General features: G+C 42.2%; 3 protein-coding genes across 9 annotated transcripts; 2 read left to right on the top strand and 1 right to left on the bottom strand.

Moving 5' to 3' along the window:
• The first annotated feature begins 11,770 nt into the window (after nt 1–11,770).
• Nucleotides 11,771–14,830, top strand: SRP14 (signal recognition particle 14). The gene is made up of 5 exons (XM_001503583.6): nt 11,771–11,894; nt 12,043–12,115; nt 12,602–12,714; nt 13,906–13,938; nt 14,445–14,830. Exons 1-5 carry the CDS (start codon nt 11,871–11,873, stop codon nt 14,532–14,534), a joined length of 333 nt encoding a protein of 110 aa, XP_001503633.1. The 5' UTR covers nt 11,771–11,870; the 3' UTR covers nt 14,535–14,830.
• A 416-nt stretch (nt 14,831–15,246) lies between these two features.
• EIF2AK4 (eukaryotic translation initiation factor 2 alpha kinase 4) lies at nt 15,247–112,028 on the bottom strand. 5 transcript variants are annotated; one of them, XM_023620170.2, is made up of 40 exons: nt 111,736–112,028; nt 98,212–98,408; nt 97,380–97,492; nt 93,539–93,641; nt 88,033–88,185; nt 85,900–85,980; nt 84,582–84,730; nt 77,262–77,377; nt 73,794–73,951; nt 72,316–72,851; nt 66,916–67,022; nt 66,163–66,320; nt 62,710–63,146; nt 62,088–62,157; nt 59,965–60,048; nt 58,071–58,193; nt 55,781–55,885; nt 54,009–54,063; nt 53,182–53,261; nt 50,378–50,479; nt 48,512–48,565; nt 46,012–46,248; nt 44,743–44,818; nt 43,925–44,046; nt 41,558–41,607; nt 40,440–40,608; nt 39,186–39,302; nt 37,592–37,657; nt 34,739–34,909; nt 34,216–34,350; nt 32,370–32,477; nt 31,615–31,743; nt 30,698–30,784; nt 23,528–23,640; nt 20,524–20,582; nt 19,486–19,583; nt 18,137–18,205; nt 17,570–17,614; nt 16,041–16,159; nt 15,247–15,490 (listed from the first exon to the last, which is right to left on the bottom strand). In XM_023620170.2, the coding sequence occupies exons 4-40, from the start codon at nt 93,560–93,562 to the stop codon at nt 15,433–15,435; spliced, it is 4,620 nt and encodes a 1,539-aa protein (XP_023475938.1). In that variant the 5' UTR covers nt 93,563–93,641; nt 97,380–97,492; nt 98,212–98,408; nt 111,736–112,028; the 3' UTR covers nt 15,247–15,432. The 5 variants fall into 5 exon arrangements, 3 of the variants coding, with proteins under 3 accessions (XP_023475938.1, XP_001501317.3, XP_014589230.2); XM_001501267.7 differs by lacking the exon at nt 98,212–98,408 and having other exon boundaries at nt 111,736–112,022; XR_011440279.1 differs by lacking the exons at nt 20,524–20,582; nt 98,212–98,408 and having other exon boundaries at nt 111,736–112,022.
• On the top strand, nt 111,140–219,930 carry GPR176 (G protein-coupled receptor 176). Of its 3 annotated transcripts, XM_070272173.1 has the most exons (4): nt 123,072–124,151; nt 189,701–189,804; nt 212,143–212,395; nt 217,069–219,930. In XM_070272173.1, exons 3-4 carry the CDS (start codon nt 212,151–212,153, stop codon nt 218,189–218,191), a joined length of 1,368 nt encoding a protein of 455 aa, XP_070128274.1. In that variant the 5' UTR covers nt 123,072–124,151; nt 189,701–189,804; nt 212,143–212,150; the 3' UTR covers nt 218,192–219,930. The 3 variants fall into 3 exon arrangements, with proteins under 3 accessions (XP_070128275.1, XP_001503643.2, XP_070128274.1); XM_070272174.1 differs by lacking the exons at nt 123,072–124,151; nt 189,701–189,804 and adding an exon at nt 111,140–111,500; XM_001503593.7 differs by lacking the exon at nt 189,701–189,804 and having other exon boundaries at nt 122,854–124,151.
• The last annotated feature ends 14,318 nt before the right edge of the window (nt 219,931–234,248 follow it).

Genomic DNA, 234,248 nt, shown 5'->3' on the forward strand with positions numbered 1-234,248 from the left:
TTGGTACTAGAGGTGCTGCCCAGAAGCCCTTCTTTGTATGCATCAACCTTCCCCTCCTGCCAGACAGCAGAGATTTCGAGGTGGTGCTTGGAATGGGCCCTGGGCAAGGGAGTTGCTCATTCAGAGCTCCTTGGCAAATGGAAGGAGAAGGCTGCATGGGGTGAGGAAGGCTGCTGGCCTGGCTGAACACTCCTTGGAGGTGAAGCCTCCACTGCAGGCCTCTCCACCTCTCTCCTCTGTTTCTGTGAGAGGCAGTGTCCTGGGATGGGCAGGGGTCGGGGCCTCTGGCTCTGCATCTCCCAGCCCCATTGGCCTTGATGATAAATAGAGAGTTTTAGCATCTTCTCTATTGTGAGTACCAGTGCTCACCCTGGCCAACAAACATACACCCTCTTGTGCACACACACACACACACACACACAGAGGCAGGAGTGTGCCAAGCTCACATCTGCATTGCTCTGTGCTGCAGTTGAGAAGCGCCACACATACATCAGCTTGGTCTGGCCTGGTCCTCCTCTCTCCCGTCACTTTTTGCCAACATTGGTCTTGGCAGTGTGCAGCCCTGTGGACTAAAGGCCAAAAGAGACCAGCGAGTTCCCCTCTCCCACACCCTCTCACCCTCCCTTCTGCTCCACACACTCCACCCCGTACTGAAGCTGCTCCAAGAGCCTAGGGTTGTGGCTCCTTTTTAAATGGCTCAGATGGAGTCTATTTCACCTAAGCCCCATGGGTCATCTGGGGAGGTTGGCATAGAGTTACCCTGCCTCTCCCCCACCCCACCGGGAGATGAGCAGGTAGCAGATGTGCAGGAGATAAACTGGGCTTTTCTCGGGGGCTGCTGGGGCCTGGGAGGTAAATGTGGAGGGTCCCAAAGTGAGCCAAGGCATTTAGGAACCCAAGGCCTCTGCCATATCACCGCCCGCAGGAAACTGGTCTGAGCAGCCAGGCCCAGATCTGGCTTCAGAAAAGCCTGGATCCTGTGATATTTGGACCTCCACCTTCTCTCCCTCTTCTGGTTCCCATCCCCTCTCAAAGTCTCTCCCAGCACTCCCTGGCTCCTAGAAAGGTGGAATCTTAGCCATTTCTTCCATGATGGGAATTTAAATAGTCATGTCAAGTTTTAGCCGTGACTGTGACATGAAAGGATTTGTCCCCAGTTGAAAGAATTTTAAGGAGCAGGGTACGTGGGGAAGAGCATTGGGAGAGCTGGGACCTTTCCTGTCTGGTGTTACCGCCCGTCACTCTCTGCTCTCGAGCATGTCCCTTCTCCCAGCTCACCCCAAATTAGGAATGAGGCGCTGTGACTAGGGAATGACCTCAAACTATCTTGAAGCATTCTAGTCTTCCCCAAGTGTTGAGGAATCTTCTATGAAACCAGATCTTCTTGAGGTATTCTTAGTCCAACAGATCCACATCTCCTTATGGGGATCTGGGGAAACAACTCCACCCCGTCTCAGGTCCTAAATTGAACCCAATTCCATTTCATCTAGACTTCAATCAGATTCTCATCCTAATGCCTCTCCCAGACACCCTCACCCCAGACAGAGGCTATGGCAACCCCAACGCTACCTCGGAGCACTGGAATCTCACATTGTCAAACTGGAAGGCCGCCCAGAGCTCATCAATTCCAACTCCCTTTGTTACAGGGGAGGAGAGTGAAGTCCAGCGAGGGACAGTAACTTGTCCAAGGTCACCCAGCTACTGAGTGGCAGAATTGAGATTAGAATGTGGGGCTTTGACTTCTGGTCCAGTGCTCTTTCAGCAAAGCCACACCACTTAGCATCTCACTCATTTCCAAGTTTGGGACCTGGAGTTTAGGTCCTAATTTTAGAGACATCACTGGAAGTCCCAGGGTGAGGTCTTTATGAAGAGTCAGTCCCCGTTCCCTCCACCCCTACAAGCCCTTGTTTTGTGTTTTATTGGCTTAGTAAACTGCAGCAGGCCTCCGGGTGGCAGGAGGCGGGTGAAAGGGGGCTGCTGAGCCATGTCGTGGCTCTGCTGGGCTCCCGGCCTGGGCTGATGGGGGCTGTCCAAACCGACCTGGGGAGCAGGTGTGAGCCCTCTGTCCCCAGAGCTTCTCGAAGAACAGTTTGTTCTGCAGGGGCTGCAGCCAGGGTGGAAGGAGAGTGACAGACACCAGCGTAGCCCTGGAGCCTGCTGCAGCTGCTTCCTGTTGTCAGAGGGCTCCTCAACGGAGGGGCTGAGCTCCCTGGCACCTCCACGCCCCTGCCCAGCTCTCCACGTGGTCACCTGCCTCAGTAGGTCAGCAACGTCTTCCAACAGAGGAAGACCACGTTCGAGGAGTGAGAGCTCAGAGGAAGGAAGTCTCTTGTGGCCAGGCACATTTCCAGCCTCATTACTGGGCAAACAGGGTCCTGAGCTTGTGTGTTCATTCCTGCCTCGTCTTCCCTTCCCTGTCTGGAAGTCCTTTCCCACCATCTCTGCAAAGCCAGTTCTCCCCATTCTCTGGGCCCCCTTGGCCTTGTCCACAGTGACTATCCTGGCCCCCACACTGGCCATACTGGACTGTCCAGCATGAGAATGTGGGCCCCAACCTCAGACTGCCTTGTTTTGTGGTTTGACATTTCACCTGGGTTTGTTTTGTCTCCTTTTGAAGGCTCACAGACAGGAGAATTTGGGTCCCTAACCACTGCCTCCTACTTCAAACAAGATCCTTTACAGAGCTGAGCTCAGAGCTGACCCGACCATGAGGGCACAACAAATCCTCGCTGCATGTCCCAATGTCTCTGTCTTGGTTCCTGCCTGAATTTCGGTCACCAGACCAGGGCACATTGGGAGGAGAAAGAGAAGGAGGACTTGAGCTTCCCCGCCCGGAATTTTCTGCCTGGTCGTCACGTTGCCTCATCACAGCTTCACTACAGGAAGCTGACCAAGGCCTTGCCCCTCTCCAAGCTTGCTTCCAGGTTCCCCTCTGAATCATAACGAGAGTGTTATGGGCTGGCCTGCATGGACCATCTCCTGCCCCACAAAGGGTTCCCCTGGTGTGAACGCTTGCAGGGGGATGGGAAAGAGAAAAGTGGTCGGCACCCCCAAGACTGCCCCCATGCTCAGCTCCAGGGCACTGCTCCTAGGACACTCCCAATGGGGGCTCCCCAGCCTCCATCTCCCTTCTTCACCCAAAATCTCAGGTAGGGCCTGGTTTATTCTCCCCGCGGGGCCTAAGAGGGGCTGGGGGAGGGGTGGAGTGAACAGTAACCCAGGACTCAGCCCCCTGCTCTTCCCCTCATTGTGAAATGGCCTGGGATGAGGGCCAAGCAGGAAGCCACTTCCTCCAGCCTCTAATCCCAGGCCTGGCGCCTGGGGTGTGAGGATGGGCCCCAGGCTCTTCTCTTCCCAAGGGCTGGCTGAGGCCAACACTGAGCTCACCTGCAAGGAGACAGCCTGGGCTGCCCTTGGCTAATCTTGAGAAGCCCGTGCCTTCCTTCTTGCCCTCTGTCCCAGACCTGTTGGACATTCAGAGGGGTGTAAAGAGCAGTGGAAAAGCATGAGCCGAGGCTCAGGGCTTCCAGTCAATGCTCTGTCATCACCAAGCTTTGTGACTCTGAGCAAGTCTTTTCCCTCTCCGGGCCTCACTCGGTTTTCTTACTTGTGAATAACTAGATGGTAAAGAGTTGGACTAGAAAGATCTCGGAGGCCTCAGGCTCCTTGATATTGTAACTCATTGAAGTCAGTGATTCATTGATGTTATTACCAGGACTTGGCTCTGATTTGACGGGGTCTGGTCATTGTGTCTGTCTAGGTTTCCCTCTATAAATCGGCATCCGTGGGTCTCTCAGAGCACTGGAATGGGCTTCCCTGGACAATCAAACACGAATGATGACAGAGGCCAAGAGATGAACAGCATCCATTACTTTGGGAGTTAGGACACCTGGGTAATTTGTGCAGAAACTCTGGCTCTATAATTTCCTGTCCTTGACTCCCAGGCAGGAAATTTAAAATTTGGGGACCTCTAATCATCATGAATAAAGGGGCTCCTCCTCCCACTTACTAAACACACGAAAGTAGGGGGAGGAAGAAGGCAGGAAGAGGACAGGACCCTGTCCTTGATGCCCCTCCAGCCCGGCTGGGACTGCTTGAATAAGAACTACGCCTGTCTTTCTGGGTCTCAGTTTCCCCTTGTACAATGGGGGGCGGGGAGGGGGGCGGTGGCCCTCCCCTTCGTGTGGTTTGGCCAGGAAGGAAATCATCTGTGAGAAGGGAGCTCACACAGGTTTCATGAATGCTGCCACGGATCCTGGTCACAGCTGACCTTCCAGGCTCAGGGGCCCAGGGCTGTCCACGAGGTGTAGTCTGTGGCGTACCGGAAATTCCTTTGTATCTCCCCAAAGTCCCAGCACCTGATATCCCACCATTAGAGCCTCTTCTTTGTTTAATATTGCCTAAGTGTCCTCCCAAAGTGGAGTGTGTGTGACATATGTAACCATTTGTCGTGAACATGTTCACATGATTTAGCTCCCAGGTGGGTGGCTTCTGAACAGCTAGCTGAGGTTAGTGAGAGACTGGGGTTTTGGTGTGGGTGGTGGGGAGGGTGTTTTGGAGGACAGAATATTTGTACCCAGGGCACTACTCGAGTAGAAGGGGAAAATAACAAGACCTGGCCTTCCTACGGTGCTTTCTCACTTGTGAAGTGTTTTTATAGACATTGTCCCATTTAACGCCTTCACAGCCCCGTGTGGAAGATATTCCCATTTTACACCTGAGGAAACAGGCTCTTCAAGACGAAAGAAGTGACTTTCCTTCAGAGACACAGCCAGAAAGTGCTGAAGTGGGCCCAGCATCTAAGGATTGAGGACCCAGGAGGCAGGATTTTGCCTGTGTGTGCTGTGGGGGGTGGGGTGGGATCTGGACAGGGGCTGGGGACGCAGATCCACAGGAAGAGGGAGGGAGGGAAGGATGGGGGTGGAGAGTGGAGTCCCAGGTTTTCTACTCTGCCCAAAGCTGGCCTCTTCCGCGACTTCCCTCCCTTCTCACTGTCCCCTACTCCTTCCCACCCCTTCCCACCGCCGCTCTGGACTTCCGAAAGCCCTGTCTCCAGCCTGGGCTGTGCTCATTTTCTTCTCCTGCACAGGGACAGCGTGACCTGGCGGTTGGCACTCAAATCAATGGACCGGGGTTCAAATCTGCACTCCACCTCTCACTGGTTGTGTGACGCCAGGCAGGTCCGTTCACCTCCTGGTGCCTCAGTGTCTCCAGCCAGAAAAAGGACGTGGATGTGGACGTAGTCACCTCACAGGACTATGATGAGGGTCAAAAGAGAGTATGTTCACAGCACCGAGAAGTGAGCCTGGCACTAAGCAAATTCTCAGTAAACATACGTGAGCAATTATCTGAGAAAAAAGTAGTCCCTCGTCTCACGCAGAGCTCGCTCTGCTTGCTGTGACCCCAGCCCCACAAGAGCGCCTGGCACGAGTGGGTGCTCGTTTAATCCTTGCTCGGTGATTGAATGAATGATAATATCCGTCACATAGGAACCTCTAGCCTCGGCGGAAGTGATTTTGAGAAATAATGACCACCGTTCCGGGTATTCTCATGGCCCGAGGTGATGGGGACAAGAATTGCTGGGAAGGCTGGGGCTGCCTGCGGCCGCGCTTGTCCGGCGAGGTCAGGGCGTCCCCTGGCGGCCCCAGGTGGGGGTGCAGGCAGGGCCCAGCGGGGCGCCCCCGCCCCTGAAGGGGCCGCCTGGAGGCAGGGCATGGTGGCACTGCCTACTTCCCCTATCTCGCCGAGAGCAGGAGGAAGGCCAGGGCTAACCACTGACACGTGTGGGCTCTGGAAAGTTCCCTAGGGCCCGCAGGAGGGGCTGGGGGAAGGAAGCAGTAGCTGGCATAATTTTGGAAGTGGAAGTGGCCTTAGCAATCTAGTCTAAGTCCTTAACATAATGGTGAAAAATTTTAAAAACACATCAGTTGGGTGCTTACTGTGATGGACTGCTTATGTGGATTATCTCATTGAAATCTGAAAACAACCCTTCGGAGTAGGTGCTACATGGAGGGAGGAATCTGCAGATAAGTCCCTTGCTTAAGGTCCCACACCAAACCCAGGGCCCCTGACTCCCAGTCCAGTGCTCTCACGCTGTCTATCCTGGACAGTAAATCCAGGACTTCGTCCTGGGGGCACAGGCAGGGGCTGAAGTCTGTGAAGGCCTGAGTCTCCCAGGAAGACACACAGTGAATGCTTGTTGATGGACTGACTGAAGGAAAGAATAAAGGAATTGGTAGCTCAGTGTGTGGGTGGATTCAGTCCAGGGAGAGTGTTGCCATGGCTACAGGGAGGGTTCTTTTCTCTCTCTCTCTCTCTCTCTCTCACTCTGGGCACCCAGACTTCTAGGACACCTTCATCTCCCTCTGGCCACCCTCTGGCCTTCTCTAGGATGCTGCCACCTCGCACAGTCTCAGGAGGTCTCCAGGCTTTAGGACCTCACTCCTGTCACCCTGAACCCAAACCCACCATTCCCTGCTGGGTTTCAGTGACACACCCCCCTCCTTCCTTCATCCTGAGCTGACCCTAAATTCAGCACCCTGGGGCTACAGTGGGCAGTTCAGAAACTGTGGTGCCCCTCAGCGTGAAATTGGAAACAGTACCCCTAGCACAGAGTCTGGCAAGGTGGGCACTAACCTAGCTTCTGCAGGACCAACCCACCTTGACAAACAGCAAGGGGGAACAGCCAACCCCAACCCACCTAGGTGACTGGGGTGTAATAACACAAACCTCAGCTCACTTACTCCTCCCCACGACACAGTGAGGTGGGCACGTGAATTAAATCCCCATTTTACCAATGAGGAAATTCAGGCACAAGAAAGATTTAAGTAAATTTGGAATAAGCCAAAAAGATTAGTGGATGTTTCCAAAGGAAAACCCTGCACTGTTTCGAGCACACCTTTGGTGCCATCTGATTACAGCCTTTCATCGCCTTTGAGCTAGTGTGCCATGTAGGTCATGATGATTCACGTCTATGGATATGCAGATCAATTCTGTTCGTTGGAGGGACAACGCTCCCCTCTTGCGGAAAATTCAATTTTCCTGCTATTTACAAATTCGTTTCAACATTCCTGTTCTATAAATGTGTCTGTTCTTTTGATTCTCCTTCGAATGGGTTGTAACATCTACCTGGGTCCCTAATTATAGTAAGGTCATTAGTCATGAGTTCACCTTTTTAAAAAAATATTATTTTTTAACAGGGGTCATGTAATTTGCCTCCAGGCGCTTAGATAAGGAGAGGCGGGGCTGGGATGTAAATCCAGGCAGCGGGAGGCCCCTCACTCTATGTTCCAGGCACTGCAAAGCTTAACTGCATTAAGTAACCGCCCCGTGAATTAATCAGCCCTGACCTAAATAAGACCCTGACCCTATTCAAACCCTCGCCCTGATTAAAACCTAGTAAATTACATTGTAGTCTGTCTGAAGAAGGGAGACGTGTGACCGCAGCAATGGGGAGAGAGGATCTTAGGTGGGACAAGCAGGACACTCCTCCAGCCATTAGGCCGCTGAGGAGCACGGGGTGTTTTTTTCTCCCAGGTCTTCTGGAAGCAGCTTTGCCCTTGGAGAGGCAGCTGGAGCTGGTCAAGCAGATGCTGGTGTTCTGTGCTGAGGGGCTCCGTGCTGCTCTTAGTGCTGCCTAGGCCTCTGCTGAAGGCCCCAAGATGTGGGAGGGGATGTCCAGCCGGTGTGACTCGGAGACGGTGACCCAGCATTATCCCTCACACATTCTGCTCCTAGGGCCACTAACCTAACTGCAAGGTAGGATTTTGGGTGCTTGATCACATTAATATTTAACCATGTCTTATTGCCCTAGACTCAATTTCATTGTTCACTGAGCTACCTTTATTCCTGACTGATCATAAACAATTCCACAATTCCATCGGGGAATTTATTTTCAGATATATATTTTTATAAATTGATTTGCTTCATAATTGCTTTTATACATTGTTGGGTTTTTTTTTTTTTTTTTTTTTTTGGTGAGGAAGATTGGCCCTGAGCTAACATCTATGCCAGTCTTCCTCGATTTTGTATGTAGGATGCCGCCACAGCATGGCTTGATGAGCGATGTGTAGGTCCACTCCTGGGATCCAAACCTACAAACCCTGGGCTGCTGAAGCAAAATGCCTGAACTTAACCACTACACCACCGGGCTGGCCCCTGTTTTTAATTTTTTTAATTTTAAAATTAAAAATTTAGCCACATTATTTTGTTTCATAGTACTTATTTTTATGACTCCTTTTATTTATGGCAAATTATACTGGTTTTCCATTTATGATAATGATATTAAGTAAACAAGTAGAAAATGAGTCAACTTACAGAAAAATATTAACTAATACTATGGGTGGTATTAGGATAATGTCAGAAATCAAGAGGGTGGTATCCAAATGATGGAAGGTGGCTGATCTATAAGTAAGAACACTGTTTACTGGGCATTCACTATGTGCCCGTCTCAGTGCTGTCCACTAGAATCTGTGATCACAGAAATGCTCTGTCTGTACTGTCCAAGCCACACGTGGCACTGAATCCTTGAAATGTGGCTAGTGAGACTAAAGAATTGAATTTTTTCTTTTCTTTAATTTTAATTAATTTAAATTTAAGTATCCATATTTACCATATTAGAACAAGTCTAGGGGTCTTAAATCTAGTATTTTATAAAATCTTTATAACATCTATGAAATAATATTATTGTCATTTTGCTGACGAAGAGATCTAGATCCTGAGAGATTGCTTAAGGTCGCATAATTAATAAGTAGCAGGGGTGGGATCTCAGCCCAGACCTGTTGGACTTTAGAATAGGTGCTCTTCCCACACTTCCTGCTTCCCACAGAAAAACAGAGCCCAAAGAACACTCTATCAGTAGTTGAATTGTACTGGGCCAAGTGTGATGCTAAAACTGGCAGACTTGGGTATTTCTGTTGTAGAGTGGTTTATTCTGTCATGGGAAGGCCTTGAGAGGTCACGCAGGGCAGCTGGCATGACTGTTGATTCGGAGTGGAAATGAGGTGTGACAGGGCCCAGGGGAAGCAGTGAGATGTGCCCACATTGAGGGCTCATCCTGATGAGGCCCCGATGAATCATGGCCTCCAGGCTCTGTGCTCTTCAAGGGCAGGGCCGTTTCCTTCACCGTGGTGCTGCCAGCACCACTGCCGTGGCTCTAAGGAATGTCCAGTGCATGACAGAAGCTCAGAGCTCAATGGTCATCATTCAGGCCAACCCTTAGATCTCATGGCACTGTAACTGGTTCCATTTAAATTCCTGACCACAAATATCAAGTGGGCCCTCATATTCCCTGGCACTCTGACAACACAGCTCAGATATGCATGCTCTAAGGAGTTCACACTTTCTTCCAAACGTCTAGCACTCTCTGCCCACTTCTCACCCTAGGCCAAAGACCTTGTGTAGCAGACCTACGCTGGCTTTTGGTTCTCCTCTTGTGTGGGTCTTGGTGAAAGGCAAGGAAAGTAAAAGAGCCGGAGGGTCACTCTCTCACCCACTCCCAGGACTTGGGCTCCAGCATATGATCTAGGGTTGGCCAATCTGGGGCTCCCAACCAGGACTCTGACTTCTGAGCACATGATACCAAGGCCCAGGGCTCTTTAGAGGCCATTCATAGTGTTGGTCATTGCAAAGCGGTCTTCTGCTGGCAGCCCAAGAGGAGAGGTTTTCACCAGACTGTTCCAGTCTGTGCTAATACCATGACATATGAAGATGACTCCCCAATTTTTATTTATAACTTTTACCTCTCTGCTGAGTTCCAAACTTGTATATTCAGCTGCTTACCTGATAGTTCCACTTGCTCATGTAACAGGCATCTCAGATGTTACATGATCAAAACAAAACTTTTCATCTTCTTACGAAACGTTTTACTTCCCAAGTCTTTCCTGTCTTAGTAAACGGCACCACCACCCACCCAGCTGCTCAAATCAAAAACCTATGAGTCATCCCCGATTCTTCTTTTCCTCTTAATGTTCACATCCAATTGAGCATGAGTCCTGTTAACTCTACCTTCAACAAAAATTACCTTAATCTGATAGCAAACGTGCTAGCACCTGGACTCTTGCATTAACCTCTGTGGTACCCCCAAAGATATCTGTGTCTCAATACCTGGAACCTGTGAATATGTTACCGTACATGTTTAAAGGACTTTGCAGATGTGATTAAATTAAGGGTCTTGAGATGGGGAGATTATCCAGGATTACCCAGGAAGGTCCACTGTAACCACAAGGTCCTCATAGGAGGGAGGCGGGAGGATCAGAGTCAGTCGGAGGAGATGTGACAACGGAAGCAAGAGATTGTAATCATGCAAGGAAGGGGCCATGAGTCAAGGAATGCAGGTGGCTTCTAGGAGGACAAGGAAACAGATTTCCCCCCTGAAGCTTCCAGATGGAATGTAGCCATACAGACACATTGATTTTAGACTTCTGACCTCCAGATGTGTAAAAGAATAAACTCATGTTGTTTTAAGCCACAAAGTTTGTGGTGATTTGTTACAGCAGCAATAGGAAGCTAATACAATCCTCTAATTGGTCTCCCCATTTCCTGGCTTGCCTCTCTGCAGTGCATTCTCCACATCACAGACAGGGAAATCTTTTAAAAATGTAAATGAGATTGTCACCATTTTGTTTAAAATTTCCTTAACAGGAAGCTTCTCTTTGTATCTGGAACAAAATCCAAACTTACCACGGCCTTAGGCCCTATATGAGCTGGTCACTGGCTACCTCTCCATGCTCTCCATGCTCCTTCACTCCCCCTTCCACACACCCTCTCCACTCCCATCCCCAACACCCAGCTTTGTGGACACAGGACAACTTGTTTCCCTTTTGGGGCCTTTGTTCTAGCCATTCCCCGCGTTTGAAACTCTGTCCCCAGATCTTTGAATGGCTGTTCTCTTTAGCTTTCAGCTCCAAGTCTTCCTCAGAGAGATTTTCCCAGCTCCAACCCAGAGTAGTCCCCTTGTCGCTCTCATTTGCATCACCCTGCTTAGTTGTCTTCACAGCACTCACCATTATCTGAAGCTGTACTTCTTGTTTATTTCCTCCCTACTCCTTTAGCCCAAGTTCCAGAAAACCAGGAACTTAGCTCGTCTTGTATCCTGCTGCATCCCCAGCCCCTGCAACAGTGCCTGGCACAGGCGAACAGGCTCTCAGTAAAAAGCCTTTGCATGATTGAATGTCTGACTTTACAGATGACCTAGAGTTCAAGTTGGCTACTGGCATGGCAGGGCCTCAAACGCAGGTCTCCCCACTGAATCCAGAGGTGAAACTAAGACAGGGCTCCAGTCCCTCTTGCTGGAGGTTCTTTAGGGTCACCCAGGCTGGTCGGAGAAGAAGGAGAGTTCAGAGGGCTGCCATGGGAATGTATAATAATGATCACAATGATAATGAAAAGAACAATAACAGCTAACGCTTATCGAGAACTTTCTATGTGCCAGGCACTGTTCTAGGTGTTTAACATAAATTCATTCACTCTTCGCAACCACACTTAAGTGGATACTGTTATTATCCTCACTTTAAGTTTGAGGAAACTCAGGCACTGTACTCTTCGGTAACGCCTAACATACGGAATATACACAACTATAGGTTTCTATCACATCTTTTTTTCCCGCTCTCTCCCTCCCTCACATTGATTGGGGTGAAAGGATTTCCAGTTGATGAAACCCACCCAGCCCACCGGCCCTCCCGGTCGTTCCTGCAGCTGGGCTGGAGGGGGCGTCCCAGAGCGCAGGCGCGGGGCAGGCGGGGAGGGGAGAGGGCAGAGACCGGGATTGGTGGTAGAGAGTTCTACTAGCGGAAGTCCCGCCCAGCGTGGGCGGAACTTCCGGCTCGAGCTTCTTGAGGCTGTGCTGACGGAGCGGAGCCGGGGGCGCTGGGATGGTGCTGCTGGAGAGCGAGCAGGTAGGGCGAGCGCCGGCCGGCCGAGGGACGGATGCGGTTTGGGGCTTAGCTCGGGGCCTCTGTCTCCTTGTGTGGGAGGGACTGGGACTTGACGCGGCGCGGCGGGGACTTGGGGCTGCCTAACGGGGCCGGGCTTGCTGTGTTCCAGTTCCTGACGGAGCTGACCAGGCTCTTCCAGAAGTGCCGGCTGTCGGGCAGCGTGTTCATCACCCTGAAGAAGTGTAAGCGGCTGTCGACGCGGCCAGGCTGGGCGACGCTGGAGGCCGAGCGGTGCCCTGGGAGGCACGGGCGGAGCCTGCCCCGCCTCCCGTACCTTCCTGCACCTTGTCCTGGGCACATTCGGGGCAGGGGGACCCGGAGAATATTGGGGATTGTGGCTGGTGCGGCCTCCAGCCCTTAGCCACCCGGGCCGGCTCCGCTTCCAGGGGCCCCAGCGTGTCAGGGCTGTTTTTTGTTAAGGATCCCAAACCCCGCCACCATTAGTCAGATTTCGTCTGCTCCGATATTCTAATGTTCCCGTCGTGGAAGCAGCACGTAGTTTCCCCAGGTTTGGCGCAGCCGTCGGCGATACCGATGAGGCGGTTCGCAGAGTAGAGCCGTGGGGGTGGCTTAGTGTCCTCTTCGGATCCCTTCCCCGCTTCCTGACTTTTCGTGTACCTGCCAACGACGTCTGTGCCTGTGTTCACCGGGATGTGTTTTTCCTGCAGATGACGGTCGAACTAAGCCCATTCCCAGGAAAGGTTCCGTGGAGGGCTTTGAGCCCTCAGACAACAAGTGTCTGTTGAGAGCTACTGATGGGAAGAAGAAGATCAGCACCGTGGTGAGTGGGATTCCTAACACTGCAGCTCTTAACTGAGGATGGGGCCTGTCTGAACCAGGGCTTTTGTTGATGTTTTACATAAAGGCTAGTAAGTGTTTAGCCCCCTCAGCTGCTTTGGGATCAGGGCCTTCTTCTATTACGTTTGAAGTAGAGAACCCAAGCAAAATGAAAATGAAGGCAGAAGTCAAACACACACTTGTTTGTTCTGCTGAAATTTTTGTGGAAATGAAATTTGCATATGGGCCCTTGTTCAGAGAAGCACTCGAAGGAGCAGCTGTCCTAAGTATTTGACTCCTTATGCCCTTACTGTGCTGGGCCTTCAGTGAACAGTTTCTTGGTACCAGATGATGCTTTTACTTGAAGCTGATTATTCCCTTATCTTTGTGTGGTTCACGTAGCCAACATGTAGCTGTACGTTAGGCTTGGTACTTCAGAGGGTATAAACATAGTCAAGAGCCCTAATGTTCCCTTTCAAGGTAGAGGTTGAATATGGCAAAGCAGGACACTCCCTGGGTTCCGAATGCATGTTTCTTTATTCTGCTGGGGCAGAACCAGCCTGTCCTCTGATCACATCAGTATAGGATATTCATGAGAATGTAGACCATAATTAGTCGGTAAGTCTCCCTTTACCAGTTATCTTGAGAGGACTTTACAGTAAAGCAAGCTTATGTGGTTTTTAAAAATAAAGTTGGGTATCATGAAATACAAGAGCCTAAGGAGTTTTCGGAGGTAGGATTTCTCTTGTTGCGGTAGCTTGCATTTTGCTTACATAGGCCCAAGTTATTGGAAGGAGGTTTAAAATAAGACGAGGAGGGAGGAGTTTAAATGTATCTTGCACAAAAGAATAGTACTGAGTCCTTTATGTCTCAGAACCCGGGGAGAACAAGTCAATGGCAAGTGTGTAAGAGATTTCAGCAGAGGTGGAAGCATAGCTGCTTTAGGAGCCCGCCTCCACTCCTTTCCTATCTTGGTGCAATTCTCACGTGGAAAAAAGTGCAGAGCTACTGTGCTTGTTCCTCAGGCCGAGGAAAGTGAAGCAGCAAAATAGTGTATTATGACCCTGGAAATGGGAAGAAGTATTTTAAACATTAGGATGTTGTCTTCATGAGGCTTTTGAGTTATCATCTGGGGTGAGCAGAGGATTCCTATATGGATAATACAGGTGACCTTTTGCTCCCCCTTCTTTTCCAGGTGAGCTCCAAAGAAGTGAATAAGTTTCAGATGGTGAGTTTCTGGTGTTCCCTGTGTCCCCTTTCTCAGGGCAAGAGTCAGCCTAATGTTGAACCCTGGGTTAATATTGATATTTAGGTTCACTGCTCTCCTCTGACGTTTTACCAATATTTTACAAGTAAAAGCTGCCAGGCTATGAATTTTTACTTTCAACACTGGTATTCTGTTCCTTTTTAGTTCTGTAGCTAGATTTTATATCTTAGGCTTCACATATGCTCTGCCTATCATAGAGGTGAACAAGAAGTTGCCTGCAGTTTTCCCTTTTTGCTTAAAAAAAAAAGTTAAAAATGTGCAACTCACTGTGGGTGAGTGTTGCAGAAGCTGCTATAACGTGAATTTTCCTCTTACACCATTTTCCTTAAGACACAAGTGTCCGTGGTGTTCTCTGCTTTCTCAGGTAGGCTTTCGGATTTGGCTATCCTAAATCCATGATGGAAATGGGGCAGCTGCTCCAGCAGTTTGCACCGCTTCCCACTAAGCCCGTGCTCTGTGTGTTTTAGGCTTATTCAAACCTCTTAAGAGCCAACATGGACGGGCTGAAGAAGAGGGACAAAAAGAGCAAGAGTAAGAAGAGCAAAGCAGCACAGTGACGGGCACCAGATCTCCTGCTTTCACCCACTGGCCACTGAATTGCTATTTTTCTTTTGCTTTTTTTACTTTTGGCCACAAAGCTAGGTTTCTGGTTCTCCTACCAATAACTGTTTTCATGTGAGATTAGGGTTATTTTGGATGGAAGAAGGGCTGCAGTGTTTACAGGGAGTTGTAAGAAGCCAGTTTATTTTAGATCTGGCTAATTGTGTTGCCTGGTTGTATGTTCCTGGTTTATAAAGTCAATGTGGCCACCTGTGTGAAGAGCAATGTTTCATTAAACCTGTATTTATCAGCACTGACCATCTCTCATTCATTCCTTTTCCCACCCCTTATTAATAGTCTCTGACAATAACTACTCATTCTCGAATGATGTGATTATGAATAGGCTTTAGCCATTATCTTCTAGGTTACTGGAATTGAAACCTGACATTTTTGTTAAAAGTTGTGTTATCTCATGGTATTCTTCCCAACTGGCAGTATAAATTTGTCATCATAGTTCCTTTAGCAAATTTGAGTTCTCATAACTAAATGAGAGTTACTTAACCATCTTAGGATAAGCATATTACAAAATCATCAAGAATAAAGATTCCAAATATTTCTTTATGCCCTTTAGTTTGGACATTTTCATGTGCTTAATTCGGGCTAAGGAAAAAATGTTCTAGCTCCACAAAACCTTTAGTGTAAATCTATTTGCAACCGAAAAGCAGCAGATATATGAAAACATTTATTATATTCAAAAAGATAAATTTATAATATATTACACATGAAAAACTTACAAAGCTCAACTTTGTAGGACAGCTTCTTAGATGTAAAGTCAATTTAAATTACAATGACTGTACAAAATTTTATAGTATAACCTCCTGTCTGTCTGAACAATGTAACGACTGTTCTTTAGGCTTAAAATAAGATTCTGTAGTAGTCATCTCTGTAGCTATAGAGGAATAGCACAGACACCCTGCAAAAGAATAGACAAGGTAAGATCATATAATGGTGAAGAACAGAGTTAGTTAATAAAAAACTATTTTTAGAACACTTAACTATAGGAGTTTTGTAAGATGGAAGGCTAGCTCTAAAAAAATGACGTAAGTTTTACAGAAGCTATGACTGGCAATGGTCTGCAGTATCAGGTCTCACACAAGGAGACCACTGTTTGCCTCACAGGCTGTGTTGTGGCCTTTTAAGCAGATCATAACATGAATGACTGGCATTCTGACATGAGGACATAAAGCAAAGTAGTCACAGCTGTTTTCTTTCATGTAAACACATTTCTAGGAGTTACCTGGGTGAATAAAATTATAAGGGGGACAGCTACTCCTGGGACTGCTGTGTCTTGTTACTGACAAGATCATGACTGTGGTTCACAGCCCTGAGCAAGATTTACTGGTTATCAGTTGCAGTTCTAACACAGCAGCTTATCAGCCATGAAATCTCAACAAGACAATAAAATGCATCACTTAAAAACCCCTCCTTGAGTTGAAACCTGTGCTGCCTAAGTGATAACTTACTTTTTTTCTACTTTGATGTTATAAATTTCATCACAGACTAACTTGAGGTATCTTTGCTTTGGCAGGCGTGACAGCAGCTGCTTCACAGTTGTGTTAAAAGCCTGTTCATCAGCATCCCACTAGGAAAAAATAGATAAGACTTAACAGCAGGTACTAGGGTTTATTAACTGGCTTTTTCTGGGTCACTAATGAAATGCCACTGCCATTCCCCTCTGTAAGTATGCTTAAGAGACCAGTTCTCGGGAGACAGTAGAAATGGTGGGAGACTGCTGGGGTTCTTCCTTTGAAGCATCGATTTTCTTTATCTCAAGACTACCTGAGAGCCTGATCAACGATGCTGCAGCCCCAGTGTGCCAATGTGACCTTAGACCTGGTATTTCTGCCTGCTGTTTGCTCTGTAGAACAGAGATACCACCTCTGATGTGCATCCATTTGAGTCGATCATAAAGCGGTAAATTGCCAGGATAGTGGTAAATACTTATTTATGAGACAACAACAGAAAATGTAGTATGAAATGTTAGTTCTGGGGCAAAGTTCATTTTTCATCTAATTTATTCTGTGACTAAACACTGGAGAGACAAAAAAGTATTCTTTGATGTGATGTTGCAAAAATCACCTGTATAATTCAAATTTTAAAAAGTTCTTATTAGGCTATTTGATAATAAGGGTATGTACCCATTAAAAAAGGCATGTAATGGGGCTGGCCCCGTGGCCGAGTGGTTAAGTTCGCGCGCTCTGCTGCAGGCGGCCCAGTGTTTCGTTGGTTCGAATCCTGGGTGCGGACATGGCACTGCTCGTCAGACCACGCTGAGGCAGCGTCCCACATGCCACAACTAGAAGAACCCACAACGAAGAATACACAACTATGTACCGGGGGTCTTTGGGGAGAAAAAGGAAAAAATAAAATCTTTAAAAAAAAAAAAAAAAAAAAGGCATGTAAAAGAGGACCTAAATTAATTTAATTTTTACAAAAAGATCTTCCATATAGTTCTGGTTCTACAGATGAGCTTCCCTAGTTGGAATGAAGGTTTGAGACAGCACAGTATAGTGGTTCAGAACACACATCCCACTATTCTGCCTAGGCTCAAATCCTGGCCCTGCTACTTACTAGTTGGGTGACCTTGAGTAAGATATTTAACTTCTGCTTCCGTTCTCTGTAAAGTGTAAAATGCTTCCATTTATCTCTAAAATGGGGATAATAATGGTACCTGCCTCTTAGGGTTATTATGATTAACCATACTTAGAACAAGACCCGCCAGAGCCTGACATGCAGTAAAAGCACTAGGTGTTTGTTAAATAAGATGATCTCTGAAATTTAAAAGAAAGTCACTAGAAAAGTATGACTCCCTCAAAATCTGATTTAGTAATATATACGTCACATAAAAGGAACAATGTTACTAACTTCCTGGAACTGCCAGAAAAATACCTAGTATTACTAAGAAAAGCCATTTTTAATTTTCTTTTGGCAAATTAAGAACAAAGCTTTGGGATTTCAAAGGCCACAGTGCAGAAGAGTTCATCTTGCTTACCTCTAATGATAAAAACTGTAAGATTGTTTCTTTGGGTAGATCCACCTGTCGATACACAAAGATGTATGTTATCTGTCTGGGAACCCTGGGCAGCACAGACTGACTGGTGACTGGTGTCATTGGATGGAGCAACGTGAACAGGGCTGGCAGGCTCTGGGACGCTGCTGTGCTATAGAGCAGACTTGGTGAACGTGCAGTGGTAAGATCTCAGCCCTGGCGAACCAATGCTCCGGTCCCCACACCTTATATCCCGAAAGTTTGACACTGTTACCTGCACTCAGGTAGGCTTAGTGAGGCAAAGGAGGCCTGGAACATTTAGAAAAATGATGATTTTCATTTTCACTGCCCCACCCCCATCCTTCAGAGGCAGAAAGTAGGAGAAACAAACAAAACCTTCAGTTTTCTCCCCAGTTCTTTACAGATGTATGTTACATGTGCTTCCCATCAGTGATAACAGGCCTGCATCCCAGTGCTGCCTCACTGAGCAAAAAAGCCCTGACTGCTGAGGAAACTACTTGGACAGTATGGACAGAAGCCCTCCTCACAATGTTGAAGAAAGTGACTTACGGCCAAAATTTCAATTTCACTGCTTTTCTGATGTAAGTTGGCAAGGGACGTCTGAAGCCGGGTTTGTACCTAGCAAGAAGAAAACATGTCTGAATTCAGAATCTGTCAAAGCAAGTCATCTTTCTTGCCATGTTATTTCCTGGAATAGGAATCACAGGTGACAAACCAAAGCCCAGATGGGATACCAAATACTCTCTAAGGACTTGCCCTTAATCCACCTCAGGAGGATAAGCGTCTAGCCTGTTATGATCTCAAGGGAAATGAGATTTTAAAGCCTATCTTGATCATTTTTTAATAATCCCCCTAGTTGCTTATTTCTTTATAATTTTGAAATGACACCTAATAAAAGCTCAGTGCAGAAAGAGTGCATGTGGAAGTAGGGAGATTTTAGTATTAAGCTAAATTTGGAAAAAGAGGAAGGTGACAGCAATGAGAACATGGAACTGAATTATGGTAGCTGAAGAAAACAGTAGAAAGATGTGAAAAATGAGTTGCCACTCAACATCCTGAGAAACAGCTAGAAGAGCTCACAGAAATGAGGTCCCTGATCTTTTGTATTTCAGTCTAATTACATTTCTAAATAATAACTGCTGTTGAAAACTCACCCTCTTCCCATGCGAGGCCAGTGTCCTGACCATGCTCATGAGCACTGTACGCTTCTCCTACTGTCCCTCCCATTTGGAATACCCTCATCTTTCCTCCTGGCCTATTTACATCCTTCAGGGATCACCTTTGCGCAGCCTTTCTGGATCGTCCACGCAAATGCTATCTCTGTCTCTCTCATGTGTCTGCAGCAAACTCCAACACTCACCTTCAATTCATTTACTTCAGCCTTTTTTTATTTTCTTCTACCGTTCCCCGACTATATAATGCATATGTTTCTAAGGTTATAAACTCTCTGAGGGTTGGGGCCACGTCCTATATCCTGTATCTTTTATATTTTACATGGCACTTAGCACAGAATCAGGCATATGGCAGATACCAAAGACATGTATGCAATGAGAAACCTGCCTCAAGTGTGTGCTAGGATCTCCTGCTGTGTTATTTAAAACAAGACCAACAACCCCCATCTGCCATTAGAGCCAGCTCGGAAAGTTTGTGTTTAGATCAGTGAGTCTGACGACAGCTGCTTCTAGGCACCAGCAGTACACAGCGACGCCTCTGGAGGACAGATGGGGCAGAATCCTGGCACCAGAGAGATGCTTTGTGCTGATGAGATTTTCAGAAGCCACCATGTTAGGGAAGGGGGAAGAAGAATATTTCCAGGAAACTCTATGGTTCTTATTTTCCCTTCCTGTTGGTTTCCTCCTTTGTAGTTCACCTTGGAAAGCCGAGGCAGCTCTGTGTACCTGGGTTTCATACCGCCTCCTAGTGCTGGCTGACAGCTTCTCTGGGGCTATCACACTCACAATGGGAACAACTGCTGCTCCGTGGATTTCAAACAAACCTGAAACAAAGAGAGTTTCAGAATTTATGGCCTGATTTGGTCCCACTTTCCATAACACACCACAGAGAAATGGCAGAGGGTTAGTAGAATCCAGTCTGGTGTGATCGAAGGGCTAGGTTATGTCTGGGCCTTGTTTTCTCTCTGCAGCCGCCGGCACTTGCCCAAGAAGAGCCTGAACCCCAAACACCCAGAACTTCTGAGCTTCTGTCAAGACCCCCAGCCTTCTCCCCTCAGGTGGGAGTGGGCGTGGGGCCAACAAAGGCATAGGGAGGTAACAGGAGTCACCAAAAACTCATGAGCCTAAGAAAATCAAACTTAATATCCCAAATGCTAATACTTCTTTAAATTCCTCAAAGTATTTGAAATCTAATGGTGGTGGCACAAAGTTAGTGTTAAGAGAAATGAACCAAAAAGACCCAATTCTGTTAAAAGCCCAATATGTCTTCTCGTGGATTTAACTGGGACACTTTTTTTTCAGTAAGGTTGACAGATGCGATGAAACTAAAGGCCTAACCGTCACCACTGTCCCCTCCTGGCTTTCATGAAAACAAAATGTACACAGTGTCTTTCTCCAAGGGATTTCAAAATACTTTTCTTTAAGCTTCTGCATGGGGGAAATTTCCAGGAAAATTATCTACATTTAATCTGTACAATACACTCAATTGAAGGAAGATTAAATCACTTGTAAAAATGAGACTGTAAGACAGAGATATACCAGAGTCAGATGGGTCACTCAACTCCCAGTTGTTTTATCATTTTCTAGGATGTGAGTGTCAAAGCACAGCAATAAATTCCATTTGGTACAATTTACTGTAAATGTTACTTTAAAAATATATTTCTGATGCAACAAGGAGTTAGCCACAGTCATAAGTGCTTAGAGCAAACACACCTAAGTAACACATGAGCATTATGATGTTCAACTGATAATTAGTAATTATACCTGAAGCATTAGAAAATGACCCCTTCAGATTTTGCACTGCAAGATTATCGGAAGCTTCTCTAAAAACAAGCAAACAAAAACAATTAGAAAACAGTCAAGAAGGCAAAAGCAACACAGATAACTTACAGTGAGCTACACTTACAGTAAGCTGTTTTTTCTATTAAATATGAAAATATTCAATAAATCGTGATTAGTGGAAGAAAAACAAAAACAAAAAATTTGCACTTAATTATGCTTTTGGTCAAGAGCAAGTAAAAATTTATAAAGGATGTTATTTTGAATTCACAAATGCCTAAAGACACATTCTGACTTCTTCAGCTGGGTCTGAAACCTGGCTCCACACAAGCAGCTCATTTCAGTGCCCTGTAATGGGCGTTCTTCCCACTCCCCTCACAATGCAAGGAAACATTAGCAATGGCGTGCCCTGCCTTCACGATGGCAGCAACTTGGCGAGCACCCACAGGAGAACATTTGGTAAATAAGGATATTCTTTCAAAAGCTGTGAATGGCTGTTCTTTCAAAGACTGTGAATTAATTTATAGGCTTTGAGAGACACAATAGCACTCTATCTTGGGAAAACAGGGAAATATTCACATGGAGGAAAGATTTTAAGTCTTTCCCTGCTAAAACTAAGTCCCATCTGGCCTTATAGTGAACTAATAATGTTCGCCTGTACTCACTATTAATTAGTTGACTATTTTTTGTCTTCTCTTCTGAACCTCTGTCTTTGATTTGGATCTGTCACTCTAACATTAATACCCGGTGACTTCAAGAACACTACAGTCACATGTCACTTAATGACAGGGATACATTCTGAGAAATGTCGTTAGGCAGTTTCATCTTATGCGAACATCATAGAGTGCACTTACACAAACCTAGACGGCATAGCCTACTACACACCTAGGCTGTATGGTACTAATCTTATGGGACCACTGTCACGTATGCAGTCCATCATTGACCAAAACATCGTTATGTGCCACATGACTGTACATTCCCTAAGAAAAAGCCTGACAGTGAATTTATTCAAGGTAGGTGCAGGGGCCGGCCCGGTGGCTCAGCAGGTAAGTGCACACGTTCCGCTTCGGGTGGCCCGGGGTTCGCCGGTTCGGATCTCGGGTGTGAACATGGCACCACTTGGCAAGCCATGCTGTGGTAGGCGTCCCATGTATAAAGTAGAGGAAGATGGGCACAGATGTTACCTCAGGGCCAGTCTTCCTCAGTAAAAAGAGGAGGATTGGGAGCAGATATTAGCTCAGGGCTGATCTTCCTCAAAAAAAAAAAAAAAAGTGCAGATGGGAAGGGGCTGGGCAAGGAGAAGGGAGCAAGAACATTTATTTTATGTAAGCCAGGATTCCTCAGTCTTGGCACTAATGATATTTCGGAGCAAATACTTCTTTAGTGGGGGTGGGTGTGGAGTCAGTCCTGTGCATTGTAGGATGTTTAGCAGCATTCCTGGTCCCTACTAGATACCAGAACACACTCTGAGTTGTGACAAGCAACAAGGTCTGAGCATTGCCAAATGTCCCCTGGAGAACAAAAGTGCTGCTGGTTGAGAATCACTGATGAAAGCCAAAAACAACAGAGTATTGTATTTTCTAATTATGAGCATATATACAAGAGTTGCAAATATATAGAAATGCTTAAAGAAAATCAAGATCCCTTATAATCCCACTAACCAGAAGTAACCACAACTTAAAATGTGGTACATCATTCCAGACGTTTTTCTATGCGTAGGCTGTGTATTTTGGTTGAAACAAATGGGATCATACCATACATCCTATTTGTTGACATCTTTCCATGTCAATAAACTCAGTTTTACTAGAATCATCATTTTTAAAGGCTGCCAGTAATTCACTATTTACCATAATTCAAACAATCTTCTACCAATGACTTGTGATATTATAAGGGAGAGATTCTCAAAATGTGGTTCACGGACCTCTGGAGGTCCCTGAGATCCTTTCACAGGGGGTCTGCAAGGTCAAAACTATTTTCATGATAATCCCAAGACGTTAATTATCCTCTTTTACTCTCCTCCGCTCAGAAATGTGCAATGGAATTTTCCAGAGACTACACGACGTCTGATATCACAAAGGAGTGTATGCAGAAGCAGATATGATGATCTAGTTTCTTCTATTAAAGGCATTAAAGAGATTACAAAACTATAAATGATATATTAATAATATCTGCAAAAATGTGAAACAATGCTGCTCTTACTAAATTTATTTTGCTTTGAAAAATAGGTATTTTTGAATAAAAAGATTTTATTTAGGTTAGTATGAAATGGGTTTATTATTGTTATTTTAAAATAGGTATTTTTAAAATGTTTGTTTTAATTTCTAACAAATTATTGATAGATATAACCCGTATAAACAAAGCTCTTTGGCTCTTTGGGGTCCTCAAATAGTTTTTAAGAGTGTAAAGGGATTCTGAGACCAAAAAGTTTGAGAACTGCTGTTATAAACAGTGCCTTGATAGACATCTTCGTACATATCCCCATGGAATAATTTTCCTATAAATTCCTGAAAGTGGAATTGCCTGGTCATTTTTCTTTTTTTTTAGTTTTAAGGCTTTTTAACTTACTTTGTTAAACTCCTACTGAGAGAGCTGAACCAATCTACATTCCCATCACGAGTATATGAGATCTTTTCCCAGAACACATTGTATCTTTCAAATACGTTGACAAAATATTACTGAAATTTGCTCATTAACAGACCAAGTAAGATAATGGCAGACACATTTTGGCTCCTGAGGCCTTTCAAAATGATAAAATAGTCTTTGACATGTTATGAAGAACAAACTTTGAAAGTGAGAGATGATTAGTCTTATATAGGAGGTCAGATAATTAAACTGCTGAGTTATTCAGAAGCAATAGAATGAATCATTAAAAGTTATCCTGCCCTATCTTTATTTCCCAAAAGGATCAAATTGACTTTTAAAATAACTGTACGTAACTTCTATAGAGATAGTCGAAGCTGGTTTTCTGGGCTATCGTTTACTAAGTTACCTGATGGTCTTTTCATCGCTGACTTTAGTTCTCAGTTTCTGCAGAACATGATCCACAAGATCAGACTCCAGCACGCGTTTCTCTGTTTGCCTTTCCTTCTCAAAAGACTTCACCTTAAAAAGAACAAAACAGATCTATCATTTGGAGGTTTCTGTCGGAGTACCACAGTAAGACTACTAAACCAACTATTTAGGTCAGCAATTCTCAACCGGGGCAATTTTGCTCCTCATGGGACGGTTGGCAATGCCTGGAGACATTTTTGATTGTGACAACTGTGGAGGGTGCTACTGGCATCCAGTGGGTAGAGGCCAGGGATGCTACTAAACATCCTATGATGCACAGGACAGCGCCTACAACAGAATTAACTGGCCCAAAATATCAAAGCGCTTCTGTTGAGAAATCCTGTTCTAGACTAGAATATGGATGATAGAATTAAAAAAAAAAGCCAAGATGAACCAGCTCCTATTCCATTTGATTCTTTCACATATTCTTCCCCTTGCACATCCTCTGGTCAGCTGCCAAGGTTTCTATACCTCTCCCCTCTCCTCTCCAAACCCAAGTCCTGTCACCCCACTTTCATGGTACCTTTTGTCTTCATTCCAATAACCAGCACCCAACCTGGGCTGGGGATAGCCGGATATTCTTCACACAGCTATCCCTGTCTTCAATTTCCCTTCACTCCATTCCATGCTACACTTCCCTGCAGATTCATTTTTCCTCAAATACAACTCTGATGATGTCCCCTTCTGTCCAAACAGACATGAGCTCCCCATTAGCTGCTAAATAAAGTCCAAATTGCTTGGCTGGGCATCTTGGCTCTGCGTGCTCTAGTGAGAACCATTCTCTCCTGCTGAGGTGCCCTTCTTTACAATCCTGCTTCACCCAAAATAGACTATTCAGGATAATACCTGGGTAGTTCTCTGCTGGCCTGCCTCTATCTTTCGGACAATTTACTGAAAAACCATCACCATTGCTATTCTTTCTGCTTAAAAGGCCCTTTCGGCATACACTCATATCCTGCCCACCCATGAGGGTCCAGCAGAAATCCCACCCCCACCTGAAGACTTCCTGCTCCTTCTGCAGTAATCTCCCAGGCCAAGGAACCCTCAGAGAACTGTCTCTGCAGGACTCTCATGCCATTTAGCATTTTCTAGCTCATAATCAGGTACAAATGTCTTATGTTCCTTACCAGATTACAGGATCTGTGGCAGCAGGGCCTGTGGCTTAAATGTGTCTCTATCCTTCATGGCCTTAAATTCAATCCCTCTCACACTGATTGCTTAAAAGGCACTTGCTGAATGGATGAACGAAGTAATGTCTCATCCTTCAAACATGAAGGTGATGCTATTGACCCACCATTAACAGAGGCAGAAGCAACATTCAAAAGAACTGGACAGGCAAGAATGATGTACTGAAATGAACAAGATCACATTTGCAGAGATAAATTTAAAGTCGTGTAATTAAAGTCCTCATTGTAGAAGGCCGGCCAGACAGGACGATAACTCTGAAAAGCCCAACGGGTTTTAGTTGATGGTAAATTCAGTATGAGCCAAGAGAACCACCTGATTGCTAAGAATTAGTTCATTTGCAGGCTGTATTAGGAGAATTGTGGGGTCTGGATGGAGGGAGCTCAGAGAACCTTCCCATTTAGTCAGAGCGTTCTGCAGAATTCTAGTATCACATTTAAAGACAGACACTGACAAAGTTAAGTGTCTAGAGGAGGTTAACTAGGAGGGTCAAGGATCTGGAAACCATGTGATGAGGAATAGCTTAAATAACTGGAATGTTTAGGCTAGAAAAGAGGACACGTGAAGTGGTATAGCAGCTGTCTCCTAAAATCTATTTGAAGGTAGTTGAGAGAAAGAGGAAGAATTAGACTTGTTATCTTGATTATGCCAGAGGGAAGAACTAGGAACAGTGAGTTAAGTTTTGGGAAGCAGATTCTGATTCAAGTTTTCAAAATTTGCTAATCATTCTAGCAGTGTGTTATGACACTGGAATTATCCAGCAGAGGTGAGATGGTCATTTCTTGGTAATATTTCAGGAGTAATCACTGCTCTGGAAGAGGCTTGATTAGTGGAACTCAGGGTCATTTACGTTTTTGTTTTTTGTTTTTTTTGGTGAGGAAGATTGTCCCTGAGCCAATCTCCCTCTATTTTGTATGTAGGATGCTGCCACAGCATAGCTTGACAAGCGGTGTTTAGGTCTGTGCCTGGCATCCGAACCTGTGAACCCTGGACTGCTGAAGCAGGATGCGTGAACTTAACCACTACACCATTGGGCCGGCCCCTCATTTATGCCTTTGTGACTAACAAGAAGACTAGTAGTGGTGACTTCCAAATCTGCCCATGAAGGATTAACTACTACAAGAATTGTCCTCCTGCCTTAAACAAACAGAAAACCAGACAGAACATACAAACGATGGTTTTCAGACATTGGACAACAACCAGTGGAGGACTATGATTCCTGAGAGAAGGGAAACAAAGTGAGTCTACAAGTGCCCCAGGACGCTGTGCTGAGGAAGTCTGCAGACTGCAGTGCAGGGCAGGGGAACCCAAACAGAGACCAGGAGTCTTGCTGAGCTGGGGAGACAGACTGGAGTTTAGGTAAGCCATGTTAGCTAGAAACTTTGGGGCAGAGGACTGAAGAGGAGAGCTATACACTCAGAGAAAGATAGATTTCTGAAGCTCTGCAGAGGAGTCCACTCACATCTTTGGCAGAGAACTGATCTGTGCGTGGGTGAGAGGAAACTATCCAAGGCTGGGGAAACAGCCACTAGAAATGAGCGGGCATAATAATTTCTGGAACTCACAGGGCTGGGAATAGTTCTTGTTCTTACCCAAGTAGAGAGACCTCATAATACACAAGGCAGAATCCTTCAAAGGAAACTGCCTTAGAAATGGGGCTAAATTAGGCCTAGACTAAAAGCTGCCCTGGACCTGCCCTAACAAAGCTTAAAACAAAGCCTGGAAACGATCAAACAGAATACAGTCATGCGCTGCATAATGATGTTTCGGTCAACAACAGACCGCATGTAAGACTTTGGTCCCATAAGATCAGTACCACATAGCCTAGGTGTGTAGTAGGCTATGCCATTTAGGTTTTTGTAAGTACACTCTGATGGTTGCACAACAACATAATCGCCTAATGATGCATTTCTCAGGATGTATCCCTGTCGTTAAGTGATGCACGACTGTACAAGGATCTTAACTGCATCCCAGAAAAAAGCCCAACAGTATTTATAGAAACATAAGAAAATCTAGCATCCAAAAATGTAAAATTCATAATGTCCAACAACCAATCAAACATTATTAGGCATGCCAAGTGGTAGGAAAATACGACTGATAACCAGGAAACATCAACAGATAAAAACAAACCCAGAATGATGGAATTAGTAGACAAGTACCTTAAAACAACTATTACAAATCTTATAAAGAATGTAAAAGAAACAAGAACCATGATGAGAAAAATGGAAGACTAACGTAACTTGTATAGATGAAAAAAATGTGATATCTGAAATAAGAAATGCAGTGAATGGGATTAAGAGCATATTAGATATTGCAGAAAAGATCAGTGACTGACCCAGAATAAAGCAGAGAGGGGGGGCCAGCCCCGTGGCACAATGGTTAAGTTCTCACGTTCTGCTTCTCGGCGGCCCGGGGTTCGCTGGTTCGGATCCCAAGTGCGGATATGGCACCACTTGGCAAAATGCCATGCTGTGGTAGGTATCCCATGTATAAAGTAGAGGAAGATGGGCATGGATGTTAGCTCAGGGCCAGTCTTCCTCAGAAAAAAAGAGGAGGATTGGCAGTAGTTAGCCCAGGGCTAATCTTCCTCAAAAACAAAAAAAAACAGAGAAAGGCGGAAGAAAACAGAACAAAACAAAAAGAGAGAGTCAATAAGCTGTGAGGCAATATCAAATGATTAACATACTATAATTAGGGTCCCAGAAGGAAAAGGCAGAGACAGAAAAATATTTGAAAAAATGTTGGAAAATTTTCCAAATTTGATGAGTATTATAAATTTACAAATCAAAGAAGCCCCATGAATCCCAAATATTAGAAACTAAAGAATACCTCACTAAAGCACATATTTGAATCGCAGAAAACCAGTGATGAAGGAAAATCTTAAATGCTGCCGGAAAATTAAAAAAGATACATTACATACAGAGGATCAAAGCAGACTTTTTAACAGAAACTATAGGTCAGAAGACAACGAAACACATCTTCAATGTGCAAAAAGAAGAAAAATGTAAATATTGACTTCTATACCTAGCAAAAATAACTTTCAAAAATGAAATGAAATGAAGACTTTTTCACACAAATAACAGCTGAGAGAATTCATCACCAGCAGACCTGCACTAACTTAGGCAGAAGGGAAATGAAATCAGAATGCTATCACAAAGAAATAAACAGTTCCAGAAATGGCAAATATATGGATAAAAATAAAAGACACTTCCCTCCTTATTTATAAACCTCTTTAAAAGATAACTGACTAATTAAAACCAAAATATTAACAATGTATTGTTTGGCAACAATAGTGCAAAGGATGAGAGAGGAGAAATGGAAGCATTCTTTGTTAAGGTTCTTACACTATATGTGAAGGCATACCATATTTTTTGAAGGGAGATTGTAGTAAGTTAAAGATGTATACTATAAACCCTAGAGAAGTCACTAAAAAAATCCCACCCAAAACACAGAATTATAGTCAGTAAACCAACAGTAGAGATAAAATGGAATAATAATAAAAAAATCTAAAAGAAGGTGTGAAAAGAGAAAAAATGGAAAAAAGAACAGATGGAACAAACAGAAAACAAACAGTAAAATGGTAGATTAAACTCAACCATTTCAATAATTGCATTACATATAAATGGTCTAACCACCACAATTAAAAGGCAGGCATTGTCAGAGTGAATAAAAAAGCAAAACTCAACTAGTGACTGTTTCTAAGGAACCCACTTCAAACATAAAGACAAAAATAGGATGGAAAAAGACGTCATGCAAACACTAACCAAAAGAGTTCAGAACAAGAAATGTCACCAGGGATAAAGATAATGATGATATTGCATAATGATTTCATAATGATAAAGAGGTCAATTCATCAAGAAGATATAAAATCCTAAATTCTGTGTATTCACAGAATAATAGAGGTTCAAAGTACATGAAGCAAAAACTGATAGAACTAAAAGGACAAATAGATAAATCTACAATTACAGCTGGAGATTTCAACACTCCTCTCTCAGTAACTGATGGAACAAATAGACAAAACAATTAGTAAAGATATAGATGACTTAGGGACACTATCAACTAAGGTGACCTAGTTGATATTTATCAAACATCTTCTGACAATGCAGGATACACATTCTTTTCAAGTGTACATGAAACATTCACAAGAAGAGACCATATATTGGACTTAAAAACATGTCTCAATAAAATTTAAAGGGTTGAAATCATACAGAGTATGTTCTCCGAGTGCAAAGGAATTAAACTAGAAATCATTAATGAAAGACATCTGGGAAATACCCAAATAATTGGAAATTAAACTGCACACTTCTAAACCTATGGATCAAAGAAGAAATCATCAAGGAAATTAGAAAATATTCTGAACTGAATGAAAATGAATGCACTGTACATAAAAATGTGTGGTATACAACTAAGGTAGTACTTAGAGTGAAATTTATAGGATTAAATGCTTATGCTTAGAAAACAAGAAAATCTAAAATCAATGATCTAAGCCAGGTACCAGCCAATTTTTTTCCTGTAAAGGGCCAGATAGTAAACATTTTAGGCTTTCCAGGTCACACACTGTATCTGTCACATTATTCTTTTTTTTTCTTTGTGAGCAAGACTGGCCCTGAGCTAACATCTGTGCCAATATCCCTCTTTTTGCTTGAGGAAGATTGTCACTGAACTAACATCTGTGCCAATATTCCTCCATTTTATGTGGGACACAGCTGAGCATAGCTTGATGAGCGATGCTAGGTCTGCGCCCCGGATCCGAACCTGTGAACCCTGGGCCGCCAAAGTGGAGTGTGTGAACTTAACCACTACCCCACCAGGTCAGCCCTTTCTTTTCTTTTCTTTTTTTTTTTTTTAACAAAGAATATAAAAACAATTTGTAGCTGACAGGCCATACAAAATAAACTGTGGGCCAGATATGGCCTGCAGATTGTAGTCTGTCAACTCCTGATCTAAAGTTCTATCTAAGAAACTAGAAAAAGAATAAACTAAATCCAAAGACAGCAGAATAAAGAAAATAACAAAGATGAGAATGGAAATCAATAAAATAGAAAACAAAGGAACACAAAATAGAGGAAAATCAATGACATCAAAAGGTGGTTCTCTGAAAAGACACATAAAATTGATAAACCTCTAGCCACACAGATCAGGAAAAAAAGAAGGAAGACATAAATGACCAATATCAGGAATGAAAGAGTGACATAACGAGAGATCCTACAGAGAGTGGAAGGATAACATGGGAATATTTGAAAACTTAGATGAAACAAGAAACATTCTGGGAAAGATAAAAATTACCGTTTAAAACTCACTCGAGAAGACAGAGGCAACCTGAATGAGCTCTATCTCTAGGCCCATGTGGCTTTACTGATGAATTCTACCAAATATTTGAGGAGGAAATAATACCAGTTCTAGACAGAATCTTCCAGAAAACTCCAACTCACTTTATGAAGCCAACATTATCCTGATATCAAAACCAACAAAGACATTATAAGAGAAAAACAAGGGGGAAAATGTTGATTTTGATTTTTTCCTTTAAAAACAGAAATAAAGGTTATGAGCGTTTTTAGTTAAACGCAACATAGTAAAACTAGTTAGTAAGCAGCCAGAGGATATGCCAGTCAGCAGGTATCAACTCTAGTTATTGTTCTTATTTTCTTAGATGGAAAAAGAGAACAGGGGGAGAAAAGTAGGAAAAAACTACAGCAAGTTTTTTATTTTTTTAAGCTCTAAGGAAAGTGTTCAGATTGAGATTCTCTCCTCCTTATTTTATAAACTCTCTCCAATAACATGCCCAGAATTTCAGAGGGAGAGCAAAGTAATGGATTTCCACCCACATCGAAGGCCAGAGCCTCAGTGGGGATTTGGGTGCTCCACAGTTAATACAGAGTTTTGCAAATCTGTTGAATTGTGAAAGATTTCCTCTGCTCTTTACCTTGACATGGCTTCCTTCTTTATCTGAGACCAGGGCCACATAGGTGATTTCATGATGTCTGCAGTACTCCTGTAATTCCTCTTGGGACTGAAACAAACACACACACACACACACACACACAGTGTATGAATAAACACAAAGCACCTGGAGTGGCTTCAAGTCATTAAGGAATGAAAACACTGTGCTCTCCTCTCAAAGTGAATTACTAAACACGCCAACTTTAGGGGTTATAACTATTAAGCAAGAAGAGTACAGAATTCAAAGGAGGAAGAAGACCTCTTGTGCTTTCCTTACTTCCACTCTTGTTCTAAGGGGCCACGGACAATCAGTGTGGTCAGGACACAGCAGGGGGGTTTCAGAAGCTTCGAGTCTTGATGGAGGGTGCCAAAAATTATCCAATACACACACACACAGACACACACACATACACACACAGAGTGAAAAGGCCTGTGAGGAAAGCAAAGGCAACAAAAGAAAGAGTGGAAGGTGAAAAGCAGAAAGCAAAGAAGCCAGAGCAGAGGAGCCTGTGGGATGCCACTGTGCTGGTCTGCAGCCAGCATGACTGGGCTTATGCTTCGCTGTAGGACAGAACACTTCCCTAACAATTCAGGAAACAAGTAGACAAATGGAAGACGATATTGGTCTGTCAAATGATTAAAAATTATTGCTCAGCATACTTCTGATATGAATTTTCATATAACACACACACAAATGGACAGCAGCTGCTTCAGAAACGTCTTGGCAGGAGATGTGAAAGGAGCAGGAGGCAGGGTTACTGCAGCAATCAGAAATGAACACAGGAAGCAACTCTAACCACAGAGATCAAGAGAGTCTGAGAGAAGTTCAAGCCACAGAGGGTGCTCTGCCATTGAAGCCATGACTGCGTGCACTCCACTCACAGGCACTCGTGTCATTACCTGTGACCAGTCGTACATGATTTCTGCAGTGATTCCTGCTGTCCAGAGTTTCTGGGTTAGGTTGATGGCCCTGGACATGGACATCTGGCCAATGCTTACGACCAGGAGGTCACAAGAGCTTACTGTAACCTGGATCAGAAACAGAGTGGTTATGTTTAGAGGAGCGAGACTGTGGGTGTGTAGGCAGGACCAGCACCAGGAGGGCCGTGGCACTCATGAGAAGACAGGGATCTTGAAATCTTGTACAGCAACACATGTGCAGACGTCGTTGCTCCAAAATGACATAGTAAAAAAAAAAATGACATAGTCAAAAAACCTTATGTTAGTCTTTAAGATAGGAATTATTTCAACTACCCTAAGCTCTCAGGAAGACATTCTTTTCCTCTAGAAAAACTAGTCTTGCCTGAAACACAAAGGAAAAAAGAACGTATTTCTAGCTTTGTAGATTACAGCAGGATATGTGAAGGAGGGGGCTTTGATAGGAGTCTGTTAACAACTATACCATCTCACATTTACATAGTGCGTTACAGACGAGGAGAACAAGGCCAGGAAAGGATGGAAGATTGTCTAAGGTCCCTCAGCTAGAGGTGAAGGACTGAAATGCAAGGACTGACATCAGGTCTTGGGCTTGTTTATCACAGCACAGGTAATATCCCAAACCTTCAGTCTGGAGCTGCCAGATCTAGGGCCCCAGGTAAATGACTACAAAATGAGAGAGAACTCAAAGCACGCTGAAAAGCACAGCCGGAACTTACAGGTTCTTCCATGTTGGAGACAGCAGCAGATATCTTGTCTATAGCTATGCTGACCCCAATGGCAGTGGGAACTGGCCCCAGAGCCTGTGGTCCTCTAAACTGGGGAATCTGTGGAGAGAAACACACAGCTCTGGTTATGAAACAGAGAAGAAACCATGATTATGGGGAAAGCAATGACTACAGGATACACACTCTGGCAGCAACTTACCAAAGGGTTCAACAAAAAGAAGTGTGTGTGCGCACGCATGCAGCAAGACAGAGAGAGGCAAGGAGGCATGTGATTTAGGAAAATGTTAACAGTGTTGGATCCAGATCTGCACCATTCAAAGTGGCAGCCACTGGCCACATGTGGCTTGAGGATTTGATATATGGCTGATCCGAATGGACATGTGCTGTATATGTAAAATACACACTGTTGTGAAGACTCAGAATGAAAACAAAAAGAATGTAAAATAGTTCATTAATAATTTTTAGATGTTTGACTACATGTTGAAAAAGTATTTTGGGTATATTGGGTTAAATAAATGCTGACTGCAAACAGAAAGGAAAAAAACAATGGAATATAGCTCCTTAATAACTTTTAAATTTTTGATTACATTGAAATAATCATTTTGGATTTATTGGGTTAAATAAAATATATTATTAAAATTAATTCCACTTGTTTCTTTTTACTTAGTTTATGTTACTAGACAATTTTAAATTACATACATAGGTTTTGGTTCCAGACAAAGATGGGTAGATACGCTTCTCCCTATTACTCTTGCTAATAAATACAGCGAAAAATCCTGGTCATTACATAGAAAACAAACCTAAGAAGACTCTGAAGCAGAGAGAAGGTGGCAGACTGGCTAGGAACCACAGGGCACACAGTGAGTTCCCTGGGTTTGGTCTTGGCCTCACCTATCCTGGATTGGGTGCTAGAGAAACCGGCAACCCAGAAATGCCAAGGAGAACCAACAAAAAGGGCCCAGGGAAACCTGCTCTCTCTGGCCAAAAGACCGAGAAAGGGGCACCTCGGCAGGACAGAAAGCTTTCAGACAAGCTGCGCCCTGCTCCAGCCAAACACCACAGAGAAAAGCACAGGCCCACTCCTGCCAGCAAAGGCTGAGTGGGGCCTACACATCCACCCCTACCCAGATGTAAGGAGGCCTCCCACCAAGCCCCGGCAGGGTGGCATCAGAGAAGATGACGTGGGGAGCCAGGACTGTCATATCTGCCCAGAGGTAATGCTCCCCCCACCCCCTTATTGGGTGAATACAATAGACTTTCTTCTCCTCTTGAGCTTCTCAGAGTTTGACAGTCGAAGCAAAAAGCAAGACACTGTCTGATGTGGATCTTAATGCATGCAGTGGTTGGGGTAAAGGGACTTCAAGGAAGACAAGGTTCTACCCTTCATTTGAACTGGTAAATGTTCAAAAACAGATCTTTGTGGTGACAGAACAGCTTTGTATCTTGATTATGGTGGTGGTTACGGGAATCTACGCATGTGATAAAATGGCCCAGAATTAGTCATGTACAGTGGACCCATTTCCTCGTTTTGGTATTTTATTATAGTTATGCCAGGCTTAACCATACAAGGGACCTGAGCGAAAGGCACACAAGACCACTCTGTACTATCTTTGCAACTTCCTGTAAACCTAGTTATTTTAAAATAAAAGTTGAAAACATTAGAAATGTGATTCACAATACACTTCTATTCCTAGATGAAAGATAGACAATTATTATAAACATTGCATTATACTATTGGCTCAACTTTTCTGTAAGTTTGAAAAATTTCAAAATAACAAGTTAAAGAAGAAAGGAAATTAAGCCAGAATAAATCAACAGATACAGGGCAAGCCCTTACCAGCAGGTCATATCTGCCGCCAGCTGCAAGGATTTCCGTGGTGGCCCTCTGCTTCCGTTTGATGAATGCCACAAACTGGAAGATGATTCCGTTGTGCTGCTGCACCTTGTAAACCAAGCCCAAATTGATCAAGACCTGTGAAGTGAAAGGCCACACAACCGTATCCAGGGCACTGTTTTCCATCAATAGCGTCAGAACAATCTACTTAGCTTAAACCAAATATTCAGTACGATTTGACACAAAGTCTGTTTAACTATAGCCTGCCAAGTAAGAAACTCTGCTCTCTTCCAGAATAACCACTTCTCTGAGGCTGACATTTGCTGCACAACAGGAATTGTGATGCTTGCAAAGAAATTCTGATTTAAGCCAAATTATTACTAGCTATCAAGTGTTCCAAAAGGTAGAAAGCAGAGTTCTGGAAAAATAAAACACTTACTAGCGTTAATGAAATAAAACCCGTTTCCCCGCGGTGCTGTTATTAATGCTACAAATCTATACTGCCAGAATCAGACAGGGGCCAAACCTGTAGCTTTATGCCAAGTTTCTTCAGCAGTCCAACAACCTCCTCTAGATCTTTTAAGCCATACTTCACCAATTGGGCAATGCCTGTTTTCTGTTTTATTAACGAATTTATTGTTGGTGTCAGATCTTGCAAATCTCCCTTCTGCTCAATAAATCTGTAGAGTCGACACAGCTGGAAAGCAAAGAGGCGCCGTTAGCTTCCAAGCCGCTGCAGGGGAGGCTCACGCTGCACTGTGTTTCATACACTCCAAGAGGGCGGACTTTGTGGTCAAAGGTAATTTTAGTCTTTACTGCAACCCCAACTAAGGATTACCCTTTCCAATAACTCTAAAGCACCTCACAGAAGCTCTCTAGGCACCTACTCAGTTATTTAGTCACACACTTACATTTCATGCCGACCCCAGCAGAGCCGACCTTGGCACTAGCAGAGCCTCCTTTATACATTTTCAAGCCAGCATTGTTCCTCTTTACCTTCCTGACTCTCATGAATTCCCATTAGTGCAGGCACATAAATGAGGGACAGGAAGGCAAAGTCTGACGCATTCTAATACCATACTGAATCAGCCAGAAATTCCCTCTCCTTTCTTTACTTGAATAGTTCCTACTTGTAGCCTTGAGATGCAGCTTGGATGTCATCTCCTACAGGCAGCCTCCTGATCCTTCCCTCCCTCTGGCTTGGACCTTGATCCCAAAGCCCAGCTCTCAGCAGCTGTATGCACTGTCTTTCCCAGGAGAGTGCAGTGGCTAGCGATTATCCATCTGTGGGCCAGGCAGAGCCCCAGGCACACAGCAGGTGAAGGAGGAAATAACTATGATCATAAAACCAGAAAGAAAACTTCTGGAAGCTAAAGTGGAAATTATTAAGAAATGAAATTATAGCTATTTAAGACTGCAGGCAAGCAGAACCTGGTTCAACTACCAAATGGTGCATGGAAACTAAGAGCTGAATGAAGACTCAGCTTACTATAGTTTAATATAATAATCATATATCACTTGTACTTTTAAAAAGTCCAAAAAGTATTAAAATCTCTCATAATCTCTTTACTAAAGATAAACATTTTAAAATTTAAAATTATATCTGATTTAAAATTATTTTTTTCTTCTTAATAAAATAAAACACTATTTCTTCTCAAACATTTTAACATTAAATTACCCCATTATAAATTACCAGAGCACTAGAGTCAACATCCCCAGGGTTGGGTCCTCACCCTACCATCAACTTTAGACAAGCCACACTATCTCTTTGGGCCTCAGGTGCCCCGTCTGTAAAATAAGAAGACTGGGGCAGATATCTGAAGCTCTTTTACAATATTTCTACTGCCTTTTCTGATATCCTCAGAATTCCCTTTTTAAGTAATGAGAGTACCAAATGCTTTTATTAGATACTAATTTTCTCCATTTAAACTAATCAAACACACAACTCTGAATTAATGCTAATCAGCATCAAATGACCAAAGAAAAGAAGGTGGCATTTTAGCACCCAACACATGTATCATGTACAAGTGTGAAATCATTTTGAAATGTGCCATTAGTTCAAAAAACCTTTTTGGCTTGAAACTTCAGGTAAGAAATTACCAGGTGGGGCAGTTCCTCAAGCAGATTCTTTGTGCTATTTATTCATGGACCTCTCTCTGCACATAGGTATGTGCTGTGTATCCGTCTAGGGTATCATGTAAATGCTGTCCTTCACAGAAAATTATGCCACTGGGTCACTTTGTGTATCATTAATATCTCCTCCAATATTTAACATTTAAAATGGAAGCTGGCTTAGTTTCTGGAACTCCTAGTGCTATGTATCCACTTTACTTTCCCTCCCTGAAAACTGGATGAGTGATTTCTTTAGACTGTGGTCATCGCGTGCCTCGTGAAAGCTGTGTTTTAAAGAGCTGAGGGCAGATGTACGCTGCACGACCACCTCATGGCTTTTGCAGGGCTGGCATGAATTAAGGAGTTGAACGCAGACCATGGACTCTCCCACTTCCCCCTCGATACCCCCAGCACTGTGCCTGCCACGCTGTAGGTGTCCCAAAGATCAAGTGACTCTGCCCGGCCTGTGCACAGTCATATGTTAATCCACCCAATATGTGAATTCTGCTGATCACCACAGCATCATGTAATTGAGGGTCAGACCAAGGGCTAGAAGGGTGCTGGGAAAGTTAAAAAAAAAACAAAACCCACTCTTCTTATATAAATATTTAGGAAAAGGTAAGAAATCGCTGCTGTCATCTGCTTTTCAGAGCGACTCTGTTAAGTGTGGGTTACTATGCCAAAGATCTGGGACAAATATGACACCTGTAGAGAGAACACAACAAGCCTGTTTACCCTGGGAGACTTCCCGCTTTGCCAACGGGATCAAATGCAAGATTGCAGGAGTAGGAAATATACCAGAAAAGCAAAAGCTCTAATTCAACTCTGAGGGGTTAGAAGCCCAGGGTTGGGTGGGGTCGGGGGTGGGCAGATACCCAAATGAAGCTGCAGAGCTCCGTGCCTCACTCTGGTCCCCCAGGATCTACTTGAGAAGAGGACAACCAGTACTAGATCTGCTCAGCAGGAGGCGCTCCCAAGCGCGGCCTCTACAAGGGGTGCGAAAGCGAAGTATCTGGTGATGGAGAAAGAACAGGATGATTCCAGCACAGTACGCAGCAGCCTGGAGAGGCACTCTCTGATCACAGCTCTGGTTTCTCTCTTCCCCTAATCTCAGAGGTTGCCATGGTGCCTATTAATGCTCAAGGGAAAAACTGTCTGTGAGGCGGCAGGAAGTACTGCTCCCTTACCGCAGCAAGAATTTGGTGACATTTTCTGGTATCACAGAATTACAGAGAAAGCAGTAATGGCACTGTTAGAAGGTACTTACACTAGTAGAAGACAAAGACAGATTACAGAATTTAGCTTCCACTTCTCTCCTTGTCAGCTTTTCTGTCTAATGTAGGAGAAAAAAGTAACAATGAGAGTGACCAAATTTGGCCCTGAACAAGATACAATTTCCAGGCTAAACCTGACAAACGTAGCCTTCACTGTGGACAAAATTGCTCCTGATCATGAAGGATGGGTTAATTCTGTGATTAAAAAACATTTTTTTTCCCCAATTCACATAAAACTATAACTAACATTGTTTTAAAATTTGAAAAACCCTGACATAACAGAATTAAAAAGGGGAAAGCTGCACTTGATGAGTGGAGAGGCGTCCAGAGTCGGACAGGCTTCACCAGGGTGTGTGTCTGGGTGGGGAGGGAGTCAAGTGACCCGTGTTTCCCTGATCAAAACCACGGACCGACAGGCTCTGAGCACTGCATCCCATGCTGGCAGCCAGGCTGCGGGATACGAACAAGAATGGCCTGAAGTCCCTCTGCACAGCCCCTGAGGTTTGTCTAGTGTGTGACTGACATTCTACTGTATCTGTCACTGCCAAACAACAGCAGCACTTCGGGAGGAGGAGAGAACCACAAAGAAACAAACAGTAAACTTAGGGCCCTTGACGTGTACCCGCCAGATGAAAGAAAAGCTAGTTAAGCCTGCCGGTGTATAAAAACAATGAGCCATATGGACTTCCACTATTCATTCTGTCTTCATCATAGGCTGTCTGGCACTGCCAGTTATTGAATCTTCTGGATGCCTCTTATTTATTATAAAAACACTTAACATGAAAATAAATTAGAACAGGTAAGCATTTACATCCATCCCAACGCCATAATATAACACTCTTTAAAAATTTCAGTGTTCCCCCTCCAGGCTCTGCATGCACCATAGAATAATAAATACTACGATGTGGTTAAATTAGGAAGAGTAACTGGAGGTGCCGCTGCCCAGTCCCACAGGAAGGAGGTGGTAAATGAGGCTTCAGCAATGGTCTGAACCACTCTCCCCCAATTCACCAATCCATAGCTATAAATGACTCTATGATAAGCACAGGCAGGTTGGGAGATTTAAGGGCAGGGCATAATAAGTCTTTTATTGTCAATACTAACACTCCCTTCTCTTGGCCTTTGTGAAACTAGGAAAATAACAGCACTTGTGGTGAGGAGGGAGTGAGTTAACCCATGCGAAGAGCTTGGAACGATGCCTGGCTCATGGGTAGGCGCTCAATGAAGGTTATTCCTGGCAAGTAACAGGACCAATTACTTAGTGATTTTTTGCCTCAAGAATGTTAGTGAAGAACTTCATTATCTTACAAATTAAATAAGATAATTTGATCTTTTAAAATCAGAAGTTACTCTTAAAAAAAAAACACCCTGGGGGTCACTAGTGGTATAAGGCTTAGTGTGGAATAAAAGCTCACCAAGATCAGTGTTAACTCTTGACACAGTCAAAGCCATCGGTTCTCTTACCTGAGAGCAATGAGGGACGGAGAGAAAACTCGCAGCTCAGTTTTATGGTTACCTCAGTAAGAAAAGGTTTATGCACTGTTACTATTATCCTTCAGTACTAAGTCAAAGTAATTAAATGCTCACCACGGCATCATACAGAATAACGTAGACTTGACTGAGTTTATCTTCTGGGATCCCACAGTATAAGAGTACTGCTTTCAATAACATGGTATGGTTCAAGTAAATGCTGTAATTTCTTTTCTAGAGTACAGAAAAAAATGATTTTCATTATAAAAGCAACATAAGTACATGACCAAACCTAGAATCTTACCACTAATTTACCATCCTAACAAATGGAAGGATTAAATATAAAAGATTGAATTTTAGCATATTGCCTTCCAGTTTATGTTTTCATACACATTCTTTTTACTTTGTTGTAGTCGAAGAGTGTAACATAATTTAACCCTTTATTATATGCATCAAAAATACTCTGCCCTTCAGCTGTGTTAAAAAGCCTGAGTGAATTCACACAGATTTCAAAGAGGGAGAGGATGTGCTTCGGGAGTAACACTGACTTCCAAGCAGGGCTGAGGAAGACTTACTGTTACCTTGTCCACACAGCCGATTAACGAGCATTCAGAGTGGCGAGCTGTGTGCTGAGCTGGGCACAGCAGGGTGTACAGAAAAGTGGACACACAGGCCCTGCCCTGAAGGGGCACACTCTGCTTGGACAACTCACAACTAACACAACTCAAAGAAGCAGGTGATGTCTCCTCTCAAGTGTTGCGAGAGCTGAGAAGAAAAGGCCTGGCCCGAAGATGGGGGAGCAGTCAGGCTTCCTGGGGAGAAAGGACCCAAACCATGGCTGGGTGGAGAAGTCTTTTTAGACAAGGGAACACCGTGACTGATGGCACAACGGTGGGAGTGGACAGGGCATGTGTGTGGGATGGGGAGGGAAGGCCTGGGGAGAGCAAACCGTTGTGCCAGAGGCAGCCTCCCCTGGCCAGGTAGTATGCAAACCTGATGAAAAGTGAAGTTAGGGAGCTGAAAGGTTGTGTGTAGGAGGGAGCCACCAAGGGTTCTGAACGGAGTATGAACAAGCTAATAGCATCCTAGGAATCTTAGCTTAATTTCTTGCGTTTTGGAAGAATGGGCAGAGAAACAACACCCTTCCCTGAAAACAAAACAGACAAAACCAAAATCTGTTCCTGGCAAGGCAGAGACAAGAGCTTGAGCTGAACCTCAGAAGTAACATCAAAGTCTTTTCAGTCACTTTAGTAAAAACGTGGTTCCCTGCCAGCACACTCTGAGGGGCACTTCTGTACCAGTTCTGTCATCCCTCATCTGGGGAAGGACGCCAGCGGGAGAATCTCACAAGGTTAGGACATGGAAAGGCACCTGAAGTGCTGGAAACTCTTGGATGATCTCGTAGATAGTGTAGATGATCTCAGCAGTCGGCAGGGAGCTGTTGGTGGTAGAGGTGACAATATCAAATGCACATTCCAGAAGTTCTTTGGGATGAAATCGGTCTAACTTGCGAGGTCTGAACACACGTTCTATGCAGTATCTGGAGAGAGAAACCCGGATTTCTAGGTCACTGTTTACTGGAATCAAATATGAGTAAGAGATTGTTGAACGAGATAAAAGAAACAAATACAAAAAAATAAATCAGTGGTGTGACCAAGAATGCTTAAAGACAGATTTGCCCAGAACAGTCTTGCCTTGTGATATAGGTTCCAATTCCTAGGTTTCCCACTATTAAACCATGGGGGTTAATTTTTTTTTTAATGTCTGAAATAGAGATGAAATTATGCAAAAAAGTAATTTCACCTTAAGTGCTTATTTCTACACAGTGACGCCCACATTTTAGGACTACGACTACCAACTGTTCACTTGCAGCTGAAAATACCAGCACGTACAGAGCTTTTGCTTCAGTTGAGGAAAAGGAGCTTGCAGTGGGGTGCCTTGTGGACAACGATACTGCTCCAGCTGACGAAGCTCGCAGTGTCAGACCCCGGGGGTATCTGCACGCACAGAAAACCTTTCCCCACGCTGAGGGCCTGGAGGTTCTCAGTGTTCAGCACTCGCGCTGGGTTTACGCCACTTCTCTACAGGCAGCCTTTGTTCAGTTACCTGCGTAGGCAGTTTTCACACAGAGATCACTGGCCATTTGTCCCTTCAGTTAAATTTTAAAAGGGGCCATCTGTGATCAAGAACAGCCAGATGCCAGATGTTTTCTTCAAGCGACTATTTGTGAAAATAATTAGTTATGTTGCCTGCGGACATGTAGAAGGCACAGAATAGACGGCAGGAGCTTCAGGGTGCCTGTTCACCGGCTCCATTCCTTCTCATGAGGAGGCCGTCAGTGCCCGTCACCTTGGAGAAAGGGGTACCGTGGCTGGGCTTTTTGACCATATTCCATGCTCAATACTTTAAACCCAAAATTGTTCACTGTGTAAGAATCTTCCTTAGTTTCTTTCCCACATCCACCACATGAAACCCCCGTTGTCTCTTACCGTTTTAAATTCAGTATATTATTTCTTGCCACATATCTTGCAAAAGGAACCTGAAAAATAAAGTTTCAAAGGTCAATGTCAAGATGTGCCAACTACCACACTCCTTTTGGTTTTTCAGGAACAGCTTCATTGGGAAATAACTCACATACCTTAAGGTTCACCCTTTTAAAGTGTACATCAGGGGTTTTAGAATGTTCACGAAGTCGTGCACTGCTTGTCATTCACACTCCTTGACATGTTCCTGGGGGCCTCCGTCAGCAGCAGACCCCAATGCTGGACAGACCACCAACCCTATTCATTGTGGCATTTCTTAGGTTTTTAAGTTTGAGAAAAACTCACTTTTAATTAAATATACTCTGCCAAATTTTATCACACAAATTAAAATCAGTGCAAGTTACTTGGTTACCTGTGAATTTTTTGTGTGTGTCATTTACAATAACACAATCAAATGAGTATTATCTCTTATAGTGAGTTTCCTGATTTTCCTACCTATCTTTTTAGGAGAAATTCTTAATAACCACCCACTAATAACCACTACCACTTATAAAACCATTGTCAGATTGTCCCAAGAGATCTGATATAGTATCATTAACTAATGAGTCAAATTCTCAAGGGTAATTACCTTTATTTTTTGGAATTGAGTATCAGCTCACAGGAAGAGAGCTGATGTTTAAAACTCTACGCTTTAGTCTCCTAACGTCTAGAGAACAAGAAGCCACTTTTAAGTCTAGCTATGTAAACGTTTGTACTTCTACCCTTTCTTCAACAGAGCCTAAAAGTCTGATATGCTATTTATTTGCTTCCCCCTCAAAACAACCCCAAATCACTTTATTTACTGTAAAAGAAAAACAGAAGCCAAGAATATGGAAGGAATTTCCTCTTAAACCATAAAAGCAACATGTGTTCTTACAACAAGCTGCATAATATAGATATGAAAAATAAAATGCCTGGATTCCATACCCTCCTCCAAAAAAACAGAGTCAAAGGTTCAAGAGTATTCTTTGACACCTCATTCCATGGTGACACAAACAAGCTGGTATACGTGGTCATTTACATGCACGTGAGAGTATGTTTACACCTCATACATTCTGGGTGCGTGCAAAGACACAGCACACCTGATGCACACACTCGGTTGTTTTTTAAACTTTTCTCTCTTTCTCTGTATTAAAAATGGGATCATATTAGAGTCCCTTTGAAACACACTTTTTTCCCAGCTAGCAATTTACCATAGACATCTCTACAGATCAAATATAGACACAGATGTATCTAAATATATATGTATTTTGATCTCCTACCTTGTTAACATTCTATAATAAATTATTAAACCATTTTCCTACTGAATACCATGCAGTTTTCAGTTTCTGACCACCACAATAATATGGCAGAGAATATCCTTTTAATATTCATATATTGGTGTAGGCTTATTTTTTTAAATAAATTCCTCAAGGTGGAATTGCTGGTTCAAAGGGTATAGTGTATGCATCAAAATTTTTTTAAATTTTATTAAATACTTTCAGATTACTTTTCTAAAGGTTTAACAATTTACCTTCCCATCAGCAGTATACGAAAGTACCTATTTTCCTACACCCCTGTCATCTCCGGACATTAATTTAACTATTTTTGCCCATCTGATGGGTGAGGCCGTGATACCTTTGATTTGCATTTCCTTATTACTTGTGAGGCTGAACATCTTTCCAGAAGTTTCTGAGCCCTGTGCATTTCCCTTTTTGAGAACTGCCTGTTATATCCTTTGCTCCTCTCTCTACTTGTAAGAGCTCTCTGTACCTCAGAGGATTAAACGCCTGTCTGTCTTACGCACGTACATGCTACAGATGGCTTGTCAGCACCAACACTGGGACTGAACGACTGGTGAGAGTGTCGCTGTCAAAGGGGAGCCCGGCGATCAGAAGGGGGCAAGCGTGAGCAAACTCGGCACACCCGAGAGCAGAGACACTCGCTGTTACAGAATTTAATTGTTCTAGACATTAACATGTTAGGAAGTTACCGAAGATCTAGCCAGGAAGTAAAGAAAAAACTCCATTTCTTTGTCTGAGTTGGCCAGGTTAGCTTGCTATGGTCACTCCGCAGAGCTCGGCACCGAGGAGCAGATGTGGCATCTGCAACACAGGGTTCCAGTTGCAAGGCCAAAAGCACCTGCGCCATTAGTAAGGTGGATGTACACGGGGTCAACGTTTACTAAATCCCAGTAAGGCCCTCACCTTGATGACTCCCTTAAGAATATGTTTCCTAAAGGTGACATTTAGAAAATAAGCCTAGCCAAAAACATGACTGGTGGAGGTAATCCTTTAACATTGATGTCACCCCCGTGACCAGACATGGCACTGTCACCAGTGTCGCCAGCCTCACCCGCAGGTCGAAAGGAAGCATCACCAGCATCCCGCTGTGGTCCATGAACAAGGCGGCTTCGTTGTGCTCGTATATTTGCCTGTTGCGGGGCAGCAGCAGTGGAGTGCACAGCTGGACAGCTCCTATGCCAAATTAGAAAAAGCAACCAGTCATCGGGTCCTCATTCTTCCTAGGAGGCCACTTAAAACGAACACAAACCCAACAGTTACGCGATCTGCGACTGGGACTGCTGAAATCACTATCAGTCTATCTTCAAGTCTCTAAATTTACTAACGCAGAGCTCATCTAAGGTTAGGTTTGTTAACGTAGTCATATTTCTGACTCCACAAACCAACTGTACTTTAGCCAATAGCAAGGTTCTAATATTCAAGTCTGATTCTCCTCAATAAGCCACATTGTCAAAATTAGCTTAAATTTCACATGTCAATTGCTTGTAATTGAATTTAATAGTAAAATATGGTTGCAGCCAAATCCATTAACAGTACTTTTTAATAATGAAAAAAACATCATTAAGAAGGCATTTGAGGGGCCGGCCTGGTGGTATACTGGTTAAGCTGATGTGCTCCGCTTCCAAGGCCTGGGGTTTGTGGGTTCGGATCCTGGGTGCAGACCTACACACCGCTAATGAAGCCATGCTGTGGCAGTGTCCCACATATAAAGCAGAGGAAGACTGGCGCAGATATTAGCTCAGTGGTAGTCTTCCTCAAGCCAAAGGAGGAAGATTGGCAACAGATGTTAGTTCAGGGCCAATCTTCCTCACCAAAAAAAAACAACAACAACAAAAAAAGGAGGCATATGATTTTTAAAACAGGACATACCATGTCTTTTAAATATGCGGATGATGGTTTCACACACTTGTTGCTGTATCTTGGCTGTGCGGATTGAGAAGCTGCCCTAAAATATGACCAATTAAAATGTCATCAAAGCCTAATCAAAGGAATCTCCTAAAATATTCATTTGTGGCTTGCAGTAGACATTACACTGCTTATTCCCAGGATCACAAATGAGATTTCAGAAAGTCAGTCCCTTTTTGAACATATTCAGGGAGGAAGAAACCACCTATCTGAGGAAGGCCGCCTAGGTTCAGAGTTCAAGCTCTTAACCACGCTGATGTGTGCCTTTCAGAGAGACAATCAAATACACGCGTCCCCCCAGGACTCTCAGGGATACTGTGCAGCAATCAAACCCCTAAGGGCATCAGGCCCCTCCCACGTACTAAGGTGATTTGCAGAGGGCCCCTGGAAAGCTACAGGGCATTTACATATTCTGTAAAGAGCTTCCCTTTTTCATTTTTTATAATAAACCCACCATTTCACTAGGAAAATTTAGAAACAACAGATAAACAAAAAGACAAAAATTAAAAAGTCACACATAAGCTGTAAGTACCTTTCTAATATTGCCAGCCAGCAGGAGCCATTGGCCCCTGAACCTATACTGACCTTCCAGAAATCTTAGCACCACTTCCTCTACTCCTCTTCGAAAAGTATATCATATTTGAAACACGCAGAAACATATAGAGAATAACAAATATCTGTTATTCATTCACCCAACTTTATCGAATTTTACATTTTACTATATTGCTTCAGACTGTTTTTGATTTTTTTTAAAGAAAATGCTCAAGGCTCCCCAACCTGGCTATGCTTCAGAAACTCCCTGGGAGCTCTTAAACAGATTCCTGAAGCACCTCACTGGAGATTCCAAGCCCCCAGATGAGTTGTGGGGCCTGGGCATCTGCATTGTCAGAGGGCCCCCCAGGTGCCTTTGCTGTGTGGCCGGCATCGGGAGTTGTGAACTGCTTGATGGGGATCTGAGCTGGCTGCATGTTCTGGGCTCTGGACAGCAGGGCTGGGCTCAGGTTCTAAGAGTACTGCTTCTTAATCTCTTGGGTGGGTGGTTTAGGAACTCCCTTTAAGTAAGTGATTAAAAGTGTAGCTCTTCCCAGAATAATGCATATGCACACATTTTCCACACACAGACCTCAGATTAAGAATTTAGGAGGCATTAAAGGAATCCATGGGAATAACGAGCTGACTTGATCCTTTTGTGAACCAGCTTAAGCTCTCTTTTGAAGTCTGGCTTAAACCCACCTTCAGTATGTCACTGTCGTAGGTATAATCGATGGCAGGGGAGATACGCTGGGAGAAGATCTGGGCCATCATGGTGCGATAGGCCTTCCCGTCCACGTTGGCCAGGGTGTGGTGCAGCACCTCGTGCAGCTCCGACTCCTCCATCTGGGGCGGGGGCAGCAGCTCGCTCTTGAGCAGTTCTGTGGCGGTGGGCCGCTTTGCCGGGTCGTGGTTCAACAGCCAGGAGATGACGGATTTCTGTAGCAAAACCCAGGCCCACCAGGGATGAGGTGCAATGCATGATGCTCAGGAACTCTCCCGACAAGCCAGTGGTTGGTTCAGGTCAGAGAAAAGACACCACACTGCTTGGGCTTAGTTGGTGCATTTTAATTGGTATTTCTGAAATCTCTGGATTTGTCATTTTTCCCCTGCACTTCATCATGGCCACAGAGTTGTACGACAATTAATGAGTATTTCTTAAAAGAAGGAGGCTCTTTTTATAGTTTATGTCAGAAACGACCAAAAACATCCCCAATTCAACAACTACACAGAGGCAGAACTTAGGCCTCATAAACAGACAAAATACTGTATCAAAAACAGTGTGAGAACATAAAACAAGTATCTTTAGTTGTCTAATTTTAGTAGAAATGATAATGTGTCATCTGGAATCCTTAAAGCAGCGTAAACACCTTGCTATTGCTCCTCTCCGTTTGTTGTCTGTATTGACAGCGCTCCCCTGGATTCTCTTGATTTACGTTACTCACTACACCTCCACGGCTCCCGCTTCAGTAAGCAGGGCGCCATCTGAAGGCAATCGAAACCTCTGAAAGCTTCCTTAACGATTCTTTAACTCTCTTGTTTATAAGGAGTTAGAGGAATATTTGAGATCTGAAAAAAATCTCAGTTTTTAGATGAACCTTATTAAGCATTTTCTAATTATGCATCTTTAATATACTTTCCTTCCACCCCCCAACTCCTACCTTTGCCTTTGGCTGAAATAAAAATAAAGGTAATGACTCTTCACATAAAGAAAGGAACTGATGTGATGCAACTTTTATGAAAAGTTATGTTAAATTAAACTGGTAAAAACAATATTCTATTCAGCAAAACAGACCGTGTTATACTGCCTAATTTCTGTGTGTGGCTAAAACTGTGTTATACTCAGTCTATAAGCATTTTCTATGCTGCCTCCTCTCAGATAAAAAGCAAGGACTGTCACGCGGGAGGTGGTTGTCATCGTGGTTTGGGTGCCAATTTCATACAATCCAAACGCCAACGCTCAAAGGTACCTAGTAAGTACCTGTGATAGGAGAACAATCGTCATTTGCAGAAATGGTCTGTATAGTTGGTCTCGTGTTTGTAGTTTAATAAAATTCCTCTGCCATCACAGCTGCCAACATGTGGAAATACTGGGTAAGACTGACCTTGTTATAGGGAAAGGCTACGAAACGAACATTTACTTACAACATCTAGAAACACAGGAAATGACTTAGTTCAAATAAATAATAATAGCTAACAAAAGAAGTAGAGACACAGATCAATGTATTTTCTAATGATTCTTCACTAATTAAATACATGAAGCAGAACAGGTCCCTCCAGCCATAAATAAACCATCGTGTTAAACACTACTGAATTACAAGATGTCAGTGCTAATGGAAAGAGTACATAATCCCTGTATTTCACAGGTGAGGAAAATTAAAGTCTAGAAAAGTGAATTGTCCATCCAGATACATAACCAATAAGCAAAAAATGGCAAATTAATGCCATTTCCAGATAGGTTTCTGTTCTCAACACTAATAATTTAAATAAGGGATTTTGCCTTGATTACAATTGTTAAGAAAAGCCAATTATAAGGAATAAACTTCCATATGACAAGAATATTAACCACAGAAAGCTTCACCAAGACAAACAACCAGCACTGAGAAGAAATGCACACCAGAAGCACAACACACAAATTCCCTAATAATTATTTTTTCATGTTAGCTGGATGCCAATATTAATCTACGACATGAGTTACATACACACACACTCAGGTATTTACAGCATAGAGGAGAAATTATTTTGCTTCAAAATACTGTAACATCAGACTGTCCAGTCTTCCCCTTTAGAATTTGAGCTACATTAACCACAAAACAGAAAATTATAGTTTTAAATTAGATTTTTCTTTTCTTAAAGTTCCAAGCTTTATCTAAAACAATGAACTGTAAAAGCACTCTCTCCTTTTCAAGAGAAAAAGAAACCTTGGCTTCTCTAAGCCAAGGTTCCAAATAGCACTTCAAAAGCACAATGAACCACACAAAAGAACCCTGTGGTTTGTTAATTTTCTATGCCAGCCCTTGGCATTTTTATAGTGTATTTCAAGTCTAATAACATTGTAAGTGCTTCATCTTTTGATATTTTTTCCCACGTTGCTCCCAGGACACAAGAGAAAGAGTGGCAGAAGATTACTAATTAAAAGAGAAAAAATATAGTAATTAAAATGAAGAGTGAAGACACAGTAATTAAAGCATCAGAAAATTACCTGCTTTGTATGCTCTCCATCATCGAAGTCTTCTGGAAACTTAGGTGAAGAGGGCTAAAAGAATATTACATTCAATTCAGACAGAGCTCGGCAAACAGCCACAGAGAAAGCATTTATTCACCGGAGGTAAGAAAATCAAATACAGAACGAAAATTGGCTAACAAGGAACACGGAGGGGATGCCTGCTTCACACCAGTGCCCACTCTCCAAGTACATACACGTTATTCTAATACAAACGTTACCCAAACGACACTCTAGGTGTCAGAAAGTACCTCATCTCAGGACAAAGTATTTTAAAATCTAATGGTTTCAGAAAAGACAAAGTAGCTTTATTAAAGACACAGATGAAAAAAGGCAAAAACACCAAACCACCAGGACCAGCCTGGTGGTGTAGTGGTTAAGTTCGTGTGCTCCACTTCAGCAGCCCAAGGTTCGTAGGTTCGGATCCCTGGCGCAGACCTACACACTGCTCATCAAGCCATGCTGTGGCAGGTGTCCCACATACAAAATAGAGGAAAATGATCTCGGATGTTAGCTCAGGGCCAATCTTCCTCAGCAAAAAGAGGATTGATGGTAGATGTTTGCTCAGGGCTAATCTTCCTCTCCAAAAGAAAAGGAAACCCCACCAAACCACCAACATAGAGTAAGAGAAAAACATTAACACTGAAACCTCTACCTTCTGAAAAGTTCCCACCTTTCTGGTAAATAAGACCTCAATCATAACAGTACCTTGACAGATTTGATATTCTTGAAATGACAGAACAAATATGAATTTTAGACTAAAGAAAGTCACTTCATAGAGGACATAATCCTCTAACAGCATTCCAGGCCAAGGTGAGGACACAGAAATCACTTTATTCATCCCGTGCTTTATGAACCCAGCAGTCCATGCTGTACTGGCAGTAAAATAATTCAACTGTTTTCTGAAATATCTAGAGGAGTACTCTTAGTTATGATTTAACCTAACAGACACGCCTGCTTCGCTCTGCTGGGAAGAAGAAGGCTCTCCCTATTTCCTCCTCATGAATATGTAAATCCAAATCACCCCCACGCAAACTTTACTCTCTACTTTCATCTTAACTGCTGTTTCTGCCTGGCATTATTTTTTTTTTCCTGAAGAAGATTCACCCTGAGCTAACATCTGTGCCAGTCTTCCTCTGTTTTATATGTGGGTCGCCGCCACAGCATGGCTGACAAATGGTGTAGGTCCATGCCCAGAACTGAACCAAGGCTGCCAAAGCTGAGCACGCTGAACTTAACCACTAGGCCACGGGCCAGCCCCTGCCCGGCGTTCTTGACCTCACACACTGTTAACATTAGTCCCTTTTGGCTTGGGCAATAACAGAGGTAAGAATTAATTGCAAGAACACAAATGGAAATTTCACTGGGGAAAAAATTCAAGTGGCTGGTATTTTTCCCAGACCCGTTTCAAATTCTAGTCATGGTGGTATTCTTTAGGCATGACTGTAACAGGTCTGTTCAGCTGGAACCTTTAATTTCTAGAACTAAATATCCATTATCTTTATAATGCATTCCCAATGCTGTAACTGTATTGATAATCATGCAAAATGTTTGGATTCCTCCTTGTTTTAAAATCAAGACTAAATCTCTCAATAATTTTTTAAAAGTAACTATAACCTAGCGATTTCTCCAAGTATGATTCCAAAAATAAAACTAGAGACAGTTTCTCATCATTGGAGGTGTGTACACAGAGGTGGATTTCCATTCACTAGAAATATAGAAAACTACAGGAGGACCACCTCTTCTATCTTACAAATACCAGAAAAATACCCTGCACTGAATTCTGACATCCATGCCAAGATTCAGGTTACTGGAAACGGACGCACTGTAACTTCTGATACATACGTCTCTGAGCTGGTTGAGAACAAAGATCCTTTCTGAGGCTGTGACCATGGGGTGATAGGACATCTCAAAGAAGATAATTCCCAGGCTGAAGAGATCTACTTTCTGAGGAGGAAAAAGAATGGCATTTAGAGAACCTTGATATGAAAGAATAATTTACCAGGGAATTATAGGATGAGCACTCTTAGTTGGAATAAAGTTTCCATAAGTGAAAAACAAGCCACACTAGAAAAAAATCTCATTTCTTCTAAAAAATTATAGGTCTAAAGTATAAACGAGACAAAACATTTGGATCACTTCTCGACATGTTCCTTGAAATTAACTGTAACTGGATTAGCGATATATACAGACCCAGATAACCAGTGGCCAACACTGAGAATAACTTAAAGAGCAAGGACAATCAAGATTCGTCCTAAGAATTTGCTTTGATTTGCATCTTTACTAATCATCTGAAAAGTGAAACACGGACTCCAATCTGTAGCTGACAGCAAAGGTCAGCTATTGAGTGCAAAGCCATACCAATGAGGACGGACAACTGGCACAACAGAAGGATCACGGGACCGATCCTAACACAACATGGAAGTGCAAGTGAAGAAGGAAGAGGGCAAGTTGGTGCAGACACAGCCTCAGGCAGCGAGCTGCTGGGGGAAGATGATGTTCAGAAGGCAGAGGCCTGAGGCAGCTGGAGCACAGTCCGGCTCAGGGGAGGATGCTCATGGTAAACCGCACACAGGCACAGAAGCCACTTTCAAGAACAACTCTTGAATGAACGTGGACTCAAGGATTAATAGGAGAACCCCTCTAATTATCACCAGTGACCTCTGAAGTCTCAAAAACAAACATGCATTGTGGCATTTCCTACATCTGTTGGTTGCAGAAAATATGGAATGTACAGAAAAGCACCAAGAATAAAATAGCAATCACCCATAATCCCACTGCTGAAGGATATTTATTATTGATGGATAAGATAGGCCAGTTTGTGTTTTTTACATATACACTGATGCACACTCTATAAAACTAGAACCATCCTATGATTTATAACTTTTATTCCCCTAACATAGAATATTTATCAATATTCTGTTTTTCTAAAACAGGCTTCTAATGACTTTAATGACATATAGTATTTGATTACATGGAAGTCCCATAATTTATTTAGCCAGTTCCCTATTTTTAAACAGTTATTTTTCACTGTTATAAATAATGATGTGACAAACCCCTTTTACACCAATCTTTTTGGATGTCCCTGGTGTTTCCTTTGGATACATTTCAAAAGGTGGAACTGCTGGGTCAAAAGACAGAGCTGTTGTAAGGATTTCATCACACTCTTGCAAAACGAACTCAGAAAGACCACACTAAAGGTGCTCTCCCACACCCACGGCGTGTGCAGTCCCCTCCCCGCACCCTCGCCGGGTACTTAGAGGTCTGCCTCAACTTGATGTCACTGCCCAGTGCTCCCTCTCAGAACCAAAACCCAGGCCTGAGTTTCTACCACAAACCTGAGAATATGCTTTGATGCGAACTCCCTGCTAATATATTTTTAAGATCTAGCTCTACACTCCTGCCCTAAGTGATCTCCTCTAGTCTCACGGCTTTAAATCCCATCTGTGTGCTGGCAACACAAAGGTATGCCTCTGACTCTGACCTTTCTTCTGAACTCAAGTCCTGAGTCTCTAACAACCTACTGGACATCTCTAATTGGATTTCTCATCATCAAGCATTTCAAATTTAACAGGCCCCAAATGGAATTTTCCTGCCATCTCCTCCTCCTTCTCCTGTGTCTTTCCTCATCTCCATCTGCTACCCTTCCCCCGCTGCTCCAGGCAGAAACCTGAACACCATCCTGTTTCCTTCCTTTTCCTCACATCCAACATCCAGTCCATCAGGAAAAGCTGCCAACTCCCCTCCAAAATGCAGCCTATATCAGCACACTTCTCCCCATCTCTACCGCTGCCATTCAGGTTCCAGCTCTCGGCTGCTCCACCTGGACTTCTGCAAAGCCTCCAGCAGCAGCCAGAGTGAACTCTCTCACTCGAGAGCCTTCAGTGGCTCCCTCTGCACACTCCTCATCCTGGCTAAGCCGGCCGTGCACCATCTGACCCCCACCTCCCTTCCAGCTTCACTTCACGCCTCTCTCCTGCACTGCTCACCATGCTGTAGCAACACCTGACCTTGTTTTTGACCGTCTTAAATGTGCCAAGCTAGCCCTCAGTCTTCTCTTCATGCATGCTGTTTCTTCTGCTCACTTCCTCTTTCCCAGGCATGCTCCAGCCTTGTCCCTTCTCTTTTATCCTAAAACCGATCCTCTTGGGAGGCCTTCTGTGATCTGTCTATCTAAAGATAACGTTCCCTATTATTCTCTTGTCACTGCACTCCATTTCTTTTCTTCTTAGCTCTTATCACAATTTGTGATTTTTTAAAAAAAATTTTTCACTTGTTTATTGTCTGTTTCATCCACCAATGGATAAGCTCCCTGAGCGCTAGAATAAGACATTTGTCTTATTACTCAACTGCCTTGTTCCCTGTATTCCTGGGGCCTGGCCCAGGACCGGGTTAGTTCAAATCTTCACTGGATGGATGGAGGGACTGTAAGTTCCGTGGCAGCAACAGTGCCAGCTTCAGTCACTGTCCTTGGGTACCATATGTCCTATTTGGAGTAGACACTCAATACACATGTGGATACAAACAAGTGAATGAATGTTCCTGACTATTTCAGCTGGTAACTAAACCCCAAATGTTGTGCTCTTGATGTTGTTACTATTATCTCACTCTTGAGATCTTTCCTTCTCCCCAAAAAGCTTCCCCTTTACCTGGTTGTATGCAGATTTGGTGCTTCCCTGGACCTCTGGGCTTACATATAAAGCAGTGCCAACCATCCCAGTCAAATGACCTGTACAGAAGAAGGCAGCTCTAACAATAGGGCTTAGAGACAGGCAAATTTTTATCAAAAAGAAAAAAAGTTTCTTAAGAGTGAGGCATGATCTGTTAATTGTTCACACTATTCACTGGAAGAAGCAGCATGCACTTCACCAAGAGATTAACTCTAAGTCATGTATGGCCACACTCTGTTCCACAGAGGACGTCTTTGCTGTCGCAGAGGGGCAGTGCCAGATGGGAAGACCCCAGAAGGCCAGGTCATGAGATAACCTCACATCAGCGTGTGGGGTCAGACAAAGTATAACTGTCTTTGCACAGGAGCCAATTATTCTATCTGAGGCTCGAAATTCTTCAAGTTTGAAGAACAATTAACATAGTGAAAAGGGAAAAAAATTAAAGCATTTTCATAATTTTGTTAATTTAGAATCAAATCTTTACAAATGAAAGACAGGTTTCAGATTAAGAAACTTTATATTGTATTACATAATTAAAATTTTCCTAAAAGGGGAGATCTTAAATGTTATCACAAAATTAATAATAATAATAATAAATAAGAGGGCAGGAAGGAACTTTTGGAGGTGATGGATGTGTATATGGCATAGATCGGTGATGGTTTCACAGGTGTATATGTAACTAAACTCAGGTTGTATACATCACATATATATAGTTTTCTGTGTATGTAAAAAACGTAAGGGAAAAAAAGAAATTTTGTGATCTGCTTTTTAATACACCAATTAAATATACAGTCTTCTGGATTTACCTGAAGGATCTGATTTAATCAAGTGATCTGACGTCTCATCTGGTTTGCCATCAGCCTAAAATACAAGTAAGCCAAATAATCACGTTACATGTTCTATTATTCCATAGGAATGGTTTATCCATTTCTAAATGAAGACTCACTGAAAAATATCACACGGACACCAGAATAACCATAATAATGCTTTTTCTGAGCTTTAAATATTTTACATTTCATTAGCCCACTAATGCAGGGCTCCCTGGAAACCCAAAGAAATCAAGGAGAAGGGCAATTCACCATGGAACTCTTTCCTCACAGCAGAAACCCCCTAAAGCTTATAGAAACCAGTTTATTTTCACACTGCAAATGCCAACACGGAATCTATTTAGGGTGAGGGTGTTTTAACAAACTCACTTTCTAACTTTGTATCTGGGTCAATTTTTACTCTTCCTTCCCAGAAGCAGGTCACCAAAGCTGTTCCCCCGCCACTGCTCACACCTCTGGGGCAGCCTCACGTCCTCCACTCCACCTGTGGCAGCGCTGTCTCTCGCATTACCCTAAGTCACGGTTTTCCTGACCTCACTCCGAAGATTCCCATGACCTCGCCGCCATCAGTAACAGCAGCTCTAACCTTCTTAGGCCGGGCGCTGCTCCAGGGCCTTTGCCCCTCATCCACCTCACTATACTACAGCCTCCAGACACCAAGTTAAAGTCTTTAGCTGAGGATCAAGATCCCCATCCTCTGCCCCTTCCTTGGTCTTAGAACTTTTCAGATTCCCTGCTGTTCTGGTCAGGACCACGCCTTTACTGTCCCCTTCCATTTCCTCCCTCTCTGCTCCTTCTAACCTCACCTTCTAATTTAGCCCCTACAGTTGTCACCATTAATCCAAATCTTATTTTCTTTCTCGGACTGCCCTTAGAATTAACTGCATTTACAACAGATTTTGGTACCTAATAACTCTGGCTTATAAGGAGGATATTAAGTAAAACTTCCTCTGGCACTCAAGGCCTGCCCCCTGCAAGAATCCCCAAGCTTCTAGTATCTTCTCTCACTGCTGCCCTAGACCTCACAGTTTCAACTAACCAGACAACATGCTGACCTTCAAACAATCATGTCTGCTCATCCCAGGGCCTTTGCTCATGCTGTTTATTCTCTGGCATCTCCTACCCTCGTATCACCATGCCCTGTCCTCAATATCAGCCTGCTGGACTTCCATCCATTCTTTAAGGCCCATTTGAAATGCTGTTTTCTTTATTTAGCCTTTCGTGATCCTCACAACTATATGTAGATTTTCTCCTGTCTTTTGCTCTTATGTCACTATTTCCCTCGTGTCACATTATTTCAGCTTTGTATGTTGAACAACTATTCTACAATGTTGTGAAGAACACTCTCTGAATTACATGCTGTCTAGCACTGGTTCTCCTAGAGTTTTATGTTCTTTGATCTTTATTTCCTTACTAACTAGAAGCCCCTCAAGTGTAAAGCATCTAGCCCAGTACTTGGCATGGAAGACCAAAATACCAAATTATTTCATAAAGTATCATATGCCTTTGACGTAAATATCATCTACAAACCAATAATTTAATGTCTTTCAAGTGGAATGCACTCGCTCAAACATATTCACAATTTCACAGCTTGAAAGATCATTTTCAGCTCATCCCTTCAGACCGGCATAATTTCCTGGAGATGACACAGCAGAGTTCAGTGAACTCATTATCCCGCATTCTAACACTTTCAGAGCTATCAAGGCATACGAGTCCATTTCCAGACACAGATTGATTTTAAAAATACTCACAGCAAATGCTAGATGGTCTGTCGCCAAGCCAAAATCACCTATTTTTACATGGTCATCGGAATCCAAAAAAATGTTGACAGGCTTCAAATCCCGGTGAATCATTCCCTGACGGAAGAGAGCAGAGAAACCAACAATTGTTCCCTAAGCACAGTTTATAGTTATGCCTGTTTCCTAATTTGAAAGGCCAACCTAGTGATGAAAGTCTGATGAGGTCTTCTCCCACAGACCATGCTGATCCACGCTGTCTGGCCTCTGCCATGTCCCTCGACTGTCCTGTCAGTGACCTTGCCACCACCTCCCTGTCTACCTGCTGTGGTCCTGATCACGGCAAATCCCAGTGGATCGCTGTGGCATCCAAGGTCCCCTCCTGGGCTCACAATTACCTTTCTCTCTGCTGCATCACAAAGTCTCTGCTCTGGTCTGGGAGACGCACAACATTTTCATTCCTTCTTCTATTCCTTTCTTCACGCTATTTCCCCTGCTTAAGAAATTCTTGCTTTTCTCCATTCATTTCAATTGTACAAGCTTTACAAGTGCCAGGTCTTTCAGGAAGGCTTCTTAAAGCAAGTCCAAAAATTTGCTTTGCATCCCCAGCACACATGGTAGGTGCTCAATGATTATTTATTACATGAACAAATAAATAAGATAATAGTAATTATCTTTGGCCCTTTCCTAACGTCATCCTCATAATGCTTATTGTTGCAGGCAATATAAGTATTATAGGAGTAATTAAACGTAATAAAAACACATTATCGTGTGATCTCTTTCACCTTTACATGAAGGTGAACTTTGGCTCCCTCAAAAAACAAGAAGTCCCTCTCAAGTATGGGGTGTGTCATACACCCGTGCCTCTCTGTATTTCTTGGTGTGGCACAGTGTTAGATACCCAGCAAATGATCAGCAGATGCTGAGCAAATTAGATCAAGAGGAACAGAACCCACGGGGCACGGTTCTAGGACCCCAGGATGATATCAATTTTATTCCAACCTGGCAAATTCTGATTCTACCAAATCATTTATAAACTAGACGTGTAAATTATAGTCCTGGCTTTTTTAGTGTAAATATGGTGCAGTATAAACACTTGAAGGTTAAAGAAAATTGAAGCAAAGGAAAAAACGTATTTATCCTGGCTAATGCATTAGACAATCCCATTTTTAAAATGTAAGCAGTGTTTCGCCCTGAAACTGGCCCATTAGCATTTATAGTGCAATACCAATTTTGAGATTTAAAATGACATTTTATACATGTAGCAAGCTATGTTGCTCAGTCTCATCCCTGTCCTTGCTAGGTGACTTTCTGGTTTCTCCATGTTCCTAGGAAGGGGAGCACTACGTCAGTTAGAATCAAATAACCTGGCATATATGAATCATACTCTCCCTTTATTCCAAACTACTCAAGGAACCATCCTCACATTCCATGCACGTGTAAATACTTCCTATTGGTCCAGAGGCTGGTAAACTTTTTCTGTCAAGGGCCAGAGAGTAAATATTTTAAGCTTTACAGGCCACACAGTGTCTGTCACAACCACTCACCTCTACAGCTGTAGCACAGAAACAGCCATCGGCAATACGTAAACAAGCAAGCATGGCCCTGTTCTAATAAAACTTTATGGACACGGAAATTTGAATTCCATAGAATTTTCATGTGCCATGAAATACCATTTTTCTTTTGATTTTTTACCACCACTTAAAAATGTCAAAACCATTCTTAGTTTACAGGCCATACAAATGCAGCTAGGGGGTTTGGACATGACCTAGGGGCCAAAGTTTGCAGACCCCTGTCCTAACCTTCAATTGTTCTTTGAACTTTGATAATTCATACTATTAGAATATTCCTGGGGCTGGCCCTGTGGCCGAGTGGTTAAGTTCGTATGCTCCGCTTCAGCAGCCCAGGGTTTCGCTGGTTCGAATCCTGGGGAGTGACATGGTGCCGCTCATCAAGCCGTGCTGAGGCAGGGGTCCCACACGCCACAACTAGAAGGACCCACAATTAGAATACACAACTATGTACTGGGGGGCTTCCGGGAGGAGAAGAGAAGGAAAAAAAAAAAAGAAGATTGGCAACAGATGTTAGCTCAGGTGCCAATCTTAAAAAAAAAAAAGAATATTTGTACTATTTTGTTATGTTTTGATACACTGTTCTATTTTCCTATAAAAATAGATTATTTCAATATACCCATAATTTTCCCTTTATTTCAGTTTTTCTCCAATCTTACAATATTTGATTTTTTATTCAGTCATAAATTTTACGGAAATGTAAGTTTTCACATATGAAATGCTGTAAAATTTACTTTCTCATGGATATAAGCTAATCCATCCAGAATCTCTCGAAAAAGCCTCCAGAGTCTGACGGTGTCTTGATACAGCCCCTGGTCAATGGTGTCACGTAAAGTGCTCTTTTCACAGTACTCCATCTACGGACAAGAACAAACCAGGCGGGACTCAATTACACAGAGTTTCAATTACAGAAGACAACTGCAATAAATGTAATCGTCCATTTTAAAACATGTATTATGAATTTCAAATAGTTACAGGAAAGGCTTGATTTTTTAAAATCGAAGAAATAAACCAATAGTATTAAATTTTGGAGAAATATGCATAACCCAACATAACTATTTTTATTTTTCATGTTATTTTTCATTAAAAAAAATAAGACACCGGTTTAAAATCCTGTCACAAATAATATGAAAAAACTGAGAATTAAGTAAAATTTTACTGCTTTACAAGATGATTTCCAAACCTAAATTTCCAAGAAGGGCTAATTAATCTACTGATGTCATTAGCCTTTCTCCTTTAGACATTAAATTAATGACAATGACCTTTAAGTCTATAGCAAAGCATTATAAATATCAAAACATTCAAGCAGGCTCTCTCTCACCCCTTCTTAAGCGTATTAATGTCTCAGAAAACAAAGTGGTATCATTTAAATCTTAAACCAACAAGCAGCATTTGATGTATGGAAATAGCCTATATGTTTCAAACCAGTGCCACAGTTGGGATTTCTCATGAAGAAGGATTTTTTTTTGTTTTTAAAGAGAAGAACATCTCATTTTAAACAAGAAGAATATCCTCTCATGCTCAGAATAACCATCTATAAATTCTGACTCATCCTCCAGGCCTCACGAGGCCTCTGACTCCCACACATGATCCTCCTGCACCTCGGACGCACCTCCTCTGCGTACTTCTGTCTCATTATAATCATTAAGAAAGTAACGGCACGTATGTGAGACTCGATAATTAGGCATTTGGGAGACAAATGCTTTATCGTGTATGAGTGGTACCTCAAGGATGTGTATGTTAGGGAATACCTAAAACCAGCTCCAACCCCAGGAAGACAACCATCTAATCAGTCTTCTGAAGGACACTTGCCTGGGGGTTCCTTCTTCCGCACAGTATTATATCTCACATTTAAAGACCGGCCTCCTTGCAGATATGACTGAAAATACTAATAATGACCCATGGTCCTGTTCACTTGGGGCAGAGCCAAGTTCTCCTCTTTGCTCTGCGGCTGTCCCTCTGCTGGCAGGGCTCACCACTGTCCAGGATGCTGCCCCTGCAGCCAAAGCCTATAGGCTTCCCTTTAGTTATGCCTCATTGGGACCGGTCTGCCTGTGGCTCCTGTCCCCCAGAGATTCCAGGACAAGCCACTCTGCCTAAAGGCATGTTGGTGTGTCTTCTGCACACACAAGGAGGTGTGTGTATCATACCTTACTTGTCCAGATTTAACTTCGACAAAATGGAGTTTCTGCACACGCACAATCTAGCATTTATGGAACTCAGATATGGTTCTCATTATCTCATATGTGTTATTCCATTTATTCTTCACAAGTCACTGAGATAGCCACTATTATTTAATTTATGGGTGGGGACCTGAGGCACAGAATGCTGAAGAGCCTTGCCTGAGCTCACAGAGCTGTGACAGCGGGATCCAGGATGTGAACTTATACAGCCTGAGTCTAGAGCCCCTAACACCCACGGCCCTCTGCCATTTCTGGCTACGGTACAGGAAAGCACAGGTTCCAGGCTGGGGGAAGGGCCTCTGTGCTGCAATCCTCTCTGGCCGATTCATCTCTGGCGGGGCCAGTGAGCCTTCTTCTGCCCAGTGTCTTTCTCTAGAGTCCTGAAACATACCCACAGCAACTACTGGGAGTTGCTGTGTCACCGAGCTGCCTGCCAGGGCCTCACCTGGATATACAGGTAGTGCACAGCCTCAGTGGTCGCTGATGGCTCACTTTCATGGCAACTGTTCTTTCCATTGCAGTCTTCATCCTAACCCAAGAGGAACATGTGAGAACTCAAAAATGGGGGCTGAAATGAAACAAGATCGTCACTATCATCAAGTCATTTGTGCCCGCCCCCACCATATTCATGGCCATCCTGTTGCCTTAGAGGGGAAGTCAGTGAGCAGAACACATCCACGGTCCTTTAGATACTTATGGCATTTCAAAGCCGATTTCCTTATTACTAGAATCTACTGTAGAGTTTACAGGTCCGTCACTGTGCAGAACAACAATGGGAAAAACAGGAAACAGGACGGAATTAAAGTTGTGCAATCTACTAAAAGACTCCAAATCAAGTCAACTTTTTCCCACCACTGATATATTTCTATGGATAAGAGGGGCGGAATGAATACAGGCTAGTATTTTAAGGCTTCAGTTTTACTGGAATGCCTTCCTTTGACAGTAAGCTTACTTTGGAAACAGAAGATGAGAAATCCATCTTTAACAAAAACAATTTAACTGTGATCATATTACCAAAGGGCACACTGCCCTCTGGGCCATGTCACTGAAGAACAACCAAGCTGCCATTTACAGCCAGCGATCCTCTACATTACTTTTCCACTCGGCTAGTCTGTTTGTCCCCCACAGCTATTTTCTTTCTGGCTCATGTCCCTTTTTAAAAAAAATTTTTTTTCTTCTAAAAGATGTATTTAAATACCGCCCCCCGGCAAGTATGGAAAAAGCAGGAGGTAGCATTTCATGGTTTTTTGTAGAAGCTTTTTTAACATTTTTCCTTTATCAGAGGAAAAAACCTCTGTTCCGGAAACAATCAGGTTCCACTCTTGAATCATTTACCTACTCTGGGGGATTATCTGTAGAAGATTGTTAATTTCTTGGAGGCTTCTACTCATCAATTAGAATGCCCATGGGATGCTGCCCTTAACTGAGCAAAACCAGGATTATCAATTTGGTGCCTCCATAATAATTAAATGCATGACTAATGCTAAAAAAAAAAAAGCAGTAGTTTAGATTACTTACACTATTATTCCTGGTTAAATTTATAATTTATAATTTTAAACTGAAAGGAGTTTAAGGTGATTTTAATAGAAAAGGGAAGTACTTATAAAAAAAGGCTGGCTAATTCATTCAAACCTCCTTTAAATCAATTTAACTGCTTATCTAACATAGAGTCTACATGTAGACTTTTCTTTATCTATTTGAATGCACCCTTATAACTACTTGTAATTATATTTTTATTCCTGGTAAAAAAAAAAGTCATTGCATTCAGCCCCTGGTGCAGAATATTTCTCTGCAGCAACAATTGACAGCCCTGGTAGTTAAAAAGCTTCACCCTGACCTCCATACACCAGCATTGAAGGGCTCTGCTGGCCTAGGTGGAGGAAGACGCAGAAGTGAGTGGGGTCCAAGGCCTGGAGCAGCGTTTTCCCAACTTTTCCAACCATGATCCACACAAAGAAATGTATTCTATATCACACCCAGTACACACACTCATGAGAAACAAGGTCCAGAGTTTACCTTTACTAGTGTGATGCATTTTGGTATTCTCTACTCCTCTCTACAGCATTAAAAACAAAATAAAGCTGGTTGTGACCCCCGAAACTGATTTCATAATCCATTACAGGATCATGACTCACAGTGTTAAGACACTGTTCTAGAGGACAGCGTATGAGAATAAGTAATCAAGATTAATTGAGAGAGACCTACAAAACTCTACAATTAGGCTGTATAGTTACTCAATTAATTTGCATTCAATCTTCATCCCCAACCCCACAGTTTCCCAAAATCCTCTAGGAAATGGTTTTAATTAACAACAACAACAACAAAACCCCCAGTGTGTCAATTTACTCCTCTCTTCTAAAAGCAGGCATGTTTTATTATGTGGATAAATTCAGGCCTATAAGTAAAGATATGAGTAGCATATATTTTAAATAATCATGTTTTAAAATCGACGGTTTCTATATTTACCTATCAGATTAAGGCTTTACTATTTTACCTGAGGTTTATAACATCAAACATTAGTTTTCTTACATACCCACCCCATGGTGTAGTTTCTACTTATATATTTACCTGATTCTGACTTTTACTGTTCTCATCTTCATTGTCAAAGATGATATCACTGTCAGAATCTGAAGCAGGTCTTAAAAAGAGAAACAGAGAAATACTAAAGAAACCAAATTCCCTGTTATAATTCAATAGCTAAGAGGTACGATAAACCATATCCAACTGGATACAATGAATCCAAATTATGAAAGTAAATGACATGGGTGGATTCTAAGATGCAAAAACTTTAGTTTGGGATCCTAACCATTGGTCTGGTAACCCTTTTTACAACTGCAGTTGGCCCTATATCCAGACTCCAATTAGTTCTTAAATGTTCACAGAGTTAGAAGCCCTCTTCTAAAAGAATGCTCTTTAAAACACTCTATTTAATGTATTAAGATGAGGTATTAGAAGAAATTTCTATCTTTCCTTTTTCCAGAGCTTGGATTCTGGAAATCTTTGGAACATAGTGGGCAAAAACGTTTTGATTGAATTTGGCTATTCTCTAAAATGGGTTTCATATATATATACATATATTCTTTAACGCGATGAACAGGACTGGATCTCTAAAGGAACGCTCTTTGCCCCGGCGTGGCTCGGTGGGGGTAAGGTTGGGCAGCCCGGCGCGGCCGCACGCGTGTGCTCTTACAGGAAGGACTGCGAGAAGACGCCGTCGTGCTCGTCCTCGTCGTCGTCCTCGTCGCTGCTGGAGCCCTGGCCGGCGGCGGGGAAGCGGGCGCTGGCCGAGCGCTCGCCCGACGTGCTCCACTCCACCGAGCTGCTGAGGATGGGCGGCGGCGCGGCGGCCTCCACGCTGCCGGGGCCGTTTGTGTCGTTGTCGCCCGCGGGTGGCTGCGGCAAGGCTCGCCCGTCCCGGGCCTGGGGCCCCGCGTCCGGGGGCGGCGTCCCCGGGCCCGCCGGCCGCTCGTGCCTCTCGATCCAGGCGTTGTAGTAGCGCACGATATTCTCATGGTGCAGGCGCGACAGCAGCGTCACCTCGCCCTTGATCCTGCGGAAGTGCTTGCTGGCGGGGTTGATGGGGATGCGCTTCACGGCGTAGCAGCAGCCGTCCAGCTTGTTCTGCACCTGCCGCGTGGGAAGGGGAAGGGACCGACGGTCAGCCACTCAGAAGCTCGCACACACCGGCCTCTGAGCGCCTCACCCCGTCCCTTCCCAAGGAGAGGCGGGAGTTCTGAGTGAGAACCACCAGCTACAGCCGAGAACCACACCTCTGAAACTCTTAAGCTGAAGAAAGTCTTGACGGCCAAAAACTTGGAAAACCTCTCACCCCGAACTGGATGTATTTAGCTTGATAAGCGGCCCTGGAGAAAACAATCTCCATTTTAATCACTAATTTTATTGACAATTACATCCCTGCTTATCCAATATCACATCTATCTAAATTTTTAAATAATCTTGTTTTTTTTAACCTTGTTTTAAAAACAATTATTTTCTCGAGTCAGTGTAAGGTTTCAGAAGACTCTAGTTTCTCTCTGATTTTTTTTTTTACCCCTCAAGTCACTAAACACAAACTAAACAGCAAAAATTTTAACAGAGCTGAGTGCAAATTCTAATTCTTACAAAGACAAAGCTGTGTGTGAACTTGGGCAAGTGACTTCATTTCCTTGAAACTCAATTTTCTTATCTATAAAGTGGCGTTTATACCACTTCCTTTATCTCAAAGGTGACTGTAAGGACTACAGGAACTTAGGTGAGTGAAACACCTGTATCGAGGCCCCACAGAGAAAGGCGCTCAGCAAACAGAGCAGCTGGTATTTAACACAATTGCCACCCATTGATTTTGTTGCTAAGACTGAAGATATGCCAAAACTAGAACAACACAGCTAAGAATGCAATAAAATAAAAACACACATAAAGAGTTTCAAAGGCAAGTCTCCATATCCCACATCCTGGCAGTTTCACTATGCAACTGGGTTGACTGAAGTAACTTTTATAACATTTCGTTCACTGGAACATTCCAGTCCCAACTGTGCAGGTGAACTGAGGTGATGAAAAGCAAGAACTTGGCCACAGGCAGAGGAAGAAACAAGTTGATTACAAAAGGCAAAATAGAGCATCATTCTCTTGTTTGGCTCACAGGTTTCAATTAGTGTACTAAAAAATTACTTCTAGAATGAGAATGGAGTACTGTAAAATTAAGTTTCAGATTTCCTTTTGTGGGTGTGTGGAAACAGTGGCAAGAAACATGCTTTCAAGTAAAACATGTGTGGGTCTAAATGCAGGTTTCATCTCTTGGTGGATGTATGTAACCTCAGGAAAATTCTCTGAGCCTCAGTTCCATTATGTGGAAAACAGAGGTAATACCTATCTCATAAGAATATCATCAGATTGAAAGACAAAGTTTGTGAGCCACCTGGCACACAACCTGAAATATGGAATGTGCTCCAAAAAAAACGACAGCCCTGTGTTCTTTTACTGCTACCTTACTAGAGCGGAGGACCGTGGGAAGTCCTGGCATTGTCTCTCAGCCTCCTGTCTCAGGTCACAGCGTGTACGCTATGAGTCACTGACTGGGATGTGGAGCTGGCTACACTGGAAACGCCTAGGAATTCACTTATTAAAATGGAGACATTCATTAACAGTAATGGGTCCAACGGCTAACAAAATGCCAGACAGTGAGCAGAATGCCCTACCCTAGTCCAGAAATAGAGATGGGGCATGAGGGCTGTGTGGTTCTCACAGGGAGAAACTGGAGGAAAAGCCTGGAGACTTAAATTAATATAAATGTTTTTGTTATATGAGCTTACTGATCATTTTTAAGTACTTATAAGGAAATGAAGTTCGATAATGTTTTGCATCAAGAATTTAAAATATAAAGAGTTTAGGGGCTGGCCCCGTGGCCGAGTGGTTAAGTTCGCGCGCTCCGCTGCAGGGGGCCCAGTGTTTCGTCAGTTCGAATCCTGGGCGCGGACATGGCACTGCTCATCAAACCACGCTGGGGCGGCGTCCCACGTGCCACAACTAGAGGGACCCACAATTAAGAATATGCAACTATGTACCTGGGGGCTTTGGGGAGAAAAAGGAAAAAAAAATAAAATCTTAAAAAAAAAAAATATAAAGAGTTTAAAGGACTTGATTAAAATTACAATGTGAATAAAAGGGATAATATAGACTTCAATCATCCACTCCTCTTGAAGATAACTATGATTACCTGACCAAGATATCTGTCTGCCCACAGATCTAATTAATCACCTAAATGTAATGTCTATACTCTCAAGGAGAAAGGTGAAAATTTCCCATGATACTATAATTTCCTTTTGGAAAACTTGCTTAAGATTGTCTTTCTGTCCCCGATTACTGAAGAAAAACAAATTCAATTCTTCTTTTGATGTAAAAGGCCTTCCACAGTAATACTAGTAATGCTTCCTGAAGATATTCTCAGAATCCTAAACAGATGTATGCCCTATTAATGGTGGGCCACTTTCCCATGTGTACGACAACATATATGTTATATGGGTTTAATAATATAATATTAATCTAGGTCTCCTAAAGTCAAACAAAGGACTTAAAGTATATAAAAACAGTTAAAATCTCTCAAGGGGCAGATAATAATAAAAGTCACCCAAATAGACTGGAATGAAGAAAGGAAGACCTAACAGCACACCTGAATAACGCATCACTAATTTTCCACCCCAGTAAGAGCTGGAAAATCAAAGCCATCAAGACCATCTGGGGCCATTTCTCAGCGTGAATTCCATCTCAGTTCTAACCTTGCAGCCCTCTTATCTACAGCAACTCAGAAAGCAAATGGGAGAAAAAGAACAATTTTCTTTCTCAATCAAAGTACGCAAAAATGTTCTTCATGTAGAGGTCTTGACGCCACTTGAAGTGCTGTTACAATCCTGTGGTTTTCACGTTAATGCGCGGCATCAAGCAAGGGGACAGGAATGATGCATTCTTAATGTGTCCAGTGTCACTCTAAAGAAAGCCTCTAACTCTACAAAGGTGAAGGTGATCATAGTTTTAAATGGTCGCATTCACTTCCCTCCCCGCTCTCAGAATAGAGGTCAGGTCCATAATTCTGCAGAAATGGAACAGAGAAGGAGCTCTCAAAGGGACTGGGGACAACTCTGTACCACACCTTGATGACAGCTCCAAAAGCTCCTTTGCCAAGAAGCTTTAATTCTTCAAACTCAATGAAATAGCGGGAAAACTGTCTCTGTGTCTCACTGAAGAATGCAGCACTGGGTGGCTGGTTGCTAGGAATTACAGTCTCAACATAGTCTTGTCCTCCAGAATCTGTGATAAAGCAAAAGGCAAGAGGCAAATGCGGCATTAGAAATACACAAAGGGCTGCAATAGCAAACAACGACGCGGGCGCTGGAGGAAGGGGCCCCAACCCGTAGTTTGAAAGAGGACCTCTTACTGTTAACACTCTTCCTCACCTTGTCCTTCTTAAAGTAGGCAGACATACACAATTATCCCAAGTTTATAGGTGGAAGTAACAAGAGTAAGGAAGTGACTGTAGGACAGAGCAAGAACCCAAACCCAGGCTCCTGATTCATCCCAGTCTCGACTGAAGTTCTTTAATCTGAGACCTGAGGAGCAGCAGGGAAGCCCAGTGACGTGGCAGTAAGGGTGACATGGCAAGGAGCGTTACTAAACACTAGAAGAGGTGACACCAACGGACACCATCAGTGGAGACGGGAAAAACTAGGGTGGCAAAACAGTTCCATGCACACAGTACACATTAAATGAATGGGTTTACGTATAGCTTGGCATAAAATAGATAAAATAAATGACCCATGCAGTCCCTTCCAGTTTTAGGTTTATGTATGCTTTGAAAATAATTTATGTCAAATAGACTATCAAAAGAGAGTGGTAACAGACTCACCTTCAGGACTTTGTTCCAGTAAAGGCATTTTTGGCTGAGGATTTATAAAGCTGTGTTTCAACAACTGCTGAGGACTCCATCTTTCCTTGTCATCCAAGCAAACACACCTCAGTGAGGGGGAAGAAAGAATCTCAGCAGCACACAAAATAAACGCTAAACCAGGCAATCCAAGGCTTTTAACTATGGGTTTACTTTTAAAAGATACACCTTAGAGAATTCCTGTTACTTCTGGACCAAAATACAATCATAAGTGAATTTAAATTAATAAACATTTCTGCAGGGTTTACATGCTGAGCACCAGGCTGGGCATAAGTGGGGAATGGAAAAAAGGTCCAGTCACTAGAGGCAGGAAGACTTACCCTCACAGAACAATTTTTTAAAAGCCTAAGATAGCACAGGTAGGTTATGAATTTTCACTCCCACTAATAGTTTAATGACTTGCCATTAAACTTAGTTTAGACTAAGCCTTTCTGGGACCAGTCATAAATAAAGGTTTCCAAAGGAAAGGCAAATCAGACAGCTGATGCGTGGCTGGGCCCCAATACGATAAATTTTAGATGAAGCCTGTTCATGATAGTATGACACAAGTTGGCAACAATTAAGAATGACTTTTAAAAAGTCCCACTTTTTTATCACATACCTTTTTTTTTCTTATGGTAAGAAAGATATGCCCTGAGCTAAAATCCATTGCCAATCTTCCTCTTTCTTTGCTTGAGGAGGATCAGCCCTAAGCTAACATCTGTGCCGGTCTTCCTCTATTTTGGATGTGGGACGCCTCCACAGCATGGCTGATGAGCGGAGTAGGTCCACACTTGGGATCTAAACCCGCAAATCCGGGCTGCTGAAGCAGAGCACACAGAACTTTAACCACTCGGCCACAGGGCTGGCCCCTCACATACTTTCTTTCAATTCTCATTCCTTGAGCCTATTAACTTCCTGTTTACATTCTAATAAACCATTTTTAGAATGAAAACAAGCCATCCCTTTAACCTAGTGGTTCTCAATGTGGGGTCCCCAACCAGCAGCATCAGTGTCACCTGGGATTTGTTAGAACTATAAATTCTACTCCACCCCAGTCCTAGTACATCAGCACCTCTGGAGGTTGGGCAGTACTCTGACCGTTAACAATCTCTCCAGGTGGTTTCACCACGATAAAGTGTGAGAATCACTGTTCTAATTTAAGCTGTTTGGCTTTCATAACCATGACCCAAGCAGCACCGCTGGGTAGCACATGACCCTGACTATAAACAATTTATACCTATAAAATGGTGAGAGCAACTGTCATAAAGGGTAACATTCTACTTTTTTATGTCACAACACTAAAAAAGTAAAGCAGTCCTCATTTCATACCTGAAAGGGCTAGAAAAGATCACAATAAAAGCATTTGGATAAGATACTGTATTTCTCCTGAATTTAAAATTAATTCTTAATTACATCAGTAAAACATGAATACCTTTCTCTTTGCAAATATTAAAACATTATTGATACTGTCTTTGATAACTATTTAAACAAAAGAGAGAGTTTTGTTCTATGGATATATTTTTTTTAAATGACATCAACTGCAGATAGTCTTCTTCAACCTGCTCTTTTCATCTGACCATGTCAAAGGTTCTGCACCCAGTTCCACCATGGGGAGGGGACGTTTCTCCACACCAACAAGCAATTCTCTGACTCCTGCTGGGTGTCCTCCCATTCAACTCAACCCTGACACTATCTACCTGGAGAGGGCATCAGTTCTCACAGGTTAAGAGTTTAGTCTTACATGACTACCTCCTCCACTTCAGATGCCAAGTGCAAGCCCACCTGTGCTTCTGACTGACTGGCTACAGATCAGAGGTTCCAACGACCTCCTCCACAGGTTCGATTAATTTGTTAAAGCAGCTCACAACTCAGAGAAACATTTTACTCACTAGATTGACAGTTTATTATAAAAGGATATAACTCAGGAACAGCCAGATGGGGATGCACAGGGCAAGGTATGTGGGAAGGGGTGTGCAGCTTCCACCCCTCTCCAAGTGTGCCGCTCTCCCAGCACCTCCACGTGTTCACCAAGGCAAGAGGCAACCCAGAAGCTCTCTGAACCCCATCCTTTTGGGTTTTTATGGAGGCTTCAGTACATAAGCATGGCTGATTACATCATTAGCCACTGGCGACTGGTCCAACCTCCAGCCCCTCCCCCCACCCCAGAGGTCAGGGGGTGGGACTGAAAGTTCCTAACCTCTAATCACATGGCTGGTCCTCCTGGCAAACAGCCCCCATCCTTAGGTGAGATCCAAAAGTCACCTCATTAACATACAAGAGAGATCTTTGCCACTCTCATCACTTAGGAAATTAAGGGTTTTAGGAGCTCTGTGCCAGAAATGGGGATGACGACCAAAGAAATATTTCTTATTATAAATCACAGTATCACACCATGTGTCTGAGAGATCTTTCTAAGCCAGTACTTAAAGATCTTTTCGAATTTACCAGAATTTACTTACACATTCTCCTACTTTGGACATTTAGATTATTTCCAATTTTTCACTGGTACAAAAACTGTTGCAAAGAACATGCCTATACATGCCTCGTTGGGTTTCTGAAGTACATTATCAACTCTAACTCAACCATGACAGTAATATGCTTGACTCGCAATAAATCTGGATGAAGAAAATTGTAAAGCCTACCTAGAATGAAATCTTAAAGAAAATTTATAGCCACCAAGATCTCAGTTAAAAAGATGAAATTCTCTGAGCCAATAATTTTGGCATCATAATAGCCATAAGTAGCAGGCAAATGTTAGGTCCAGTTTTGAACCAAAAGGGATGAAATGCCTAGAAAGTTACACATCAGGTCCACAGTCCCCACCACTGAGGACTGTGATGACAATGAACAGAGACTCAGCATGGCAGGAAGCACTCCACAGGGCTGAGCTCAGGGAACCCTCAGAGCCACCTCATGAGGTCGGCAGTGCTGTGACCATTTTTCAGAGGAGGAAACCCAGGGTGGGGAGTTGGACTCACTCAGCCAGTAAGGGGGAAAGGGGGGATCTGAACCCAGCAGTCTGGCTCCAGAGCCTGGCTCCTTCCCACCACAGAGAATGATTCGCAACAAAACCTTTCTCCAAAGGATGTTCACCAATAAGTAAAAATATAACTACAAATGAAATGATGCTATGCTTTTGTTGTCAGTGAATGATTTTTTCTCTTTCGTCAACTGGGGCTGGACAGCAAAGGTAGGAAACAATACTGTGCAGCTCCTTTTGAACCAACACAGTCCATCAAACCACTCTAGGAAGAGAGAGGAATACACAAACAATGTAAAGGACAACCAGGTAAATAGAGTAAGAAATAACGCTGATCTCAAGTTCAAAATCGACAGGGCCTAGAGCTGTTCTCTAAGGAGAGAGCTGGGAAAGTTTTAGCTACTGAGTCCATTGATTTGCTATTAAATGTGAAAGACATATTCTACTTAAACTTCCCAGTGTTGTCTTTAAAAATACATAATGCTATTGCTAACCTTTACTAAATTATTCTTGACCACTGAGGAGGGGCAGAAAGCTACAGGTGACATTTTGAAGAATGAAATAAGCCTTTCCATCAGTGGTTCTCTCCCCATATTTCCTCTGAAGTCATTTTAGCCAACCTCATCGTAAGGGTGCATTTAAATAAATATTTTTAAAGTTCTACTGCATTTAAGAGAAATCATAAAAGATTTCTTTAGAAATCTTAAGATGTTCATACACTTTAAGGAGAGAACACAGCATAAAGAACCACAGTTGGCCCCATTCTGCAACTATATGATAAACAGATGGCAAGCAATAGGATATATTGGAATACATGAGGAAGTCATTTGATGTAAAACTAATTTGGCCTGACCTTGTTTTCCAAAAGGGCCTGACGTGGCTATTGAGCATACATTGTATACTGATTTAAGCATTTGCTATGTCCCAAAGACAAGAACAAATGCCCTTAAGATAAAGGTGCAACTTCCCCCACATTGGCATTTCCTTAAGGATAAGCACCTCTCCCCAGGCTAGGAACTGATTGCTCTGCCCACCCAGTGACCACTCCCCTCGAGACAGCAGACCCGCTACCTGCTGTATGAACAGCTGTGCTGTGCTGGCAATCTCGTGACTGTTGTAAAAGGGCCATTCCTATCGTACGTGAGGTATGCTCTTTGTTCCCAGGTGGTATATAACCACTCTGTACGCCCCACTTCTTTGGTGCCCTTCCTTCCTTGGGGAAGGCAGGCCCTGGGCTAGTCCTCAGATCTAGCTCATGATAAACTCAGCCCAATTTTGATGTAAAGATTGGCTATGGATTATTTTCATCAACGTGTATGTCCCGTCTACTTCTATTTTACGGTACATAGAAACTATCTTATTTAAATATAAGTGCAGCTACTTTCACTTTTATAATGGGTAAGACAACAAGTGACAGGAAATAACAGTATGGATCAAGTCAAGTGGCAGCTGAGATAGTTGAGAATAGGAGAAGAAATCTAAGGGATAAAAGAAACGTAGGGAATGAATGAAGAGAATAAAAGCAAATCATTGGGAAAAAGACAGAAGGTGAGAAACAGGACAGAGTATTGGAAAGGGAAGAAACCAGTCCAGGTCAACTTCTGCAGGAAGGCTGGACCAGGTGAGTATCGAGACAAACTCAGACTGAAGGTATCTTATTTCCAATTTAACAGAGAAACTGAGAGAACCCAGGTTTAGCCTGGACTGAGAACAGAGGCAAGGCTCAACTAGAAAACACTGAATTGAAGGACCTGGACAAACATTTTAAGGCCCGAGGAAAACCTCTTAGTGAGGATTCTTTCAAAGTGGACATAAGCTGGCTCTGTAATTAGATATGCACCGGTAATTTAAAAGTATAGGTAATTTAAAAGTATCGGTAATTTAAAGGTATCAAAAATCCTCCAGCTAGAGCAAGGAAGTCATTTGCATTCTATGAGTTGGCTGAGTGAGATGTTGCTAACGAAGAAGGACGGTTAAGAAGAACCAGGGGCAGAATCACCCTCCTAAGGCTGTTTTCTAAATAGGAGGCTGTCTTTGACCCTTTAAGAACCAGCAGCAAAGGTGGAGGGAGAGGCATTCCGTTTGGAATACCTGGAGCACTTCTCCCCGTAGCATCCCTATTGACTTCCTAGAGTACACCAGGCAGTCCCCAAAACGTAGTCTGAAGATCTATCACTCAGCCCAAGTGAATTTAAGAGAATGTGGGAGTTAAGGGAATGATAAACACAAGCAAGAAAACAGAACATACGTGGCCGGGAAAGAACTGGGAGAACAAAAGATTAACTCTAATCCTGTTTTTCACTTTTCAGCTTATCCACATCACTTAGACGTTTAGCATTCAAGCACAATCAAAAGTACTGCAGGAAAGTGCAATTCAAGAGAATCTCAATGATACTTACTTCTTCAGAAAGTCTTGAAAGTCAGCTGGTAAGTCACTAGGGATGGTCACAGGGTACTCTCCGCATTCTTGTCCCTGGCTGAGGGAGAGCAGCAGAAGGCCAAGACGCCAAACATCCCCTTTTTTTCCCGTTTTGTAAGGTAGGGCACTGTCACTAAAACGAACCCGGGTTTGCTCGAACACATCCTCCTTGCAAATGTCTGCTAGGCGCTTAGAGATGCTGTAGTCCGTAATCTTGACAGTGCCCTCCGCGTCCACCAAGACATTCGATGCACTCAGAACCTTGTGCACCACGGAGTTGCTGTGCAAATAATCGAGGCCCGACAAGAGCTGAGCGGTGTACCTGCGAAGCTGATGCACGGGGATGGGGCCTGAGTGGCTCAGGTGTGCAGCGAGGGAGACCCCATTAATGTGCTCCACTAAAATGTCCACCACGATAGAGTCGTCTTGCTCTTTGAGATTCATTGCAAAGTAGCGCACTACATTTGGATGGCTCAGTTTCACCAGTGAGTTGAATTCTGTTTCGGCCCCTTGAATCTGATAAGGAAAAACACCAGTGAGATAATATTGGGTTGATCAGCATTAACTGGTATTTCACCTCAAAAGTGAAGTATTGAATACAAAATACACTTTCAAAGGAAAGAAGGAATATTCCCTGAAATGAAAATTCCCCTAAACCATCTCATGAATCTAGTCGTTCATAAAGATGGGAAAAATTTGTTTAATTCTCAACCTCTTTGATCTCACAATCTAGAGTACAAATACTATAAAATTAGTGAAAAGCTTTAAAGGCAGTTTCTTTTGCAGTATGGCCACCAGAAAAAGAAAGAAACATTAATTTTAAAATAACCTTTTCTGACTATAAAGATTCACTGTCAAAATTTTAATAAGTACTAATACAAAAGAAAAATCCCCCACAAATTATCCATATGGTCACCACCCAAAGACAACTGTTATGATTTCATGTATTTTCTTCCAGTTTTTCTATCATAGATTCACTCACACTTTAACATAATGCTTTACCTACTGTTTTGTAACTTCTTTATTACGGAACACTGTGATATGCAACATTAAATGTTCTCCTTAAACTCAGGATTATAAATTAACTTTAATGTTCCCCAGTCCCTAAAATTCAGTTAAGAAGCAATATTTCAAATGATTGCAAAAAAGCACAATTATGACGTCTTATTTATTCTCAGTTGCAGACATGGCTATTAATGCCATAATAAAGGCAGAGAAAGGTTAGGAAAGCAGAAAAGTTTTGACCACGTTGTGAAAGTTCTGAAAGAGGCGGCAAGGGGCTGAGAAAACTGGTGAAGAAGATGCTGGTCCCCCACCTGCCCCTCTGGTTACAGGGCTCTCACGCCCTCCCGGATCATCTTTGAGAGCCCATCAGACGCAGAGCTGTTTTGTTCTGTCATCTCCTAAAGCTTCATTGAGATCAGGCCTTTTGCTTAGTGAGCCATCTTGGATGCCTACCTGCTTTCTGCACTTATCAATCTTCTCTTTTTCTTGACTGGTAAGGAATGGACCCATTTTTTTCTGCCACTGAAGGACCCACTCATACAACAAGACAAAGCTGCCAGTGCTTGTTTCCAAAGCATTGTAAACTAATTTTCCAAGCTGCTCTTCACTGCCTGCACATTAAAAAGAAATACTATAATTAAATCTCATTGGTACCTTTTTCTGTGGGGGTAAAAAAAGAGGAGATATATATTTGTTTGTTCAACAGTGGGTACCATGTACCACCTACGAAAAATATGACTTCATGTAATACATGTTCTTTTGTGACCAATTTTTAACATTTAACAATATACTTTGAGCCCTAAAATATTACTTTCTATAAAGGGCCAAGAATCAACAATGAGATCTTATATCAGACCAATGTATTCTTCTACTAGCCACTATTCACAATGTTACTTTCATAACCAGTTCACCTCTCATGACTGTGCCTACTGGTGCAATAGTATACTCTCACAGAGCTAAACACCAATTAATGTGATAGACAGAATCTGGGAATAGGGACGCTCCATCAAGATTACTCCATCAAAGTAATTAGTGTGCACAGTAAAAACAGGTTTTAGTAATTTGGGAATTTGAATATATCAATGATTTTCTAAATACAAAATTTGAATATGCTCAGTAAGTACAAACTGGCCAATGGTTTCAGGGGAAGGAACCAGAAATGACGGTCTAAATTGGAAGTTAGAAAGGGAAACACACTTAATGACAGGCATATGGTTTCCACTTGTACCTGGGAGAGCTAAACTTCTGTAATACCAAAAATTTTCCTATAAAAAACTATATATTGATTAAAGATTATAATAGAAAATTACCAAAAAACTGGAAATGGAAAAAATATCACCCACAATATCACCATTTTGTTTTATTTCCCTTCTAGTTCCCCCTCCCTTTTATTTCTAATTTACCAAATCACAGCATATATCACAGGGTTTCTCACCCTTGACACTACCGGCATTTTGGACTGGATAATCCTTGTGGGGGCCGACTTGTGCACTGTAAGATATTTAGCAGCATCCCTAGCCTCTCCCCATTGGATGCCAGTAGCACCCCCTAGGCTTAACCATCAAAAATGGCTCCAGACATCATCAAATGTTCCCTAGGGGACAAAATTGCCCTCATTTCAGAACCACTGCTATACAGTATTCTTTTTCTCTGAGTATATAAGTAATAGTTTTCCATGATGTTACATTGTCTTCATAATGAAAAAACTTTTTTCAAGACACAATGATAATTACCTTTTCCATTTAAAAAAATGAAAAATTACCTATACAGATAAAACAAAGTGTTCTTAGCAAAAATACTTTGGAGAAATGTGGCTAAACTAGCTCACCTAGACTTTTTATCTGCGAAGCAGTTTTTACTTCATAGAAACGCTGACAATTTAAGAAATTTTAATTAAAGTGATCTGTTATAGTCATAATTCCTGACGTCCTTAGCCTAAGAGGAAAAAAACCCTGATGTCTGAAAATCTGTCTACCACAGAAAGCAGCCCATGGAATGTGGGATCCACACAGTACACAATGGAGACACAAGATATTAAATGTTTATGGGATGGAGTGTGCTGTTCTTTACATAAAGCCTAATTTAATTTGAGCTTTATACAGTGCAATGTCTTACAATATTTCTCTCTTCAGTTGGAACTAGGTGGGTTTAATTGCTGGTTGGTTTTTTTGTATCATAATTTTAGTATTGCCATCCTCTTCCTATCTCTTGTGAGTGATGGGGATAATAAAAGGGACAAAAGAGCAGACTGCAAATGAGGTTGTTACCAAAAGAACTCTGACTGATCCTCTATTATGTGCTGTCAATGATCATTTATACAGACAGTCCCTATAGTACTTTGTCCATATCCGTAAGGAGGTTCTCAATTCTCTCTAGTTTTAACAGCTTTAAACTGAAAAATAAATGCTAATTAGTTGGTTTTTCATAAAAGCATTTCATAGAAAATTAGGACATATTTTAAAAACTAGACCTGTTGTGAGAAAACAAAATAAATAATTTACTTAGTGGTTTTATGAAAAATTTTCAGATTGCAAACGTGTCTCCTAATGAGGGTAGTAAGGTGAATCTATCTAAGGAGCACCGAGGAGAACAGGAGGCCGACTTAAGGTAATAAGCAGCTGGATTAATTTGCCCTCCTGATTTCCCCAGATTATTGAAAATAGTGAGTTTTAGGCTGCAAATTCATGAGTCTAAAATGCCTCTGAGTCAAAGACAGTCTCAGGACCAAAGCCAATCGTCTCCACCAAGGTCACGACCCTGCCCGAATGGTTGCTTTGTCGAACAGGGCAGGCCCTGTGCACGTGGAGAATCCTGTACAGTCCAGGCAAGGCTAAGTGTCCAGTTCACAGACTAGCCAGAGGTTTGGTTTCTTCTCCTTCCACCTGCTGCCTGCTCCCTGGCAATTCCCCTGCTTACGTGTACCTCCTTAAAGAGGAAGAAAAAAAGGCACCGAAAGAAAGCAAACTTGCTTTAGATAATTTGGCCGCCTGTTAGCTCTGGTAAGAATATTCACGGGATTGAAAATTAATTATCGAATTTAGTATATGTAAGTGATCCCTACACCAGTTAGTGGCTATATCTTTATGGCTGATAGAAGATGAGGTACGTTTAAGGCAAAAGGGGTTAATATTGAAAACTTGATTTTAACATAAACAATTTGAATCCCGAATTGCTGAACCAGCTTCACTCCAAATAGCCATCAGTAGACAAAACTGTTAAATAAGACATATAGAAAATAAAGTGGTTTTCCCAGTCAGGCACAACATGCCAAGCAGGAAAATATTAAGCAGATGGATATCAACTTAAGAAAATGGGACTTGATCATTAAAGATCACAGGCGTTAGAACTCATTTTGTGACATATTTTACCAGTAGTAGATGCACACGATGCAAAATTCTACTGATTCATAATTTTTCAACCATTTTGGTTTCAATAAGTGTAACTAAGTATAATGATGAGAAACTTTAAATTATCTTTCTGCTAACAATATTTCCAAGAGCCTAGGTGTTTATTTCCATCTTACAGAAGGGAAAACCTAACTCACTTCTCGTTCTCATCACTAGGAATGGGAGCTAGAATGACTGACTATTGGCTTTCTACAGTCATGCTCCATACAATGACATTTCAGTCAATGATGGACCGCATGTACAACAGTGGTCTCATAAGATTAGTACTGTATAGCCTAGGTGTGTAGGAGGCTATACAATCTAGGTTTGTGTAAGCACACTCTATGAGGTCCACACAATGACAAATCACCTAACGATGCATTTCTCAGGATGTACGCCTGTCATTAAGTGAAACATGACTGCAGTCTTCTTTGGACTGCACTGGTCTAGATGACACAGCATCTATTCCACCGCATTCTTTCATGTTAACTTTTGTTATTAGAATAATTTAAATGAATTTAGCTAGTTTACTCACCAATACATTTCCCTTTGTGCACCATGAGCTGATCAGGACTACCCATAGAGAAATACAGGATTTCACAGGAGCCAGGAGAATCTTCACTACTACATACAGAATATTGACGTTCTCGCCTTAAAAATAAATTTGGACAGTAATTTTTTTAACTTAAGATTAACACAGGAAATTATTGCCCCTCCATTTTCTCCTGTTTACTAGTCCACTCACAGCGTAACAAGTCTATACTGGGAATTGCGTTGAAGGTGCTAATGGGAAAGTTGTTCAATTCCCACTGAGATCCTCTCCATATGAACTCTACCAACCCCTAACTCTAGATCTGTGCTGTCCAACATGGTAGCCACTACCCACACGTGGCTATCTAAAACCAAAGGTTCAGTTCTTCAACTGCCGTAGCCACATTTAAGTACTCAATAGCCACAGTGCCTAGCGGCTACTATATTGGACAGCACAGACAGAGAACATTTTCATCACCATGGAAGGTTCTACAGCAATGATTTTGATCAATCCCACATCTCTTCATTCCCATGTATATGCACATCTGGAGAAAGGGGCAACACATGGGGTTTTGAGCACTACAAATTCCTGCTCTGCAGTTGGGCCCCCAACCATTGAATGCTCATTCATTCTCTCACTTGTCTTCAGTAGATACTCTCTGCCATTGCCCTTCATGACTTTCCCAAACACTCGAAGCCGAATCCCTCCTCCTCTCCTCTTTCCCTACTTTTTTGCTGAATGAGGAACAATAGCTGGCAAGCTAGATTCTAACGCAAAAATAACGAATAAACTGGGGGAGGGGCTTGCAGGGAAGAGGCAAGGGAGAGAGCTCTTAATGGTCAGGATTGGCACTTGTAAGAAATGCTTTGATGCGGCACATGGACAGATCTCCAGAAAGCAGCCCTCTCACTCTAAGCATATCCTGACTTCTACTTTCACTGAGAACATGAGGCAACAAGAAGTGAAGCCCACACTTTCTATTGTTCTACCTATAAAGTTACTTGGTGCCTGTACCATACTTTCTTCTCCCCAGACTCTAAGGAAGGACAGCTACCCTGTCCTCGGTTCCATTCCCTCTAGTCTCCTCCGGGGTCTTGGTCCATCAGTTAGTCCCTCCCTCCCGCATGTTGAATCTGTCCCTCTATATTGGCTCCTCCCCCTCAGCCTATAAACCTCTGCTACTCCACACTCCCCTCCCTCAATCCTGCACCCCCACCTCCTCTTATTCTTTGTTTTCAAACTTTTACATTTGTTGTCTCCACTTCTGCACCTTCTATTTACTCCTCATGCCACTACACTGTCAATAAAACCACCACCTCCCTCCTACAAGCTCTCCATCTGAATTTTCCCCTTGGTTCTTTTATTGCGGGTGGTGCCCCAGTCATCCATTCTGTCTAATTGGTCAAAAACGTGTGAGTCTCCCTGGGCTCCTAGATCTCCTGCATCTAACCGATCCCCAAGTACCCTCCTCTCCTCTCCACGTCTCCTGCCCTATCGAGGTCATCACGAACCTCCTCCTAGACACATGCAATCCTCCATTATGAACTTGTTTCTCCATCTCCAACCCTTCACATCTTCCCCTTCCCTACAAACCCTACACAATGCTGATCAGACCTCTTATGATCTGAGCACCCACATATTCTAAACAGCAGGGAATGACTAATACATTGCAGTTCTGTTTATATTTCTTCCTCTAAAGTTATTTGTGCAACCAGGGGCACGCTGAAATTTAGGCAGAAAAGGACAAAAGCAAAGGTTTAAAATGATATGGTAGACTTATTTTACCTAGAAGCACCTCTCCATCAGCTCCGCCCCCTCCAAAAGATGGTGCTAATAGTCATTTCAGTCTAGGTCCTCTTTATGTTCTTTAGTTTACAGTGTATAAATGCCTGGTTTTAAAGTGTTTTCAAATATTAATCACCCCAACATGACTCTTAAGTACAAACACAATGAGAATGTTAAGGGCCGGCCTGGTGGCACAGCGGTTAAGATTGCGCGTTCCGCTTCTCGGCAGCCCAGGGTTGGCCAGTTCGGATCCTGAGTGCGGACATGGCACCGCTTGGCACACCATGCTGTGGTAGGCATCCCACATATAAAGTAGAGGAAGATGGGCACGGATGTTAGCTCAGGGCCAAGCTTCCTCAGCAAACAAGAGGAGGACTGGCAGTAGTTAGCTCAGGGCTAATCTTCCTCAAAAAAAAAAGGGAATGTTAAGAGTGCTAGTGAGAAGAATAAAAATAATTTTAGGGGCTGGCCCCGTGGCCGAGTGGTTAAGTGTGCATGCTCCGCTACAAAGGCCTAGGGTTTCGCTGGTTCGCATCCTGAGTGTGGACACGGCACCACTTGTCAGGCCCTGCTGAGACGGCGTCCCACATGCCACAGCTAGAAGGACCCACAACTAAAAAAAGTATATAAATATACAACTATGTACTGGGGAGATTTGGGGAGAAAAAGCAGAAAAAAAAAATAAAATCATTTTAGAAGTGAAGGCATCAAGAAAATGACAAATATGTTACATGCTACACAGGATAGATTGTCTGACAGCAGGAATGATTCTGAAGCATAAAAAGTAAATCACAGTGAGTTTGAAGGAAGGAATAAAGAGGCAAAATTCAATGTCATCAGTGTCTCCTGTTTTCACCGAAAGAGTATATATATTGGGTGCTCATACTGTCTACTTCAAACTCAACAAGAATTGGGTTTAGAACAACCTTTTGGAAGCTAATCCATTCATAAATAAAACAGCTTCTGAACTCCAGCAGAAATAGCCAGCCCAATGCAAACAAATGGTATTTAGAAGCAACAACACTGGGTGCATTGTCAGTGATCTGTTCTAGATTATAGAATGTTCATAGGGGCTTGCAATATTAGAAACATCACCCATGTTTTCAGTTTTCCCAAGTAGCTGTGGGAGTACACAAGGATAAAGAGTGTTTTAAACAAAACTGCCAAATAATATTAACTAGGTCTTACAAAGGACAGAGAATTACACAAAATTAAGCTTTAGAAGACTAAATTAGGCATCTAGGACCTTGACGCCTGAAAACAGAAGATGATTTTTTTTAAAAAGCCACATGGCAAGAAGACAGGTGGCAATATCTCAAGGGGGAACTTGAGAATTGGGCTCCCATCCAAACGACTGCTCCACCAAGATGGCCCATGATGCAGACGGCTGGGATCGGACGGAGGGAGGGGCGTCTCACCTGAGGCACAAGGGGGCTGGGACAGTCTCACCTTCCTGCCTAACTCACCAAGATGACACAGAAAAATCTGGCTCTTGATCCCTCAGTTTGAAACTCAGGGCAGCTTTGTGGAAATAAAGTTAACAAGAATTCCTGACGTTGTTTAATTTGAGATGAACCAGTCTATGCATCCATGGAACCAACCAGAGAAACAGCAAACAATGGAGGATCAAAGGTGTGGAGAGCTCCATCAGGGATCTCCCCTCCCCTCCCCACATCCTTTGTACTTTAGTGGCTCCCCAGCTTTCTGGGGAAAGTGGAGGGAATCCCATGTCCCATAGTTATCTCTTCTCTATAAGGATAAACAGCCAGCTATTACCACAGCTGGTTTTAGGACAGGGAAAACAAATCAGGAGATAACCTGATCTTGTTGGATGGTGGAAATAGGTGTAACAGGGAAATCCTAGATTCTGGACTACACTTTAGTAATCTCGAAGAAGGCAAGTCTGAAAATATGAAAATAATTCTCTACCACGAACTATTTTATGGAGATTTTTTTCGCTTCTCCTAAAAAGTTCAAAGTGCCTGTTTACGAGATACAACATCTCTGGGAAGAAGGCAGGGATTGGGGAGGACGATGTCTGCACTTTACAAAACACAACCTAACACTGAATTGCATACTTTAAAATGGTTAATTTCATGTTATTCAAATTTCACCTCAATTAAAAAAAAAAAAGAAGTAAATCCTTCAAGGGGGAAAAAAGACAACTCAAAGGACAGAAAATAAAGTTCTTCAACAAAGGTAAAAACTCACCAGTGAAAAGCTGAGCCAAGAGACCAGGCCCCTGGGCATCAGGCCTTTAAGTTCTTTCTACTAGAACAGTGAGTGATTTTCTTTCCTTCCCTTCTTTTGTTTTAAGCAGTGGTAACCTTTTGGTAAATAAAGCCCTACTGACTTTTTATCTATCCCACAGGAAAAAGAAAAACAGAGCTGCCCTGGGTCAAGAGGCTGCAGACCCTAAAAGTGCCCGAAAGATAGTTTCTCCCTTTCTTTCCTTCCCCCCCCTGCATCAGATGTTTATTGAGCACCTACTAAGTGTCTGCCAGGCACTGTTCCAGGCCCCGAGGAAAACCTAGATGAGGACCTTGCTCTCATGAACTCTAGGCTCTCATGGAAGGAGACACAATAAAAAAGCAAACAAAAGAATAAGATTTTCAGCGAGTGATAAGTGCTATGGAGGAAAATAAAACAGGGAATTGGAGAACAAGTGACTAAGCAGGGAAGTAGGGTAGAGGGTGCTAGGGCAGGCGCCTCTGAGGCCACCTTTGTGGGGAGAATTGACGATAGGAGGAGCTGACAATGCAAAGTGCCAGAGGGAGAGCGTCCCAAGCACAGCGATCAGCAGGAGCCCCAAGGCAGGAAGGAGCTTGGTGCGCTCAAAACACTGAGAGGCTCAAAACACTGAGAGACGAGGTGGCTGCAATGCACTGAGGGTGAGGGAGAGGGGAGAGCGGTATCAAAGGAGATGTGAAAACCACTCCTCTATCCACTCTCACCTTTAGCCAGGAAGAACTTCACACAGCGTGAATCAGATGATATCTTATTCCTGTTTAAAACCCACAAAGGCTTCTCGTTACACTTGAACTTCTGACCTGGCCAACAAAAAGCCTTCTGTGACCTGTTCCTGCCTGCCCTCCTTGAACCACTCTCTTCATGCCCACTAATTCTAGCCACACTGCTCTGCCTGATGAGCAGACAAGCCCGTGCCAGCCTCAGGTCTTCTGCACCAGCTGTTCTTCAGCTGTGTGGCTGGTTTCTTCTCATTGTCCAGACCCTGTATCCCGCCAATTTAACACCACTCTCCTTTAGTCACTCGAGATCCAGTCCTTGTATTTTTTCCTCCAAACACCCAATCTAAAGTAGCCATCCAGTCTTTCTGCAACCCTGCCTATTTTAATTCTCTGCAGAGCACTAATCATTATCTGACATTTTCTGGTTTACTTGTCGACAGTCTCCTCCAACTAGATTATAAGGTCCATGAAACCAGTCCTTCTTGATCTTGTTTATTGAATCCTCAGGACTCAGAACAGTGTCTGGCATTTACGAAGTGCTCATGAAGTATCAGTTGAATGAATGAATGAATGAATGATCATGGGTCTAGATTTTATTATGTTTAGTTATAATCAATTCAAATATTGCCTACTAACAACACTGATGACGAGGTCATCTCTACCAACTCTACTAAATGTATCCACTAACTGAAAGAATAAAATGGAATACTTTGCTTATTTCCTTTGATTTTCCAACCCATAAAGAACAATGAACAGCAAAGAAGAAAAAGAATCAAGCGTACACACTGAGATATTTTGGTACATCAAGGACTTTTTATTTCTTAACCAAAGAAGCACGGAAACTACACTTTAAGAAAGATTCATTCTTTCCTAGTCAGTAGCCAACACAGTGCCAGAGTTCCATGCAAGTGTGCACAACACCTTGGCAAACAATAGATGAAAATTATTTCTCTGCATGTTCCTTCTTGGATGCTCATGGAATGCTGTTCTATCCAGATATACAAATGTCACTCTACAAGCACTACACAAAAAGGTGTTCTACCTGTGTCACAGGAAGAGACAATTTCCTGTTCTTTCCTGAATAAACTTGCTAATCTTTGATCCCAAAAGCAAGTCTAATGTTGGACCCACTGTTTCTAGTTAGCCACAAAAATGGAAACGTTTAAACTTAAAAAAAATTGTGTTTTATATACCCAAAAAGACTTATTCACAGCATTGATTTATTTCTACTGTTTCTAACAGAATAGGAATTTGTCAAATATTTCCTGTTGTAATACTCTAACAACTTCAGTATGTTACCTATTGGAAGCCCAGTTGCAAAAATAATCTAAATTGGTGTAAAGAGTTACAATCTTAAAATGGAATTGTTACCAGAAACAGAATTCAAAAAAACATTTCGTTCACCTTAACAGTAGGTGGTTAAACATTAACATCAAAATGATTTCTGAGCTGATTTTTTTAAAAGTAGATAATTAGAGAAAGAACTAAAATGGTTCCTTCTTATAAACAAACTGTAACCGGAAAGTTTATATAAGTCTTTAGTTTGGTACCTAAAATGTTTCTTTTCATAGAAGCAAAGTGTTGGTTTTAAGTGCTGCTTAGATTCTGACAAGAGAAAGGTTAAGCACGCAGTGAAGCCAAGTTATAATACCTACACTACTTAATCATCCACCCACTCATAAATGGATTCGGCACTAAAATTCCTTTCTAGTCTGCAGGGGGTCAGAGCAAATACACAGAGACGTCTCAGTTCTTTAGTGGAAAAGGATGTGGAGCAAGAGGTAGTGTCTTTCATGTGACTGCTGGCGGCAGGGAACAACCCAGAAGCCCATCTGCAATGACCGGGAAGCCCAGTGTCCTCAGAAGCAATAGGGAGGGGAGCCCTGACAGCAAACGGGCTCCCTTTTTCATGCAAAGGATCTTCCACACCTGTGCTCATTTTGGAGCATTCCCCACATCTGTGGTGGGACCCAAGGCGTTAGACACTGAGACACAAGCAGTGTGAAAGTCAACTGGATGGCGATTGAGATGGAAGAAAATTTTCTAAAATCGCTCACCAAATAGTTAGATCATTAAAAGTCATACCAAACTACACTGGAGACAAGATTGTGAAGGACTGTGAAGGAGAGAAAATTGTTATAGGCTGTTATAAAGGAGAATGAGCCACAAAACCGGTTTCATTAAAGATACTTGGAGAGTATTAAAACAAATGAAGATTTTTTTTCCTGCTTTTTCTCCCCAAATGCCCCCAGTATATAGTTGTATATTTCAGTTGTGCGTCCTTCTAGTTGTGGCACGTGGGACGCTGCCTCAACATGGCCTGATGAGCAGTGCCATGTCCACGCCCAGGATCCGAACCCTCGACCGCTGAAGCGGACCGCGCCAACTTAACCACTTGGCCACGGGGCCGGCCCCAAAGATTTTTATATTGCTACTAATACAATAAGACATACAGACTTTGAAAAAGTTATTAAAACTATTATTTTAAAATTCCATCAAATTTTACTCTAAGTTGTTTTAATCCTGCTTCATCCTTTATCCTTCCAGATCAGAAATCTCAGGGACTTACTTAGACCTTCCAGAGGAGTTGGTCCGATGTTTACCATTTCCTACAAAGTCAGAAGAGCCTCCAAGGAGAACGGCAGCTGTTCTTAGTCTTTCTGGGTCTTTCCTAGGGGTATGATCTTGGTTTGACAAACTAACAATTTCCAAACGTTCCTAGAAAAAACAAAAGTAAAACTGACTTTAGATGTAAGTCATAAATGGAAGACAACCATGGTACCTAATTATAAATTCAATAGCGAGTACAAATCTTATTTAAGCTGAATGCTTACAAGTGTAATAAAGTTGAACCCAACTTTTAAAAATTTAGTGTACTGGTTGTACTGGTTCAAGAACTGAAGGCCAGGTTACAATTTCAAGAGAATGTGAACTTTATAAATGAAAATGCTAGGATCTTGGAAAATGCGTGAAAAGTTAGGGAGAAGAGCAAGGGGAGATGAACAGAAAGGGGAAGGATTCAAAGCAGAGTGGCTGTCGGGAAGGGAGATCGGCTCAGACAGGAGAACTGGTGGAAACAGGAATATCACCTTACATTTGTGTACGGCTCTGTACTCTCACAGAAGGCATACATTTATCTGTGGAATAATTACATGAGACAGAAGAAAAGGCATCGTCAGTCCCATTTTAGGGGATGAGGAAAATGAGGCACAGAGAGTGTCACCTGTCAAGGTCACAGAGCTCGGGAGTAAAAAAGCCGACGCTTTAAGCCAGGTGCTCCTTCTTGTACATCACTGCCTCCTCCCACTACACCTCACAGTTTCCTTTAAGCTAAATGCCGTACTTAGATAAATGAGAATGAGTAAAATTTTCAGTGGACCTCTCCAAATACATAAAACTGGTGCTTTGACTGAGCTAGACTCAGGAAAAATACAGGAAAAAGACTTTATCCTTTTTCACCAATGCCTTTCAAACTTGTTCTGCTGAATCCTTCCTTTCCATCACTGAAAGAAATCTCAGGCAGATCCATATGGTTTCCATTCACTCTTCAGTATGAATGATTAGTTCTATTTTCCAGGTATTAAGAATTCCAGTCTGGGTTAATTATCAAAGCTTCAATCTCTTCTCTCCCTCGACGCGTTTGATAAACTACTCTAGTTACATAAGCCTAAGGTCATCTGCAGATAATATACAACTCTAAATTTTGCTACCTATTTAGGGAATCTACAATAGACAATAAACGATGTTTGGGGGATATCTTTAGTGCTTCACTTTAAGCTTTACTACTGATAGTAACATAGGAGGGGAAAATATCACCAACAGCAATAAAAAGATTTTATGTTTAGCAAAATGTAAACTATTCTAGTACGGCAGAACTGATAGAGTACCTGCTTAGCCATTTCTTTCCTTTTTTTCTCTTCTTTGATCTCTTCTTTCCTTCTCTGAATCTCATGAAGGATTTCACGTTGCTGCAATGAAACATACCACCATCAAATGTCAATCTCTGAAACCCATGCAACATATCAATTCTGAAATCACAAAAAATCCTTTGAATTTCACTAATTCAAGCCCTCCTTTCCTAAGAGACCCGAGTTTATAGAACATTAGTACAAATTGGAGTTACATCAGTTTTATCAGAGTTCTTATGCAATAGGCATTCCCATTTAAATAGGTCTCAAGACTGTGGGGAGTGGCATTTACTCCCCACTCTTCATGTTTCCATGCGGAGGGACTTTCACTACGGCAACGCCACTGGCCTCACTTCTTCCCACACTTGACTTCGCCCCTCCTCTTTGATATCTGCCTGTCTGCAGAACCACGCGCTGGTGCCTGCCTCTGCCACTGGCTGCAGGGCCGACTCAGTGGAGGTGGGCTGAGCTGTCAGTGCCTGGACCTGGGGGGGCAATGGCACAGGCACCACACCCACACGCCATGGACCTTCATGTACATTTTCCCAACAGCTTTCTCAGTATTAAAAATGGCATTCTGATCTCTATCCATTCGACTCATGCATCTTTGCTCAAATGGTTCTGAATTTAGGTAAGAAAATAGTGTTTTTATGAGTCCCCTAGAATACCAGGTTGTAAATATCAAAACTAATAAGAGACTCATCAAAAACTATAACAGCAATAGCACAAAATGTAAAAACATACCCAAAGCTTATAGGTAGTTACAGCAGTACACCAAAATAAGATTGCTAAGTATCTTTATTTTCTAATAAAAATGTGCCTTCCTAAAAATCGTTAACAGTTAAGAAACTTCCAAACTCTATTAAATAGGAGATAAGCAACAACAAAATGAATGGGACCCACAAAGAGAGAGTGTTAACATACAGGATGAACAAAATAAAGCAGAAAAAAAAAAAAAATGAACCTGGAGCAAGAACCTAAGAAAAGCAGGAAAAACAAAACCCTAGAAGTAACTGTAAGAAATAGCAACATCTAAAGGAAGAAAACTAGAAAGCTCACCAAAAGATAAAAATAAACAGAGAAATATTCCTGGATAGGAAGTCTGAATATTGCCAAGACGTCAATTCTTCCTAAAGGAATAGATAAGTTTAGTGCAATTTTACTCAAAATCCCAGGGTTTTTTTTTTTTTTTTTTTATTTTGAGAAAGCAATCCTACAGTTCATCTGTAAGAGTAAATGAGTGAGAATGGCTAAGAAAAAAAAAGAATACTGGAAGATGAAGAGACAAGGGGCTTGAATTTTCAGATATTAAAACATTTATCAAGATACAACAATTCAAAGAGTATGGCATAGACCCAAGAAAAAATAGACGAATTGAGCGAGATAGGTCATTCACAAATAGAACTTAGTACATATTAGCTAAAATACACTTTAAAGGAAGTATTACAAATCACTTAAGAAAGAATGATTATTTAATAAACGTGTTAGGAAAATGGGAAAAAAAAATAAATTTAGACTCTCATTTCTACAACCCAGACCAAAGTAAGTTCTAGATAAGTTGACTAAAAGACTAAAGAGGAAACAAAAACTAGCTTAAAAATCAAGAAGGAGATTTTGACACGTACATTATCTTTGATTAAACGATTCAAAAATAACACAGGAGTATACATCCTCACGCAAATAAAGAAAAAATACAAACGCTTAGTGAACCCAAAGAGTTCAGTCTCTGACTTCTGCTGTCACTGGGGCACGAGATGCTTGTCCCACAGAGGGAAGAAAGAAAGAGCCTCTAAAACTCAGTCAAAGTCCTGCACAGCTTTACAAGCGCAGAAAGACCACAAGAAGCTTGGCTAAGCTGCCTTCTTTTTTCTTTTCTTTTAGTTAAAGACCTGGACTAAAGGTTCTAGGGGCAGCACCAATGTTTGTGGGGAGGGAACCACTCACAGAATTTCTCAGTTACTCTTAGGGCATCCTTGCACGTGAATCCATAGTTCTTGAATCAAATACTGAGCAAAACTTCAAAACAGCTAACTGTGTAGGCAGAGACAGAGTAAAAACCTATACAAGCTCAGAGTCCTCCGGGCTGGTGCCCCGGAGTGACAAGAGTCTTACCTCCTGCTCCTTTTTCCTCTCGGCCTCTATCAGCCTCCGCTGCTCCTCCTGAGCCTGCCTTGCCAGCATTTCTTCATGAAAAGACTTGGGAGGGGGCTTGTTATGCTCGCTGAGGAATGACTGCACGTGGTAAGCCAACTCAAATATCATCACCTAAATGCATAGATGAAAATCAACCACAAACGGTCAAATAATGGGAAGACAGGGCCAAAAGGAAAGACATACATGCAGGCAATCAGAGACCCACTCATAGCAGTGATATTCATCTTCACACGACACATTCTGAATTAGGTATATGATGCAATCACGGCAGGAAAAAGCTTTTACAGGAATGATCCCATTGTGTTGCCATCGAGACAAATCACCATCCAGATAAATAAAAAGCTTCACTTTCCTTTTGTAGTCCTATTCAATTTATTGGCATTTTTTTATACAATAAATCCAATAAAAGGTTTTTCTGTGCAAATAAATCTGATAAACTATATACGACTGCATAAAAGTGAAAACCACTTTCCCAACTAGAAAACCTGCCTAAATAATGACAGTTGAGCAGAGGGTAATCATTGCTAACACGAGAGCTTTCATCTGCCCCCACAGCATCCTGAGAACATTGTATCGGGGTACGGAGGCAACTATTTAAAGGCCTCTATATGCCCCTGCTAGCAATGGCCCAGCAGGACGCTGATCAACACTCAGCATTTCATTTCCACTGAGGGAAGCATTCACACATTGTACCCGAAGGAAAAATGCCCCCCTCAGACATTCTTGATGTGAACACAGGAAGCCACTTTTCTCTACCCTAAGTCATAAATCATACCCAGGTTGGTAAACCAATAGAACAAGGGTTTCTGGGACCCGACATTGACTGACTATCCCAACCTGAAAGAGGTCAAGAGTGCCACGCTCCTTCTGCAGAGGACCACCACTCTCAAGTTTCTTGTTTCTCAATTAGAGTGAAGCAGCTTAAACATTCTTATTTCTAAGGGGACTTACCAGGGTGGCAAACAGTAACAGAAGTCATCGTACACAAGAAGATAAAGTTAGTTCACTTGGTGTTCACTTTTCTCTCGAGCAGTAAACGAAAGGAACCACAGCTACCGTAAGGGGAGGGTAAGATATTTTTATTACGCCAGAGCTGTGGCATTCACTGGATATACTTCGATTCACAGTCGAGAAACACTCATCTGGAGTCTAAGAGGCAAGTTCTTCTAAGAAACGCTCTTATAAGGAAAGCTGGGAAAAGTAGGCAGTTTCTATTATATCAAAGAGAAACCGCTTCTACACCAGGAAGTGGCCAGGAGCCAAACGATGGAGGATTTTCTTTCGCCAATTTATTTAATTTACTAGGATTTTCTCTACAAACAAATCTGATAAAATATGAGAGACTGGATGAAAATAAGAACTATTCTCCCAACTGGCTCTGGTCCCTCTCTCCCCCATATCTACATGGTCCATTGTCCTGCTCCTCTCAGGCCTCTGCTCAAATGTCACCTTATCAGAGGCCTCTCCTGACCTCCTTATTTACAACAGTCTCTCCACCATCACCTCACAATACACATCTCTACTAGTCAGGGCTCTCCAGAAAAACAGAACCAATAGGATGTGTGTGTGTGTGTGTGTATACATAGAGAGAGACGGAGAGGTGGATATTGATTGATTGATTGATTGGTTGGTTGACTTTAAGGAATTGGCTCACGAGATTATAGAAGCTGGCAAGTCCAAAATCTGTAGGGTAGGCCGGCAGGCTGGAGACCCAGGGAAGAGGTGATGTTGCAGTTCAAGTCCGAAGGCCATCTCCTGGCAATTCCCTCTTCTTCCAGGGAGGCCAGTCTTTTTTCTATTAAAGCCTTCAACTGCTTAAATGAGACCCACCCACATTACGGAGGGGAATTTGCTTAACTCAAAGTCTACTGATTTAAATGTTAATCTCATCTAAAAAATACCTTCACAGAAACATCTAGAATAATGTTTGGCCAAATATCAGAGTACTGTGGCCTAAGCGAAGCTGAGAGAAAATTAACCATCACAACATCTATTAGGACAGCTAAAATAAAAAAGTGACAACACCTTGGGGCCACCCAGTGGCGCAGCGGTTTAGTGCGCATGTTCCATTTGGAGGCCCAGGGTTCGCCGGTTCGGATCCCAGGTGCGGACATGGCACTGCTTGGCAGGCCATGCTGTGGTAGGTGTCCCACATATAAAGTAGAGGAAGATGGGCACAGATATTAGCTCAGGGCCAGTCTTCCTCTGCAAAAAGAGGAGGATTGGCAGCAGATGTTGGCTCAGGGCTCATCTTCCTCAAAAAACAAAGAAAAAGCGACAACACCAAATGGTGGCAAGGATGTGCAGAAACTGGATCACTCCCCTATTGCTGGTGGGAATGTAAAGTGGTACAGCCAATCTGGAAAAGTTTGGCAGTTTCTTAAAAACTGAACATGTAACTGCTGTATACCTACAACTGTACTCCTGGGCACTTATCCAGAGAAATGAAAACTTAGGTTCACACAAAAACCTGTACATGAATGTTTATAGCAGCTTTATGTTTAATAGCCAAACACTGGAAACAATCCAGATCTCTTTCACCTGGCAGATGGCTAAAGAAACAATGGTACATCTACATCATGGACCACTACTCAGCAATAAAAAGTAACAACTACTGACAAATGCAACAATTTGGATGAGTCTCCAGAGAATTATACTGAGTGAAAAGAAGCCAATCCCGAAGGTTACATACTATATGATTCTACTTACTTCCTCGAAATGAGAAAACTACAGAAATGGAGAAGAGATTAGTCATTGCCAAGTGTCAAGGAGAGGGTGGAGGTGAAAGGGGGTGGCTAGAAAAGGGCACCATGAGGGATCCTTCTGGTGATGGAACTATTCTGTATCTCGACTCTATCAATGTCAGTACCCTGGTTATGATGCTGTGCTATAGTTTTGTACAATGTTACTGTTGGGGCAAACTGGGTAAGGAGTACATGGGATCTCTCAATATTATTTCTAACAACTGCATGTGAATTTGTAATTATCTCAAAATAAAAAGTGTAATTTAAAATAAAGCCAAAAAGAAGGCAGCAACAAAGGCAAAAAGCTTTGGGGACTTTTTGGGGACTAAAACAAATCAAAGTGGGACTACAACAAATTAAAAAACTTCTATACAGCAAAGGAAACCATCCACAAAATGAAAAGGCAACCTAGAGAATGGGAGAAAATATTTGCAAATCAGATATCTGATAAGGGGCTAATATCCAAAATATATAAGGAACTCATCCAACTCAATAGCAAAAAACCCAATTAAAAAATGGGCAGAGGAACACAACAGACATTTTTCCAAAGAAGACAGATGGCCAACAGGTACATGAAAAGGGGCTCAACATCACTCATCATCAGGGAGATGCAAATCCAAACCACAATGAGATACCAGCTCACACCTGTTAGAATGACTATCATTAAAAAGACAACAGATGACAAATGTTGGCAAAGATGTAGAGAAAAGGGAACCCTTGTGCACTGTTGGTGGGAATGGAAATTGGTGCAAGTACTATAGAAAACAGTAGGGAGGGTCCTCAAAAAATTAAAAATAGAACTACCACATGGTCCAGCAATCCCACTTCTGAGTACATATCCAGAGGAAATGAAAACAGAATCTTGAAGAGATATCTGCACTCCTACGTTATTGCAGCATTATTCACAACAGTCGAGTTAAAGAAACGATCTAAATGTCCGTCAATGGATGAATGAATAAAGAATATGTGGTACATATACACAATGGATTACCATTCAAACATGAGAAAGGATATCCTGCTGTTTGCAAGAACATGGACGGACCTTGAGGACATTGTGATAAGTGAAATAAGTCAAAGACAAAGAATGACAAATACCATATTTTCTCACTTACACGTGGGATCTAAAAAGGCTGAACTCATAAAAATAGAGACTAGAATGGTGGTTACCAGGGGCTGCGGGGTAGGAAAAAAGGGGAGATATAGGTCAAAGGGTATAAACTTCCAGCTATAACATGAATAAGTTCTGGGGATTCAATGTACAGCATAGTGATTGTAGTTAATAATATTGTACTGTGAAAAATAAATAGATAAAATAAAGCAAAAAATTTTTTTTAAAAAAATCACAAATCATGAATTCAAGAAAGCAAGAAATTCAAGGATCTTGTAGCTGAATTTTCAGTCTAACTCCATATTATTTTTCAGTTAGACGTTAGAGTCCCCTTACACTAGAAAGAACTGTGGAATAATTCCCAAGGCCTAGCTTTTTGTCCAGGCTGTTCTACAATCACCGTTTGTACCTCAACAATCACTAATGTTCATGGAAATACCAGGGGCCAGCCCCGTGGCCAAATGGTTAGGTTCGCATGCTCCACTTCAGTGACCCGGGGTTTCTCCGGTTCAGCTCCTGAGTGCAGACCTAGCACCGCTCATCAGGCCATGCTGAAGCGGCGTCCCACAGAGCAGAACTGCAGGGACCTACAACTAGAGTGTACAACTATGTCCTGGGGGGCTTTGGGGAGAAGAAAAAAAAAGATTGGCAACAGATGTTAGCTCAGGGCCAATCTTAAAAAAAAAAAAAAAAGCAAAGTATCATCTGTTTAAAAAAAAAAAACAAAAACAGAAAGGAAATACCAACTTAGAGGGGGCAAAATTTTTAGAGCCAAAAAGCACCTGACGGATCACACTGTGACTCGCTCTACTATAGAATGCAAGTGAAAAACTATCCACTCTCTTCACCAGAGGTCCAAAACAGACAAGGAGCCCTAGGGCTAGTCCTTACTTAACTCTTCTCAGTTTTCACAGGATGAGTTAGTTAAGCATGAGCTGCCTAGGCAAAAACAGTGATTCGACACCAAAGTGAGAAAAAAATGGATTATACGTCAATGGAATTGGTGGGGCCTAAGGAACACACAGTAATACTCCCTGCCCAGAGAGGGAGTTCTGCCACTCAAGAGGGAACTCATGTAGACCCTGATGTCCAGAGGATTAAGAAAGAATTAGTAGTGAACTAAGCATGAATGCTCAAGTATAGATGGGACACTGAAGGAGCAGAGTATGTTGCTAATTATTGGGAAGGGAAACAATTAGTTCTTCTGGTGTGAAAAGGGGACAGGTGGCAAAGTTTGGTCAGAAATCACTTGTCTGCAAACATTTTCCAACATAAAAGTTCAAGTCACAATCAGGTCAAGACGCCAGGTCCAACATGTGCAAAAAGTATGGTCAGGTTCACAGGGACCGTTTTCAGAAAAATTCGTAAGCATCAATAGTATCATTGAAATACACTTCACAATGTGTCATTCATAAAGACTGTAAATTAAACTAATATAAACAGCCACGTTCCCCTTTATAGATATCAATAAGAAACAAAACATTCTAGTCAAAATCGGATTTGAGGTGCAATGGAAAAGGCTTCAAGCCAAAGAAAAGGCAGGAAGGCAAACATCGGTGAACATGATGAGATCTTTACTGTCCTCTTATGATTCCAGTTTAACAAATCTTACCTCCCCACAGTGTTTTTTGGCCATTTCTTCTAGGCGGGATTTTAACAAATTAACACTTTCATTTGACAGACCTTTGGCATTCTTTAACTCTATTTCAGGGACTCTGGAAAAGAAAAAAATAAAAAGGAATTACTCCAGAAAGAATGGTCTGTTTGCATTAATATTCGCTAAGTTCCAAGCACTGGGCCTGCAGATTCCACACAGGCCTCACTTGTGAACCTCTCTATCCCCCAGCAACACTTCCTCTCTCTCAAAAGGATTTCAGCTCCACCCCAGCAACTCTGTTGACACAGTGCTTGACATGGAGTCACCTGCAGCCTGCGGGGCAGAAGACAGCTGGCCAGCTGTCAGTGTGGGCTGTGGGGTGCCCTGCTCCCTCAGGTGACCAGACTCACTCGGGCTCCACCCTGGTATCTCCCCAACTCCTGTCTCTGATTTCAGCTTTACAGTCTGAATAAAGTTTCCCACATCAACTCCTATTTATTACTTTAAAAAAAATCACTCCAGCTCTGTGTCTGACTTGTCTAATAACTTCACCATGCACTCCCTTGTACGGTCATGCTCAACCCTGGCTCGGCCCCAACATCAATCAACCCAGCTCCAACAGCTCACCCGCTGGAGTCCAAGTGCTTCGTGTTTGTCTGTGTGCTCTAGCATAAAGCAGCACGAGAATAACGAGGGAAGACAGAGCCACGGTGGTTGATCTAGTATTCCCATGACACACTGTGTCTTAGTCACTGACTGTAAATGAGGTGGAAACGCTCACTGACCCGTGCACAGATCTGGTGGTGCACACTCTGCCAACTCGGCCTATTCCAAAGACACCTCACTCACACTCCTCTTCATCCCTGTACAGCCCACTCAGATGCAACACTTGCCACTCAAGGAAAGGACACAGCCGGCCCTCAGGTTTCCTTTCATTCCCAACTACTAAACACCCAATAACAATCCACTGAGATTAAATAGGCTTTATTTAGTTATAATGAAGAGAAGATGATTCTCTACTTCCTACCCAGCATTTCTGAGTAATCCATGGTATTTCACCCTAGCAAAGCCTTTACTACTCACTCACCCACGCATTCTCTCAATGCTCTGGTGTGACAGGTTGCTACAATCATTATCTACTTGAACAGACGGAAATCTGAAAGAAAGTACTGAGTCTATGGATGATCTATCCACCATATTGTGATTTATAAGAAATATATATTTGGTCTTTGCCCAGTTTCTGGCTCACAGCTCCCAAATGCCTAGGAATCTCCTAAGCGTTGAGCGATAAAGGTGTCTTTTGTTATGTTAATGAGGTGACTTCTGAAAAGCACCTAAGGATGGGGCTGGTTGCCAATGGAGGATTAGAGGGTTGGAACTTTCAGTCCTACCCGCTGACCTCCGGGGAGGAGTGAGGGGCTGGAGGTTGAATCAACCACCAATGGCCAATGATTTCATCAATCATGCCTGTGTACTGAAGCCTCCATAAAAACCCAAAAGGACAGGGTTCAGAGAGCTTCCGGGTTGGTGAACACATAGAGATTGGGGAGAATGGCGCACGCACCTAGAGGGCATGGAAACTCCTTGCCCCTTCCCCATACCTTGCCCTATGCATCTCTTCCATCTGGATGTTCCCGAGTTGTATCGTTTTATAATAAACCAATAACCTAGTAAGTAAAATGTTTCTCTGAGTTCTGCGAGTTGCTCTAGCAAATTAACTGAACCTGAGGAGGAGGTCCTGGGAACTTCTGATTTATAGGCAGTCGGTCAGAAGTTCAGGTAACCACCTGGGCTTGCAACTAGTGTCTGAAGTGGGGTGGGGGGCCAGGGTGGTGCAGTCTTGCAGGACTGACCCTTAACCTGTTAACCTGTGGAGCCTGATGTTATCTCCAGGTAGACAGTGTCAGAATAGAGTTGAACTCCTGGACACTCTGCTGGTGTCTGAGAATTGTTTGCTGGTGTGGGGACTGCCTACCCCATGTTGGAAACTGGGTCTCGCAACACCCAAAAGACCATCTAACCCAGGATTCTTTTTCTCATAGTGGCATCAGGGACTATTTTGCAGAAAAGGGGAGTTTTCGTGTACCATATCATCTCAAAGGACAGGAACGTTCCCTCAAGTCAAGCCTTACATAATTGTTTTTTAAAATTTAAGCAGTCATTATATAGCAGCATTGACAGTTTGGTAAAAAATTCAATATTACAACACTAATTACACTTTTTAAAAATTTTCCAATTTTCTCTTTATGCCTTTGCCACGCAATTTATAATTTTATGTAGCTGATACAATGTTCACTTTTCAACTTTTCATAAGTATTTCCATGTTGTTTCCTAAATAATCATCCCATAATATTTTACCAAATGGACACATCAAGATTTACCCAAATAGTTCTCTAATGTAGTGGTTCTCGACCAGGGGTGACTGTGCCCCCCAAGGTACACATGTCAATGTCAAGAGGGCAAAGAAGCTCCATGCCCCTTCCTACATTCCTTGCCTATGCACTTCTTCCATTTGGCTGTTCCTGAGTTGTATCCTTTACAATAAATTGGTAATAGGAAGTCAAGTTCCCTCCTGAGTTCTGTGAGTTGTTCTAGCAAATTATCAAACCTGAAGACAGGGTCGTGGAAACCTGTGACCATACAGCCAGTCAATCAGAAATATGGGGACTTGCAACTGGCGTCTGAAGTCTTGTGGGACTAGAGTCCTTAACCCGTGGGATCTGCAATAACTACAGATAGTGTCAGAATTGAATTTAATTGTTGGACACCCAGTTGGTGTCAGAAAAGACGCTACTTATTTGGGATCAGGAAAGATAAAACCTACAGAGGCACTGTCTTATTTTTCTTTCATAAATTTAATTACCCTTTAATCAATTCATTAATTAACTTTCTGCAAACCTACTCTATCTACTCTAGGCACAGTGTTTGGGGTAAAAGAGGGTCATTGACTATAAGAAGCTTGTCTTGACCTATCTCTGTTTTCATATCCTCCACCACCTCTCAGGATAACAAATTCCATAAATCTACCACCCACAGTGTAAGGCAGTGCTTCCTTTTATTTGTCACTTTCTTCACTGGTTCCCTGCACATAAGCTCAAACCACAAAACATCATCCAGGCCAATGTGCCATTCCAGGTGGAATGTCTCGAGAAAGATTACATGGAATATACACGATACTTTGAAAAAAGAATGCTTGAGTCCTGGTGGCTAATGCTTTTGCTTTACGAGAGGTTCTCAACTGGAGGTGGTACTGTCTTTGGGAGGAGTCTGGAAATATGTGGGGTTTCTTGGTTGTCTCACTGACCGAGAACACTCCTGGCATCAGTGGGTAGGGCCCAGGGATGCCAGATGCCATGCAGGGCACGGGACAGCCCTGCCCAGTGAAGACTCATCAGCAGTGCCCTCGAGAAGCACGGCAACTCTAAATCCTCCTTTATTCTGCAAGTCAAAGTCCCATTAGGCCCAGAAGGCCTCTTAAGTGCTAACGCCAATTATGCTTTAAAACTAAGCACACAAGGGCTTTAATAGTCACCACACCTTCTAGATTCTTCCTCTTCCTAGTTTATTAAGAATTAAACAAACAAAAGTTACCACGTCCAAGGAAGCTAACACTAGTCCTAGAGCAAATATTAGGATCTGCAGTGGCCATTCTACAAGGAGAAGCAAACTTAACACGAGACAGGTTCCACGAAAATGTCCAGCGCTGATGGAGTTTTGATGAAATATGGGTGGTAGGAAATGAAATTTTAAATGGAACTGGGGCAGGAAGGAAAAAACACCATTAAGTTCAACCTGTTTCTATGTTGTCAGAACAGAGAAGTGAAATTACACAAAAGCTGTTTATAAATGTACTCACACATCGGGATAGGTTGGCGGGCATTTGACCCTCAAATCCACTTTCACATACACTTCCTCACCAGCCAGGCCCTGAGGGTACAGAACCAAATTGATTTCAGGGGGCTCTTTGACCTAAAAGAGAAAAAGAAAATCTTTTTTTTCTAAAGAGCCAATCATTAATGATTAAGATAATGATCATCTTAGCTCAAAAGTTCTACTCTTTAAATATTACATGTGATTATATTCTGCATAGGTATTTGGTCACCTTCCTAAAGCATGGTTTAAAAACAAAACCTGTACCAGAGAGAGTGCATTTTCCTTTTCAAAGTTATCTAAGGAGTGAACCACAATGCTCCATGGAGCTTGTACTCATTCAAACGTCACTGAGTGCTGACTGTGTGAGATGATGTCCTAGAGGCGGGAGTACAGGGGCAAATTCAGACAGACCCCGACCCAACTAGCCGAGACAAACTGGAAGACGAATGAATACTTTCAAATAGTGATGAGAGCTTCCAGGAAATAAGGCAGAGTAATGGAATATGGGGGCAGGGGAGGTATTCAGACAGGAGGCTCAGGGAAGGCCTCCTGAGCAGGGGATATTTCAACGGAGATTTGAATCCTGAGATAAGAACGAGTGAAAACCTTGACAGGGAAATCTCACAGCTCTTCTAAAACGGTATGTGCTTTCAACCAACTACTTTTCACCAAATAACTAAACACTCTGTTGTTCTTTAATTTATTAAATACACTTCTTCCAAAAAAAGACTTGAGGCAGTTTATAGTATCTGTACATCATGAGAAAAGGGAGGCTGAGGGAAGAAACATTTGTTCACATGGTCCAGGCACTTTACCAACTCTGCAAGGTAGCTGCCATCTCCATTGACAGATAAGGCAGCTCAGCCTCAGCGAGTTTAAGTTTCTTGTCCACGGATACAGGGTGACAAGGCGGGAATTCAAATCCAACTCTGACTCCTGAATCTGTGTCTTTGTCATCAGCCATTCCCTTGTTAGCGCCAATCCTGAGGTGCTATGACTCAGCCTTGACCATCTTGGAACATCCAGGCAACCAGGGCAAAAAAGAGAAATGTGATATTATTTCACATTTTCAGAAAAGGGAAAGCATAAAAATCCTTAGGGGCAAGAAAGTACTCAGCAACACTAACTTCTAACAGAAATTTATAACATGAACCTTATATATGGCACCCTGAATTGTATAATAAAGTTCTCATTAACTCTGTGTATAAAATATGTAAGCTCAGTTTTCATATGGCTTTATGATAATCCTTGATATAAGCTGTGGTACGGCTCCAGGAAAGGGCAATTCTGTGAACGTGGTTCTGGGAAAGGTTAAACATCCCGAGATCCACAAGGCCTTTCATCCACTCATCCACTCATCATGCCTTGTTACCCACACTGAGTGCTGACTGTTAGTACACAGAGGTGAGAAAACAGACGTGGGTCCAGTCGTCTTGGAACTTCTGGTCTGGTAGGGGAAAACACACAATGAATATGTGAGTACAAGTTTAGAAAGTGCTATTGAAGAGATGGTGTGATGCACTTGAAGGGTGACAGAATAGGTCACTCCAAAATATGCCACTTGGGCATAAGGATTATTTGGAGCTAAAGGTACTTGAAAATAGCAGGTGCTGACCTCCTCGTTTCTTCCTGAAAGCAGGAGATAAAATTCTCATGTGAAAGATGCCCTCCTATACCGGGAGGAAAGAAACATTCTTATTTCCAGAGATAGGGAGTCAAGGCCAAGAGAATTCTGTACAAACAGACCCTTTAAAATAACTCTTATCTTCCTTTAGTCTCCCCATATATTTCACAGGCATACCTTGGAGATAGTGCGGGTTCAGTTCCAGACCACCACACTAAAGCAAGTATCACAATAAGGCGAGTCACATGAATTTTTTGGTTTCCTAGTGGATATAAAAGTTATGTTTACCTACTATAGTCCATCAAGTGTGCAACAGCATTATGTCTAAAAAACAATGTAAATATCTTAATTAAAAAATACTTTATTGCTGGAGCTGGCCCCGTGGCTGAGTGGTTAAGTTTCCACGCTCTGCTTCAGCGGCCCAGGGTTTTGCCAGTCCAGATCCTGCACATGGACATGGCATCACTCATCAGGCCATACTGACGCGGTGTCCCACATAGCACAACCAGAGGCACTCACAACTAGAATACACAACTAAGTACTGGGGGGCTTTGGGGAGAAAAAGAAGAAAAAAATTAAAAAAGAAGATTGGCAACAGTTGTTAGCTCAGGTGCCAATCTTTAAAAAAAAAACTTTATTGCTCAAAAATGCTAACCATCATCTGAGCCTTCAGTGACTGGTAATCTTTTTGCTGGTGGGGGTCTTGCCTTGATGTTGATGGCTGCTGACTGATCAGGGCTGTGGTTGCTGAAGGCTGGGGTGGATGTGCCAATTTCTTAACATAAGACAACAATGAAGTTTGCCGCATCATTTGACTCTGCCTTTCACAAACAATTTCTCTGTAGCATGAGATGCTGTTTGACAGCATTTTACCCACAGAACTTGTTTCAAAATTGGAGCCCATCCTCTCAAACCCTGCTGCTGCTTTATCAACGAGTTTATGTAATATTCTAAATCCTTTATTGTCATTTCGACAATCTTCCCAGTACCTTCACCAGGAGTAGATTCCGTCTCAAGAAACCACTCTCTTTGCTCATCCATAACAAGCAACTCGTTATCCATTAAAGTTTTGTCATGAGATTGCAGCAGTTCAGTCCCATCCTCAGACTCCACTTCTAATTCTAGTTCTCTTGCTATTTCCACCACATCTGCAGTTACTTCCTCTACTGAAGTCTTGAACTCCTCAAAGTCATCCAGGAGGGCTGGAATCAACTTCTTCCAAACTCCTGTTAATGTTGATATTTTGACCTCTTCCCATGAATCAGGAACGTCCTTAATGGCATCTAGAACGACGAATCCTTTCCAGAAGATTTTCAAATGACTTTGCCCAGATCCATCAGAGGAATCACTATCTATGGCAGCTATAGCCTTACGAAACGTATTTCAACACTAATTACATTTTTTAAAAATTTTCCAATTTTCTCTTTATGCCTTTGCCACGCAATTTATAATTTTATGTAGCTGATACAATGTTCACTTTTCAACTTTTCATAAGTATTTCCATGTTGTTTCCTAAATAATCATCCCATAATATTTTACCAAATGGACACATCAAGATTTACCCAAATAGTTCTCTAATGTAGTGGTTCTCGACCAGGGGTGACTGTGCCCCCCAAGGTACACATGTCAATGTCAAGAGGGATTTTTGAAATGGTAAATGAACGTTGACTTCAAATTAAAGTCATCAGCTGCATTAGCCCCTAACAGGATAGTCAGCCTGTCCTTTGAAACTCTGAAGCCAGGCATTGACCACTCTTTAGCTATGAAATTCCTAGATGGCATCTTCTTCCAATATAAGGCTGTTCTATCTACATTGAAAATCTGTTGTTTACTGTAGCCGCTTCATTAATTATCTTTGCTACATCTTCTGGATAACTTTCTGCGGCTTCTACATCAGCACTTGCTACTTCACCTTGCATTTTTATGTTATGTACATGGTTCTTTCCTTAAACCTCACGAACTGACCTCTGCTAGCTTCAAACTTTCCTTCTGCAGCTCCTCACCTCTCTCAGCCTTCACAGAATTGAAGAGAGTTAGGGCCTTGCTCTGGATTAGGTTTTGGCTTAAGAGGATGTTGTGGCTGGTTTGATCTTCTATCCAGATCACTAAAACTTTCTGCATATCAGCAATAAGGCTGTTACACTCTTATCATTTGTGTGCTCACTGGAGTAGCACTTTCAATTTCCTTCAACAATTTTTTCTTTGCATTCACAATTTGGCTAATTACTTGGTGCAAGAGGCCTAGCTTTTGGCCTATCTTGGCTTTCGGCATGCCTTCCTCGCTAAGCTTAATCATTTCTAGTTTTTTTTTTTTTTTGAGGAAGATGAGCCCTGAGCTAACATCTGCTGCCAATCCTCCTCTTTTTGCTGAGGAAGACTGGCCCTGAGCTAACATCTGTGCCCATCTTCCTCTACTTTATACGTGGGACACCTACTACAGCACGGCTTGCCAAGCGGTGCCATGTCCGCACCCGGGATCTGAACCAGTGAACCCTGGGCCACCGAAGCAGAACGTGCGAACTTAACCACTGTGCCACCGGGCCGGCCCCCATTTCTAGCTTTTGATGTAAAGTGAGGATGTGCGACTCTTCCTTTCACTTGAACACTTAGAGGCCATTGTAGGGTTATTAATTGGCCTAATTTCAATATTGTTGTATATCAGGGAATAGGGAGGCCTGAGGAGAGGGACAGAGACGGGGGAACGGCCAGTCTGTGGAGCAGTCAGAACACACACATTTATTGATTAAGTCCGCTGCCTTTTACGGATGCGGTTCATGACATCCCTAAACAATTACAATAGTAACATCAAAGATCACTGATCACAGATCACCATAAAAAGCATAATCATAATGAAAAAGTTTGAAATACTGCAAGAAATTACCAAAATGTGACACAGGGACATGAAGTGAGCAAATGTTGTTGGAAAAATGGTGCTGACAGACATGCTCAATGCAGGGCTGCCACAAATCTTCAATTTGTAAAAGAAAAAAAAAAAATCTGCAAAGCACAATAAAACAATGCACAATAAAATGGGGTATGCCTGTAGTAGCTTTTCCACAACTACCTCTGTTTGTTCAACCTACTACGTAAACACTTGGGCCTAGCCACTTCTTTGCGTCTCATTTTCCTACAGGGCTTCCTACGGACATGTAAAAATCTGTATGCTTTTCTCCTGTTAATCTGTCTTACGTCACTTTAATTCTCAGACCCAAGCGAAGACCCTCCAAGGACAGAGGTAAAGTTCTGCCACCCTTCCACTCGACTTACAGAATGACGGCAGCAGGTGTGAGGGAACACACTCAGATGCGGTCATCAGGGAACACCTACCTGAGGAGGTTGCGCTTAAACTGAGACAAGCCAGAGACTGGGCACTCCAGACAAGGGAAGAGCATGTAAAGAGACTCCAGGTGAGTAAGAGGTTGGTGTAGTCCAAAAACCAAAAGGACGGCCAGTGTGTCTGGACCACAGGAGGGAAGGGGGAGACCAGGTGGAGCAGGTGTGGTGGGGAGTGGCCAGATCCCACAGGGCCTTGCCAGCCAGGTAAAATATTTGCCAGGCTTCCAAGATGGGAATGATATGATCTAACATATATTTTAAAAGATTACTTTGGCTGCTGAGTAAAGAATGAATGCGCAAGATTAAGAGCAGAAGTCAAAAGCTATTATAACAATTCAGCCTGTGTTGGTGGCAAACGAAAGAGAAGAAGGCTGATTTAAGATAAAGCTGACAGAGTGGGCATCAAGGGAGGAAAACAGAAGGAAAGTGTCTTGTCACAGATGCTCCTTGAGGTTGAGTAGGATGAGGACAGAGAGCATCCATTGCTGGGTTAACAGGGGGACTGCAGGTGACCTTGCCAAGGGCAGGTTCCAGGGGACCAAAGGCAGACTCCAGTGTGATGAGAAGTGAAGGCTGGGTGAAAAAGAGGACACAGCAAGTCTAGACAACTCCGTCAAGGAGGTTTGGGTTCGGGCATCGAGGGGGACAGAGAATGCAGCCATGGACAGAGGAGGATGTGAAATCAAGGGAAGAATTTCTTTTCTTCTCTTTTAAAGATGGGAGATACTATAGCAAGTGAGGATGTTGCTGGGAATGTTATGGAACAGCGGGAAAGAGACAAAATCAGCATCTGAAGTAGCAATACCCTTCAGAGGGCAGAAGGTGATGGATCCTGAGCACACAGAGACAGACTAGACTCTGACAGCAGGAGCTCTTCTTCTAGAGTAACAGGAGAACATGAGAAATAAAAGCAGGAAGAAGTGGGCTTCTTCGGAGGATCCTCAAAGGGGATCACCCTCAAAAGGTGAGTCCGAAGTAACAGGGCTCCTGGCCTCCTGGTGGTTAGCCAACAGGTTGATTGGTTGGTTCCCCTCCAATCAGGGCAGACCAACTGTTATCTGCTTTACGTAATAGACAGAATTTAGCAGAGGAAGCACTGAGCTACCATGAGCAACTAAAATACCTAGTTGCTAAGAAGGAGAGGAAAGACTACTGCCACGTCTCCTTAAATAGCTTCACTTTTGGAAAAACTTTTCATTATGGGAATTTTCAAACAAAAGCTCATAATGATATAATGAACTGTACCTGCCATAACAGTTTCAACAATTACCAATTCATGGCCAATCTTGTGTATCTGTTTGTTGCCCCTACCCCTAACCACCACCTTGGATTATTCCGAAGCTTGATTCCTATCAACCAGTCTTGGCTGTGTTACTGTTATTTATTTTCTAACAACAACCCAGTGAAGTAGAGAGGTTATATATATCCATTTTAGAGATGTAAAAACTGAGAGAAAGGCCAGTTAGACAGATAAACAAAATTTACCAGTGTTTTCTCTACCAGATCAAATCTTCACAGGCTTTCTCATTCTCATAGGCCACAAATTTTGGAGAGACGTTATGATCAGCAACTTATAATTTTGTCAAGAAAATACTTTTTTGCTTCCTCTTTACTGTTTATATCACTTTAGAAAATACCGAGTATTTTAGTACCAAAACTAGGAGGAAGTACAAAAATAGAGCTCAGACTTATCCTAAGAAGGATCGATTTATCTTACACTAATATATCTTCACTTGTGCGTTATTCTGCCTTTCATTTTCTCATTTGGCTGTTGACCAGTGAAAACTTATTTCAGAACAACACATGAGAATACTGCTCTAAATCCATACTGACTGATAGCTTATACGAAGCAAAAGAAATAAGAAGGTAAGAAAATAGGGAGAGATGCCATATACATAGTCTTCTTAAGGTAAAATATTCAAGACCCAACAAGTCCAACGTGAAAGAGGTAAGTCAGGATGTTGAGACGCAAACACATCACCGAGGAGTAATGGCAGGTCTTCTGTTTTTTAAGCAACAAAACTGGAGTAGCACTCTATAGTTGGAAGGAGCAAGAATCATGTAAACATAAGAAGGAGAACTATAATTATCGGCAAGCTGTATAAGAAGAAGCTAAAATGCAAACCAAAGGATGGGTCTTTCTTGGGCCCAGTATGGAAATAAACTTGCAAGATACAGACAAGTACCACAGGAAGTGAGTTATCTCTGCGTGTGTGAGATAACACATCTGGTTTAACATTCGCTTTTGTCTTTATGTAGGCAGTGAAGAGGATATCTGAGCGTAACTAATCTTGGGATATGGTACAGGGAGGCCTTCACTTCATGCCCAGAGTCACTGGAACAGGAAGTAAGCTTCAGAAAACAGAGGCTGATGGGGAACTTCACATTTTGAAGATATTCCTTACTAAAGGGAGTGCTTAATAAAGCACAGTGAATCCAGTTAAGGACTGCTGGCAAGCCTCAGGGAGGGAGGCCACCAGCAGGGGGACTGTAGAACACCAGTATGGAGAACACTGGGATCCTGCAAACCACTCCCGGGCTGGACCAGCCATATAACACCATGTAGGTCCAGCGTTCTAGTTACTTCCACAGCACAGCAACACTAGCAGGACAGCAGTGGTAATGGTGGCGAGCCCACATAATGCAAAACAACTTTTAGGAAAGAGGAAAGAGTTTTGATGCAAAGTGAAGAGACTTCTGGATGCATAAAGGTTTCCGCTTTAAGAGGCACATGAATCCAGTGATCGTGGCTTGGATGAAGCAACAGACCCAAGGCCACTGAGGAATGATATACAACTGGATGAAAACCTAACAACTTGTCCGGATCTGAGTACCAAGTGAAGCCAACCCAAAGAGCAGGACACTGAACCTACCAGATAACTGGCTACTTTTAAGGCCTTTATCTTTGGCCTTAATTGGACCGAAGTGATATGCCTCTCCAAAGGGCATAGACTTCTGGGTATTTCTCAGTAGAGACTATTAATTGTTCCCTAATATCCATTCTCCCCTTATTTCTTAGCAATAGAATCCCTGATTTTTTAGCCGGATACATTTCCCAGACTCCTTTGCAGCTAAGTGTGGCCACTGGGTTAATTTCTGGCCAATAAAATGAAAGAACTAATACACGCAACTTCTTCATGCCCTTCTCCTTCCAGCTGGCTGGAATGCAGACGTGATGGCTGGAGTTCAGATAGGCATTTTGGACCATGAAGGGCACATTAAGAATGGTGGAACAGCAATTTAGAAAAAGTCCTAGGCTACAGACTTGTATATGCAAAAAAATAAGCCTTGTTGTTATATTAAGTTTTCTGTCATATATTGCTAAACGTAATCCTAACCAATAAAGGCTCACTGGAAAAAACAAAAGACAGACAGGGAACAGTGCTTTTAGAGATAAGAGCAGAATATCTGCCAGGCTTTTCTCAAGCTAACTGAGGCTCTCCAACATGTGAAGAGGCTTTTATGCAAGGCATGTTTAAAGTACCAAGCATCAGCTCATGCGAGGGCATTCAAGGACTCCTAGAGCTGAACGGGCCTTGATTAAAAACGGTTTAACCACCAAGACGTACTGAAGAACGGGGTGGGTAGAGCCTCCCTCATACATTTAAAAGTTAAATGGGCGTCAGAATTCAGTGTTGATAAAATCTTTGACTTAACCTGCACAAGGAAATAATGAATTCCTGGAATACTGCAGGGAAATAAACACAAAGTAAGGGGTACCCCCAAACTTTTGAGCACTAAAGGAGGGGAAAACACAATGCAGAAGGTATCAGCTACAAAACACACAAAATCCTACATGAGAAAACAAATTCTGTTTTGAAGACTGAAAATGCAAGTGACATGAAAGCAGCATAACACGGAGAGAAGGCCATGCGTGGCTACAATAAGACATGCTAAAGAGATGTTAAATTTGCTTCTGAATGGGATCATGAAGCTGGACACTCTCCTGAACTGTTATAAAATAGCCACACAAATTCTCAAGCAGATCAAAAGCAAAAGGATGTAAACTCAGGCCTAAAACATGAGAGGTAATGCTCATTTGGAACTCATCCAAAAAAAAAAATTATCTCTTCAAGGAACAAAAGCTAAAGATCTTAAAATACCCCAAAGGATTAGGAACAGCAACTTCGGGGACCCTCTTCTCAGCACAATGCACACCTCCTGGAGGAGGCCTCAGCCAACGCTGTCAGAAAGCCCTGCCATTCAGTCTGAAGGTGCTATTCTTGGGTACTTCCTAACACTCAGGCCCAACAAAATACACTGGTTTAAGAATGTGTCTATTTCTGTTAAACGTGCAAGAGTGAAAGATGAGACTATTAAAAACTGAGAATTGTATCGGTCATTTCACACAGCTGCAAGTCTTTTGGTTCCAAGGCTGAATGAAGCAGGACGGTTAATGGCAGCTTGTGACTGAATGTCAGCGGTTTACAAGATAAGCAGCAGAGTGAGGATGAGGTCTGGGAAATTCATCTAAAACACTAACGCAATTTTCTGTTGCACAACAAAGTAAATATACCTAACACTACTGCACTGTACTCTTAAAAATGGTTAAGATGGTAAATTTTATGTTATGTGCTTTTTTTACAATTACATTTTTTTAAAAAGTTACACAGTTCAAACCATTTCAGGTGATTCTGCTAATCATCCCCTCCTTAAACTCTGATGGGGAGACTTGGCTCAACCATGCCCTCTCAGTTTCTCACTCACTGCAGACTGAATATTCTCTGAGTGGGGAAGAAACTAGTCTGTGTGAAAATATAACAAATCTAGAAACACAGTAACATGTGCAAGCTAGATAATCTGGGCAAGTCTTCGGTTTGAAATCTGTGAAGAAGTCAAAAACAAAAATGATGACAGTAAAAGTTCATAAAATGGAAATTAGATCATATTTCTTAATATGTATATTTTTTAATTTATTTAAATAAAAAAGAAAACCCCAAGATGCTCGCCCGACCCCAAGCACACTCCAGCAACCACCAATCTGTTTCATGGATCTATAAGCTTGGTTTAAAAAATTTTTTTAGATTCTACATGTAAGAGAAATCACAGGGTATTTGTCTTTCTATTATTTTATGTTAAACGCCTTATGTTAATGCCTTTTATGATTTTCCCCCATAATTCCTTTTCTAAAAATGAATACTTTCTTGTAAAAATCACCTAGTTCATTCATGTTCTGTTCTCAAGTATGTGCCTATTTGTCAAGCTGGTGAGAATTTTTAAACAATGTTAGCTTCCTTAAAATTTGATAACCTACAGACATTTCTCCAAAGAAGATATACGGATGGCCAATAGACACATGAAAAGATGCTCATCATCACTAATCACTAGGGAAATGCAAATCAAAACTACACTAAGATATCACCTTACACCTGTTAGAATGGCAAAAATATCCAAAACCAAGAGTGACAAATGTTGGAGAGGCTGTGGAGAAAAAGGAACCCTCATACACTGTTGGTGGGAATGAAAACTGGTGCAGCCACTATGGAAAACAGTATGGAGATTCCTCAAAAAGTTAAGAATAGAAATACCTTATGACCCAACCATCCTACTACTGGGTATCTATCCTAAGAACCTGAAATCAGCAATTCCAAAAGTTCCATGCACCCCTATGTTCATCGAAGCATTATTTACAATAGCCAAGACATGGAAGCAACCTAAGTGCCCAGCAACTGATGATTGGATAAAGAAGATGTGGTATATATATATATACAATGGAATACTACTCAGCCATAAAAAAGGACAAAGTCGCCCCATTCACAACAACATGGATAGACCTTGAGGGTATTAGTTGAGTGAAATAAGCCAGACAGAGAAAGACGAACTCTGTATGACTCCACTCATAGGTGGTAGTTAACATAAGGACAAAGAGAACTGATCGGTGGTTGCCAGGTGAAAGGGGGGTGGGGGGAGGGCACTAGGGGTGAAGTGGTGTACCTACAACAAGACTAATAATGATGTACAACTGTAATTTCACAAGGATGTTAACTTCATAACCTTAATAAAAAAAAAATTTGATAACCTACAGCTCCATTTTGTATGTGTGTGTGTGAGGCAGATTGTCACTGAGCTAACACCTGTGCCAATCTTCCTCTATTTCATGTGGGATGCTGCCACAGCATGGCCTAATGAGTGGGGCTAAGTCTGTGCCCAGGATCTGAACCTATGAACCCCAGGACGCCAAAGTGGAGCCCATGAACTTAACCACTACACCACCAGGCCAGCCCCCCTACAGCTTCATTTTAAACAAATATTAAAATATTCAGAATCTGAATTCTCCCCAAGTTAAACACATATAATGTTATTCCAATAAAAATGTCAACATAACTTTTTGAACCTGGCAAGTTGATTCTAAAGTTCATAGGGAAAAACTAAAGTAAAATTAGTCAGGAAAATCCTGTAAAGTAAATGGTGACCACACTAGATACTAAGGCTTGTTATAAATCTATAGTAATTACAGCAATGTGGTAATAGTGCTTAAACAGATCAATGGGGTAGAACAGAGAGTCAACAATAGACCTAAATACACTCGGGAATTATTTAATTCAATAAAAACTTTTGAGAGCTTTTTACCAGGCACTGGGCACGTAGGTGTGAACAAACACATGGACCCTGTCCTTAGGAAGCCAGCACAGCCTCATATAATGCAGAGGTGGCATTTCAAAATAGCAATGGAAAAGACTGAAAAAATTCATCTGCGTTAGTCTAACTGGCTAGTTGGGGTGGGAAAGGGCGGCCTAGATTTTTACTTAGATGGAGCTAAGAACTTAAAAAAAACCTATTTCTATTTTTTTTGATTCGAGTTTAAAAACAAAGTCATGAAAGATTTAAAAGAAAACCTCAGAGAATTCATTTTTTGGTACCACTGGAGTAGGGAGGTCTTTACTAAAAAAAAAAAACACCCACAGGGATCATAAAACAAAAAAATAAGGTCAACATGACTACATTAAAGTTTTTTTAAATTGCATAAATTACAGAAATATCAAAAATGCATATGGTTAATTAGGGAAAAATATTTACAGTGCATGACCCAATATGCTACTTTTCTTAACATATAAATAGCCGTGACAAACAAATAAAATAGACAGTACAGTAGAAAAAATGAACCAAAGAACATGAACAGTTCACAGAAAAAGAAAAATTCATGGCTTACAAACAAAAGTGGTCTACAGAATTTATAACCAAAGAAATAAAAATGTTTCCTCTACTGGCAATGATGAAAAAGTCTGACATCTACAATGCTGGCGAAGTTGTAGGAAAACAAGGACTCTCATACACAGCTGGGGGGCCCAGAGACAGAAGCACGCTTCTGGGAGGGAAGTCTGCGATAGCTGTTGAATTATAAACGAGCAGATCCTTGGCTGACACGGAAAATTAGCCAAAATAATTAAGTTAATAATAAATGTATAAGTCTAGAGTAAATTATATTTTAAACTAGTGGCATCCAAGCTTTTTTGGTATGTAAAATAATTTTTAGCATTCACTCCCAAAATGTTCTGTTATACATAAATGATATACATATGCTACTAAACTAAAATCTACATTATAACACATCCCCCAAAAAGAAGTTTAAAAAACTGCAGAAGTTTAAAAAAACCTGAAGTTTATTTAGGTCAATAAATTCTGACCCGAATTTATTGGCAGCAAATTTGGCCTGAACTGACACGAGGCTATTAATAGTCTATTTAGCTGGTCAGTGTGAATTTCATGGTTGTGTCTGATTTTGGATGCTGCCCCTAGTCCCCACTCTGGAGGTGTCAGGTAAAGTATGGAATATACACACAGGAATGTGAACACAAACACTTCTGAATTTGGAAATCCATCAGGCCTCAAGGGTTTTGCATAAACAATTATGCGCCTTTCCCTGAAGACTGGCAAATAGCAGGCAATAATAAATACTTGTTGAATGACTACACTCTGATTCATCCTTATGACCATCAATTATTTGCCTGTGGGGCCAAGGAAAGTGTCAGGCTATGCGACTGCGCACCCCGGACCACACACAGCTATTTCAAGTCTTCTGCCTGAATTTGTAGTTTTTGTTTAGTCTTCTACCTTGTTATAAAGGTTGCTAGCTGTTAATTCTGGGAGTATCAGTATCCCCACCTGCAGCAGCTCCTTTTTCCTTTCTGTGTTTCTGCAGCCTTAGGACTAGATAATTAAGCATGTATAAAGTAAATAAAGTGGCTCTGCACGGAGTCCTAGGGGCTTTGCACTGAGTCTGGGTGTACACCTTATGAGACCTATTTTGGCTGCTTAATGGGCCTACTTCCTGATTCTAAATGTTTGGTAACAGAGAAGTTATCAGATCACCAGAAAGTTATGTTTTTATTTTATTATTCCCAGTCTAAGGGGAATATTTACATTTTCACTATTTCAGGTTAAAAATAACTACTGAAGTTAAGCACTAGAAAAGTAAGCTCCCTGAGGGCAGGAGGTTTAAAGGTCTGTTTTGTCCGGGGCTCTATTCCAGAACAATAAATATCTAACGCAGGAAGCAGCACTTTGGATTCGAGAAGAATGTTTTGCCCTGACAGCTCCAGAAGAGCCTATCTGTTGAGGAAATCCTGGATGTGTCGACGAAGAAGTAGTTGTGAAACGCCAGAATTAAAGACAGAGAAGGAAGGTATTACTTTTTAAAGGGTAATATTCAGAGACATAATAATTCGGTAAATAACTTTTCAAGAAGGGAGGAAAAATTCAGTCTCAGGAGCTTATAATGTGCCTTAACTTACTTCCAGACAAAAAGGAAAATATTTTAAACCAAATGCCTTTTAGGAAGGTCTAGACTCAGCACCCTCTCCATTACAGCTAAGATGGATGTCTTCTATACTCTCTACTAAGTGCCTTGGAGGAAGGTACAGAAGGAAAGTTCCTCTACACCGCAGAACACAGCGAAGATGCTGGGGAGTACGTGGTTTATAGTTTTGAACACACGGGAGGTACAGACTGAAGAGAGCTCCGATTGAGGGCATCAGTAAGGTCTGTGCAAGCGCCCAAAGGCGTTGCCAGAACGAAGCTGCCAATGGATTTTTATGAATGCGCTGTTGTACCAAACTCAAGGGCTTTCAGAGAGAAAAAAAAAGGTCGAGATTGGAAGGAGGCAGGGATGTTATGGGCGTCACTGGAAATGAGAAGCAGTGCCAGGTAAGAAAGAGGAGCCGACCTGGAGAAAAGGCTGTTAGAGAATTCGGCCCAGGTGGGGGTTCTGCGGCTGCAAGGACAAAAAGTAAGCGTGGGTGGAACTAGGGGGTAGGAAAGGACTGCAGAATCCAAAAGGGGGTCGGCGGCTCGGCTCCGGCAGGGCCTGGCCGCGGGAGGTAGCACCGAGGGAGGCTGGGCCTGCGCACGCCAGCCCCGACCGGACAAGCCACGTTCATACCAGTCCGCACGCGTCCGGCCGCAGGTCCTGGAAGTCGGCGCCGTAGATGGCCTCCAGGGCCTGCAGCTCGTGATCCTGTCGCTGCGGGTAGCTCTCTGGCGGCTCGTCCCGGCCGCGGCCGGGGGCACCACGACCCCCAGCCATGACAACGCGGTGGCCGAAGCAGGGCGGCCTTGCCCAGGCAGCGGTGGGCCCCGGGCGGGCTCCGAGGCTGGGCTCCGCGCCGGGCGCGGGCCTGTAGGCGGGGCTCCACGCCGGGGGCGGGTCTGTGAGCGGAGCTCCTTGTCGGGGGCGGGCTCGTGGGCGGAGCTCCCCGTCGGGGGCGGGTCTATGGGCGGAGCTCCACGCCGGGGGCGGGTCTGTGAGCGGAGCTCCTCGTCGGGGGCGGGTCTATGGGCGGAGCTCCACGCCGGGGGCGGGTCTGTGAGCGGAGCTCCTCGTCGGGGGCGGGTCTGTGGGCGGAGCTCCACGCCGGGGGCGGGCTCGTGGGCGGAGCTCCTCGTCCGGGGCGGGCTCGTGGGCGGGGCGCCGCGTCTGGAGTCCGTTCTGGTGGCGCGAGGAGCCGGTGCGGAGGAGGGAGGTCGGCGATTGGCTTTGCCCACGTCATGCCAGAGAATCAGAGCAAAGGAATCTGCAGGGAAGTGAGAGATCAAATCAATCAGAAGAGAATTATAACGCCAAATGGTATCGTTTTCACGAAATGTGTCTAACAGAAATGTCTGCTGGAGCTCCTTCACCCTGGCATGGGTAGTGAGAAGAAACTCTTAAGTGCAGACTTGGATGGGTTTTCAAGTCACTGACCGCCTCACCTTGAACCTTCCTACAAGACCTAGGAGTAAAAATCGTGACCACTACTCCTTTTTATCCCGGTTTTGTACCCCCAAACTCATCCCTTAACCGGAGATTCAACATCCCATGGATGTTGTCTGTCTCTACGTTCCTGCCTTTAGGAATCTCCGTGTACCACCTTGCAATTTCAACTGAAAAATGTCCTTCCAATCAGGCATCTTTATGAACTACAGTCCCATGAAGAGAATTATGTTCCATGCCTAGGTTACTTAATGTGAGTTTAGGGAGTCTTTCTGTTACATCCTGCCTCCAATCATTTTTTTCAAGTTTGTAAAATAGCCTATATACCCAGACATTGTCATCGCACTTCATCTTCACTTGTCTACTAATGCTGCATGTAGATTTAGAATAATCATATTACCTCAAGGTAGGTTTAAGTAACATTTCCTCTGTATACCTTGCTTACCCCTATAGGGTTTGCTAAATAATAATAATTTAGGTATCTTGTTTTCATCCATCCGCTCAGTTCTGGTCAGGTAACACAAACACAGTAGTTTGACCCAAGGCCTCTTGACACCTTCTTTTCTCCACTAGGGACCTGTTCTTTTTCCAGTGATCCCTGTCTAGGTAAATGGCACCATTTTACCCCCATTGGCCCAAGCCACCTAAGTGTGATCCTGACTCCCTTTCTCTCAACTCTCACATTCAGATAGTGACCATTTCTTCAATCCATCCACTTCACTCTATCCTACTGCCACTTGGTTCAGACCACTATCATCTCTTCCCTGGATGACTCAACCACTGGAAAACCAGTCACTGTCTTCATTTTTGCCCCACTTTAAGTCATTCTTCCTATTTCAGCCAGAGTAATGCTTCTAAATCACAAATATGATCATATCACTCCAATATGTAAAATTCTTCAATTTCTTCACTAGTCTTTTTTTATTAAAAACTTTAATCATGGAAATTTTCAAACATACATAAAAGTAGAGGAAATATTATAATAAACCCTCAACACCCAGCTTCAACAATTATAGCTATCTTGCTAGTCTTATTTCATTCCCCATCCCCCCACCTCCCTAGGTGTGAATCTCAAAGAAAATCTCAAATATTGTATCATTTTTTTCTATAACTACTTAAGTATGTATCTCTAACTGGTAAAGACTTTTTGCAAACATTCTTACAGCTTAAAAATGTAACAATTGCTTAACATCATTTAATACTAATCTATGTTCAAAATTCCCCATTTGTCTAAAATTAGAATCTGTACTGAAAGCTGGACCTATAAAGGACATAATCAAAACAATCAATAAAATTGAAGGGGGGGGCCTGTGGATTAGACGGCAGGATTATATCAGTGTTAATTTCCTGACTTTAATCATTGTACTGTGGTCATATAGAAAACTGTCCTTGTTATTAGGAAATTTCCGCTGCAGCCTTAAAGGGTAATATGTATTACATATATGCAATTAGCTCCCAAATGATTCAGAAAATAGACAGAGATGAAGATACGTCAAATGCAGAATGTCAACCATTGGAGAATTTAGGTGAAGGATGTATGAGAGTTCTTTGGATGATTCTTGCAACTTTTATGTAAGTAATTGCCATTCATATACAGTCATGCACTGAATAACGATATTCTGGTCAACAATGGACCACATATACGATGGTGGTCCCATAAGGTTAGTACCATATAGCCTAGGTGTGTAGTAGGCTATATATACCACCTAGGGTTGTGTAAGTACACTCTTTGATGTTCGCACAATGATAAAATTGCCCCACGATGCATCTCTCGGCACGTATCCCTGTCATTAAGTGACGCATGACTATATCTTTTGACTGTTCAAATATTTTGCCCATTTATAAAAATTGAGGTTTTTGTTTTCGTATTATTGAGTTTTGAGAATTCTTTATATATTCTGGAAGTAAGTTCCTTATCAAATGTGTGATTTGCAATGATTTTCTACCAGGCTGTGGCTTGCCTTTTCTTTCTCTTAACAGTATTTTACAAAGAGTGTAGTTCCTACTTTTGAAGTTCAATTTATCAATGTTTTCTTTTATGAATTATGTTTTGTTGTTATATCCAAGAAATTTTTGCCTAATGCAAGGTCCCAAAGATTTTTCCCAATGTTTTCTTCTAGAAGTTTTTTTTTTTTTGAGGAAGATTAGCCCTGAGCTAACTGCTGCCAATCCTCCTTGTCATGCCAAGGAAGACTGGCCCTGAGCTAACATCCATGCCCATCTTCCTCTACTTTACATATGGGACACCCACCACAGCATGGCCTGCCAAGAAGTGCCGTGTCCACACCCAGGATCTGAACGGGCAAACCCTGGGCCGCCGAAGCAGAACGTGCGAACTTAACTGCTGCGCCACTGGGCCAGCCCCTCTTCTAGAAATTTTGTGGTTTTAGATTTCACATTTAGGTCTATCATGCAGTTTTAGTTAAAAAGTTAACCATATTACACAGCTATTCCACTCTTATTTACCCAAGAGAAATGAGAGCATATGTCCATACAGAGACTTGTATATGAATCTTCATACCACCTTAATCCCAAAACTGGAAACAATCCAAATGCTCATCAATAAGTAATGGACAAATTGAGGTAAAAGCAAATTGAGAGCGCCTGGCTCTCTGGCACAGCAGTTAAGTGCACGCATTCTGCTTCGACGGCCCGGGGTTCGCCAGTTTGGATCCCGGGTGCGGACATGGCACCGCTTGGCAAGCCATGCTGTGGCAGGTGTCCCACATATAAAAAAGTAGAGGAAGATGGGCATGGATGTTAGCTCAGGGCCAGTCTTCCTCAGCAAAAAGAGGAGGTTTGGCAGCAGATGTTAGCTCAGGGCTAATCTTCCTCAAAAACAAAAACAAAAACAAAGTGAGATATATCAATACAATGGGATACTATTTAGCAATAAAAAGAAATACACTATCTATATTGTAATAACAATGATGAATCTCAAAATAATTATGCTGAGTGAAAGAAGCCAGACCAAAGAGTGCATACTGTATGGTTCTATTTATATAAATTTTAAAAAATACAAACAGTAATGGAAGATAAGTGATTGCCTAGGGAGGCGGGGGGGGGGGGGGGGGCGGGCAGGGATGAGCCAGAGGGAGAGATTCCAGAAGGACAAGAAGAAACTCTTGTGGATGATAGATATGTTCATTATCTTGATTGTGGTGATGGTTTTACAGGTGTATGCATATCAAAATGTATCAAACTGCACAGTTTGAATATATGCAATTTATTGTATGTCAGTGCTACCTTAATAAGCTGTTAAAAGGTTGTCGTTTTGTTTTGTTTTACAGTGGTTTGTTTGAATCTGGATCCAAACAAGGTCCACAAAATGTATTTAGTTGCCCTATGTGAAATAAAGGGTTAACTCAGTAGGCTTGGGATGTGCAAACTCTGTGCTTTCCAAAGAAAAGACTGGCCCTTAACTGGCTCCTGGGAGATAACCTCTAAGCCCTTGGAGCATCCAGCCTGATAAGAGCGTCATTGTATAAGTGGGGTTCACAAACAACTTGTCAGAATACTCCAGGATTTCCTTATTCTGCAAGCCCTCCCTAAACTCTTCGATAAGTTCTCAAAGGAAGAGTACTTCCGTCATGCATTCCCTGCTCCCCAAAGTATATCTCCTGGTCTTGCTGCTTACCCCTAACTTCTCAAGGAAAAACTCCCAGATTGGTTGTTGTACTCCAAATATTAAAGCCACAATCCCCCACCCCTTCATTCCTGAAGGATATTTTCACTAGATATAGAATTCTGGGTCAATAGTTCTTTTCTTTCAGCACTTGGAAAACGTTGTGCCACTTCTTTCTGGCCTATGAGGTTTCAATCAAAAATCTGCTGCCATCCACATTGTTTTTCCCCTGTAGGTAATGTGGCATTTCTTTTTGGCTACTTTCAAGATTTTTCTCTTTGTCTTGGGGTCCAGAAGTTTGACTATGATGTGTCTTGGTGTGGATTTCTTTGGGTTTATCCTCTTTAGGATTCACTCGAGCTCTTGAATCTCGAGGCTTATGATTTTTGCCAAATACATAATTTTTCAGACATCACTTCTTTAAATACTTTTTCTGCCCTGCTCTTTCCCCTCTCTTTCTAGGAGGTAAAGGCACTAACTTGTTGAAGCTTTCTGTGGCCTGGCAGCCAGAAGCAGGGGAGGTAATGTGACTTCTGCTGCTCAAGAAAGTATAAAATAAAAATTACTTAGTGACTTTTGCATCACTTTGTGGGTGTTTGTATGCATTTACACATTTATATACCCAAATGAACCTTGTCCTTTAAATTCTGGAATAAGTTAAGCATATACTTTTATTCCAATGCTGTGCCATTACTTCCAGGTCAGACTATGAGTCATAATATCTTATAGTCATATCTCATCTTTTTTTTTTTTGAGGAAGATTAGCCCTGAGCTAACATCTGCTGCCAATCCTCCTCTTTTTTGCTGAGGAAGACTGGCCCTGAGCTAACATCCGTGCCCATCGTCCTCTACTGTCTATGTGGGATGCCTACCACAGCATGGCTTGCCGAGTGGTGCCATGCCCCCACCGGGGATCCGAACCGCCAAACCCCAGGCCACTGAAGTGGAACGTGCTCACTTAAATGCTGTGCCACCAGGCCGACACCATCATGTCTCATCTTTTAGCAAAGAAGATATTGTTTGATCACTTAGTTCACTAGAATTGGTCCTAGATAACTTTTGGCTCTTTCAAAAAAAAAAATTTATTCTTAAAGGACATATTTGTTATAACCAGGGATCCAGGAAACAATGTGCCAGCGTCTAAAGTTAACCATAAAAGAGGAGTCCCAAAAAGGTGTTGAGAAAGCATGATATTCTTCAACAGCTCAACAGCTTCCTGCAGTGACTCCTTTAAAGGTGACAATACCATGGATATTTTAGTTTTGGCATATTCACTCTTTAAAAAACTGGTCAGGTTGCTTTATGATCACTATGTACGTATGTGCATGTGTGTGTGTCTGTGTGTGTGAGAATTTTGAGGCTATCTAGGGGAGGGGAGCATTCAACCTTCCACCTCCCAGGTATTCTTGATGAATTTAATAGCAATCTATTGGTGTGAGAACAATTACAAGTCGGGAAACTGCATTAGGAGATATATTCATAGATTCATATTGGTAGGAAACCATTTCCCAGTCCACATATTGAGATAATTTGGAATACATGAAGGACTGTATTAATATCTTTTAACAGATAATTGCTTTGATGGTAATTTAACATACTGAAAACTCAGAACCATAACATAAACATATTTAGCCCAATAATGTAAAGGCTAAATTCTGGACTTCTAAATCTTCAAGCAAAATTTCCCAAAAGCTACTCTGTCCTTTGCTAATGGCAAATTAAGTGGTTCTTCCATTTTTTGAAATACAAGGCTTATTAGGAAGTATTTTATTTAAACCTACAAAGAGAGAATTCTTCAAAATGTTGAAAGGTGATGCTTTTTTCCACCTTTGACACTTGTTTTCTTTATGTGTCAATAAACAGGAATCGATCTTATTTAGTTACCTTTTATTGATTTCCTGCAATGTGCCAGATAGTGTTAGAGGTTTTCATTAATTTGATATTTTATTGTCCTTAAAACAGCCCTACAAAATAGGCATTTTTTATCCTTATTTGGTAGAGCAGGAAAGTGAACTTAGAGAAGTCATGTAACTGTGCAGTTTCACAAATGGAAATGGCGGAGCAGGCCTTCAAACCTAGGTCCAATTGAACCAACACTCATGCTCTCCCTCTTGCCCCCATTATGCTACACTCATTTATCTTGAGGCAGTTGGTAGGTTTGCCTATGTAAAGAGACAATCTGGGTTTCCAGGAAAAAAGAAATGGGTTATCACCTATGCTAAGCTTAAGTACTCTCCAAAAAAGCTGTTTAAATGACATAAATTTATTAGGGACTATTATGCATTTGGACTTGAAAAAAACCAATAGTTCAATTCAAAGATACCCAGAGGCTCTATTATCAGCTACCACTTATATTTTACAAGGACCTTATTGCCACTACCAATATATACAGATTGGTATATACCAATATACACAGAGATTTTTTAGTGTCCTCACTCAACACCTTCCTTTCCCCAGAAATAAAGCCTGCGCTCTCTTAAATATGCAGGCCCCAGTTTTCATAACTTCATCTGCCAGGGTTGGGTTATAACAAGCTGGGTTATGCTGTGATAATGAGCAGCTCCAAAAATCTTGGTTGTTTAGTACAATAAAGGTTTACTTCTTGCTCATACACAGTTTGCTGTGGGTCTGGGTGGCTCTCCGGGGCATCTGCACTCCCCACTGTGCCCCCCGCCACCCCGCCAATATGGTAACTCAGAAACAGGCTGTTTCAATATTTCAGCTCTTCCAGTTCAACACAAGGCCCTTCCCACAGTCGCAATGGCAGGCAGCAGAGAGACTTGAGAATCACAAACAGCTTTTCACTGCCGCAGCCCAGGAGTGATTCCTCACTTCTGCTCACGTATCATTAGTCATAATAGTCACATGACCCTACCCACTTGCAAGGGCAGCTGAGAAAAACAGTCTTCTATGTGCCTGGGAGAGGAGGAGAACGAGATATTGCTGAACACTAGTGATGTCTATGTAATAATCTGCATTATCTATATCTCTTATACAGGCACAGAAATAGCCATTTGGAAACAGAACCACTTATTCCAGATGGGTAGCCAAGGGCCATAAGGACCCCTCTTTTCTCAGCAGGCTGCTGCTTGAGCCTACCAACTCAAAATATTCCCATTTCTCCAGCTTTTCTGTCCTCTCCATCTTTAGTGAGAGGCATGCAGGGGCATGTGAGGGTGTGGCATGGGGACAGGAGGGAGGAGGAGACCTTCAATGCAGAAAGGAAAGAAGAAAGGGAAAATAAAACCTATAGGCTCCTCCTCACTTCCCTCCACCACCTGGGTCTTTGCAATATCCTAAGTGCTATTCCATCTCTTCTTCTCCCTACCCAAGCCCTTTCCTGCTCTTTAATAAATGCCCAAGAAAGTTGGAATCTGCAAATTCTCTTAAAAATAAATTGCATTCCATAAGATTCTATAGGTATGGAAAGACTGGTTATTAGCAACTATATGCAAATTTTGCCTATCACTACACCATAGGAATATAAGGGGAAAAAAAGAGAAGGAAATAGGCCTTTAAAAATTACCTATTGCCTTTTTATTCTTGTCAGACCTTCAGCTGATTGGTTAAGACCCATCCACATTATAGAGGGCAGTCTACAGATTCAAATATTAATCTCACCCAGAAATACCCTTATAGACACACCTAGAATAATACTTGGCAAAATATCTGGGCAACCTGTGACCCAGTCAAATTGACACAAAATTAACCACCACCAGGGCCAGCCCCGTGGCACAGAGGTTAAGTTTGCATGTTCCGCTTCAGCGGCCCAGGGTTCACCGGTTCAGATCCTGGGTGCAGACATGGCACCACTTGGCAAGCTATGCTGTGGTAAGTGTCCCACACATAAAGTAGAGGAAGATGGGTATGGATGTTAGCTCAGGGCCAGTCTTCCTCAGCAAAAAGAGGAGGATTGGCAGCAGCTAGCTCAGGGCCCATCTTCCTCAAAAAAAAAAAAAAAAAAAAAATTAACCCTCACCTATTTTCCCAGGGTTATAAGAAGGAAAATCCCTAAGCGAATCCCAGTAGGTATGATTGAAGAATAGGTGATTGGAGAAAGCCGTGAAAATCTGTTCTGTTCCACACTACTGTATGCCTGCCTTCCCAGCACGAGGGCATTAACATTTGTTAAATGAGGAACTACTGGCAAAAGGAGGAGTGTAACTTTTAAATGCTGTGGAGACTGAAGGAGGTAAACCTAGAGACTGAGTAGGACCTCCCTGGGAGTCCTCATTCCCCAGAGCCTCTCACTCCCTCTTTCTGCCCCCACTCTGCTTGAGAACCTTATCATCCTGTTTACTATTTCTATAGGGAAATGGCCCTGAGTGCTAAACAACTCCCATAAATCTTTGGGAACACAAGGCGTTTTTTAGTTGGGAGAATGCTTTCTTATACTATGCATTATGGGAGAGGAATGTTACTTGGAACAGCATTATCTAAGAGCTAGAGGTTGCTTACTTTTTATTCCATGTCCCAATATCTGCTTTTAGTGTAGCTCCAGAAAGTTTTAAATAAAAATTGGCTAGCATGTCGACGTCTAGCCTGGTGGTCCTAATCACTTGCCTTCAGTAATGGCTGTGTACCTGATTGGTGTCAGGTGTTAATGTTGGCCAGCTCATGTCCACCTAACATCTGTACATGCTAAGTAATTGAAGTGGACTGTAATTAATTTATGTGGGGTTTTTTTTTTTTACCACTTCAGGTTCAATTCCAGAAAAAAATATATTTCAAATGAGACCTTTTGAGGGTTTTTTCGACAAAAGCTCAATAGGTATTATGGCAGATTGTATTTTCCTTAGATGATTGCAACAATATCTTTCATTCCACATGCTCTTTTTACAATATGACTGACACTGTCATTGAGTGGTGTGGTCTATGTCCTCTCTCCTTAAACGTGGCGTTTTTTTGACTGCTTCGGCAAATAGAGTACAGTGGAAGTGATGCCATGTGACTTCTGAGATTAGGTCATAAAAGTCAATGCAGCCTCTGCCTTGTCCTCTTGGCACTCTGTCTTGGAATGATCTCTTTCGGAACATAGCTGTTAGGGCAGCAAGGAAGCCAAACAGCCACTTGGAGAGGCCACATATGTACAGGTATTCCAGCCGACAGCTGAGGTCCTCAGAACAGCCAGCATTAACTGCCAGACAGGTAAGAGAGCAAGCCTTCAGATTCCAGATCCTGGTCTCGACTTCCAGCTGTCCCAGCTGATTTCACATGGTGCAAAGACAAGCTGTCCCACTGAGCCTTGCACAAATTGCCTATTTGTGAGCAAAATAAACAACTGCTATTGTTTGGGCCATTAAGTTTGCGGTGACCACACAAGTATAAATAACACTACTAGAGACACAACATATATTTAAATCATGTCCAATTTCTTATGTCAATCTTAAATTCTCCTATAATTCATATAGCACACGGCCCTAAGAACCATGTCACTCTATACTTGTCCTTGGTCTTCTATTTTCATAAAGCGATCTCCCCACAAGTCTGAGAATTATGGTGATCTTAGCTGATCAGGTTATTTCTTGATTCAAATAACCCTATACCCTAACATGAATCTAGGGTCTGTAGAGAATTTACTGGTATTTTTTCAGGATAAAAAAAAGAGAGAAGTTTCTTGATTAAACACTCTTCACATCTGCGAAATTGACTCTTTCCTACAGCGTTAGCTCAATCCTTCTTAGCAGTTTTGAGTAAGGGGTGGCAGGTGAAGATGAATAAAGGGATATTTTTCTGTTACTAAACAACTCTTTTATGCAAATTCTTCCCCAACCCTTCCTAAAGGAGTGTGCTGGATGTTGGTGAATTCTTACTATACTTTTTGTTTCATAATGATTATAGTGTAAGGGGTTTCATCTCGAAAAATGGACTCCCATAACAAATTTTAACTACTAGAAATGACTTTTTAAAAAAAATACAATTAATCAGTAATTTTCTTTTTTTAGACTCCAAAATGTTTAAAATAACTCCTTATATGGAAGATTATTACGTGCAAGTACTGTGAGAACCTAAAGATGTACAAGACATGGACTTTTGCTCTTTCAAGACGAGTAAGTAGCAAGGGTTACCAGTGAAAGCGAAGTAGTCATATTGTAGAAGGATCGGCCTTGAGACAACCAAGAATTAACTATTTCAATCAATTCTTAAGAATCTTGGGACCTAGTCCCATCCGTTAATATGTCAAAGCACTCCACCATGTCCTTCACTTATTAAAAACAATCTAGTTTCCAAAAAAGTCAAAACAGACAGATCTTTAGTTGCCTTTTCCTGTCTCATCTCATTTCTCCTTTCCCCAGATCTTTTCTCGGGGCGCCCCGCACGTTCCTTTCCCCAGGCGGCTTCTCCCCCTTTACCGTTTCTTCTCCTTCACTGGGTTGTCCCAGCATCCCAACCTCTTGCAACAGCCCGCAGGAAATTGCTCCCTCCCCAATTCTTCAATCTCAGAATCCACCAGACCTGGGTTATACTGTGTACCTTCTAGAAATGAGACTCAATAAAGAGGCCCAGGAAACCGTGCACTGGATTCCTAAATTTCATCTTTCTTAAAGTGCTTCATCTACACCCAAAGCCTAACTGAGGCGCCGGGAGACTGGGCTCCCTGCCCAGGTGACAGCGACGCGTAATCATAACCCTCAGACAGCCCTTGTTGACAAGACAGCAGCAGCAACGACAGTAGTAAACGAAGAGGAGCCGCGACCGTGCCCAAGCCAGCCAGACAAGGACCCAGAGCGCCTCCCACGCTCTCCGCCGCGGCAGTCACGCTCCGGAGGGCCAAGATGGCGCCCTCCCGCGGCCGCCCCGGCGCGGGGGTGGGGGGGCGGGGTCTCCGCGTCACGTGACCGCCCCCTCGGGCCGCGCGCACCCTGCTAGCTCAGGCGCGCGCCGGGAGTCCGGCAGCCGCGCAGTTAGTGCCGGTACCTCACCCGGAACGTTGTTCCTGTTCCCGCATAGCCGCGAAGGTCTTTCCCAGCCGCCGAAGGGCGGAGCGGGGCCAGGAAAGGGGGCGCTGGGCCGTGCAGAGGCAGAGGGGCTGCGGAACGGGGACCCTGCAGCCTGCGCCAAAGCAGGAGTTTGGGTGTCCCCGGCGAGGGGCTGGACAGGAGGAGACGGCGCAGGCGTCCTGGGGACTGCCAGGCGCAGAGGGCGAAGCTGTCGGGGAGGTCCAGAGCATTCCTCCCAGGGCATGGGCGCCGTCGGGAACTTTGGGGTCCCCTCGGGGCTCCGACCACTTGGCTTGGGCATTTCACGAGTTTCCCATCGCCATCCAGCCTCGAAGCCAACAGGATTGAAAACAGGCTTCAGCCAAATGTTTTCTTTCCTCTAAGGAGAGGGGCCGAGCCCGTCAGCCGGGGGGACTGGGGGGACTCGGGAGGGATGCCCCGACCCTCGGGGGGTGGAAGGAGCAAAAGTTGAAGGGGGCAGCGGGAGCGCAGAGCGCCCTCCTTGACCGTCAGATGCCTCCTTCTGTATTTCCATCTCTGCCGAGTGGGCTTGTCCTCGCTGAGTACCCAGGAGGAGGGACGGACGACGCTCGGCGGGCTCTGATCGTTGCCGCCTTCATGTGGCTGCTGACAGGCACCCAGGAGGGCACGGGAATGGGGCGCAGCCTCGCCCTCCTCCCTCCCTGCCTCCCAGGCGCCGGGGCTGGCTGGGTGGAGACGTGAGGGGACCCGCGGCTGCCCCGGGTTCTCCAGGACTCCATCAGGCACCTGCACGTCCCTCCGCGCGCGGGGCAGGAGAGGCTGGGCGCGGGGGTCCGAGGCTAGCGGACGGGCCTGTGACCAGCGGAGCCGGAGCCCCAGCCTCGCCATGGGGCATAATGGTAGCTGGATCTCCCGCAACGCCAGCGAGCCGCGCAACGCGTCGGGCGCCGAGGCGGCGGGCGCCAACCGCAGCGCGCTCGGGGAGTTCGGCGAGGCGCAGCTGTACCGCCAGTTCACCACCACCGTGCAGGTCGTCATCTTCATCGGCTCGCTGCTCGGTAAGCCGCCCGCGGGGCCGCCTCCCGGGTGGGCTTCCCCGAGGGCACAGGCTCAGAGAGCCGGGATCGCGGGCCCCCGGAGCCGCCGTGGGTTTCGGGATGCCTGGCAAAGTGCAATAGTTGAAGGAGGTTTCAGAATGCCGGGTAACTGCAGGGAAGTTAAGGCAGAGACAGTCGACTCCAGCCCCCAAGCTGGAAGCAGAAGAGTTCCGGTAGGTCTTTGTCCCGGCCGAGGACGGTGCCTGGTCCAGGCGGAGGTCAGCCTCCCCAGGCAGCCCTTGCGGAACACTTCGGGATGGGCACAGGGCTGTGCTCATCGTTCCCTACCTCTCGGATGCCAGGGCGGAGCGCTGGCCCGAGCTCTTGTTTACAAATAACGAGTAACAAAGCTTCTGTTTTGTTGCTGAGGACTGATGTGTTTTGCACTCCCATCTATTCCCTCTGCTTAAAATTGTTTTGAAAGAGCCTTATTTTGCACGTGTTCTATGGCTTGCTTCTTCGGAACACCGACCTGCTGGTAAACAACTCTGTGTTGCCTTCTCATATTTTTAAAACCCCTGAGCAAAACAAATCCCAGTCCACTTCTCTACCTATGTTTTGTTTGAAGTACAGAATAAAGACAGGATAAAAACGACAAGACACCACACTCGACAGATTTAGGTATACTTGTTCCGGGAAGAAAAGACCAACGAACTGAAATGAGTGGTTGGTAGGAACGTTTGTCCACTAGCCTGAGAATTGCCAGTACTTCTGGTAGTTACTCTTTAAATGATAAATGATAATATCCATTTCGGTTGAAGTTTGTTGAACATGTTGCATATTACTTGTAAATATGTGATGACCCTTCAAATGTAAATTTTCTCTTGTGGTATTTATAAGGATGTAAAAAGATTGTGATTGTGTGTATTATGGCCAAGAGCAATCTTAAAGTTTCAAAGTAGGAATAGATTACTTTTTTGTAGACACCTGTGAATTTCCATGGAAACCCAGATAACTGACATCAGAAGGACTATGGAAGAATTTTAAGTGTTTGGAATTTCCCTTTATAATTTCTCTAATTGTCATCATCCTGTTCCACTCTATCATAATATTTATCTTCCCTTTTTTTTTTTTAAGACTTTATTTTTTCTTTTTCTCCCCGAAGCCTCCCGGTACATAGTTGTGTATTTTAGTTGTGGGTCCTTCTGGTTGTGGCATGTGGGACGCCACCTCAGCATGGCCTGACGAGTGGTGCCATGTCCGCGCCCAGGATCCGAACCAGCGAAACCCTGGGCCGCCGAAGCGGAGGGCATGAACTTAACCACTCAGCCATGGGGATGGCCCCGATCTTCCCTTTTTTTTTCATGAGGGCATTTTCAGGAGTAGACATCAATGGGTCTATGTCTAGGGGGGTGTGTGTGTGTTAAGATGTGTTTTTATGAGTGGAGTGTTAAATACACATTAACAAAGCAAAAGCTTATGTTTTAAATATTTTCAATATTTATTTAACAAACAGCAAACACTGAACACCTACTAGGTACCACGCACAATGAATTGTAGATGATTGGGAGTTAAAATCCAGTCTTGTCACATTGACTTAAAGTGTAGATCACTGGGGAGGCAGTGGAAGTGGCTGCATTTTTATTTCTGCAGGGTTTTATACACACATCTATATATTTGTTTAGTTTTCCCCATTGGTAACTTTAACCCTGAAGAAAGATGGTGTTGGGAGAAATTTTCCCATAGTTTGACTCTAAAAATTTGAGTATTATTGAAATGAAGACAGAGCATGTATGTAAAGGCCATAGCAAATAGTGCACGTTTAATAAATGTTAGTTTTGCTTCCTATGTACCTTTCATTCTTGTAACTTGCATTGGATTTAGGAATTCCCAGATGATTCTGCCCTTATTCAACTTTCTCCACACAGCATTTTAATTGACATGCAAAAACTGCTTTTGTGGGTATCTCCAAAGAGAAGACTGATTTTTCCCTTGATCTTTGATTATGCCTGACTTGACCTAGGAAGACATATTTTCCCCCTTCCACATTCCTTGGGCCCTCCTCAGAGAGAAGTCCATTTGCTCCCTTTTATTTTCAGAAGAAATATAAATATGGTTAAATTTCTAGAACTCAAAAGTCGGAGAACTTGTGCAAAAGTGAAAGGCATTTCTGGTTTCCTTAAAAGTTTAGCCCTGTTGTTACTGACTGGTATTCTTTATTCATTGTTCTCTGAGAATTTGACCCATGTAAATATATCTATGTAATTGAATCCTCCTGGTAATACCAGTTGAGGCTCAGAGCTTAAGTTCCAAAGCCATGTGCAGTCAAGTAAACTTGGGAAGCATAATTTCATGAAGCCCAAAAATAGAGAAAAAAATCACAGATTAGCAATAAAAGAAAAGGATTTATCGTGGAAAAATCTGTAAGGCTGAAAAGTAAAATGGAAGACGGAATACTATCTAGAATAGCATGTGAACACTGATTTAATCTACTTGTTTCCACTGTCACCACACATAGATGAATTAATTTTTCTTTTATTTTTTTCCCTTTAAACAAATTCAAATATACTTCCCGTATTCTCTAAATAGAATTTTTCATTAGAATTTTCAGAGGCCCACTATTAAGTGAAAATAATTCTTTTGTACAATTAATGTCTTGCAGCTCTTTTTGAAAATTTAGTGCCCTCTATTAGGAAAAATCTCCAGCAACTTGGAATAACTGTAATATTTTAACCACAGGGAGCGTTAATTGCTGTGTTGAAAATGAACTCAAGAATTGTGTGTAATATTATTCAAATAATGCCTTTTGAGAGTTTGTATAAACGAGTGTTTCTCAGCCTTTTTTATGCAACATCTTGGGATAGCTTCAGATATGCTGTAGATCTTGACAGAGAGTCAAACAGTTTGGATTCTCCTTCGGTAAGTCTACGGCACACACAGCTTGGTAGTGAATAGTGTGAAATTAAAGACTCAGAAAGATTTGGAATCACCATTTCCAATAAATGCTTTGGCTCTAACCCCTCAGAGTTGATCTCCCTCTCTTTTCCCCACTCTCTTTGGATTCACAATCCAAGGGTCTGGAGAGCTGGGCCCCTTTCTGGTGCTTTCATTTGAAAAAGGTCAGTGGTTGTGACCTAGCCTCTTACCTCTAAGCTCCTCCTGCACAAATTGCCTGTCATCTGTGCTTATCATCATTGGAGGCATTTAGGAGATTTTTATAGATGAATTTGCTCTGATTTAAAGAAAATTAGCGCTGTAGACAATAGCCAATAAGTAAGTATCCTACCCAGAAATTTATTTTAAAATAGAGAAATCAGTCTGCCTTCTTCTTGCCAAACCAACATATGTATGATTCTTATTTTTAAGCTATATCCCCTTTTCTTCCCAATTGACTATAGTGAACCAGCATGAAACTGATGACCCCAAGTAAAAGTCCAACTTGGCTGTGGTCTGATTCCTTGAGGTGGTTATTGAAGTATTCATTTCATTGGAAAAGTGGGGAACTGACTTGTTGAATCAATTTGACAGATGATATGGATAAACATCGTTTTTGTCCATGATTGTTTATAGTCTTTCAACAAAATCATCTTGGGCACCAGCAGTGTTCATGGTAATTGTTTGACAGAGAAATATACTTGTGTTTTTGATACTTGTTGACATGAGCCAGTTAATAGCCGGAGAATTCTTGGAATTCCTTGGTTGAATGTTTGATAGAAACAGTGTTAATACTAGTTTGTGCTTATAATTCGTAATTGCACAAGATGATCTTTAGTTAACCATAAGTATAGCCAATTACAGTGTAATGTCAACAGCCTTATTCTACCTGCTTTTTCTGTTTTTGGTATGCCTAGAAATCTAGCAGAGCACATCAAGAATATGGTGTCCTGGATTGACCTAAGGAGTTTGCTATGGCGAGCTCAGTAGTTACCAGCCTGGCTACTGAACTCCTAATGTATTGACTCAGATGGCTTCACGTTGCCTTTAATTTCCTTATGATGTGTGCATTTCCACCCCTTCTTTTATAATGTAGTAAGTTAGGCACAGACAATCAATCTGACCTGTATTTGAATGAAACAGCTTTTGGTAACCCTGTGCTTTTCCTTTCTAGGTCTTCAGTGTATCCTTCCACTTTCCAGTTCTTCCTGGAAATTAAATTCTACTGCGAAAACTTAAAATAACAGCTTTACTGAGATAAAATTCATGTACTATACAATTCACCCAATTATAGTATACAATTCAATGTTTTTTAGTATATTCACAGAATCATGCAGCCATCACCACTGTCGGATTCCAGAACATTTTTATCACTCCAAAAAGAAACCACATACTCATTGTATTTGCTTCCCATTTCCCCTCAATAGCCTGAGCCCTAGGCGATCACTAACCTACTTTCTGTCTCAATGGATTTTCCTGTTCTGGACATTTCATATGTATGGAGTCATACAATATGTGGTTCTTTGTAATTGGCTTCTTTTACTCAGTATAATGTTTTCAAGGTTCAGCTATATTGTAGCGTATTCTATGGCTGAATAATATGTCCATTGTTTGGATATACCATCTTTTCTTTATCCATTCATCAGTTGGTTGACATTAGGGTTGTTTCCACTCTTTGGCTGTTATGAAAAATGTTGTTTTGAACATTTGTGTAGTTTTGTGCGGGCATAATGTTTTCAGTTCTCTTGGGTATACAGCAAGAGTGTAATTTCTGGGTCATATGGTAACTAAATTTCTTCTTTTTGGGAACTGCCAAACTGCTTTCCCAAGTGGCTGCATCATTTTACGTTACCACCAGCAGTGTGTGAGGGTTCTAATTTCTCCACATCCTCACCAACTTCTGTTATTATTTGTCTTTTTGATTATAGCCATCCTAGTGGATGTTAAGTGGTATGTCATTGTGGTTTTGATTTGCATTTTCCTAATGACTAATGATGTTAAGCATCTTTTCATGCCCTTATTGGCCATTTGCATATCTTCTTTGGGGAAATGTCTGTTCAGATCTTTTACCCATTTTTAAATTAGGTTGTCTTTTTGTCATTGGCTTGTAAGAGTTCCTTCTGTGTTCCGGTTACTAGACCGTTATTGATATATGATTTGCAAATATTTGCTCTCATTCTGTAGGTTATCTTTTTATCTTCTTCTTGGTATCCTTTGAAGCACAAAAGTTTCAAATTTTGGTGAAGTCCAATTTATCTGAAATTTTTTGTTGTTTCTTGCATTTTTTATGTCATTTCTAGGAAACCATTGCCTAATCCAAGTCGTGAAGATTTACTCTTATGTTTTCTTCTAAGAGATTTATAGTTTTAGCTCTTAATTTTAGGTCTTTGATCCATGTGTGTTAATCCATGTGTGTACATAGTGTGAACTAGGGGTCCAAATTCATTCTTTTGCTTGTGGATATACAGATGTCCCTGCACGGTTTGTTGAAAAGACTCTTTTTTCCAACCCATCTACTTGTCTTGGCACTCTTGTTGATCCTCTGAAAACTTCTGATGCCATTGTCCCATTGAAAGATTTTCCTAAGTCTTTGATGAGGAATAAATAAGAGAAAAATAAATCTTTTTCCCCACTGGCAATTTACTTTATATGCTTTAGAAACATAATCTAGAAACAGACTTTCTCAGCGCCATGGAGGAGATGAATGACTTATCCAATGTGATAATAGAGACTGACTTGCAGTATGATTAGGTAATTGCTTTTTTGTGTGTGTCTTAAAGTCTTCCACTTAGGCTAGCAATTAGGCCCCCCTTTTTTGTGTGTGAGGAAGCTTGGCCCTGAGCTAACATCTGTTGCCAGTCTTCCTCTTTTTGCTTGAAGAAGAGTGTCCCTGAGCTAACATCTGTGCCAGTCGTCCTCTATTTTATATGTGGGATGCCACCACAGCATGGCTTGATGCGTGGTGTGTGGGTCTGTGCCCAGGATCCGAACCTGTGAACCCCAGGCCACTGAAATGGAGCAGGTGAACCTAACCACTACACCACTGTGGCAGCCCTTAGGGCCCTTTTCATGTGTGCTAATATGCCTCGTCTCTGTTAGGGCTCAGTCATTTGTAACTGCTGAGATGTTAATAAATGATCTGGCTACATCATAACTCTGCTACATTAATGTTGTTTCTAATGGGAACTGCTGTCATTTAAAATAACTAACTCCACAAATATTTACAACAATTTTACCCTTACAAATGTTTCAACAGAAATGAGCCCCTTGGAGCAGGAAGACCTATGTAAAGTTTCATCCATTGTTTTGTTTTTCTTTTACCTGGTCCTGTTTCATGTCTGTGGTCCTGTGCTACTGAACACCAGAACTCCTTTGCTTAGGATTAGAAATGTAACCTTTGGGGCTGGCCTGGTGGTGCAGCAGTTAAGTTCACACATTCCACTTCAGCAGCCTGGGGTTCGCAGATTTGGATCCCGGGTGCAGACATGGCACCACTTGGCACACCATGCTGTGGTAGGCGTCCCATGTATAAAGTAGAGGAAGATGGGCATGGATGTTAGCTGAGGGTCCGTCTTCCTCAGCAAAAAGAGGAGGATTGGCAGCAGATCTTAGCTCAGGGCTAATCTTCCTCAAAAAACCCACAAAATGTAACCTTTGCAAGGACCCGCTCACCAATCAGAGCAGTATTTACATGGTGCTAAAATATTTTTTTATATGTTGATAGTTAAGGTATAGTAGTAGAACATTATTGGTGCTAGTAGACAAAGCAACTAACTAATTTATTGTCTAGAATTTTCATTTTTAGTTACTTCTCTTTGGTCCCCAAATCTCAGCTCCAAATATCCCTGGTTCTGCAAGAAATATACTCTTACTTTATTGAGTGGGATTTTGTAGGATGGGAGGAGATTTGTCTCAAGATGGGAACAAACAGACGTGGCTCTGTTTTTCTCTGGGGTGTCCAAATCTTTGAAAGTATCTTCTGTTGAATTTGCCAAAAAGTTTCTCTACATGACATTTTTCTGAATAAGCCATTTAGGTTGAGTAGTACCAGGAAACCCGTGTGAAAACTGTTTTATCGTTAAGGAACTTCCACAGTGACTGGGTGGAACGTATTTATTAGTCATACAGCACAATAACTTAGAGAAGTTTTTGGTTAGACTGGAAGGTATGAGTGACTCTAGGCAAAATTTAGAAGTAAGAATTTATGCTCAGCAAAACTAAAAAGTAAGAAGACTGTCTTCAGAAAATCAACCCCTGTTTTCAGAGTTTTTACATTCCTGTCTTCATGCCATCTCTTTTCAGATACTTCTTGTTTTCCTGTTGTCCTTTTGGATGCTCAGTGACCTTTTTCTGAGTTGCTCACTTGTCTCTCACTTCCAAACTTAACAGTATCTGTATTCCATCTCCTCTTAGTAGCATGCTGAATAAAGAGACCACTTCACACGTAGATGTTAACAGACGTTAGTGCATTCATTGCATTAATATATTGATCTTTAAGTGTTCTTTTTTTTTCTTAGAGAAGTTCACTATCTTAAGCAAAAAGGGTGACTAAATTGAGCATTTCATGTGTTTGACAGGTGATGGGGAGAAGTGGGTGGGGTGGGTCTTTTAGGAATCTCCAGTCACATCATATGGGCAAGCCTGTTGCATGGAAGGCATTTAGAAGAGTTGAGGGTATTAGCACACACCTGGCATGTGAGAGAGCAGGAGGTTCTCATTTGATACGAGTGTCTTGTCCTTCGTTTATGGTTTTAATTCCCTCTTTCATTTCCTTCGTAATTTTAAACATACAATTTCAGATTGTTACCTTGGGTTGCTTATTGTGTCTGCTGACTCTCTCTTTTGGTGGATCATTTCCTTGTGTGTTTTTAAGTGTTCGATTGTGAGCTCATCTCCTTTTTCTGCAGGATCCATGAGATCTTGGCTGTAGAAGTGGCCTCCAGAACAGTTTCACGTTTGCTCTTGGCAGGTGTCATAGGATCATCACTAGCCCAAGACCCCAACCACAGGAAAAGACACACTTCCTTGTCATATCTTTGAGGTAGAGGACACAGTATTTTAGCCTCTCTTTCACTGAGGTGGCCACCTTTCAAGGATTCTGGCTTTATGCATGGGTTTCCATGCCGGCTACCTGCTTCAGGAGGGTCCAAGGTTACTTCAGTCCCCGTTTGGGTGTTGGAACCCAAAGTTAGCTGTGAGGGCCTATTTCCTGGTCTGAAAATCGCCCCTCGATGCAAGCACTCTGGTCTCTGTTTCGAGCAGCCGGGAATTCCTTTTTATTTCTTGTTAAGTTCGGCTATAAGTTTAAAGATATCTTGTTTTACTCAGCACTCATAGGTGTTCGTAGCAGTTGCCATGCCATGTTGCCAGAATTGGAAGTTGGAGAATAAGCAAAACATATTAAAAGCAGAAGGTAGATGATTACAAGACTTGATTCTAGGAGATATGTAACCAAAAGTTAGATCACTGTGAAGTGGGGTGGTGGCATCTGGTCGGAGTAAGAATGCCTTGGAAGATTAAGGAAAATAAGTTAGTAGGTGGAATGAGGGAAGAGAGCTCAAGAAAGCTTAGGAATCTAGTCTAAAAAACATTAAGAATGTGTATATCTGTTTATATCTTGCCAATATTTGGCCATTTTGACCTTTGACCATTTTTTGCTGCAATTTTGTATGGTTCAAACTAATAGTTGTTTTGTTTTTTAAACAAACATTTTTGTTGAAATAAGTTAGGATTAATAGTAGTATATTTTTATTTATTTGTTTATTTTTCTTCTTCTTCTCCCTAAAGCCCCCCAGTGTGTAGTTGGATATTCTAGTTGTAGGTGCTTCTGGTTGTGCTATGTGGGACGACGCCTCAGCATGGCCTAATGAGCGGTGCCATGTCTGCGCCCAGGATCTTAACTGGCAAAACCCTGGGCTGTTGAAGTGGAGCGTGCGAACTTAACCACTCAGCTACAGAGCTGGCCCCAATAATAGCATATTTTAAAAAATTTGTTTGTGGAAGAGCTACCTGACTACAAAACATTGGAATATTTATGATATACAAATTTGAGTTGAATATGAAGGAAGGAACCCCTGTCTTTTGAGGGTACCTGGAGGGAGTAAAGCAGTGTAAGGGAAAGTGGGAATTATGGAAAGAAGAGTGTTGAAACCCATATATATCTAAGTACCTATTTCTGATATATAGTGTGGGACTTCAATAAATTTTTATTGAATGAATGAGTAAAATTTTTCTGCTATTTCACATTCATAAAATATTAAAATTATTTCTCTTTGCTTTTGTTTATTTTATTTTTATTTATTTATCTTTTTGGTGAGGAAGATTCACCTTGGGCTAGCATTTGTTGCCAATCCTCCTCTTTCTTTTTTTTTTTTTGCTTGAGGAAGATTAACCCTGAGCTGACACCTGTGCCAGTCTTCCTCTATTTTGGATGTGGGATGCCTCCACAGCATGGCTGATGAGTGGAGTAGGTTTGCACCCAGGATCTGAACCCATGAACCTGGGCCACTGAAGGGGAGCACTCAGAACTTTAATGTGGCAACTGTGTTGAATCAGCATATAGCCTCTGGTTGTTTTTCTCTCTCAGTTAAACGTATTTTTTTACAAAATCAAGTTACTTACACATAAATAGTTGTTGATAGTTAATTAATATAAAAACTTAGTAGCAAGAAAAAAAATCCAGCTGTGTTAGAAAAAGGAAGTATTGCCATTTTTAGATGTGCCTCCCAGGAGATGATGAGCTCACCAGTCTCTGGGTCATGAGCTGGCTTCTGCCCTCCTGAGTGTTTATAAGAGCTGCTGGGGAGGTCAGTGGGCAAGGCTGTGGGTGAGCCCTGGGAGACAGCCCTCATTGCAGTCAGTGTGGGGTGTGGATGAAGTCTCAGGCATCTGGTTGGGGAGTGAGCCACTCCATGTTTTCTGTTTCGGATTTCACTGTGGCCAGTGTCCAGCTCTCAGAACAGTTGAAGCCGAACATTTCGTAGGATGGAAATGCATGTCCTCAGCTGATCCAAGCCCAGGGAATGGAGAGGAGAGTGGGAGCCTTGTCAGCACAACGTCCAGGTTCCCAAGTGCAGGGGAGAACCTGGGCCAGACTCCTGTGGGCATTGTCAAGTTCAGTAGACAGTACAAAGGCAGAAGGCACAGAGCAAGTGGCGAAAGGTGGAGGGGAGCAAAGAGAACCCGCACAGCTTGGGAACCACCTTTCAGTTTCTTTAACATGTCAAGTTCATGTCAAGTTCAAGGCCATTGTCCTTCCTGTTCTCTCTGCCCTGGGATGTTCTTCCCTAGATGCTGCCTGTGACTGGCTTGTGTTCATCCTTTAAATTGCAGCTCAAGTGTCATCTCCAAGACAGCTTATCTGAAATAGTCCCCCTCCACTTCTGTCACATCATCCTGTGTATTTCCTCTGTGGCAGTTATAACCCCACAAATTGTTTGTTTGGTGTTCTGTCCTCTCTGTTAGAATGCAGAACCATGAGGACAGAGACTGTATTTTGTTCACTGGTGTGTCCCCAGTATCCAAAACAGTGGGTGCTCAAAAAGCACCAGTGGATCGATTGAGCAAAATGCTTGGGGGCAATTAGAACAGTTAGTTAGCCACTATCTTGATTTGCATCAGACTTAGGAGCTTTCTGGAAATGAACATGAATTTTGCCCACAGCCAGGACTCAGGCACACAAAGTCATATGGAATGGCTTGGAGCAATGCTCACAAAAGCCAGATATCTGGAGGGACAGCAGGTCTCTTGATAGGAAATCCACAAGGACAGCAGTTATAACCTGATTTAAATTAGAGTGAGCCTATGAAATAAGACAGGCAGCATTTTGAACCAGGCAGCCTAATGTGTATGGGGATGTCACTAGAGCTTTTGGAAGACTTTGGATCCTAGACGAAGTCAAAATCATTGCTAGAAGCAACCTGGTGGCATGACCTGGCGTATGGGAGAGTGGCTGAGAGGCGGTGTAGTCAGCAGAGACCTACAGGTGGCATTTGGCTGCCTATCCTGAGACAGTGATGACTCCTACATGTGTGAGATCGGAGTGGTGCCCTTGAGTTTGTATCAGCTGATAGAGACCCATTCCTCCCACCTGTCTATCTGGGAAGCTCAGTGGTGGGAATGGACATGTTGAATAAGGTCTGAAAACAACCAATAGAATATTTTTAACTCTAGCCAAATGTTATGGGTTGAATTGTGTCCCCCACCCCAAGAAAAGATATGTAAAAACCTAACCCCCAGTACCTCAGAATGGGACCTTTTTTGGAAATAGGGTCATTGTAGATGTAATTACTTAAGGTGAGGTTGTACTGGAATAGGGTGGGTCCTTAATCGAGCATGATTGGTGTCCCTATAAGAAGGCAGGTGAAGAGGGAGAGCACTGTGTAAGAAGGCAGAGATTGGGGTGATGCAGCTCTGAGCCAAGGAGCGCCAAAGATTGCTGGCAAACCACCAAAAGCTAGGAAGAGGCAAGGAAGGATTCCCCTACGGGTTTCAGGGGGAGCGTGGCCCTGCCAACATTTTGATTTAGGACATGTAGCTTTCATAACTGCAAGACAATCCATTTCTGTTGTTTTAAGCCACTCAGTTTGTGGTGCTTTGTTATGTCAGCCCTATTAAACTAACATACTAAGGCAGCCAGCAAATGTTAGGTTGAAAACCCTGATTTTTGCATAACTGAGTACAGTGGGTTTTACAAAAAAGTCAAAGCATCTTTAGCCGATAGAATGTGAATCAGCGTAAAGGCTGCTCACGGTTTCCCTCAATAATACACATGTGGTAATATGTATATGGTGGGTACGGTGTCATAACCAGGGTATTGAAATTGATACAGTCAAGATTCAGAACATTTCCGTCACCAAAAGGATTCCTCTTGTCCTTCTGTAACCACATCTGCTTTCCTCTCACCCCGTCGCCTTATTAACTCTTGGCAACCACTAATCTGACCTCCGTTTCTATACTTTTGTTATTTCAGGAGCATTATATAAATGGAATAATATCATGTGTAACTTTTTGGGATTCTTTTTTTCACCCAATATAATTTCCTTGAGATGCATCCAAGTTGTTGCATGTATCCATGGTGTGTTCCTTTTTGTTTCAGTTCCATTTATATGACCTCGAATGAAAGCATAGGAAACTCCAGTTTTCCTGATTATTCTTACATCACAAAGCATTCTGAACTTATACATAATATGTGCAGTCTGATGAAAGAGGCAAAGCACCAAACTTGACTCAAAATGAAAAATTCTCCTCTCCCCACCATCCTTGAAGTGGGGAGAAGCTTAAAGTTGGCCTGTTGCCTAGGAGAAGCTTGACGTTGGGCCAGTGAGTCTGGTTGGCTTCCTTCCCACCTTGAGCTCTGGCCAAGGTTCTCCAGGACTGGAGCTGAGGTGAGGCTTGGTGGTGTAGGGGTGGAGGAAGGAGAGGTAACGGGCAGAAAAGGCCGTAAAGACTGATCCTGTTGGAAGTGGCTTCATGCTCTCTGGACTGTCACCTGTCCCTTGATGGTGGTGATGCCCTCCCATAATCTTGATTGGTAGCTTACTCTGTCCTCAGCCCCCGAGAATGCTGCTGGACCTCTGGCTTCTCTCTGCTGAGGGCTGTTTGCTCAGCGGGTGGCCTTCTTGGACAAGCCCCTGACATGACCCCATGCCGTTGCTCTCACACCTTGGCCCACACCTGATAGAAGGGAACACAACACGCATCCTTGGCCCCAATAAATTCTAAGGGTGCGAGCTGCCTGCTCTAGCCTCTTCTTTAAGCAGCTCATCAGCCCAACCTATGCCCTTTAGGTTTCCCAGAGAGGAACTGGTCATAATTCATTGTAAACTCCAACTGCAGGGGACACATATCAAGCTGTCTGCGTGGGATTGTTGAAGCTCCCTTAGTAGGCTTGAGGGGAGAGTCGGGCACCCCCTCCCTTTTTGCCTGGGTAAGTAGGACTCGGTGCTCACCCACTGCTCTCTGTCTATTCTTTTATACCTCCCAGGTGGGTGAGGGTTCAAGTTATAACCGCTTGACCATAACTTTGAAAAAATTTGCATCTTGATCTGACATTTTACTTTGGTATACTCTATCTATTGTGTCTTGATGCCTTGGTAGAATTTTCCAATTCCAATGACAAATAATATGTTAACTTAAAAATACTTTTTTTCTACTTAAACTTCATGAGGTAATTTATTCAAATTCTCCGCGTACCTCTTTGACATCAGCAACAGCTTTTGCTGGAAGCGTTTTGGAGTCACATCATACGGTTTCTCAGGGCCCATCATCACTTCCAAGCTGAGTGAGTGAGACACTGCATCTTTTATTTTAACTCATGTATGACGTGGCCACTGAAATTTCAATCTAAGCCACAAGGAACCATCCTGATTTCTTAGGGCATGAATGATGAATGATACCATTGCCTTCTTTTTCTCTGTTCCAACAGATGACCTTTATAGGAAGCCCAAAGTAACATTGATTTGAAGTAATTTCAGGTCATTGTGCCTGCTCCAAACAAAATTCCAAATAAAGTAATTTATTACTTGTTCCCAATAAAGTAATTGAGAGAGTGCCTTATATATCAAGAGTGACTTTGTATTTTCTGAGTGAGAATGTTTGAGGACACCTCTGCCGCGTGTTAGAGGGTGTGTGATATTTACTCCTTGGTTCCCTGGGCATCCCTGTTTGTGCTCATTTGCACCTTTAATTGCAGCTCCTTTTGGTTGGGGCTTTCTGTGCAGTTTCTTAGGACAAGAAACACTTTCAAAGGCTGCTAAATGGAAAGGAAAGAATAACTCTCTGTAGTCAGCCTGAGTGTGAATTTAATTTCCAGGAACACAGAGTTCAAGCGAGACTCAAGCAGAGACAAAATAATCAAGTTTCGGTTTCCAGACCCTCTCGCTGATTGACGAGAATGGCACCTTTTGTCTTTGTCCTGTTATTTTTGTGACCTTCTCCTAAGGCTGCAAATTTTTAGCGGTGATGATTCTACAAATTATCAGAAGCCCTAAAATGAAGCTTTCTGCCTATGCCACATGAAAGGCAGGATTGGGGATTAGAGGGTTAAGTGCCTATTTCTCTGTGGGATGCTGTTATTGTTAAGGTTGGATGGGACTTTCCTCTGAAGAGCGTCACATCATGTTTCTTGTTAGTTGCAAGTCAGTGGGCTCTAGGTGGTGAGGATCACAGCAGGGGCTTAGGAAGGGTGGGTTCTAGGCTGGCCCTGCTGTTGAGTGCTGGATTGACTGTTGGTGAATCACTTTGCCTCTCTTTGTGATTGTGATTGTGGTTGTGAGGCAGAGATTCTTAAGCCCAGTGTGCATAAAAATCACATGTTAAAAATGCAAATTCCTGAGTTCCACCATCAGAAATTTTTTTCAGTAGGCTTGACATGGGGTCTTGGAGTCTATATTTTCAATGAACACTCTGTGACTTTGAGGCAGGTCCTTTGCACTGTAACGTTGATCTCAGGGATGCATGGCTGACTTCTTAGTGTCTGTGGAGATGGCTGCTGGGCATCATGCCCACTCCCAGGTTACAGCCGTGGGAGTCAAGCAGTGAGGGTAAGATGTAAGGAGGGTGGAAGGGAGAAGACTGGTTATTTAAGGTAAGTGCTTGGGTTGTTAGAAGACTTTCTTTTTTTTTTCCTCTTAGGAGAATAACAGATAATTTATTCTTGCAAAGAGAGTGGTTGGGATGGGGAGGAAGTAGGAATTTAATTTTGGGATTATTGATACCAGTTCTACCCATCTTTTAATGGCTAGTGTTGCTTAAGGACTGAAGGTAATATGGAAATAGATACTCTAAGTATGAGTAGGCAGGGCCTCTTCTCAAATCTGACTTAGGTAAAGAAACTTACCTCAAAATTTTATGAATGAGATAATCTAATTTCCTAATTCTGCCCCTGCCAGCCATCTCCATCTCAATCCATATCCTATAAGGAATAACTAAATTATCTATTCACAAAGGCAGGAGGCGGGGTTTCTGATGGTTGCCTTTGGAGGTATGTCCTTTTATAAGAGTAGTGATGGGGTTCGTGACTACTCGCCCTTATCTGTAGGTGCTCATTCTCTGCCTCTGAATCTGGTATCTCAATATGGAGGTTCAGGTGGAATATGTGGCTGTCAGAAACATAATAGAATTGTCTGAAGCTACATAAATCAGAAAAACTAAATTGTCATTCTACTTGTTCTGTGCAGAGTTTTTTAAAAATCACACAATTTTCTTTGAGATTGAAATGAAAACTTTAGGCAACATGCACCATCTTGAGGGGAATCATAATATACCACCCCTACTGTTTTGGGCTCCTTTCGCCTTCAGCCATTTTGGTGGTGCTGTGCTCCACCTTCTTCTGGGCCTTCTTGGTACCTCAATAATTAGGGCCTTGAGGTTCCACCCACTTGCCATCAGTCCACATTACCCAGTGTCCCTGACATGTTTTAAGCCTAAGTACGTCCTCCAAATATCCACTATGTATGCAGCAACAGTTCCAAATTGGGAAACTAAGTATCAAAAGAGCTACAAGCAGTGTAGATATGGGAACACACATAGTGTAGTCAAGGGTCATTGTCAGCTTGGCACAGAAGAGAAGAGAGGGGGCAAGTGGGTTATCAGAAGGACCAATTAAAGGTTCTTTGGCTTTGGGGAGAATTGTGACTGATTTAGCCTGCAAATCTCTTGTTAGAATCAGAACAACAAGGGAGCATGTGGGCAGCTTTAAAAGCGCACTCCACTTCAATTTGTTCCGCTCATTAGGCCTCCTTGTTACTATCAGGCACCTTGAATTTTGACTGTGGGATCTTTGTGTACTCTCTCAAGTTATAGAATACAAAGACTAGTTTAAATCTCCATGGCCCCCTTTTAATCTTAACATGAGTCTTGTGTTGCTGGGGAGTTTGGCATGTAGGTTGAGCTGGACTCACATGTTAACGTCAATATGTTGATGCATGTTGAATTTAGCATCTACTAAAACTCCCAGCCTTTATTTCATGTCCTACTGTTATGCTTCTTTTTCATCATCCTTGTCTTTATTCAGTTTTGGAGCCCAGATTAGCACTTTAATTTTATCATAATTTTAATTCATCTAAATTTAAGTAAAATGTTTTAATTCTTTGTATCAACCTGTTAATTTTTTGGGGGGGGGGGGCAGATCCTGATTATGCCATGGAACATTATTGCTTTCAGTGATACTAGCTATGTATCTTTTGTATCTCTATCTAAATTATCAATAAAAAAGGTATTGAATGGTCTAGGGAGAGAATGTTAGAGGTTTTGTCACTAGAGAGCTGGTAATCTGGGTTAATTTTGACTTAGTAGTCAAAACCATTTAGGAATAATTGTTAAACCAGTTATGAATGCATTGACTAGAACTATCACCCAGCCTATATTGCTTTATCTTATTTACAAAAATATTTTGAGACATCTTATCAGATACTTTACTGAAAGCGAGATATACTGTGTCTACTGCATCTCCTGGGCTTACTGATAGAAGAAAATAAGGAGATTCTGACATATATTCTTAGTGTATCCATGCTGGCTCCTAGTGATTACTTCTGGCCTTCCTGTCAGTAATTCATTCTAGTGTCAGGTTGATCAGTATGAATTTTTCTATGTTTTTCTTGTTCCCCTTTTCCCTGTCTTCAGTCTCTGGTTCCTTTCCTACTCTTCATAATTCCTTAAAGTTCTCCGGAGTTGGTCTGCAGTAGTGCTGCTCAGACTTCAAGGTGTAACTGAATCTTGTTACAGTGCAGGTTCAAATTCAGGAGTCTGGGATGGGGCCTGAGATTCTGCATTTCTAACAAACTTCTAGGTGCTGTTGATGCTGTTGGTCCTCGGACTACACTTTAAGTAGCTGGGCATTAGAAGATGTGGTGTTCTAGGTAGGACATCTAGATTTGAGCACTCCTCTAGAGCAGGAAGGAGGGCTCTGGAGGGTAAAGCTCTTATTTCAGCACTTACAAACTCATCAGCATCTGTATCCAGCAGTTATTCCTTCATTCCTTTATCTTCAGTGTCCTTTGCTCCCTCTTGCTCCTTTGCCTCATCCTTTTCACACTCCCTTCTCCCCCATAGTCCCTTTCTTCCTTCTGTTCGTAGTCAGGCTTCTTGGGAGAACAGCCTTAAATTTCATGTTTCTGTTTTATCCTCTCCTGATTGTTCCTTGGTCAACAACTCTGCTCATGTCATTCTCCTCTTTGAACCCTTCCCTGACTCCCTATTCCCTCTAGCTCCTTCTAGCAACATTCTACAGCCTGGCTCCTGGCTCCTATTCCAACTCATCTCTTACACTCCAGGAACTCTGCACTACCCATGGTTCCCAGGGCACCTTATTCTCTTTCCAGTCTCTTTGCCTTGCCTTTTGTTGTTCCTTCATCCATAAAAGCTCTTCTCTGCCTTATCACCTGGCTAACTTCTCTCATTCTTCAGAAATTTCTTTCACTGTCTGTCTCCCCTTAGAAACTTAAGTTCATATCTCTGCTTGTATTTATTATTTGCATAATTCAAGAAAGATTGGAAGGAGGGGTACTGGTGCTTTCCCCCTCTAGGCTGCAGCTGTAACTGTAGAATTATTGTAAGGAGGTGGTCAGTCTTATTGAAGGATTTTAAGGATAGCAAGTCACTTGGTAACGTCACCATAAATCTTATTTTAAAGATAGGGAAGACTTAACCATCACTCTAGAAATGGAGAGGAAAAGAATATTTTTAATTAGTTTATCATTGTGTGAATTAGTCTAGCTGACCTACACAATATTCATTGACATTATAGCTTCATAGGAATGAAGCAGTAAAATAAAAATAATATTTTATCAGGTGAGAATATTTTCACTAGTGTGGTCCACAGAGACAGGGATGAATGGTCAGGTTTTCAGATGATAATCCAGAACTTTGACAACATCTTGCACTGGCCACCCTTGGGAGCAGAGTGACAGACAGGGTCACTTGCTGGCTTAGAGAGTGGCCTCACGCAAATCACTAAACTAATGGGGGTTTCTTGGTAGTAACCGGGAATAGAGGTAGAGAGCTGCCTGAAAAGATGCAGACACTGAAGACTTGATGGATTATTAGCTGATTATTCAAGCTATAGAGGCTCAGGACTTGTAATAAATTAAATTAAGTCCAAAAGAAACTAAGTTAGGGCCAAATAAAATTTTTTAATAAAATTTAAAAATATCTCCCATGCTTGTGGTCATGATCTCTCAGGCAACAAATGCATTTTGCTGTCATTGCTGGATGGCACTCGCAGATCTGAGAAGGGATGTGAAAGGTGTAGGTCGAAGGGCTTACAGACTTAAAACCTTATTTGCAAAATGGTCTTAATGTGTGTGTTTCAGAGATAAGTCTTAATCTTTTGTACACAATAGGTATCCTGTAAATGGATGTGGAATGAATATAAAATATGTAAAATATTTAAAATTAAATGAAGGAAATAACTTTGCTTTTATTAAGGGACTGTTCTTTATAGTGTGGTTTGTGCCTGCTGGGTCGCATTGTGTCCTAGATTCCTGTGACTATAGAGAAAGACAAGCAAAAGAGAATAAGAGTTGTCAGCTTCTTAAGGATATAGCATGTACTGATATAATTTCCTTTTCCCCAGGGATATGGGACTGTTGATGAATTGCTTTCTAGCTGAAATGCCTGGAATGGGAGCTCTGCTCTCCATTCTTTTCATGGATTTCCTGGTCAGTCTGTCTCGGGGCCAGTCACTGTCTTGGTTTATGTTGCCTTTCAGCATAAATGCATTTATTCAAACTGAACTCTGCCTCTGGTAGGTCACACTAGAAAACCAAGAAAACACAACCAGAGCTGGAGGCAATATTTTAAATTACGAAAGCTCATGGTCATAATAGTCTCTTTTTGTGAAATAGTAGTTGGCCATGCAAAACTGGTTCCTCTTTTGAGTATAATGTTCCTGGGATAAAAATAGGACTTTAGGTAAAATCAGTGTTGAGTAGTGGGCCACAGGATTCTAGGATCTGGGTGTAAGTCCTAGTTCTGCCACTTGCTAGCATTTTGTCCTTGGGCCAGCTTTTATTATTTTTAGAATAACTTCTCATTGTAAAATAGTAAAGAATTTAGAAAACGTAGAAAGTTACAAAGAAGAAAAGGATAAATACTCATACAATGTATAAGCATTTTCTCATATTAAACATTCTTTGAAAGAAGCGTTTCATATATTTATATGGCCTTTGATTATTTAATCATTTAATCATTCGTATGTTTTTGGACATCGATGGTTTTTTTTGCTTAAACATGATAAATAGCGCTGTGATGAATATCTTTTAATTAAAAAAAAATCTTTTTCTTTTTTCAATGGGATGGTTTCCTAGGAAGGGTGTTACAGAGTTTTGCTTGTACATTTTTAAATATCTGCTTTTGAAGCTGTTGATATCATAAAGCAGAATAAAGGGTAAGTAATTTCACCTAGCTTCAGTTTTCTTATTTATCTGTATCATAATGCTGGGAGGGTGTGGGCTAATATATGCAAAGCGCCTACCACAACAACTGGCAAATATTGTCAATGTTTTTAGTTTTTGCTTCAGTATATCCGTTGTCCTTACCATAGTCCATACCATATCAGTAAGTGCTCAACCACCCATTAAGAAAAGGAAAATGAACTTTTACTGAGTCGTATGTGTTTGTTGTGATACAAAATTTGTACGTGTGAGTATCTACCCTCATCTTCTTTTTTTTGAAAACTGCCTTAAAAAGATGTGTGTATGAAGGTGAAAGGTAGAGGAGAAAGGCAGTGTCATGTTTATTAAAAGGATTCCTTTTGAATTAGGAAACAAATACATAGGAAATTTTTGCAGTCCTTCAAAAGCGTGACCCAACTGGCCATTGTCTCTCTCTTGCTTTTAATGTGGTGTCAAAGCTTATAGTTCACAACTGTGTAGAGCGACTGTGTGCCTCAGTGATATGTATGTTGGCTGATGGGAGAAGCAAGAGAGGCAGAGATGGGATCAATATTCTTGATACCCCAAAATGTCCGTATAAATTAATATAATTTGAACTACCTCAATAGAAGGCATAAAATGGTAATTTTAATAGATCAGGAAATGATGAAACTTCATTTCTGATTTTTTTCACACTTTTACTGCACAGAGCATGGCTGCATTCGTTTCTTAGGGCTGCCGTACAGATTACAACAAACTGAGTGGTTTAAAACAACAGAAATTTATTCTCTCACAATTCAGGAGGCCAGGAGTGTACAATCAAGGTCTCAGCAGAGTTGGTTCCTTCTGGGGGCTCTGATGGGGCATCTGTACCGTGCCTCTCTCCTCGCTCCTGGTGGCTGCCTGCAAGCCTTGGCGTTCGTTGCTTTGGAGCTGCACCACTCCAATTTCTGCCTGTCTTCCTATGGCCTTCTTCCCTGTGACTCTTCTGTCTCTGGGTATCCTCTCCTCTTCTCATAAGGACAATAGTCCTGGGCTGTAGGGCCCACTCTAATCGAGTATGACCTCCTCTTATCTTGATTACATCTGCAGAGATCCTATTTCTAGATAAGATCACATTCACAGCTGCGGGGAGTGGGGATTAGGACTTGAACATGTCTTTTTGTGGGGACACAGTTTAGCCCACTACAATGGTAAACGCACTAAGTTCAAATAGAAACTCACCCTCTCTCCTTCTTCCCCGTACGCCGCCAGCTTCTCTAACCACAGCGTTATCAGGTTGTGTTACTTAACTCGCCCGTTTCCCCTTGCCTACTGTATTAAGTTTTCTGCTTGGCTCTACCCTGTCTTCCCAAGGTGATTTCTTACTCTAGGAAACTGCTCTCCTTACCCTTGAATCTTACTCTTCTCTCTTTGTGCTGTTACCCCTGCAGGGAAGGCCTTTTTTGTCTCTTCACCTAAATAAATCTTATTCCTGAGGGCAGGGAGCATGCTTTATACTTTCTTGTAGTAGCACCTAGCCCAGTGCTAGCACGTAATATGTGCTCAGTAAATAGTGTAATTTTCTGATAAAGTAGAAAGATATAAACTATAGGTTGGAAAGAAGATTAAATAATGGTTTTATGTGCTTGAATTCTAGAATTCAAGTTGCTTGAGAACTGGTCCATCTTGATAACTTAAATTAGTCAGGTAGATTATCGTTTTCTCTTTGATTTAAAACATCTGCCTGGAGTATCAGTATTGTATTTTAGTCTTATTCTGGTGTTATAGCCTCTTTTGGCTCAAAAATAGCATAAGGAGATGCTCCTGGCTTATCAGTTACTCTATAAGAAGATTTTGTTATTTACTGTCAATACTGAGTTCAGAGTCTGGAAGATAATTGCTCATCAGTGGTGTAAAATATCTGAACACATAAATAAAGCCAGTTTTGTGGTTTGTGTTATCTTTGTTATCATTGTTGTTCCATAGCTGGAAAAGATTTGAGAGGTTTTCTAGTCTAGTCTTCTACGTCTTCAAAAAGGAAAAGGCCTACGGAACCCTGACTGCTTCCTCCTCTTTGGGTTCTGCCCTTTCCCACTAAACTCCACAATTGTCAATTTGAAGGGACAGCTACCAGGGTGCCAGATTTAGTCTGTGGCCCCTAAGGAGGTCCAGTCAAGCCCAACTCTCCATGGTCTGGTGGACCTCAGTTCTAATTCTGGTCTCCTATCATTAACAAGCCCAGAGTACTTCAGTGGGTGGTGAGCAGATTTATGTTTCTGGTTTTTCATGAGCAAAAGGGTGAGAGTTGGTAGAGTTTCCTTGGTCTGGGTGACATCAAACGCTTGTGTCTGTGTGATGTTGGTAGCTAGAATAATGAGTAAATGTTTGCTAAGCAAATTGATTAGTGCCTGGCACATAGTAAAGCTGTAAACACATTTGAAAATAAAATAAAAAGTCTAATTTGTAGTCAAAATCAGAGTATATGATTCCATACTGCTCAGCTCAAAAGAACTCCGCACTCTGCATCTCCACAGGCTCTCAAAGGGCTGGGCGTAAGGCTCATCCTCTTTCACCCTGTTGTCAGAGTTTTGTCTTTGCTCAGTTAACTCTCCTTAACTGTAACTTTCTGCAAATGGGAAATGTCCCCCCAGAGGAGCCCCTTCAGTTTTCAGTGCAGTCTCTTTTATAGAGACTTGTAAAAAAATGGAGTCAGAGACAGGTGTGAATTGAGACTTTTACAAAATAAGTTGACAAACACTGCTTTATTTTCTAGATTGGGGCTGCCCAAAGCTGAGCTTATTCTTTCTTACTTTTATATTCACAGAAAAGGGATGTAAGTCTTAAGGACAGTGGTATGCTGGTAAATGTATAACAACCGGCTCTTTCTAGGAAAAAAGCCTTGATCTGTTGTGTTTGCCAATTTTCATGGTGTACATACTCCCACCATGGCCAATTTCAAGTTACTATCGTGACCTCACTGAAGTGGAGTTGGGAAGAGATTTGTACACTGGGCTCTCCCAAGCTGGGAGCAGGCTCCTGCATGCCACTGTGAGTGGAGGATTGAGAGTATGTGCCTTAGGCCCAGCGCACTGAAAGTCTGCGGAGATGCTGCTTTTAGTGTTGTTATTTACTCACCTGCTATGTGGCGAGCACTTCTCTAGCTACTGGGACGTAGGAGTGAATCGAACAAAGTCCCTGCCTTCATGGAGCTTACATCCCAGTGAAAAGTATTCAGAAGTTTCCAATTTCAACTTCTTGGGACCCTAGCATTCTCGTATTTGGGACAGTTTGAGTCAAGATCCCACAACACTTTAATTTTTCAAGATCTTATTTTTTTCCTTTTTCTCCCCAAAGCCCCCCAGTACATAGTTGTATATTCTTCGTTGTGGGTCCTTTTAGTTGTGGCATGCGGGACGCTGCCTCAGCATGGTTTGATGAGCAATGCCATGTCCGTGCCCAGGATTCGAACCAACGAAGCACTGGGCTGCCTGCAGCGGAGTGTGCGAACTTAACCACTCGGCCACGGGGCCAGCCCCAACACTTTAATTTTTAAATGAGGAAAATAGCATGGGCTCATATTACTTTTCCTAGGTGCGAGGCAGGGATTGTGGAGGAGGAGGTAGAATTGCTCATTGAATTGTCTCCATCTTGGAGTTGCAGAGAACCTAAACTGTGCAACATCAGGAGGGGTGGTCAGTGTGCCACGAGGAATGGGAATTAAAGAGCAGAGAACATAGGGGTTTTGCTTGGAGTTCAACTTCCCTAACTAATCTAGAGGAGGTGACTATCAATTACAATCCATTACTTGCCTTATTAGAGGTTGATGAGCTAGAACCTTACAGAGTGGACATGCTTCTAGCAACTAAAATCATGTCAAAGACTTGCAAAGGCCTACATCTTCAAGAAGGGTAAAAGGGGTTGGAGAAGCTGCTCATGGCCGAGCTCAGAGAGAAGGATGACATTCGTGCTCTTTTGGAAGAGGATTTAGGATTCTCAGTGAAGAACTTCATACCCTTCCTACTGAAAATCACTGAGCCAGGCATACTAATAATAGGTGGTGTGATGAGGGGGTAAGATTTTCTTCCAGGAAGGTAGGTCCTCAGGAAACTCAAAAGCTTTAAATAAGCAAAAGCAGAAAGAAAGGAGATACACTTTTTTGAAATTAACTGTTTGTTTCTGCAGAAGTCCTGCTCAGGATTGCAGGGCTCTCCAGAACCACTGCCCATGCTATACTTACCTGTTGAATGAATGATGCCTTTGCATACAGTATCCAGTGATGCTGCTGCTTTTCTCAGCATCATCATTGCAGCCAAGGTGGATTGTGGACCATTCACCTCTCTGTGTTTGTCTGGAATCTGCATTGCTCCATTCATGCCCAGGTCTTCTCCTTAGAGGCAAGGATGTACATATTCATCATGCTGGTTTGGAGTTTAATTCTTGACTGTGCTAGTTTTGGCCAAATGAAGAAAACCCAGGCCCTTTTCTAGGATGAGGACCCCTTCCACCTGCTTTGGAATGACCAGTGTCTCCATGCATGGGTTTTGGTTTATCTATGTCACAGTCACCTTTGGTGCTTCTTTAAAATACTCATTCCTGCAATGCACCCCAAACCTGCTGAACCTGAGTCTCTGGAGTGGGACTTAGGAATTTACATTTGTAATAAGTTTCTCTTTAGTGTGCCTAAAAGTAAAGTGATTCATTGAGAACCACTGGTTTAGACTCATAGACTGTTAGGAAATAACCTCAGAATTCCCCCGGGGTCCACCCTGTGCCCCATTGGAACAAATGCAGGCTGCCTGACCCTGCAGGTAAGCCTGGGAAAGGCTTGGAGCCTTAATTTCCATTTAAATTAGGATACCCTCAATCTAACAGGCCAGTAAGAACAAAGCTCCCTCCTAAGGGTCACCATTTGTGACACATTGCTGCTAGCAGGCCAGGGTCCATCAGCCATCACAGCTGAAGGTGAATGTAATTAGTTATTTCATTTTCAGCTGCTAACATATAATTCTACTACATTATGTTACGAAACCTGGATATTTGTATAATAGCTAACAAAAAAGAGATCAGGATGAGAAAACACTTTTGTGGCCTTGACCCAGTTTCATCACTCTAGTATTTTGTGCCAAGTGTGGCTTCTCTCCACTCGGTAACATTTAAAAAAATCATTTAGCCTCCACACTTAAGTTTTTCTGACCATTTGGCCCACTGTGGAGGGAGGAACAACACAGATATCTTTAATTTAGTCCAATGCTGTCATTTTATAGATATGGAAATCAAGATGGGGGAGAGGAAGTGACTTATTTGGGCATGTCAGGGCTCAGCTAGCCACCAGGTCTGCATCCCTGTAAGATTCTCTGCGGAGGGCCAGCCCTGTGGCCGAGTGGTTAAGTTCGCACGCTCTGCTTTGGCGGCCCAGGGTTTCTCCGGTTCATATCCCGGGCATGGACATGGCACATGGCACCACTCATCAGGCCACGCTCAGGCGGCGTCCAACATAGCACAACCAGGAGGTCCTACAACTAGAATATACAACTATGTACTGGGGGGCTTTGGGGAGAAGAAAAAAAAAAAGATTCTCTGCTGAGTCTCTCAGTTCTTGGCAGACAAAACTCCAATATTCCCATTTCTAAAGACACACGTTGTTTAGTGTTCCCCTGTGAAAGCGGGGAAATTGCACTGAATTGTCTTTTCAGTCTGAGATTTGCAGAAATTATGTCTTCCTCTCTGTGTCTCGTTCCGTATCACGGAGCAGTCACCTGCTGGTGGAGAGGGACAGTGCTTGGCTGAAATAACTGAGGCCAGGGGACTGCCCTCAGTGCCTGTGAGGACAGGTGTGTTGTAATTATCAAGTCCTGTGATAATTGTGCCACAGTTAATTAATTGGAAGTCTTGTCTCTAATTTGCTTTGGAGACCTACAGGTGATTCAGTTAATGGGCTGGAACAGCTTCCTGGGAACAGGGAGCTGGGGGATGGCTTTGTTTTTATTTGCATTCCCATTCCTCCTTCTTACCCCTTTTTCACCTGGTTTGCTTTGGAGACCTTCCTGGCTTTAAAAAAGAGCACAAACACATTTCTTACTGTGGAATCAGCAGGAAAAATATTCAACAAACAGAGCTATGCTAGAGGGTTTGCTTGATTCTCTCAGAGGATGCTGATGAGCCAGCGAATCTTTATGTCTTCTTTTCAGATGCTCTGTGTGATTATTTCTAAACTGATGTTTTCTAGAGTGTGGTCAGCCCTTCTGAGGCGGGCCGTCAGGGTAACATACGTCAGTCATTAAGAGTAAGTTTGATAGTAAAGGATCAGGAACTTAGAGCTATTTCTTGGAGGAAAAAACACCCTGAAGTTAGTAGACACTTTGAAGTTTGAGTCAGTGGCTTTCAACTTTTGAAACTTGAGCAAAACCCTAAAATATCCTTGGTCATGTGGCAACCACTGCTTGTTCCCTACTCAGTATCCATCCTTTTATTATACTTTACTTAAAGGGCCTTGATTTTGTTTAGGGCAAGAGTGTGCCCCGACTCCCTTGCAGGTAGGGGTGTCCATGTCTCCCAGGTCTGACCAGTGAGTAGTAAGTGGAAGTTTACTGGGTGGAGCTCTGGGAATGCTATTTTTTCTTGGTGAAAAGGGACACGCTAAACTGGGCCATGCCTTTGCCGTTGACCCTGGCCCTTCCCCCTTTCTGCCTACTATATATGAGTGCCATGCCTGGGGATGGAATAACCATCTCGCAACTATGAGGACACAAGCCACATGCTAAGAATGGTGGAGTAGGAAGCTAGTCCTTGCCTTGGTGACTTTTTTTGGGCAGCTGCCCCAGTCCTCTTCTGGACTGAGGGTTTCCTGAGAAAAACCACCTTTCTTGGTTTAAGCTGTTGTAGTTGGATCTCTGTTACATACGACCTTGGGAAACTGCCGGTTGGGTGGTCCTTATACATGTTACTTGTCATTATAGTCTAAGCCAATGGACAGTTCATCTTATGTAGAGTTGGAAATTTTAGATATAGAGAGGTTGCCATCACTGCTAGGCTTACTTTGTTGGAAGTTACAGGACGCTAAGATACAGAAACTTGCCAAAAGTTGTTCTACCTAAGGCGGCGCCTGGCAGCAATTGTATTATCTGCACGCACTACTTTCAGCCCTTTGCTGAAGGAGCATTATGTCAGAAGTCAGCAGTCAGGAGCCACCACGTCAGTGTGACTCCTTGTCTTAAGGGCGTGGGCCCAGAGGGATTTGCCCGTGTCCCATGACTAAGTTTTGTGGGCATGACCTGGTGGCGGCTTCCAAGGGATGGAAGTGTTCAGACCTCTTTTATTTCCTCGTCTGGGGCAGAGATGGTGGTCCAGGATGGTGTTCAGACACAAATCTCTTACCTTATTCGAGGCAGTCCAATGAGCAGGTTCTCTCTGATAGACCCATTAAACGGCAAATAACCATATTTCTCAACAGAGATTTATCATTTAGGAATTTTCAACCATTACATGTTTTCTCTTCTTGTCGTTACATCTATAATATATCTTCTGAATCTTACTGTTAATTATACAAGAAAAATAGAGAAAAATTATAGATTGCTAATTCTACTTGTTTTTGACAAGAAGGAAAATAATTATATGTTGAATGTTCCAAGACCTTTAGGCCTGTGAAAAGGAAAATTGCCCAAGGATCACATAGAATATTGCCACAGTACTTATTTATGTGCCATTATGATGTTTCTCAAACTTTTAGCAACTGCAGACCATGTAGAGGGTGCTTTGTGCATGAGTGGACCATAGTTTGAGGTAAATTTAAAAAACAGGTAAAAAATTTTAGTAATAAAAACCATGTTTCCCAGCAGATAAATAATAAATATCTGTTAGGTTGAAAAAAAAAAGCTTGAAAAGTTAATAGTAAATTTTTTCATATCAGTGAAAGATATTTGCAATTTCTAAGGGAAATATGTAATATTTAGCTAGATGATGGGTTCTGTATCCAGTGTTTTTTTTTTTTCCTCCTTATTTTACTAAAATTGAAAATACTCCTTCATCGTTAGAGTCTGTCGGGAGTGGCAGCAGACATGTGATGACTGTCACTTTGGGAAGTTGGGTAAGTCAGATTAGACCTGTGTCTGAGGATACTGCGATTTTCCACCTGAAGTGGAGTCAGTGTTTCATCAGATGCTAGGTCTACAAGTCTGCGAGCACACCTCCCTCAAACTTGCCGTCCCTTCTTCCCGAAGAATCTCTATCACTTATTCTCAATATTCAAATAAACATGTTTTGGTCCTGCATAGGAGGATCAGGAAAATCAAGATAACTACCTACATAGCTGACATTTGCCACTTGAATCCGTGGAGCCGCTTCTTCCTGACCTTACCCGTGTGTGGACCAGGAACGCTTTAGTCTCATTCTTCATTTCAGAAGTTCGTGTGAACACCCTTGACAGCCACAGTACTTCTAGGGGGCACAGTCAGCCCTCTGCCCATTTCTTTGCAGAGTATGCTGAGAACACAAATGCTCAGCAGCTGTGATTTGACTGTATTCACATTTTAAACTGTTTTCTACAATGCTGGGTTAAGATGAGGAGGCACGTCGTTGCGTGTCATGTGTTTTAGTGAATAAAGCGGTGGGTGTTTTGGCATAAAGGTAAAGCTTCTTTTATTTGTATAGCACCGTCCTTCCTCATTGTAAACATAGCTAGTTATTCCATCAGTACTGATCCTAGTGCACCTTTTACAATTTACATCATAGCTTGCAAAATAAATATCAGTTAAATGAAAAACCTCTTCTATAGATTGAGTTTTCAGTGATAGACGGAACCAAGAGTTTTTAAGTACTTCTCCCTCAAATATATTCCACTCACATGCTAATTGCTATGCCCACTCAGCGCATCATGGATTTCACCTAAATATAACGCAAAATACATACTAGTGCACATGTGATTGTAGTTATTCTTCCACATTTCCTGCCATTGATGTGTGATGCCCCACAGAGCCATTAATAATTTTGCCCATACTCGCATAGTCCAATTTTCCTCTGAGCACTTTATTTGTCCTTAACCTGGTGGCTGGCTTTATGCGGGTCTTGGAAAGAGAGTAATCTTTGTTTCGTATGAGGAATGCAACTTGAAGTAATGCTTCTATAGTTTTCATCTATTTTCTGCCCCTAGTGACAAAATGAACCAATTTTGTACTGGAAAGCATTATCTTGTACTTGTTTTGGAAAAACTTAGGAAGTTTAATAGGGAGGTTGCTGTGCAATTTTTCAAATTCAGTTTGAAAATGATGTGAAAACTGACTACTTCAGGCCACTCTTTGATAAGGGTTTATGACAGAAACACACTTAGAAATGGAATAATTGTCCAATATAATCTAATTCTTAGATTTTCCTTGGCAGTTGGTTGGCCCTCCTTCACTTGTGTGAAATCATCCCACCTATATATTCATATTCTTTACTTGTACTAGAATGACGTTCACGGCTTATATTTGAAACATTATTGTGAGTTCTAGTATTTTTGTTGCTATTTTCATTACTACATTTATGCCTTAATGAGCCCTTTTGAACCATCAATTCATTTGTTTGAACTGAGGATAAAAGACAGCACATTAGTAGCAGTGAAAAATGCAAATTTTATTAACGAACAGCAACACAAAAATGTTACAGTTGGTTGACAAGGACCAACTGCACCAAGTACTGCCTTTAAGAGTGTAGTGAGCATGGAACATAACACTACTATGTTATTAAGAACATAATAGAGGCTGGCCCAGTGGCACTCCGGTTAAGTGCGCACGTTTCATTTCGGTGGCCTGGGGTTCGCCGGTTCAGATCCCGGTTGTGGACCTATGCAGCACTTGTCGAACCATGCTGTGGCAAGCGTCCCGCATAATACAGAGGAAGATGGGCACGGATGTGAGCTCAGGGTCAGTCTTCCTCAGCAAAAAGAGGAGGATTGGCAGCAAATGTTAGCTCAGAGCTAATTTTCCTCAAAAAAAAAAAAAAAAAAGAAAGAAGGAACATAATAGGATTTCTGAAAAATCCTAATCAATTTTGCATTTCACATATGAAAGGTATATGGGAATAAAACTATTTCTCCGGAACTGAACCACTTAACTGATTAATTGCCCGAGATCCCTACACTGTTAAGTCCTTTAATGACATAACAGGTTATGTCATGCCTCTTAATAGGAAGTTTCTAAGTTTGTCCATTCATTCTTCAACATTGAGTACTAACTATATGCCAACCACTTGGTTAGATGCTGCAGATATAAAGATCAACAAGATGCAGTCTCTCCTCTTAAGGAATCAGCTCACAGTCTATTCGGGAAGACAAAAATACAAACAGATGGTTATAATTCATTGTGCTAAGTACAATGGTGGAGATATGCCAGTGAGAGGGCACCATGATATGTGGAAAACATAAGTAGTTCAGAGTGTCTGGAGCATAAATTATAAGGCAGAGAGTGGTGAAAGGTGAGGCTGGAGGAGTGGGCAGAAACCAGACCCCACACGACTGAACATTGCTGGTTAGGAAGCTTGGAATTTGTCCTCTGAGCCTCAGAAAGCAACAGAGTGGTTTTAAACAGGGCAGGAGAAGGACAGGTTTACATTTTAGTAAGATGGCTCTGTTGGCTGTGTGAAGGATGGTAGACTTGATGGAGACAAGCATAGAAGCAGAGAGACCAATTAAGAGGCTGTTGTAGAATTCTAGGTAAGATATAATGAGGGCTCAGACCAGAGTCTGGCAATAGGAGTGAAGAGCTGGTGACAAATTCAAGAGATATGGGAGATAAGATTGTCAGAGCTTGGTGATTGACCAGATATGGGGGCGAAGGTTGGGTTAAGGCTGAGTTGAGGATGATGATTAATTTTCTAGATTGGGTATCTGTGGTGGTGCCATCAATAAAGGGAGAGATGGCATTCAGGGGGAGAAGCATGTGGGATAAAGTAGAGTGTATAGGAAATAAGGTTTTAAGTTGGGTACAAGATGAATTTGAGGTGCCTGTGGAATACCCAGTTAAATATAAGAATCGAAACCTTAAGAATATAAACATAGAAGTCACCAGGGTAGATGACAAACCATGAGACTGTGGTTGAGTTCACCTAATGAGAGTGTGTTGAGAAGGCATTTTAAAAAGCAAGTGGGAGAAGAGGAATCTCATGAAGGAGACAGTGAAGGAATGGTCACTGAGGTGGGAGGAGAACTGTGGTAGTGAAATGCCCCAGAAACAAAGGGAGTGATCAATGGCATCAAACCCAGCAGAGAAAGGCTAGACAGTGTCCACTGGACTGGCAAAGTGGAATGCATGATGACCTTGGGAGAGAACAGTTTCAAAAGAGTGGTGGGGGTGGATTACTTTGGTTCTAAAAGTGAACGGAAGGTGAAAAAGTAGAGGGAGAGTGAATTTCTCCTTTAAGCCATTGTAGTCAGTTTAAGATTTCCTAGTCGGAGAAGTTCTGAGTGATGACAAGATTGAGAGTATTCACTGTGTGAGTGAGTGAAGCGAAGGTCAAGTTCATTGGAGTTGACAGATACAGGAATTATGGGTCTGGTCACCCACATAGGACTTTGAAATTATCCTAGATAATGGTAATACCTGGAGAGGACAGAGGCTATGAGTCAGGTGCTAAAATCTTCAATGAATAGGGAGTCACCTGTATGCTTGCAGATTACAGAAACAAAGAGGGAGCAGCAGGAGATAAAGCCAGATGACATGAGCTTTAAAGGAGCCAAGGTTTATGTGAATATGGAAGGAAGTGTTCTAGATGTAGGAACGGGGATGAGGCACCTGATGACCCACTTGCCAACGCCAAGGGGGAGGGGCCTAGGAGAATGAACAGTATGCGCAGGGGAAGCAGGGCACTTGGTTTTAGTTAGGGCCCAAGGCTACACGGAGAAGCCTGTGAAGTAGGCAGAATATTGTCAAGTGTTGGTCTTAATCATGGAATAAAAGTTCCAGAGAGTACAGTGAGAGGTAAGAGAAGGAAGAGAGTAGAAGAGTGCAAGGTCATGGAGAGGTAGCCCTGAGCAATGTGGGGATGAGAACGTAGAAGAGAGTGCAATTTTGGATATTTAATGAGGAGATAAGATATGGTGAAATTAATTGGCCTCAAGATTTCAATAGATCTTTGGGATAAAGTTGCTTTCGGTGTTCCATGGGCATCTAGAAATCAACTGATGACCACTGACCTGTTCTAATCAGGAAAGTGTGGCTCCTGTGACCATATTCTTCCAATATTACAGAATAAGGTTTGGTGGACTTTTCCATGAAGCAACACCATGATTGTTCATGGTTTCAGTGCTGGACAGTTAAGGGAGTGGGTTTTAGTCCTAGCTCTGCCTCTAACCTGCTTTGTGGTCTTGGGCAAAAATACTTAACCTTTTAAGACTTCACTTTACTTTTAAAGTGAAAGGGTAAGCCGGATAGTCTCTGAAATGGTAGATCGATCACATTTGTTCTCTAGTTTTCTTCCATTAAATGTGGTGCTTATGGTACCATTGTGGCACCGTCACAGTGCTCAATAACCTCTCACTGTAACCTCCACCAGGATGGACTACCTTCAGGCCTAGCCACATACATATACATCAAGCACTTTCGTTTTACCCCACATATGATATTCAGAAAGGACCGTGTCCTCAAAGCCTAAACACCTAGGGGTTTCTTGAGGGTTCTGCTCACCTGGCTTCAAAGGCTGGCTCTTTAGCCAGCCAACCCTTCCTGACTGTCATTCTGGTCATTTGCTTTTTGTCTCATTCTCTTCTTTGGTTCGATGGTGAGCTTTATTTTCCAAAGAGCTTTAAAGTGGTTTCATAATTGAAGGCAAGAAGTATTTGTAATGAAGGCAAATGTACCTGTCTCATTTTTTTTGAGTACCCCTACCCGGAAATACTGCATGTGTAATGGAAAGAGCATGGAATTGGGAACCCGGAGGCCTGGGTTTAGTGCACCTGTGATCTAGTTCACAGGAGGATGATAATTTGATAAAGGGCAATGATACTGAGAAAAGTATTTGCTCAAAATCATTGAAAGTGAGACAAGTATTTGCTCACATTTGATGGGGCATTTGTGGGTGTGCCTACATTTGGATTGAGTGGGTCTGAGTGAACATGGTTGTAAATGAGTGTGTGTTCAGGGGCGTTTACTTGAATGTGTCTATGTGGATGTGGAGGGAGGGAGAAGATGGAACTATTCTCCTCTTAGCTTTTGTTCTCCATCTTGGTCTTATGTTTCCTAGCAACAGTAACATTGATAAAAGAGATTTCTCCAAGCCTAATGAGAGAAAAAAACTGAAGAATGAAAGAAGAGAAAATATAAATAGCACTGGGGACCAACATGGATTTCCGTTATGTGTTCTCAGGGCTGCTAGACTCAGTAACTGGGTTTTCTTGTGAGACTTTTAATTGCTTTATTAAGAAAAATAAGATAGAATAAAATTAAATGGATAAGGCAGCCAAGCTCTGGAACTGCAAAAAATTACTCTAATTGTGAGTTGAAGAAGTGACCTTTTTGGTTTTTGTATCTAATTCTAAGACCACCTTGAAGGCACAAAAGATATCGTAGACTACTTATTCTTAGAGCATCTACCTGGCCACTGCAAAAATTTCCCAATAGAATGTAAGCTAAGAAAAATGCTGGTTTTCTTGAGATACTGGATAGGCCATTTGATAAGAACAGCAAGAGAAATTCAAGTATAAACATCATTAACATAAACATAAACATTGTTAACATTGTACCTCTAGTACTGGGACAACTGGTAGGGCTCCATTTTGAGAAGTGCAGCCCACGCTGATCTAGTATTCTAGAAGATGAGAGAGAAGGTGTGTGGAATCCAATTTCATGAGGCCTGAATTCCCAGTGCACAAGAGGATGCTAGCAATGAGATTTCTTAAGTTCAAAGGGAAAAGAGATTCCTTCAATTCCCCATTAATGGACTGCAGCATCGTTATTTATTTTCTATATTTAATATCCATTTAAATGCATGTTAGTAGGACCATGAAAGGGGTCGTAGGTGTATGAAAGCTGAGGCATTTATTTTTGTTCTACTGCCTAATTCTCTTTTTTTTAATACTCTTTTTAAAAAGTTAAACTTTGAGAGGAGTATAGAGGAGATTGAAACATCTGCAAAAAAAAAAATATACGCTTGATAAATAAGTTGATGACAGTTGATGGTGAGCATATGCGTGTGTGAGAAACTTCTTTGAGTTAAACAAGATGATAATGAGACTATTTTGAGTTTTTATCATACTTTGTAGTTTTCAAAATATTTTCACGTTATTTTATTTCATTTTTTTCAACAGACCCATTGGGTAAGGAGGATCGACATTATAACCCATTTTATATGTGAAGAACTAAGAGTCAGGATTTGCCTGAGCTCACAGAACCAAGCTCCTAGCATGGCGGATTGGATGAGAATCTGGTTGCTGACTTGATCTAGTGGTCTTCCCTAATACTCTACACTATCTGTAGCTATACAGCATTGAAAAACTCAGTATTTATGAATGAGTCAACTTTGCTTGTGTGTTGTAAGAATATATGCCTTTCTTCAGCAATGCTTTTAAAATTTCAGCTCTAAGAGCAATATGAAAATAGTTGTCCATCTAGTGTGGGTTCTGCAAAGACAAAAATTTCTCTGAAAACAAATCTTACCAAACAAATTACGATACCTTGGAGTTGAAGAAACAATTGACATTGAAATTTGTATTGCCATGGTAATCTAAGAGATTTCAGAAATGTTTTCTTTTACTTTTACCAGGCTCAAAAAGCAAGATAGCACCTCCTATATTTAGGAGTGATGAAACTCCTGATTTTGAAAGGTAGATACAAAGCTCCCAAACAAAGTGAGTCAACTCTGCCTCCCACCGACAGATGGCGGTATTGATTGGGTACTGGCCTCCCTTTTCTGTTAGTCTCTGGTAGACTCATGTTTGCTAGGATTATGCCTAATTTTGAGGGATTTTGTGAGCGTTATTAACCTCATGTAATGTCTAAGAAAGTGATAAGGAGCATTCTATTGCTCCAGTTCTTAAAGGCGCTTAAGAGAGTAAAGATGCTAAAAGGTGAAGAGACAATGATGAATACTGCAAGTATGCAAGAGATAGCTCATTTGGCACCAGGATGTCTCTAAAGGATGAACTGCAAATCATGTAACACAGGGAGACTGCTGTCCCTCTGCAGTTACCATACACAGCAAGAATGACGGAAACGTGATGGAGGAAATGGAGAGACTTTGAAACTTCCTACTCAATAAGGGGTCAGTAGTTTAAAAAATGGATGCCAATTAACCTAATATTAATTGAGGAGAAGGTAAGGAGAAGCTTGGTCTGGTGAAAGTGGATGGTTTTACAGGCTTTATGACTGTTTTCATTAGCATATCATCCATGTGAGGAGTCATTGGTGAGTGCCTGACACAACTCCTGAGGGGTTGTCAACTTTTGGGGAGTCATTAAAGAGGTGGGTTGTTACCACCATAGGTAAGCGTTATGGACCAAGATGCCCAATTCTAAGGAAGATCAATGAAAAATAAGAAGAAGATGACTGGTATTAAAACTTTGAAGTATCGGGGCTGGCCCTGTGGCCAAGTGGTTAAGTTCCCCTTCTGTTTCGGCGGCCCAGGGTTTCACCTGTTCGGATCCCGGGCACGGACATGGCACCGCTCATCAGGCCATGCTGAGGTGGTGTCCCACATAGAACAGCCAGAGGAACCTACAAGTAGACTATACAACTATGTACTGGGGGGCGCGGTTTGGGGAGAAGAAGGAAAAAAAAATGAAGAAGATTGGCAACAGTTGTTAGCTCAGGTGCCAATCTTTAAAAAAAAGGCTTTGAAGTATCATCCACCAATTTGGTGGACACACATATAGAGACTGCAAACTTAAATAACGTGGAACTTATGGACAGCCTCTTGGTACTTTACCTTTATATAGTAAGTTTTGAGTTCTTCATGTTGTTCAGTTTTAGAAAAAGCATGGCTAGTTAATTTCACAGGTTTCATTTAACCCAGTAATTTTAACATCTGGCCTAGAAAATCTTTAATCAGAACCACTAACGGGGGCACATTTTATCAGTTTGAATTTCACCATCGGGCTTTCTACATTTCTGTATGGTGATAAAGATGTGGTTAATGAATAGACTGGCCAAAAGGAGGACCAAGGAAAGAATAAGATGAAAAGTAGATGACCTGAATGACAGTCGTGAGGGTTGGCTGGCTGGTGGTGGTGGTGCAGGTGCAAGATGCTGATAGAATTATCAATGCATCCCATTTGGTTGGTCTACTTGGAGGTAGACCTTCCACTGAATATCGGTTAATGAGAAGGACTTTAGTGCCTGGCTGGTTAGCTTCTCATAGAGTGAAGTGCTGATGTACAAGCCAGGGTCACCCATGAATTCACAGATTCTGTAGCTCTGCATTTGCTGCAGCCACTGTTGGGAGTTTTCAGTCCTATTCTGTCGTCTTCTTGGTAGTGATACTCTCACTTGCAGACATCTGTACCGGAAACCTTTCAGTCATATTTGATTTCTCTCTCTTCCCTATTCCAAAATCTAATCTGGCATGAAGTCCAATTGATTCTACCCCTAAAATATTTCCCCTATCACCTGCCACTTCCCTAGTCCAGACCTTGTCGCCTGAGATATAATGGAGTAAAAACTTGGGCTCAGGAGTTAGACTGAGGATTTGGGAACCTGGTACTGCCACCCACTTCCTTTATCACCTTGGGCAAGTTAGTTAACTTCTCCAAGCCTCCTCTTTCTCAGCCAGAAAGTGAGGTTAGTACTAGTATCACCTTGTGAAGTTGTCTTGAAGATTAAATGAGATAATATTTAAGTGTAGTGCTTAGTGTAGAGTAAGTATTAGCTATCAGAATCTGCATCATTATGATGGATTCCTACTGGTTTTCATTTCTCTCATCTTTTGCCTCTACAAAACATTTTACTTGCTGTTGTCAGTCATCTTCTTAAAGCACTGTTTGGATTCTATTACAGTCTTCCCTCGGTATCTGCCGGGGACTGTTCCAGGACCCCCGACAGATACCAAAATCTGTGGATGTCTGAGTCTCTTATACATAAAATGGCAGTAGTATTTGCATGTGACCTACACATTTCCTTTCAAATACTTTAAATTATCTCTAGTTTACTTATAATAACTAATACAATGTAAATGCCATGTAAATAGTTGTTACACCTTATTGTTTAGGTAATAATGATAAGAAAAAAGTCTGTACATGTTCTGTACAGACACAACCATCATAGGCCTTGGAATCCGCAGTTGGTTGAATCCAAGGATGCAGAATTCTCTTGATTAAACACACCTGTACACACACATGCACACAATAGCAGCAGCAACAACAACAGTAACACAATAAAAGTCCTTTCCTGGCATTTCATTACCTATAGGAAGTTTGTCTATCATGAGCTCTTACAGTTGGGCCTCAACTTCACATCCTGCTGTGCCTGGTTGTCAGCCTATGCTCTTCCTTCTCATACTCCTCACCCTCTCTGTGCACATCATGCACTGTTAGCTTTCCCTGTATCTTTAACAGCATCGTCCTTCAATTTGGAAAGAACATTTCATTTGTCTTCATCTTCTCCTTCTTCAAGGCCTACCAAGTCAGCCGCCATACCTTCTCCTTTCTCCCACGATGTTATTTATATTTCTGATGTACAGCTTATCTCTTCCTGCCTTAAAAGAGATTACCGTCATGCCTTTGCCCCCATTGCATTCTAATCTTGGGAATGTAAGGACCTTGTTTTAGGAATCTTTGTATTCTCCATAGAGCCTAACTTAGTGGATTGCACATTTGCAAGTGCTCGGGAAATAAATGCTGAATCGGATAAAATAATTACAGCTTCATTAGCTCTTGCCCTTTTGACAGCAGTTGCATTTGCAGTGCTAATCCCGGGTTTATTTCTGACTGTTTTTCTATTTTAGCTTTTAGGTCACCCAGTAGGGATCAGTGCATAGCATGGTGTTGACATTAGATGCATGTCAGTGTTTTGGATTCAAAGCACCATAGGTTACCTTCCCAGGTAGGCTGATTTTTGGGGTTGCTAGGAAATCATGTAATTAAAAGGTATCACCCAGCTTTGGACATCTGAATAAGTGGAAAAGAGATTGTACAGATACTCTTGAGATGAAGGCAGAGGACTTTGAGTTCATTCAGGGAAACTTGGAGAAGGTTTTTGAAGCATTTATCCATAGAGCAATGAAAGACCATAGTAGAGTGTTAAGGAAGGAGGCACGAGGTCAGGGTGACAACTGAGGAAAGTAAGGTAGCATGTGGTGGGTCCTGCCTGTTGTTTCCTAGTCTGTTAAAGGCAGTGAGACCTGCACTGGGGGAAGGAGGCTGTGCTGTGTTTCTTGCTGCAGAAATGCTTTGTAATGACCTGTCGTCCTACATCTCCACTCTCCGCCTTATCCTATGGTAAAAGATGGACGGGTATTAACAAAGAATGCTTTATTAGTCTACTTTTTCTTCATAGACTCTCTCTACTCTTTGATATTATGCCAGATAGGGACCGCAAAAGAAACGTCTCAAAAAATTATTTTTGACTGCTCTGTTAGACCCACAATTTATTTTTCTTCATCTTGTATTGGCAACTGGCTTGTTGAGAATCTGATGCAAGTTATGGAGCCATTCCTTAGTTAAGTGCCTATGTGTATGGGTGCTCTGTAATTTTCATAAATCTTTAGATAGTTAGTTGACCCTCTCAAAGTCTATGCCTGTAACTCCCTGTTCAAATTTCATGTTTGCAAGTGTATTAGTTTTCTATTACTGCATAACAAATTATCACAAGCTTAGTGGTTTAAAACAGCACACGTTTTTTATTTCATAGTTTTGTGAGTCAGGAATCTGGGCATGGGTTGGCTGAGTCCTCTGCTCAGGGTCTCAGGATGTCAGCTGTGGCTTTGATCTCCTCTGAGGCTTGGGGTCCTCTTCCAAACTCATTAAGGCTGTTGCCAGAATTCCTTTTCTTGCAGTTCTAGGATAGGAGTCCCCATTTTTTTTCTGGCTGTCAGCTGAGAGTCATTCTTAGCTCCTATAGGCCACCCTCAGGCCCTCTCACAAAATGGCAGCTTGCCTCTTCGAAGTCAGCACAAGAATCCCAGTCTAGTCTGTTTGAGTGAGTCTCATATGTTATGTAATACAGTCAAGGGAGTGACATCCCATCATATTCACAGGCCCCACCCACACTCAAGGGCAGAGAATTATCCAGGTTGTACACCATCGTGGGGAAATGTTGGGATCATTTTAGAATTCTGCCTACCATAGCAGCTCTCCATTTTGTCAGTTTTCTAGTTTTGGTGTTATGGCACATTGATAAATTGAGATAAGTTGTGAGATGTCACAAATAATATGTTATTAATAAAGTCCTGAAAGTTGTCATTTTCACATAATAAGAGCAGATTCATGGTTATCCCTGAAATGATGTCACTTCCATTCACTGGCTCTCTTGAAAGGAATAGAGATGAATGGAGTTACTTTGGTCCCCTGTGGTAGGCTGAATAATGACCCCCGCCAAGATATCCACATCCCAATCCTTGGAACCTACGACTATGCCCTTATATGACAAGAGGGATTTTACAGCTGTGATTAAGTTAGGATCTTGAGGAGGTTTTCCTGGATTATCTGGGTGGCACCTAAATATAATCACAATTTAGGAAGGCAGAGGGAGATGTGACTATAGAAGGAGGAGATGTGACAGTGGAAGCAGAAGGTTGGAGTGACAGGAGGAAGGGGGTCATGAGCCAAAGAATGCAGGTAACCTCCAGAAGCTAGAAAGGCAAAGAGGAAGATTCTCCCCTGGAGCTTCTGAAGAAGCCAGCCTTGCTGGCACCTTTGCTTTAGCCCAGTGGACTGATTTTGGACTTCTGGCTTCCAGAAACTGTGAGAGAATAAATTTGTGTTGTTTTAAGATACTAAATTGGTGGTAATTTGTTACAGCAGCCCTGAGAGATGAATACACCCCCTGACAACTCCCCCACATTCGAGATGCACTGGTGGAACAGCATCCTCCCGCATATTTGTTGCTACATCTGCAATATCTACAAGGATTTTTGTGATGCACTGAGACCGTTTGAAGACCAAGTTAGAAGAGGTGATGGGGAATATCTGTAAGCCTCAGATGTGGTGGGGGCGAAGCATTAATATTGTGTTATTGCAGAGAGGCAGTGGGCCTTTGAACAAGAATTGATCATCATAATCAAAAGAAATAATAAAAGAAGGAAAACATTAAAAAGAGAAAAAAGATGGAGGAAATGAAGATGAGGGGAAGGGAGAGAAGAAGAAAGAAGGGACTGAGACGTACAATTTGGCTGTGCAGACTTGCTCTGTAAATAGCTTGTGGCAAGTGGCTTCTGTTTGGGAGGCTTGATGGCTCCGGGTTAGACTCTGGGAGCCGACACACCTGCCAGAGGTGGACATCACGACAGAGCTGTACCTTCTCCATAGCTCAGCATGATGTCGCGGGAGCAGCCTGCCTCAGACTCTCATGGCTTCAGCTGCTGAGTGCTTGGGACTCCAGATCCAAGAATCTGTACTTTCCTTTTAAAGAGTTTTCTGGAGGAAAAGGTATTGAGTATTTTTAATTTCACCAAACCTAAGTATTTTTCAAAATATCCATGATAGAGTCCTACTTAAAGAATAATTATGGGCCCTAAAACTGCAAAATAAAAAGCTCACTAAAGGATTCTTTACCTGTTTATTTTTGCAAAAATAGACAGTCATGTGGGGCTGGCCCCGTGGCCAAGTGGCTCAAGTTCCACACGCTCCGCTTTGGTGGCCCGGGTTTGCGGGTTCGGATCCCAGGTGTGGTCCTACTCTACTCATCAGCCATGCCGTGGAGGCATCCCACATACAAAATAGAGGAAGATGGGCACAGATGTTAGCTCAGGGCTAATCTTCCTCAAGCAAAAAAAGAGGAGGATTGGCAATGGTTGTTAGTTCAGGGTGAATCTTCCTCACCAAGAAAGTAAATAAATAAATAAATAGACGTGAGGTGAAGAGCAGTGCTGCTACTGGAAGGAAATGAAGAGGGGAGTGTGTGTATAGTGCTTTTGGAACCTTAGATGTCTCAGCATTCTGTAGGGCTGAGGTGCTGATTTAGAAACACTTCCTTCAGGAGCAAGCTTATTCCCCATTTCCTGTGTGGTCAGACCCTCTTATGAAGCTGAACCTGCTACCTTGTTAAGGACAGGTCACTCAGGTAAAGGTCAAATGTCCAAAGAGGGAGAGACCCAGGCCTAGCCCCTCTTGCTCCTTGCTGTGGGCACAGCAGCCCCCCCACCCCACCCCACCCCAGGCAGCCCCTCCATTTAACAGGCTGCAGAGAGGACTGTCAAGCTGGTTGGCTACTGAAATTTTGCTCTAGTCCCACATTTAGTTGTAACCACTGGGTTAATGGGCTTATATTGGCACTAATTAAGGATATATGTCCTAAATACAGCCTCTGTCTTGAAAACCTGTAAAAGTCCAATAAAAAACCACAACAGCGACAGGCCCCATGGCCGAGCAGTTAAGTTTGCATGCTCCACTTTGGTGGCCCAGGGTTTTGCTGGTTCGGATCCTGGGCGCGGACATGGCACTGCTCATCAGGTCATATTGAGGTGGCGTCCCACATAGCAGAGCCAGAGGCACTCACAACTAGAATATACAACTATGTACGGTGCTGGGGGGGTGGGCTTTGGGGAAAAGAAGATTGGCAACAGATGTTAGCGCAGGTGCCAATCTTTAAAAAAAAACCTCACAGCACACCTTTTGGAAAAGTAGCTTTTAAACTTGAGTGGGTGCGTGAAGCGTTACTTTGTCTTGGATTGACCTCCTTGACTGCTCCATGTAAGATGCTCACTTAGCTGTTACTTTGCTATAACAAAAATACTGCAGACTGGGTGGCTTAAACAACAAATATGTATTTCTCCTAGTTCTGGAGGCTGGGAAGGCCAAGATCAAGGTGCTGGCAGATTCGATTCCTGGTGAGGACCCTCTTCCTGGCTTGTAGCCAGCCGCCTTCTTTGCGGTGTGCTCCCGTGGCCTTTCCTCGGGGTGTGATATATAGAGGGAGAGTTCTCTCTCTCTCTTCTTATAAGGGCACTAATCCCATCGTGAGGGTCCCTCAGGACCTGACCTAAACCTAGCTATCTCCCAAAGGCCCCACCTCCTAATACCATCACATCGAGGGGGGTAGGGCTTCAATATATGAATTTGGAGGGACACAAACATTCAGTCCATAGCACTTAACAATATGCCGGGTCTGCTGAAGAAGTGCCCAAGTCGTTAATTCCCGTTTCTATCTCGTTTGTATATTCTACTAAAATCCTCTGACACCACCGCCTCACTGCTTTCATTTAGAAGCTCTGCTACACCCCCAGTTGGCATTGGGGCTTGCTTGTTCTTAGGCTGCTGTACAGATTGGTTTTGCTGAGAAAAACCTCTCTACAGCCTGTGTTCTGATCGCCTCACTGATCACTTACTCCTCACCAGCAGTCATATTGGTCAAAAAAGTGATAAAGACTCTGAGAGCCTGAAGAAACCAGTTGGTGGGTAGCTGTTTATTATCCTAGACTCACTTTCTGTTGGTATCCTCCCTCTCCAGCTTTCTCATTGGGCCAGCATAAACCTCAATTCATTCATTCCCGGTACCCTTCTCACTTGACAGTCTCTAGTCGAGTCCCAACCCACTTCTCTAGTGAGATGTCATCAATTGAGTCAGGAGGTGGCATCATGAGCTAAGCTTTGGTTGGGTCAGCCTGAACAAATGGATGGAATCCAGAAGATGGAGATTGGAAGAGACTTCAAAGCTCATAGGAATTCTTGCCCCTGCATGCACCCAAATTGTTTCCTGTTCCAGAACTACTTGAGCAAAGGAGCTGCATTTCTCATCACTCTTATGGGTGGTGCTCAGGACACTCCAGGCTCCTCCTCTGCCTCAGCCCTGCTTCCATTCCTCACTCTGAATCGTTTCCCTCCATCATCGATCTCATGAATACTCCTCTAGAATCCTCTCTCCACGGCCTTACTCATTTCTCATGAAGGGATGCTAATGATGTTTCTGTGCCTCCCATCTCGCTCTCCTCCAATTGTTCTAACATCCGTATCTGATTATTTCACTCAGCCTCTTAAAATCCTTCAGTGGCCTCCTGTAGCCTCCAGGGAAAGTTCAAACTCCTGGACTACGAGGCCTTTCACGTCTGGTCCACCCCTTGCCTCCCGCTGACTAGCCATTTCCTGACAGGTCATGCATTTCCAGACCTTTCTGTCTGGGTACATGCTGTTATCTTTCCCCGCCCTTCTCTGCCCAGCTCATTTTCATCCTCAAAATTTGGAACCCAAACCCCAGCTTGAGTCCAATGCCCCTTTTCTGTGGTTGCACTGTTCCTTCTAGCAGAGCCCTTAAACCACACACAGTGTGCTGGTGTAGGTTCACCGGTCTGTGGCCCCCAATAGACATCTAGTCTACATCTTATGGGACTGATCAGGGTCAGCTGACATGAGCACCTTTAAATAAGCTCTGTACCTTCCAGCTTCACCTCAGTGTGTCACCTGCCACCTTCCTCTTCATTCTCAGAGTGAGAACTGTCTTTCTAAGATTAATCTTTTGCCTGGATTCTGGACTCTTCATGACCCTGTTCTACACATTATTTATGTTCATATTTGTTCTCTCTCTCCTCACGCTTTCATTCTCTCTCAAATTTCCATTGTTTCCTTCCTTTCTGTCCTGAAACACGTCTCCTTTGTCTGATCCTGCTGCTCCTTCTTGTTCCCCCAGTTGTAGAAAGTGGGGACCATACTCTTTCCACTCTTACCCCATCCCCATTTCATAATGCTTTACAACCTGACTTCCAGGCTTACCACCTTCCTCAAATGTTTCAAAGTTTTGTTTCTTGACACGTTTATGGTATCATTGAAAATAGTACATTTTAGAAAAAGAAAACATTTTTCAGAATAGAAATCAGCATCAAAGTTCTGATTTTGTGTTTTTGTTTTATATTTTTATCTCTTTTCTCTTACTGGAATATCTTGGTTCCTAATGACATTAATATACTTATTTTCTTCATTCTACAATATACTTAAATTAGCTTCAAAATCGGTACAGACAATAAACATGCCAGTAAAGTTTAAGATGTTTTTGCAGTTTTTTTTTTTGTCTTCAGATGATATACTGCCAAGGATGTACAGAGAAGTGTGTTCAAAAGTTACAGGAAACTATTTTTTGTATGGTTATGATATTAATTTGTGATACTATTATGTTCATTGTTTCTGTTTTGTTCAGTTATAGAGTTTGCTTTCCCCCTTTTAATTTAAGGTTATTTGTTAAATATGTAAAACATTTACCTGTTCAAAACTGAGAGCTCTATAAAGAACCTAGCCCTGTCCTTTCCACATCAAACCCCTCCACCCCACTTAGGTATCCATTTTCTTAAGTTTTAGCTTTATCGGCTTCTGGTATTTCTTTTGCAAAAATAAGCAAATAAGTATATATATTCTTATTTCCCATCCTTTCTTATATAAAAGGTATCATACTCTATATACTGTTCTACATTTTGCTTTTTCGCTTAATAAAATATCTTGGAAAAAATCCTTCTGTGTCATAAGGTGTCTTTCTCGTTCTTTTTTACGATTTGCAGTATTCCACTGTGTGGATGTAGTTTATTCAGTTGGTCCCTTATTGGTGGACATTTGTTTTGCTTCCAGTCTTTTACAAATAATGCTGCAATGAATAACTGTTTTGTATGTTACTTTGTATCAGTGGAAGTGAATCTTCTGGATGAATTGATAGAAGTGGGATTGCTGGGTCAAAGGGTGAAGCATATGTAATTTGGTTAGATGTTGCCAGTGCATATGGAAATTTGTTAGATATTCCTTCCATAGTGTTTAAAGAATTTTGCATTCCCACCAGTGGTATACAAAATTGCCTATTTCTCCACAATCTTGCCAACACAATGTGTTGTCAATATGATAGATGAGAAATGGCATCTGAATGTAGTTTTAATTTCGTATTGTGAGGTTAAGCATTTTCCCCATATCTTTAAGGCTTATTTGCCCTTCTTTTTCTTTGACGTGCCTGCTTTTTTGGGGGGAGGAGGGTGGATTTTTTTTTTTCTATTGAGTTTTGCTCCTTTTCCTTCTCAGTTTTTAAGAGTTCTTTATACATTAGGGAGATTGGTCTTTCGTGAAATAAATTGCAGATATTTTCTCCAAATTTGTGATTTGTCTTTTGACTTATGGTTTTTCTTTATGTCGTAAAGATATTTCCTTTTAAAAATTTTTAAGTAGCCAAGTTTATCAATCATATCTTTAATTGCTTCGGGATTTTGAATCATAGTTAGAAAAGTGTTTCCCACTCCTAGATTATAAAATAACTCACTATCTTTTCTTTTAGTACTTGTATGCTTTCATTTTTTACACTTAAATCTGATCCATTTAGAATTATTCTAGTGTGTGGTGTGAAGTGTGGAACTAAGATGATTTTTCCCAAATGTTATCTAGTTGACTCAACCTTGTTATCAAAAACTCTTTTTTTTTTGCCCAGAAGTTGTGATGTCATCTTTATCATATTTTAAATTTCCAAATGTACTTGGTCTTGTTTTTGACTTTCTATTGATTTCTATTTCTATTTTGACTCTCTGTTGATTTTCTATTACCTATTCATGCTCCGCACCACAGCTTTAATCAAAGAACCTTGATGGCTTGCTCTAATGGCAGGGCTACTTGCACCAGGTTACTCTTCTTTTTCAGAGTTTTCCTCATTATTCTGGATCGTTCATTTTTTTCACATAAAATTTAAAATCAGCTTATCCAATTCCAAAGATAAACTTGCTGGTCTTATTATTGGATTCACGTTAAATTTATACATTAACTTGGGAGAGGTGATATCTTTATGATGTTGAATGGTTCTAGGTAAGAGCAAGCACTGTCTCTTCATTTGCTCAAGTTTTTGTTCAAAATTTTCAGGGATCTTGGAAAATTTAAACAAACAATGGCAGCATTTTCAATGATTAAAAATAAAATTTGGGGGCCTGACCCTGTTGCATAGTGGTTGGGTTTGCATGCTCCGCTTTGGCAGCCCACGGTTCTCAGGTTCAGATCCTGGGCACGGATCTGTGCACCACTCATCAAGTCATGCTGTGGTGGCGTCCCACATGCAAAATAGAGGAAGATTGGCACAGATGTTAGCTCAGGGCCAATCTTCCTCAGCAAAAAGAGGAAGATTGGCAACAGATGTTAGCTCAGGGCCAATCTTCCTCACACACACACAAAAATTTGGCAGTTGAGACTTTATTCATATCCTTTCAGGAACAGATGTAGGTATCAGAAATCCTATTCAAATATGGCAAAACTTATCAATTCTCGTTGGATTATCACAAAATGATCTCAGAATGTTCATTTGACTGAATAAACAAACAATTGTGAATGATTTTACCACAACAGCTGTTGTATCTACTTGAGGGCCAGATGGGTTATTTATAGTGTTGTTGCAAATGTGTGACTTGCAACTAATTGTAGTGGTCCATTGACTTTTGGAAAGGATTCTTAGAATCTGTTTGATTTCCACCTCTGTGGTTTTTTATTTATATGAACCAACTCACATGCCAGCAAATTCATCAGTGAGCCTGCTTTTTCTAACAGAGAACATTGTCCCTTATTTCCTCAGGTAGGATATGATGTTTCAAAGTTCTTACCTTTTATTCCCATAAGAAAAGCTTTTTACATTATTGGTGAAATGACTGGTAAAAGATGAAATTTTGACCAATTCTGGTTTTTTTTAATGAGCTTTAGTTTTAGACTGTGCTAGTGAAAATTTACGTTCAAACAATATGGAACAAAAAACCTCCTAACCTAACAAAAAAACCAACATGGAAATAATGTGGAAATATGGAAGTAAGCTTTGTTTTATATTTTGTGTGTGTGTGTGTGTGTGTGTCTGTGTGTGTGTTTGGTGGAGGAGGTTAGCTGCTCTGTTTCTAAGAGCAGGGGTCTGTTACTCAAAGAACTAGGAGCAATAAGTACTGAACACAGGGGTCAAGGACAGTCCAAACACTGAGACTCAAGCCAGGAGAAGTGAATTCTCACTCCAAGGGCAGAGGCAGGGCCAGAAATGGGGACTAAGCCAAGAGGGTCAGCAGTTAGTCCAACAGCCTGCCTTAGTCTGTTTGGGCTGCTGTAATAGCATACCATAAAGTGGGTGACTCATAAACAGCAGAAATTTATTTCTCACAGTTCTGGAGGCTGGGATCATGGCACTGGCAGACTCGGTGTCTGGTGAGAGCCTGCTTCCTGGTTCGCAAGCAGGTGTCTTCTTGCTGTGTCCTCACATGGGGGAAGGGAACAGGGAGCTCTCAGTTTTTTTTCTAAGGGCACTAATCCCATTTCTGAGGGCTCCACCCTCATGACCTAATCACTTCCCAGAGGCCCCACCTCCAAATACCATCACATTGGGGATTAGGTTTCAACATAGGAATTTGGGGGCACACAAACATTCAGTCTATGGCACAGCCACTGGAATGTTGAGTTCCTAAAGGGCCCCCAAGGGAGAAAAGCATCTTAAACAATTATCAAGAGCAGAGGGAGCATGCCTGAGGGCCCTATCTAGGGCACTTGAGTATGTCATATTGTTAAAAGGCACAGGGTTTGGGTTGCTAGTTCAACATTGAATCTAAAGATCTGGGACAGTCATCTTGTTAAGGTTTGACATGCAGTTACTGCTTCCTTTATGAAACACATCTTTAACATTTTTTATGAGAAATTTCTGAATTGAAACTAGAAGCTTTCCAGCTGACAACTAACTGATGTCTCTTTGATGTGAACTGATGTCACATTTCCTGCTGGGTGTACCGTTTATCTCACTCATAAAGAATGCAGAATGTTATATGGGATTGTCACAATCTTAAAAAAAAAAAGGATTTGTTTTGCAAAGCCTTGTTAAAGGTACAGTTTCTTAGCCATGTTGACACTAAAATATAGTTTTATAATTAAATTATTCACACTCTCTTCATGCTGTAAGTAAAGTAACTCTATACTATATAATTCCTGAAAGTATTTACTGCCATGGCTACATTATATCATGGTTGATAAACTTTGCTAGCTGTCACAATGGCATGGGATTCTCTTCTTAGATAAGGAGAGTGTTTAGAGGATTTCCATCTAGAGTTTATTTATTTCATTCAGTCACAGTTTGCTGAAACATTGAATTCGTGGGATGTTTCAGGGATTTACTGGGGCCGTGATGAACAGAATGCTCACCCTCAGGACTATCTCAGAACCTCCCTTAGGAGAGTTTCTCTTCTTCAGGCTAATTAATTGGTGCTAATTGTTTTAGTGGGTCCACCTGGTTCCTGCTTCCTCAGTGGAGCCAGTTTCTGGATATTCCAAGGTGCCAGCACTGTGATAATTAAGAATAGAATTTATGTTTCATTTTCAGGTGGGGCTTTAGCATTGGGAAAATTGTGAAAAACAGAATGTAAATACTTAGAGAAGAGCAGAGTCAGCCAGGCTCCCCGTGAGACAGGAGCATCAGCCTGAAATCCCCATTGGTGAGCAGGTCTAAGCCAGCTTCTCTTAGCCCTGCTACAGGAAGTTTGTGTTCTGAGCCCTCAGGCCTCTTTCTTTACTGCCCAGATTTAGCCAGCTATAGGAGGTATAGTTAATGACTGGAAAATGATGGTAAATTAAGTCATTTTCTAACAGACTTTCCAAAATTACAGATCACAGAGGGGGTGGAATCTAGAGGAAAATACACCAGGTTGGAAATATTTGTAGTTGACCCTGTGTGTGACTCAAACAGGCCATTTAACTCCCCTGTGTCTCGGTTTCTCCTGTCGAGGCTGGATCAGTCACACTTGCTTCTCTTCTGCTTTGCAGGAGACATGAAGAATGCATAAAGGGAGGAGCGCTTGAAGTGCCCAGGGCAGGGGAGGAAAATGTACCTGCTTTCTCCAGTCTTGGCAATGCTGGAGATGCTGGTTCTTGGCTAATGACAGCCTGAAGCTCACCACCCTGAATCCCTGCCTTTACCAGGACTTGCTTCTATTTAAAAATCCTCTGTCTACATCCTTTGCGTTGCCCATCCTCTCATCCACTCTGAAAAGCGTGTTGACTCCATTGTTCATTCGTTCATACTTATCATTGGGCGGATTTTTCTTTTTTTAACTCTAGTCTTGTTTTCAGAGGAGTATCACTCACCTTGAAGTCTAAGAGCCAAGGAATTAATGAGTGGTCTGTGTGGCCGGTTTTAATCGTTTCTTTAGGTAGCAGAAATACAATGGCATTTTTTTTTTTTTGGATGTAAGGTTTTTAAAAATTGTGGTTAAAAACCATGTAACGTAAAATTTACCTTCTTTCTTTCAAGTGTACAGTATCGTAGTGTTAACTATATGTGCACTGTTGTGCAACAGATCTCAGAACTTTTCCATCTTGCAAAACTGAAGCTATATACTGTTTGAAAAACAGCTCCCCTTTTCCCACTCCCCCCAACCCCTAGCAACCACCATTCTACTTTTTGTTTCTAAGAATTTGACTACTTTAGATATCTCATATACGTGCAGTATTTGTCTTTTTGTCTCTGGCTTATTTCACTTAGCATAATTTCCTCAAAATTCATCCATGTCTTAGCATGTGACAGGTTTTCCTTCCTTTTTAAGGCTGAATGATAGTCCATTATATGTATATATTGCAGTTTGTTTATTCATTCATCCATTGATGGACATCTGGGTTGCTTCCACCTTTGACTGTTGTGAATAATGCTATGAAGATGGGTGTGCAAATATGTTGGGGTCCCTGCTTTGAATCTTTTGGATATATAACCAGAAGTGGAACTGGTGGATCATATGGTAATTCTATTTTTAATTTTTTTGAGGAATCAACATACTATTTTCCATAGTGGCTTTACCATTTTACATTCCCACCAACAGTGCATAAGTGTTCCCATTTCCCCACATCCTTGTCAATACTTTTATTTGATAGTTGTTATCCTAGTGGATGTGAGGGTAACAGGTGTTTTTTGAGTGCCTACTATGTGCCAAGTAATGTTCTAGATATTGTGGATACAGTGGTAAATAAGATAGACAAGCCCTGTCCGTAATGGGCTGGCTTGCTTATGTATGTGTTTTCCCCCTAGCTTTATTGAGATAGAGTTGACACATAATATTGTGTATGTTCAAGGTGTACAACATGTTGATTTGATGCATTTGTATACTGTGGAATGATGACCACCATAGTATTATCTTACCCCTTCATCCCATTACGTAGGTACCATTTCTTTTTTGTAGTGAGAACATTTAAGATCTACTCTTTTAGCAACATTCAAGTATACGATACAGTATTGTTAGCTCTTATCACCATGCTGTGCAGTAGGTTCCTCAGAACTTGTTACTCTTATAACTGGAAGTTTGACCAACATCTCCCCATTTCCCCCACCCCAGGCCCTGGTAACCCCCACTGTACTCTCTATTTTTCTTAGTTTGACTTTTTTAGACTTCACATGTAAGTGATATCATAGAGTATTTGTCTTTCTGTGTCTGACTTATTTCACTTAACATAATGCCCTCAAGGTACATCCAAGTTGTTGCAAACGTCAGGATGTCCTTCTTTCTCACTGCTGAATGTAATATTCCATTGCATATATATATATATATATACACCACATCTTCTTTATTCCTTCACCCATTGATGATCCTGATTTCAATTCCTTTGGATATATACCCAGAAGTAGGATTGCTGGATCATATAGTAGCTCTATTTAAAATTTTTGTTTCTTTTTCTCCCCGAAGCTCCCCTGTACATAGTTGTATATTCCACTTGTATGTCCTCTGGTTGTGCTATGTGGGACACTGCCTCAGCATGGCTTGATGAGCAGTGCCAGGTCCACACCTAGGATCTGAACCGGTAAAACCCTGGGCTGCCAAAGTGGAACATGTGAACTTAACCACTTGGCCACAGGGCCAGCCCCTCTATTTTTAATTTTTTGAGGATCCTCCCTACTGTTTTCCGTAGTGGCTGTACCAATTTGCATTCCCACCAACAGTGCACCAGGATTCCCTTTTCTCCATAACCTCACCGGCACTTGTTATCTCTTGTCTTTTTGATGATACCCTGTAAGGGGCTTATTTAAATATATACCCCAAGTTGCTTTTCCATCAGTAATGATAATTTTAAGCTAATTACACATGCACATTTTTTTATCTGTTACTTTTAAAAAAATCTGATACAGTATATACTTGTAGCATAGCTCATTAGATTTAAGGTATAATTTCTGTTTGGGCAAGAGGAAAAAAGCTAATAGGCCCATGTGGATTCTCCTATGACCTTGTTTGCATTAACAAACACATTTCTACATCATCCATGGGTCAAAGAGGGAGTCTCAAGGTAAACTAAAGAATATAGTTGATTTTTGACTGACTAGTTGATTTTGCTAGTGAGTTAGCCAGGAAATAACAGGCTAGTTTTCAGCTTGTTTTGCAAAGCCTTGGGATTACTTTTTGACTACCACAGTCAAACAGAGTGCCGGACTTGATTTTTGAAACATTGGGTGAGACTCAAGTCCCAGATAGCAAATAGATGTCAGTACTCTTACTATCTCCAGTTGATTGGTAGCAGGTGCCTGGAATGCAGTGTTGAGAAGGATTCTGAGGTCTCATACTGGGCTCAGAGGGAAAGAGGGCTGTGGTAGATTCTCAGTGTTTGCCATTGGTGAGAGAGGGGGAGTGGTGGTATATGTGCTTTAGATGTTCTCTAGGGCCATTTGGAAACTGTGCTCAAATGAGAAACCATTGCCTTCGTGATTCTTTTCCTTGTTTCTCCTAATGTTAGAGTTGAGCAACCTCATCATTCTTTTTTCTTTTCTGGGCTGGCAGGAAACTCTAAAGCAGAAGAATAGGAACAGCATGCAATAAAGGAAGAAGCAGGTCTTTTCCTCCAGGATGTATCAATCAGATTATTGTTGCCTGGTGGGCTGAATCTGATTACATGGCCTTGTGATAGCCCTGGGCCACAATACCAAAAGGAGACGTTCAAGGGCAGATAGCAGCCAAGGGAGCAATTACAGTCAAAAGTCTAATTAAAGGACAAAGCTGGAAATCCTCTTTTGGTCTTGGTCTTCAGTTACTGTGACATTTTAGAAACAGAACGTATGTGAGACAGAAGAGATGACTGGAAATGGCACCAAATCCTTCATGTGCTCAAATATATGCTCAAAAAAAAAAAAGTGCTACTCTAAGTCTATGTTCTGCGAAAACGATTTTGGTGTGTGAAATTGCAGTTGCTATGACAACCAGGGGCTACAGCCCACTGCCTCCTCCTCCTGAGGAAAACAAGAGTTGATGTTTATGGATGAGAACTACGCACTGCCTTAAAGAAAGAATGAGCCTAGGATGTGTTCAAGTGCCAGGCCCTCACCTTGTACCCCAGAGGAAATAAGTTCTCTAATAGTCTGTGATCATCCGCCTTTTGGGTTACGTCCTCCAGTTATCTTTAAGTAAGTGAAGCGTCTGGGTCCGTGTCTGACATCAGGAAGAAAATATCTAAAGAAGAATATCGGTTGAGTGGAAAAAATTTTTTAAGTATACAGTTAACCTGAAATAGTCTGTTTACAAATTCAGGATAAGGTACCCTGTCTTGCTCTGGCATTCAAATTCATAAAGGAATGATGGAAACAAGGATTTCTGACTCAGTGGTGCTTCCTTGTTTCTGGTCTTTTCAGACTTGTGTTTTCTTCATTGATTTCATTCAAAGCGACATAGCCTGTATTGGACCTTGGAAGCTCTTCACATGTCAGGGCAATCATTTACTTCCAAATGGTGAGTGTTTTTCACGAAGAGGGTAGACTAATTGAATAGTAGTCTCAAATCTCAAATGTTCTGGAGAACAGACTCATCCCCATCTCAGTCAATGACACCATTATCTTTCCAGTTGTTCACGTAAGAAACCTAGGAGTCATTTTTGACTTTTCTCTTTCTTTCACTCTCCACAGATAATCCATCAGGAAATACGGGTATCCCAAATCTTCCCACTTCTCCCTGTTTCGGCTCCCACCAGGGCAGTTTTAGCATGGCCACCTCTTGCCTGCACAACTTCGTGTTCTCCTAACTGGTCTTTCCTTGCTACTCCTGCTTTTTACTAGTCATTCTCCCTGCAGCTGATGGGATGATATATACATACTTTTGTTGTTGTTGTTGTTGTTGTTGTTGTTTTTTGAGGAAGATTAACCCTGACCTAACTGCTGCCAATCTTCCTCCTCTTTTTGTTAAGGAAGACTGGCCCTGAGCTAACATCCATGCCCATCTTCCTCTACTTTATACGTGGGACGCCTACCACAGCAATGGCTTGCCAAGCGGTGCCATGTCTCCCTACATATTTTCAATTAAACATTTTGCTTTGAGATAACTGTTGATTAACATGGAGTTGTAAGAAATAATCAGAGATCCCCAATGGTAACCTCTTGCATGACTATAGCATAATATCACAACTAGGATATTGGCGTTGATACCTCAAGATACAACATTTCCATTACAACAAGGATCTTTTATAACACACCTACTTCCCTTCCACTACCCTCTACCTTAGCCCCTAGCAGCCACTCATCTGTTTTCCATTTCCATAATTTTGTCTTTTCAAGGATATTATACAGGTGGAATCATACAGTATGTATGTCCTGAACTTGTAGCATTGTTTTCAAAGAGTGGTGATAGAGCACATCCTTAGATTGCTCTTGATCTTAGAGGGAAAGAATTCAGTCTTTCACCATTAAGTATAAAGTTAGCTATAGATTTTTGGTAAGTGTTATTTATTAAGTTGAGGAAGTTCCCCTCTATTCCTGTTTTTCTGAAACTTTTTTCATAAATAGGTGTTGAAATCTGTCTCGTCTTTTCGGTATTCATTGATATAATTATGATCTTTCTTCTTTAATGTGTTGGTATAGTAGATTACATTGATTGATTTTCAAATGTTGAAGAAGCCTTGGGAATGATATGTAATTATTTTTATATATTGCTGAATTCTATTTGCTAATATTTGTTAAGAATTTTTTTGTATATATTCATGAGGGATATTGCTCTGTAGTTTTCTTTTTTTGTGTGTGTGTGTGCTTTGGTTTTGGTATCAGGATAATACTAGCTTCATAAAACGTATTGGGAAATGTTCTTTCGTCTTCTATTTTCTAGAAGAGATTGTGTCGAATTGGTGTCAAGTTTTAAAAGATTTGGTAGAATTCTCCAGTAACACTGTCTAGGCCTGGAGATTTATTTTTGGGAAAGCTTTTATAGTACAAGCTAAATTTCCTTAATAGTTATAGGACTGTTCAAATGATCTGTTTCATATTGTATAAACTATTAGAGTTTTTGTTTTTCAAGGAGTTGGACCATTTCATCTAAGTTGTCAAATTTGTATGTATAGAGTTATTTCCTTGTTAAGCTTTTGATGTCTGCAGGGTCTGTATTGATATCCCCTGTTGAATTGCTGATATTGGTAACTTGTGTCTTCTCTCTTTTTTCTTTGTCGGTCTTGCTAGAGGTTTGTCAATTTTATTGATCTTTTCAAAGAACCAGCTCTTCATTTCATTGATTTTCTGTGTTGTTTTTCTGCTTTAAATTTCATTCATTTCTACTCTTATCTTTATTATTTCCTTCCTTCTTCTTGCTTTGGGTTTATTTTGCTTTTCTTTTTATAGGTTAATGAATTGGGAGCTTATATTATTGGTCTGAGACTTTTCCTCTTTTCCAATGTAAGCACTTGGTGCTATAAATTTCTCTCTCAGGGCTGCTTTAGCTGTGTCTCACAACTTTTGATATGTTGTATTTTCATTTTCATTTAGTTTCACATATCTTTGATTTACTTGGAGACTCCCTCTTTGACCCAGGGATTATTTAGAAATGTATCATTTAGTTTGCAAGTGTTTGGAGATTTCTCTTTTATCTTTCTTTTGATGTCTAGTTTGATTCCATTGTGGTTGGAGAATGCACTCTGTATGATTTCAATTTTTAAAAATTTCTTGAAGGTTTTTTTTAATGGCAGTACATATGGTCTATCTTGATATATGTTCCATGGGCACTTGAAAAGAATGTGTATTCTGCTGTTGGGTGGAATATTCTGTAAATGTAGATGAGATCCTGTTGATTGATGTTGTTGAATTCTTCTGTATCTTTACAGATTTTCTGTTTGGTTGTTCTGTCAGTTGCTGAAAGAGAAGTGTTGAAGTCTTCAACTAGAACTGTGGATTTATCTATTTCTGCTTTCAGTTCTATAAGTTTTTGATTCACGTATTTTGTTCTTTGATGCATATCCATTTAGGATGCTATGGCTTTTTATTGGATTTACTCTGTTATCATTATGTACTGTTCTTCTCTGTCTCTGGTGATGTTTTTGTTGTTGTTCTGAAGTCTAGTTTACCTGATATTGATATAGCCACTCCTGCATTCTTTGATTATGTTTGCATGGTACGTCTTTTCCTGTCCTTTTACTTTCAACTACATGTATCATTATATTTGAACTGAGTTTCTTGGGGACACTATATACTTGGGTCATATTTTTTTATCCTTTCTGCCAATCTCTGTCATTTAATTGGTATATTTGGACCATTTGCATTTAATGTAATTATTGATATTTTACGGCTTAAGTCTCTTATTTTGTTTTTTGTTTTCTGTTTGTTTTGTCAGTTGTTTGTTTCTCTCTTTTTCCTGCTTTCCGGTAAATTACTTGATAATTTCTTAGAATTCCATTTTTGTTTATCTGTAATGTTTTTGAATGTATCTCTTTGTATAGCTTTTTAAATAGTTTTTCTAGGCATACATTATATACATATAACTTATCACAGTCTACTGGTTGCCATCATTTTACCAGTTCATGATATGAAAATTTTATGCCCTTTTACCCTTCCCCACTTATAATATAATCTTTGCAAATATTTCCTCTATATACATTTAGAGCCACATCAGACAGTGTTATAGTTTTTGTTTTAACCATTAAACATAATTTAGAAATCTTAAGAGGAGAAGAAAAATATATTTTTCTACATTTTTACTATTTCCATTGTTTTTTCTTCCTTCCTGATGTCCCAAGATTCCTCCTTTTATCATTTCCTTTCTGTTTAAGAGACATTTCTTTAGTCATTCTTTTAGGGTAGGTCTGCTTGCCCTTCATTCCTGAAGGATATTTTCGCTAGATATATGATTCTAGTTTGATGATTCTTTTCTTTCAGTACTTAAAAAATGTGCCACTTCTTTCTGGCCTTCTTGATTTCTGGCGAAAAAGCTGCTATGATTATAATTGTTTTTCCACTATAGGTAAGATGTCATTTCTCTCTTGCTTACTCTTTTCAAGATGTTTGACTATGATGCGTCTTGATGTGGACTTCTTTGAGATTATCTTCTTTTGGGTTCACTCTGCTTCTTGAATCTGTATATTTATGTCTTCTGCAAAATCTGGGAAATTTCCAGCTGTTATTTCTTCAAGTACTTTTTCAGCTTCATCGTCTTTCTCCTCTGCTTCCAGAATTCCAAAGACATGAATGTTAGATCTTTTGTTGTGGTTTGATAGGTCCCTGAGCCTTGGTTCACTTTTTTCAATCTACTTTCTTTCTTATGTTCAGGTTGGGTAATTTCTGTTGTTCTATGTTCCAGTTCACTGTTTCTTCCCTCTGTCCCCTCTATTGTGCTATTGAGCCCATTCACTGAGTTTTTTATTTTGGTTATTGTATTTTTCAGTTCTAGAATTTCTGCTTGGTTCTTTATATCTTCTGTTTCTTTGCTGACTTTCTGTTTGCTTCAAGAATGTTCATAATTGCTCATTGGAGCATTTTTCTGATGGCTGCTTTGAAATACTTGTCAAATACTTCTAACATCTGTCATCTTGGCATTAGCATCTGTTGGTTGTCTTTTTTCATTCAGTTTTAGATGTTCATGGTACTTAGTATGAATGAGTGATTTTTGATTGGAACCTGGACATTTTTGGACTTATAAGACTCTGGATCTTATTTATCCTTTCTGTTTTAGTTGGTGCTTTCTGATACCCCTGTGACAGGGGAAGTGAGTGTGCTGCTTTGTTACTGTCAGGGGAGGATAGAGGCCCAGGTTCCCCAGTCAGCCCACGTTGAGGCACAGCAGGGGAGCTGGGTAGGGTGGTCCTCTGACTCCTCTTTGGGCCCCTACTGATACCTCCCTGGGTGCAAAGGGTAGAAGTACCCTGTTACCATTCCCTATAGGACCTCCGTGGACCCCACAGGGAAGTGTTGGCCTCATTACTACTGGGCAGGGGTGAAAGTCCTAACTCTCTACTATGCTTTCTCTGCTGCCCATCTGGATGGGGTGTCCCTTTACACCCTGGTGAGGCTGGAAGTCTGGCTTCCCCAGTTAGCCTCTCTCAGTGTGGGTGAGAGTGGGGTCACAGTGTTTTCTATGCTCTTTGGTTTGAGTAATTGTCTAAAAGCTTTCTGCCTTGTTAGGCTGCCCCTTTCCTAGTCCTTTGCTAGAAGGAGCAGGGTTTTTTGTTTGTTTTGTTTTGTTTTTGTCTACACCCATTGGTGTTTCCAATTTTATGACTTTTTCAGGTCCAAGTCTGGGATACATGGGGCAAAATGAAAACCCTGAGAATCCACCACTGTGTTGTTCCCTGGGCCCCAAGGTCCCTACTTCTTCTTGCTACTTTTCATAGTCTTCTTATGTTTGTTTTATGTATTGTGTCCAAGGCTTTTAATTATACTTAGTGGGAGGAATAGGGAAAAGTATATCTACTCCATCTTCCCAGAAATAGAAGTCCAGAGCGATCTTTAAAAAAGAAAATTAAATCATGCCAACTTTCCTATTTAAAACCCTCCAGTGGCTTCCATTGTACTCAAAACAGAGGCTCGCCCCTGGCCTGCAGGGCACCATCCTGCCATGCCTACTTTTCCATCCTCTGCCACATGCCTTCCTCCCCTTTGCTTTCTTTGCTCCGGGCACATTGGCTGTTTTAAAATTAGTTTTCTCAGCACACATATATGAAGCCTCTATTACATTTCAGGCACTGATCTAGGCATAGTGTTCTAGGCACAAAGTCTCTATCTCCTGGGGCTGACATTGTTTCTGTTCCTGGAACACCAAGCTCATTCCTGCTTCAGGCACTTACACTTTCTGGAATGCTCTTTCCACAGCTCCCTCCTCTTCACTAAGGTCTCAGCTCACAGGTCTCTTTCTCAGAGAGACCCTCCCTTTCTACCTGAAAAGGGTTTTCTACCTTGGCTGCATGTTGGCATCACTGAGGGAGTGTTAAAAATTCTTCAAGCCCAGAGTAATTCATCCCAGACTGATTAAATGCAGGCCTCTGAATGTGGCCCAGGAATCAGTGTTTCTAGAACTTTCAAGGGGATTCCTGTGTGTTGCCAAGGTTGAAGCCACTTAAGATTATCTAGTGAGTGAAGGAGAATTATCTCACCCCTTCACTCTATCACTGCTTATCACTATCTGAAATTATCTTCTTTATTTGTTAATTTGTTAATTTTTCTCTAACTTCTAAATCTTATCTAGTAGGTAAAGCAGGTTTAAAGTCCATGAATGGGAAACTCAATTTCTTCCTTGCAATAAGTGGGTTTCTGCTTCAGATTCTGGAGACTGAGACTCACATGCAAGCAAGGGCCCCGTGTGACTTGGTCTCTCTGACTTCTCTGGTTAGACTTCCGAGTGACTAGTTTTCTACTTTTAAAGCAGAACTTGTAGGCCTGGACCTGGTCTGGAAAGGGCCTCTCAGCGAGTGGTGTCCTGGCTAAGCCTGCTTCCCTCTGTCTGAGGTCTCCAAGGACTTGCTTCCCTGGTGCTGGTGACACACATGCTCTGAGGAGATGGCCCCTGGGGTGTGGTTAGAATTGGGGGGGAGCAGAGGGACCAATTCATCTCAGTTTGTCCAGGATTTTCCTAGTTTACGCCGTGAAAGTCCTGCGTCCCACAAACTCCCTCAGTCCTGGGAAAGCCAGGATGGTTGGTCGTGCTCGGAGAGCCTGTGGGTCATCTCAGCACCTTTCCTGCTTGCATCTGGGAGGGGAAAAGGATGAGAGGGCATTGACGTGGTCCAGGATCACTGCTGGGCTGTCCAAGTTCAATTCTTCAAAGTCTTGCACTGTTGAGGGCTTGCTAGTGGATGTTTTCCTTCAGGCAGCAAACCAAGGAGAAGGATGGGCATTTCCTGGGCCAGGATCTGTGTATCCTATAGGTTCTATCTCCAAATTCTCGCCCAATCCGTATTTTTCCGGGGGGGGGGGGGGGATTGATGGGCTGGAGGGGCTCCCATTGGGTTCCCAGGAACAGTTTGAAAAAAGATTCCTTGATCTGTATTCATTAGCCCTCTTCTCTGATCCTGTGTCTTTTGTGAGAACCAGGAGCACTGTGTAGTTGTGGTTTGGATATTGGGGGAGGTGAAAAGTAAAGTGACAGCTGTATGATGTGAGTTGACATTAAATACACATTTTATAGCAGTGTTTCCCAAAGTGTGGTCTGAAATTTCCTCTTTCAGGATTACCTGGGGGCGCTTATTAAATACAGATTCCTGGGCCAAACTCCATAGACTATGAGTCAGCATGTTTGAGAAGGGAACCAGGAAACTGCATTTTTGCAAGCATCCATGTAATATTCATGAATCCTGACATTGGAGGACCCCTCCTCTTTTGCTCTATACTGTTTAGGTGATGTCTAGAGGATGTTGGGGGAATTCTTCATCTGATTTTACCTCTTGTTAGAAGAGCCATGAAGAAAATATTGGGGACTTTGAGGGGCTTTGTTATATATTATCATTCTGCTAATTGTGTGGTATTAAGGTTTGGGTGAACTTTAGAAGAGCAATAGTAATCTTCCTGACACTTTCCTGATGCTGTTCTTTCTACATTTAGCAGTGGAAAGGGAGAGAACTTGGGTGGCAAGTGACAGAATAGTATCTTCAGAGCAGTTTAACAGCATTTCCTCTCAGCTTTACAGGCCTCCGCTAGGAGGGAAGGGCAAATTAAATGAGGGAAGTGAGTCAAAATCACATAGAAAAGAAGATAGCGCTTGCTACCCTGTGTTCTGAAACTGGGCTGAATTCCCAGAAGATCTTTCAGCTATTTTTTGTTGAAGTCAGCATTTTTTCCCTGTTAACTGCACCTGCTGCCATCAGATGTCTGGTGTTTTAAAAATAATATCTACTCTAGAGAGGGATTCATTGCATTAGAAATCCAGATGACATCTTAGCTGGGAATTTGGCTTTCTTTCCCACCTCAGGCAGAACTATGCTTATGTGAGAATCTTTTGTGCTAGCAGAGAGTGCTGTTGATCTGTCAATCAACTGGTATGTTCAAACTCCAGATGTGAGCTAACTTGCAAAATGTGATTCTGGGAGTGGCTGTTTGATTCATTGTGACTGTGGCTGATCTGGGGCTCTGTTTCAGTTGATGGTGACTTTCATGGCGGCGAGCAGGAGTGGATGGACAGGAGGCCTCTTAATATTCAGGATTAAATTGAGTCCCTAGGTTAGTCTAACATGGCTCAAACTGAGGACAATAAAAATAATGATTTAGAAGTATAAATTTTTTTCTTGATTGTAAATTACTTCATAAAGACATACAAGTGAGGCCATTTTGTGCTGGCTTTTTTTTTTTTTTTTAAAGATTTTATTTTTCTCCTTTTTCTCCCCAAAGCCCCCGGGTACATAGTTGTATATTTCGTTGTGGGTCCTTCTAGTTGTGGCATGTGGGACGCTGCCTCAGCGTGGTCTGATGAGCAGTGCCATGTCCGCACCCAGGATTCGAACCAACGAAACACTGGGCCGCCTGCAGCGGAGCGCGCGAACTTAACCCCTCAGCCACAGGGCCAGCCCCCATTTTGTGCTGGCTTTTGTCCCCACTTGCAGGACACCAGCCCTCTTCGAATTCTAGTGGGGCATTCCACATGTGCCCTTAAAAGTCTGGATGGCCATGTGACAGCCACACTTACTCCCTCTTCCGTTTCAGCCATCAGGCTCTGATTCCACATCTGTTGGTGCCTTCTTCATTTAAATTGGATCTCCTTCATACTTTCTTCTAGGCTGAGATTACTTCCCTTTCCCCCCAACTTCCCAGAAATTTGCTTCTTTTTATCTCCCTGTGTTCCAGGCACTGGCTGAAGTTTCTGATAAAGTCTCTGAATTAATTTTTCTTGAACAAAGGGGCTTGGGCAAGGACCGTAGGACTGGAGTCCTGCTAATACAGCGTGGTCCAAGGTCCTTTATTATGTGGTGAGTCAGGAACACCATATCTCAATCAGATGCTCAGGGTGTAAACTCATACACAGCAATAGAACTGACAACATGGAGAGGTAAAAATGTGTTCTGGAGGTATCATGATCTGGTGGGGAGCTGATGGCTCTGATGATCACCCTTCCAGCATAGAGTGGCAGAATTATACATTGTCATAATTAGCCTGTGCAATTAGGATAATTTCACAGATATTTGCCTCAATTAACTTTGGTAGGAAACTAAACAGTAATTTCTCACATGAAATAATTCCACAGTGACTGCCTGGGTATCACGATGTACCATTGTTTAAAGTAGCCTGTATTTTCTACGAGGAAAATCCATATTTGTCTCCAGTATCAAGTATTGTTATGTCTTTATTATTATTATTAATAAATAAAATTTATTAAATAAGTAAAAATAAAATTATGTATCTTTATTATTATTGTTTATAATAAATTTATTATTTGTTATTATATAAAGAAAGCACTTTATACTTTATTTAAAACAGCTTAATTTAAACCAAATCAAGCTCATCTAAAACCTATGGAGGTCATGAAAAGTCCACTTTCTCCACTGTGCCTGGAGGTTGTTTGATTGTCTGGACCTACTTGGGTTGTTGCAGATGGAAACAAATCTGTAAGAACTGGTTCTGCCCAAGGAGTTTGGCTGGATTCTATTGGATTCATCACGTAGCTCACTTAATTGGTGGTTCGATGCCACATGTGGTCTGCCTCAGGTGTGCCTTAAATGTAGGGACTTGTTGACAGTAAGGATTTTTTTTTATTTGTTTTTTGATGATTTATTTATTTTTATAGTTTTATTTATTAACTTAATAATATTCTGGCTGTTTTTGGGCTAGGAAAATTGCATCCTTTCTCATACCTAAAGCAGAACAAAGGTGAAAATGTTCCACAAATTGTAGATAATAGGGAGGTACTTAAATGTCTCTGGGTGTACAAAATGTGAAAAATCCCTCTCTCTCTCTCTCAGTCTCTTTATACATTTTATAAAAAGAAGTACCTTCTGAAGGGTCTGCCCAAAGTACAAGAGCTGAGTGTGGAAGACAGCGGCAGAGACTGGGATGTTCTCCAGTAGCCTTTCCCGCTCTTTCTGTAACCATGGAAACCCTGATTTTTAGATGGGTGCATGGCTGCCTTGAGTAAAGATGGTCTCCATGACAACCAGTGTGGTCATGTGACCAATACAAGGCATCCCATGATGGCTTCCTGTAATTTTCCTTGAGGACAATTGACACATGCTGCCCTTTTCCCTGCGTCTTCATCCCTTCTTCTGCTCTGCTGCCTGAAATACACGTGTGTGGCGGAGCTTCAGTTGCCACCTTGGGCTGTGAGGATGGGGCCCCTGTATTTGGCATTGTGGACTAGTGAGTTGGAAAGATGCTGAGAACTGTGTGGGGCAGAGCCCCTATAACCAGCCCTAGACTGTCTCTGGGTTTTTATAGGAGACGGAAAGACATCTTTGTCTTGCTTAAGCTATTATTTCAGATTTAGCCAAATCTAACCTTAAGTGATACAATAATGCTACCCTTTAGGAAGCGAGACTTCCTTTCCTGGAAGCTTATTATAGGGCTAATCATCCTTAAGGACAAAATATTCCTTTCTATTTTTAAAAAAGTTATCTTCGATGCAATCTACCTGTTTTCTCTTGTTCAAGTCTCTGAAAATGGAGAACAATTGGTTGACTTCTTCATAATAAATCTGTGAAATATGACTTTTGCTTTAATTTTATAACTTTTTGTCAATCATTGGATTTAGAACTTTAAACAATTATCTTATTTTATGAAAAATATGCATGCCTAGACTCTTTTTTTAGTAAGAGAAGTGGTTGTGCGAGGCTTGGGTTCTAATTATGCCTGTGATTTGTTATTAGTGGATTACAACAGCCTTACTCTTAGCAAAATGAACAAGCTGTTTGCTGAACTGTGAAAGGAGGAGACAGAGAGAATGTACTTATAATATCTAGGGGGAATTAGTAGAAAATGGGCTTTCTCTGTGTGTGTGTGAGTGAGAAAAAGAAAAAGAGAGAGAGATAATATCTTCAAGGCAAAACACTTCATACGTTTAATTGCCGCGCTGTTTTACGGCTTCCTGGGGAGCAGAAGGCTCACTCCAGTGAGGGCGCCATATCAGATTCCTCTGGTGCATGAAATTGGGGCCCGTGTCTGAGAGGCCAGACACATTTCTGTGCCAGCTGTCTCTATACTGACTTATTCAGGAGATGACATTCTCTGCAAAACAGTCACTAAAAGCGACCTTTAAGGGAAATGTAATGGAATAACTATGATTTCCCTCGTTTCTGTGTCCTGTACCTTCAGGCACACACTACCTCACTCACTTTTTTTCTTTTAATAACAGCTTTATTAAGATGTAATTCCCTTACTATACAACTCACCCTTTTAGAAAGTGTACCATTCAATGGTTTTTAGCATATTTACAGAGTTGTGCAACCATCAGCATAATGAATGCTAGAACATTTCACCACTCCAAAAAGAAGGCCTGTGCTCATTGACATCCCTGTTTCTTCCCAGCCTCCTTCCACCCCAGCCCTAGGCAGCCACTCATGTACTTCCCGTCTTTAAGAGCTTGCCTCTTCTAGGCATAATATGCAAATAGAATTATAAATATGTGGTCTTTTGTGACTGGCTTCTCCACTTAGCATAAGTTTTTGATGTTCATGCGTGTTGTAGGATGTTTCAGAACTTCATTCCTTTGTATAGTTAAAAAATATTGCATTGTGTGGACAGACCACCTTTTCTTTGTTCGTCAGTTGATGGACATTTGGATTGTTTCTGCTTTTTTGGCTGTTAGGAATAGTGCTGCTCTGAACGCTGGTGTAGAGGGTTTTGTGTGAACCTGTTTTCATTTCTCTTGGGTCTATCCCAGGAGGAGAATTGCTGGGTGTGGTAGGCAGCAGAATGGTTCCCGCTCGAAGAGAAGAGACAGAGACCTAGGAACGGGTCAGCTCTGGCCTGGAGGGGGATGTTTAAAGTCTTCACATTGGAGCTGTAATGCTAGTCACCATGTTTTCAGGTGAGGTGGGGACAGTGCTAATAATGTCAAAGCAATAAGTGAAAACATTTTATAACAAGGAAAGCAGTCAAAATGAATTCCTTCCTAGAGATTTGGCTTAAGTAGCTATTCTCATTTTAATTTTTGACTAGAGTCTGTCAAGCAACTTATGCTCTTAAGTCCTTTCTGGGAGTGTCCCAAGCTCACCCCTTCATCATCGGATGGGTCACTTTCCCCTGCAGATAGATAGCTGCATCCTTACTCATCAAGGTTTCCCAGGTTCTACCCCAGAGAGGTAGTTATGCTTGTAAACTCCTGTTTCCTGCAGGCACGTCTCACCGAGAACTTGGGCATCCTTTCTGATCTCATAGCTTCCTTACTCACGCCAAGTTTTTTCATAGATTCATCCCGCCAGAGTCAAAATAGTTTCCAGGGATGCATCTTTGGTCCTTGTTCTCAGCGTTGGCATTCTACCTCTTCCTGCAGAGGCAGTGTGGTGTAGTGGTTACATCCTAGGCTCTGGGAGTCTGTCTGCCTGCTGCTGAATTCCAGCTCCACCTCTTCTTATTTCTATCAACTTGCACAAATCACTTAACCTCTCAGTGCCTCCGTTTCCTCATCTGTAAAATGGGGCTAACTAGTACCTATCTCTTGGAGCTGTAAAGCATGTAAAGCTCATATGGTACACGTAAAGACTTGGGCACTTACTAAGTGCTCCCTGAACGCTGGCAAGTAGCATCATTCATTCCAACATCAGCACACTGTGTCTGCTTGCATTCCAGTTACTCCAGCCTGGACAAAGCTCTACCTGCAGTGTGGGGGAAGGGAGTTTCACTCATCCGGAAGAGCCTCTGCTCTCAGGTTTGTGGTGTGGTGGAAGCAGTAGTTTGCCCGTGGGGCATGCTAGTGTCTCCTTACACTCCTCATCGATTCTCCTGCTTCCTTCTAACAAGGGCAGGCATTTTCATTTCATTGGAGCAGAGGAGAATCACACTTTTATGATGACTTGTCCTGTTCCCTGAGTTAATTGCAAGAAACCATGTCTGGCACCTTCGATCTCTGCTACTCTCTCAGCCGATGCTAAGTCTGTGACCTTCTCGAGCTCCCTGTGGACTGCCCTTCCAGCTGGCAGAGGGCCAACTCTGGGTTGTGCTCACCCCCCAGAGAACCAGAAGGAAACCTGAGCAGCATCCCGAGGAGCTCTGGCCCCATCCACCTCACACTCAGCGTCTCTTCCTCTTCTTTGGTTCTCCTTCCCAGACAAATTGTCAATGTCAGCAAGATGCGCGTCAGTCAGACCAGGAGCTGGGGGCCTTTCCTCCTACCTTCCCCACCTAGTCACCCACCTGTCCTAGGTAAGGATGTTCCTCTGGGCCTGCTCTCACTGCTGCAAAGCAGTCAAAACATTAGCTCTCTTCCCCCATCCCCCACAGGTAGTAAGGGCCGAAAACCAACTTCACAAATATTTGTATTTCAACAACAGACTTTTGGAAATAGAAAAATTAATCCCTAAAGGTGACGTTTTCAGCATTATATTAGGCTGGCCAGAAATAGGGGTGTGTGTGTATGTGTGTATGTGTGTGAACATATTTTCTCTTTCACTTCTTTAGTTTAAAAGCAAATTAAGCTGCACACATTTATTGTGCCATCCCCCAATTCCGCTTTACTTGAGGCAATCAGTGTTGACAGCCTGGGATGTATCTTTCCACATCTTTCTCTGTGTTCCTGTAGGGACCACAATTTGCCATGATTTATCCTAATGATGGACATTCAGGTTGTTTTCAATTTGGGGGTCACTGTCCACAATCCTTCAGCAAACATTTGAATGTACAACCTGATATATTGATTCTTTTATTTGTAGGATAGTTTCATAAGAGGAACAGCTCAAAGTACATGCGTTTAATAGATACTGCCAGGTTACTTTCCAGATAACTATAACAATCTACTTGCCTATCAAAAACGTATGAAGATGTTTATATCTCCTTACCCTTTAATATTGGATCTTACAAATTTTATTTTTGCCTAACAATGGTGGACAGTGTTTTCTCCTTTTTATTTTAATTTGCATTCTTGCCATTCCCTTAGGATACACCGTGTCAGTGATCAGGGTTCTTTCTTGGATCCTGACCCTGAAGGCACCTTTGGGAATGCTTTGAGTTTTCTCCCCCACCAGCTTCAGTTTTCTCCAGGTAAGAGCTGAAGAAGCAGCGTCAATGAGCACAGAGGATTTTAATCATAGAAGCTGATGTGTGCTGTATGAATTTGAAACGATAAAAAAGATGGATTTCATGTAAATACAATTTGGAAAGGTTACAGGAACAGGGAGGAAAGAATAGATAATGTGTGTCATAGATGCTGTGGGTGTTCTGGCTTCGCCCCAGCTCTGCAGTGGTCACCCTGCGGGCATCCTGCCCTGCTCTGCCCCACTCTCTGAAGAATCTACGCGAGCCCCCTGCAGGAGTCAAAGACCTTGCACTCAGCTAGCATGTTGGGTTTAGAGAAAGGAGCACGTGGAGTGTGAAGGACTTCCCGAAGCGAGCAGCTTCTGAGCCTTTCTCCCACCCTCCCTGCTAAAACTAGGTCCATCTTCCTTCCCCCTTGCCTGAGGTTTTTCTAGCTCTTGAGCATCCCTGAATCCTGTCTTAACTCCAGCTGTGGAAACTTTTCAGCCCTTTTCCAGAAGTGTACCCCCTCTCAATGTCCTTTGCTGAATAGTGAATGGATTCTTCTAGATGGATTTTTCTTTCCATTTCTGCTTCTAGCCTTCACCCTCAGTTCCCTCATCTCCTGCTCTGCTCTGGCTCGCTCAGATTGGATGTCTCTTGGACCTGAGTTGTACTATAATCCTGGGGACTTGTTTGTTGTGGATGGAAGCTTTCCTCGGAGGCATAAGGTTTCCTCCTTCTTCCCTCTCCTGCCACTCTGTCCCCCTTCTCAACTAGCATGCTCTGAAGTAGGCACCCCGGTGCAGTTGTGCTCACTGTTTCCAGGGGGTGCTTTCCCCTAGAGGTAGTGAGCGTGATCTGGGAGACAGAGCACTGATGTAGGAGGGTCTGCCTGACCCCAGCAGATCTCTTCCTGAGCATATGGTGGACTAGAGCAGTGTTCAACCCCAAACCGGCTGGATTACTTTCCAGAAATGTTACAGTAATCCATTCTGAAAGGTATATACCCTACAAATGCTGCCTTGTCCATGGAGCACAGGGCGCTGTGCACAGGGACTATTCTTTCTTGATCTTCATATGACTCCTCACGCATTCATTGGGAAAAATCAACGAGAAGTGACAGCACCTGCTGTAGGCAGGAATTTTTGAGGAAAAGTTTCTATACACATTGCTGGTGGAAATGAGAAATTATTATCACAGAAATAAAAACACCACAAAATAAGCATATATGTGCAACAATATTTATTGCAATAATGTTTATAATGGCAAAAACCCATAAGCAAAGTGAATGCCCATTTGGAGGATAAAGGCTGAATAAGCTATGGTATAGTCATACCATGGAAAAGGGGGATTTTCCCACTGTATATTGCATATGTATACGAAATAAAATTCTATGTTTACAAAATAAATAAATTCTATGTTTACAAAAGAAATAATGACAATGTGCCACATACATCTGTAAATACAGTGAATGTGTTTATATATGATTACCTGGTGAAAATGGAGAAACGTGTTCACATTGGTTACTTAAGATGATGGGGTCCACACAGAAGAACAGCGTGTGCAAGTGCCATACCATTTATATAAAATTATGTATATAGGCATAAAGAGATGTATTAAAAGATGGTGACCAGAATATTAATCATGTTTATCTTAAGGTGGTGGGATTTCAAGGGATTTTTCTGTCTTGCTATACTTTTCTGAACCATTTGAATTTATAGCAGTGAATATATCTTAGTTTAAAAAAATTTAGCAATAAACTAAAACTATCTTCATTGTGAAAAAGCAGAGAGGTAGAGAAAGAAAATATGGAGATTGTGATGTGCAGCCAGAATCTTACTGCTGGGTTCCCCTCAAACTTAGGGTCCAAGTAGGATCCTCCATGACTAGTAAGCATAGAACTAGTGGAATACATTTCCGTATGTTCTTTCATTTTTCCATTTATTATTTTTTTTCATCAACAAAGATATATTTAGTATTCATGATTATTAGGTGCTGCTCTAGGCATTGGGGGTGTAGATGTAGAAATATGTAATAATAAGATATACAGTGGAGATGCAGTCCCTGCCCTCATAAAGCTTCGGATTTAGAGATTGGCACATATGGTTAACTAATTCCCAGTGTAATAGATGCTGCAAACAATAAGTACTCTGCACGATGAGAAGTTCCAGGAGGACCTGCTTCGGATTGGAGGTGGTGGTGGTCAGGGGAGGTTTCTTTGAGAAGACCTGAAAAATGAGGAAAACTTAGAGATGGTGGGGCGGAGGGCAGAAGGAACAGTCACATGAAGGCCCCAGGCAGAGGCGAGTCTTGGAGTTTTAGGGACTCAACAGAAGAAGGTCCGTAGGGGCTGCTCCGCCCACTTGTCCACAGCACTGTTCCAGGGGGCACTGTTCACATTCAAAGCCGTAGACTTGTACCTATGACAGTTAAACAGCAATGGCAGCAAACTGGCGCTTTTCTAATTCTCACAGAACCAGTGATGGGGCAGGCTGGACTTCTAGAATTGTTTTTATGAACAATGGGAAAACAGTAGAAGTTTTCAAGAAGGGGAGTGATGTTCCTAATTGCTTCTAAAATGATCATTTTCTGAGATGGATAATACTGGAGGAGGGGGAGATTTGGCAAGAAGGTCAAAGTTTAGTTTGGACATGTTAAGTTTGAGATACTCGTGAGAGTGCTAAGTGGAGATGTTGGGTGGGCGTATGGATATCTGCTTGGCATGTGGATATCTGAGTCTAGGGCTCAGATGAGAGGTGAGATGGTGCAATAAACATGGGAGCCATTACAATTTGGGAAAGAAGGTCAATAGTCTGAAATGGTCTGGGGAGAAGATAGCATGAGAAGGGCCAAGACTGAGCCCTGATATAGGAGGAGAAGCCGTCAAAAGACGCTGAGAAGGGGCGAAAGCAGTAGGAGGAAAACTAAGAGAGTGTACCCTGGACGTAAGTGTCGCTGGCAGTTCCTAATGTCCGACTGGGCACTGAACCAAGACCTTGAGTGATCTGGGTAAGGTCATCCCATAAGGTAAAGGTGGATGCTGCCACCATCAGGCCCTCACTGCCCTCCCACAGTCCTTGTCTCCAGGGTTAGGGCTGTGGCGTTTATGTTCTTTCCAATAGCCACTGATCAGGGCAAATCACATTTTGTCAGTTGAGTAGCTACATTTTCTGATTTCATTAATTTTACAGCTGATGGAAAGAAGGCAAACTGGTAAACTTATTTTAAGGCCTATTAATCGTTTGGGGTTTGAGATTCATTAGACTTCTGAGGAAGTCGAAGAGCATAAACAGGAGATTTACTCTCAGGAGTTAACAGAACTACATCTAGGAGAAAAGTTTAAAGGATTTTGATTTTTTTTATTTCTTACAGGAAGAGTAAGTAAAATTTGCCACTGTGAGGAAAAATTATTTTGTGGTTTCTCAGTGAGTACTGAGATGCCATTTGTGACTTCTAGAAAAAAGTCTCACTAGTTTGTAGTTATGTGATGATCAGTAAAAGAAAGTTAACCAATAATGATACTCACAGGACATTACAGTTATTTAACACTGACTATGGCTAAGGCAGTGTTTGGCACTTTTTATACATTTTCTCCTTTAATACAATAGCCCTGCCAGGTAAATGTTGTTGTCCTCATTCTGTAGATGAGAAAAGTAAGACAGAGTCTATGCAATGTGTCTAAGTGGTGGACCTGAGCACATAGCAGCTTAAAGCAATGAGCATGTATTAGCTCACAGTTTCTGTAGATGGGGAGTTTGGGAGCAGTTTAGCTGGGTGTTTCTGGCTCACAGTCTCTCATAAGCTCTCTCAGTCAGGACGCTGGCCGGAGCTGCAGTCACCTGAAGGCTTGAGTGGGGCTAGGGGATCTCCTTCCAGGTTGGCTCACTCACATGGCTGTTGGCAGGAGGCCTCAGTTCCTCACCACATGAATCTCTCCATAGGACTGCTTGAGTTTCCTTGAGATGTGTTAGCTGGCTTTCTCCAGGGCAAGTGATTCAAAAGAGATTAAGACAGAAATGGCAGTGTCTCTTATGACCCAGCCTTGGAAGTCTCACTGTCATTTCTGCTACATCCTACTGTTTACACAAGTTGGCCCTATTCATTGTGGGAGAAGCTTACACAGGGATGTGAATACTGGGAGGCAGGGGTCATTGGTCATCTTGGAGCCTGCTTATCATGGGGTGCTTTAGGATACTGCTTTTCCCAGAAGTTTTTTTTTTTTTTTTTTAATGCTTTTTGGTGGGGAAGATTGGCCCTGAGCTAACACCTGTTGCCAATCTTCCTCTTTTTTTTTTCACCCCAAATCCCCAGTATGTAGTTGTATATCCTAGTTGTAAGTCATTCTAGTTCTTCTGTGTGGGATGCTGCCACGGCATGGCTTGATGAGTGGTGTGTAGATCTGTGCCCAGGATCTGAACCAGTGAACCCTGGGCTGCTGAAGCGGACCATGCAAACTTAATCACTTGGCCACAGGGCCAGCCCCCAGAAGTTTTAACAATTAGCAAAAATACTTTTTTTCTGGGGCCGGCCCGCTGGTACAGTGGTTAGGTTCACACGTTCTGCTTCTCGGCAGCCTGGGGTTCGCTAGTTCGGATCCTGGATGTGGACATGGCAACGCTTGGCAAAAGCCATGCTGTGGTAGGCGTCCCACGTATAAAGTAGAGGAAGATGGGCATGGATGTGAGCTCAGGGCCAGTCTTCCTCAGCAAAAAGAGGAGGATTGGCAGTAGTTAGCTCAGGGCTAATCTTCCTCAAAAAAAAAAAATATTTTTTCTGTACACAACTTATATAGTCTTATCTAGAAACAAGGGAGATGTAGATGACTCTTCCAGGTTCCTTCTGTCCATATGAATATATGAAGTCCATTTGGTGTTGTAGATTACCTCCTTACTCCTCTTAAAGAATTTCAGAGTTCTTTATTAGAAAAATGACAGTTTTAAATGTTGCAGCAAGGCACTGTTAGCTTGATCATTGCATATATACTCAGTTTTATTTCCTCAATTGGGATAATATTAAAATATGTTGGCTAATATATATTAGCCAGTGTTTTGCCTTCAGCCATGGTATTTGTCTGCTTAAACCTTTATAAGAATAATGTCAGGGACAAGACTAATGGAAACTGAGGCTTAATGAAAGTGAATAGATTTTATATTTTATCTCATTTATTTCATCTACATTGAATCAGTGACATTGATTGCACTGTGAAAGCCAGTAATTTACAAACCCACAAAGTGGAAAATCAATATCTCACAGGATAGAAAGTTCTTCCCCTTGCCTTTTGTTTTATAATGGGAAAATAAGAGGTCACATCCTCTCCTCACTGATCTTAGTGTTTTAAACAAGCTAATAGCATTTTGTGCTGATTTTATTTTGAACCAGCAAGAAAATTACATGGTGAATAACTCAGTATTATTCAAATCAACTAATATTAGAGGAAAAATGCAAGAATTGGAAGCTGGTTATTCAAAATGCTGAAATGTTAGGAGAATTCTCCTTCTCTGTTTATCTGTGTTGCTGTGGTCACCATAATCATGAATCCTGGCTTCTTTGAACATGGTAACAAAGCAAAGAAACCTTTTGTCTAGTTTTCAGCCATGTGGCTAATGAAGATTCAGGCACTGAAGGGCTAGGTTGCCTTAAATAGATATTAGGAAATGCATACAAAATAGGGCTTGGCATGGGAGATAAATGGAATTGAAATTATTCTCCCTATTATTGTTATTATTTTAAAGATTGGCACCTGAGCTAACATCTGTTGCCAATCTTCTTTTCTTTTCCTCTCCCCAAAGCCCCCCGGCCGAGTACATAGTTGTATATTGTGGTTGTGGTCCTTCTGGTTGTGCTGTGTGGGATGCTGCCTCAGCATGGCCTGATGAGTGGTGCCATCTCCACGCCCAGGATCTCAACCGGCGAAACCCTGGGCCGCTGAAGCAGAGCACGCAAACTTAACCACTCGGCCACGGAGCCGACCCCTCCCTATTATTTTGTTCTCGATTTTTGCTGTCTTTTCCTCCTCTCTCTCCAGCCTCTGTTACTACTTGAGGGAGACAGAAGAGGAAAAGAGAGAAAGCAAAGTGCTAGAATTTGCCTTCTGAAAGGTGGTGTTTCTGCTCACCCACATGTACTCCATTACAGGTATTTCCAAAATCATGTTACACCTGCAAGGCCCTTAAATAGATCTTGTCAATGTAGTACTTGCCTCACAAGGAACCATCTCCAAGTTCAGAGTTTAGACTGAAGCTGTCTCAGTTATCAAGCTCCTTTCTTTTTTTTTTCTTTTTGAGGAAGATTACCCCTGAGCTAACACTCATGCCCATCTTCCTCTACTTTATATGTGGCACGCCTACCACAGCATGGTGTGCCAAGCGGTGCCATGTCCACACCTGGCATCCAAACCAGTGAACCCTGGGCCGCCGAAGCAGAACGTGTGCACTTAACCACTGTGCCACTGGGCTGGCCCCTCAAGCTTCTTTCTTGATACCCATGTGCCAATGTATTATTTTGCTTACTTTACCCTACTCCCTCCTTCCTAGAGAGCTCTTGGCTCCTAGTATTTTGTCTGAGCATTTATTCCATTTTCTTGTGTTGTTGGTTGGCCCTGATGGGCTGTGTGCAGGAACTCATCTTTTCAATGCCTCTTGCGTTCTATTCTCAATGTTGCTATGACTTCAAGATCCATCACTTCTTTTGAGAGCCTTCCCTGCCTTGGCCATCTGTCTTTGACCCTGTCCTGGATCTGGCCGCCTCCAGCTCCTGTCCCATCTGCTACTCTGGCTCTCCCATTCCCAGCTCCTCGCTCTACAAACGCCTCTGTTGCTGGCATTCTCCTTCTTTGCAGAGAGGGGAGAAAGTGGTGAAGGAAACATGGAAAGTCTGCTCTAGAGCAGCTTTAGCCTCCTAGTGGGGAGAGAGTAGCTGGAAATCTGTTCGAAGAATTAGGATGCCCTTTCTTGCTCCTCACCCTCCAGCCTCTCCCCTGTCTCCTGCCTCCCCTCCCAGACTAGCTAAAGAAAAAGGAACGGCATTTTCAACTTTTAATTAATGTCATTGTCAGATTGTGCCAGATCATAAGGAGTAATAGACTTCCATTTCCGAAATCTTATTCGTCCCCCTGACATCAGCCATGCTGGCTCACCATGGACTGAAGCAGGATTGGGCTCCCTTTCCGTTCCTAGTCCTCTAATTATCCTACCCTTGTGTTCTTTGGAAATATTTCCAATGTAATTTTCCCTTTCAGACTGCATAATTATACTTACTGGAACAGAGGGAGCGGGAGAAAAGAGTGCATGAGTATTCTGTATACGTTCACTAGACTAATTATAGTATAGCGTGATGCATCGGTGTTGAGTGCCTCCCTCCCAAGCTGCTCTGACAGTGTGTTGGCAATGCGGAGATAGGGAACCTTCAGCTTGCTGACCGAAGGCAGTTGCCGTCAACAGAGGTACCTACAAAACTGAGTACCCAGAAAAAATTCTGATAATTCTGGTAGAGTAATATTAAATGTTAAGCTTTTATTTATTTAGGTATTTATGAAGCAACTCCTAGATATAAAACCTTGATTAGGCCAGCCCGGTGGCATCATGGTTAAGTTCACACACTCTGCTTTGGCGGCCTGAGGTTCTCTGATTCAGATCCCAGGCACGGACCTACACACCGTTTATCAAACCATGCTGTGGCAGGCATCCCACATGTAAGATAGAGGAAGATGGGCAGAGATTTTAGCTCAGGGCCAGTCTTCCTCAGCAAAAAGAGGAGAATTGGAGGCGGATGTTAGCTCAGGGCTAAACTTCCTCAAAATAAAAAAACAACCTTAATTGGTGCTAAAGAGGTCAACAGAATTTTCAGATAAGATTCTTTTCAGGCTTCATAGTCTTAAGATATTTTAGGGGAGAAATAATCCCCCTAGGCTTTGTGCAACATGAATGGTGCAGAAGATATGGACCCTGCCTTCAGAGATTACACGAGCAATTTAACATAGGCAAGGACCTCTTAGTGAGATGGCCTGTGTATTAGAGATGTGGGGCAGTGAGCTACTTCACTGCCACCCCATCAAGAATAGCTCGTTTGGATGCGGATCCAAGGGGAACATGCTTAACGATGTTAGGTAATTTGTTTCCTCCTTTTCTCTGGAAGCTTTCTCCATACACCTACTGAGGAGGAAATGGAGCCTGTGGTTATTAAAGGGTCAACAGTGTCACAGTTAGATGGGGCAGTGATGCTAAAACTCTTGCCATAGCTTTTCAGGGCATAATATTCGTTTTGGGGAGGTTAATAGACATAATGTGAGAGATCAGAGAGGAAGGTGTCTTGTGAAGCTGTAAAAATTTTCTAGTTGATTTATATGGAAAAAATCTGAGCAGTTGCAGAAAGAAGGAAAGTTACCAACTTCAGACTCTGCGTGTCTTTCTTCGTACATTACACATCTGTGTGAATCTTGCTGTGTGTTAAGAGATGTGGGGGGCTGAGCTAGTTTCAGGGGCTTTATGACTTCCACGAGAGAGCCCCAATAGCTGTGGTCACCAGGATCTTTTTGTGGTGTTTGTGCTGTACAGTTCACCTTACCTTTTGGGAAACCATTGTTGCTAAAACATACGTGCATTTGCTGTAGACTCAGCTAAAATCCTTTGTGCGGCCTCACAGGAGCTGACTGGAAGAGGCTGTTGTTGGAGTCTCTTCATGTATTTTTTTGTGTTACAAAAGTGAATCCTGTTAACACTTTATCTGAATTATTCATTGAGAACAAGTATGCTAAGGAGAAACAATCCGAGGTCAGATTGGGGATATATGTTTCATAAGATGCTTTTCATTCAAGGTAATTTTTAAAATTCATGATGAATGTTTTGTTGTGGTTAAAGATTGGCACCTGAGCTAACATCTGTTGCCAGTTGTCTTCTTTTTTTCCTTCTTCTCCCCAAAGCCCTCCAGTACATAGTTGTATATTCTAGTTGTAGGTCCTTCTAGGTGTGGCATGTGGGATGCCGCCCCAGCATGGCCTGATGAGCAGTGCCATGTCCATGCCCAGGATCTGAACTGGCGAAACCCTGGGCCGCAGAAGCGGAGCGTGCGAACTTAACCACTCGGCCACGGGGCCGGCCCCATCGTGAATTTTAATAAACTTACTACATAACTTCTTTCTGCTAATTCAATTCCTGCTTAATTTGAACCTCCTGTATCATTTCAGAAAAATTCCTGGAATCAAATTAAGTGTAACTAAAATAACATAATTTTCTCATGCTGATAGTGATCAGCTTAAACAGAGTTGGGCAGATACTAGAGAGTTTAATAGAAAGTTACAGCAAATTGACATTTCATTAGTGAGGAAGGGGCTCAAAGTTTTTGAGTGGGAGGAGGAGCAAATTGTATTGGAAACCACCAGGCACAGCCCTCTGGCTGCAAGCTGGGTTCCCTCACGTTCTTGTGGCCATGATGTTTCTGATACCAGTAGCAAAAAAGCTGCTTGTCACCTAGCCAGCACTGACTCTCTGAGTAGCTGGGAAATTTACCTGCATAGATTAAAGAGAGATTTGGGGGGAAAAAAAATCAGAATAAGATAAATCCTTTAAAAAAGACTATTTAAATTCTTCTTTGGAAGCGTGAATTTTGTTGGTGTCCTCTACCCCCAGGTTCACAGAGCTTTACAGTGCCTTTTTTGGAACCCTCCAACTAGCATTGGCCTTTTTTACACTGAGGAGTTCTTTATTCCCATCTTGTTTTCCCTCCCTCCCTCTCTCCCTTGTTCTCTCTCTCGCTCTTTCTTATGAAAGAGAGCCCCCTTTAAGGGTTTGCTTAGACAGCAGATTTAAGGATTCAGACAAAAACATGAATTTGACCCTTAGATTTCTAGGATCATTCCTGATGCTACAGCTTTGGGTGGTAAGTGTTGGGGCAGGCAGGGATGCTGAAGAAATTTGAATTTGCTTTTCCTTCTTTTTCTGTGAGGAAGATTGGCCCTGAGGTAACATCTGTTGCCAGTCTTCCTCCTTTTGCTTGAGGAGGATCGTCCCTGAGCTAACATCTGTGCCAACCTTCCTGTATTTTGTATGTTGGACACTGCCACACCATGGCTTGATGATGGTGTGTAAGTCCACACCCAGGACCCAAACCCATGAACTCTGGGGTGCTAAAGTGGAGCACACGAACTTAACCACATGCCACCACCAGCCTCATGGATTTGCTTTCATTTCTTAATAGTGGTGGGGAACTGTTGAATGCTTTTGGTAAAATGAGTCAAATTACTTTTGTACCTCTGCTCTTCTTTAAAATGGATTTAATTCATCAATATCACACTTTTTTGTTCTCTGGCAATTTTTTTTTTAAACCAACTCTTTCCAGAAATCAGTGTCATAATGAAAACACATCTGAATCGTACCTAAACAAAATGGAGCAATGCTCTCAGATATTCAGGGACATTGTTACTTTCCTAGTGGTGGTAAGAAGAAATCAGATAGGTTTTTTTCCCCATTTTGATTAAAATTCTTAATTGCTCGTCCTGTGAGCCTGCATGCACAAGGGTGCTTAGTATTGGGAAAATGGTGGGTAATGGTTAAATTTCTTTCTTTTTTTTTTTGAGGAAGATTAGCCCTGAGCTAACATCTGCTGCCAATCCTCTTCTTTTTGCTGAGGAAGACTGACTCTGAGCTAATATCTGTGCCCGTCTTCCTCTACCTTATATGTGGGACGCCTGCCACAGCATGGCTTGATGCGCTGTGCATAGCTCTGCACCCGGGATCTGAACTGGCAAACCCCGGGCTGCCAAAGCAGAGTACATGAACTCAATTGGTACGCCATTGGGCTGGCCCCTTGAAATAGTTTTTTTAAACAAATAATAAAGTATATTTATAATCATTTTTTTATTTGTAGTATACCCTTGGCCAGATAGCATTTACAAACTTTTTGCATAATGATATAAATAATCTCTTGATCAGACTAAGACACTGACTTTCTTTGCTTTGGGGGAAGGTAAGGAGCAATAATTACATGGGAGAAAGAAAGAAATCAGTTAAAACCCAACACAATTTTTACTTGCTTCTAGCACTCTACATTTTTACTTATTTTTTGTTGTCGTTGTTGTTGTTTTTGAGGAAGATTAGCCCTCAGCTAACTACTGCCAGTCCTCCTCTTTTTGCTGAGGAAGCCTGGCTCTGAGCTAACATCCGTACCCATCTTCCTCTAGTTTATATGTGGGACGCCTACCACAGCATGGCTGCCAAGCAGTGCCATGTCCGCACCCGGGATCCGAACCAGCGAACCCCGGGCTGCCGAGAAGCGGAACGTGCAAACTTAACTGCTGCGCCACCGGGCCGGCCCCCATTTTTACTTATTTTAATAGTATATGTACAAATATTTATTATTCATTTTCATGTGATATGTTTAAAATAAAGAATGCTATGCTTATACATAGTTTTTTAGTAGTCATTATTTTAATGCCTGTAATATTTCATCAAGTTTACATAGCTATTCTCTTCTTGGCGAACACTTCAGGTTTCCAGCTCTTTGCTGTTATAAATAACATTGTAATTGGTGTCTTTTTGCATATAACTGTTTTCTTCTGTTCAATTATTTTTTGGGATGAGTTTATGGGAAGGAGATAACTGTGTCAAAGAGCCTTTTGTAAAATTCTTGATATGAATTGCTGCTTCCAAAAATTCACATTTTTTTCTATTGTGGATTATTTATAAATGAAATTTATTCTCAAATTTCTTCGATTCCATTTTTGTTGTTAAGTACTTTGCAGTTCTCTATATAGCTCCTGGTACATAATTAAATGTCAGCTAATATTTGAGGGATTACCAGCATTGTCTTAAAATCATTTTATGGATTTAGACTTCATAAAAACCATTTTAAGTGTTATTACTGTTACTACCCCCATTCACAAAGATGAGGGAACTGCGGCTGAGCAAAATTAAATAACTTGGCAAAGATTACATAGGCTTCAAAGCCTGTGCCCTGAATAACCCCTTGAATAATAATTTCAAGATGTTTAGATAATTGAATTTAAAGCATGATCAGGCAATCATCATTACTTTGAGATTTTTCGTTTTTCTTAATGAAACCATGCCAAGATCATTGATTCCTTGTTCGGTTTTCTTGACCCTCTGTGGTTTTTAATTCACTCTGGCGCTCTGTTGAGATGCATCATGTTTGTGTGCTGCTGCGGGATGTCTGTGGGGTGTTGGGGATGTTTCACAATAGGCTCGGTGGTTTCCCGGAGCAGGCCTCCATCTGGAGAAGAGATGGCCTTGATCTGAGCCCTCTCACGTGTGATTGGGTCGAGACTGGACATTGTAAGAAGGAGCGGACCCTGCAGCGGCTCCTGCCCAGCCGGCTAGGGAGACACGGCTTTAGTGAAGTCACTGAATCTGGATGGCAGTGAGGAGGAGGGAGAGAAATTGTGTGTCCCACAGGCCTGAGGAGAGAGCTCTGAGTCTGCCACAACCGCCCAAACGCCACGGTCCCTCTGCCAGGGCAGCACCACCCAAGAGACCTCCAGGGATAAACCTGGGTGATTCCTCCTTGGCAGGCCCCGTGTTCCATTTGGAACCTGGAGGTCAGTCAAAGTTATACGTTTTCTGTTGCTCCTGGTTGCTTCCAATTTCCTCTGTGAGCTCTCCTCTTCTGCCTTCTCTATACGCGGCTCCAGCTTTCTTTTCCTCTGGCCCAGCCTCTCACTCCTTCTCTGTCAGACCTTTCCTTGGTGCTTTCTGGAAACTTTGTGAAACTAATAATAATGGTAACATATAACACATAGCACATATGATGTGCAAGAAGCCATTCTAAGCACTGTACATGTCTTACTTTATTGACTCATTTAATCCTCACAGTTCCCCTAGGACACAGGCGCTGTTTATCGTGTCCACTTTACAAATGATGAAACTGAGGTACAGAGAAGGTAGTTCACCCATGATCACACAGCTAGAAAGTGGTAGAACTAGGGCTTGAATCCAGGAGTAAGGGTCAGGATCTGTGCTCTTAGTTGTTAAAATATCCTGCCTCTCTCTAGGATAAAAATTTCCCTACACTCTTAACCTTCTCAGAATGGTCCTTCAACCGTATTGTCTGCTATTTGCACCCAGAAGTGCAACAAAGTACTAATGTGTGCCTGGCTAGCCACTTGGAACACTTGCACAACCAGGAAGTGTAGCCTATCACACAACAACCCCCATGAACCATGAGCTCATAATTGAACATTAAAACCGTATGAGGAAAACCATAGTGGAGAGCCAGCAGACCCCACAAATGGCAAAATTAACACTTCTAGAACTAGGCACAGTAGAATAATCTGAAAGAATTGCAAGAGTTTTAAAAACAAGATTACAGGTCAAAGAAGGAATAGAAGCCATAGTAAAATAACTGGACACTAGGAATAAAGAATAGGCAGTTTGAAGGAGACCCAAATACAAATTTCAAAAGGTTTAATGCTCAAGAAGCTAAAAAAAAAAAGATGGATTAGTTACTTCCAATGAATTAATAATTGATAAAATGGAAAGTAGACCTGAGAAATATCACGCAGTTTGCAGAGGAGGATAAATTGATGGAAAATATGAATGAGAATGAGAGGTTAAGAGATATAACCAATAGAATGAGCTCTAATACAAGTCTAATAAGAGCCCCAGGAGAAGAGCATAAAGAGAAAGAGGGTAGGGCAAAATTCAAAGTGGCAGTGGATAAAAATTTTCTAGAAATAAGGAAAACATAAACCCTAGGAATGAGGAATCATGCAAAATTCCAGACATTTTAGTGAGACTACAGAACTTTTAGTAAGCATATGGGGAAACCAATTCTCTCATATGCCTTTTGTGAAGGATCATTTAGCAATATATACAAAAAATGTGGGGACTGGCCCAGTTGTGCAGTGATTAGATTTGCATGTTCTGCTTTGGCGGCCTGGGGTTCACCAGTTTGGATCCTGGGTGCAGACCTATGCACCACTTGACAGGCCATGCTGTGGCAGGCGTCCCACATATAAAATAGAGGAAGATGGGCATGGATGTTAGTTCAGGGCCAATCTTCCTCAGCAAAAAGAGGAAGACTGGTGGCAGATGTTAGCTCAGGGCTAATCTTCTTCTTCTTCAAAAAAGTGTAAGCTGTTTGACCCAGAAATTCTGCTTCTAGAAATTTATCCTCAATAAATAATCAGTTAAATTCCCCCAAATTTAAATATATAAAGATGTGGAATTCAGCATTGTATGATAGAAATATATTGGGAACAGCTTTAAGAAACTCATCAATATGCCATAGATAAAATAAATTAGGATATAACCATAAAAACACTGTTGCTTTATGTAGCTGTTAAAGTAATGACATAGATATATTTTTATTTATTGTTCTAAAAAGATGGTTGATATGGTGAAAAGATCTAGCTAAAAAAGCAGTATGTATAGTTTGGTCCCACCGGCATAAACAGAAGTCTATACATATAAAAAGAAGTTTGGAAGAATAAATACTTAGATGGTTATCACTGGGTGAGCAATTTTTACTTTATTTTTTATACTTTGCTCATTGTCTGATTTTTAAAAATTAACTACATGTTACCTTAATAATCATAACTAACAATAAGGTATTTCACTTGGGAAACAAAAAAGGGTGTTTCCCAAGTGAAACAAAAAACAAACCGGAAACAAGAATAGTGTCCTGAAGTTCTAGAGCTCCAGTAATGACAGCAGTCCTGATGGCCCAGGTGTGCACTGTATCACATAACAGAAAAACTGTGGCCCAGAGAGCAAGACTCTTGGGCTGTGTTCTCTTTTGTTCCACCCTGCTTTCTCCTTCCCCGTGCAGCTCTCAGGAAGCAACCATATTTTTCAGCTTTTTCCTCCTCTTTGTAAAGCACAGTATATGGTCCCACTGTACCTTATGTCCACTGCATGAATGAGCTCGTTAAAAAAACTGAAAGAGAGGGAATACATGGATTAAAGTTAATTAAAATCTTTTTATCTTTTCTGTTTGGTCAATGACGGTGAGCAGCTGGGAGAGATGCAGTGAGTCAATAAGCATTGATAATAAATAATTGGTCAAAGGATGTCACCTTTTCTTGTGTTTTTCCTCTGTAGGAAAAGCCGTTTCTGCAGCTGTAGCTTACTCTGTGTCTGTAGGCCATGCTGAGAAGCTGAGCCGCAGTCCAGCACTGATCCTTGAGCAGAGAAGGAGTGCCTTGGGGCGCTATGGACACCATAACTAGAGCTCAGTGTGACTTGCATGTTTTTGTCTTCAGTGTTGGGAAGGGCTCTCTTTGTATCTGAAAAAAGGAAAAACAATGAGTAGACTGAGGTAAAGTATGGTGAAGGCCAAGAGTGAGTGGCTGTGGTGGTGCATCCTGGCCGGTCATCAGAATTTCCTACTGAACACATAAAAATAAAGATTCCCAGGCCAGGCCCTCCAGGGTTCAGATTCAATTGGGCCGAGGTCTAGGGATCTGTGTTTAAAAACCTTCCCAGGTGATCCCAGTGATCATGCAGGTTTAGGAACCACAGGTTTATGGCGTAGTGTAGTGTCTGTTCCACATAAAATATTTCTATTTCTCAGTGCCCTGTCCTACTTTTTTTCCCTCCCTTCTTCTCTTGTTTTCTCACTTTAAAAAATTATCACTCGTGTTCTTTCTTGCCTGTGTGAAGTTATATGTATATTACTAAGTGGACGACTAAATGAGATTGCTGACCTGTGCCCTGGGATCTGGAATCTGACCTAAATAGCGCTGCTGTGGAATTGTGTGAATGTGTGTGTGTGTGTGTGTGTATCTGTCTGTGTCTGTCCAAATGGCCTGTAAATACTATTTAGCAGTGTCTACTGTCCTAAAGATGATATCTGGCTTTCAACCTAAAATTATGAAACACATTAAAAAACAAGAAAAATAACCCACTGTCAAGAGACAAAGCAATCCAAGATCCAGACTCAGATATGACCCAGATATTGAAATTATCAGATAGAGAATTTAAAATAACTATGTGAATCCAAGATAGTCTCCCGATCTTGAGGCCAATTGACTAGAACCTTAGTTCCCCCGTGCCCTGTAACCCAACATATTCCCAGGTTCCAGGGGTTAGGACATGGACGTCCTTGTGGTGGGGAGCATTGTTCTGCTTCCCACACGTACTACATGTAATTAGAATCCTAGAAAGGGAAGAGAGAGAGAATGGGGCAGAAGACATATTTGAAGAGCTATTGGCCAGGAATTTTCCCAAAATAGTGAAAGATGTCAGATCTACATGCAGGAAGACCAGAGTACCCTAACCAGGCAAACACATACACACTCCTAGACAGATCATATGAACCTGCTAAAAACCCAAGAGAAAGAGAAAATCTTGAAGTAGAGGAAAAAAAGACATATACAGAAGAACAAAGGTACGAATTATAGCAGACATATTATCAGAAGGTATGCAATCCAGAGGATAATAAAGTGACATCTGGCAAGTACTAGGGGAAAAACCCTCTCAGACAGAAACTGGGATCTACATAAAGAAATGTAGATCTCCAGAAATGGTTAAAATGAAGATAAATATAAAAGACGTTTCCCCCTCTTATTTATTTATTTATTTGAAAGATTGGCACCTGAGCTAACATCTGTTGCCAAACTTCTCTTTTTTTCCTTCTCCCCAAAGCCCCCCAGTACATAGTTGTATATTCTAGTTGTAGGTCCTTCTTGCTCTGCTATGTGGGATGCCGCCTCAGCATGGCTTGATAAGTGTTGTTAGGTCCGTGCCCAGGATCCAAACCGGTGAAACCTTGGGCCACCAAAGTGGAGCAGGCAAACTTCACCACTCGGCCATGGGGCTGGCCCCTCCCCCCTTATTTTTAATTACTCTAAAAGTTAATTGACAGATGAAAATACAAATTGTAGCAATGTGTTTGGGGTTTATAGTTTATATGAAAGTAAAATATATGACAATGGACGTGCAAAGGTTAGGAAGGAAGAATTAGGAACATACTCTTCTAAGATTCTTATACTGCATGTAAAATTATAACAGTATTCAAAAGTAGACTGTGAGTAATTAAAGATTTAGGTAGTAAACATAGGGAAAGCACTAAAAAATTTGAAAAAGAAGTGTAAGTAATAAGCCAATAGTGGAGATAGAAAGGGATTCTAAAAAATACTCAATCCAAAATCAGGAAAAGAGGAACAGAGAACAGATAGGACAATAGGAAACAATTAGCAAGATGGTAGACTTTAATCCAATTATATCAATAATCACATTAAATGTAAATGATGTAAACATACCAATTAGAAGACTGAGATTGTCAGATCAGTTGAAAAAGCAAGAGCCAACTATATGCTGTCTATAAGAAAGCCACTTTAACTATAAAGACACAGATAGGCTAGGAGCCATTCCTGTTGTTATCTGGCAGATTAATTAAAAGCATTTCCTATTATTCTCTTTACATAATTCTTTTAACCAAAGAGATCCTGTTCTTAGTTACCTTTTTGGCTACAAACTGAAGCAAAGAAGAAATTTAAAATTCCGTTCTATACAACGTAGTTGTCTGTCCTTTGTTTCTTCTATTATGGGATCCATGTTACCTAACTTGCTTAGACTTTCCTCTTGCATCTCGTGGGGTTTGGTGAGTGTTAAAGTTCCTTTGTCTTTCCAACCCTTATTTGGCCTCCCTATTGGCACAGTCTTTCTTCTTAGGATTTTCCTTGTAATTTACTTCCTTGCCTTCAGTTTGTATTTGCTTTTTTCAAGTTTCAGTTTGTAAAATGTTCTGGATGGTCTGTTATCTTTCTGTAAAAGCATGGCCGTGAATCTTTTTACTGCTGTAAGTCTCTGGGGAAGCTGGTAGTTTTTAAAGGATAACATGTCTTGTTTTCCTGGGAGGACTCTTAAAGGCACACTGTTTTCTAAAGTTCTTTTGGAATATTTTTCATCTTGGTTATTAGTCTCTTTAACACACCAGGACTGTTGCTCTCAAAGATGTCAATCTTGTGAACTGGTTAAAAGGGACAGCCACAATCAAAATTTTGCAAAGGTAAAATTTAGTTGGAAAAAAAGTCACCTGGTCAGTTCCTCAGGGTCTGACAAGCGCTATCTGGGAGCTGTAGTTAATTCATGTATCTCTGTCTTCAACATCAGTTATCTTTGACTATCAAGTATACTGTGTAAAGAGAAATCTTTATTTGTATTTTAGATTAGGAGCAACGATAGGCTAACAGCAGTCCCGGGGGAGTAGATTTGTATGGGTGTCATCCTCCTCTACCCCTTATTCCCCTATTGGTTGTGTGTGATGTGAATGTGTACCAACTGTGTTGCTGTGCTCCCAGCTGTGGCACCGAATGTTGTCGTGGAATCCAGCATTAGAAAGTATAATGGGAATACATAGAAAGGAAGAATGGCTTCAGAGCTTGGATCCTCCTAAAGGGGATTAGGTGATTTCGAATGTGATCTCTAAAATAAAAAGTATCTGGAAGTTGAATACTGAATGTTATAGATAAAACATATACTGAGTTGTCCTTGGTATGCCTTGTAAAGCCGAGCAGAATCAAAAGTGCTAATGAGGTTAAATGATCAGATACTTAATTATCGTGCTTTGTTGTCCTGTGTATATTTGGTGCATGCATGTGCATGCATACTCTTGTGCATGCACAGACACACACACATTTTTTAACATGTGACCAATCAGATGTTGGGTATGGGTGCTCCTTTCCTGATATTTTGGTCTAATTCAGGTTTTTAGAGTCAAATGGGTCAGTTTTAAGTGAGGAGAGAGGGAGGTAGTTTAGAGAATGGAAAGGACATAGACTTCTTTAGCTTCAGCTTCTTAACAGCAAAAGAGGTTAGGTTCCAGATGCCACCTAGAGTCTTATAAATAAGTGGAGATAAAATGTGATTATAGTAGTCTCAGTTTTTTCAATAATAACTTACTGAAAAGGAATTTCCCCATCCACAAATATGGACATACTAATAAGATGTTCATTATATTGCCAACATGGCTTCTAAGATGGCGTATCTGGTACTTTCTTCTGCAGCCAGAATACTTTGAACTCACATTAATATCATAATATATATCCTGCTAAAGTATGGTTTTTTAAAAAACAACAAAAAATTATGTCTGACATAATAGGGAGGGAGACAGAAAGATAGGAGAGTGTGGTACAAGGGTAATGATAGAAATTAGTTTCAGCTAAGTTTCAAAAGAATCTGCTTTGTGCATGAGACCCTGGCCCACAGCCTGCCCTCTCCCTTGCAATGAATTCTCCTATTTGTTCTGTTACTTAAAATGTTTTATTCAGCATAACCTACCAAACTACGATGATTAACAGTGATGAGAGAGAAAGAAAATCGTGAGAGTCTTGATTTATAACAAAGAGGGATTGTTTTTGTGGGAAGTCCCCCAGTGGACTGGAGACACCCCTGATTTGACCACTGAAGATGCTGTGACAGGTACACTCTCTTAGTGGCAGATTTTTTAAGTGGGCTATTTCATTGTTAGATGGTTACCAGATTTTAAGTCCTGTATGTAAAACTTAAGTGGGGAAAGATACTTCAGTTAGATTCTGATCTGTGCTTCGGTGGAAAAAGGCCAGAAAAAAAATTCCCAAATCAATGGAGCTTCAAGTACATCACTGTCTGTCACCCTGGTGACAGGAAAGCTTGAGGGGCCTGAGGTTGCGGTATCAGTATAAACAGCTCTTACACTGAATAATGTGTGTATATATTCACACTGCTGGTTTCATCTTGTTGAGTCAGCATACTAAAGTACAGAGAGTTTGACAGAGAATTTCCTGGAAGCAGCTGGCCTGACTTACTTAAACACAGTAGCTGTTTTTTTCTACTTCGTCTGGCAGATAAGAGGTAGCTATGGAATACTGAGTTTGGAGAAAGACTCTTTTTTCCCTAAAGATTGGCCCTGAGCTAACATCCGTTGCTAATCTTCCTCTTCTTTTTTTTTCCTTCTCCCCAAATCCCCCCAGTACATAGTTATATATTCTAGTTGTAGGTCCTAGTTCTACTGTGTGGGACGTTGCCTCAGCATGGCCTGATGAGCCGTGCTACGTCTGTGCCCAGGATCCAAACTGGCAAAACCTTGGGCCGCTGAAGCTGAGCATGCGAACTTAACTGCATGGTCACTGGCCTGCCCCTGGGGAGAGACTCTTGACAGTAAGTTATGTCAACATCTGAGGTGTGGAGGCAGCTCCTTGGGGTGACTTTGGCTGCAGCCCTGAAGCCTGCTCTCCACTCCCCTGGCACCACTGCTCTCCTTCTGAGTGAGGGTGGCCTGTTGGCTCAGTTCATTGGAGGGCCGTCTCTGAGCATGTGCCCAGGAGGTAGCAGTGTGCTTGGGTCGTGACTGATTGGCCTCTGGAGCTGGCCTTCTCACCACGTAAAAGCTCCACCAGCAGAGTAGGCTGCCCTGCGTCCCTGGAGACTTGGGCCGTGTGACACTCTGGGGCAGGGCTCTAGACTCTGTCTGGAAGTGCTATTTCTGAAGCTTTAGTCTGGGGGCCAGCTGTATCTGGGGTGCTTGCTACAGATGCCGGTTCCCAGTTCCGTACCTAGTAACTGTGATTCAGGATGTCCAGTGCAGTGGTTCTGAGGCAGAGTGAGGTTTGGGAACTATGGCCTTAGAATATCCTTACCCCAGGCACTTTTGATTACTGTTTGTCCTCTTACTTTACAAATCCATTTATCTAAATATTTATTGAATGCTGTTCTGTGCCAGATACTGAGCTAGGCAGTGGAGTTGTAATAGTGAGCAAGATTGGCATGGTTTTTATCCTCATGAAATGGAGAGAAAGCAAGTGAAGAAATTAATAATATGATAAGAGCTATGAAGCCTGCAACAGGATATTATAATAGAGTATAAGGAGGGAGGAGCAGTGAGTATTTAAAATAAAAAGATACTTGGTCTGGCCTGGTGGCATAGTGGTTAAGTTTGCATGTTCCGCTTTGGTGGCCCTGGGTTCACAGGTTTGGATCCCAGGTGCAGACCTAGCACAGCTCATCAAGCCATGCTGTGGCAGCGTCCCACATACAAAACAGAGGAAGATTGGCACAGATGTTAGCTCAGGACCCATCTTCCTCACCAAAAAAAAAAAAGAAAAAAAAGATAGAAGAGGCCTCTCTGAGGAGGCAGCAGTTACACTAAAATCTGGATTAAAAGGAACCAGACCTATGAGGAGCATGTTAGGCAGTATAAAAAACTTGAGCAAAGGCACTGAGACAGGATCAACCTTGATGTGTTTCAAGAAGAGAACAAAAGGGCAGAGTGGTTGATGCCCAGCAGCCTGGGGAAGAGAGGAGTGAGACTAGGCAGGTGGGCTCCAGATTTTCTAGGCTCTCGAGGACTCAGCTGAGGTGTAGCAGATTGAGAGGGGGTGGGGTGCCAGACTTAGTTGGGAAATGGGAGTCTGGAGTTGAGAGGAGAGGCCTAGTTTGGGACGTGGATGTGGAAGTCATCAGCATTTCCACGGAGAGCCTCCTGAGTGGGTGATGAACATAGGGAAAGGCTGGAGAGAGAGGATAGGGGAGGGCCTAGGAAAGAAGACTGGGAGCAGCCAGGACGGGGGAGGTGGGAGGGTAGGAGGAAAACCGGGAAACCTTAGACCTGCAGGAGCCACAAGAGGAGAACGCTCAGCGAGAGGCAGTCCAATGTGCTGTTGCTGCTAAAGGTGCAGAACAGTGCGGTCCTGTACAGTAGCCACTAGTCGCCTCTGGCTACTGAGCACTTGCGCTGTGACTAGCGCAGACTGAAATGTGCTGTAAGTGTAAAGTAAAATGCACACCCTGCACACTTAAAACTAATACACTGTCATAGGTCAATTATAGCTCAATAAAAAAATGCATACCGGATTTCAAAGACTTAGTACAAAAGCAAGAATGAAAATATTTCATTAATACTTTTTAAAGTAATGATTATGTGTCAAAATGATAATATTTGGCATATATTGGGTTAAATAAAATTCACTATTAAAATTTTACCTGCTTCTTTTTACTTTTTAAAAATATGGCTACTAGAAAATTTTAAAGTGCATGTGTGGCTTGCGTCCTGTTTCTCTGGCAGAGTTTGGTGACGTGGAAGCATTTGCAAACTTGGTAAGAGTAGATTGCCTGAGAGTCAGTAATATCTAGCAAATTGTTTCTTCTCGGATGAGACTGAGTCATCATCATCATACTGTTATGCCTAAAATTAAGTAACAAAACTCACCACTAAAAATTCTTCTACTCTTTTTGATATGTACATAAGTGATTTACTAATTTCACATAAATTTACAATATAATATGTATTTAAATTAAATCCTTTGAAATCAACTCTCAAATATGATTTTTCAATCTTTTTCTAACCTATATTTTCTTTCTTTCCTTTTTTGTCTTTTTTCTTTTTATTTAAAAATTTATTTTTACTTTCTCTTATTTTTGCATATCTGGCCAGGAAACTTCATGGTGTTATGGTCAACTTGCCGCACAACCGTGTTCAAATCTGTCACCAACAGGTTCATTAAAAACCTGGCCTGCTCGGGGATTTGTGCCAGCCTGGTCTGCGTGCCCTTCGACATCGTCCTCAGCGCCAGTCCGCACTGCTGCTGGTGGATCCACACCATGCTCTTCTGCAAGGTCGTCAAGTTTTTGCACAAAGTCTTCTGCTCTGTGACTATCCTCAGCTTCCCTGCCATTGCCTTGGACAGGTAAGATCAGGGAGCCAGGGGAGCAATTTTTTTTTTTTAAGTATAGTGGAAAATTAGCATCATGTACCAAATGGTGAATAGTTAATGTTCCACACATTTCTCAGTCTGCATGTGGTCACTAGAGAATGTATGTCTGAAACAGATGCATCATAAAAGGTTGATTTAACAGGAGTCCGGGGATGGAAAACAGGACTGCTGAGAAAAGATGTGGCATTGCAGTTACATCATGAGGATGCTGGGGCTTCTGCTTGGTTGGAAGTGGTGGTATTTGCGTTGCCATTCGTAGTCGATTGCTCTTCTGATTGATAATCTGCAATTAGGGTTTTTTGATGTAGGATGAAAACATTTCTGGAAGAACAAGGGGGATGTTTCAGTGGTTATTTAACAAATGATTAGACAGTCCAGTTGGACTGGGCCAGATAACACAACAGTTCCTTTGGAGGATTTATTTCCAAGGCTTTATACTGTGCTGGTTGTTGTTTTCTTTCCCATCCTCTTTAAAAGGACATCCATTTGGGAATAACTCTTGTATCGGAGCTACTGCCATCATACATAATTCGATCAAATTGATCAAAGTTGAGTGTAAAGCTCTCAATAACCAAGAGCTTCCTCCGTTTTTCCCTTTGTTGTTAGCACTTCTTGAAGACAGTTTGAGATAATAATACATTTTAGAGAATAGAATTAAATAAGCAAACAAGAATTGAAAAGTATTTTGCATCCATGACTACTTTTGGTTTCAAGATTTTCGGAGAGGAACAGTTGCCCAAGAGAAAGTACTGGCTCCTCTGACGTTATACCCTCCGATAAATTTAACTACATTTTAGATGACTTTGGAATTTTTCAACTCTTCATCCACTCAGAACATAGTTAATACCTTAATGTCCTCAGAGGGTGTGGATTGCAGAGCTGCTCTCTGGAGTCTCGTCAGCCTCTCAGGCCCAGAACCCCGATTTCATTAGCTGCCTGGCGTTGTCTGCAGGGAGGGACACAGAGTCACCCAAAGCCCTCAGCGTACTAGCAGCAGTGATTGGCTTTGTGCTCAAGAGAGGGGTCTCTGGAGCCAGAAGTCTGACTTTAAGTCCTAACCTCCATTGCTTTCTTGCTGGGTGGCTTTGAGCAAAGTGGCTTACCCTTTCTGAGCCTAAGCTTCCTCACTGTTGTAATGACGAAGAATTGAATGAATTATTTATGGCCTGTGCTTAGAGAGGCCACCCCAGTATGTCTCTTTTTCTCTAGGTTCCCTTCTGATTGGCACATTCTTCTAGATATATTGTCTGTAATCATTTTACCAGCAGATCTTGCTGGGAGACACTCCAGCTCTTTGGAAGTTTCTCACTAGAAACTCACCTTACACAGGGGCTTATGAGGCAGGTGACATGGGCCAGGTTGAGGCTGTATGTCTGCATTCCTGTTCATGGTGGTCAGTCACTCAGCAGATGCAGCTAATAATTGCTTGGTGGGTATTAGACTGAGTGGGCAGGACTTTATATTTTCTTAAAGAGAAATCAGAAATCTAGAATTCTATCATTTAAAAATATTGGCAGTTAATTTTCATTCAAAAAAATATTATGTGGGGTGCTGGCCCAGTGGCACAGCAGTTAAGTTCGTGTGTTCTGCTTTGGCAGCCAGGGGTTCACCGGTTTGGATCCCGGTTGCGGACATGGCACTGCTTGGCAAGCCATGCTGTGGTAGGCGTCCCACGTATAAAGTAGAGGAAGGTGGGCACGGATGTTAGTTCAGGGCCAGTCTTCCTCAGCAAAAAAAGAGGAGGATTGGCAGCAGATGTTAGCTCAGGGCTAATCTTCCTAAAAACAAAAACATGTTATGTGGGCCGCTCAAATCCCTTCAGCAAGCTGAACGTGCCCCATGCAATGCCAGTTTTCCATGCCTGCTTTACAGTGACTTTGCGTGTCTCTTCATGCTCAACAAGAGGTCTTTGAACATCTGGAAAGTGCCACTGCACAGCATTGGAATGTAATAGTGACAAGTCAGAGTGAAAAGTCAATTTACATCCCCGCGGGTACCCTATGCATTTTGTGTTGAACCATTCTGCGTTCACTGCAGGTGTACTTCAGCGGCCCCTTGTACTGTCTGCTCAGTGAGGTCTTAAGTCTTCAGTCCACATTGTGGACTTTCTTTCCTGAAAGTTTTTTAAAAACAGTTTTATTGAGCTATAATTTACGTATCATAAAATACACCCATTTTAAGTGTACAAGTCTATGAATTTTAGTGTATTTATAGAATTGTGCGGCCATCACTACAAATTTTAGAATATTTCCGTTGCCCTAAAAATAAATTTCATGCTCATTTACAGTCACTCCCCATTCCTACTCCCAGACCCAGGCAACCACTGATCTCCTTTCTGTCTCTATGCATTTGCTTTCTTTTGGACATTTCATGTAAGTGGAATCATAGAACATGTGTTCTTTTGTCTGGCTTCTTTCACTCAGCATAGTGTTTTTGAGGTTCCTGCATGTTGTAGCATGCATCGGTACTGCACTCTTTTTTATTGCTGAAACTATTCTATTGTGTGGATACACCGCATTTTGCTTATCCATTTACTAGTTGATTGACATTTGGGTTGTTTCCACTTTTTGGCTATTGTGAATGATGCTGCTAGGAATCCTGAAGGTTTTTGAAGAATAGGATTCAACAAGAGTGGGAACACATTATTCTGAACAGTTTGCTGTTATATCTGGAAGCCATGCAATAATCCCTGGGGGATATTTCTGGGCCTTCGGTCTTAGACAAGAAAATATGCAAACAATAAGAAATTCTTATTTTCTTTCCAGCAGAAAATCTGGATTTTTTTTTGCCATCATTTAAAAAAAAGGTAAACAATTCCTTTTAGTAGAAAAAAAGGCTGGTAAATTCCTATTTTATTATTCAGCGATACAAATTACTTGCAGGCATAAGCAGATTTTGCATGAAGACAATCCTTTCTCTCACTTCTTTCTTGGATATTTATTTTATGCCACCGAGTCAGTAAGTTAATTGGGAGGCCACCTACACTTCCTGCATCATCTTCTAGAGGTTTATGCACTAACAAAATTATTTATAACGAGCCTATGTGCTTGTGTTGTGGCCTGTTTCCCAACATGTAATGGAAGCAGAAATGACTGGAAGCCTGTGTCTGCTACCTGTCAGTTAACAAATGGGTGTCTGAGACAGTGGATTCCTGTGTATTCATGTGTGGGTGCAGGGCATCACATTGAATTTACAGAGTCGTAATTAGAAAATGTGTCTATATTCAGAGAAAAAAAATTGAGAGCATACATAACTTACACATTTCTTTCTCTTTTTATCCCCTCTCAGAAAGAGATCTAGAACACATTTCACCGTGCTCCATCCATCTCTGATCATCCATGGTCATGTTGTGTTTGCATCGTATCTTCCTCAGCCTGGAACACTCTCCCCCAGCTTGTCCCCTGCCAGACTCCACCACAGTGCCACCTTCTCTTGACATTTTCCCAGGTGCTTCCTTTCCCGTACCTCCTGTGTACATACCTCCAGTAGACCCACCATCTGTCCGTTTATAATTGTTTGTTTGCATGCCTTTTTCCCCATTGAGTTTGGAAACACTTCTGTGTGTCTTTTCATCTTTGTGCCTGGCACAGTATCTGGCACATAGGCGGTGCTCAGAAGTCCTTGTGCCAGGAAGGTGTGCGTGTTCACCTGGCCCCATGAGTGAATGAATGTTAATAGGGTTGTAAGGTCCACTCCAGCATTGGCTCACTGCAGAGACCTGGGCTGAGCTAGTGTGAAGAAACTCATGGTATTTCTGACAGCGGCTGGCACCCCTTTCATGACAGATGTGGTTCTAGGGTCTGAAAAATTACTCAGTTCTCCCAAATTATTGATAACATTGAAACAAGGTGCTTTTGGTTTCTGAATAGGTGTTTACAGAATAAGCAAGTTAAAGCTTGACGGAAAAGAAGTCTCATCTGATTTTAACAAAAATCTAATCGTGTAGGCATTTTAGACCTATTAATTGCTCTTAGGGTTACTGAGCGATTATCATAGGTACAATGGCTTTTGAGCAGGCATAACTTTTGCCCGTTGAATTGATTTTGTGGAAGTCCTTGTCAGAGTCCATCTTTCATACTGGGTTCTTCTGCCCTGAGCAGCTGTAAATGCTAATGAGACCCAGTGCAGACATAAGGGTGCTTTGGAGATGTGTGCAGACCAATTTCTTTCTGTTACTGGCTTTGAAAATTACCCTAAAGCTTCTCAGCAAATGTAAATTTTTTTTTACAATTTACCATTTACCCTTAAATTGAAAAACAGAAGTCTTTACAGCAGACGGAGACATCCTTTATATTGAGGGCACTCTTTGAGATTTGATCCTAGCGGCAGTCATTATATAGCTAGCTGTGAAATGAAGTTATTTGCTTGTTTTCCTGATAGACAGTCTTGAGAGTCCCTTGAAGGCAGGGCTTTGCCCTCCCCATTTGGAAAGGTGCTCTTTTGGTCTAGTGATGCCTCTCATTGTAGAGCAAAGTCCTCAAAACCCAAGGCCTGGCTTCCTAAGTCCACCAGTGGTTCCTGCTGTCTCAGGAAGAACAAAAGAACTTGACCTTTTTTCCCCTCTCTCCCACTTGTGGTAGTATAGATTCCCCTAATTTAAAGCGTCTCTTTCCCTGTGAACTGAATTTTGCTTGTGCATTTTGCAGGTACTACTCAGTCCTCTATCCGCTGGAGAGAAAAATATCTGACGCCAAGTCCCGTGAACTGGTGATGTACATCTGGGCCCACGCAGTGGTGGCCAGCGTCCCTGTGTTTGCAATGACCAATGTGGCTGACATCTATGCCATGTCCACCTGCACCGAAGTCTGGAGCAACTCCCTGGGCCACCTGGTATACGTTCTGATCTATAACATCACCACGGTCATTGTGCCCGTGGCTGTGGTGTTCCTCTTCTTGATACTGATCCGACGGGCCCTGAGTGCCAGCCAGAAGAAGAAGGTCATCATAGCAGCGCTCCGGACCCCACAGAACACCATCTCTATCCCCTATGCCTCCCAGCGGGAGGCCGAGCTGCACGCCACCCTGCTCTCCATGGTGATGGTCTTCATCTTGTGTAGCGTGCCCTATGCCACCCTGGTCGTCTACCAGACTGTGCTCAATGTCCCTGACACTTCCATCTTCTTGCTACTCACTGCCATTTGGCTGCCCAAAGTCTCTCTGCTGGCAAACCCTGTGCTCTTTCTTACTGTGAACAAATCTGTCCGCAAGTGCTTGGTAGGGACCTTGGTACAACTGCACCACCGGTACAGTCGCCGCAATGTGGTTAGTACAGGGGGCGGAATGGCTGATGCCAGCCTGGAGCCCAGCATGCGCTCGGGCAGCCAGCTCCTGGAGATGTTCCACATTGGGCAGCAGCAGATCTTTAAGCCCACGGAGGATGAGGAAGAGAGCGAAGCCAAGTACACTGGCTCAGCTGACCTCCAGGCCAAGGAGATACTTACTGGCTGCCTGGAGGGAGAGCAGGGGCCACAGTTCGCTCCCCCTGCCCCACCCCCGGGCACAGTGGACTCTGTATCCCAGGTGGCAGCAGCAGCCTCTGTGGAACCTGAGACATTCCCTGAAAAGTATTCCCTACAATTTGGCTTTGGGCCTTTTGAGTTGCCTCCTCAGTGGCTCTCAGAGACCCGAAACAGTAAGAAGCGGCTGCTTCCCCCCTTGGGTAACACCCCAGAGGAGCTGATCCAGACAAAGATGCCCAAGGTAGGCAGGGTGGAGCGAAAGATGAGCAGAAACAATAAAGTGAGCATTTTCCCAAAGGTGGATTCCTAGCAAGGATTGTAAATCCCTGGATGCAACAGGGAGCTTCCACGTTCCTGCCCTCCCTGAGTTGGCCCTGTGCTTTCCGTGATGTCATTGCAACCCAGTCTGGGTTGACTCCTCCTGTATGGGCCAGATGCTGTTGAGTGAGAGGGAAATCTATGTAAAATCAAATGTCCTCTTTATTGAGGGAGTATATACATTTATCTCAGTGGCCCATGTCCTTAGTAAAGTCCACATTCCTTTGTGGAGACGAAAGCTGGGCAGTGTGGCACGGGTCTCGGGGTGGGTCCTCCGTGTGCATTTTCTGAGGACTCCTTAGTCCCCTGGGCCCAGCAGAGAATACAAGGAGAGAAAACCATCCATGAGCTTCAAGGGAGCAGGGCACTGAAGGGGAGCCCAGGGTAACTGGGGAACAGCGTGGCCACAAAGGAAATGCCTATGTGATTGACTTAAACGTGACAAATGCTAAAAATTTTTTATATTGATCTCTCTCTTCAGAGAAGACAGGGACTTGGCATTGACATCTTTCCTCTGGAAGGCCCAGTCATATGCTTCACAGTTTCTCCCCAAAAAATGCAAAGTTAGTAGAAACTGGGTCCTCTGGAAACATCCAGCTAAAAATACTTGATTAGGAAAGGTAATTCTGCCCAAAAGAGTGGGAAAAGTCAGACAAAGATGTCTCCCTTCTGGGGACTCCAGAACTCAGGTGTGGCCAGTCTCATTTTCAGTCTGTTTGTACAACTGTGGTCCCCCCTTCGTTTTGGACACAATGGAGGAACAGAATAGGGAGAAAGGATGAATCATTGTAAAATGCCGAGAAAACCCCTAGTCCAGGTGAGCTCTCCACTCCCTCTTTCCCAGTGAAGTTTCAGCAGGAGCCAAACTGGACGGAAGAGGGAGGACCGTGTCCTCGACTGCTTACACCCTGGGGCTCTCGCAGGCAGTGTGAGTCCACTTCCCATGGATTTCACCAGGCTGAATTCAAACCACAGATGACACTTCACTCTTACTGAGGGCAACTCAAGTGCCAGCTCTGCTCCTCTCTCCGGGGCATTTTGTTCTTGTTAAAACACGTAGGGGAGCCAGTCCAGTGCCTTGAGCAAGCTTGAAGGGGAGTGGACATTCTCACTGGCACACTCCTGCATCCCACAGGCAGTGGTCCTCACACATCTCCTGTTCCCACACTGGCCCCTGTCCCTCGGAGGAACTCAGACTGCGTGCAGGGAGTGTCCTTTTCCTTTCCTCTCCTGGGTGTGCTGTCTCTTGATTCCAGAATATGAACCCAAAGACCCTTCCCCTGCAGAGGGAGCGTCTTCCTCTTTGTGCTTTGTTTCCTCACAGCACTGTGTGCTCACAGCAGGAACCGGACCTGCGCCCCACCCGGCGCCCTGCCCCCCGGCCCTCCGTGCATGCCATCTGTAGGTCCTTGCCCTGAGAGTTAACGTGTGGCCCTTCAAGCTTATGTTTCAGAAGCTTCACAATTGTTACAGCTTTCATCAAGAGGAATCATAATCTGTCAGAAAATCTCGTCCACTTTAGGAGAATCTGTCAAGTGTAGCCACTTTGGTGTCGTTCTGATAATATATATGTCCAACTTCATAAATTCCGGGCAGAATTTGGCAGGTATTTCTCGTGTAGGTTTGAAGCAGTTGCTTGACTTCTAACAGGTCGTTGCCAGGTGTATTTATATAATCTTTGAAGAATTACATTTTAATAAAAAATTGAAAAGCAGTTTCTGAACTCAAAAAGAGTTGCGTGATCTGTGTTTTTTTGTTTCTTCTTTTCCCTCTCAAGTGGTGTACTATCTGAACCTCTCTCTTCCTACATGATCTCAAATGAAAGGTGTTCATTTTTTCCCGTAAGTGCAGATGCAGAGCGTTGCAAGGAGCATTTTCTTGTGTTGTTGCGACTTAAAAAATGGATTCCCAAAGCAGAAAATGCAGTGGTGGAATAAATGTCACGCACATGGGTTCCAAAGTGAATTGGTGGCTGGACTGCTCAAACCTCTGGGTGGAGCTACCCAGGGAAGAGGGGAGTGAAGCTGTCATCACCCCTCACGTGGGAGGGTGGAGAACACATGGGTAGGGCCGTGGGCTTTGAGGTCAGATGGCCCATGTTGGAGTCCCTGCTCTACCACAGACCAGCCTCATGACGTTGAGCAGGCGCGGTAACCTCCATGTACCTTGGTTTCCTCTCTGTAAAATGGGGAGATGATAACTGTGTCAGAAGCTTCTGTTGCCCCAGCTTACACACTTCGCCTCTGATGTTAGCCATGTCTGCAGTGGGCCATTGCTGGCGGCATCCACTCACTTCCTTGAGAGCAGTCAGGCCTGGCTTATCTGCCTTCTGTCCTGGGAGAGCTCTCCAGCTCGGGGGTAACCCTTAACCAGGGCGGCACGGGGACCAGTAGACAAATCCCCCTGCCTCTGTCCCGCTGGACAATTGTGGGAGGCTTCTTTCCACACCTCAGGAGGTCAGGCAGGATCAAGTCCCTGTTACCCACCACAGTGTCTAAATAAGGCATCTTTTCGTTGACCTTTCCTCCTCCTTCCCTGTCAGGCTTTCTCTGTCCCTCACTCATGCCCTCAAGGACCACCTACCCAAAGCACCACCTCACAAAGCCCATGTCTCAAGTCCTATTTTCAGAGGAATCCAAGAGAGGCCGTAATATTCCTCATGGGCCCGTTGTGAGGATTAAATCGGATGACCTGTTTAACTTGAGGCCCGGCACAGAGTAAAGCCGGATCAGTGCAGTGCTTACATGCTACCTTACAAAAGTGCTTGAGGGGCTTATTTGGAATTTTTTTCAGAAAACCATATTAAACTGGTGTTTTCACCAGTTTCCCCAGTAATAATATTCATAATGATATACTTTGAGGTAGTACACACTGCCAAGGTCCTCTTTGAATTCCTGCAGTAAATATAGCTGTGTAAACCAGCATCTTCAACTTTACTGTAAACCTATAAGCCAGATTCTGAATATGAATGAACTTAATTTACTATATTGATGAAGAGTACAGTGGAGTCTATAGAATAACTAAGGGCACATAGACACATCCACAGTGACTCCATCCATAGAAAAGGAGCTGGAAGTTCATCGCTTGGTGTGCTGAATTAACATCTGGAGCTCAAGCGTAAGTCTGATTTGGCTGGAGAGAATACCTGTGGCTCCATCGCAGATCTGAGCCCCTGCATCCGGATGGGGTGGCTTGGCCTGTGCACAGCTGCTGCCGCACGCCAGAGCTAAGATGATCAGGGAAAAAGCTCATTTTAGGCTGAATTTTGGTGGAGGGGAAGGGTTAATGCTTTCATATCATGTCTAACAACGTAACAACATACAATGTAAGTTACAACATTCAATGTAAATAACATCATAGCAAAGTGATTAACTTTCCCCAAATAGTTGGAAACATTCAGCAGGTTTATATCACAACCAATTGTGCTATATTAGAGTTCGGTAGCCAAAAGAAAAATAAATTACAGTTAATGACCTGAGAATATGTGAATAAAACAGGAAGTGAAATCAGTACTAACGCCCAGGGTGGCGTTAAAAGCCTTTTTGTGTGAGCGCAAGGCTTTTAAAATAAATTGAAATGATCTAAGATTCCCCATACATGAGATTTCAGAAGCTGAAATATCACCCTTTCTCTTAGCCTCACATTCAACTAGTGTTTTTCTCCATTTGTGTCAAGGGAATACGTTAGTTAATACGCAGAATAAAGGCCTGGAAACCTTCATAGAACTGAAACTATAATCTCCAGCCTTGTTTTACGTGAACCTCTCAGGCTGTTTATGTTCTGGGGACTTGGAAGCTACTTATTTTCAAACTTAAATGAGTGAATGGTGAATGAATGAATCAACAAGAGATACAGCACCTGGAGAAGCGGCTAAATTTCTATTGCATGTGAGCTAGTCAAGATTTGCTGTCAGTAGAGTTATTGCTGGTTCTTATTGATTTCCTTGGAATGACTCCCACAGGGTTCAAGACATCAAATGCAAGGACTTTGATCTACCTCTCTCTTCAAACACCTAAGCTTTGCTGTAATTCACGAGAGGGAGTGGAAGTTCTAAACCTGGAAGGGAAGTTCAATCCTGAGAAACACACTTCCAGGCGTGTGTGTTGGGTGTGAAGATTAATCCTTTTTTAGCTGCATTGATCAGAATTTAGTGGTTAAATCTCTTTCTGCCCCTCTTAAATTTCCTTCTATATGCTTATTCATTGCAGTCCATATACAAAATGTAACATACACACAAAGGAGGTACTAGAATGAGATGTGGTGTACCTTTTAAGGCAACAGGTGAGAAAATACAACACAGATGGGATAATGCTTTTGAAATATTAACCATCTTTCCTGATGCAACTAATTTCTCTTCTCTCCTTTGCCTTGTTCTCGGGGAAGGGGAGAAGGCGTTCATTGCCTCAAAGGAAAGCAGCCTGTGAGTCTCTTTCCAGTTTTTGGGTATCAAAGCCTGGCTTTTGGGAGAACAAAGGGGACTCTTGGGGTTAATCTAGTGAATGTATGGTAATGATGGTCAAGAACTGGGGGATGCTACCGGCAGCTAGTGGGTAGAGGCCAGGGATGCAGCTAATGCCCTACAATGCACAGGACAGCCCCCCACAACAAGGGCTTATCTGGTCTGAAATATCAATAGTACCAAGCTTGAGAAACCTTGGGTTAGCCAAAGGTTTGAGGCAGTTTGAGGAGGCGGGGACCATCTCCCCTCAGTATAAAAAGTTTTCCTGGAGTTGAGGATAGTCAAGATAAGAGAAGCCAGGGGTAAGTGATAAGAATATAGACATCTGTACCTTCTGGATAAAGAGGCCCTAATGCTACTCCCAGGCAAAGCCCCAGGGATGCAGCAAAACAAAGAAAGATTTGTGCAGTTGCAAAGGGAAGCTGTGTATGCTCCCCAGGTTGTGGATCCCCACTGTAGAGTCTGTTAGTGAGTCCAGGCAGCCAGGATGTCGCAGACAGACTCAAAGATATTTACCTGGGTGTCTGGAAAGAAAGAGAAAGCTTCAAAGGCAAAGGTGCAGGTGGACAGGGAAGATGGATCACTGGACCAAATGGAGTAAGGGGTGACCCGTGGGCGATGACGCTGAGGACAGATGTCGTTTTCACGTGCATGCCCCCACATTATACACCATGATGTAATGTGAGAGGCGAGGAAACTTGGAATGTCTGAGATTATTTCTCTTATCCCGGGATCTCAAAATGAAAATTAAGCTATAGCAAAAAAAAAATATATATGTATATATATTTCTTCACACTGTTTTTGGACTGAAGCAATTAGGTTTTATTCAAACCTTGAAGGGGGAATTAGGCTTTAAATCCCCTTCCAACTCTGAAATTTTATACTTACGTAGCCTTTTATTATTCTACATATGAATACATGTTTATAAAAAATCTTTTATGGTATATTTTGACTTTCCTCTACAAAAATTCTCAATTCCATTGCATTTTCTCCTTTATAGATTTCATGGAGAAAATTTGGTATAAAGAGGTTTTTCTATCTAAGGTCCATATAGAATTAAATTCTGGCCTTCTGCCTCTGGAGTGTTTCTCTCAGAGGAAAAATCTAAGTGCATGATTATTTAAAAGGCAAAGGTAAGAGGTAGTCTTCTCTTCCCAAACCCAGCTCTTGAAAGGTAAGACTAGGACTCTAGCCAGTTTTAAATCAAGATGAAATAATGGCTACAGATCTGGAGAAACTGAGAAAATGGAAACTTCGTTGAAAATGCAAACATACCTAAAGTTTTGATCAAGTTTTCTACTAGTTTACTGAGAGTTGATTTTGAGAAAGAAAGGCTAATAGATTGTGTCACTGTGAAGGCTATTCTGAGCATACCAGAGTGCTTTTATATGAACCCAAGACATAAGCTGTAGCAGATGCATTACTCACCTCCTAAACATCCATCTCTATTCCTTCCTCCTCACATAATCCAGCCCACCCCAGCTCCAGGGGTAGATCTCGATTAGAGGAAACTAATCAGTGCATAGTATTCCCCTGGTGACTCTTACTGATCTGGGGGTGGGTATGTCCTCTGAGTTGACCTATCAGATTGAAGAAAGGATTTATATTCCATGAATTGTTCATGAGTGCACTAGTCCTGCTAGATATGAGCAAGGAAGCATCCAGACTGGAATTCTTCTAATGACCCCTTTATGATTGTAAAACAAGACGCTCAATAGGATTTGCCTGACGTCCTGGAATTGTGGCTGAAGTCCCAAAGCTGAGGACAACAGGTGCTAAAATTCCCACTTGTATATGATTAACTAAGAGGCAGCAGAATGAGCTCTGCTGCCCCAACCCTCTCCCCTGTCCCCCATACACACCCAGGCTATACATAGAAAAAAGAAGAAATTTAAACAGAGATGTCTAGATCATAAGACATCTGCTTGGTGCAAAATGCAAGCCTGACCTTCTTATCCCCAGTTGGATATCTGCTTGGGAGGTGGACTTGCTGATCTGCGCTCTGTGAATTTTGAGGTGCAGGAAAGGAATTGGAGAGAGATGGAAGGGCAAAGAGAGGAGGCATTCTGCACACCTGCCTTTTGGCATGGTGAGAATGGGTGATTTTTCTCAAATGTCAAGTAGTCATCACAGCAGCTTGACGTGAAAGCCGGCCACTGGCCAGTCTGGGAGGAGGCTGTAGGTGGATGCTGAGGAGAATTGAAAGTGGTTTCACCGGCGCCGTATCTTGCACCAGAGAAGTGTACAGTGAAGGTCACATGCCAGGCCTCTGGAGATCCCCTACCGGTACCCAATGAGAGGACAGTGGCTGCACTAGTCAAGTACAAGATATTTCCTCCTATCCTCCATCCTTCATCCCAACTTCATGGAGGCAGCAGGGAGACCCGTAAGAGGAAATGGTGAGATACAGGTGGAAAAGATACTTGTCCTTTCCATGTTCAGTTCCTTGGGCTACAAGTCAAACCTGAGTAGGCAGAAGGGAAGAACATCAAATTAGGAATCATGGTAAAGTTTTAAACTGGTCTAGACTCTTCAATATCTGAAGGTGACCAGAGAATGATAGGATCTGCCTGGGCTACAGTTAAGGAAAAGAAAGGAAGTTTCCATGGATTAAGTTCCCCTGCTAAGTTCCGAGTCTGCAGTGAATCACAACCACCATGAAGGAAACCAGCCTTGGAATGAAGGTGGCAAGGAAGAAAGCAGAATAGAGAGACAGGGTGACATGTTCTTGATGATGTCACTGAGTGGCTAAATCATATGCCCCCATCTGTGAACTCCTAGTTATGTGAGATAATAAATTTCCACGTGTGGGTGCCAGTTTGATTCAGAGTTTTGTGTTTTCCTCTTGGAAGCCCCCTTATTGACACATGAGCTAATTTATTATTTGCAGAGAAGAATACGTAGAAAAGTGTTCCTGTTTAGGGGTATAATCTCAATACAATAATCTTCTCAGATTAATCTAATGTTTTCCTGCCTGGATCTACTTCTTTTTGCTGTATTTGAAGTTTTATATTAACTTAATGAAGAAAACTCCATGAAAGGATCTTTGGTGATTCCTGATAAAGAGATGGCTGGTTGGTTGTACGTATCTAATTTTATTCCCTCCTGAAATCCCACTAAAACTCCACTTAAGGGACTAAAAAGAAAAGTCATAAATCCATAAGTATGCAAGGAAGAGGAGACAAGGCATTCTGGTTGTAGGTGAGCCTACAACAGCAACAAATTCTAGAAGCTGGAGAGCAGATGGGCAGGGGTAACTGATTTCACAAGTTCCAGAAATTCCCAAGAGCCTTTTTTTTGTCCTTTGAATCTTTCTTTTTAAGAGCATGTAGTTTTTTTTTTACCTGAAGAAGATTTGCCCTGAACTAACATTTGTGTTAGTCTTCCTCTATCTTGTTTGTGGGTCGCCACCACAGTGTGCCACCAATGAGTGGTATAGGTCTGTGCCCAGGGAATGGAACCCGGGCCACCAAAGTGGAGTGTGCCAAACTTAACCCCCAGGTCACGGGACTGGCCCTGTAAGAGCATGTAATATTTTTTACTATCCTCCTGAGGATATTAAGAATAATTGTTTTCTATGTGTTTGTCTTGGTGTCTACCTTTCATGCTAGAGGTTTTCCTGTGATACCTAGTAGTTCTTTGTTAAAGTATTGGCTGCTCCGAGTACCTTTAGAACTGGAGATAAGGTGGGGAGGTTGACAGCTGTTTGAAAAGTAATTAGGGCCCCAGCTAGATCTGCTCTCTTCATCCACACTCCTGGGTCTGCTGCCCCTCTTCAATCCACATTCCCACCACCCTGCATCTCCTAGTCTTCTTCCCACTCTTCACTAGCAGAACCCTGGCCATTAGGCCTTTACCTGCCAAGGAGGAGATTGGAAGCATATTTTCTGAGGAATCTGAGCAGCCCAAGAAGACTTAAAGGTACTGACAATAGATGTTTCCCAACAAACAGCCCAGCCAGATCACTGAAAAGCTATACACCAGCATGTTCCCTCCACCGCCCCCACCCCCAGCCCTTAACCATGAGCAGACAGGCAAGGATTACTAGCAGTCAGAGGAGAGCATCTGCCATAAAAGGCAGACGCCAAAACAAACTCACAGGGAAAAAGAAACTTGGAAGTAACGAGAATATGCTGGAGGAAGAAGAAAGCTTAACAAACTCTATCCTTAATACCCTCAGAGACATATAAAAAGATACTGTGTGCCCTTAAGGGAACATTCAAAGGAAAAAAGAGAGCTCTTGGGATTTACAAACTTGACTGAAAAACAAAAAGCTCAATAGAAGTTGAGTTGAGAAAATATCCCAGATTTCATTGCAAAAAGATAAAGAGAAAAAGAAAAAGACAAAAGACAAGAAAATTGGAGAGGGAGTCTAGGAGGTCCAACATCCAAATCACAGGAATTCCAGAAAGAAGGAAGAAACAAAATGGAGAGGAGGAAGCCATTAATGAAATCATTCAAGAAAACATCCTAGAACTGAAGAATGAACATTTTCATCTTGAAAGGGACCACTGAGTATCAACAAAATCGATGAAAATAGGCCTGTATCATTGTAAAATTTCAAAACACCAGGGACAAAGGGAAGATTCTACCATCTTTCAGAGAGAAAAAACAGGTCATATACTAAGGATGAGGAATCAGAGTGGCCTTGAACTTCTCAATAACACTAGAATTTGTAAGATAACAGAACAATGCCTTTAATATTCTGAAGGAAAATTATTTCCAACCTAGAATTCTATACCCAGCCAAACTATTAGTCATATGTGAGGATAGAATAAAGACATTTTCAAACATGCAATTCTCAGAAAACTTCTCTCTCACATGCTTTTCCTGAATGCCACCAGAGGATATCCTCTGAAACAAAAAGAAGAGGAAATGAAGGAGTGGACACAGAGTATGTGACATGGGAGAGTGGCAGAGGGAATCCAGTGTCATGGTGAAGGGAAATCTAAGGATTTCAGCTCTACCAGGTGTGGAGGTTAACAGTCTATACTGGAGACATGTATGCTGAAGGCTGTCATTTCTTCTCCCATTATATTGCCTTTGTAATCTGATGAAGCTCCCGGATGTTGTGCTTCAACAAAATGAGGGTGTAAACCATGAAAGAGTAAGATGTGAAGTCCAAGACACAGGGAACTCACTTAGGATATAGGCCAAGGAAACTCCTAGGATAAGAGCAGAAGGAAATCCCAGGATGGTGTGCAGCAGGGCTGACAGCAACCAGTCCAGAGAGAAGGAGAATGGAATTCTTTAGGAGGGATGTCTCCAAGAAAAGAATGTAACGGATAGGTCACTTGTTGCTATTGACCTGGTGCAGAGAGGCCTTTGGGAGGTGTGGGAAGAATTAGCACTGGGTACGAGGAGAACTAAATGAAGGAAACAATAAGGCAATTATTAACTTCAGGAAAAGCGAAAGGTAAGAGAGGAAATATAATTAATAATAGACAAATTTTTAGTAGTGAATAATATTTGCATGGGCATATTAACGTAAACACTGAATGTTGATTTAATCAAAAATTATAATGATATGGGGAAGGTAGAGGAGGAGAAGTAGAGGGGATGATTGTGCAAGAGAGCAAAACCCTCATCTATCACAAGACGCAATCACACTACGTCCGAAGTGGATGATGCAAAGGAGAGTGGAATAGACATATTATTAAGAAATATGGGGATGTGTGAATGCCAGAAGAGCCAGCTAAAACTGTTGCAGGTTCTTGTCTCTGGGACTGTTTTTGTTTGTTTATTTTGCTTTAAGCCTTTTTGTTATATTTTAAAACAATCTATATGTATAGATAAAAATCAAATTTAAAAAGTTTTTGGATGGTGCAATGTACCATCAGACTGAGCAAGAGAAAAGATAAGAAACCATATGCATCATTAAAGGGAATTGAGAAAATAAGGCTATTTAGGCTTTCAGGGTCAAAGTAAGCCATGGCTTTTTGCTGATATGCTCAAGTGATGTCAGTTTACTCAGATAATTTCTTTGGTTTGGCTGTATGCACCAGGCAATTGTAGGCTGTTCTGAATTCTATTTTTTCCCCATATCTTCTCAATAATGAAGAGCAAATATTTCATCCTTCTTTTTTGTGTATTTATTAAAGCAATTTAAAGAATTATCGCTACTTTTCAAGAGAATTTAAATAATGCTAGCTTGCTTCAGAAATTAATTTAAAGCCCACATAACATTTTAAATAAATATGTATAAAAATATTGAGTTTAATGAATTATACTATTCTGGAATTTGTTTATTTATTTATGAGTTATATTCCCATGCACTTAAAAACATGTCTAGGGGCTGGCCCGGTGGTGCATCGGTTAAGTGCACGCATTCAGCTTTGGCAGTCCGATGTTCACTGATTTGGATCCCGGGTGCAGACATGGCACTGCTTGGCAAGCCATGCTGTAGTAGGCATCCCACAAATAAAAAAAGTAGAGGAAGATGGGCACGGATGTTAGCTTAGGGCCAGTCTTCCTCAGCAAAAAGAGGAGGATTGGCAGCAGATGTTAGCTCAGGGCTAATCTTCCTCAAAAAAAAAAAAAAGCATATCTAAAGTGAATGCAATACAAGTACCTTTGCATTAACTACTTCAAGTCATTAGAATATTATTTAGGAGATCTTAATTAATCTTAATTTATAATACTCTCTGCCTTAAAGTTTATTCCCTTGGTAGCATTTGGTTTCTCCTTGCCTGCTTTGTATTTACATACGATGTTCCACTGGAGGATGTTAAAGCGCAGCCCACAGACTTTCTGTAGGAAATGTTGTGATCTCTATTTTGCAGATGGGGAAACTAGAGGCACAGATGGCCATGTCATTAGCCCTAAGAGATGAAGCAAGTCAGAGCAGAGCTAAAAACAGTACAGAAGGCATTAAGGCCCAATTCTTCCACTGCACCCTCCAAAGCACTGATGATCATTATCATCTATCGTTATTATGACTATTTTTTGAACACCCACTTGGCATATATTATTAAACTGTACTGGGGACTGGATTAAAATCCTTACTGCCTGGCAGCTGTTTCTCTCAATGTTATGTCCCGCATTTCCTTTTGCTTCATGATTTTCCCTAGTTCGTTGTAGAGGCATTCAGTTCAGAGAAAATGTTAAGAAATCCTAATGGAAGCCAAGATTGAGGTCACTCGGCTGAGAGTACTCACCGGCGTCATCTTCTGCCTCATGTCCTCCTTGTTAGCTCTGCACCGCGTTTACCCTGAGTTTAATTTAAGAGTCATCGCCATCAAATCACTCTCGCCCATTGCCCACGCTCCCACAGGGGCACTTGATACTCTTCCCTGTAAGTATACGAAATGTCAACAAGATTCACTCATTCGTAAGAGTAAATATTGCATTTAATACACAGTATTATAATGGAGCATAGAGTGTTCAAGATGTGGTCCCTGCCCTCCAGACAGCTTCAGGGAGAAAAAAACCCACAGGAGACAGAGAGCAGTAAATGATCAGGAACTGACAAGAAAGGCTGAAGGAAAGAAGGGACAAGCATGTTTCATTGAGAGCGTGCATCTTCCTCAATGATTTTGTTTGATGAATGGCAAGGGTTTTCCTTTAAATCTAGGAAAGTTCTTTCTCCACAAAACACCTATTTACTTCATGTAGTCATAGCACTTAGAATTTGGAACATCTTAGCCTAGTTATGCACCACCTGTGCAATTTAATATGAAGAAATTGAAGCCCAAGAGATTAAGTGATTTTTTTTCAAGACCTTGAGCCAGAACTCATGATCTTAAAAAATGCCTAATCCATAAGCAAGATGTGGGGAGTGGAAACCAGGGCTTTTAAATGTCTTTTTCTTGATGAAATTTAAATAATTCAGTAGATTGAGGTTGAGAAGATGAAAAAATATTTTCTTAACCCCAGGAAGGTCTTCCATTTTCATCCTGCTGGTTATTGTGAATAGATAGGTAACTACTACATAGTTAGCAGTCAGAAATCTCCCTTACTCCTGACACCTGCTATCTAAAAGGACTGGAGGTGGCGAGCTGGAGGAGATTCGTGCTGCCATCCAGCTCCTGCCTGTGTCAGGACTCTGAGCGACCACGCGTGATTAGAGAAAGTCCGAAAAGCTCACTTGCCCAGGAAGAGCTTGCTAGAGGATTTGATGCAGTGTAAGTGACCAATGAAAGGCAGATGAATGCATGAATGCAAGCGTGCCACCTGAATACAAAATTCCCATAAATTTGGGCCAAGGTAATGCTCTTTAGATTCATAACGAAAAATAGTTGGCAATTTTCACACAAATATCAGGTCATCTGTAGTAAAATGTAATCGAACCTGATAATTCACCTGGTTTTCATTCTCCAGCATAGACTGGAAGACCGCTTTTATCTGAAACGAAAGTACTCATTTTAGTAACAATTGCAGTGAAACATTCAATATAGAATCTTAAGAACATTTAAATTTCTCTGTTTCTACAAAGTAAGGAAAAGTGCTCAGGAGTTATCCTCCCATTGTTTAATAGATGGGCTGGTGAGTTGAAGCCTGGAGAAGTGAAGAGGCTTGTCCTTCTAGAATGAACAATAGAGGGGGATGTGAACCCAAATCTCATAAAATCTAAACCAATTTTCAATTCGTTCTATTGTGTCCTGCTGTGAAAAATAGGGCACACCTATTGTGGGTTTGCTTTGTTTAATTCTTTGTAGATTGCAGAGGACAAAACAGATGGATGTTACTATTGCCCAGATGTTTCTAAACAGGCATTCTTGTTGCCCAGCCTGTTGAGCATTGCCTTTTACACTGATACGAATATTCTTGCAATTCAGGCTGGCACAAATGAGCAGGTTGTTTCCAAAGAGAGCCAAGGCTGCTTAGACCGGATGATCACAGAGTCTCAGAGCGAAAAGCAAGCTCAGAAACCTTTATCCAGCCCTTTTTTTTACTGGATGAAGAAGCAGGTTGAGAGAGGTTAAGAGCCCAGGCCCAGGTCAGCTTTTTACAGAGACCAAATGAGAAACCAGGGATGCCTAATCGAAAACAGTTTTGTGTGTCAATGTATGAGCGACATAACACATTTTCAGCCTAATAAGAACATAATTCCAGTTTGTCTGTTATGATAAAATGAAGGGAAGATAAACCAGCTTCTGTTAAATAAGGAGTTTGGATGATCAAATAAGAAAAAGATTTAAACAAGAAAGCCAACAGTCATCAAAATGATGACTAGTTCCTAGGCTAATAAACACATTGTATGTTCAGATAGAAACACTACTTTGAATCTGAACTAAGAAAAAAGATGTGTAAGAAGTAAGTGAGATGCTCAGAAGGCCAGGCTGGCAGCCTGACTGCTGACTGCTGAATGACCCCCAGTGGTTATTTTCCTATTTCTTCTTTATCGTTGGGATGTTAACTCTGAGAAAAATAATTTCTCTACGTTACTGCTTAAGACCCTTTAAGTTGGGTTTGAGTACATTTCTAATATGCTATGTGAGTTGCTTTTAACTTCCTTTCCTTTGTGTTAAAATAAATAGTATGGTTTACATAATAATATTTACATAATTTATATACTAAAAACGCATTTTAGTTCGTAGATCAGGAGAGCTAATTTAAAACAAAAAACTCCCTACAGGATCAGAGATCTAGCTCAATACAGAAGCTCTGATTTGCAATCAAAGGCGAACATGAAGCATGACACTCAGGGCACGGACAGTGTTCACAAACCGTGGGTTTCAGCCCAGGATTGGATTGTTGCAGTGAAATTACTAATCTTCAGCCATTTTACAAGCAGTGTCTTGGCCATTCCTCTGGCAGGGCGAAATGCCGGGAGCAGAACCCTGTAATCTCAACTGGCATCCAGCAATGGAAACTGCAGCCAGCCCCTGGAAGCTTCTGGCAACTCTTTTTAATTCTTTACAGGTACAGAATTGCCAGCAATAGAAAGAGAGCTAAGCAGTCTGTTACTGTGAAGGAATTCTCAGAGAAAAGAAGAGAAACAGATTTCTCCCTTCCTGGTGAGAACAACTCACTGGGCAGAACTGATCTCTTGAGGGCAGCACTGAGGTGACCAAAAAAAAAAAAATCATTGTGGATTTTAGAAGATATCTTCATTTTCTTTGATTTACTTTACTCTCTTTTAAAAAACAAACTTCTGGTAGATTTCTGGGTCATAAACTGCCCTGTTTATGCCCCCAAATTCAGCTGCACTGTGTGTGTGTGTATATGTGTGTGCATGTGTATGTGTGTGTTAGATGTGCTTGTCATGATTTTTATGCATCTCCTGAGTCTCCTGGCACAGCTGGCATAGTTTTAATTTTCCACATGGATATTCGCTTTGCTTGAACAAGCTAAACAAGGTCACGTGACAATGTCTGAGCTAACTCCTTGCACTTAAAAGATTCACAGGGTATCGTTACGTGTTTGGGCTAATCGATATTGAGAAGTAGCAAGCTTTTTCCCACTGATTTTGAAAATGGGGTCATCCTCTGACTAGCATTTGATTCTACGTAGCACTCCACAATAGACAGGAAGAGGAAGAAAAGGTTTCAGAATCAAGGAAGTAGAAAGGGAGAATATTTTTCAGTTTTCTAGCTCACTACTTACAAAGGAAGCGCTGGGTGTCTCTGTTGGAGCCCCTGGGTCATCAGCTCCAGAGGTCTCCATGGTACCTCTCAGAGCAGTGACCTCATCACCATTTACCCTTTAAAACACAGACTTGCAGTCAGGGTCTTTCAGAGCTTGCTCGTGGTTCCACAGCACTAGCATCACCAAGGTACTTGTTAAAATGCAGATTCCTGGGCCAGGCCCCAAACCTACTAAATTAGGGAATAGGGACTAAAATCAACATCTGAACACTGACAATGATCCTTACGAACAACAAATTCTGAGAACCCATTTTAGCAGATTTATTTCATAGCTTTTAAGTACTAAAAAAAGTACTAAACACATACTAAACTTAAAGTGCATTGTATTTTGAATAAAAATAGGATTACCCGTTCCAGAACTTGCTTTTTATTCTAAGTCTTTATTTACTTCCCTGTTCATGCCTCTTGCTTACATGGATGGCCCCGTGGCCAAGCAGGATTGGGAGGTGTGGGAGGGAGTGTGGTTGGTATACAAGAGGTAAATGAAATAAAACATGGACTTCTTTTTAAGCCTGCAGATTTTATATAAGTACAAATGTATGAGAACTTTTGCATGAGAACAAATGAAGTGAGAACTTCCGTCTGTCAAAGTCACCGATGGTTATTTGACATTAATTATTTATAATATGTCCTAAGATATTTTTAAAAAATCCATTGTTTTTTTGAGATCTAATTTTCACTTTTCCTATTTAAATGGCTATTTAAAGATGTACCCAAGCACAGTTCAAACATACAGGATATTTCAGTTCAGCGGTTTCTTGAATCACACCTAAAATCCATGGAAAGTGAGAGTTTCTGAAAGAGGTTTTGCAGTTTTGCTTTTACCAGAAGACAATCAGCGCCATCTAGTGGATACAAATCGCCTCTTTTCTTGAATTCAGTCCAGCAAGGAGAAGACAGTAGGTTGGAACTGGGCTGGAATCCCAGTACCAGTTAGCTCCTGAATGACCACAGAAAAATTACTTAACCTCTCTGTGCGCTGCTTCTCAACTATAAATCCG

Source organism: Equus caballus, chromosome 1 (assembly GCF_041296265.1).
Source record: "Equus caballus isolate H_3958 breed thoroughbred chromosome 1, TB-T2T, whole genome shotgun sequence".
NCBI lineage: Eukaryota > Metazoa > Chordata > Mammalia > Perissodactyla > Equidae > Equus > Equus caballus.

Coding starts and splice junctions, on each gene's coding strand:
- GPR176 (XM_001503593.7), top strand. CDS start 123,980: ATGGGGCATAATGGTAGCTGGATCTCCCGCAACGCCAGCGAGCCGCGC. Junction 124,152..212,142: donor CTTCATCGGCTCGCTGCTCG/GTAAGCCGCCCG, acceptor ATATCTGGCCAG/GAAACTTCATGGTGTTATGG. Junction 212,396..217,068: donor CCTGCCATTGCCTTGGACAG/GTAAGATCAGGG, acceptor TGCATTTTGCAG/GTACTACTCAGTCCTCTATC.
- EIF2AK4 (XM_001501267.7), bottom strand. CDS start 111,879: ATGGCTGGGGGTCGTGGTGCCCCCGGCCGCGGCCGGGACGAGCCGCCA. Junction 34,910..37,591: donor TGTCTTTGTCTTCTACTAGT/GTAAGTACCTTC, acceptor TTTGCTTTCCAG/CTGTGTCGACTCTACAGATT. Junction 17,615..18,136: donor GTGAAATTGAAATTTTGGCC/GTAAGTCACTTT, acceptor GTGTATCGACAG/GTGGATCTACCCAAAGAAAC.
- SRP14 (XM_001503583.6), top strand. CDS start 11,871: ATGGTGCTGCTGGAGAGCGAGCAG. Junction 11,895..12,042: donor TGCTGCTGGAGAGCGAGCAG/GTAGGGCGAGCG, acceptor GCTGTGTTCCAG/TTCCTGACGGAGCTGACCAG. Junction 13,939..14,444: donor AAGTGAATAAGTTTCAGATG/GTGAGTTTCTGG, acceptor TGTGTGTTTTAG/GCTTATTCAAACCTCTTAAG.